At 46.5% G+C, this 243,793-nt stretch overlaps 2 protein-coding genes across 4 annotated transcripts; one reads left to right on the top strand and one right to left on the bottom strand.

The window, feature by feature from the left end:
* The first annotated feature begins 513 nt into the window (after positions 1-513).
* On the top strand, positions 514-36,528 carry ZRANB1 (zinc finger RANBP2-type containing 1). 2 transcript variants are annotated; one of them, XM_052676849.1, is made up of 11 exons: positions 514-648; positions 11,351-11,448; positions 12,214-13,064; positions 21,743-21,930; positions 23,652-23,805; positions 24,615-24,686; positions 25,220-25,418; positions 28,485-28,605; positions 29,429-29,558; positions 33,518-33,747; positions 35,030-36,528. In XM_052676849.1, the coding sequence occupies exons 3-11, from the start codon at positions 12,251-12,253 to the stop codon at positions 35,246-35,248; spliced, it is 2,127 nt and encodes a 708-aa protein (XP_052532809.1). In that variant the 5' UTR covers positions 514-648; positions 11,351-11,448; positions 12,214-12,250; the 3' UTR covers positions 35,249-36,528. The 2 variants fall into 2 exon arrangements, with proteins under 2 accessions (XP_052532809.1, XP_052532810.1); XM_052676850.1 differs by lacking the exon at positions 514-648 and adding an exon at positions 887-907.
* A 2,201-nt stretch (positions 36,529-38,729) lies between these two features.
* CTBP2 (C-terminal binding protein 2) lies at positions 38,730-146,572 on the bottom strand. Of its 2 annotated transcripts, XM_052676844.1 has the most exons (10): positions 146,338-146,572; positions 85,257-85,416; positions 47,728-47,882; positions 46,651-46,795; positions 44,190-44,396; positions 43,281-43,495; positions 42,890-43,020; positions 42,616-42,743; positions 41,990-42,107; positions 38,730-40,188 (listed from the first exon to the last, which is right to left on the bottom strand). In XM_052676844.1, the coding sequence occupies exons 2-10, from the start codon at positions 85,312-85,314 to the stop codon at positions 40,008-40,010; spliced, it is 1,338 nt and encodes a 445-aa protein (XP_052532804.1). In that variant the 5' UTR covers positions 85,315-85,416; positions 146,338-146,572; the 3' UTR covers positions 38,730-40,007. The 2 variants fall into 2 exon arrangements, with proteins under 2 accessions (XP_052532804.1, XP_052532803.1); XM_052676843.1 differs by lacking the exons at positions 85,257-85,416; positions 146,338-146,572 and adding an exon at positions 69,264-70,935.
* Between the last annotated feature and the right edge of the window lie 97,221 nt (positions 146,573-243,793).

Here is a 243,793-nt window from a genome sequence, read left to right as displayed (position 1 = left end):
CAGTGCTTAAGAGGGATTACTTCCAGAGGAAACTCTGTATCAGTGCTTTTAGATTTCAGTTGATGCGGATGCTCGCTGGAAAGGCTCACTTCCGTGCTTAACCTGCGCACGGCCGTCCGGAGCCGTTGAGCCCCGCGGGAGGCTTTGCCTCACAGCATCCCGCGCCGTTGAAACCGCCGCGAGGAGAGAACGGCAAGCGCGCGAGGGGCGGGGCCAATGAGCGTCCCGCCTCCTCCCCCTCCGCCCCGCCCCCATGGGTAGGGATGACGTCACCCGTTCTCTCCAAAGAGGCGCGCGCCGATTGGCGGAATGAGAGGCGCACGTTCGGCCAATGAGTGCGGAGCAGGCCGGCAGGCCTAGCTGACGTGCGGGCTGCTGGCCGTATGGGGGTTTATTTTGCTTTGGGCCACTCCAGCCGCCGCCATTAGAGGAGGCCGGGAGCGGGGCGAAGGGCTTTCCCCCCTCCCGCCCCCTTTCCCCCCCCCGCGGCCGTGCCGAGTGGGAGCGCCCGCGGCCGCGGCAGCTCGCCGCGCTGGGAGAAACCATGTCGTGAGCGGGGAGAGCGCGCCTCAGCCAGCGGGCCGGGGGGCGGCGCGGGGCGCAGCGCCGAGCGTGTGCCCGACGGACGGCTCCCGGCGGGGCGGACAGGTAAACCCAGCTCCGCTAGCGGGCTGCGGGACGGGGCGGCCGTTCCTGGGGAGCGTCCGAAAGGGTGCGGGTCGCCCGCGGGGCTGTGCTGCCCGGCCGGGGCTCGGCTCCTCCTGAGGGAGGGGGGAGGAGCGGCCCCGGGGTGCCGCATCGCTCCCTGTCTCCGTCGCGGGGCCGGCGTACAAAGGCAGGACGGCCGGGATTGTCCGGGAGCGCTTCTGTAGTGTTGTGCTGCGGTACCGGGGGCTGCCGGAGTGAGGTCATTGTTGTCTCGTAGTTTTTTTTTGGGGGGGAGGGGGGGGAGGGGTGTCTGCCTGGCTCCGTGTGCTGTGATGGAATAAGGGGTGCGATCTCCTCCGTGTGCCTGCGCTGGGGGTTACAGCACTGCTCTCTGTCGTACTGTTGGCAATGGGCAGCGACGCGGGCTGGGCGTACTTCAAAACAGTTTGTTCTTGCGAGGTGAGGCTGTGCTTTGCTTCTTGTTTGGATTAAAGTTCAGTCAGTAGCACTAAACCTCGACCGTCGGTGTTTTCAGGGCTGTGCCTTTGCTCTCCCAGCCTGCATCAGCTCCCGCCAGACTCAGGTAGGCTCCCAGGAGGTCCCAGTGTGCCTGCTGTGTGTGCAGTCGCACGAAGCCTCCAGGGCTGCCTATGGTGGGTGAGAGAAGCCTGGGCTCCTCCATGGTGGGTGCTGAGAACTTTCTGTCACAGTGCTGCCATTCAGGGGTAACAATGCTGGAAAGTTTGTTTGGAATTCTTGGGGGTTCCTGTCGTATCCTATTGGGGTCATGGTGTGTTTTTTTTTTGTTGTTTTTGTTTTTTTTGTCTCTGCTCACCTGATTACTGTGTGTTTGCTGGCTGTGGGAGAGGTTTGTGAAGGCTGAATCACAGAATGGCCTGGGTTGGAAGGGACCTCAAGGATCATGAATCTCCAACCCTCTGCCACATGCAAGGCCACCAACCTTCATATCTAATACTAGACCAGGCTGCCCAGGGCCCCATCCAACCTGGCCTTGAACGTCTCCGTCTCCAGGGACGGGGCATCCACAGCCTCTCTGGGCAGCCTGTGCCGGCACCTCACCACTCTCATAGTAAAGAACTTCTCCCTGACATCCAACCTAAATCTTCTTTCCCTGGCTGGTTGTATTTTAAGCGGTTGCCCAGAGAGGGGGGACACAGGTAATGATGGAAGTGTGCTCACAGACTCTTATTTGCCTCTGTCCCAAGGCAGCTGGATGTAGTGTCTCAGTGTGCATTCGTATGTGAACGTCACTTCTGATTTACATCTGTCACAGCATTAAAAGGGAACGAATTTTGGATGCATTGCCTTGTGTAGCATAGGGGAAACTCTAATTACATGGTGTAGCTCTCTTAGGGGAAAAGAAAAAAGTTGTTACCTTTATTTTTCTTAGGCTACTTAGTGCACTGGGAGTTGGACTTGTTCTGTATGGGTTGCTTCCAGCTCGGGGTATTCTGTGATTTTATTTAGATGGGCAGATGGTGATGACCTGTGAGGCTGTAATCTGTCATTGCAGAGTTGTACCATTAGCATTTTCTTGGAACATAATTAAAAATATTAATTTAATTGCAATATTGGGTAGCATAAAAGCATCGATGGGATTCATCATGGAAGCATGACTTAAATTGGAGACCAGTTAAACTTGGTCAAGGCGGCATTTTAAGTCTTATTTAGATGTGCATGGCCATTTTAATTACATGTCAGTCAGCATGTAGGTTGTTTTGTGGCAGGAAGCCCCATCTGTGTTTCCATTTATCTTTGCAAGATAGGTCCATAAATAATCAGTAATGTAAGCAGAAAATACTTATTGTATGGGAAGCTTTTTTTTTTTTTTTTTGATCAATGTATGTTCAGAAACATCAGTGTAATGACTCGTTCATGTGGCATTAACCTAGGCATTAAGCTTTTTCTTTGCAGCCTCTCTGCTCTATCAGGCTTGCACAGAGTTGAGATTATGTAGAATTTCATATTAATGCAGCCTTCAGCATGACATACAGCTACAAATGACAGCAAAACAATTAAACTGCTGCTGGCAGTTCTGTTAGCAGTCTCGTGCCCCTTCATCCCGACCGCCCCAACTTGAAGACTGGGTTATTTTGAGCCGTTCAACATTGATGTCAACAAGTAATCCTCATTTTGACTGTATGAATTAGAATCCAAGTCTCCTGGTACTAAAATGGAACTAAACTTTAGTTTGGCAGCTGGAAATGGCTGGCTTAGCTGTAACAGATTTCTTCATTTAAATGTTTTTGTTAAGTAGTACTACAGATAAAGAAGGGAATGAGAAGAAGTTGAGGATGTTCCCTTTTTTCTTAGCGCGGCTCATGAAGGGCTTCTTACTTCACTTGTCAAATGGTATAGTTTGGAAAAATCAATTAAAGAATGCATAATTTTAGTTCTGAAATGTCAGTTGAATGGAATTTGTTACACCTTAAAAAGACCTTTCATCTTCTAATTAAGATCTCAAACATTGGTAATTCAGGCACTTTGCTTTTTCATAGCGCTTCTTGCTGAGCCGACAGTGCTGCAAACTGCAGAGGGTTTGATTGATTTTGTGACTGTAACACTTGTCATCTTCGGGAGGTTCTTATTCATTTGCATCAGTTGCTCTCTCATGCATGTATTTGATTCTCTTGGAACTTCTTTGAAATAGAAGGTTAATAACTGGATTTATCCCTTTGGTGCCTAACAGCTAATACTTTAGAAGAAAAACTGCGTTACTACTATTCTGAAAACTTATTAGTTTATGAATGTTTTCCTCTTGTGGTGCAGGTAGGAGCTCTGTATTCGACCTGGAGTTTTTCAATCCTGGTATGTTTCAAAAGAAGAGTGCTTTTCTATTTTCCCCTCTTCCTGTGCTTGTGTCCCATTGATGCAAAAACTTGTTCAGGTGACAAGTATCAGAGAAGTAAAGGTTTGGAGGGAGTGCAGTAGGGGGTGAATGCAGTGAGGTCTGGGGCAGTCTTCAGGAGGGGTTGACCTTGGCTCAAGAATGCAGAAACAATTGTAGAGTTCATTTTATAATCAATAAAGTGGGGGAGAGTGGAGAAGACGCGTGGGGCGTCTTGTCTGCAAACCAGACAAGATTGCAGCTCTCTGTGTCTCCTGCTATGTGGCAGGTGTAATTAAGTTGGCTTTTTTCATTTTTCCCTTCGGGTATTTGAATTTTTCCTGGTATAATCTGTCCTGCTTGTTCTTAAAACAAGGATACTTTAAGGCTGAGTTGCAGACACTGGAAGTAATGAGAGTTAGGGACAAAACGAATGGCAGGTGTGAAGCCTGCTGTCCGGGCGTGGGGGGGCTGCAAGGATGAACTTGTGTCTATTTTTGAAGTGTAAATAGGACTTCTTTCTGAAGCTGTCACTTGTGAGCAGAGTCTGCACTTCCCCATCAGCATAGAAGCCAGTATGTGGTGACATTTGGGTCGTGCTTGCTATCACTTTGTTACCAAATACTAAAATTTTAAGTTCTGATGGTTTGCTTTGGCTTAATGTCCTTTGTTGAGTAGCTGCCTTTATTGGAACAATAAAATTTGCCCAAAGAGGCTGTGGATGCCCCATCCCTGCAGGCATTCAAGGCCAGGCTGGATGTGGCTCTGGGCAGCCTGGGCTGCTGGTTGGTGACCTGCACACAGCAGGGGGTTGGAACTGGATGAGCACTGTGCTCCTTTTCAACCCAGGCATGCTGTGATTCTGTGGTTAGCTTGAGTTGCTGGTAAGCTGTTGTGAGCAGAGCAGGGATTATTACTGATATGGTTTATACATATATATTTATATACGTAAAAATGAATAGCCAACTTTGATAGTAAAATGTTCTGAAAATGTTTTAAAATCTTTATTGCTTTGGGTTTTTGTTTTCCACAATAGTTGATACGAGTCCTTTGCACTGTGTTGAGCAGTGCTGTGTGTGCTATCAGTTTGGCTTTTTTTTTTCCCTGTGCTGTCTAGCCAGTATCTCAGGAAGAGCTGGATGAGGCCATGAGCATAGCTTGTATGGCTTCCTTGCACTGGAAGTTGAACCTAGTTGCAAGAACATCTACCAAAGGCAGTCCTTAACTGTATCCCAAAGCAGCTTGCCATTAATGAGGGGGAAGCTGCACAATAGCTGACGTGGAGAGTGCTTCTTGTTTTATTTGCAGGCAGATGGTTTTTCTCCACCAAACGGTGAATGTCTGCATCTAGCCATGATCTAATTTATGGTCAACCACTATTAGGGAGGTCCAGAGGATAATTACTAGAACTGAATGTCAAACGTACAAATTTTAATGCAATATTCCCTGGTTGCTGGACAGGTTTAAGTGTTTTTAAGTTTTGATGTCTGACTCAGCGGTGTGTTTTTATTCAGAGTGTGACATCTGGTTTTCCTCATCTTCTGCAAGGGTGGTTGAGATCTAAACAGAAACAAGTCTCATGTTTTAGGCATGGAGTCCAAACACAGATAAACTGTGCTTTTGTGTTTGGCCTTTTTAGAAAGAAACCTCTCCTTCAACTTTGGTTATCGAGAAAGGAAAAAATTAACTGAATTTTCATGACATGTGTTTGTTACTGTGTTTATCTGGGGTTGGTATTTGTCTTCGGCTGATGATCAGTGTTCAGATTAATTAAATTTGCCTCTGTTCATGTGAGTTTTCTTTTGGAGCTCGTTATTTTGGGTCTGTTTGCTTGGTTTTGATTAATATTGTGTGGGAGATGCCATCTATTATGTAACTGTTGATCTGCTTACTCTTGTTTTACCAAATGGTATTGGTTTCTGAGTAAGTGGCTGTATTTAGTCCCTCTTAATGTGTCGTAACATCTCATTTCAGCAGTTGTTAGCTTTTAATAGAGGTGAAGAAGGGAAAAACAAACCCGCAAAAGAAAAAGACTATCGACAAAATGAAAGCTCAACTCTCCTGAAATAAGAAAGCACTGAATTGTGACCCACTGCTATTGTCCTTTATAGCTTTGTTTTCAGCAGTTAATGCTGCTTTTAGTATTTAGTCAGAGATTTAATAAGGGGAGGCATACTTTAGTTTGAGATCAGTACAAATCAGATGGAAGCTTTGCACTGTCTACAGCAGGATTAACTGCAGTGGTCGAGGACACAGGGGATAAACGTTACAATCAAAGATCAGGAAGAGGGAATGTTGAGTGTTGGCATCCATCTGTTAGTTCTGAATGGCGGCTTCCGTCTCAGTCTGTGTATAGGTAGATCTGTGTCCTAACAAAGTCTGCTTTCCATTCTTGTATTTCAGAGGTCTCCTGAGATCTGTCATCTCCTGAATGCTTGACTTCACACCACACAGAATGTTTGCAGAGTTAGGTGCTGTGTAACAGGGAATTATTTTGCTGACGTGAAGCCAGGCTTTAAGGGGTGTTTGAGATGGTCATGCCTGTATGGACACGTGAATAGAATATTGAGAACTGAAATAAAATATTGTGATTTTATTTCTGAACACAGTCAGTATCTAACCAATTAGTCTTAAAGATGTTTTGGAACAAGCTGTGAATCCATCCATCCACGTGGAAGCAGCTTTTGATAGACTGTAAGCGAAGCTTGCTGTCAGAACGGACTTTATGTTTCAAAATGTGCTACTTAATCAGAATTCTTAATTGGTTTAGAGATCTGCCTTTCTCGTGATGTATGTCCTTGTGTAAGAGCAGGGCCTTCTGGATTTTAATGTGTGTTCTACAGGAGTAGATAAGAAGTGGTCTGCAGGTCGCACTGAAAGCTTGCAGTCTGGGGTATCAGCTGCCAGCCTGGACTGCCAGAACAGAAGTTTTCACGTACTAGATTGCAAGCAGTTCTTCAGTTACGAGTGGAACGCTTCCAGTTTTTCATGTCTTTCGTACTGCTGATGTACTTCATTGATGGTGTTGGCATTTGTGTAGTGGAGATTGGGGTGAGGGTAGGAGGGACGATGCCAGAAAGCCAAGGTACATCGAAGGCCTTTGTGTCCCAACATTTCTTACTGGTATCCATTTATATCAGAAGGGGCTTTCTGCTGTGGTAGCCTGAGACCTGTTCTGACTGCCTGTGCTGCCAATAGCCCGCTTGTGTTCTGTAGAGGAACACAGATGTTGTAAGCTAAAGCAGCCCTGGAGCAGCAGCAGAAAAGCATTGTGCTGCTCTTTTCCTAAGATGGTGCGAGGATTTCCTTCTTGCTGATCTGAGACATCTTCATTTATAAAGAATCATGCTAACAACCAAAAGAAACTATGCATGCTTGCTGCTGTGTTAGCTAACAGAGAAAGCACTCCTGCATTTATGACTTTGCAGTAATGCTTTTGTTCTTTATTATAAAATGTAGTCATTGCCTTCATTGCTAAGCGTCCATATTCAATGCTGACCTGATATGGTTATCCCACTGTCAAGGTCAGTGTGGTGGTTCTGTTTTGTCTTTCCTTTTCTATAAACTAATTTGCAGAGACTACAATGGAACCCACTGTTCGTTCCCTGGAGCTTTGTTTTGGGGTAGTTGTGGTGCTTTGTTTTGGGGTAGTTGTGGTGCTCTCATTTGTTGAGCCTGGTTGTGAACACATGGGAAAACTGGTGCAGGAGTAGCAGATAGCTGAAGGTGGAGTGCTGGGGAAAAGAAGAACATAACAGTAAGTGATGAAGTAAGAGTGGAAACTGACGGTAAAATTCCACCTTAAAAAGTCAACCAAAGGCAAATTTCGTGTGAAAAATGATTTTTGATACTTAGCATCCATTTCAGAACGTATTTTCTCTAAGTGTACAGACAGTGTAATTTTTTTTTTTTTCCACAAGGATTCTTGGACCCAAATAACAAAAGTAAACTTGTAACACAGAAAGTGAAGTGGAGAGTGTCTGAGGTAGGAAATGGTTGAGTAAATTTACAGGTTTGAGAAAGAGACAAACTGTCCTTCTGGATGGAAGCTTGCTGTGCTGCTCTGGGGATCTTCCCAATGGCTGCACTTTGTATTTTGTTTTTTAAATGGGCAGATTTTTGTTTGAAGAGTCCCTTGGTACAGGTTAAGGCCTACTTGAGGAGATGTCCCTATTGGAGTGAGCAACGAAGTGGCAGCATTTGTAAGTGTTGGTGCCTTTGTTGGTAAAGGGTGAGATCAGAGCCATTGGATTCCTTCCTCTTGGGAGCTGTGGACCACAGTTCTTTATATGTGCTGCTTTTGTGTGTGTTCTGCAGTTTTACACAACAAGAACAGCTGCAATTACCTGAATGCAGAGTAATAAGTATGTAATCATGACAGTTTTTGGTGATAATCCAAGTATGTGGCAGCTTTAGTTGGAAATCTTACCTGTATATGAATGCACTTCAGCTTTCTAGGAAGTGTAGCCATTGTTTTATTGGTAACCAAGGAAGAATTTGAGGCAGCGATGTAAAAAGGAGAATATTTGTGTGTGTCAAACTATGCAGAGTTAATCTTAGGCAGTTATTCTTTAAAAGCTGTTTTTTCCTTCGTATGTTAACACGCGTTTATATATAAACTTCACAGCAATGTTTTCCAGCTGTTAGCTAACAATTACAGCCCTCAGATTGAGGCTTTCTTAGCAGACATACATTTAAATGCCACATTTCACAACACAGAAAAGGTACGGACAGGGAAAGTGCAGCTTGACCTCTTGCTTTGACTCACAGCCCCATTTCTCCCCACTCCTCTCTGTGGTTGGATGTGTGTAAGGTGTAGCATCCACACTCAGTGGCATTCAGAAGTTGCTCCGTGGTGTTCTGAAATACAACTGAATAAAGCAGCCTGACCTTGAGGCACTGAGGCAGCCCCCTGCAGCTGTACTGAAGGTGTAGCTTTGTACCTTGCTTTGTGCTGTAAATACGGAGCAAGCTGAGCTCTGTCTGAACTCATTACTCGTGAGCAACAAGTTAAGGTGGGAAGATTGATCAGTCTCATTCTGTAAGGTTGCCAGCACAGATGTGCTTCTGGCAAACCCCAGCAAGAGATCAGCAGTGTGGGCTGAAGCAGCAGCTGGCCTCTTGCTTGGGAAAGGCTTGCCCACCAAGTAGCATGGAGCTCTGCCTTCTGCCTCGCTTGAGCTGAAGGAAGACTATCCTCTGGCTGCTGTAAAGATCTGACTTGTATTGAGGGGAAGGTAGTTCCATCCTATCATGAAAAATACATATATTTTAAGACTTCAGAGCTTTTTTTTTTCCCCGTGTCATTTTTTACTTCCCTAAGCACCTAAGCAAGGAGCATTCTTGAAAGTTGAAACAAAGCAAAAAAAAAAAAAAAAGGCAGCTTTCTGATTATTTGTTATAAATGACTGACTTTACCGGAATAACTTTTCATAAAATTGATTTTTTTAGGATCTGATTTATAACAAAATAATATTGTTCTCTCTAATATACTAAATTACTGTACTAGTCTGTCCCAAACGCATTTAGCCTCCTGCTCTTACTGATCAATTGGAGCTAGTAGGGAATTGTATAGCTTTTAATTCCTTGACTTCTCGTGCTTTTTGGGCATGAAAGCATGCACTTGGGCCTCATAGTCACTGCTGTGCTATTCCTCTGTGAGGAGGTGCTGTGTGATTCAGCTTCTCCTCTGGGAAGAATCTGAAATAACAGGCTCACTTGAAGGCAGGGGGGTAAAGAAGTAACTGCAAAAATATAATAGTGCTCAGCCTGCTCGGTGACTGGCTGGTGTTCCAGTATTGCCAGCAGAGCAGATGGTTCTGGTGTTGGCATGGAGGTGCAGCTGAAGGTCATACCAAGATGTAAGAGCCCACCTGTGAAAGTGCTCGTTTTCTCTTCTGACTGTGCTGTAGGGGTTGGTATCAAAAGCTTTTGAAGCTGCTGACACTCAGCCTTCTTAAGAGCTGTGTCTGAAAACGTGGAGCTTTCTGTATTGGTATTAATAGATAATACTCAATGTAGCATCCATCCCTGTCTTCCAGCTACGTGAAAATCTTCAAACAAAAGCTGACGTTAGGTTTTCAGCTACAATTATTCTCTAATCTCATGGTACTTACGAAAGCTTTTCTGTAACACGGCGTGTACTGTGTTGGTTGGTATCATAAAATAAGATGTTCTAGATCACTTCTGTGGCCAGTCCCCTTCAGCTGGAGCAGCAGTCTCTTTTCCCCAGCCTCACTGCCAGCACGAGGTTGTTCTCTGTTGGGATTTGTTTGCAGTGGGAAGTGCAGGGTTAAGGCTTGACAAACCAGGCCAGATGAGGGGCTCTGTTGGCATCTGCAGTTTTCTCTCAGGCTTCATTTCATGTAGGGCACCAATCTGACTTGGGAGATTGGGATTCTGAAAAGCGTGTTCAGTTCTCTCAAGTTCATAAGGAAACATTACATTTGTTGTTGGTACAGAGAATAAGCTTGAAGAAATGTTAGTCCTTAAAGCCAATTTGGTGAATGGCTAAGAAAGCTATTGACCAAATGGAATTAATCTATTCTATCATTAAGTCTTGTGTATGTTTTGAAACTGGCAAGGCTTTAGTTTGCCTTTGGAGTAGAGAAACAGATTGTGGTGTTTTTTCCTCTCCAAGCTTCTGAAAAGTTGTCTTTAAGTTGCCTTCAGTAGTATTAACTTCATATTGTTATGGTAACACCCTCCTCTTCCCACCTTATTTTATGGGGCTGTAGTATGATCTGACTGCTTTTAATTTTCCACTCTCATATGTGAACTTTGAACAAATCTTGGAGGAAATCTTAATTGCCTTCTCAGCACATTCCTAGTCTGACAGTTTTACAGCACATAGGTGGAACTCAGGTATTCTGCAGGCTGCTCAGATGGCTTAGAGCCAGAGCTTTCTGGAAAAGCTTGGTGGTTCAGTAGTGCTGTCCCCTTTCTGTCCCAGCTGTGTGATAGGTGCTTGTTGGCACAGCTGCCCGAGCTGCTGAATAGATGAGGCTCGAGTTGTTGGGGCGAAGTGTTGCTGTGTGCTGGAATCCACAGAAGGGCACGGTGAGGGTATGGCTTTGGGGAAAGGAGTGCTGATGTGCCTCTCCCAGCAGCATGGGGCTTGACCAGTGGCTATGGATGTGTAACTGTGCCTTGATAGATGATGGTGCTTGTGAAGGTAGTTGAGTGGCGAATGTACTAACTGGTAAAGCGTTTCCGACAGGAGAAAAGGTATAAAGTACCTCGTTTTTCTAGATTAGAATTTGATCCTGTTGTGCATCTTTGTTTGAGCTTTTGTGCTACCATACTCATAGTGTTTTCACTAACCAGGAGGGTTTTACTGTGGTGAACATGAGAATTATTGGTCAATTGATACAACAGATTCCTGTTTCAGACAGTTGTGCGTGCTTCAGAATAGTGTATTACTGAGTTGTTGGTGTTGCATAGCAATACTGTAGTAAGAAAAGAAATAGATGGTATGCATTTCTCTGTTTATCCTCTGCCTACCTGCCATATAACCTTTATTCCATTTGCTCTCTACGCTGACTGGAGGGGGTTGAGATTTCCTCTCCGTCCTAAGTTTCACATTCCACTGAGGATGTTTACAGACATCTTGATATGAATTTGATGTTGCTTGGATCTGGTTCTTTAGGAGATTAACTGATCGCTTTCCTGGCGACTGGTTCTTTCCAAATATTGACTTATTTATGCTAGTCTGTAGCTTAGCCTTAGCAGGCCGTGACTGAGTTCAAACATGCAAATTGGGATCAGAATAGGTGTGGCATTTAATAATTAACTTTATGGTTACTCAAGTCCAGTAGGAAACCTGTAATGAGTCTGTTTTCATTCTGTTTACAGGAATAGTTATCTGCTTAGTCTCATCCTTCATATTTGGCAATCTGAGGAAAAGGTCTGAGCCAGCATGAAGACAGGATCTCCTCTTCATTAGAGAAAAAGTGAGTTGGAGTTGGATTGAATTCTGGGTTGTAAAATGAAAGTACTGGATTGGTTTATCACACATAGCTTATGCTTTGCTTTTGAGTGTGGTTTAACCTCATAGCACTGCTGATATGAGTGTGTCAAATCAAGCCCTAGTCTTGGTTAAACACATGTGAAATTTTGAGGTGTATGCTTTTATGTAAACCTGTACCTTACTACTACAGAAGAACTGCTTGTTTGCATAGCTGCCCATCTGACATGCCTCTTCCTTCCAAGTCCTGTGACTGCTGCAGTAGAGATCTCAGCCCTCTGTTCCTTATACTGCTGCACTCATTGTTTTATTTCAGCAGTTTAATATTTGTGACTTCTTTCTGCAGACTTATTGGCTGTGCTCAATGTCTGTCTATTTTCAGAATTTCTTTTAGATGGCACTGCTCAAATTTAAGAAATTCCTGAAATGCATGACTAAGGTTCTTTTCCTGCATTTAGGAAGTCCTCAGTTATGCATTTAAGTGGCTTGAGTATTAGTCATTTGACTCTCAAGTCTTACCCTTGCCATAGCTCCTCCCAGCACTTCCTGCCAGTGTCCTCATAGTATGAAGGAAAAACAGATTGTCCCCTTGCCCAGCTTGACTTTCATACATTTTGGTGCAATGCACATCAGTTGGGTTTTTTGAGGACTTTTTGTTGCTTTTGTGTGTTTTTTTTGTTTTTTTTTTTTTTTTCCTGAACTGGGTTTGTATGCAGTTATTGTGTACTAATGATGTGTTGTGATTACTTAGCTTTCTGCCTGACGCAGTTCATTTCAAGGAGTGCACGATGACAGAGCGTGGAATTAAATGGGCTTGTGAGTATTGTACGTATGAAAACTGGCCATCTGCAATCAAATGTACCATGTGCCGTGCCCAGAGGCCTAGTGGAACAATTATCACAGAAGATCCATTTAAAAGTGGTTCAAGTGATATTGGTCGAGACTGGGATCCTACAAGTACTGAAGGTGGGAGTAGTCCTTTGATATGTCCGGATTCCAGTGCAAGACCGAGGGTTAAATCATCCTACAGTATGGAAAGTGCAAATAAATGGTCGTGCCACATGTGCACGTACTTGAACTGGCCGAGAGCGATAAGATGTACTCAGTGCTTGTCTCAGCGTAGGACCCGGAGTCCCACAGAGTCTCCTCAGTCTTCAGGGTCTGGTTCGAGACCAGTTCCTTTTTCTGTCGATCCGTGCGAGGAATACAATGACAGAAATAAACTGAACACAAGGGCTCAGCACTGGACTTGTTCTGTTTGTACATATGAAAACTGGGCAAAGGCCAGGAAATGCGTTGTGTGCGATCATCCCAGACCTAACAACATAGAAGCAATAGAACTGGCAGACACTGAAGAGGCTTCTTCAATCATAAATGAGCAAGACAGAGCTCGGTGGAGGGGAAGCTGTAGTAGTGGTAATAGCCAAAGAAGATCCCCACCTACAACCAAACGTGAGTCGGATGTGAAAATGGACTTCCAAAGAATCGAGTTGGCTGGAGCTGTTGGCAGCAAGGAGGAACTTGAAGTTGACTTCAAAAAACTAAAGCAAATAAAAAACAGGATGAAAAAGACTGACTGGCTGTTTCTAAACGCTTGTGTCGGTAAGTTGTTCCTTACTGCCTTACACAATTAGTGCCTGTGGTGTGGTGTTCTGGGAGAACAAAGTATTTAAGAACAAACGTGTCGTTTGGTTTTGAAACAGCTTTTGTGAATCTTTGTGTTTTAATTTTAAAGAGCAAACCTGAAATAGCAGTTCACAGAGAATGGTGGGGAGTTGATGCATGAACTGACCAGAGTTAGATGTGTTCTGTGGCTCTTTGGGTGTTTTTGTCCTTCTGTAGGGATTGATATCATTGTAGCAGAGTGCTGTTGTTCTGTTGTGGAAAAACTACGAAACCAATCTACAGAACATTGCAATCTGTGTAATACTGTATTAAAAGGAATGAAATTAAAAAAAAAAAAATAACCTTTACTGGATATTTATAAGCACTCTTCTCTTTGCAATGGTGAGATATGCTAGTAGAAGCAGCAGCTGCAGCTTGGGAGTATTTGTAAACAGTGTAGAGCTCACAACGGTACAAGATGCTCTGTCAGATGTTAAAAATAACACTAAAATATGTAGCTCCAAGTAACTGCATGTGTAATACTGACCTTGAAAGTAATAATGTTGCATACTGTTATAAATGTTTTTGTAGTCAACTGCTTTAAAAAAAAAAAAAATCCAAATTGGTTTTGTATCTTAATGCTTTCCTGAAGAAATTCTGGATAATTCTCCCAACGCTTTTAAAGATCAGAGGCTTGTGAGAGCAGGGTTTTCTCCAGTTATTGACCTTGTGAGTTACCTTTTGTGCTGTAACTTCCTGGAAGCAGATACCTTGTACCCTAGCGTACAAGCAGATTCAAGACTTGAAATAGGCAACTATTTTTAGGGTAAAACACTCTGTTTGAAGCTGCAGCATTAATGGTGTGTCTCGCAGCATCGCTTCATGTTGATGTAATTGAAAAACTGATATGTGGAGCTGTGTTATTTCATATATTTGGTCAGGTGTAAATGTTGTTGCAGCTATCATGGGTATGGTTTTAGTGAGCTAATTAAATACTCCACTTCTTTGTTGCATAAATAGCTTGGATGTGTTTCATTTTGCTAGTGGCTAGATGCCTTTATTACCTGGTGTGTTAAGCTTCTGATGTGCTAGCAGACATGGAGAGCCTTTTTTTTTTGTTCCTGGAATGAAGCAACCAAAGTGCTGTATGACACTTTGTAAGTTATGGAATACCCAACATCAGTCCTTGGAGGTCATTCGTGGGGCTCAGCAGTACCAATCTTGTATTCTAATATTGATTGTATCCACTGCTATGGCTTTTTTCCTCTGCTTTTTGAACAGACCTTTTTCTGGCTGTTTCAATGTTACTAAAAAAAGTATCTCAATTATCAAACTTGGTCTGTGTGGATATGATTGTAGCTTATATTTAAGAACGTGCATTCATTTACATTTGTTTATATTCAGTGTTGCTTGTGATTGTAAGTTTGCATACAAAACTAAAAGCTATCCGTAGGGCAGTAATGATTTAGTTCTTCTATAATGAAGACAGTTTGAAAGTAGGTTGAAAGTATCCTGATACTTGATGAGAAAACCAGAATGCAAATAGAGCTGTGAATTCTGCTAGTGTTCTGCTGAAAGAGTCCTTGGGTTCCTTCTGTAACTTAAAAGCTGACAATGCTTTTCCTTTTGAGCTAAGGAAAAAAAAAAACCAAACACACAACAACACACCTGAACAGCACCAAAAGCTGTTAATAATCAATCCTTGGTTTGAGAAATGATTTTTTTCCTGTCACCAATGTCATTTTTTTCCCAAGTGTTCTTGGCAGTGGAAATAACCTTAAGCGTGCTGTTGAAGCTTTGCAGCTTTTCTGCTGCAGTCTCTGGGTGTTGAGCATATCTGCATGCCAGCTCACCTAGTGGTTTTAAATGCAGTAAGTCACATTTATGGTAGTTGTTTAGTTACCTTAGTGTGATGTGCTTAAAGCAACATCACTGTTGATGGAATAATCTCTGAAGTGCCTGTTCTTGCCATTGGAATCAATGGAGTTACTGTGATTTGGTGAATTATTGTTTGTGTGCTGGCTGAAGCTCTTTTCTAGCTGAGCCGAACACTTGTTCTCGTTTTGTAACTGCTTATCTAAAAACTGACAAGTCTGTATGAAATATCAAGTGGGTTGCTGAAAGCTGGTGGAGGAAGAGTCAGGATGTTGACTTGGCATAGTCCAGCTGATGAGTAATGGCTTGGTAGGGCTCGGTAACTTCACACTGCACCCACAGCTGGGGGGTCCCATTGCTGTAAGTGTGTGGGAGAGATGGATCACTTCAGCATCTTTGGATGTACGAGCTGTGGCTTTCCTGATGTCACAAATAAAAATTAGAGGAGCAAGAGTAGGAGTAATTCTTGGCAAACTGGTGCTTTTCTTTTCTCTTAGATGGCATCTTTTGAGTATACCAATGATAACATGTGGTACTTTAAACCACTTGATTAATTAATTTCATCTTCTTGACTGTAATATAAAATTACTTTTAGTAGGCCTTATTTTTTTTTTTCCCACATTTGTTCTTTTTGGGTGAAACTTGTAGATGCGTATCTTGTTTTGTGGATTTAGAAGAATGTGTGCTGTCTTCAACTACTGTTGGAGGTATCCACTAATTCTTTCCCTGCCTCTCATTAAATATACCATCAAGGCTTCTATTTCTTGCAGACACAGGCTGTACAGAATGATAGGAGTGCAACTGCTGTGATGCAGGAGCACAGGTGCTTTTTTGTATTGGCCTTAATGCAAGATCAATGCAGGGAGATGAGGGAAGAAAAGCTAATGCATGCTTACTGGTGCTCCATTTCAGCATAGCAGTGCTGCTGGAGGGCTGGGTGGAGCTGGTTTGAGTGCCTGGTTAAAGCTGCCTCTGGGTTTTAGTAGTACAAATGGAGGAAGGCTGTCCCAGCTCCCAACACTCAGAGTTGTTTGGGGCTGGTGCTCAGTGTTTGCTGGAGATTCCCCTCCTGATGCTTTGAGGCTGGGCTGCACGGTGGAGTGTGGTCGCTGCAGGGCACTGGGGGGGATTCCTGAGATGCACGTTCCAGGTTTTGAACTGTAGCTCACAGATCAGGGGTAAACTGTTTGCTTTCTCCTCCAATCCTGCTTACTAACTGCTGCAGGAGAGCCTGCTTTCCAGGCTCAGGTTCCAGGCAAGGTAGCTGCTGTTGTGGGCAGGCTTTGCTGCAGGAGGATGGCTCCAAAACCAACCAGGCTTGCGTTCTTCTGAGCCGCCTGAAGGAAAAAACTGAGTGTGTTTCCTAAACAAATCCAAAAATACTTAGAGCGGTCTGTAATGAATCTTGTTTTGCAGTACATCCTTAAAAGGACTGCTAGCTTGTTCCTAATATTCCTACATAGGTCTGCTTAGTTTTTTCTTTGTCGACTACTTTATCTCTCTTGTAGGTTTTTTTTTGTCCTCTGTCATTCTCTCTCATGTTGTCTGAAACGTTGCCAGATCTGTTAGCCTGGCATCCCCAAGCCCTGTGGGAAAGGAGAGCGGCTCTGTTTGCATTCAGGTGGTGTTTACAGGGCTGTGCCAAGCTGCAGGACAGAGCTGCCTCCAGCCCAGCATCCTGCAGGGACCGGTTTCCTTGTCACATCACATTCATGGCACAGCTAAACCTTGCTGTGTGTGGGTTGTCAGCCCTGTAACAAGGAAGTGGGAAGCATATGGGTGGAGAAGGACTGCTGGAGGTGGGGAGAGGTCATGCCTTGTGCTCTGCTAGTGTCAGCTTAGGCTGTCTTGAAGTGTTTGGGGGAAGTGTAGCATGAGTTAGTGGCTGACTAATTCAGGTGATTACCTGCTGTGCTGGCCTCTGCTAAATGTGGCAAGCAGTGCTGTGGAATGACTGAGGGGGAAGGCCCTGCTGAGAGCTGTACAGCCTGTCCTCCTTCCCCACTATGTGTACTGCTGTGCCAGGGTACAGTGATGTAAGCATGCCACTGTCACCTGGAAAAGCAGCTCCCTGGTTTGTGCATATATATGTTCTAACTGGCTGTGTGTGTGCATGCATATCAGTGCTGTTGTTGCAGATCTGTCCATGAGTGTAAAACTCTTTGTTCCTTACTTCTTGCCAGTAAACCTCAGCTCCTGAAGTACATCTGTTTCAGTCTCTAGACTCCTTTTAAACACTCTGTGGTGTTTTACGCTGAAAATATTTGAATAAGTAATCAAGTTAAAAATACTTATTCAAATTTGCCTTGGAAACATGCATTGTTAACTTTAAAATCATGCATGCTTCTCTGTTTTTAGGGCACAAGTGTGCAAATGAGGGATCGGCCATCAGGGCGGCGTGGGGTTGGGGACAGCTGGCAGGTAGGAGAGGGGATGGCAGGGATCTCTTCCAACAGCTCCCACCTGTGTGTGTGCTGCTCTGCCTTGTAGCAAGGTGTTGGAAGCACAGTGTGTGGCCTGCTTGGAGGTAGGAAAGCTGTTTGATTGTGTCATTACTTTTTTTCCAGCGTACTGCTGTTGGCTGGCATCAGGTTTGAAATATGTGCATTTTTTGGAAGGTAGTTATTGACGTTGATGCAAGTTGCAGAGCTTGAGAAACTCAAAAAATGCACTGTATGGAAGGGTTGTGTCTCAAACTGTCATTAGCAGAATGTTCTGCTGCTGACTGTGTGCCAGTGCTGAGGAGGGAGGTCCTGGAAACAAGGAAAGAGAAGAATGAGCAGAAGGATGTGGTTAGAGGCCCTTAAAGGCTTTTCAAACAATCCCTGTTTTCTTTTTATTAATTTGTGTGAAGCTCCATATGCCCTTGTGAAGGAGTTGTTCCTCTAAGAAGAGAAAATTCCTCTCTGCCTGCAAGCTTTCGCTGCTCAAAATGATGAAATATGGCATTGCTGTGAAATCTTTGTGACTACCCAATGTGCCCTGAAGTAGTTGGAGCTGCAGAGTACAGTTCTGCTGCTTTGGTCAAACCACAGCTCCTTGCATTCACTGCTTTGATTGAGGGACAGTAAGGCTTCAAACAGGTGTCAGAGCTGGGTTTAGGGCTGTCAGCATGCTGTTTTGTGGTGTGTGTGACCCCTTCTGAGGAGCATGGATGGGTAAATCACGTCTGTGATGTTAACACGTCACAGCTGTAACTGTAGCAGGAGGTGAGCAGCACACATCTCCACGTTTCTGTCTGTTGGATGTCAGTAAGGGCTCTGTCTCTACTTCTGACTCCTCAAGTGTATAATGTGGTTAAAGTGAGGGTTAATATTCTCTGCCCTTGTTTGCAGAGGTGTATTGGAAGGAGTTAAGTTACTTTATTTGCAAGCTGTGCCAGCTGGTGTTCTCCACGAAGGTACTGAGGTGAATGAACACAGCTGCTATAGGTTTTTTTCTTGGAAACTGTTACAGCTGGTGGTTTTGAGGTGGTCACTGAGGCTGTGCAGTTAAGGCAGTGTGGATTTAGGGAGGTGGGGGGCATGGTGGGGCACAGACCAGTGTCTGCAGTTTGTATTTTCACACCACCTCTTCTGGATGCGTTTCAAAGAGAAAGTTCTTGTAAGGATCAGCTTGCTCTTGTGAATAATCAGGACAATGCCCTAGCAAGAAGCGTGGCTTGGGGATGCTGTGTGTACAGTCTTAAGGCAATTGCCTCTCTCCCTTCTGACATTTTAACAGTATGAGGAATGCAGTGGGTGTCAGTGGGGAGCAGTCCAACTGGCGTGGCAGCGCATCAGAAAGCAGTTCAGAGAGTGCTTGTGTAAGTAATGGGGCACTTGTGCTTTATGAAAAGAAGTGAGTTAGAACATCAGTAATTACTTCTCTGATATTTCTTGTAAAGAGTGTTTTGTTGGGCTCTATGTAAATGGGTAATGAATTGGAGGCTATCCATCTGAGAGAGACCAAAACCCTTGTAGGAATGTGCCTCCTACTGGCATTAAGGACTTGTTTTGGTGTTGTGGTACAGGCTTCAAGAACTGCAGATGGTTCTCATGAGTGTTGCATGTAGGCAGCTTTGCTCCCTGGTTTTGGGGTGAGGTGGCACTTCTCAGTTCAGATTTCTGTCAGTCTGTTTTGGAAGCTGCTGCATCTTTGCTTGGGGTTCACTGCAGCCTTGGACTGCTGTGACTGGCACCTGGTGAGCTGTCAGCCATTTTCCCTGTTCAGAACAGCTGGAAAGGACTGGGTATTTGGGGTTTGTAATGGCCACAGAGCAGGCTCTGCTGTAGTGATGCTCAGGGCATCCAAATTGCAGTATTTTGGTGCAGATGAGCACTGGACATAGGGGCACGCAGCAGGTTTTCAAGAGCATGCTTCTTGTAAGGAGAGGCTCCTAATGGGCTCTGCGGGGAAAGCGCTGTGAAGCAAGCTCTGCACGGTTTGTGTGCCATGTTTATCTGGGGAGACTCCATTACAGCACTGCTAGTAATCTCATGGAACAGCTTGCCTGGATTTGTGCTAAAAAAGAGCTGCTGCCACTTTTTCTCTTTTTTCTTTTCCATATCCACTTGGCTGACTGGGTGGAAGAACAGAGGACGGCCAGACTTAGTGCTTGCGCATCACCACTCCTCCGCAGCTGTCAGTGCCAGCTTGAGGTGGCATGTAGGACACGATACTGTTCTTCTGTTAAAGTGCTGCCAACCTATCACACGTTTACAACCCTCCTCCCTTTTTTAAAAAATAAAGCCTAGAAAGCATATATGGTATGCACTATTGATGTGTGCATTGCTTAAATCTCATCAGTGAGATCAGAAATGTACTCTTTAAATGACAACTGGCACTTCTTGGCATGCCAAGTATTGCGAGTGCACTGCAAGTGCTGGCAGTACTGTGCCCAGCGCGTGGTGCTGGTCTGGGTCTTTACTGCTGCTCACTTGCAGCACTGCACAGCCTCCAGTGGCTGCCTCCCAGCATTGCTTCTTGCTAAGGTTTGGCTGAGCTTGTTTGTTGCTGTAGCTTAGAACACTAACAAGTAGGGTATGCCTTGGCACTGTCTGAAGGCTGTAGATGCTGCTGTGCAGTCTGTACCTGGCAAGGCTGGCTGACTGAGGCTGCTGGGAATTGTTGGGTCTTATCATCTGTTGCTGAAAGAACATTTTGGAAATGCAATGCCACACTTGACGTTCTTGTTACGGATGTGGCATGCACTGACAGAGCTCTTACCTCTTCCTTTGGAATGGCTCAGTTCTACCTGGAAGCAGAAATGTAACAGGAGCACAGCTGTGCTGGTCATATATCCCGTACCATGCTTCTGTGACGTGTTTTAGGGAGAGTCTTGAAATTGATCAGTGAACTTTGTGTTCTTCTTTCCCACTGCTGAAGTAGCTTTGCTCCATCAATAGCAGCTCTTTCATTGAAATAATATGACTTTTGATGAAGTGGCAGAAGTTTTGTGACTGGACGTTGCAGTTGGATTTGTTGCTTTTGATTACCCTTAAATAATTTAACATTCAGCTGTAGAGGCTTTATCGAATTAGTTCTACCTATTGAGACGCATCTTGCCCTGGTTATCCATTTTCCCTCTGCACCCTTTCCTCAAATCTTTCTAATCTCTGAATTAGAGGATGATAGACTTCCAAAAATATTCATCTGCCTTTTTGTCTGTTCAAACTTCAGTCCTGAGCATAAGTGATAGGACAAGGGGGAATGGTTTTAAACTGAGACGGGAGATTGAGGTTGGATATTAGGAGGAAGTTTTTCAGCCAGAGGGTGGTGAGGCACTGGCACAGGTTGCCCAAGGAGGCTGTGGATGCCCCATCCCTGCAGGCATTCAAGGCCAGGCTGGATGTGGCTCTGGGCAGCCTGGGCTGCTGGTTGGTGACCTGCACACAGCAGGGGGTTGGAACTGGATGAGCACTGTGCTCCTTTGCAACCCAGGCCAGTCTGTGATTCTTTTATTAAAAATGGCTTTAAGGTTACTTTTCTGTTTCTTCAGTCTGTGCTTTGTAAGAAAGCAATGTGAGCTGTCTAAAATAAGATGCCTTTGACTGTAACGTGTTGAATTGGAACCAGTGTTGTTAAATATAACACCACCACACCTTGATGTTGTATCCTGCTAATTGCAGCTGAGGAATGTATTCTGCATGAATGGTTATGATGTGAAGTGTGGTCCAGCAGTTAGGATCCTGGGGGCTCCAGAAGATGGTAGGGATTTTTCACCTGTCTCACTTCAGAAACCTAAGCAACACAGAGCTGATGCACTACGTGTGTGGTTTCTCTTTATTATTAATTAGTAAAGAAAGTAAAGATAACTGAATGGTAAGTAGGTCCAGTCAGTAGCAGAGAGAGTAAGCTGAAGAGAAATTGTGTCCTGTATCCTCTTTCAGCACTGTTCTAAACCATACTTGAACAGTGCTTTAGTGATTCTATTTCTTAAGTCTGGTCATGTGTTTTGAAGAAGGAAAAGTACAGTAGAGGAATCTCTGCAGTATCAATGAATGAACTTCCTTCAGTACAGTTCAACAAATAAGTGGGTATGTTATGGTGGGTGTTTCCTAGCAGAAGGGTCCTTAGCACTTCTTGGTAGCTGGATTTCAGTCTGCCGCACCTTCCAGCTATTTTGGGTAGTGGAAATAGTCCAGGAGGTGAGGTAAGTGTGAGTGTGTTTCTTTTCTTGTTTAAAAAAATAAAGTCACCTGAATGTTTGCTGGTATGCAATGATCTTCACGTTAGATATATATTGAGAAGCCACGTAAGGTAGCTTGCTCTACAGTGGTCTAATTGCTATCTAGAATGAATAATATTCTTTTCTTCAGGAGTTGTAGAAGGTGACTTAGCTGCTGTTGAGGCCTACAAGTCATCAGGAGGAGATATTGCCCGCCAGCTCAGTGCTGATGAAGTACGCCTGCTGAATCGCCCGTCTGCTTTTGATGTGGGGTACACACTTGTACATCTGGCAATCCGCTTCCAGAGGCAAGACATGCTAGCAATTCTGCTTACAGAGGTGAGCTGCTTGGGCTGTTGCACAGACTGCATAGGAACCTTATGTAACTGTGCCATTGTTTGCAGCCAGTGACACGTAACTTCATTTGCTGGTTGACACTGACGTTGTTAGAATATATGAATCGCTGCATTTCTTCTGTTGTTGCTTCTCCCTGTGAGGTGAGTTTGCTGTAAGGCTGTATGTGTGTGGTGGTCCTGAGGATGTAGAGGTTCTCCTATTAAATCGTGCAGTCCTGGCAAAAGTTCTGACCTCACTGGTGGTGGAAGTGAGCTATTGTGGGGCTTCCTGTGCTTTGGGTGGGGGAGAGGAAATGCCCTGAGGGCAGAACAGTGAGCTCAATGACAGCTTAATTTTTCAGAGTTTTGTTAACAGATACATCTACCTGGCAATGATTTGCCCTTTTCTTTCTTCCCTGAGATTCTTGGGAGCTTCTAGGAGAAAAGCAAATTCCTTGCTTTGCAGTACGGTGACATTTTCCCACTCTTCCCAGGGAGGTTGTGGATGCCCCGTCCTTGGACGTGTTCAAGGCCAGGTTGGACGGGGTCAACCTGGTCTAAATGTGGATGTTTGGTGTCCCTGCTAGGCAGGGGGGGTTGGAACTACATGATCCTCGAGGTCCCTTCCAACCCGGGTGATTCTGTGATTCCCCAGTGCGTAGGCTCATTGGGTCCTCTGTCCCCTTGCTCTTGAACATTCCATTTTCTTCAGTGTTTTTGTGTGGAGCACCTCACTTCTGGTAATCCTTCCTTCTTAGAAGGCCCACATCTTTATCTTTTTTGTCATCTCAGACTTGTTTTCTTGCCTGATGAGAGCAGTTTTTATTCTGTCTCTGCCTCTAGTCTGCCTGCCTCCCTAATTTGGTGTTTACTGCAATTTTGAAGCATGCATTCTTGAGAAGAGTGCCCTGCTGAGAAGAAGCTCAGGAGACTGATGGAATGCATGGGGTTGAGTAATTAAACAGTAAATAAAGCAAGACAAATGGGACAGAAGTCTTGAAAAGTGTGCATGCTTCTATATGGCTAATATCAGTGCTTTCTGTGTGGCTCACAGAGTTATCTGTGTGAATGGAGTTAAACTTTTTCTTTCAAAAGCTGACTTGTTGAAATGCTGCCTGTTTGTTTTTGTTTCACCTGCTAGAAATATTTATTCAACATGGCATTTGTGGAAGTATTTAATAGTGTTTGAGCTACACTGTATGCCCTCTTTTGCTAGGGTGTTAACTGGTGCAAATGTCTTACAAAGCTTTGTTTACATACCCAGTCATCCTGATGTTGCTTGTCATGCATCACTGAATGAGCTCCTTCTGCTACCAATTGAATGCAGAGACATTTAGGTGTCTTACCTTAATAGCTTTTGGGAAATTTCTCCCAAGGAAACTGTTGTGTGATGGAAGTGAAGTTTAATGCAAAGTGTAGGCTGGGCTCATGTATCAGTTTTGAGGTGTCTTTCTCTCTGTTACATTTTTGCCTCCATTTTCCTGCTGGAAGTGGTTGTCTGTTAATTCATTTCTGTGATTCAAAGCGAATTTTAACCAGGCTTGTTATCAGCTAAATTGGAGATAATTCAGGGTATGTGACTGTATGTTGCATCTTTCAGAGCACCAATACTTAGCTTTCATTGCATCACCTCCTAATAAAATACTTTCCTCCAATGGTTATCACTCTGAAGTCTCAATACTTAACTAGAAACAACACTGAGGGCATAGCTGCTTTATGTTGCAGGTGTCACAACATGCAGCAAAGTGCATTCCTGCCATGGTGTGTCCAGAGGTCACGGAACAAATCCGTCGTGAGATTGCTGCATCTCTTCATCAGCGGAAAGGAGACTTTGCTTGCTATTTTCTGACTGACCTTGTCACGTTCACGTTACCTGCAGGTAGTTCTACAGCTCTTACTGCTGCTTCATTTTCTTTTTTTTTCTTTCTGGTTGTTTGTTGTCTCCTAGTTGAGAACTGCTTGTTTGGGATCTATATGTTGACTTTTTGAGAGCAGAAGCGTCCAACAAAAGTAAAGCCTACTTGCGTGTTTTATTTTTTTAACAATTTAGGTTAGACCAAGTAATTGAGTTTGCAAACTAATTCTTGGTTTTGCACACTTTGGTGTATGCATCAATCTTGTGAAGTGAGTGCGTGGTCCTCTTCAGACATGAGGAAATGGATGAAAAGTCAAGTCGTGTAAGGAAAGGCTGTGCCAAGATCAGGGCTCAGATATTTCTGGACTCTCACATGATGTGTCTCATAGCTATGGCAGTTTCCAGTCCTTTCCTTTAAGACCCTTTTAGATTTGTACCTGTTTATAGCAGTAGTGCTTAATGAGTAATGTTTAGAGGTGCGCTGCAGTCAAGATGATGTCATTCAGCTGCCTGCCTCTTAACAAAAGGATCTGTGAGAGGACTTCTATTACAGGAAGCAGTTACTGAAGATTGGAAGTACTATGAAACATAAGAAAATGCGTAGATGGAAATTGTACTAATCTTTAGAATGCAGCAGCATTGTAAGAATGCTGCTTAGAACAACCTGGTTGAGTGTTTCCGCATCTCTTCTTCCAAGAGTCTGTAGATGTGACAATTATTTTTTTCAGAGGAGGCATTAGGGATGGTAGGGTAAAGGCAGTATATTCTCCTGAATAACAGCTGATAAAGTCTCTTCCTAAAGTGATTTTTATGTTGTCTTCCCTTTTCTCCAGATATTGAAGACCTACCGCCCACAGTCCAAGAAAAGCTATTTGATGAAGTACTTGATAGAGATGTTCAGAAAGGTAAAGTCTCCTGACTGGTCTCTCTCCCTGCCATTAAGGAATATTCATCTCCATAAATACGTTTTAAAAAGTAGATCTGTGTGCATATGTTGCTTTGTTGCCTGAAGTTCTGTTCTGTGTTAATATCCACTCTGAAATTTTGTTTCATATTTCCATTCTGTCCAAGAGGCAGGGTAGGAATGAAGTCTTAGTAGTTATGTTCATAATGCATCTTCTGGATTAAAGTTTTCTGGGTGTTTTTAAAGCTTTACAGCTAAAGCTTTAAGCTCTTCACAGAAAACCTAACAATTTTTCTGCTTCAGCAGTGATCCTAAAGCAATTGATGTGATGTTCTTTAAGGCTTGTGTACATTTTTCTTTCTTGACAGTATATATAGCCCAAGGAAGCAAGTGCCTTTAGCTGCTGTACTTCACCTGTCTTTGTAGTATGACAAAAATACAGCTTTGTTCATGTAGATAGATTGAGATTATGCTATTAACATGCTGTCCAGTTTGAGACTTCAAATTCGGTTTCAAGACCCCCTCTTGTTACAGAGCTCGAAGAGGAATCTCCTATTATCAACTGGTCACTGGAATTGGGTACACGCTTGGACAGCAGATTATATGCACTTTGGAATCGGACTGCAGGGGACTGCCTGCTCGATTCAGTCCTGCAAGCCACTTGGGGCATTTATGACAAGGATTCAGTGCTGCGGAAAGCCCTTCACGACAGTTTACATGACTGCTCACATTGGTAAGTTAGTTCCTGTGCCACCCTTACACATAGCTTTTCACAGCTGTATTTAAAAAACCAACAAAGCAAAACCAATCAACATAAACACAACTGTGTGGATCCAGAGTGTTGAGTCAGTGTGATTCACGTGGTGATCTGTTCTAGCTTCTTTTAAATGCAAAGCACTGGGAAGTTGGGCATCCTGACGTCAGTGATTGCGATCTTCACCCAGCAGCACATAAAACAAAGTGAAATACTTGGTGCTGTGTGCTTGTCAGCATGTTCTGACCACAGTTAAAACTGGAATTTCTGTGTACGTGCAGTGTAAATTGTGCATGTGCTCCATCTCCCTGCTGTTGGGAAATAGTTTGCAGAAAATTATGTTGAAAAATAGCCTTTGATTCCTATATACACCTCTCAGTATTTTCATTCTATCTGCTTAGTTGCAGCTTTACTTGGTACTGCTTTTTGTTCCTGTGCTGTCTGCTAAAGCAATGGCAGCAAAGCACTGTGGTGACACTTAGCTAGTGCTGTCACTTGGCCGTAGAAGTGATTTATCTTCCTGAGTTAACTTTTGCTGTTTTACACTGGCAGCCTTCTTTAATCCAGTACTGTGTTTTGCCACTGTTGGAAGAGAAATATTTGCAGTCAGAGCCTGGCTGGTCTGTGCCAGCTCAAGTGTGCAGTGGGACTAAAGCAGGGCATTGATAAAGGCTAATATAAGACACAGGAGATTAGATTTCATATGTTCTTGTCATCGAGGACAAGAGAAGCTCTGTCAGCTGGCATAGTAGGGAGGAAGCCTGTCCCCTTTCTCAGGAAGGCAACAAAGGCTGCTTTCGGGGGTACCTCTAAGGAAATGTTGTGATTGCTGCTCCCAGCTACTTGCTGTTTTGACTTGAAACTTAGAGAATTAGTATCTAGAGCTGGATTCAGTCATGTGGTGCTTTTCAAGCTGTTTTCCTGGGATCCTGTCTCCCAAAGAGCTCTGTCACTACTTGAGAATTGTTTATAGTGGAATGTGCATCTCAACCACGCAGGAATGTCCCTGGCATCAGAGGCAGTTCCACTAAGGCCAGAACAGCAACTTATGATAGATCAGGTTTTGTTCTTTATGGTAACAAGGCAAAGCATGGTATCTAAACACACGCTGCAGATGATTGAGTTTTAAACCAGTCTTTCAAACTGTAAGTGCTGACTTCTGTTGACTGTTGTGTCAAACAAAATGCTCGTTATTTAGAATATATTCAGTCTGGTTAATCTTCTTAGTTCATGTTCTGTGCAGAAGCTGTATTCTCCTCTGCATTTACTTAACAGTGCTTTCAGTGAGGACCATATAAACCAGATTAAAATATAGTACAAGCCCCCCCATCATTGTTTAAATGCTGTTGCCTGCCTTCAGTCTATGTAATCTTATTTGCTGGTTGGTTGCTAAAAAAAATTAGCACTGGTTCTAAGACAAACCTCTACAGAACGACATCCTTAATAGGACTTGGTCTGCCTCTGGGTGGAAGTTCTTGAAGAGTCAACTGGCATTTTTGTGGTGATAATACATCAGGCTTGAGCCATAATTCCTTTAAAAAAATCCAGATGGAGGTTGTGAGAACTCAGTGAAATTCTGCTGCACCAAAATCATTCTGCACATCCTATACATGCTGCATGGGTTGAGTGGGAAGATGCTATTAACTCCAAACTTCTTGGGCTGGACATGTAGCACTTAGGAAGGGATGCTGCTGTCTCTGGCTTTAATGGTGGTTGCTGAAGGAATAGGCTCCTAACTGCAATCACGAGTCTCAACAATAATACCTTTTTATCTACTGGAATTGCTCTCTAAAGTCTTCACAAAGGTACTTAAAAACAAATTTAGTTCAGTCAGAACATCCAAGTGTTTGTTATTTTGTTATGTTTGTTCAAATGCTGAACAAGGAAGTGTGTGGTTGAGACAGTCTGGTGCTCAGAAACAGCTTGACAGTGAAGTTCCCAGAGTTGTCCTTCACTGACATCTAAACACCTTCACTTTTTTTTTCAGTTTACTCTGGCAGATACTTTGATTTCTCCCTCTTTGTATTCCATTGCTAGCTTTAGGTGGAGAATGCAAGTTGGCTTACAGATATATTCATTCCTCTTGTGTTAACTTGAACAAAATCAAGATCTTGAGGCCTTGCTACAGGGTTATCAGAAGAGCCTTCTGTGGGGTGATGTCCCTGACCACATGGCGAACCCCAAGAAGCTGCTCTAGGAAAACTTTCACAGTATTTCATAGTTTGTGTGTTGACTTTTGTTTGCTGTTAAGCAGCACAATAAAATCAAACTTCTCTCAGGTTCTCTTAGCTAAAAAGTTTCAGAAGTTGGCATATGCTGCTGAATATGTAAGCCAATTTTCTTTGTGATGATTAAGAAAGAGAAAACGCTGAGAGTAAACTAGCATATAAAATGCAAGTTTTTAACAGAAGTTAAAGCTGTAGGACTTTAAATAAATAAATATAGGATCAATTGTATTTTCTGGTACTTGATGCTTTTAATTCCGTGCAGTTTTACACCTTTTCCATGTATCATTCCCTTACTTTCTGAATCAGAAGCTGACATCAAATAGACTGGTTAGGAGGCAGAATCTGCTTTAAGATGATATATTTTGGTGTTCATTGGCACATGGTGTGGCAAAGGAAGAGAATATCTGTGTTGCTCGCATGAGAAGCATGGGTAACTTCCCTTACATGAAATGGAATGTCTTGGTTTTGTTTGCTGCAGATCAACACTTAAAAACAGTTAAGGCTAAATATGACTTCATAAAAGCTATTATAAATGTATCAAATGAGCAAGGAGCCTCTTAGGAGCTCGTATCTACTATGGTGTGTTTGCTGTAGGTATGTGATCCCCAGTGGTTTCTTAAATGAGGATTGGCAAAATGGAGTCTCACACAGATCTCAATAGATATCTATTGTCCTTATGCTCTTTTTTTCCTCTCCCATTCCTTACAGATTTGGGTTAATGGAGTACAAGGGCTGGTACTGCTACCAGGCATGCAGTGACCTTTACCTTTTTCTCTCTCTCTCTCTTTCCCTTCTCTCTTACCCCCAATTTTTTTAGGTTCTACACGCGCTGGAAAGACTGGGAATCGTGGTATTCCCAAAGCTTTGGTTTACATTTCTCATTGCGAGAGGAGCAGTGGCAGGAAGATTGGGCATTCATACTCTCTCTTGCAAGCCAGGTAAGAGAAATTCTTCATTAATTTGCTGTTTGAAAGGGCATGTTGATCTTTCTGAAAAGAAATTTCCACAACTCAGACTGTTATTGAGGAATGAGATTTTTCTGTTGCAAAGACAAACATCCCTCTTAAGCCAGCAATATTAAATGATTACTGAGTAATAATTGCCAGGCTCTTCCTGGCAAGTGAATGTAAAAATGTGATTGTTGAGCTTGCCTTTGAACAGCATGGCGTGGAAAAAGCCTGGTTCCATTGGTGTTCAAGCACAGTCTGTAGAGTAAACTGATTTGTGATCACACACCTAGAATGTACCCCCACATCTCTGAGTTACACTGGTGAAACTTTGGCACGCTGATACTTTGCAGCTCCCCTGCAAAATGAGATTTACATTTCAGTATGCTTCCAACCACAGGAACATTCTTAGCTCCCCTTTTGAATGGTACACGTGATATTTGTAGCTGTTTTCCTGCCATTTGATTTGGATGTGATCTTTTCCTGTCATCAGAAGATACTTACCTTCAGCTTTCTCCAGATGAGCGAATTATTTTAGACTAAATATTTTGCAGTGCTTCGTGGCTTACTGAAGGATGAGATGTGTTATTTGGAAGATAGGAGGAAGAATTATTACAGACAGATTAAGTTCCTTTGCACGCTGAAGTGCTTCTGCTTATCTCCATCTGATATGCAGTAGTCTTACACTCTTTCATTTTTTTTCTAGATAACCCTTACAAGCATTTTCTGTCTCCTTTTGGAGAATAATTTTCAAATTCCAAAGCAGAGAGAATAAGTTGTTTCTCAAACACTGCCTGTATTGTCTTTGTTTCAGCCTGGAGCAAGTTTGGAGCAGACACACATTTTTGTACTTGCACATATTCTTAGAAGACCAATCATAGTTTATGGAGTAAAATATTATAAGAGTTTCCGAGGAGAAACGTTAGGATACACCCGCTTCCAAGGTAAGCCTGTATTTTTTCAAATTCAGTATTAACTAATGCTCAGCTGTAAGTCGTAGGGGAAACTGAAAGAATGACTCCAGCCACTGGGTGGGAGGGGGAGTTGCATTGTAGGCAAACTCTTCTGCTGTTAAAAAGAACAAACCACTCAAAACTTCCAATTCTTCAGTGTATGGTGGGCATGCTGCCTATAACCACAGTTTCAAAAGAAAACATTTTTGCCTCCATTCAGTGTGCTCTTAGCCTGTAATTTGTCTGAAACGAACTGAAAGTCGTGTGGTTCATCCTGCTGTAAGACACAAGCTTAAAATTCTGCCTGTCTGTGCTATTAGTGGCTATGAATGTTCATTTTAGATGAAATGGTGCTTAGCATTTCCTGGAGGGGACTCCACAGCATGCTTCGTAAACGTGGTGGAAAGGTGGGCTGAAGGTGTTTGCGTTGTTTGTATTGGCCTGGTTTCCCAGCAGAGTAGCAGTGGGATTTGCTTCTGCAGCACAGAGTGGTGTGCCTTGTTCTGCAGCACTGCAGCAGGTGAATTGAAGCAGCCCTCACAAAAGTGAAGAGGAATTATCCTCAAAGCCAGAGGTGAAGCCAGTGTGTAAAGGAAGATGCAGAAATGTAAAGCAGGGAGCAGAATGATGAAGTTGAAGGATTCTTAGAACTTGAAGTGGCTGCTTGCTTGAACGCATGCCACAGAAGCTGGAAGAGGAGTTCTCTTCACATGGACTCTGCTGGCACTCTGTTGTGTGAGGTATAAGATTAGGTAACTTGGTTACACGTGATTACAAAATGTTGGTCGACAGATGAGGCCAATCATTTTCTGCAAAAGGAGATTCCATGATGAAGTTGAAAGGCAGTTCTTACATTCTGTGATGCTGTGAGGTGTTAATGACTGAAATGTGGGTGAGATGTAAATACTGGCCTGCTTCTGTACTGTGGTTTCAGCTATCTGGGTTGGATTCTTGCTGCTTTTGCACTCTAGGCAAACAGCCTAGCCATCTTCAAGATAAATGTAATGGTGCTATATTGCCTAGGTGTGTGTAGATTCCTTAAGAACCATATTCTATTTTAGAAGTTAAGTGTTTTTGGGTGACTCACCGACATATTAGATGTTATATTAGATACTTCAGCATTTCCCTATTTGCAGGATTAAAAACGTAAGAGGGGATTGGAAGCATCTGTACATGCTCAGCAGTAAACATAACAGATGTGGAAAGAAGTGCTCAGTCCTGCAGCTGTGTGACTGGCAGGGTGTTAAGGCATTCCTTTGGTTCATCTCCCTTGCTCATGTATCTCTGCCTGACTCCTACCCAGCACTGCCTGTACCTGCACGTGTTGTTTGGTTGTTTAGAGCCTCGTAGAGAACTTCCTGAACCAGATCTAGAGCCTCTTTGTAAGCAAAAATGAAGGTGGCCAGTCCGTACTGAAGAGGAGTTGCAGTGAAGTTAATGTGTAACCTCTGTAACTGCTTACAGTCTTCAGAGAATTGTGGAAGCTGTGTGGCTTGCACGTTTTGGGCAGTGACAAAACATCTTGCACGAGGAATAGGGAGGTAGAGAGCTTAAAATCTGTTACTCTTTGTAGCTTTGTTTCAATTCAGGTGATGGAAGTACAGGCTGGGAAAGAAGAGTCAGTCATACATGGACACCTTCCTCTGGGGTTTTAGTTGCTTCTGACTTAAAGGCTCAGTGGTTGCCAAATGTTTTCATTTTGTAATTGGGCATTAAGGCAAGCAAGTGTAAGGCCTGAACACACTGAAATGTTTTTGCTCAGTGAACCAGGAGGTACCCAGGTGCATGGGCAGCCTCTTGCTAAGTGTGTGCTTCCAGGAACGCAGGCAGATGTTGATGAGCAGTGCTGTGCTTGCTGTGAGCTGCACCAGGGATGCTCAGCAGGTGAACTCAGGACTCCTGTGTCAAATTACCTGCAGTCACTTCTCACCCTGTCCAGCTGCATTTTTGTAGTTAATTTCTGCTAATTAAATGCCAGCAGCACAGCTGAAACCAAGTGGCTGTTCAGCCCTTGCATGCAGAGCAGTGGGCCAGCAAGATGTGTCTCCCGTGAGCGGTACAAGACTCTGCTGTGCCTGTGAGCTCTGCTTGGCACGTGCTCCTGTCTCAGAAGCTTTGAGGCATGCTCAGAGTTCTGACTCAGTGTACAGCCCTTGTCTGTTTAAGATCACTTTAACTGAAAAAAAGAAAGAGTTATGTGGCTTACATTAGAGGTGGAAAAGACTTCTTTAAATGCTTTTCTTAACAGCATGTTTGTAGCACGCTGGACGCTGATCTAAACTTCCTATCTAACCCCTAACCCTCCTTGGTGATCAGACTTCTTCTTCTCCAGGAATTGCTTGTTCTGACCTGGCAACCTTGCTGTGAATCCCATAACCCACAGCCTTCTGGTCACCTCTAGATTGCAATCAGCAGTTCATGCCTCTTTAATTATTTAGGCTCTGACAGCAACAGATCTGTTCACCTGACCTTAAGCATCTCCTGGTCACAAATATACAGCTTTCAGAACTAAACAGGGAAGAAGTGACTGAAGTGTTATCAGATGGGGTTGGAGAAATGAACTGTTGTGGGTGCTGCCCGGGTAGCTGTGAGCCCCTGCTCTGTGCTGTGGGTTTGTCTGATAGATGCAACCTGGGGAGGAGATCAGCGTTCACCCTGAGGGTGCTGGGATAAACATTCCTTGCCCAAATGCTGGTGCTTCAGATGTCTCTGGTTAACGCTTAGCCCTCGTTCTGCGTCTTTTGGGTTTAGCAGGGAGTTGTATGAGACTTGGGGAACGGGATGAACACAGAGCTGAGACATTCCTAAAGATTCCTCCTCGAATCTGGACTTGGTAATAAAGTTGTGACTCTTGTCTGTGAGTCGTTCCAGTTCTTTCAGGTTTTTCTTGATTTTTTTCCAATTAAAGAATGCAAGAAGTGGGAGAGGGCCAAATGCTGACAACTTACTAATTTTTTCTTGTAGAAAAGATGAGTATTAAGCTTAAATAAAACCCCCAAAACACCCCCCTGCCTCATGTTTCCATGCTACCGCTGCCCTGCAGTGCCCATGGATGTTGGAGGAGGAACCCGGTGCCTTGTTGTGCTGCAGCGTCAGTCCCTAACTTGCTGGCAGCAGCTGTACTATGAAAGGTTGCTATGCTACATGTGCACTTAAGTTTATGCACGGCTATTTTTAAACTGTCACAAGGTAAGGGCTGCTTTTGCTGAAGTTGTCTTGCAGCAGAACGCACCAAGAACCATTTTTTTTTCTTCCTAGAAAAGGGTTCTGCTTTTGTTTTGAGACTTGCTGCTCCTCAAGCGAATTACTCTCTTTATTGCTAAAAAAGGAAGGGAGAAAAACTGCAATTCCATTTGGATCCTGTGCCATCAGTGATTTTTTTCTCTTCCTTTTTCCAAAAGCGAGCAAAGCAGTGTCAGGTTCTGGTGGTCGGCCTTGTTTATTTTGGAGACTCCAGATGCATAATTGCTGTGGGTTCATTTATTTGTACGATGTTGATGAGAAGTTGGGTTGCCTCTGGAATGGGCTGCATGCTTAGATGCTGAATGATGCTTAATGCAGTGCGTTCTCTTAATAATAGGCTGCAAGCAGATGCAGGGTTCTTGTTCTGGTAAAAATAGACATAACTGTAGCTTTTATTTCTGTGATTTGAGTCTTCATATATCTTGTATACAAATCTTTACACGCAAAAGAAGCCTATGTAAGACTGCTTTCCTAACCTTGCTTTTGTTCATCGCTGTACGACAGCATAGATTGTAGGGGGGCAGTGATGTGGCCCTGGTGGAGCTGCAATGGCTTCTGCCTCACCTCGTGCCATTGCAGCTCCAGACCAGGTGCCACCTCAGTTACAGTGAATCGGCCCTGAGCAGGGCCACCAAACCAAGAAGCTTTGCAGCATGTGGAACCTGACTGTAGATCTGAGTCTCATCCTTTCTTCTCTGTGTTTGTAGGTGTGTATCTGCCTTTGTTATGGGAACAGAGTTTTTGTTGGAAAAGTCCTATTGCTCTGGGCTACACGAGGGGCCATTTCTCTGCTCTGGTTGCCATGGAGAACGATGGGTATGGCAATCGAGGTGCTGGTGCTAACTTGAACACTGACGACGACGTTACTGTTACGTTTCTACCCTTGGTGGATAGCGAGAGGAAATTATTGCACATTCACTTCCTTTCTGCTCAAGAGGTAAGAACTAACTGAGGAGCTGCTGGCCTTCTTCACTGCTCCTCCTGAGTCGTGGCCTCACCATCCGTGTTCCTGCAGTTCAGAGAACGGCCAGGAATGGGCTGCTCAGATGGGTTAACACTGCTCCCCTCCTCATCACCTGAGGTGATTCTGAAGTGTTGTTCTCCATGTATTTGCTGTTTATTTGTAGGTCTGTAAGCTGAATGTAAATACGCCATGCAGGGTACAGGTGTACCTTGAAGAGACCCACAAATAAAGGCTGACACTAGTGCCAGACTGACATTTTTTTATGGATGCAATAATTATTGGCCAGCATTTACAGCATGGACTGTCTCTTCTTAGAATGAAACACAACTTCTTCAATAACTATAGTGGCTCCTTGTCATTATTATAATAAAGCTTGTATGTGAGAGAAGGGAGGGAATGGATGAAAATAATTTGTCATCCCCAAAAGTGGCCATCCTACAGATAAAGGAGAAAAGAATACGGCCTTCCAAGTTTAGGGAGGGATGTTTGTTTTTTAGCAAGGCATGACATCAGCAGTGTCTTACAAGAGGAAGTGTTTTGTGTCAAATACTGCTGGACTCCTAAAAACTGCTTTGTAAAGCCAGAAGGCTCTTGTAGGACCTGTCCTAATTAAACAGGGTGCCTTCTGGAGAACTAGTTTCTCACAAATGACTGAAATATAGGAAAACTGTGTTGGAAGAGCCTGCTTGGAGAACTCAGAAGGGGAGGAACAGCTGGAGAAGACTTCCAAAACTTTCACATCTTGGTTGAAAAAGCAGTGTGCAGTGGTTTGAGTGGCAGTGACTGTGGGATGCTAATAGTGTTAGCCTGGGAAGGGAGCTGCATTGCTACCCCAGACAGGGTATTTGAGAGTGTGCCATAGAATCACAGAGTGGCCTGGGTTGCAAAGGAGCACAGTGCTCATCCAGTTCCAACCCCCTGCTGTGTGCAGGTCACCAACCAGCAGCCCAGGCTGCCCAGAGCCACATCCAGCCTGGCCTTGAGTGCCTGCAGGGATGGGGCATCCACAGCCTCCTTGGGCAACCTGTGCCAGTGCCTCACCACCCTCTGGCTGAAAAACTTCCTCCTACTATCAACCTGAACATCCAGTCTCAGTTGAAAACCATTCCCCCTTGTCCTGTTGCTGTCCACCCTGTAGACAGCCATTCCCTCTCCTGTCTGTGTGCTCCTGTCAGATATTGGAAGGTGATTTCCAGGAGGTTGCTGGTAACGTTTCAGGCCTCGTTCTCAACCTGTTCTCTCTCTCTCCCTGAAGATAGGTAACGAGGAGCAGCAAGAGAAGCTGCTTCGGGAGTGGCTGGACTGCTGTGTGACGGAAGGAGGCGTCCTGGTGGCCATGCAGAAGAGCTCTCGCAGGCGCAACCATCCTCTGGTCACCCAGATGGTGGAGAAGTGGCTCGATCGCTACCGGCAGATCCGCCCTTGCACTTCCCTTTCTGATGGCGAGGAAGACGAGGATGATGATGATGAGTGATGGGTGAATTTGGAAAAGCAAATTACCAGCACGTAGTGTCTGACCTGGAGTTAGCGTTGTGCTGTAGCTGTTTGTTGTGGAGCAACCTAATTCTAGAAGAAACATGCTGCAAAGGATTGTTCTAACCAGCATGGGGAGAGTCTAGAAGCTCATCTGCTGCGTGGAGAGCGCTGAATGGGCTGGACTACAGTTTGTATAAAACAAAAGAGAAACAAAACACCTAATTTTATTATCAAGACAGAAAAAAAACAAAAACAAAAACAAACCAACAAACACTTTTCTTTCTGATTGTAAATCTGTCTATAAATGTACCGCATGTGGTTGTGTAAGAGATTGTGTAATAGGAGAAGTATACCAGCATCTTAATTATTGCAAAGAAATTTTTCAGATAAGGGCACTTACAAAGCACACGTTAGGTGGATCTCTCTTCCCTCTGAGATTCTTTTACAGTAGAACCTGGCATTCTACGTCACCTTTAGCTACTCTGACATGTTTCTGTGAAAGGCCCTTTCATGTCAAAGCTCACTGGTGCCCGGGTCAGATGGTGAGGTTTTTTTGTTTGCACAAAATATCCACAGCAAGTCATAAACAAAACCACGTTCATTTTACTCATAGTTCAGTTACTGCCGTGCCCACAAATAAAACCTGAACTCTGTGGAACAAACTGGAAGAGAAGCTAAATTTTTCATGGAGTGAAATGATTTGTTTCCTGAAAAAGTCTTCTTGCTTTTTTTTTTTCCCCCTCCTTTCATAGTTAGATTCCTTTCAATATACTTAATGATATTTATTCAGAGATGTGACCTGAAGCATAGGGATTTGATTCCAGTACGTATCTACTAAATGGAATTGTGTGAAATCTGAGGACTTGAGATGTGATTGGGAGTTTTACGTTGTCAGAGCTCCCTTCTTGCTGTGATACAAACTCTGTACTGCTCCATCATTTCTTCTTTCATCAACTCAAACGTTGCTGCAAATGAAAAAACGTCTGTTTCAAGGGTTGCTCCTGGGGCCGTTGAATCCAGTGAGAATCCACTCAGCAGTTCTGATTAAAACAGAGGAATCTGTGCTGAAGTTGTTTCCAAAAGCACCGTGTTATATATTTCTCAGTATGTAACCCTGGGAATTTCTTGCATGTCGGTTGATGTGGCCATACTTAAACTTATGTAAGTTCCTAAGACTGTAAGTTCAGAGTATATTCTCCAGTAGAAATTTTATTATATTTGATAACTTTAGCCATGTAACCTGTAATGGATAAAGTTTATCTAAAAAGCTCACGTAAACACTAAAGGTTAATGCCAGTTTTTACACGTGCAGTGCAATTCAGGTTTTCTTGAAAAGCACTTGGGATGCTGTGGTGGTTCCAAGGAATTTTGCAGTAGATGCAATTGTTGAAATTGGGATTTGGAAAGAAGCCCCATAGCACATATTTTTATGCAGGGGAGAGCTGCGGAAACCCTGAGGAACTTGCTGCTTTTTTTTCTTCCAAATGCTGCTTAGATGGTGTTGAAATGTGCACAACTCCTCCGTAACCTTGGTGATGGCACCAGAAGTACAGAGAGAACGAAGTACTGTATTGACTTAGCGATTTTCCCATCAGATCCCACTGAGGTTCATTAGGAAATGCCTTCAGATTTTTGGGCTGTTCTGTCTCCTCTGATTGGTGCATGTGCAAAACGTCAGGTAGAAGAGTGCATGTTCACTGCAGTGTATGATTGAACTGACAGGCAAGCTGCTGATGCTGAAGAGGTTTTTTGACGCACACACGGCCCCGTCCCAAGTTTGGTATTCTTTTTATTCTTCTTAACTTGCAGCAAAGCCCTTTTCCCCCTTGTCTTGCTGATGGCTAAAGCTGGGCCGTCGGGGAGCTGCAGGCAGTGTGTGCTGGGGTGAGAGCAGCTCTGCTCTGTGCACACCAGCACTGAATGGATGGAAGGAGAAGCTCCTGCCTCCCTCAAGCTACTTCGAGGGCTGTGCGATGTGCCCCCTGCCCCTTATTGTCACAGTAATGTTCTGCTGAAGGAAGTAATGCTTCCTTGTAACATGGAGAGAATAATTAACGTGAAACCTACCCTGAGCCCTGTTCTCTGCCCTGGCTTTGTGTGGGCAGCCTGCAGCATCCCCAGGAGCAGAAGCTCGCTGTGCAGTCAGTGCCAGCTGTGCACGCATGCAGTGCACCCGGTGTGTGTGTAGTTGTGGTGTGAGGGCAGTCCTGGTACTTCAGAGCTCCTGGCTTTCTTAATCACTATTGTTTTGTTCCCATGTGCTGTACAACGGTTTGTTCAGGTGAATGAGCTTCCTGGGTCCCTTTGGGACTGGGGCAGTATCTTCTTTTCAAAATCAAAGTGATCCAAACCTCATGTACTTGTAGATTAAAGAGATGCAAACCCTGCTTTGTGCTAGCACGGTACTCAGTGTATGTTCATGGGTATTCCTGAATTACACACCTGAAAGTTTACAAATACTGAGATGAATTTGCAGATGTCCCTTGCAGCTCATCAGCAAGTTCTGCTCCTTCAGCCACGCACACAAACTTTGGTTCTCAGTGTTGTTTTTCTCATTGCTGCTGTGAGCAACACACACTTTCCTGGCACAGAACTTAGCTTTCGTTGCTGCCTCCTTTACACCTGGTTGGTTTTCTGGTTTTATTTGAACTCCTCAGTGCTCAATCCCTGTGTTCCTTTTGGTTTTAATATATTAAAATTTAGTAATCCTGGCTTCTTCCAGAGTCCCACTGCATGGCTTATGGCAAGTATGACTGGAACAGGTTTGACACTATTAATGAAGTAGGTTTGTGTGCACTTAGAGACTTGCTTCCTTGCTCAGCAACGTCACCCCTTTTTAACTGTTGGTGGCTTCATTTACAGTGTTTGCCACACTGCCATCCTTCAGCAGCACGGAGCTCCCTGTCTGCTGCAGTGTGAACACAGCAGTGTGGCTGTCAGCGAAGTCCCAGGCGCAGATCTGGAGCAGCAGCTTTCAGCTCTGCTCTCCTCACTCCTTGGCTCCCATCTGCGAGTTGCCATGCGCTGCTCCACGTTGCCCGTGCAGATCTCAGCCTTTCTCTCTCCAGGTATCATCTTTGCATCCCATGCTGCTGCTGCTCACAGCCCAGCAGGAGAGGAAACGCTGAGCGCTGGGCTGCTTCCTTCCGTCTTTCGTTAACCAGCATCTCTACTGCTGAGCAGCATTGGAAGCTGCCTGCCTCCATCTGCAGCCACTCCTGGTTTGGTTGGAGTGGGAGGTGGGTGCTGGGGGGAGCTGTGTTGTGAGCCTGCTTCCAGGGGAGGCCCTTCCAGCCCTGCACGATGCAACTTAAAGCCAAGGCAAAAATCCCAGCCGTTTGTTTTTAATGCCATCCCAGACCTCAGCATCCACAGCCCGTTTTCCTCACCGGGTTCCCCCTCTGTGACTGAGCTGTGTGCTGCTCCCAGTGCCTCCCTGCTGTGCTGGGACAACGCAGAGAGCTCTGACCTCCCAGAAATTATAGAAATTTTATCACTTTTTATTGAAAACTGCACCGAACGCTAAATGTCCACCTTTACAATAAACAAATACAGTAACGGTAACACACTAAAACAAAACATACTGCTGATAGCCACTGGTTTTTGTTTTTTTTTTTCTGTTTGGGACAGCTTAAGATTTCTTTGTCACAGAAACAGGAATGTACCCATACAAAGGCTCGAAAGAGGCCATCGTTTTAAAAACAAAAAGGCGATGATTCACAAAAGACTATGAATATAACATGTAACTAGTTGATACAAACCTAATAGGATCTGTTAAAATCAGTCACGTCTAATAACACGTTTTGAAGTGTTCTTGTATAAAATATCACGTGAAGAAAAGAAGACTTTTATCCATGTCTAAAAAAGTGGGTTTTGTTCATCGACAGTCTGACAAGTTACCATAAAAAGTGTTTCCTGAGACATAAGGAAATGCAACATTATTCTTGAACCCTTTCCAGCTCAAGACTTCTCCACTTGATAAAATAGCTGCAGATTTAAAACTGAGAAAATATATTTGAGTACAAATAGTGTGTGAAACGTAATACTTTCTTCTTTCTTTTTTTTTCTTTTTTTCTTTTTTTTTTTTCTTTTTTTTCTTGCATCATTGCAGGGCGCAGATGGGTGCACAGCTACGGTACTGAGAGCTGGGCAGGGAGGAGCTGCTGCCTTGTTCCTCTGCCCTCCCAGCCCTCTGCCCCCAGCCTGGCAGGAGCCCTGCTGGCACTCATCGGCCCCGGGAGGCTGCACAAAGGATTTCATTGGTTTTTTCTTCCGCTGCTAAGCCAGTGTTGGTGCCTCCTACTGTCAGAGGTAACAAGAGTAAGGAAAGGGCTGAAGCCACATCATGGTTTCCTCTTCCATTTCTATGTTACCTTGGTAAGGATTGCTTAATGCAATTGTTTGGAAACAGGTGCAGACACCCTGTTCTTCCCAAGGAAGGGAGGGGAAAAAAAAATCTGATTTTTATTCATGGGATTGATGCACAGATGAAGGAAACTTAACACACAATAACAGAGGTCGATCACTTCGATCCTTAACGTATCACATCTTAGTGAGCAGGTGCCTTCTTCAGGGCTTCTTCCCAGTCTTGGCTGCTATCAGTGTCGGTAACACTGGAACATCAATGATGCATCTGTCCAAAAAATCAACGTTACAAATTTCGTATCAAATTCGTTTTTAGTTCGTGTACAACTTCTTTTTTCCAACGTCTCTTGGTCCCGAGTTTATTGAAGGATGGTGCTGTTTAAAATTATCTGCTATTGCTCGTTGGGATGTTCCCTGTTGTCGCCGTGTTTTGTGGGCTGGTTCGGAGATGGAGCTTGGGAAGGATGTGCCACCGTGGGCAGGTTGTGAGTCACAGGGATGCCCCCGGGCATGATGCCCTCCATGGCTGCTGGTATTCCTCCTGGGGCCACGCTGACCATCCCGGGCGGGTACCTGGGGTGAGGAAGAGAGGCAGCCACCGTCACCTCACCTGGGGACCCAACCGCGGGGGAAAGGGGAGCAAGGGAATGCATCACTGCTGGAGGCCCAGCGCCCAGCCTTACAGCTGGGATGGCTGAGCCAAGATGATTCCTGCAGCTGTAAAAATCCTCAAGCACCTGGTGAGAGCTGCGATGAGGAAGCAGGCAGCACAGTCGCTGCTGCCATTAATGACCGTGGTATTCCATGTGAAGTTACACTGTTCTAAACCAGCCCTCTAGGACTGTCCTGAATTTCACACAATCAGTGTGAGTAGCAGAGCAGTGATCCCACAAGCTGCTGTAATAACTGTGTGGTTTAACTGCCTGAGGAAACTAACTGCTGCTTATCAGCTGGAGCAGCAGACGACACCAGATGTAATGAATGTCATGGCCCCCTGCGCCCTCCCTCTTTGCACAACAACATTGCTTCTCTGCTCCTGGAGCTGGGCACACTCCCTCTTGTGCATCTAACACAGACTGGCCTGGGTTGCAAAGGCCCACACTGCTCATCCACTTCCAACCCCCTGCTGTGTGCAAGTCAGCAACCAGCAGCCCAGGCTGCCCAGAGCCACATCCAGCCTGGCCTCGAATGCCTGCAGGGATGGGGCATCCACAGCCTCCTTGGGCAACCTGTGCCAGTGCCTCACCACCCTCTGGCTGAAAAACTTCCTCCTAACATCCAACCTAAACCTCCCCTGTCTCAGTTTAAGACCATTCCCCATCTACTGGCTTTGTTGTTTTATTTCCCTGCTCTTTTTTAAGATGGGCCTTTTTCCTGCAGTTCCATGAAGCTCCACACTGCCCTTTGCTGGGTAATTCTGTATCACTGACAGACAGCTCTGCACCCACGGGACTGTGTGCAGCTCCTGGCTATGCCTCTGTGGCTTTGGCCCTGTACCTTGACACCAGCTGTTAACCACAAGAAAGGCTTCCTCTTTTGCCAAGACCAATTTCTTGAAGAATCCATTAAGCATCCTGCATGCTCCAACATCCCAAGTATCTCTTGTAAAAAAACCCAAAAAACAAACAAAAACACCTTTTTCCTTGTATCTGAACAAAAATCTTCCCTTTTAGTTGGAAGTCACTTCCCCTCATTCTGTCTCAGCAGATGCTGCTACAGGGTCTGTCCTCTTGTTTCTTACTCTCGTAAGCAGAGAAAGTACTTGGAAAATGGAGCTGGACTAATCCAGCTGCCTTTCTTACAGCATTCCAAGAAAGGACACTGAGTTTGAGAAAGGAGAAGCCAGGAGGAGATGCTCTGCCTGCTGCCAGGAGGGGAGCTGCTTCCATGGAGCGTAGCAGGGCCCGGGTGGGAGGACACACCACCTCACAGTGCAGGTAAATGGATGCTTTCACCATCTGTGGGTGGTTTGGCCTCATTTTTTTGCTGGTCAGGGGCACACACACTGCTCAGGTCCTTGCCCTCACAGCTCTGCTGGGGATGGGATCCTGCGTGCCTCTTCCCTAAGCACAACACAGTGCCTGTGTGTGTGGAGCCTCCCACAGTCAAGCAGCAAGTGATCTGATCTTAGGGATTTTGGTGGAAATCATCAGGCCACCTGCATTTAGTCCTGTATTTGAAGTTCTTGGTTTGTGAGCACGCCCAGGTTTGCAGCCTGTGCATTCTAACACAAACAGAGCAGATCTGCAGTCCCTTTTTCAGTCTGTAAGTTTTGCCCTGCCTGTTGGTGAGTGTGAGTGCTGGCTCGCCAGCAGCAGCATTAGAAAACCTGCAGGGCAAGCCCTGCTTGTGACCATCCTTTTCTCTGGCTTACCTGTATGTGGCACCATTGAGCTCTGGATGGATTGCTTGCTGGTCTATTACTGACCACGGAGCTGTTGTGACAAAGAACTCCTTGTTCACGCAGTTCCTTAGGCTTTCTGGGATGCGCCCTGGAGTCGGTATTAAAGGTAAGCATGTGTCAGGCACCCTGTTGTTTTATTACCCTATAGTAAAGCTACAATTATTCCTTTTCCCTCTATTTGTTACTGGAAACGGGGAGGAAAAGGGGCAGAAATGAGGGCCCCAGAAAGTCAACTGGCTGTCCCAAAGGTGGAGACCTCTCCTGTGCTGCCTTCAGAGCAGCTGCTCCCTTCAGCCCCATTTCAAAGCACAGGGCAGCCCAAAGTGAAGCTTTGCCATCAGGTCAGGGATTAATTTCAGGACAACAGAACCACCCATCTGCTGGAGCATCATCTTGGAGCAAGCTCTGTTCCAGCACCATTTGGACATGCTCTTTCATGTCCCTTCCATCCCAATCATCCTCAGCTTCTAACGTGTCTGAATGACAGAAAAGTAAAGCTGGATTTCTCAGACCTCCCACTGGGAAGAAAATTAGGGTTAGAACCCTGCATGAGGCTACAGAAAGCCACAGCTCAGGGCCCCACAGAAGGGCTGTACCTGTGATCGCGCGCCGGATTTCGGTAGCAGCGGCTTCTCTCATCTCCAGCGACGCCTGCTCGCTGTACCAGGCCGTGTGAGGGGTGCAGATTAAATTAGGAGCATCTTTCAATGGGCCTTGAGCAAAACTGGGTGCAAGGGAGGCAAAAAAATAAATTAGCCGCCATTTGAAAAGAGAACAAGAAGTGTTAAGAATGGCAAAGGGCTCCAGGGCCGCCGCTGGGCTCCCTGCAGGTGTGTGCCATGCTGAGGAAGGGAGCACAGGGAGCTTTACCTGAAGGGTTCCGACTCGTGCACGTCGAGCGCAGCCCCTCGTATCCGACCCTCCTTCAGGGCTTGAGTTAAGGCCTTCTCATCCACCAGCCCGCCGCGCGCCGTGTTCACCAGGAACGCTCCCTGCCTCATCTGGGGGCAGCAGGAAGAGACAAGAGAGCTGGGTGTCAGAGGGCTTTCTACAGCTGGCCCAACGCTGGCTGGCATTGGCAAACCCCATCCTTGTCCCCTGTTTGCTGCTTGCTTACAGGGGAATTTATCCAGGAAAAAACAGGGACAGATGGTGTAAGAAGCTGTTTTGGAACCAGGGCACGAGCACAGAGCCTGACTGCATCACCTGGGGTTTGGGTGCTGACCAGGGCACTCGCCTTGGCCGTTCTTGAGGCAATTACCTGCTTAATCGTGAAGTCGTTGATGAGGTGGTGGTTGTGTTCGTTAAGGTTGCAGTGCAACGAGACGCAGTCGCTCTGGTAGAGCAGGTCCTGCAGTGTGTACACCCGCTGGACTCCCAGGGACCGCTCAATCCCATCCTGCAGGTACGGGTCGTAGAAGATGACGTTGAAGCCGAACGCCTTGGCTCGGACCGCAACCGCCTGCGCCGTGCGACCTGTGCGAGGGGAAGGAGAATCAACACAACCAGCCCAAGCTGCCAGGTGTGCACGCTGTGCACCTCTCTGTGTGAGCATCAGCTCTCAGCTCAGTGGGTGTCCGAGCTCCATCCCATCTACTGCTGTGGGTGAACTGAAGACAAGCACTATTTACGCTGGGCAGAATGGCTCAGAAAGAGGAAGGTGACTGCTGGGTTTCACCACCACTCTCCTTGGAAAATACAACTCCTTGGAAAATACAACTCTCTCAAGTACCAGTGTAAAAAAGTCAATGGCTATGTCCAGTACTTGGAAGGAGATTATAAGAGGAGAAAAGTGGCATTTTAGATGGGGAGACTGAGATAGGACAAGGGAGAATGGCATTAAATAAAAAAAAGGAAATTCTGTACTGAGGGTGGTGAGGCTGCAGCATTGCTGCCCAGACCTGTGGCTGCCCCATCCCTGCAGGTGCCCAAGGCCAGGACGGATGGCGTCCCACACAACCTGATCTGGTGGGTGGTGTCCCCAACTGTGACAGAGGTTGGGAACGGACAGGCTTTAAGGTCTCTTCCAACCCAACCATTCTGTGATTCGATGACTGTAAGTCACACCAACCTCGTGGGACACACAGCCCCATCCCCTAGTAGTTCTGATTGTGCAAACTCTCCTTTTAGCTCCTCCTGCAGCACTGAGTCTCCCTCCCTGCCCACGTACCGAAGCCGATGAGGCCGAGCGTCTCGCCCCGGATCCGTGCAGCACCAGAGGCCACCTCCCGGATCTGCTCCACGCTCTGCACCCGCGTCCCCTCCCGCAGCGCCTGGTAGAGCCACGTGTTCCGTCGGTAGAGGTTGAGGACGTGGCAGACGGTGGAGTCGGCCGTCTCCTCCACGGCAGCCGAGGGGATGTTGCAGACGGCGATCCCTGCGGGAGGACACAGCTCAGGAGCAGCCAGGCACAGCCTCAAACAAAGGCAGTTTGGGGACAGCGCTGTGCCAGGAGCTGCTCGGCTTTGACAAAGAGTCCTTCCAAAAGCACAGCGTGCCCGGGCTTGGCGTGCACCAGGGTGTGCTGAAAAGCAAAGGATTTCCCCGCGCAACGTGCCCTGCCCTTGGCCCTCACTCACCATTTCCCCAGTAAAGTGAGAGGCCAGCTGGAGCAACACTTTGCAAAGAGATGCAGGGTTAAGGAGCAGCAGCCTCACATCTGCAAAGGCACCACGACTCGTACTGCTCAGGGTCACCTCTGAGAACGAGTGCCCATTCCAAGTGCGAAAGCTACGCAGGAATAACTCCAGGAGGAAACGTTTATTTTATAAGAGCAAGTCCTATTCTTGTTTAGTTTCATCTACCTTCAAAGCCAATTCATCCACAATGGCACAAGCCACTCCCTCTGCACAATAAGACTGCTCAGCCATTAAGCCACGTAGGGCACAACCAGCCACCTCTTCTTGCTCTGGAGCAGAACCACGTGCTATGCACTGCACGGCCAGCTCCAGGTATGGCAAGACCTCTGGGTCCCCCAAGATGTGCACATCAGCCACCTGTTCCAAGCTGGACCCACTTTGGCTTCCCAAGGTTCCCAATGGGGGCACGGTGCTGCAGGAAGGCTCGGGGTGACCATCACCAGCCCAGTGCTCCTCGTGATGCTGAGGATTTTTTGGGTGCTGTTTTTGGGGGCCCAGCCATGCTGGCACAGCTCTCCCCACCCGGCACCGCGGCCGCCCCGCGCACAGATCCCCATAACGGAGCTTTTGTTCCTTTGTCACAAAGGGGTCATTTGAAAGCGTGCCTCTCTGCTCGGAGCTACGGGTATTAAGTTAACTGAGAATGTCTCCCTGGCCATTACCCTGTTAAAGCTCTGATCCAGCAAAGCATGTAAGAGGGTGCTTAATTTCACGTCTGTTCAGCAAAGCAGTTAAGCACATGCTTATATCCCACTGGCTTCAACGCAATTTAAACACACAATTTGAGATGAATGTGTATCTAAATGCTTTACTGTACTGGGGCCTTGGAGTAGAAACCATGAAAAAGCAGGAGATAAAGAGAGAATAACATTCCAAAAATCCCCTTCCACTTTAAGGGCCACTGACTCCGTTAAAAAATGAGAATGTTTCGGGCCATGCATGCACCTTCTGGGCCTTCTGCCAACCCCCCCTGCCTCCAGAAGCTCTAAGACCTTTCTTCCTCCCTGTTAGCAAGCCCCTATGCTGACCCAGAGAAACCTGACAGGCCCTACAGGGGTGAAACCACCCCCCAACTCAAGCTCCCAGCACCTTGTGCCTCTCACTCTGCTTCAGGCAGCAAGGGCTGATCCCACCGCCAGCCCTGCGGCGTTCATCCCTGTCTGATGGGCTCCTGCCCTCTTGGGTGCCTTCCTGCCCACCCACCACCCACTGCAGTGGTACTTACACCTGCTGGGAGTGTCTTTCCACCCCATCACCCCAGCAGGCGCTGGACATTGTGCTGCCTGCACGGTTTAAGAACTACCTTATGGAAAGCAATACCAATTAAACTTTACGCTACATTTGTGGGTAGTCATTACATTTTCTACTCTAAACCACATCATTTGGCCACCCAATTTGCTAAGTATAAAAAGAAGGATTATGCTGCAGTATCCCATTATTTTATTCGTTATGTTTTTCGTTTCTTGATGTTCAGAGCTTCAGAACGTCATTATAATGGATAATAACAATAAGAGTTAAAAACACGAAGAAACCATTAAACTGAGAAGACACTGCTCTCCTCTAGAAAAAAAATAATTCACTATACTGAGAATTGCTTTTTAGGAATGCCTATTTGAAACTCTCTTATCGTAATTATCCTTGCAGAATGGCTCATGTGGAGCAGCTGTTTTCCCTAACTTCCCCAGAGATAGCCCTGCATAGGCATGGTGAGAGCCTGAGTCCCTGGATCAGGTGGCCCACAATGGCTGTCACAGCTGCTGCGATCACCAACACGATGCTGTGCAGCTCGCCAGAGGTCCCTGTCACCCCTGTGACACGTGGTGGCCCAGCAGCACAGCCAGGCATGTGGGAGCTGAACCAAGCCCCTGTGCGAGGCACTGCCCGCACTGCCCTTCGGCTCACATGCTCCCATGGGGAGCACAGGTCCCCTGTGCTGATTCTCAAGACTCAGAGGCACAAAGGAGGGAACCGAAGCGCAGGACTGAGACCTACCGAGCTCCCCTGCTGCTTTGATGTCGATGTTGTCGTAGCCGCTGCCTATTCGGACAATGACCCGCAAGGCCTTGAACTTCTCTAGGTCTTCTCGAGTCAGCGTGATGGTGTGGTACATCATGGCCCCAACAGCTTCGTTTAACACCTGCAACAGGGCACAGGGATGTCAGGAGTCACCAGGACACTGGGACGGAACGCCTGCAGCTCCTGAGATGCAGTTACACGGGGAGTTGCCCAGCTTTACCACCAACCTGTTGGCTGACCTGCCACAGTGCCACCAAACCCAGCAGCAGCGTGCCCCACCGAAACTGCAGCCATCCCCATGGAATCAGGCATGAACTGCATGGACACTCCAAGATCTATCCGCTCCTCCTCTTCTAAACAAGGGTAATTCTTCTTTTAAGAAGCAATTAAGTTCTACAGCTGCATCCGCTTGTTTTGAGGACAACCATGTGCCACTCTATGTCCTCCTACGTGCTGGATGGGCGATACCTGTCTCACTGCTCACCATTCCAGGAGTACATAAGACCATCTGTGTGAGGCTGCATGCACATGTAAGGCTGAACTCCATCCTTCAGTGGAGATTCAACCCTCACTGGGCTCCCCTTAGTGCTGTGGGAACCCAAGCCCTAAATTCTGCAAGACTCGCTCATTAGTCAATGAACACCTCATAAAAAACCCTTCCCCTGCACTTTATATTTGGGGCTCTTTTCAGTTCCAGACCCTGGATGTGATTTCTGACCTCTGCCCACAGCCACCAAACTCTGTGCTGGAGGCAGCGAGCTGCTGATGCTGAGTGCTGGGCATGGAGCGCTGTGTGTTACTGCAGGCTCAGTGAAAGGGAGAAACCTTCATAATATCCATGTTCAAAAGCTGATGCTAAGAGATAAGGTGACTTTTTGCTCCAAAATAACATCTGGCTTTTGAAACAGCCTCACTGAACTTTAACCAGCAGCGACTTCTGCTGATGCTACCTGGGCCAACTCGCAGCGGAGCTCTGAACAAATCTTGAGGACTGGGGAGGAAGGAGAGCATCCCTGCCTCTCCCCACGTGCCCCACAGCCACCACTCCGTTACCTTCTCGTGGATCTCCTGAGTGGATTGTGCATCACAGAACGCCACGGTCGCCAAGTCCTTCAAAATGGGCATCTCCACCGTGCAGTCCCTGCCATCCAGCAGTGCCACCAGGGGCCGGGGGTGCATGGGGCCGTTCATGATCTGAGGACGGATACCTGCAAGCAGAAGGAGCACAAACCCTTACACCCATGGCAACAGCTCTGCCCAAGCATTCCTGTGGAGAGCACACAAAGTGAAGGATACAAAACCAGTGCAGACTCTGTTCTGCTGTGGGGACACACACACACACACACACAACCCACCAGTGCCAACCCAATGCCTACGGCTGTTTCCTTAGGCATGGCCACATCCAGCTGTGTGCTGCTCTGGGCTCATTTTCCAATCACAGGCTCACCAAGGTGAGGTTAGGAAACAAGTGATAATCAGCAAGGGCTGCAGGAAGCCCCATGCTTCTATCCTATTAGCTGCTCAGCCTGGGATTATCAGGTTCATTTTTGGACGTTGGTGATGGTTGTTAGGGTTCTTCTGCTGGGGGAATTCAGTCCATCATTTCTCTGTTGGCAACCACGCCTTGTAGCTGTTCCTCTAAAAGCCAGAGGGCTGTAATTAGCTACAGAGGGGTGAAGGTTTGGTTTGGGGTTGGGGCTTCTCTGTAGAACAAATGCTATTGTGTGCCAGCATCAGCCAGGAGCAGGGGCCGCTTTGCAGGGAATCACACCACCCTCCTGCCAGGAAAATGACAATAAGGGGAGGAAACTCACAGAGAAGAGCAACAGTGTTTGGGTGTTTTTTTTGCTTTTTTTTTTTTTAAAAAGGGAAAATGAAATGTGCCTGTTTGTCCAGATTGCTGTCAAGCAGGATGTAAGCCTGGGACACCAGGGGCCACAGCGATGCCAGAGGAGCAGCACCAGGAGGGACCCAGGCAGCCACGCAGCTACCAGGATGGGGAGCAGGAAAAGCAAAGCCAGGAGTGAACCCACCCAGCACAGCCGACCCACAACGCCCAGCATAACGTTACACACGAGTGCTTTTGGAGCTCTCCATCAGAGCACACCGGGAGGAACGTGCCCCGTTTGCACGCACATCCTCCAGATGGAAGCGTGGCCCTGTCAGTAGGCGGGGAATGGGGCCAAGATGATGTGGATAACCAAAAGGAGCTTGCCATAAGCAGATAAGCGAGAATAAAAACATGCACAGAGCGCAGAAGGCTTACACAAGCCTGAAGGGAAGCACTATACCCAGCTGGATTCTTTTCTCTGTTTAACAAGCAAGTGAATTACAGCACTGCCCTAACGCACAGCATCTCTGAGATGAGGAGCATCACCTCCCAGCCTCACCCTGCAGGCTCTGCACACCAAAAAGGGATAACGGTGCACAGAGAGATGCTGTGTGTAACCCCCTGGGCCCCTCCATGCACTGCTGTCCGTCCAGCTGCCGGCACAGCACCGCAAGGAATGACATCTCCTCACACAGCACACTTGTTCTGCACACACCTGCCTCGTTCAGGAGAGCCGTGCCCTGGATCAGAAAGCCATCAGGCAGCTGGGCCATCAGGTGTCTGGCAGCACTGCCTGCGGTGAGGGGTTGGAACGAGACGGGCCTTTGGGTCCCTCCCAACCCAAGCCATCACATGACTCCATGACCCCATGGCTAACAGCACAGTTAGCCTCCAGCCTCTCCACGTGCATCCCGCACCCAGCTCCTGCCTCCCACCACTGCCAACCACAGCCCCACGCCATCCCCTGGGGGCCGCTGGCATCGCTTGGTGCACTGAGGAAGAGAGAGAGGAGGAACAAGGAAAAAGGAGAAGCAGCAAGGTTTTGCAGCCACGCTCAGAACTCCGAGTGCAGCCGGCTCGCTTGTTGCACGCAGCCCGGTGCATAAAGTGCTTTTGTTCCATTTGGAAGGCACAAAGCCTGCTTGTCCTCTGCACCGCTCCTCCCCTCTGCCACCCACTTGTATCCGATCCCAATGGCACCCCTGCCAGGAGAATTAGGGAGCGCTCCTGCTCAATGGCAGCCTTTGTGCGGCCGCCAGACGGCGGGTGCTATCTCACAGAAACAAAAGCCGGAGCCATTTGCCTAATTCTTATTAATCTCAGTTCCCTGCGCCACGCAGCATTTAAAATAATAAATAAAAGGAAAGAAGCCAGCGTTAAACATGTTCACTTGCAGTATATCAAAGTGCATCGAGAAGCCAGCCTGACCATCGGCCGAATTACTCATTCACTATGGAGTAGCTACAGCTTCACAGTCAACTACACACTTTATTAAACAAACAGAAAAGAAACAGGAAATTTCCCCTTGCCTGGAAAATGTTGCCTCCACATTCTTCTTCTTATTAAAAACCACACATGGCAGTGGAGGAGGAGGGAGGGAGGAGGAGGGGGGACCCACACACGAGAAAATACTACCACCACTTTGCAGGGCGCAGGCTCTCCTCTCCTCTACGAGGGGTATCTTCAAGCAGGCGGTCCCGCGGCCCACAGCTGCACCATCTCAAGACAAACAAGTCTCTTTGAACACGGAGGGAAAAGAAAAGGCTTTTGTCCTGAGCCTCGGAAGAATGGTCTGCAATTGCCAGAGGAGTTACAGCCACCTCTGCGCGGCTCCCAACTCTTCAGAGCACTCCCTCCAGACTTTGCCGAAGCTTTTAACTAATCGTAGTTCTTTCCCAGCCCTTGAATAAAATCATGTGAGTGCCAGCCAAAAAATCTTATGCTATGCACACTAAAGGGTTTGTATATGTCACAGTTTCTTTTTCCCCCTTCCACTCCCCTCCTCCTATTGACTTGACTTGCACATACGTCTTTCTTTTTTTTTCCAGTTGTCTCAAATGGATTTAATCTGTGCCATGCTGTGTTTTATGTTTGTTTTGTTTTCTTTTTTTTTTTTTCCCCCTAAAGCTTAAAAATGAAACATGCCTATCCACATGGAGCGCATTGAGCAAGGCTCCAGGAACAAACCGAGAGCCTTTTGCGGCAGCAAGAAAAGCAGCACAAAGCCCTGGGGAACGCAAGGCCACGGCGATCTCAGATCATCACAACCCAAAGGATAATTCTGCACGTGTCCACGTGTCCGTGGTTGGCAGCCAAGGCAGTCTGCCAGCAGGGCTCACCCCACAGATCCTCCCTGAGGTGCCCATCTCCTGCCCCTGCCCCTGTGCTGGGAGATGGGAGGACATGGAAGCAGCCCCACAGCATCGCTTGCAGCCTACGCCCCTCATCTCGTATCATAAAACAGCCTGGGTTGAACATAGGGCCAAACACGGATTACAGTCACAGAATCAGAGTATCATTAAGGCTGGAGAAGACCTCTAGGATCAACGAGTCCAATCCCAGCTCACCCCATGCCCACGTCCCTCTGTGCCACATCCCCACGGCTCTGAGCACCTCCAGGGATGGTGATCCCCCCATTCCTTGGGCAGCCTGTGCCACTGCCTCACTGCTCTGAGAAATTCCTCTTAATACCCGACTGAAATTTCACCTGGTGCAACTTGTGATCAGCATCTCTTGCCCTAAAAGAGCACGCAGGTGCTCCACTGAAATTCATGGAAACACTCCCACTGGTTTGAACAGCATCACCCTTCATGACACACATGTGCACATCTCTAAGGGAAAATAGTGAGCCCCAAACTCAGAGGCTGCAGAAAGGAGGGAAGCAACTGCCCTGCCCAGGAGCTCTCCCTCTCACTGAACCTCTCGGAGTTCATAAATGCTTCTCCACAATAAATGCTTGCACAAAAAAGAAATAATACAAACGCCAGGACTGTAAGCCACATCCGAATGACAGAAGCAACCATAAATTAAACACTCGGTCAAAATATGGGGAGTTTTATATTTGCAGCATTTCACTGTTTTACAGCTTGAATTCCTGTAAGAGCACACACCACAAGCACCCCTGAGCTCCACATGTGCCCCATTACAGCATAGACACACGCAGCACACTGCTGAAGGTCCCTGGGGCAGCAATGCAGAGCAGGCAGCTCCGAGTGGCACAGGAGGAGTGCCACCCCACAGCACATCCCCCTGGGTCCTCTCTGCCCTCCTCATCCAATTCTCTTTTCCCTTCTATTCAAATGGAAACCAATGGCATCAGGACAAAACAAAAAGGTTTCTCTGCCACGCAAGCAGGAAGGTATTCCAGCATCCCCACTGTAACAAAGAGCCACACAGCACTGGGAGAGCCATGGGGTTTGCCATCTGGATCACAGAATGGCTTAAGTTGGAAGGGACCTCGAGGATCATCAAGCTCCAACCCCTGTGTTGCAGGCATGGCCACCAACCTCCACATTTAATACCAGCCCAGGCTGCCCAGGACCCCATCCAATCTGGTCTTGAACACCTCCAGGGATGGACGGGGCATCCAAAGCCTCTCTGGATGGGAGCCTCTCCAGACTCTCAGTTACCTTGAGGGATCTGAAGGCTTCAAAGATGCTCTGGAAGGTGGAAAAATGGAGGCTGAGATCAGCCTGGCCCAGGGCACAGCAGCCCTGGCATAGGGACGCCCAGCACTGCCACCCCAGCCTGGTCCCATGTCTTATTGCTCCTCTGTATTGTTGTGCAGGGAAAGAGAACGGGGTGTGAAACAACTCCATGTGCAAATTCCCCAAACTCCGGGGAAGTCCATCTGCCTGCTGCCTGCAGCAAGATGGGGTGTCTTCCTCTTGAAACGAAGACTGCCTCCTTAGCAAGCATCGTGGCACAGAAAATAGCACAGCCTGGCCATTTTGGGAAAAGGCAGCCGTTCTAATTATATCATCACAGAGAGAGAGAGAAAAACAACTCAGGGTTTTCACTTACGCGGTCTGACAGCGTGCGGGATGCTAAGCTGTTATGCAGAGGGGGAAGTGACAGCCGTATGGCAGGGGCAGGAGATCCCCCCCCACTGAAAGAAACACCATCCATCACACACAGTCCTCAGCCTGAGCTTTTGGGAAGCGGAGGGGCTCGAGCTGACTGACAGAGCACGTGCCATGTGCACCTTCTAAACCTGTGTCAGCACACTGGTCATGAGCAGAAAACAAAGAGAACGCCACGTTGTGATGCAGCTGTTGGAATTGAATTATGCTGACATTAGGCCTTTTAATTATGCTGGACAGAAAGTGCTACGAATCTTTTAATGAAGATGTACACGAGGGTTTCTGTATGCTGCTTAGTTCTGTGGCTCACGTAACTGAGATCAGCCGGAGGTTTCCTGCAGACCCCCAGAGCAGGAGGGCAGAGATGGAGTTAGCAGAGCTCTGGGCCAGGGACAGAAACGAGGCAGAGGTTGGCACTTGTTGGTTCACAGCTTCAGAGTGCGGCGATGCCCCTGGTGCACAGACAAGTGGGTTGGAGAGACAGCACTGCTGTGCTGGGAGGGAGCTGCACAGGGATGTGAAGCCAAGCGGTGCCATTCGGGGTGACGCACACAAGCGGAGCCCTGGGCCATGCTGGAGCTGGCTGGCTACCGAAGGGAAAAGGTCTGTGAGCTCACTTCAAAACCCACAGGTCCTGCCAAGGCTCCATCCCCTGCAAGACCTACCAAAATAGCTCCTGGGCATCGGCCAGGCGTGCCAGCCAAGCCTGCAGTCTGCTGGGTGACCCTGCTGTGAGGTCATCCCTTCTGCAGACCGACAGCTGTCACTGTGTGACCCACAGAACGCTCCTGCCAAGAGTGCTGCACCCTCCACTGCTTCCTCCCTTCCCAAAACCACTCCCGGCCCCATCTCTGCACTCAGATCCCCACCTCTATGGCAGAAATCAAGTGGCAGAACCCCTCGGTGGAGCAGAGGGTGAACCAGCACCACGCTTCCATCATTTCTGCAGCTCCTAGTTTTGTTTTCCTGCTTCCTTGCTTCACTTCGTGCTCCCTCCCGGTCCCACAGCCTCTGAGCTCTCCCACTGACCTCTGAAGAATCTGGAACAATTCTTCTTGGTGCAAAATGATGGCAAAATGCACCAAGCAGGGAATAACTGCTGGAGGTGCTGAACGCCTGCAAATCCCACCAATTTCCCTAAGATAAACACACACACTTCCTCACAGCATGGCACCACAGCTAAATGAGAAGGAAAAAAAACCCAACACTGGAAAGAACTTAAGTACAACCCACATGCTATTAAAGTCAATACTTTCACAACTAATTCTTTATAAGGGTATCTCTGGATTTTAGGAACCCAGGCGCGCGTTGGGTTCCCGCCGACATCTGAAATAGACCAAACCATTACTGTTTGCTAAGAGCACCCTGGAGTACAGAAGGGCACAAGAACGTGTCTGCACACCTGCACACTGCCCATGTGCACAAGAGTGCACACTTCTGAGACTGCACACAGATCCTTCAGCTCCATGTGCACAGATGCTGGGTTGTGAGGAGAAAGCTGCAAGCCAGAAAGATCTTTTGTCATTCACGGCTATTGAATCTTTCTTAAAATCTTCAAATCAAATGCTGAGATATTTTTTGTGAGCTGCTTTTGAATTCCTTTCTCTCAAACATCCATTAAACCTTTCAAAACTTGAACCTATTTTATTTTTCATGTAATGCGCAACCAGAGAGATCTGAAGAAAAGCATATGGTCCCAAAAGCACAAATGTTTTTCTAACTGTACAAATTGCTCTCGTGAAAGATATTATCTCTCCCTGTGAACCCTGCCTAGCTTCAGTCTTCTTGGCTGAAAACCAATAAGGTCTGGGGGCTGCACGCATGGGACATCTGTCACAGCCCCTCCTATCTGTACATCACCACCCCAACAGCCCTGAGACCCAAACCCAAAGCTTTTCCAAAAGAAATTCTGCCAATCCAAGGCTGCACATTTAACTTTTCCAAGACGAACTCATTACATGATGATGCACTGGCACAGGTTGCCCAAGGAGGCTGTGGATGCCCCATCCCTGCAGGCATTCAAGGCCAGGCTGGATGTGGCTCTGGGCAGCCTGGGCTGCTGGTTGGTGACCTGCACACAGCAGGGGGTTGGAACCAGGTGAGCATCAGGATCCTTTTCAACCCAGGCCATTCTATGACTCTATAAATACCATCACTGCCTTTGGTACCTGAAGCAGCTCCTCACCCTGAGACGCGGCGATGCTTTCCATGGCTGCATTGCATGAGAACTGGGTACCTTGTTCAACATCCAAATCACAGTTTGCAGCCACCCTTATTTATCAACTGTGTTTGAGATAATATCACGATTCAGGATAGGTGAAAAAAATATCTTAAAGGAGAGCTATGTGAAGAAGGATAACCGAGAAGAATCTGCTCATCTGCTGTGTTTCAGAGCAGAAGAACACACGCTTCCTGTCCTTCATAATAAACCGAAATGGAACGCTGGTGGAGCAAGCAAAACCATCCACAAACACAACTCAACCTTTTCTCCTTGTGAGCAGGAGCTGCCCAAGGGATAACCACGCAATCATGCTGCATTCATACAGTACATTTCATCTTCATTAATCCAGACAACACACTGGCAAAGCCTTATTTTCCAATTCCAAGACCGTGGAGCCGCTCCCATGGTCCTGCAGGTCGCTGCCCATCTCTCCTCTCCATCAAGGAGGTTTCTGGCCATGGCCCAGGGCTCCCTAGGTGGAGAACCAAGCCATTCCCTCACTGACACCAAGGGCAACTTCAGCGAGGCCACAGGAAGCACAGGAGGGGATGATGGAGTAAAGCACCAAGCTAGGAACTGTATTTTCTCTCTGTTTGAAATGAGCAGAAGCTCTGATCAATAACCTTCACATGCAAGGTGTCTTGTCCTGTTATGCATGTAGAGAACCACTGCACTGCAACTTCCATGGCTGCCAGGAGGCATTTCTTAGAGGATTCTCCAAAGGAAGGAAAAAAACCCAAAGCTGTACCAAAACTACTCTCCAAACAATGTCAAACTGTAACAGGCTGAAAATATCTTCATTTTTATGCCTTTCCAGCAACACAGGAAAGAAAGTCAACACTGATGTGGGTAAGCACAGGCTGTACATTTATCTAATATGTATACTGAGGATGGTGAAAATATTTCAAAGTTGCCTGCAGTCATAAAACTATAAATCACACTGAACAGCATCACTGTCATAAGCCATTTTCTTTTAACAGCTCTCTACACTTTACTGCCTCAATAAAACCCATCACCTACCCACCCAAGAGCTGTAGCTACATACCCTACAGCTACTCTCAATTAAAACAACAACCTAGATGATTCTTCATTGCAAAGCCATGATGCAAACACACCAGAAGAATGAGGTGCAGCAAAATGAACATACCAGATCCCACTTCTTCCTTAGGAGTGAGGTAGGAAAGGGAAGCAAGTGATTGCTCATGCACTTCATTCCATCACACAGATTCGTTGGCAGTTGGACTAGATGATCTTACAGGTCTTTTCCAACCTTAATGATTCCATGATTTGAAATGAATTGCTGCAATAATGATCAGACATGGTGCTTGTGTCCTATGGGTCACAATTACACACACAGACCCCAACATGGCACCTCCCCACTGGCTGTTAGCAGGAGGAGCTATTTTTTCTCTATATCCCTTTTTCTGCAGTCATGTTACTCTCAGCAAGTTCTACTGGACCTCTCTCTGGTAAAAACCCAAGGAATGGTTCATCTTCCTTGATGATCACTGTCGTCTCCCACATGCTCACCCATCTTCCTGACAGAGGGCTCCTTCAGAAGAGAAAAAGAAGGGGATTCTTTTGCAGAAGCCTGTTACAAGTTGCATTCTATGATCCATGATCTCACTCAAGTTGCTTACAGCAGAGAGCTCATCTACAAAAGCACGCAGACCTGCTGCAGGACCTGTAGTCATTTCCTGAGGTCTCTGAAGCACAGGGTTTTGCCACTCCTTTGGAGAAGCAGACCTTGAAATCAATGCATTGAAGCACATCCCTCTCGATGCCTCATTCAAGGACTACCCAACTGACACTGATGGCTTTCAAAGTAATTTTTTTTGCATTACTTGTAATGTGAGGGTCACGATTCTTGAAGGACTCCTCTCTAAGCTCCATTAAGTGAGCACAATGGGCCTTCTGCACCCAAGGCAGTCACGCTGCTGTGCTCTGCAGCACGCATAGATGCCCAGGTCAGCAGCACATCTCGCTCTCCTCTGCCTCCTTACTGCTGGACAGAGCTGACAGGGATGTGTGCAACCTGCACTGGGTGCAGAGATGCACCTGGAACCCCTCCCTGCCATGCACTTCCATGCAAGCAGCCAGCTGGCTCCAACCACTCTGCTGTTCCTGCCCCTGTCAGGCACATGAACAAAAACCCAGTCACGACTTCCTTGCGATTCACATGAAAAGTGACTGGAGTCAATGGCTTCAGTGTGGAAATCATTCAAACCAGCTGTGGTGAGCGAAAAGAATCCATTCTTCATTCCTGCAACCAGGCTTGCTAGAAAGTAGGGAGCAAATGTTCCACCCAGAATAGTTTTGGTCTGAGCACAAGAGAAACTATTGGCAACATCAATGCTGAAAGAAAGAACGTCTCAGCATCAGACTTGGATGCCTTGCAAATATATTTCCTATCTTCTACCCCCAGTGGTATTTCTTTCTGCTTCTAATGGACAAGATACTGTAACCAGCTCTGGCAGATCGCTCCAAGTCTTTACAGCAGAGCGCTGCTTTCCATATGGGACAGATGTGGGATGGAAAGTGGCCTCATGGGGATACAGAGCCAGCAATGCCCAAGAAGACACTTCCCATCCTGTTCATGCAATGCCCAGCAACACAAGATAACAACTATGATTAAAAACAGGTTGCATGCACAGTGTCACAATATGAAAGAAACAATGAACCCGGGGCTCTCCACTGCCCTGTCACACTGCTCAGTGCTGGCTGCCTCCCCACCTCCCTTCCATTGGTCAGGACCAGCAATTCCCAAATCACAACAGCTGGCAGCAGCAGCCCTCCGCCTCCTCTCACTCACTGCAGCTTTCCCTGAAAGCATGATGACTTTTAAATCCTTCCAGGCTCAAAGCCCAGTAAGCAGTAAAGCCCAGCTCAGAGTGATATTTATTTCTCGTAACTATTTTTCTCATGTAAGAATGCAACAGAAAAATAACCCCTACAGTATTTACCATAGCCAGAGGTATCAGAATTGAACCCCAGGTTCCAACCTGCCCTCAGTTGTGGGGATTTGAACAAAATCTTTTGGGGAATGGGAGGCATTTGGACAAAGAGCTCCACGGAAGAGCCACAATGGCTGCGCAGTGCTTTGGTTAATTACAAAGTTGGCTGCATTCGTAAGGACGAGGGAAACAACGCCGCTGAAATCAAGGCAGAGAGCAAGGAAAAACAGCAGCACATGGAGGAAACAGAAACGGCTCAGTCAGCCCCAGTGCCTCTCCAAAACCACTCGTAGTGACTGGTGCGTTGCTGTGGGTGCAGCGCTGTGCCACAGGTCTGGGAACCACAGGGGGACGTGCAACCTGTGTGCTGCAGCCAAGGATCTCTGCACAAGCAGCATATTGATCCCTCCTCTCAGCACAAAGCTCTGGCCAAGAAGAAACATCGGCCATGGACCACTTCCAGAAGTGGGATTGAGACACTCTTACTGTAATTGAACATGAAGCTGTGGCCTCTGAGGGCCTTGCAGGCTCCTTGCTGGGACGGGCTGCTACCTTGTGTAGCTGAGCAAGGGGTTCTGCTTCACAGCAGCTGCCAGCAGGAATGGGATGGCAGGAGGCAGGTGGGAGGGAGGCTGCGGGCACAGCTGCAGTCGCAAGCTGGTGAGAGCACAGAGATGGTTGCAGGGCAAGCTGGCCTTGCTAAGAGCAGCTCCAAGAAAACCGTCCCAAAAGGACAGCCTCCTCTTGATTCTCTTCCACATGGGAGATGAGAAAGAACCATCTAAATTGGACAAGAAGAGGCTGAACCCCATGGAGGGCCTCTGACCCAAGGAGTTCCAGGTCCCAAACACCTCTGCAAAGGGAACAGAGCCATCAAACCCACAGATGTACAAAACTAGCTTAGATAGGAGTCATAGAATGATCTGAGTTGGAAGGGAACTTCAAAGGCTATCTTGTCCAACCCCCTGCAATGCACAGGGACACCCAAAGCTCCATCAGGTGATCAGAGCCCATCCCCTGACCTTGGGTGTCTGTAAGGATGGGCACTATCACCTCTCTGGGCAGCCTGTGCCAGTGCCTCACTACCCTTATTGGATACAGGAAAGAAGTTGTGTACAATCTAGATCTTAGATAGTTTGAAACTGTTTCCTCTTGTCCTAGTAAAACCACAGAATCATTTGAGTTGGAAGGGATCTTCCATAGAGATTCTTTAAAGATCATCTGGTCCAACTCCCCAGCCTGAACAGCTAGCAGCAAAGTGCAGTTAGGCTGAGGGCAGCAAAGCACAGGTTACACACTCTGTTCACGATGTGAAGTCAAAATCCCAGAGCCAGGGATCGATTTGCTTAAGACCTACTTTCTAGTTATAGTTTTTCCAAATCCCACCTGCAGATCCTTGCTCAGAGCCCGAAGCCGCAGGACTCACCAAACGCTGCCCTGCTGCAGCACAAAGGGCTTTGGATGGAATGGATAAAGATATTCTGAAACTACAAAGGCTAGAAGCTGAAAGCAAACAAAGCACGTAATGACATGAATTTGGGAGGAGGAGCTTGCAAAAAATTCAAATCACAAACATTTTGTGAATGTTACCAGCAGTGCTGTTTACAAGCATGCAATAGCTTCTTAGAAACTGTCTACCTTTAGCGTACTGCCTGTCCAGCAGCAGTATTTTGGTTGGCTTGTTGCTGCTAATTCCAGTATTTGCCCCTTTCTTCTGCTCTCTTGCCTTCTACCAGCCTTGCTGTGCTCGCAGCCAGCTGCCCAGCATTGCTCTGTATGTACGCATTGGTCAGTGCCTTGGCTAGATGCCTTATGAACAGATTAAACAAACAAATAGGCAAGAGGCGTATTAACACCGTGAGCCTAATATTTTTCCAGAGTGGGAGTAAAGGAAATTGGAGATCCCCCAGGAAAGTGTCCCTGAGTGCGGCGAATGGCCAAATTCCACCCATTAGAGGGGCATCATGGAAGGGAATTAAGCACTCCTGGCATCTGGTGCAGGGAACCCACAGACGAACCACAAATGAGCGCAAGCAAGGCAGAGATTGCATTGCAAACTGCTTATCTTCTGGAGGCCAGCTGCTGCTCCGGAGCCTGAGGCCTCTGGGAGGAGCAGGAGAGGCTTTTCAGAAGGAGTTACAGCAGCGCTTTTCCTTACCAGCACCAAACACCTCTTCCTTCCCGCAGCAAAAGCTGCTTGCTGTCTGTCCCCAGGGAGAGCTGTGAGTGTCCCTCCGGCTCTCACTGAAGTGCTCTTCCCAAACCGTAACTGGTTGTGCAACACAGAGCTGTGCAACAACCTCCCAGGCACAGAGCCTTGCAGGAGCCATGCTGTCCCCCAGTCTTCCTGTGAGATCTGCCACCCACATGGCTCTGCTGATCCGCTCACCTCCTCAGTGGCTGCCAGAGCTCAGGCCTCCTCCCCGCTGATCCTGCCCTGCTCAGCAGCCTGCACACCATACATACACAGGTATGGACCCAAATGGTTGGGCCGGCTCTGCCCAGCACCACTGCTCCTAAGGGCACCAATTCACCCTGCACCAGGAGAGGAGGGGACTTCCCTCTGCAATCACCAGGACAAAGCTCATCTACTGTCATGGAATGACTGCCAAGAGAGAAAAAGCAAGATAGTCCAACAGATCTCTGGATTGATCTCATTCACAGCTGCACGTCCTTTAGAAGATGCCTTTTAGTTCACAAGACAGATGCCTGTATACCCCTGAGCTCCACCTTCCCTGATAAATATCTGTGTGCTCCTCACAAGTGGCCTGCTCTGGTTGACTGTAGCCCAGAGAAGCACAGAACAGAACCACAGGATCACTGAAGTTGGAAAAGACCTCTAAGATCACCCAATCAAACCATCTGCCCACCATCAATATCACCCACTAAATGAAGTGCCACATCTACATGCTTCTTCAACACCAACATGGTCAGCAACGTGTTGTCATTCATCTTAAGATTAACCCAAGATATAGCCAGGCTCATATGCCAGTTCTGATGCCTTTTGCCACTTCGAGGCATCTTCTTCAAAGCTCTCCATCAAACAGCCAGCTCTGCCCTTCCCTCAGGACTCACCCCTCCTTCTCTCTCCCTCCAGCCACTGCTCTTGCCACAGAGCAGCCAAGCAAGCTCCTTCCGTGTCTCCTTGCACATCTGCTGCTGTCACAGCGCAACCCACATCCTCTCTCTACAGCACGTCCCATCTCCCTTTGCCATAAAATCATAATCATTAAGGCTGGAAAAGACCTCCAAACCCAACCCCTCCTACCCCTACCATGCTCCCATCCCTCAGTGCCCCATTCCCACAGTTCTGCATCACCTCCAGGGATGGTGACCCCAGCACTCCCTGGGCAGCTGTGCCAATGTATTATCATTCTTCCTGAAAAAGAATGTTTCCTAATATCCAGCCTGGAGACCTGGGTGCAATTCCCACCCACCTTCCAGCTCTCCATACCCTTTTAGGCTTCCATGCTGCTGTTCCACTCTGGGCTCAGCTGAATAAAACTTTAAGTCCCAATTTTTGTTCTTTGCACAGCCACCTCTCCGCGATGACTGGTAAAGCAGGTATGGCAACCCAGCCATTGGTAACAGATCAAAAGCCTCCATAGTTCATCAATTATTTTTGTACAGCATTCTCTAGAGCAGCACACACTGGGCCCATATCTATGAATCATTTTCACTTTCTGTGTTGTGTTTTCTTTCTCGAGAGCATTGCAGTGAGCTCGACAGGCTTATCGTTCACTAACAGGAGCAGAGTCTGACACGCCTGAGTTTTAGGGGGAGCAAACCAAACACACAGTAAGCAGCCTAATAGCAAGAACAGGAATTTCACGTGAAACCGAAACATCAGAAGCAAAGAAGGAAGCACTGCACTGTATCCACAACCAAACCACTTCTCAATGGCAAGCATCCAAACCAGAACAATAGCTGCTAACACACAGCCAGCGCCGCATGTCCCAGTCAAGCTGAGCACACAGCACCAACTGAAAGGTGGGCAGCCAACCCCCATGCACGACACTACTATATTTAAAAAGCAATCTGAGCTTTAATAATTCAAGAGCATTTAATTGGCTGCTGGTAAGGTGGAATTTTTTTTTTCCATAGCATGACCTGGATGGATCCAGTATCTGTGTAAGGCACACCCCAACCTGCACAGCCCAGGCATGGGGCCAAGGGGATGATGTGGCAGGACATGGGGCTGTGGCACGGCAGGAACAGTTCTGGGGCTAACAGCCCAACTCCTTAATGTACAGAGGAAAAACAGCACCTCATGAAATATTGATACGCGTTTGGAAATTTGACAATTATCTCCAGAGCTCCTTGGTAAAACCTGAAAGCAAATAAATAGCAAACATTTCCTGTACTCATTAAAATACTGAAAAAGAGAGAAAGAAAGCTACTCATTATCCATTTGACAAATATAACCTATTATTTTTAATAATGCACAGGCATTCAATGCATGAAATTTACAGCTCGTCTTGCTTAAAGAAACCATTGGTTTTGTAGATCTAATTTTAAGAAATGCAATAAAAGTAAGTTATGGGGAGCTGATTGCTTCTGCAGGAGAGGGTAAAAATCTTTATTCTGCTGCAATGAATGGCAAAACCGCCATTTATTCAGCTGGAAGTACAGCTTCACTCACTGCTCTCTTCTGGAAACTGCTTTTCCAGAAAGGAATTCTCAAAAATTAGAAATATTCATTTCTTTGGCTCTTCTCATGCAAGCTTCAAAACCAGAAACCTGGATTTAAGGAATTAAAACACAGCACACGTGGGGCTGTTAGTGCATGAGCTTCATGGCTGTAAGGAAGAACACAGAGTATAAAAACTTCTCCTTGATGGATAAAGACAAGCTGACAGAGCACAACAGGCTGCTCAGCACCACAGTGATCCACTAATGATAGCAATGATAGCACAGCAATCCACAGTTGGGACCTCTGAGCCCAAACTGCTGATGAAGCAGCACCACAGCCATCTAAAAGTAGTAAGACAAGGAACTTAAGATCCTTAAACCAAATCTTGCAGTGCTAAGCTGACAACTTCCACTCTCACTCAGGTCCACCCAACGTGACCAAAAATCCAGTGACAGAACAAGTGGGAGGTGGATAAGCGGGGCAATGAAAGCTATGGTCGGGTTTTCCCAATTACCTCATTGTCCCAATGGACAGTCCAGGTGCAGATAAGCTCTTTAGTGTCCACGCTGAATACTTCCTTTTATCTTTCATAATACACACTAATCAAGACTTCATTCATCGTCAAAGCAAAATACACGCACTTGCATCAACTACTGTACTTTCTGAATATTCATTTTAAACTTTATCATAAAGCAATCAGAGGAAGGCAGGGAAAATTACAGCTGACTGCGTGTGACATTTCCATCCCCGTTCTTTTCTCACTTCGTGGCTAATGGCAAGAGACTCCAACAAGAGCCACCATAAGAAGAGATCGATGATAATCACTACGGTCAGCAGAGGAGTGTGTAGGAGGCAGCTTGAAACCATGCAGGGATTTGCAGTGTTAGAACAAGTGTCAGGACACGTGTTGGGGTTAAGAAGACCTGCAAAGGTATCAAGTGTGCATCATCAGGGTGTTGCGCTCCCTGGCCCTGCACCCATGGTGCCATCTTAACATCCAGGAGCACATATCCCAAATGTTTCAATGGGACCTCTTTCCACATTCTTCTTTCTGATTTCTTCCTGGTTGAAAGTATATCCTAAACTTACCACTTCTCATTGTGTTTGCTGTCTAAGTAAAGTCCCTTCTGTTTATTTACTCGCCACGTCCATATAACAACCCAGAAAACAACAAAGTGCTTGAAAACCAAACCAAATCACTCCTGGTAAAATATTTCTAACTGCACAGAAGTGCTGATCCAAATGGATAATGACTAATGCACAGATTAGATTTTTGAATACAACAAATACAACAGCTGTAGAGAGAGAAGTGAAGAGGGGGGGGGAAAGGGGGGAAAAAAAAAAAAAAAAAAAAAAAAAAAAAAAAAAAAAAAAGCTGCTAACCTTTCAAAGGACTCAGATAGGCAGGAATCTCCCAGGAGATACCCTCACCTCCACTGCCAGCTCTTAAATGAGGTCAGGCAAGGGGTGGATCCTGGCTTCAGCCTTTCTGGTTACTCAGCTGCAATGCATGCACCTGAAGTCTCCTGGGTTGGCCCTGCCTTCCCAAGGTGCTGCATCACAGCTTCAGGCTATGACTTAGTGTTTCTGCTACAGATCCTCATCAGCTCCAACCATTCAAGCCTTACTGGTTTCATAGAATCACAGAAGGGTTTGGGTTGGAAGGAGCCTTAAAGCCCATCCAGTTCAACCCTTGCTGTGGGCTGGTTGCCACCAACCAGCTCAGGCTGCCCAGGGCCCCATCCAGCGTGGTGTTGCTGACTTCTGGGGATGCCCGGAGATGCCACAGCTAATGAGGGCCTCATCATCCTCTGAGTAAAAAAATTCCTTCTGAAATCCGACCTGAATCTCCCTTCTTTTAGTTCAAAGCCTTGTCCTACCTGCCCCTTCTCCCAGCCCCTCCTTGGCTGTCTCTGCTTTTCTATTTGCCATTGCCTCTCAATCTCTGAGGTTAGGTCAAGATTTTCCCAGCTGCCTGAGACCTGGGCCCAGCCCACTGGGCACAGGGTGACCCCAGGCAGGCAGGGCAGGAGCCACATCTCCATTTGCCACGGGACTCACACGTAAGCTGATTGCTGGCCTTCACACTGGGGAAGAGGGCGGAGGAAGGCAAGCCAGGCACTAATCCGCTCCATCTGCTCTGCAGCAGCTAATTGGATTGCAAGTGCAGAAAGCGAGGCCCCTGCATGCTCCCAAACCTGCTGCTGTACCGAACCAAGCAGCTCCGGTGCATGGGGTGAGGGTCCTGCCACAGAGCCAGGTGCTGCTCCTGACGAGGTGGGCACAGCTTGGCTCTCCAGCTCCACTGCCCCGGCTTCTCTGGGGAGGTGAGAGCACCATTGCATCAGAAAAGAGTATGTGAATAAAAACATCAACATTTCGTCTGTAACAAAGCCCTAGAAACAGAAGGCATGAGAGGTCATAAATTAGTTTTCTTTACCAAAAGCCAGTGGAATGCTGTTAATGTCAGGTTTTATTTACGTGCAAAAGTCCAAGGCTCATCTGCAAGGTGCTCTATATAAACACTACTAATACATGTCCTGCATCTGCAGCATTTCTTCTAAATCAGTGGCTTAATGATTCCGCTCCTCTGCTTTTTAAGGATTCTCCTCAGCACCCACTCCACTCCTCGAAATAACAGACAATTCGGCGGCGCAGCATTTTCATTACCGAGCTCGGCGGTGCGGTGCTATGCGAGAGACAAGAAGAAATATGAAAATGTGTAATATAATAATGATCAGAAACCTTTAACATTTGTTCCCCTCCATGAACGCTAAGTTTGTAGCTATGGAAACGACTTACGAGAAAGCTAAGAAAAATTGTCAGCAAATATAGCCAAAGAATGCTGTGGATATAGGGAAGTCCTAACAATGATAGAGATCTACAGGGTAAGAGGAAAGTGTAAATTGAAGATGACAACACTTGTGCATCGACAACACGTTCTCCTCTGACAGGCCAAACTCATTTTTATTGCCATGGCACTAAAGTCAATGAATTGCACCTGGAATGAGTTTGACACTTTATATTGCTTTTGATAAAGCCATTATAAAAAGCACACTTCAACTTTTAAAAAGTATTTTAGAAGCGTATTCTTGGCAATCAGTGACTCCTGTGTTCATGTTGGCCACAATAGTCAGTGTTTTATCAAGTCAGATTGCACGCTCTGTGCTCCAGCTATGCCCCCCATTAATGAGAGCAGCTCTAGCAACACCAATCTGCAGTCCCACACATGACACACATCTGCACACTCATCTACCACAGTGATGCTGGTGAGAGTTTGCACATACCAACGATGCTCAGCCAGGTCTTTGTGAGCCTTCCACCCAGATTCAGTGCAACTTACTCCCATCTTGTTCTCATACCACGCCACAAACGATAATACGACCACCAGTGGACACTCACAAGACTTATCTGCTGATTTCAATCAAATGTTTTTTGCGTGGACGTTACAATCCCAGGTAAAATAATTAGCCCATGGTTTTGTCAGTGCATGCCGTGCAGACATACTTCACCTGGAGGAACACACTCCTTGGGAATGGCGCCCAGGACTTGCTATGGTCTGTCAGGTCAATGTGCAAATTAAATCAGATTTATTCAGTGCATGGAGCTTGCTGTGGTGCTCCTTCAGTCTGGATTGTTAATTGAGCTGCTTTACATGTATACATTGTGATTACACGGTACAATCTGTACAGAAAATGGAGTGAAGAAAACCTGCAGCTGATTTCTGAACTGCTCGCTATACGGTACATTGGGCAGAGAACAAACATCAACATCAAACATCAACAAATGCTCATGAAATTTATATTGCGCATGAAATATCACTGCTACACTCCTTCTGCCCATAAAAAGCGATTACAATTTCAACACATTACTCTTAAAAGAATGAGTAAATTTAGCTCTTTCAACCATCCCTGAACAACTGTCAAGGCTCTCGCCTCTGACTATGCCCTCTCAGCCTGCAACCAATATATGGTTAACACCATTTCTGTCTGTCACAGGGTGGAAAATGCCAATAAAAAGAATCACTATCAGGTGTTAAACGGTATCAGCAGAGCTAAGCTCATCACAGGGAAAGGCATTTCGAGCCAGGCACTAAGCTGATAAACCAAAAGATGAGTCCCTTTCACACTGGAGAGCATTACTTGCCCAGGGAAGGCAGCCATCCTCAGCCTGGCTTTCCCTGCGTAGGAGAAGGTCCGGATTTTAACTAGCTCTGACTTGGGTTGGACGCCAAGTGGCCTCGCTTCTCCTTTTGTGCAACACCTTCCATACACGTTGCAGGCTCTTTCTCTGCTTGCCACTGCTGTGGCTTGGAGCAGGGATTGCCGTGCACAGAAAGGACAACCCATCTAACTTCTCCTGAATACTTTATCAAACCCCAAAACCTGTGGCAGTTGATCCCACTGCTCATACCAAAGGACGCAACGCAGAGCATCAAAGCTTGGCACAAAACCACCAGTTGGTACCTGAAACACACTCAGTTTAAAAGACTGTTATACACAGCCTAACAAGACTCTTTTTAACAAAAAAACAAACAAACAAACAACAAAATGATCTGTTTTAAACCTCTGCTCATTTACCAACCCTCAACACATCCCTGGACTACAGCAGACACTTTACAACTCTCTGCTGACCAAGCTGACTTTAACCTCCACCGACAGAAAATATGTGCAGCCATTTAGAGACAGAGTTGAACACTGAACCTGCTTTCACCTCGCGACTCACGGATCCACAGCAAAAGCTACAGCCAGGAGAGAGCTCGTGGCTCCCAGATATGTGTCCTCTCTCCTCCTGCTGGTAAATACGATGTTCCTGGGTTTAGTCAAGTTTCTGTCATCCACCTGATGTTGTACAAACATGCTAACGTACTGGTAAGGCTCGTTTATCACCTCGCCTGCAAGTGCCAATGCTCCTTAGCAATGATGTTCCTTAACCAGCAATTCCTCAGCACCACTCGAGGATGCAGAACCGCCATGCCTTCCATTCCTCAGCCACAGCCTTCCCTCTGCAGCGGGTCTTACCTTGGCTTCTACTCCTAAAATACAGTTTAACGGGAAGAAAACCTCTCCGGCTATTTGGAAAATAAAAAGGGAGAGATAAATAAAAATGAAGACAATTTTACAGGTCCTACTTCAGCTAAACCTTTCAGGGACTTCAATGAGAAGATAATCTTTCTGTGATTATGTCCAAACCCTCTGGTTGCTTAGCAACACATAATTAAGGAATATGTTTTCAGATCCGCTTTGCAAGCTGGCCATTATCAGATGAAATTACTGGAGCAACAAATGTCATCCTCATGCAAATGAGTTGGTTGTAGGGGGGAAAAAAAGAGGTTTGAGTAGTGAGGAAGAGCTCAGCAGCGCTGAAACGCTGCCGGCTTCCTTTTGCTGTGCGCCGGTAATTCTTTTAAAGAAAATGGATAATATAGAGATTTTTAGAGAGGAAGATTTGTGGTTTACGTAGGAGACAAATGGCAGGAGGGGATGGCGGCTGGTTCCAAAGGAGGCTGCCCCAGTGCGTGTGTTACTGCGGTCCCTCACATCCATCGCGCTGTGAACACGCTAACATGCCTGTGCTCCCTGCATCGTGCCGCTCCGCGCTTCCTTCGGGCCCTGGGAAATGGGAGATGTAAGAGCACTGCCTGGACGGACCACTTCTGCCTCTGATCCGCGTCAACACAAAGCGCGCTGCCCAATATTTAAGTATTGCTATAAATCAATACCTTACGCCAGCTGCACAAAGGATGCATGAGCATGAAGGGAAGGGCATCCCCTCTCGAGCCGTGTAATTACAGTAAGCCAGGGCAAGGGCTGCGCCAACCGGCTGCGTTTTGACAACTTTATCACTTCCACTCAGAAAATCCTTCTTTATTTAGATTCCTGTGGAATGCCATCATTGCTTTGGCACCGTTTCCACGCCTATAAATGGTAGACTTTTATTAAGGCTTTGTGTGCGTGTGCTTGCAGGGTACACTGTTTGAGACTTGTTTTTATGGCAGTTCAGATAAACTATGCAGAGAGAAAATTCCCTGCCCGCAGACTCACTACCAGGAAAAAACATTTCAAGGGTTTTTCTGTACATTTTTCAAACAAGTCAAGCCACAAATGAACAGATTTTCTGATTTTCCCCTCACTTGGTGGCATATTTTTGGGGCTACTATCTTCTAAGCATGCCCAAACCACTCAGCTGTGTATCTCAGCTTCTGGAAGGGGAAGGGAGAAGAGGAGCCACCATTCATTTTTATTGTTTTAGAGCTTAACGACAAGGTTTTAGTTTTAAGCACAGCCCTATTACTTTAACAGCTATATCACTTCCCTTATAGGCACCTCCAGAAGAAATCAGGGAGGTTATTTTATATGCCTGATAAAACAGCAATTTAATAATAAGAAGACTTAGGTAATGGCCAAAGGTAAGTCGATTCCCGAGTAATACCATCAGCTATCTGATGAATTCAGTCAAAACAATGCTAACCATTTCCTTGAGGAACACATTTGTGCCTGATAACAGCGGTAAAAAGTCGATCTGCAGCAAACCCCGTGGTCTTAATTGCTCAGCGAGCGCCGTATCTGATCTCCCATTCTCCACAAACAACAGGATGGAAAGCTTACCCACGGCCGCGTTACCTGACATGCTGCTCACTGTTAGCTGAAGTTGGCTGAGCAAATAAAATATTTAGAATTTAACCACACAGGGAGAAACAGCATCTCTAGCTGTGTGTAGCCCTATACAGAAGCCCTTTTCTAAATAGGAGAGGCACCTAATATTCTGGCACAGAACCCGACTTTGCCTCACATTTCTTAGGAATTCACGCAAACAACAACAGAGTGACTCTAAACTACCACACAGACAAAGATCCTTAGGAGGTTACTTGGTTCTGGTGATGCCATCGTGGAGACAATGACAGGAGGCCCCGTGCGCCTGCTGAGCTTCGGGTATGGGGAGAGCTGTGCAGGGAACGCGGGGCCGGCGGGGGCCAGGCTGCTGTCCCCGGGTGCACCCGGCCGGCGGAGGAGCTGTGGGCTGCCGTGTGGGCTGGGGGCTGGCGACGCCGCCGTCCGCTCTCTCTTCATCAGCTCCATGGGCACAGTGTACGTGGTCGGGTACGCCGTTTTGGGGCTGGCGTGCGGGTTGGCTGTGGTCATGGGTGTGCCAGATGGAGCGGAATAGGTGGACGCCGGTCGTGGGTGCACATTGCAAGGCAGGGGAGTGTTGTATCCAGAGTTGGAGAGGAACTGCGGACCCTGCGGAGTGCCAGTGGGGTAGGTGGTCTCCAGTAGGTGCTGGGTCGGGGCGCTGGATGGCCGCCGGTGCATCTCCCCGGTCCTCGGGGAGGGTGGCTGCAATGGAGGCTGTGGGGCGGTGAGGCCATCAGCGGCCGGTCCCGAGCCCACGCTCAGCCCATAGTCACCCGGCAGCTCGCTGCGGTGGCTGAAGCTGTTGGAGCGGGTCCTGGGGCGCAGCGATCCGCTCCTCCGCTCCTGCCGCTGCAGCTGCATTTCGGCCTTGTAGTTGTGGGCGATGCGTGACAGCACACGTGCCTGCCCCAGGTTGGGAGCCACCGACTTGATGTCGTTCTCCTCCATCATGGCCAGCAGGTTGGGTGAGTCGAAGCCCTGCTGCAGCAGAGCGGCGAAGGTGCTTTCCGAGACACCCTCGGCACGCAGCAATGCCACAAATTCAGGGTCGAAGCTCCTCTTCCCCTCCTGCCCGGGGAAGGCCGTGGGCACTGGCGGGTGAGTCGGTGCCACCGCCATCGTCTCATAGCTGTCGTAGGGGCCCTTGGTGCCGGTGCCCTCGCGGCCTGGCCCATAGCCACCAGCGGGATCCACTACTAAGCATGTGGGGACGGCCTGTCTGCTGCCCGCTGCCTCGGGAGGCCGCTCAGCCCCATCACCATAGGCTGGACGGCCAGGGAAGTTCGGTGGTTCCGCTCCATAGCGCAGGCTGGGGGGCTCTGTGCCGTACCGTGCTGGCGACATGTCCCTGTTGCGCAGTCGCTGCCCATCCATGGTCATTTTGGGGTCCCTGTAGAGGCGGGCGGCCTCTGGGGGTGCAGGTGGGCGGCCTGGAGCCTGGTCCCAGGACAGCCGGCTGCCTGGAGCCCCGTAGCCCGCCGGCGGCCGGCTCACCGCCTGGTAGCAACGAGGGTCCTTGGGTGACCTAGCGGCCAAGGACGGGTCGCTGTAGTAATCCTGGGTGCCCCGTCCTGCCATGACTGCCTGCCGGTCACAGTAGGTGAAGTCAGGGACAGAGCCCTTCCTGAGGGGTCCCGGGGCGAAAGCAGCATCCTGGTAGGGGTACGCCTCTTGCTTCAGCTCCGCACCGCCCTGCAAGATGATATCATTGGCACGGAGGCCCGGCGGCTCATACCAGCCGCCCTCACCACCATAGGTCAGGGAGCTCCTCCGGCCCGGCGGCCTCTGGTACTCGAAAGCGTTCTCACCCTCCCAGGCGCCCTCGTACCAACCGGCGGCATCCCAGCTCTGCGAGCGGCCGATGTTGGGGTGCTTGCTGGGGATGGGCATCACCGCTGCACTGCTTGCTCCCACTGGGACGGAGAAGTGGAGGCACCTTCCTTCTCACCGCTTCCCCGGCCAGCATCAGCAGCAGACCATGCCTGGCCCGAGCCCTCCCTTCACAAGCCTACCGGCGGCTTTATCTTTCCAAGCGTCGCCTGAATTATTAATTCTTCGAAACTTTAGGAGGCGAAGCATGTAACCCGGCCTGGCTGCCCGGCGGTGGGGGAAGGACCCTCCTGTGCAGCACGGCCGCAGAACAGGGCCGCTGCACTCAGCTCCGATGCTTTATCCTCTGTGCTCGGGACGGCGCGCTCACATGGACAACTGGCCGAGCAGCGCGGGGATTAGGGGCTAAATAAAACCGCTAAAGCCTTTCCTCCATGTGACATCATTTTAGCCCGATGAATCTCCTGCACCAACCCAGCCGGCAATCTCAATGCAAGTTCTCCCACTAGGGATTTTTTTTTTTTTTTTTTTGCATGTTGGTTTTGACACCTTTTTCATCTGCTTCAGTTGTCTCCTTCCATGTAAATTCACCGCTCCCATCCGCACCGGCGCCTGCGGAGAATGGGCCACGAGATAACAGAACGTGCATCCGCACGGCCCCACGCACACGTACGAAAATACAAAGGAAAGCTCCAATGTCAGCTCAATCTTAATCCGCCCTGATGAAATGCTAATCCACTGCACACAGCTAAGGACAAATTAAATGGGAGCAAGCAGGCAGCCCTATAAAAAGACCAGTGCTGGATACTCAGAAATACAGGAGCGATTAGAAATTAGTTAGGTGTCTGTTTAACACTTTATGGGTATTGTAATTTGCTTTGGAAATCACGTTTTTTGTTGTTGTCGTTTCAAATTAGCTATACTAAGGAGGCACCAAAAGGATTCTTTACGTTATTATCATAATACGCAAATCCTTTCATCATCCCAGGACAGAAAATTGTGGAGGTGTAATCTGGAATGTATAATTTTAAGACCCTACCAGAGGTCACGGGCAAGGAGGGGAGGATCAAAGGATCTAAACCCCAGCCCTACAAAACAAAAAGGAGTAAGAGACCTCTGCCTATTATCTCCTGTTTCCTTCAGGAAAAAAAAAAAACACCCAACATGTTTATGAGATAGAAAAACACTCAGAGACATCAAAAAAACTCATCTCATGGTCTTTCAGTATTCATATGGCTTAAGCTTTTTTTTTTTTTTTTTTACAGTTAGAGTAATGCAAAAGGATTCAGATGGAATCACACCACAGAAAATCGTTATTTGGAAACATAATAAAAATTTCCATATGTAGTTACCATTTTCAGAAAAGCTATTAAAATGGCTCCCCAAAACACATTTCTAACCTATCATACGCTGCTTCTGCTCTCATATTCCTTTTCCTAGAAGAACAGGTCATCCAGTACTTATGTAGTGAACCACTGAGTGAAGCAACATTTTCCTTTTCTAATTAAAACACTTAGAAGGAAATAGTTTTGTCCCTCCCTGCAGAAGTAACAAATTTCTTCACTTCAAACACGTGCCTTCCAGGACAGTGTCAGCAAAGGGGGAACAGCCACCTTTGGTCTGTTTGCAAGATAGCTTCTGTGTTTTCACTGCTAATCCACAATAACTGTTTGGTGCACTAGCCATCACATGGTAGACTTTCGTGCTATTATGATAGCTAAATCACTAATACAGACTAATGCTTCTACTTGCCTATCACACTAATGCCTCTGGGCTATATTTCTGACCCAAATACTGACAGGATCTTTGAGTAATCCCTAAATTTCTTTATTGCAGTAAATATTACAAATCCTCTTCAAACATTCTCTCCTCCAATTCTGTCCCCGAGAACCACAGCCTTTAAAATTATGTTGGATATTACACAGACATGCAAAACATGGGCCCCAAAAGATTATTTATGCAATTCACAGAGAGTATCTGATTGGCATCATATTGAATTAACTAACGAACTTAAGGCACATTGGAAAATTTCTTCTTTTGTGAGAATCAAAATGGGAAGACACATTTGTGGCTTACAAATAAAACAGAGAACATTCTAACAAACAAAAACATTTTATTACAACAACATTTTGGTAAAGAATAAAATGTATTCCCCACTGGATATGGAGAGATCTGTTCCATTTGTTTGCTCTGAAGCGGCAGAAGAAAAGTCCTAAAAATGTACATGCAAGAATAATAAAATACTCGTCTATAGATCAAGGGCATCTTCCATCATTGTTTTCAAAGAAATTGGTAATGAACTTAGCCACCACGCTCAGCCCTAGTTGGCAACGGGAAAAAAACATGCCACAGAGAAATTAAATTCTCTAAGTGTTGATCTTGAACAACTGCAAGGGAAGTCAGGAGGGAGCTCTGAGCATTTACTGCCTCTGAAAAAAACCAAAGGCTTCAATAAGCCCTTGGGTTGCTGCCCTTGGGCAGCCCGGACTGGTGGCTGGCAACCCTGCACACAGCAGGAGGTTGAAACTAGATGGTCATTATGGTCCTTTTCAACCCAGGCCATTCTATGACTGCAAGATGGACACGTGAAGAAACTTCACCCAACCCAACAGATCAGGGCAAGTGGCACCTATGTGGGTTCAGCAGGAGCCAAAGAGCCACCTCCAAGATCCCCCCAGCCCAGGAGCAGCTCACACATCCCAAGTACCACTGCATCAGTCCCTCCAGGTACAAGACCTGGGGCAGCAGGACGTGCTCGGATCAAGCATGCCCAACACAAGGAAACTTCAACTTTGGACCAATGCCAGGAGCATTCTTTCATAATGGATGACTTACTGTATGTACACAGCCCTCCGTGGATCAAATCACCAATTCCACTATGCGGGGGCATAAGAGCACAACCCCACCCAACCCAATGCAACCCAACCCAATGCAACCCAACTGATCCCAGCTACACCTCACAGAGAGGAGGAGGGTGTGGGCATCAGCACTCCTGCCATGAGGGGGAGACAAGGACTGCTGGACAGACAAAAAATGTATTTTCCCTTTATCTTTTAATTCTAGAGGTATTTAGGGGAAAAAAAAACACACAAACATACAGAGGCAAAAGGCAAAAAAAAAAAGCTGATCAAGAGATTAAATGCTGTGGTATTTCTGATCACGTGAAAAATGCATGGTTGTGACTCGGTACACTGGGTTTCAACTTAGTGCTGGTATAATAGATAGGACATCTTGCTATCAACTACAGAAGTCTCCTCCGAAAAAAAACCAGATGAGAAGAAAGGTGGGCCCACTGCTCAAACACCATGGTCAAAATGGATGGAATGAGATCTGCTTCTGGAAATCATTCCCAGTGGGTCTGGAACAAACATCTTCCACAGTGGTAAAGAGCTCAGCTTTCTTCCAGTGAGGAGAAAGCCTGTTACACATGTAAAAACCATGATAAGAAATCAGGATGCTAAATCTGCAACACAAATTTGTAAACAACATCTTTTGGTGTTTGCAGCGCTGACTCGAGGGAGAATGGATGTGAAATGTGATTCACAATGATATAAAACATTTCATTTTGAATTCTGAGAGCAAGCTGCTGGAAAAATTACCCTGGGTAACAAAACAGTACACTTTCTCTTCGTTTTGCTTTTTATTATGTTAAAATACTTCTCAAGTACAAGTTTAAATGTTGTTTCTGCTGGAAACGTGATCTTTTTTTTTTAAACATAATAAAGTGTTGATGTTTTCTCCCAAATTATTTTCTTGTGGCAGAACATGGAACTGAAACAACACTTACCAAGTGTCAATTTGCCAGATTGGTGGCTAAAACTAAAGTAAATCAGTATTGGAAAAGCTATTTCCCCTTCTCAGTCAAAGAAACCCTACCTGTGGTAGTGAGGAATCCTCCAGAGAATAACTACATCTCCCGTTAATGGACAGAGCAGGTATCAGAAAACCCAGGCTTTATACTTTGCTCTGCCACTGTCAGCAAGCAAATTGCTTAATTTCTTAGTCACAGGCTTCCCTTCCATCAAGAGGGATATAATAACACAGCCCTACCACATTCAGATGGTGTTAAGATTACTCCGTGTTTGTGATACGCCTCAGGTGGCAAGGCACAAAGCACCAGAAAGCTAACGGGGGATAAGTGGCTCTGCCCTCGGCGCCCGCACTCGAAGGACCACGTGTGATGGCGCCCAATGGCCCCAGTCTCAGGAGCCTTTTGGGCTGTCTGCTCCAGGTGTGCAGCTCGCAGGGCACTGGGAAGCAGAGCTGGGCTGGAGCTGAGCTACACGGTGCCAAACAACCGATGTGACGGAGAGGAAAAGGAGCAGCGTGAGCTCCAAGCAATGTACACACGTGGACAAATCCTAAAGACAAGGCTGGGGGAAGAAACGCGGGAAGAAAATGTTCCGAATCCTCGGAAATGACTGCATTTGTAAAATGTGGCTCTGCAGAAATCTCTCTCGCAGCGGCAATAAGCACTCGGCATAGATGGACTTTCTAATGGTCTCCCGAAATTAGAGGCGTACAAAGAGAAAATTAGCGGGATTGTGCAGGAATCATTTTCAATAATCAAAGGAACAGAACAGCATCTGAAAGCACTCAGCTCTTGAAGCCATGCCACACGCTTTTACCAATTTCCAAACCAAAAGCGTAGATGCTTTGCAAGTTCAACAAAACCCCCTCAAACACCAACTCAGTGCGTTACAACAGAACACACTGAAGATCAGCTGATTATTAAACAGTCATTGCCTCCTGTAACTCTGCATTTTGATGACTTGAGAGCATGAAACAAAAGCTGACGTTGGCATGTAAGCCAGCCAGGGATGGGTGGAAAGTAACTGCTGGCTCATGTGCATGATGAGCCCAGTGATGTGTTCACGCTGTGCCCAACTGGGATTTGGAACTGGGGTCAGCTTCCAAAAACAGGCAGCTCCCACCAGTGAGTATCAGGAGAACAACAAACATTTCACATCAGGAAACTGCAGTCACCTTTGCCATTTCCAGCCAGCACCACGTCTCGCATCGCACCATCTGTGTGCCAACAACTTTCATGTGAGGGATACATCTACCTCCAACTACCCCGCATGTATCGCAGGATGAGGGAACCAGCACCTCAAGGGGCACACAGAACAACAGAATGGCCTGGGCTGGAAGGGTCCTCAAGGATCATCAACCCTCCTGTCACAGGCAGGGCCACCAACCTCCACATTTAATACTAGACCAGGCTGCCCAGGGCCCCATCCAACCTGGCCTTGGACACCTCCAGGGATGGGAATTCATCACCCCGTGCTGCCCAGCTCCCTGCAAAGCTTGGCTGATTTACCCCAGGGCTTGAAAAGTGTGTTGAGGCTAACAAATGTGAGAAGCTATGGAGCTTCCAAAAGGCATTCGCGTTTCAAAACAAGAAGCCCATCTGCAAAACATACTTCGAGCTGTCAGAATGAACCCTACAGGCTCTTGAATCTTCAGTGAGAAACAATTTTGCCTTCAAGTATTGGGAGAGACCAGTACAAGTTAGCATAAAACATATTGCAACATCCCTGTTTCAACAAAGGGATAATAAACGCATCAGCTGTATCCCTATACCATGCAACTGCACCCTGCCAAGGACTACAAACCAAAAATCAATCGGGATGCTGAACGGCAGTCGAAAAGCCAGCAGACAAGGCTCAACAATTTGTGAAGATCTAATCCAGGAATGCTCTTCAAAATAATCCTCTGGAAATTACATCAAGCACCTTGTCTCCAAAACTAGGTATTAGACCTCTAGGTCAAAATTCATCATTTTTAATAAGAATTCGGGATCAAGATTTAAATAGCACGTGTAATGAAAAGCATGGGAATTATATCTGTCCCAGAAAGCAGCAGAGAAATCCACTGTTAAATGAATATATATTGTAATTCTGAACTCTGCCATGCATGTCTGGGCTTTGCATAAAAAATAATTAATTACTAGGTTGTAACACGGTCCTGAGGAGATAAACAGGCTGGAGTGCAGACTGCTCCCCTGCCTTACTTTCCCTGATGATGCCAAGAGCTTGCAACATGTATCTTCCCTGCAGACTCAACACAATTATATACATATATATATGCATTTATACGCATTATTTTGTCTAAAAACAATTTATTTTTTTTTTTAATCAACGTATTTTTATTATGACACTGCAATAATGAAAGACTGCACTGTGGAGGGACCATCATTGCAAGCACGTCTTACTGCACTGCCCAACCCTCCATGGGGACAACTGCATGGCAGGGGTGACCCCAAGGCTGAAGCTGGCAGCCCCACTCCCCTTGCTTTGGCTGACTGGCTGATTCATTCCTAAAGCTGTTAACATCAGCAGGCAGTGACACTATTTTCTCCCCAGAATAGATGCCAAGTTGTAACTATCTACTATTTGTGAACCAAAGCTATTTATTAGTAAGTTTTGAGGTGCTAGGTGGCAGTAGAGAGTGTAAAAGATAACCTAAAAAAAAAAAAGACACAAGTGAATGGAGTTAAGCTAGGGGGCTACAGGAAAGTGTCATTAAGAACTTATCGATGCCATTTAAAGCTTAAGGCAAAGCAAAAATGCACAACCAACTCCAGAAAACTTGCACTCTGCAGAAAGCTCTCAGATATAACACATATAATGAAAACCTTCACTGTTTTGGCAGAGATCCACTGCATCTGTTTGTGGATAACGAAAAATATAAAAGAAAAGTTGTGTAATGCGGTTCTTTGCAGCTTTATTTTACTATATAGCCAGATGTCCCACTCCTGTCAAAATATTTACTGGTAAATAGTCTGTAGAGTCAGTATCAAATCTAAAAATTTGGTCTGGATCCAGACGTCGTCAATCCTTAGGAGACAGACATGAGTTTTTCCTGGTGTTTGGGAGGAAAATGCATCCCATTCTCACCCGTCCTTGAGGACTGATCCTTTCCCATCACAAAGCTGGAAAGGCCAAGTAGGCAGCTGGAGGTGGCTTTGGCAACACACAGCAATAGGGCAGCCCCACGGCTGCTGCTCCCACAGCACCCCTGCTCCACATCTCATAGAATCACCACCAAGGTTGGAAAAGACCTTCAAGATCATCCAGTCCAACCGTTCACCTATTCCCAACAGCTCCCACTAAACCATGTGCCTCAACACAGCATCCAGCCTTTCCTTGAACACCCCCAGGGTCGGTGACTCCACCACCTCCCTGGGCATCCACTGCAGTGCCTGACCACCCCTTCTGAAAAGTAATACTTCCTCATGTCCAGCCTGAATCTCCCCTGCTGTAGCTTGAAGCCATTCCCCCTGGTCCTATCACTAATGACACGAGAGAAGAGGCAATCTCCTCGCACAGTCCAAGATATTGTCATTTCTCTCAGTAACCTCCAAATGGGGAAGAGGGTTTAGAGTAAGAGAAGAAAGCCAGACACAGTGACAACGTGTTAATCCATCAACCAGTTGATTTACATGGGAAACGCGGTAAGGATGAAAATGAAGTTGAAGGTATTGAAGTCATCAGCTGTAATTGTTTCTTAATTAATGGCATGAAGTTGGAAAGCTTGTTACACAGGTCCTTGTCTTAAGGCTGGGGAAAATGGAAAAATACAAGGTGGGCTGAAGAGTTAGATGCATAGTAAATTGTCATAAATGTGGGCTTAAACACAAGGACAACACAGCAGAACTATTTTCCCCAACCTACATGGCACTCAAGTCACAGGAAAGGGGAGCTCTACATCTTGCAATAGCTTGAGTCACATATCTATTATGAAGAGATTGCATACCAAATTCATGATTTTTTTCTTCCTGTAACCTTATCTAAATGTGTCTTACTCTCTACTGGTTGCCCGGGGGATTTTGTCAGGCTGGCTTCATATCTGGCTCAAGTCCTACATCTTGTCGTGCGTCTCCCCCTGTGCCGTGTCACTGGAGATAGACTGCACACAAGTGACTGCATAGAGAAAAAATCTACACAAAGCTGGAAAGCTACTCGAGCAGCCCACGCCTCACTGCTGTAAGGACAAACAGCCCGCTGGGAAACAGGAGGTAGGCTGCAGCCCTGCCACAAAGCAGAAAGTGCCCGCTCACATACACAGCAGCCCAGCAAAAGGGTTGAAAACCATGGAAGAACGCCAGTAAGTCTGTGAATCCACTGAGGTTGCTAGAATTCTCTTCGCCCATAGGATGGTTTAATTCTAAAAAAGTCTTAAAATTTTAACAAGTATCAATATTAACCAAAGGGCAGCTAAGAACAGTGCTGAATGACACACTTCCCAATGCCTGAATTGGTAGAACGAGTCGCAGCCTAGATTTTGTCTGAATTTAAAGTCATTTCTGGAACCTCCATAAAGGCTGAGGGACTTCATATGGACTCTTGGTGAGGAGATAGCAGCCAAACAGAACTTCAGAGAAATCAAATCAGGACAGGGTGCAATGGCAGAGCATCTGACAAGTGAACTTCGTTTCTCTAGGCAGAATGTGGCAAGCAAGCCTTCCTTACGAGCCTGATGGTTTATGTGCTTTGAGGTGGAAACTTGAAAAAAAAATACATGAAAAGCTTTATATAGGGGGGAAATCCTGGTACTGTGTTTTATAATTATGGAACAAAGAAAGCCAAACCCACCAGACAAAAATAAAGGTCTGTATTTGTTCTAAATAAGCCAGTTTTACTCAGGACAAGCAGTTTCTTCCACGTTTGATATCATCTTTAACTCATTGTTTCTCATCAAATGACTAGTGGTGATAAGAATTTCCTGAGATAATAGGATTCTATTTCTAAGCCGTAAAAATAAGTATTATCAGATGCTACTTGGCATTCAAATTTCCAAGAATGGAAGAAAATTCCTCCACCCAAATATCAAACATCCTCATTTTGGCCACACTTACATTATCCAAAAGAGCAAGCAGCTTTCCAATGCTGCCCAGTCACTGTCCAGACCTGCAGACAGGCAGCGTTCTGGAACAGGGATGCCAAGCACTGAAACAATTCAATTTGATGGCATTACACGTATCACAGTGCCTAAGAACTGGCTATTTCTTACACAGTACCATGCAAAAAAAATACACCACCAAGGGGGGAGGGAAACAAGAGACTGCCAGAATTCGGCTTCCTTGTACAACTTTTATTTTGACTACCTGGTAGTTTTTAATTATGCTTTACAAACTGTGCTTCCATGGGCAAAGCTCCTCAAGCTCCTCTATTTTTCAGCCCCTATGGATTGCACTTTCTGAATGAGAACCTGTTTTTTGTTATTACTGGTGTGTGAGCCCAAATCTCCAAGACACACAGTTCAAATACTGCTGAAAAGCCCAGAACCACAACAATTCTTCAGGGACAATTCTGTCAAAGGCTGGGTTTTTTTTTTAATGGCATCACAAGCAATAATTGACTGCAGGAATATTAAGCCCACTTTTAAGGACGAGAAACTGAAATAAAGAGCAAGTAAAATGCACCCCTGACAAAGGTCCAGGACTTTATTTACCAGCATACCTGGCATTACACTGTGCATTTATTCAAATATTACTGTATATGGTTTGCACTGACTTCCATCACAGGCAGAAACGTGGAATTCCTGCCCACCTTGAAATGACTTCACCAGCCCCATGCAATCACAGCCAAGATAAATTCATTGATGACAATACCATCCTCCCTTCCCCAAATTCCCTCCTGCGTTTCACAGAGGAGCTCCCAGCCTCATGTCAGCTCCTTTCCAGATCTGGGTGCTTCATTTAACCACCACCTCTGCAAAAAACCCTCCTTAATGAGGCCACGGTCAAAACCCACAACCAGCACCACCACTGCAGCCAAAGAAATAACGAGCCGTTGGCCCAGCCAGGAACAAAGTGCTGCCCAGTCTGTCTTGATTTTGCATGATTCTTAAGCTCTCCTGTTCCTCTTCCTTTGAAAAGCCACAAATCTGGTGGGGAAACATGAGAGAGCACTCCATCCCATCTAGAAACCATAGGGCTGGTAGGCAAATACCTGGGGAATAGAAGCCTGTAGCTCCAAAACCAAGAGACCCGTGCACTGAGCACTGGAAGAACGATGTTTCCGAGTAGGCATTTATCAGCTACAGAGCACAGCAAAGGCCCTAAAAGCAAACAAAAGCCACGGAGAGCTTGTGTGGCTGATGTGTAAGGACATGGTTGGACTTGGTTGGACAGGATGACCTTATAGGTCGTTTCCAACCTTGTGATTCTATGATTCTATGACATGATTCCCCATTAGATAACGACAAATCCCAAAGTGAGAACTCCATCAGGCTCACTTGGCCTTGCCATTATTTTTCCTCTTTGCTTCTTGTTCACCTCAGGGCTGCCACTTTCTCTGTGTGTGTGTGTGTGTGTGTGTGTGTGCTGAAAGCTTAACTGACTCATAAATGTCAGTGCAAACTTTAACCTATAAAGCCAAGCATTAAAATTTCATGGCTCTGGAGCTGCAGACAGCAGAGCAGCATGGCTGCAATGCTATGGAGCAAAGGCAGCACCGGGCATCACTGGAGAGAAATTCAGTGGGGTTGGGAAACCTGAGCTTTATGCAGAGACAAGACACTGTCATCAGCATCCTGGCTGTGCCACCACTACTGCCTTGTCCCTGTTGGTACACAAAGCACCATGCATCTCTAAAGGGCTGCAGAGGAGTCCCCCTGATGACAGCATGCCCAAGTGTCCACCAGTGTCCAGCAGGGACGTGTGCGAGCTTCACTGCATTCAAAGGCCAAGAAATAGCCCCAAATTTGGGAACAATAGCAGGCACGCTCCTGGCACCACAGCCACCCTGCTGCACAATTTAGACCCTTTTTTTCCCAAGCAGAGCAGGAGGGCACTGTGGCTTCCACACTGCACGCCGGGGGCTCTGCTTTGTTTCTAACACAGCAAAACCAACATTCCTCACCATCTCCTGCTTAGATGAGGCTCAACAGTTTTTGCTGGAACTTTTTTTTTTTTTGTTTAAATTCACCCTGAGGTAAAAACTCACGATGAAATGGAAAAATTCAGCTCAAACAAATGTAAAAAAGTGTCAAAATTACAAGCGAATGGGAAGAGAATTGAACTAAGGGGTGCTGGACAACTCTAACTCGACACAGCACCAGCAGCACCACCTCTAAGGCATATTTGGACTCGCTACGTAATCAGCCACGATTCCACAAACAGGAACTCTGTAAACCACTCCACACATTATTTTCCAAAACCCCAGCCCTGCACTGCATCCATCTTTCCACCCACATGGATCCAATTACAGCATCAGCACCCAAACTCTCTGGGACAACCAGAAAGAAGTGGGTTAGCTAAAGCTCTGCTCCGTTCTGAGAGGCACCACAAGCCCATTTAGTTCTTAGCAGGCTGCTCCAAATGGCATTATTGCATATAGGCTGTTGCCCTAATATTTATTTGTCCTCTTCAGGATGCATCATTATCCCCCTTCGTAGTTTCCTAGAGAGCAAAGCTGGTTACCTGGTGCAGAGCTCACCCCTCGGATATAGCCTGCTTAGCAGGAAAAGGAGCTCTGTCATATAAAGACCCCATAACTGTACACAAAAAAAGCACGGAGGCACTGTGTACTGCAATGAAACCAAACTCCCTAACTTCCTGGAAGACTCATAAACCTGCACATAAAGGCATTTTCAAAGATACCACCACTCTTTGTACAGCCTGGATTACTTTTCCACGCCAGATGCACGTTTAACAGAGACACAGAAATACTGCAGCTTCTTAAAACACTCTTTTAGGACCGCGGCAGTTTGTCAGCTATTTCCCTCAACACGTGCCTGTTATGTTTCCAGCAGCCCCCCGTTAAGAACCACTGCTCAGCAGCAGTTTGTGCAGCACAGCACAGACATGGGGCACTAAGTAGTACTCCTTGGACAGAGCTTACAGCATGCAGGGGGAGCACTAAGGATGGTTGGGCTCCAGAGGTGCCACCACCCTGCTGCACTGATTGACATCCCTTCCTGTGCGTGCTGTAAAAGGGATGGGATGGCATATCGACCTGTAACAAGCGCAGAAACCCCCTGTGTCCCACCAAACAGTTATCTTTCCACCAGCTCAACACTGTTCTGCATTCCATCCGTTCATTTAAAGAGAAAAGCTGCACGAATGCTTCCACTGAACAAAGACTCGTACAATTATTCAGGCTGGAAAAGATCTCTAAGCCCATCAGGTCCAGCCACCAACCCAACAGGAATAATTCAAGTGACTTTTCTGGACAACAGCTGCCTGACTTCTCACTGTACTTCACCCCGTGCTCTGTGCAACTTTTGAGACAACACCAAGAGAAAAGCTTGTTATTTCAAGGTGTGTTTTCAACAGCTGGAACATGCACTCCTCTGTGCTCTCCTATGCTATCATCCAAGTAGGTGACTATAATAAAAACAGCCATCAGAGATGTCAGTATGGACATTCACAGTCCTATAAACCTGGTATTTTGTGAAATCCCATCTCTTTGCGTTTTTCAAGGTAGCTTTTACAATGCTGCTTCCAGCACACAGTCACGATCTGTTGCTTACAAATACAAGTGTCTTACAACATGAATCCCACCCCTAAAATCAAATCACAACACAGCTGGCAAATGACAAAGTATACTTTAAATAGTTATGTCTTCTGCATGTTTACAGATTAAGAAAGAATATCTTCTGACCAAGAAAGAAGAAGGAAGTTCATATATCAGAGGAAAATAATCTCAACTTCAATCACATCTAAAGCTCTGTTAGCAGGTTTGTCATACAGCCCTTTTGAATTTCTTGTACACTCAGCAACTCGATCTGATAGTAAACATCAAACCAGGAAGGCAGCTTTTGAACATCCAGGCTCAGCTGACACAACTCTTTTAAGTCGAGTTCAAAGTAAATTCTGAAGATGAGATACTGTACTACACCTGAGTGTTTATGACATTCAAAAGGAGAAATATGCAACTCCAAGCTGCAGCACACTTTGGATACCCCTTCCCGGCTCCTCACCTCTTTCTGCTTTGCTTCCACCCCTCCAAAATCTACGGGGCTTCATATCCTGCCCAGGGATACAGTGCTGCTCACATGCGAATCCCATTTGGGATGGGTTAATTAAACAAAGAGGCAGGGTTGCCTCTCCACCTTTATGTATGACATGATTAAACGAAGAGCTGATTTTCTCTTCCTGCCAGCAGTTCTCTGAGCTTAGCATACAGCTCCCCATCAATGCTGCTGCTTTGTGGGCAATACTCAGGCTGTTCGTGGGGCTCTGCGTGCACAGGAGGGCATGAGGCTCACTCTGATCTAAAGATAAACAACTCATGACAAGTGGAGAGCAACAGCTCTGGCATCTGGAGCAAGCAATACGTAACACAAATACCCATCCCAAACCCACCTTGTCCCAGCGCTCAGCATTTTACCCTCCCTGGAAGCTGCACAAACCCCACACACTTTGCTGAAACAGATGCAGTACAGCTCCCACATGAGCTCTGTGCTTTCATCCAAGAGCGAAGCCTATCTCACTTGGTTGGCATTCAAGTAATACAGCAACTTGTTACCCTGCAGGTTGCTGTTTTCACCTTAAGAGCAGATAAAAACTGGAGCTCTTTAAGAGATGTGACTTACGATATTTTTCCTAAAATAATACTCTGCTCAGCTTTTGCCACTGATGACAAAACTTCCACGACTTTCAGTTTGCTTAAGAGAAGTACTGGAATGTACACCTGAAAGTCAGAGGTTGTTTGCCATCACTTGACTTCCATCAAAAGTAATTTCATGTGAGCTAGAATAGGAAAAGATTAGCTACAGACTTCTGTTGGAAAATGGAATAAATAGAAGGTAAGAGTCCGCTGTCCCACTGTAACGCACAATTAACAAAGAACAATTTACAGCAGATCTGTCTTATCATCACACACCAACAAAACAAAAGCCATTCTAAACATCTGTTCCAAAGCGTATGAAATATCACAGAATGGCTTGGGTTGGAAGGGACCACAAGGTTCATCAAGTTTCAACTCCAATATATTTCAAGAATGATCTGTGAATTTCCATCCATTTTCAGCAGATACTCATTGTTGTGAGCCATGGTCAACTCCCATATCCACCAAGCAGCGGCTGTGAGACAACCAAATCTCTGCCTTGCCAAAGCCTTAAGGCGAGTGGTGGCTGTAAAGGACTGACCTTTACCCAAACTCCCCAAGGGCAGCAGGGCAGGGCTCAGGCCAGTGGTGTGGGAGATGACACTGGGTAATTAAACAGTCTGTGAACACGACTGTGGGGAGGAATGAGTGGAACCAGTATGTCCCTTGCCAATACTTGGACACCAAAACCATGTAGTTTGTGCCAATACAGAAGATGGGAGATCTAGCCACGGACCTGCATCTCAGCTTCTCAGTGCTGTATAAAACAAGGACAAGTGAGGTAATTCTACTTTAACAGTCTGTCATCTTCAGAGAAATGCTGGAATATCCTCTTACCTTCACAAATTCTGTCCAGTCGCTGCCGCTTCACTTTGTGTTTATCTACAAGTGCCATTCTTGATGGTAGTTTCCAACTTCCTGATTCAAAAAGCAAAGCAGTCCCTCGGGAAGTCAGGAAAACTCACAGGAGTCGGCATGCATACCGCCAGTATCGATCCTGTCGAGAGGAGAGGAGCTGGTAAATAGGATTTCCAACCCACCCAGCTCAGCAGGCTTTCTGCAGCCAAGGCTGTGGGTTTAGCACTTCCAGCCCTGCGTCCCTCCACATCCTACGCCGCCAACCGAGCGTGCAGCCCCTTTATCTTCCCTGGGATCAGAAAACCCAGCATTGTACATGAGAATTGCCAAAGCGCTGCCTGGCCTTCCGAGTTTTATTTCTGCCTTAAAAATCTATTCCTAGCAGACAAAATCCATTAAGCTATTTTGTAGGCTCACAGACACTGAAAGATTATTAGAGAGTACATAAAAAAGGGAAAGCAGCTTTTGCTCTGCCAGTACTTTTACACACACAGACATACACACAGCCTGGCCCAGCAGAAATCATCAATGGCCCTTGACTTCCAGCTAGACCTTAATGCATGTTCCAGCTGCCACCGTGGCCCGACCCGCATAGTTTCTACTGAGCACACATTTAAATGCAATGAAATAACATAATCCATACATGCTGACATTTGCAAGAAATGCCCCACAAAGGGACAATGGCTGCAGGGTCTTCTGCATTGCGATAACACGGAGGAAGAACCTGAACTTCTTAGCTCAGGTGGGTCACTCTGGTTTCTGCAGGTTCCCAGTGCTTGCAGCTGGGCTCAGGCTGTGGTCCTGAAGGTGCAGCACAGTTATTTGCCCCAGCAACCGCACTGCAAGGCTCAGGGCTGAGCCTTTCACAGAATATCTACAGTTGTGTCAATGAATGAAGACACCGGGTGAAGAGACTTCATGCTGACAGCTGAATTCCAGCAGCCCAATGTGGCACACGCTGATCTTTTACCGACTCACATTGTACAGCCAGCAACCCAATGGTGAGCCATCCTCTCAGATGTTTTAAGAAGACAGGTTCCCAGACATGAGCTGCAAGCCCTCCAGGGATGCATCCTGCCTTCAGCCCCACCCTTTTCAGTCCATACCATGTTGCCAAAAGAGCAGAACTAGTGGAAACAAAGGCCTTACCAGGACAGAAGGGGAAAGGGAAGACGGGCACGAAGAGTGAGAAATCCTGTCCTGAGCAGCCATCTGCACCCAGCTGCAAGCTCTGGCTGCTCTGCATGCAGCTAAGTCAAGGGATGTCCTCATTGGGAACACTGGCTCCTGCTTCCTGCTCCACAGAGCACAACCAGCAGCACTCAACTCATCCTTGCAGCACAGTCACACAGTCCCCTTGGTGGGTTCATCCTTCTGCAGCAGCTCCTGGACTGTGCAAGTGAAAGCCTCCGGGTTAACAAACCCATGGGCTGGGCTGTGTACACCAGGGTGAGGGCTCTAACAAAGCCACTGCAGAGCGAGATGACAATTTCATGGAGATTATTGTTATTATTATAAATGGTTATCAATTATGCATCACGTTGATAGTTAATTTATAAAAGGAAAACGGTTGTGTTGGTACAACTGAATTCTGACTCAGGGAAGATGGGCAATTTCCTGGTAGTTAATGGCCAATTTCCCAGCAGCACAACTGCAGCGTAATCTCTGAGATTTATAGCAATAATTAATTGATTTTTTTTTTTTTTTTTTTAAACATAGGGATGCTAAAGAGCACAGTTCCCACTTCCATTAATAATTAATGCCATGCTTTAAAAGAAGCAGAAAACTTCCATTCCGGAGGCAGAAGCTTGCAACAGCCAAAACATTTTGTACAACAGGAATGATGCTGTCAGCGTGGCATACACAAGGGCAGCACGTCCACAGCCAGTGTTAGATGGAGACATGTGGCTTCCCAGGTCTATTAAATCCCAGCTCACCTTCGGGGAGAAACAACAGGTTACAGAACGGTCTCTTCAGAAGAAAAGTTACTGTTTTGTTCTGAAAATGCTCAAAAGGATCACTGTGCTGTTCTGTGACTCTTTTTCCCCCAAACAAAATCGATATGCAAAGGGTATGCAGTTTTGACTGAGCGCATTTCCTAATGGACAAATGCTTCCAATGAAGTTTTCTTCCAGCCATCTCAACTCACTGTACTGCTCCCCCAAAGAAAACTTCCTACAAAGGAACTGTTAACAATTACAGAGATTGCTGCTCCTATTAGAATCCAGCACAGCTTAACACGTGAATGAGCTCCCTCCTAACAACTCTAACTGCTCCATCCTTACATGACAGCTGTCCATGATACCACCAGCAAGAAAAGCACAGCTCCAAAGCCTTACTGAAACTGTGTAGGCGCTCGCAGGCAGGTTATGGCAGGGCTGGATGAAAGGAAGCAAAGCGAGGGGGTGCTCCCCAGCCTTCCTATGGAGCTGTAAAAAAGAGCTCTTCCATTTGCAGCAGTCAGGATGCAATTAGCTGCGCTCCCGACTTCAATCTCCTCTCGGCCATTTCTCCATCCAACCCAACTGGGAACTGAGCGCGGGGCTAAATGTCCTCCGAAATAAAACAAACACAATCAGGCAAGGCAGGACAGAAATCACGGCCAGCAATTAAAAGACAAGAAAACCTCATTGTATAAGGGAATGCAAGAGAGAGAGGCACGCACAGAAAAACTGTACTTCATCTTTAGCGAGATTAGGAAACAAGTGAAGTGATTTACATACAGTAATTGCATGTCCCTGTTAGCCTCCAACAGTGTCTTTCAAAATGTAAATTTTCCTGAAACCCCTCGGACACGATGATAGCCAGCAGTTAGTTAGTTAGTTAAAGAAGCCATGTGCTTAAATGCAATGTTTTAGGAAAAAATATTCATCCTGATGTTAACGCATTTAGATAGCTTCTTAATACTGCCTGTCAAATACCACAGTCCATGAGCCAGAAAATGAGAGAAGAGCTGCACCAGGGCTTATTTTCCCTGCTTTCGATGGGAAACGAAAAGAAAGAAAATGTGATTTTCCAAAATAAAATGCTCTGTTGGACAGAAATATTAGAGAACCCCTCACAGGAAGCATCCCTCCCACGGGGTCCTCCTGGGTGCCCTTCAACATCTTTAACAACACAGAGTGGGATCAAGTGCACCCTCTGCATGTTGGCTGATGGCACAGAGCTGCGCAGCTGACACAACAGAAGGAAGGGATGGCATCCAGAGGGACCCGACAGGCTCAGCAAGTGGGCCCATGTCAATCCAGTGAGGTTCAACAAGGCCAAGTGGAAGGCGATGCACTCAGGTAGGGGCAATCCCAGATATATGGAATTGGAGGGGCTTCAAGGTCCCTTCCAACCTAAGCTGTTCTATGATTCCAAACAGTCAGTAACACTGAAATGAGCCACAGCAAGCTCTCTGCCACCTTTACATTAAGGTCCACTGTCCCAAAGCTGGATCTCACTCACACCAAGGTTTCAGCACAGGAGCAGCTCTCAGGGCTGTGAAATGCCCAAGCTTCCATCCGTGGCCGTGACTGCAGGGGGGCTGTGCCTCAGGCTTCAGATGTCAGCAAGGCAGCTTGGCTCAGTGCAAAAAAGGAAATGTGGGGGAAAGAAAGGAGACACACAGAGATAATGGCAGGGGTGGGGAAACAGACAAAGCAGGCGGCACAATGCAGGAGGGACACTTTGAGTCATCCTTCCTCCCCGCCAGCGCATCCTCGAGGGGGGTGCCCAGCTCTGAGAGTCACAGGGAGGAGGGGGATAACAGGAAAGGGACACCGGCCACTCAATCCCTGCCCAGATCCTCCTTTTGGATGCTTTCTTTGGAAAAGCAACAGCAAAACAACCCGTGCAGCTCACAGCGTCAAGGTACCATTAGGCACAACAGCTCAGCAGGAACCAAAAATGGATTAAACATTTATACGGGTGATGAGAAAAGAACATAGATTTTCATTAGGAAGGAAAAAATATAGGTTATCATAATTATTATTATTTAATGCCTAGGGATGTCACCCTATGCACTTGGGAAGAGGAATCACACAGCGTCTGTGTGGCCGACGCTTGGTCTTCTGCTCCATCAAACCCCCTGGCCATCGCATGGGAAACAGGACATCAAGAACAAAGATTCTTCCCAGTTTGTGGGAAAACAATCTCTGCTGTGAAGCCTTCGGCACCCTCAGAACAGCCAGGGCAGGTCTCTTGCTGCAAAACCATTGCTAATTAGCTTGAGTGCCTTTATTAGTTATTAGTATGATTCTGCTGCCACAAAGTGTTCAGCAATGTTTTGCATTAAGACCTCTCCATGGGAATGCCTGCATGCCTCCGTGGGTGGCAAGAAGCAGTTTCTGTCTAGGTGCCTTGCTTGGTTAGTGCCCAGAAACCTAAGGACCGAAGTCTTGTCCTCCTCTGACTGCTTGCTGCCTTTTTCCCCAAAAAAGCAATGCAGCAGGTCAGGTGTGCTCCACAATGAGCCGACACTCCCACGTTAGCACCTGCAGATGGAGAAATAAAGAGCTCTTCTGCTTTTCACCATACAGAGAGGAGAATATCACGCCGTAGGAGTGCTGAAGAACTGGTAACAATTTTGAGAAACTCACTATTATATGAGTGAACAAAATGTACCATAACGGCATATGAGCCTGCACATCTGCTGCTAAATTAAACACGCTGCATAAAGATGGAGACAACATCTTAAAACATTATGCAACAAGATACAGACTGGGTTAAAGTAATAATGCTTCAAAGATGACACAGAGGGCCTGGCCCTGCACTGCTCTGAGCCCTGAAGGCACCGGGAGGACCCCTGTTCTGTGCCACCAAAGCTACTTGTCTCAGTAAGAGAATTACAATTATACATGCATATGTAAAAGAAGAACATTTTTGTAGCATTTTATGTCCATCTTAATGATACGTAAACCATGAGTCAGGTTGGCACTTAGATCTGGGCTTTTTTTTTTTACAGTTTCTTTAAGAATTACAGTGCAGGTTACAAACTGCATTCCAAATTGGGCTCCTGCAGCCAGGATGTCGCTGCGAAGACCTGGTGAAAGGACGATACCCAAATTGCTACAGTATGAAAAGGAAGGCAGCGAGACCCTTGGATTTTTGTTTCTATTTTTCACTTTTTTTTTCCTTAATTTTACTCTTCAGCATCAGTGATGGACTCTTGACTTTGAGGGAATAAATCTCCCAGCATATGCAGCAGTGCTAGCTGGCAGGCAGGAACAGCCCTCTGCAGCTCCTCTCCTCTTGCTGTGCAACTAGGAGATACCAGAACTGCTCTCCTCTCACTCCTGCAGCTGCAGCACAAACACACAGCTCTGCTGTAAGGACAGCTGTCACCTCTCCTGTGCCATCAGGAAGCAGGTCGATGCTCTGCCCATCCTGCCCTGACAGCTCACAGGGACCTGGTGCTGGGCAAAGCAATAACCAGGAGCTGAACCTAAATTATCCACTTAGCTTTGAGAGGGCCTAATCCATCTGCTAATTAATCACGGGCCTCCTTCAGCCTCTCTTATCTTGTTTTTCTAAGTGTCTGCCACCGATAACACACGCTCTGATACTACAGCACAGCGTGGCACATAGTGGCCTGAGAAACTACCTTCAACTTTTCCAGTTAAAAAGAGAAAAAAGATACAGAAATAATCTGAAAGTCTCCAAAGGTCCCTGCCATGCTGCAGAACAAAACCTCACTCCGTGTCCTGCTTTCCTTCTCAGACTGTTTGTATCTCATCAACCAAATGATGGAGAGAGAGAAGCCTTCATCTGTTTTACATCTCGATAACCAAAAGCTCTGCTCTACTCCAGCAGCTATTCAGAACCACACCAAAATCAGCACAGCCAGACTGGAAGTCCCTAGCAAAATGCCTGTTTCCCCATCGCCGGGTGAGTTATGTGGTAATTTGGCCGTTAGAGGGCATTTCATACTGCGGAGTGAAGCACGGGGCTTGGGAACAGCACTGCTAACCCCCATCTGGAGCTGCTGGAGAACCGCTTCTGTCTGCTCTCATTTAGTAATTGCCACTTTTCAACCTTTCCATATGCTGTATATAGATGAGCAAGCAAGAGCAAGGACAAGAGGAAAAGAAGAAGAAATAGCTATGATAAAAAGTCCTGGCTATACAAACACTTTGGTGTGCAGCTATTGTTGCCTCCAAGGTTTGGTTTTGTTCAGTTCGCTTCATTCCCCTCCCTAATTCCAACACAGCAAAGCCCATCCTTTTTGCTCTCACACACAGCAGTTTACATTTTCTGATATTCTAAGAATGATTAACAGATCATTTATGATCTGTTATGATCTATTTATGATTAACAGATCATACAGGCTGTGTCTCAGCACGGCTATCCACCTCTGGAGCTGGAGCGGAGGGCTCTTCCCTCTGCAGAGCTGAACAAAGGCAAACACAACTTCCCCGCTGCCAAGAGGCAGGGCAAGGCCACTTACCTTCTGATGCCTTCTTCTAGATCCCACTGTGCTCCTAAATGTGAGCTTTTTAAACCGTTTTCAGCTTCTGCTGGCAAGGAAACCACACGAAGCCACCCACTTCCCCACTCTGGTGTTTTTCCTCCCTCCATCTAAATACAAATCAAATTAGGAAAGAGACAGATATCTCAGCATCCATCTCCAAACACACGTATGTTTGTAATCAGGGTGGCCAAACTTCCTGAGCATGAGCTGCATAACAAAATCTTCATGTGGCCAAGAGCCACATCCTTCCAGCCTCCATGCCTCTCCCGCACACACGCACCCCCCGTGGAGCTCCCTGATTCCCCATCACCACGCTGTGCTGCCAGCCCTCCAAGCCCAGAGCACTCTTTGCTCCCTGGACAGAAGCAAGCAGGACTGGGAAGGTGGCGGCTGTGCATTTCGGGGTTCCAGAGCACCCAGCCCCAGTGTGGAGAGCTTCATTAAATATCTGAATCAATCATGACGGCTGGAAAAGACCTATTGGATCACCAACCCCAACCCCAGCCCACCTCACCATGCCCACTGCCCAGGTCCCTCGGTGCCACCTCCCCACAGCTCTGGAACACCTCAGGGACATTAACCCCCCCCGGTCCCTATGCCAATGCCTCACCACTCTTTTGGAGGATATTCTTCCCAGTATCCAACCTGAACCTCCTCCAGTGCAACTTAAGGCCACCATCCTACTGGAAGTACACACTCCCAATATGCTAACAAGTTAAAAGCTCAAAGCAGTGATGGCAGCAATGACAAGACAACCAAAAGGAGCCAAAGGTCTTCCAAAAAGAGTTCTGTCTTACTCCTAAATGAAAGAAATAATAAAAGAGGCAATGAGATGAGTGCATCCTTGAAGACAAAGACGTGAGACACGGTGGGAGCAAAGTGCTCCTGTCCCTGCCCACAGGGCACACCTTGCTGCCTGAGTTCTAAGCTGCTGCACCATTGGGTTGATGTCAGACCCAAACACAACAGCACCCTGCACTCCTGGCAGCACAGCCAATTTCCAGACTTAAGGATTCACAACTAAAGTGCCTTAAAGTCTGCAATACTGTCCTTTACTCACAACTTCTCAATTCTCTCATAGTCCAGACAGTTCATTCACAGCCTACACGAAATAAACATTGACACAGGATGCCTTCCTTGGGCCCATCTCATGGAAATGTCATTCCCCAGTCATCTCCACTTGGGATGTGGCTCAGCAGGAGAGCCAAGGATGATGCCCTGCAGGCACAGCACAGGCCAGCAGACCCTACCAGCACGGAGCTGCCCAGCATGGAACAAACACCCAGTGTTCCTCAGTGCATCTCAAGCTCTTTTCCAACACCACGTACCCTCAGAGCTCTGCCTGGTCTGGGAGCAGCAGGAGGAGCAGCAACTCTCTGTTGTCTCCAGGAGATTTTCAGAGCTGTAATTTGCTCTTATCTGAATGCTTATATTTACAAGTCTTACATAAAAAGTCCTCATCTGCATTGACTTATTTAGCAACATGAAACAAAATAGCCCGAAGCTATTCGTGTTGCTTAACATACTCTTCTTTTTTTTTATGTAGATGATGCTCTGCGTAAAGAAATATTCAAAGGGGAAAACTGTGTTTTGTTTGCAACACTTACTACTATCAGCGAAGAAAATGTGCTCTAACGAGTCTCTGAAGGGGGAAACACATGTAATACCTTCAGCAGCTTGGCTAATTCATCTTTGGCGGCTTGACTGCTAGAGGAATCTCAAACAGAAAATCTCCGAATGGAAATGTGGAAAACCCTGTTTGTTGTGATGCGAGATCTGCTGCCGCTACACAACCGCTTTCCACCTAAGTAAGTCCTGTGTGTGTTCTCAGGTACGCAGTTGTTGTACTCTACAGAAAAAGAAGAGTTCAAGAGTTCAAGGCCACGTCTCCATTCAGGCATGCTCCCACAATGCGAGCCGGCCCTCCTTCCTGCGCTGGAGGCACTCCTCTCCTCACCGCCCGCGCACAAAAGGGCCTCGGCTGGGGAAGTGATGGGCAGCAGTGGGAGCTGCCAGTGGTATGCAGAGCCCAGCCGTGGGGATGAGGTGGGGATGGCTTTGGGAGAAGAAAGGGTTCGGACCACCCAGCCATCCTCCCCTTCCTTGCACCTCACCTCTGCTGCTCCCGCAGCATCGCTCAGGCGGTTTAATTTCCAGAAGGGTGAAAGGAGAGGGAAGAAGGGAGCGAAGCGAGCGGAGAGAGGTTTAGATAACAGCCATAAATAAAATGAAATAATTCTCCCGCCACTAACCTTTAGCAGTAAGTCAGAGCATCCTCTGCCACCACCACAGGTTTGCATAATCTACGCATCTTTCTTAGGAGCCAGTTTGCTGTATCGCAGCTATTTTGGGACTTAACAACACTTGGGTTATTGACCTAAATCTGCACAGCCTCATCTGGAGCCGTAACGGCCCATTGTGTGCCAGGGCCTGCTCAGGACTCCTTAATGCACACATTATTGATGCAATGAACTGTGACAGCTCCCATGGAGCTGTTATGGTTTATTGTGGCAACACCTACTCGGGGTCCCTTTAATGCTCAGATCGGTGACACAATGGGCAGACAGGGCCGCTGCTCGGGGACGCATTGCTCTGCAGATCGCTGACTACAGGGACCGCGGTGCCGCAGCCTCCTGTGTCCGTGCAGAGAGCAAAGAACACGTGGCAGCCCCACGTCCCTGTCCTGGGGGTGGGACATGGGGTGACACAGCCACTGACCCAGCTGGCTCCGAAGGGGGATGTCTGCAGAAGGCAAGTTGCTACCGAAAAGAAGGATTTGTAATGAAAGCCCCGGTGGGACCAAACTTTTAGGAAGAACAGCCACAGGCTTGCATTGCAGATCAAGGCTGAAATCCTGTATGAGGAATCCATGGAAATTAGCCATAAGAAAAAACAGGGTCTAATTTTCAGGGGGGAAAAAAAAAAGGGAAAGGAAAACATTTTATGTTCCAAGAGAATGAAAAGAGAGCGAGCACGATAGGAGAGTGCACAAATATCTACACTTCTCCCTTCCTTTCCTCTTGAAGAACGAAAATATCTTAAGAGGCTGAAAGCTAAGCATGGTTTAAAGGAATTCCCTTGTGCAGGGAGACCTCGGGCTGAGAAAAGAAAAATTAAAACACTAACACTACCCAAGTGTTCGCAGCCTCACCGAACGGCAGCGGGCGGCTCAAAGAGCTGCAGCTGGCTTTCCACTACTGCACGCATCTTCCCTGCTATTCACCACCAGCTTTTTTTAACATCGGTGACACTTCACATTCAAAACTGCTGTTAAAAATAGGCTGTTGGCCCTCCTGCTTTAACCCTCTGAATGCACTCTTCGTTTCCCTCCCACGCCGTGCTTGCCAGGTCTGCGTCCCCACTGTGGGTGATGCAGGGGGAGTGGGATCCCACTGCTGCCCCCAGGCCTGGCCCAGCCCCAGAGCATCCCTCTCTCATTGCTCCCCAGAGCTGGCAGCAGGCTTTACCCACAGCAACGAAGGCGCCAGGTCTGCTGTGCACCTCCATCTCCCTTCCCACCTGCAATTACAGACGATGTGAGTCTAAGGCGTGAAAAAACACCACCCAACACGAATGTTTTCTCTTCCCACAATCGGCAGCTTAACCGGGAGAGGAGAGAAATTCTTTTGTTATCCTGAAAATACTCAAATGCTGAACCTTCACTCAGGAAACAGACCTGGGGAACAGCTGCTGCTGCCGCTGCAAGGAGCCATGCACGAGAGAGACTAAAAAATCAATATCCTTCACCCAACTTATCAAATTTACCGAGGACATTTATACAGTATAATTAAATAGAGAAGAGATACAAATACAGAACAGTATTTGCACGGCACTGCATAGCAATTGCATTATCTCTGGAGCAGAGGACACTTTGACAAAACAGGAGGGAAAGCACCATACATCAATCCAGGGAGCAGCAAGGAGCACGGGGAGGTCTCCGCTCCCATCGCTCACAGAGAATCTTTAACATGTAAGTAGAAACAGCCGCAAACAGACACCAGACGTACACCTAAGGCGTCTCTGCAGGTCCTGCTCAGTCAGCCAGAACGATGCCATCAGAATTACGTCGGCGATGAACGTGGTCCAAAACACGTGGGTGCCTCTCAGGCACACACAGGGGCTCCAACACGGGTTGGGGCGCTCCCTCCTCGCTGGCGTGGAAGCAAAGCAGACACTATTGTGTTGCCTTCCAGCCTATAAACGAACCAAATAAAATCGATTTTGCTCAGTAATCCACTCGCTAAGTTGGTGATGTTTTCCACCATCAGCAGCCATCTCCCCCGGCTCGTGAGATAAAATCTTCTGTGCAAGGTTAAACCTGGGAAAAGCTGACTGCCAGCACAGGGCAAACTAAAACACTGCAGAAAAGGCAAACTAGATTACCTGGCTATTTGTTCAACAATCCTTCTCACAAGGGTTGTATTACAAGCGTGCTTTATGAATCCTCCTCGCTTTCAGGCAGAGCCAAAGGAGTTGGCTCCTCTTTTACTAGAGCCCATCCAGGCAGCACACTGCTGTAGATGGGACATCTCTCTTGCCATGCTGACCACAAAATGTAGACCAGTCCAGTGCTAGACACAAGCCGGTGAATGAAAGGCTTTGCAAAAGGCACCTGACTACAGACTTTGCCTTCCTCTACTTCAGACTCAAAAGTTTGATCTTCATGACCGTCTACAACAATTAGGCACAGCCTAAAGATACCGACCGACAAACATTAATATACAAGGCAGGCAGGATTCCCACCATTCAGAGATGCAATCCTTTTACCCACCCTGCTCAGGAAGCCCCCAGCAGATAACCTGCCAGATAGGTTGAGCTGGGGCTGACAGTGCTCCCTGCCCTGCATGCTGTTCCCCACACCAATGGATACCATGAGCAGAAGGGAAAGCTCAGCCATCCCTTCTATAGCATATCTCTCACAAAGGGCAAATGCCAGGTTAAAGGCTTTTTTGCTTGCTTCTGTTGTCTTAATTTGCTAACATGAATCATGCTCAACTCTATTTTGAGCAATCCTGTATTAAAAATGCCCGTGAGTCATTTTTCTTGAAACCTGAAACTATTAAGTTGGTAATGTTTGAGTAATACTCAGGAATTTTTAAGATTTTGCATACTTCTCTTTTTAATTACATAGGAAAAGGGGAATCTGAGCCACAGTATTTCTTTTCTCCTTATTTGCCCTGCATAAACCCACCACTCGGGATAGAAATCACAACTCATGAAGTAAAACTTCTGAGCTAAATATGTATGGAGACCACTAAAATGAAGACAGAACGCAAAGAGGCAACCTGGGGATCTCCATCAACCTAATTTCAATATGGGATTAAAAAAAAAAAGTCTATGAGGCTAATTCCATAAGCCTCAAATTAACAAACATCCCTTTCCAGATGGAATAACTCGACAACTGATCATCACACTGTATTTCCCCTCTCTGATCCCCCCCACCCGAAGCCAAAAGAAGTCTGAAGGCTTTGCACTTCACACTGAATGCCACTAATTCAGGAACACCAGCGGTGCGCTCTGCAGCAAAGCCTTTGGAGTCGTGCTTTATTTCACCCCAGACATGCAGACACCTCACCCTGCTCCATGCCACCAGACAGGACACTGCTGCAAAGCCAGCTCTGGGAAGAGGCTCCTCACCAACACGTGAAGGTCTCAAACAAAAGTCTACCATGCACGTCAACCTACCACCATATCTCTCTCCTCCATTACCTCTCTCCAGAGCTTGTCCCCACACTCTCCACAAAGGACTGGAAGAAGAAGGCAGGTTCTGGCCAGGACAGACAGCAGACAAACTTCCCTCAGCTGTCTCCTGGATGAACTCGGCATCTCTGACAGTCTTAGACACATGAGTCATGCTCAGACTTGAACATCCCCTGGCCAAAAGCAAATTAAAAGGCAGCAGGAATGAACAAGCTTTACTGTTCACTACTACTACACTTGTTTCCCCAGCAGCATCAGTTCCTGCACAGATTCCCACCCAGCACCATCTGCAGCAGCAGATCTGGAGATGCAGGAGGGAAGACTGGGCAAAAAAGGCAACACCCAGGTGATTTCCTAGCAGGGCAGCCTGGGGATGGGACTAAGATCTGCTTGATTCTTTGGGCAGGACAAAGAGCCACGAGGCTGCAGAGAAGCAGGCACCAGTAGTGCAACCAGCACTGATGGGAACACTGCTGGTGGAAGCCTTGGTGCTGACATGGCAACCCATTCATTTTTTGAGCCTGAAGGTGATTCAGGACCCCATTCATTCTCCTCATCAACAGCAAACACGGACAAGGCCGATGGACTCAGTGCTCCAGCCGTGAGCCTGCAAGTCCAACCTGTGAGAGGACCTCCAGGGAAAATATCACAAAGGGAAACTCATTTCCCTCAGGCAGCCTGATGGAGCCCATCAGAGGAAACATCTGCCATCCTCCACCGAGGACAAAAATGAGGAGGATGTGGTTGGTTCATCCAAAGCAAAAAAAGTCTAATGGTGCATGGGTTCAGACCGAGGCGGGAGACCCCCTTCTGCAGGCGGGCCTCAGCAAAACGGGTTAAAAAAGCAGCATTAGAGACTGCAGAGTAAGAAAATGGCAGCAGCTCACTTGATGAGGTCAGTGACTGAAGTGGCCTATGGTACTTGTAAGAGAAAACATCTGTCGGTGTTAAAAGGTCAGCAGGAAATGAATGCTATTTACTTCGTCCTTGCTGGTTAGGCCAACACTCCTCGAAAGAGAACCACACATGGCTTAACTTAGCATTAACCAAAGTTCAAAACCCTCACAGCTCTCTTTGGGGCAGCTGCCTACCTGCAGCGGGACCCTGCTGCCACCAGACCCCAGGCAGCCCTGGTGCCCAGGCTGACCGCCAAGGGCAGCCCAGCACCAGGAGTCCTCCCGCCCCACGGGTCACCAACCCACAACACTTCAGGAGAGCTGGGGAAAAGAAACCCCACGCCCTCCTTCAGGAACAAGCCATTAAAATAAATCCGTCAACATAAAAGCAAGAAAACAAGAAGTTTCTCCTGAAAAACAGGAAGCGTTAGGTACATAGCAGCTTAAAATAGTGCCTACTGGGCTTGTTGACACAACCCGGGTCTCCTGGGGCTGGGCTCCTGCACAGAGCCACGCGTACCTTCGGAGCAGCCCGGAGGACAGCCGGCCTTCCCACACGGCCGTGCATCACCGCCCGGTGGAGGTGCGAGCAGGGACGGCCCGCGGCCACCAGCCCGACCACGCTTCCTGTGAGGCACGTGGGGCTCCCACAGGAAACCTTCACTGGAAACAACCAGCAGCATGAACCAGGGCCTGCTCCCATCGTCGGAGCGAATGCTGACTGCCGGTCTCTCCTCATTCGTTTGTGAAACTCGGTCTAAAGCTTTGAGTACGTTTCTGACTTTCCCTCGCTCACCCCCCAAGCCTCAAGAACCCCATCGTGCAGGCAGGACAAACCACCGGTGTCTAACAGCGAGTTAAAACAACACAGCTCTGCTCCCCACTAATGGCACTGATGGGAGGGGAGAGCTCTGCTCCAGCTTCTCTCTGGGCTGCCAAGTGCGGTCCGTCTGCTCGGTACCTCCAGCCCACACCGACCTGCCTGCCTCCCCCCACAGAAGGCATTGCATCACACAACGCCCCACACCAGACGCCGAGGGGCCCCTATCACGAGCAGCTAATTATTGGAACACATTAAGTTATTACTCAAATTAAGATTTGTGGGCTTTCCCCTCACCTAACAATACCCCTTTGAGAGCAGCGCTGCATATACGCTCGAGCAAGAGCAGCGCTGTAGCTCCATGTGCAATTAGGGCAGCATGTGGATCTTATTGCTCCTAAGGACTCTCATTTGATTTCCCGCACCACCAACTGGTGAGAAGTTTTCGAGTCTAAATACAGAAGAATTAGATCACTCTTTGGGGTGGTCGCATCTGGGGTTGGAAAACCAGATGGAGTGAGTTTTTGGAGTCCTTTGTAATTGAACCAACACACTAAGTTGCTAGGGAGCATGCAAACAGAATCACTGCTCTGAGGCAGCCTGCAGTAGGGCTGGTGCCATGTCTGCCAATGCTCTGAGACACCATCTCAAGCACTAGCAGGGAGGAACAGTCTCGTGGGCTGCGGATCTTAAAAGGTTGTGAGTGTGGACCTAAGGCCAGCAAGCAGGATCATGAGTGCCATCGTGTGCTACAGGCTGGGTGCGATGGAGTGAGCCGTCTCCTGAACACCACCACAGCATCAGCAACCACTGAAGGGATTTGCTTCAGGCAAGGCAATATCATAGGGCTTTGGGTACATGTAAAGCAGAACATGGAGTTACAACAAACAGGCACAGCCATGGTTGAAGCAGAATGCAAATGGCCACCAGAACCAGCTGTGTTCTGTGCGGGACACAAAATAGAGCAGGACCTCTGAGAATGCTCCGACATTCACACATATCTCAGCTGAGGCAGCCCAGGGCCCCTGTGTAATAGTCTTAATAGTCTTTCCCAACAGAAAGGGAAGATCTTCCTAGGACTTCCTTTCTCACATCCAGACTTCCCAAATGTGCCATTTCCCTGGCTGTGGACCCCCAGTCCATTTGTAAGGCTTGGGCCTCCCTCACAGATATCAAATACGGGCATTACACACCCAGTCAGCAGTGGTGTGCCAGGAGGGACAGGGATGACAGTGGCCCAGCAATCGTTTGGGGCAGAAGTGACCGAGAAAGGGATCAGGACAGGGAGACTCAGGGAACTAAGAAGGAAAAGCAGTACAGAGTCACTGCTTTGTGGGCACATCAGCCCCAAGTATTGCACCCCATGACTCCCAGCAAGGCAAGCAGAAAGCCAGCTGATGGTGCGCTCCAGAAGGGCATGGGCTTTGTCAGGGCAGGGCTGTGATGGAGACAGAAAAAGCATCCATCTTCCCTGCTATTTAAACATGTTCCCTGCTTAAAAACTCGCGGTTTTGAAGCTCTCTTTATCAGCAGCTAACAACGAGTGGGGCTCCCCATGGCACAGGAAAAAGACCAAAACTTTGCTTCTCTTTTTTTCTTTTTTGCTCTCCTTGCAACTCAGGCCGTGCAATAACAAAGTCACAAGTCAAACAATAACAATGAGGTGATGAGAATTCCTCCACCAGATGCTGAGTCTGCAGCTTGAGGCTGCCCACGCAGCGTCCTTTGGGCACAGACGTCGGGGTGCTCCCCTGCACCTCCCAGCAGACATCACGCAGCCCTGGTCCACTCCCCAATGCAATATTCCCAAGCGTAGAGGTCACGCCACTAATGAGCAACTGAAGCCTAAGCAGAGCACCTTTGTCTGGGGCTGTTTGGAAAGGAAGCAACAACGAGGGAAAAAAACCAAAACAAACGAATGTGCAGAATCAGCACTTCACAACTCAACAGAATACAAAAAGGACTCGTTTTTAATGATCATAAACATACACTTCAGAAGTGATCCTCCATAAATACCAAACCAGAACAGACCAGAGGTCAGTGGGGAGATCAGAGTTTACCAGTAGGCAGAAGAGGCAGCGGGTAAGAAGTCCTGCAGAGGGATGCCTGGGAAAGGCACGGGCTGACACCTGGCACTGCTGCTCTATCAGGGTTTGTACTGCATCTCTAAGTTTGGTCGGTTGTTTTTGTCCATGGAAACACAGTTATATTGCTGTAGATGTATTATTTTCTTTGTAAATTGGGAATTGTTGGTATTTTGAATTGATGCTTCATAGAAAAGATTACGTTGGAAGGGAGCTCAAAGATCGCATCGTTCCAACCCCTCTTGGAGGAATATACTTTTTAGTTTTCAAGGGTGAGATTTTATTATCATTCGTAACTTAGAGAAATTAAGAGAACATTCTCATCTGAAGCCACAAAGCTGACACTTTGCATTGCATTTTTCACATCCAAATCCATGCTCCCTGGGCTTTTAAAGGACATGATTTAGTGGGGAAATATTGGTAAGTGGACCATTGGATTGGACGATCTTGGAGGTCTTTTCCAACCTTGGTGATTCTATGATTTCCTTCATTTAAATGCCCTTGAGCTGTTTTTTTCCCAGCCCAGCCCTCCTTTCTACACCAGCACTTCTGCTGCCTGAGTGTCCATGGCTACAACGCAAGTGACAAAACCAGACCAGCTTTTCCAAACGTGGCTACGAGCTGCTCCCCGGCCCCACGGCATCTGGAACTGCTGCGATTTCTGCAATAACACAATGAAATATCTGGGTGACCACACGGCCGATTTTAAGCAGCCAATTTGGAGTTTCTGGTTGGTAGAGCACCAAGGGAGTGCAAGGTTCAAAAGCTGGCCATCACACAACGTATTTCACAACGAATTCAGACTGTTTTTCTAACCCAGCTGTCTTGTTTAAAAACCAGTGCAACCCTCCAAGGTATACAAATAATTAATTTCAACCCAGGCTCCGAAGCAGCAGCTCCCAAACTTTCTTTTCTGGTTGTGACCTCATTTTACAGACCGGTAACTCCGTGCAACCCCAAACAGCAGAATAAATATTGGACAGAATGAAATTTCCGCCAGGTTCACAACCTTACTCATAACTTCAACCAACCTCATTTTGGGGCCACTGTCCTCTCTGGGAACTGACAAAGTTCTAATACAGATGATGTCCAAAGTGCACCGACGGGCCACCAATGGTGGTTGTAAGGTCACTTATACCAAAATCCTCCCCACAGCCCTGCTTGCTCTTCACAGAGGGCAAAAACCAAGATATGAATGTTAGCTGACCACATCGTAAATAAATCCCCTTAAAATTACCACCCTTGCTGTTTTTTTATTGCAACAAGACATATCTCAGCATTAGGGGAACTACACTGGGCTCTGCATGCTGCTGGGAACCCATCGGTACCACGGATGGGAATGATGAGATGCAGATGGAGCAGCAGGAGCTTCCCAGATGGGATCTCACACAACTACAGGGCTGGCAGCCCAGCGTACATCGGGACCTTTCCTCAGTGGGCATCAAACACCAAGAGGGTAAAATCGGCACCAAAACACTTCAGCAGCGCTCGGCTCCCAGCCCCTGCCTTGAGTTCACGGCTTTTGACAGTGATGTACACAACTCTAAGCAAGAAGCAGCAAGTTCCTGCACACACATCCTGGGGACAGACATCAGGGGCTGCTGCTCGGACGTGCCTTGTGCCCAGACACCACAGCAGGGCTCAGCCAGCACTGTGCAGAGCAAGCACTATGCACACACTGCTTCCTCGTTCTGCAGTCTGAATGTTAACCACCAGGATATTCCCATCAACGTGCAGAAAAGCAAGGGTAAAAAAAAAACGTAGTCCTTTGGCTCCCCGTTGCCATTAAAATTAATTGCCACATAAAATTGCTGATTCCTAGCAAATGAAGCCGTACGATTTATCAACTCAAGGATAGAGCAAACTCACTGGTGGTTTAAATACATTACCTGAGTTATTACTAAATTTTGTTCCTGTGACAGCTTTATGGATAATGTAGGTTTTATAAATTCATTAGCATGGGACTAACTTTCAAAGTAAACAAAGACACTAAATAAACATCACGGCGCTGTATTTACACACAAATAGATTTCCCCTTCCTCCCAAAGCCACGCTGGGATGCTCAGAGGAAAAATACGAGAGCGGCTCTGCGCAGACACTCCATGAAGGGATGATGTGGCCCCAGGACAAGGGCCAGGTTTTCACACTGGCACAGGTTGCCCAAGGAGGCTGTGGATGCCCCATCCCTGCAGGCATTCAAGGCCAGGCTGGATGTGGCTCTGGGCAGCCTGGGCTGCTGGTTGGTGACCTGCACACAGCAGGGGGTTGGAACTGGATGAGCACTGTGCTCCTTTGCAACCCTGGTCATTCTATGATTCTCTTACATGGCACCACCACACCTACAAGACATGCTACAAAACAAAGGGGGATGCTAGGAAGAGAAGGAGAACATTTGTTGGTCTTCCTCCCAGCTTACAGTGAAGTATCTCAGAATGAAGCACACGTTTGAAGCTGGTATTGCTGCTTCTGCAAGCAATCTTACTGTGATAGAAGCTGCTTTAACCTGTGTTTGCTGGAAGAAGTGACTAACATTGCTATAAAAAAAAAGAGAATGTAGGAAAAAAAGCTGTTTTTCCCCACTTTTCAATTCTATTTACTCTGTGCATTTATCAGCAGCATGTGCAGAACCAGTCTCACTCTTTCCCCCAGGCAGGCAGTGAGTTAGTCACACTTTCCCCTGTTGTGCAGCTCCTTTAGTCAGCAGCGGGGAAGTGATAAAGCTGAAGAAGCTAAACAAAAACAGGAAAACGCACATGTAAAAAACACAGAAATCATCAGGAGGTCCGTGCAGGGGAAATGTAACACTCCAAGTGATTCTGCTTGCTTTAACTGGGGAGACAGCAATGTGGGCAGGAGTTCCTGGGCACAGGGTGGGGGGCAGCGGGCAGACATGGAGCTCCAGATGCTCCTGAAGCAGCGCCAAGGCAGGAACAGGGCACTGAGACGAGCTGACCCTGCTCACAAGGAGAGAAACTGCCACCAGAGAACAGCACAGCTCGGAGCGAGCTGCAGCTCACTCAGGCTGGCCAGGTGTTAAATTAAGAGCTGGCGGCAGCACAGCCCGAGTTTTGCGACCGGTGCAGCGTAATTATGCACCATTGCTTCATTCTTGGGGGTCTACTTATTTAAAATGCATTAAAGAAATAAATCACTGCTGATTGTTCTGTCCCCTTCTCTTTTAAGCCAGGCTGGGACAATAAATCTGTAAAAAGAGTGATTCTTCTTTTAAATAAAAACAACAAAGGGGGGTAACAATGGGAGGCACAGCAACTTATTTCCAGAGTCGCAGCCTCGCTTATTTTCTTCAGAGACTTTGCACTGAATTGTTTGCTACAAGAGATGCGAGAGGTGGCAAGGATGCCAGATAGCCCTAATCCACCTTCACCATGCTATCAACCCCAACCATCTGGAGCCACGGCGTCCTCGGAGCTGAGTGGGCTGAAGCCTTGGGACTGATCCATGCGCTCAGTAAGCTGCAGCACTAAGTGTGGCACATACATGAATACAACAGTAACAGAGGGATTTTGTTCTGCGTAAAGCCAACAAAGCCCAACTGGAGATGCTCCCAGTGCAGATCCCAATGGGTTGGGTTTGGGAATGGTTCAGCCAATGCTCACAGAGCCATACCACACAGCAATCCTCGTCTCCCTCTAGGAAAGCCCCGAGTTGCCAGTAATGCCACATGGAGCAAAACCACAATCGTGCTCGTGCAGAAAGATGCCTCCCAGATCCTTTTTCCAGGCCTGGTGTTACTCACCAGTCTCACAAGGTCAGTGGAGCGGCCAGCAAGAGGCCGAGGAATCCTGTGAGTTTCAGCTGCTGACACAAACCTGAATTCTGTAAGGAAGGTCTCACGTGCCAATGGGAAGCTCATTAAGGGACCTGATTTTAAATCTGATCGGCTTTCAAAATGATTTTACTGACATTGACAGTGTTGAATTTTGTATGGGAAAGAATTTAAAGTAAGAACAAATATATACATATGCACAGGCACGAAGGTGTCTCTCACCATCACTGTCAGCTGCTAATTACAAAGAACAACCACCTTGATATTAACGTTAGGTAAAATTACCTGGTCTCAGGAGTGACCACACAGCTGTGTTTTGACAAATGATTCCCACATCTATAGTATTAAACAGATTCCTCCACAGAAGTCTGTATTTAAAATTCTATTGCTCGACTCTGCCCCTGTTCTCCCCCAAAACCACCCCTAAAATCTCAGCTGTCTGCACACCCAGCTGTTTCCTGGCTTTTCTATGCAAATTGTTCTCCCTGGATTTTATTGTATGCATGTCTATGGCTCTGAAAACATGCCCAAGTTTGACTTCGGGGCCCTGCTTCCATCAAACAGAGTTCTTGTCAAGTAACCCCAATTCTCACAGCACCTGACAGGGAACGATTATCCCATAACTCACAGAACCCAGCAGTTCCATACCAGACATCATTCCAAAAACATCCCGGAGGATCACCAAGTTCCGACCCCCTGCCACAGGCAGGGTCACCAACTCCCAGATCTGGTTACTAGACCATGCTGCTCAGGGCTTCATCTAACCTGGTCCTGAACACCTCCAGGGATGGACGGGGCATCCACAGCCTCTCCGGGCAGCTGTTCCAGCACCTCACTGCTCTCTCAGTAAAGAACACATTTTCACACGGTTCCTCCCAGTTGCCCATTACCTCTCTGGCTTCCCCACAAAGCATTAAACACGAAAACAGAAGTAAAACAAAATGAAATAAAAAGATGTGAAACTTTTTGTTTCACTAGCTCCTCTGTAAAGTTGCTTCAGAAGATGCTGTCCCCCCAGCACCGTGGGCTTCTATCCACTGCTCCTCACTGACCTTTTGCTGAGAATCTGCTAGCTTGAGTTCTGCTCCCAACAGAAATGCATGCATAGTGCAGAGCAAACATCTGCAAAAACTCCTGGAATCCATAAATAACTCCCATTCATGAATATTCTGTTAGAAGACCGGTGCTTCTTCAACCAGTTGTGTGTGCCACAGCTCAGCCTACACAACAGCACTGTCCTCCTTTCACTTGGACAGCTGAGGCTGCACTGTGTTTTGAAACACACACAACCCTGTATCACCAGAAATAAAATAGCCTAATTCATGGTACTGTCAAAACCCAGCCTTAGGCCAAAGTGTTTTTATGGTCAAACCAGAAATGCTGCTGGCTCTCAGCAGTCTCTGCACTAACTACAGTCTTCTTATGTGACGCTCCAATGTTTTACATGCAGACCTTGCAGCAGTCGGACCAAACTGTCCCCCTGTACAGGACTGGACTCATGCAATAGGCACAGCCAGAAATGGGTGCGCTGCATCCCAGAGCAGAACGCGCCTCGTTCTGTGTATTAACTAAATGATGGGCTGCACTCATCAAATATCTATCATGCACTACACAACGCTGTGACTGAATTGATGCACTCCCATCCTTCCCCATCAGAGCCCTCTGTAGTTTCTACTCGAGAAGTCTCCAATTACACATCTTGATTTTCCTACAGGTCTGCATTCACAAGAGACAGTTGGGCAGCTGAGGCAGCGTGCCTCCAAATGCAGAGCTGTTGGGTGTTTTTTCTCCCACTGTCTGTTCCTCCGGAAAGATGTCCCCAGCACAGCATCCAACAAAGTGCTTTTCTCCTTCAGCACTGATTTCCTAAACATAAACATAAACCCACAAAATGCACTGAATGGCACCGAATGCCGTATGGCACTGAGCTACACGGTGCAGTGCCAGCCTCTGAACGAACCCATCGTGTGATGGGAGAGGGAATCACTAAAAGCTGCCTGCCAGGATTGCTTCACCCCACCGCTGCTGCAGACAACCGACACTGGCAGCCCTGCTCCATCCTCCGTGCCATGGCAATATTCCCATCTCTGCGCTCCCAGATGTGACCAAAACAAGTCAATAAACTGGGAACCTGCTTGGAGCAGCAGCCACCAATGAGGAAAGAGTGGGCACTAACGAGACACAGCAGCATCCTTGGGATGGGTGCTGGGAGCGGGGTGAGCAGGGAAGGCAGCCGCACCAGGGGCCCGGGGGGATTCGAGGAACTGAAATGGAAAAACCAGGAAATAAAATGTAAGGAGTGCATTGTGAGCAAGTGATGGGAGGAAGTAGCAGAGCCCTTAACAAATTGGTTATTTGTCTGGTTAGCTGATGCAGAAGTGGAACAGGAAATTAATTCAATATGCCGCAGACTTACATTCCGCTATTATTTTCCATGTTGGTTTTTTTTTATTCCCCTATATAGACATATATATATGTATATACATGAGCCAAAACCAGAGTATTTCTGGGCAAGCTGGTAATTGAAGCTTATGAGACTCCCATTAAAAAGATCTAATCATTATTAGAGCCCAACTACAGAGTAGCCGTGGAAATGAAACAATAAAATCATACCAGTTAAGGATGAAAGACCCTCTCCAGAAACCATTTGGCTGCCAGCAGCTCTTGATTTGCTCAGAAATACCCCAAACCAACAGGTAACACCATTATGCTCACATAAACCTTCAGGAAATTCCCATTCTGTGCCTTACGGGATGTAGTGGCGTGCCACTAATTTTGCTTTAAATCTGAAAATGGATATCAAACCCAACTTTCTAGATGGAATAATGGCATGGGAGATTGATGGCACTGCTGTGCTGCACAACGACTATTTAGAACACTTTTGGCTGCACTTACAAAGCTCCAGTGACCTCCACAACTATAGAAACTGTATATAGTGGTAGGAGGAAATAAAATTAGCAACACACAATACAGAACTAAAGCAATTCAGCATTTCTCAAAGAGGCTCTGACTGCGGTTAGCACTTCTGCAGTGACACCAGTGCTTGGCTTTGTGATGGCTCTGAAGTTCCCTGCAATAAGCTGCCAGGAGGGCACCAATGGTGCCGAGGGTTTTTCTGTGTGTTTTTTTTTAATGGTGCCAGGGAATTTCTGTGCAGAAGCAAAACAGAAGGAGATTGCATGTCACCACAGCTGTAGGGATCTTCTACCATGTTCTCCCACCAGCACCTGGCAGGAAGGTGGCAGGAGGCAGAACATAAACACAAAGGGAAAGCAGCTGGAAGAAGAACAGAGGGGGAGAAGGGAGAAGCTGGAAACAGTGGATGCAGTATGGAAAGAGGCGCCCCCCTCACACCTATTGCTGACTCACACATCTTGGGTTACTTTCATTATTTCTTTGTATTCTGGCAGCATCTGGCATCTGCCGCTGAGATCGGAGCCATGTCATGCCAAGCTCCTGAGCTGAAAACCTGAACAGATAAAGCAGAGCGAGGAAACTACGCCAGCCTTGCCCAGCATGGCAGGAGCTGCAGCAACAAGGAAATGCACCCGCTTGCACCCAGCCCCATTCTGACCACGATGGGAAGAGATGGGCACCACTGTTCTCCCCATGGCAGAAGCACAATCACCCAAGAGGTTTTCAAAAGCTCTCAGGACTCACATGTCCCTCTGTGAGGACGGATCGGGTGCTCGGGATCGTGAGGACCCCCTTCTGATTTGCTGCTGGAAGAAGCCCAGATGGTTTCCTGAGTGGTCCCCATCCTCAAGTTATCCCTGCATGGAAAGGAGCATGAAAATCGCTCCCCTTCAACAAAGGGATGCCTCCTCTCCTGCCTGCTGTTTCTCCAGACCAACCACCCCAAGGTGTCACTGGGAACCAAGCAGGTTCCTCCCAGCACCCCTGTGCCATAGTGTGAGTCCATGCTGATGTTTCAGCTCCTTTCATGCCTGTCAGGTTACAGAAATCCCACTGCTGAGACCCCAGGGTTTGCCCTGCATCCCTTGGGCTCATAAGTTTCCATTCACTTGTGGCTATACAAAGTGGGTTCCTCTGGTATTGTACCACGCAGCTCTGCAGGACTCATTATTTTGCAAATGGAACTGTAAATCATTAAGAAAAATGTTGATTATAACATCTGCAATCATTATTTGGCCCATTACTTAAAAAGCTGGTTGCAATACGTGGGCTGGGGAATAGCTGATACTATGCTTCCAGAGCTCAAGATTATGGGATGTCAGAAAACAAGCGGTTTCTCTGACTATTACACGTGGGCTCTGTGGTACTCTGTTATCAGACCAAGAATGCTTCATCCCCAAGCATTTAAAAAAGATGCCAGGTATCTTTAAAAGAATGAACATACTGTAATATTTTCTCCCATGCCTTTTTTCTCTTCTTTCTATTCTTTGGAAGGACTTAAGTTTTTACATTTCATAGAGTCAGAGAATCATTTATCCGTAGACAAATATTTTATATATATATAATATATTTGTATGTCCTCCTTCTCTGACGTCCAGCAGTGAATCTGTGCTGACAGACAGCAAGCTTATAGTTCCTGTGCCATCGTGGCTACAGCTGAGTGAGCAGCACACACCGATCCTCCCTGGCCTTGTAGCAAACATCTCCCATTTACACCCACACCTCAATGATTCTCCCCACTCCAGCTGTTCCTTGCCACTAAAAGAAGGGAGATTTACACTGGACAGAAAAGCTGACTACAAGAAAAGTGATGAGAAGCTGCATGAGCTGCCCAGAGGGGTAGTGGTGCCTGTTCCTGCAGACCCCCACGGCCAGAGGATGGGCTCTGAGCACTGATGGGTGCCCCTGTGTACTGCCAGGGGTTGGACCAGAGGGCCTTTAAAGGTCTCCTCTAACAGAAACGATTCTGTGATGCTGCATCAGCCCTCCCCTTGCCTACCCAGGGGTTCTACGCTGGCTCCTCTCCCAACTTCCCTCTTCAATACAACCGATTCACTGAAGAGCCTGGCAAGCTGTTTTGGTGCTGGTTTGTTTGTTTCCCACGACTGTTTTAAGCAGTTTCAAAGTGGAGAGAAGAAACAGAAGAGATTTTTTTTTTCCACATTGCCACACCTCAGCTTAGCCACAGACAAAGCACCTGGTTGGTACGGAAAAGCAGTGTCACGATGGAGGCATGTGGAAAGGAGAGAGAATGGAAGTGCAACTTGCCCCCTGCCTCTAACAAAAGATGCTAAGTGGGCCAAGATGAAGCAGGAAGAAAGAACTTCTCTGGCCTCTCTGAATGTTGATACAGAATTGCAAAAGGATGAAATCTCTTCTTGCATCTAAACCTTTTCCTTTATTTTCACTGTGAAAAGAAAAACAAACCCGAAGTGAAATTGAGCACAACATACAAATACAAGCAGGCAACGCGTAACTGAAGTTATATGCAATATTAGATGAAGTGTTCACTTGCACCCAAAGTAAAAGAAAAAAACCCTCCTATCTCTGTGCTAATTAGATCACTCCACAGCAAATGGCAGCTCCTGAGTGTGGAACCAAGCAGTGCTTCGTTGGGAGCAGGTCACCGTGGCCATGACCACGTCCTGCTGGCTCCTCCAGCCCCACGCAGCACCCCTCCTTTACCACTGTTGTAGCCATTACAAGGATTTCTTTTTCCTGTGGTTAGTTTATATCCTCCGGCTCATTAACATCTCCTAATACCAGAACTCAAGGCTAATTAGGCATGGCAATCCTAAGGAACATATTCTCTGTTCATCTTCCCAAAGCAGGATGCTCCTTGGCGGCCCAGCTGTAGCTCCACATGCTACCAGAAGGGTATCGCCCTGGAAATAAAAATACCACAGATCCCACACAGGACACAGCAGGGATCCTGTACTTGTTAGCTGGTGGCACAGTTTACAGGCTGTTTTGCTTAAAAATTGGACGCATCTCTGTCTTTAAAGCAGATTCCTGCTCAGCAGCCTCGAGGAGTTTCCCCAACAGTTATCCACACACCAGAGCTCTCATGATAAAAGATAGCGACTTGAGAACAAAGGGGCAGAGCGGTTAGAAAGCTTCAGAGATTTCTCTAAAAAACATTCCCCAGGCCAACACCGGGGATTTTCTACCCCTGGCTATGAGTGTGCAGGAGCAGACAAGCCTCACAGACACACTCCTTGCACACGAATTACTCCTGGGGCCAGGCTGCACATCTACACCTCACCTGGAATGAACAGGAACCCCAGGAAGACCAAAAGCTGAGCACCAGGAGCTATGGACACCAACCATGTCCGTAAGCACAGCAGCTTGTGATGTTCCAGGTCTTCTGGACCACACCAACACTGACCAAAGCAGGGGAGCATTTTAAAGCTACCTCACCCATGCAGTGTTGCAGGCTTTCCCTCTGTGCCAACGCTTCAGTAGTTGGTTTCTTCTGTCTTCACAGACCTTAACCTTTAATACCTTCCCCCTTGGTCTGCTTAACACGGGTCCCAGGCTCAGCAGCTCTGAAGGAAGACACCAGCTGAATTTCTGTGGTCTTCACATTCTTGTAGCCTTCATTTCAGCAAGTTTTAGAACTAAATGCATTGATATTTAATAGATGTCTTTAAAATGACCGCAACAAAAGGTACATTCAAACACAATGTGTCTGCATCCCCACAAATACAACTGTTCGTTTGTTTTTTTTTTACACCCATCACTGGAAAATGGTGATGACAGAGGAATCAAAATGCAACTACAGACAGCACAAAGGATGGCTGCGTGCCTTCCTGCTCTTCCAAAGGTGCTACATCGTAGCACCTTTAAGGTTGATGAGAAGAGCAACTGGAAGAGCCATTCCCACCATGAGACAGGAGCAACCAACAAGCACCATCCTCTCTCCCTCTGCCTCATTCCCATCCATTCCTGGTTCTTTATTTCCTTCTTCTCTGACAACTGAGTGAGCCTTAATGTTGGAAGCGTGAGCCAAGCCCACTGACCGAGGCAGCACAGACCTGCCTCCAGCTACCCGCTGACTCTCATTTTTGGAAATGACTCACTTCCAACAGCCTCTGTAAGCCTGACTGCGTGGGTCCACAGATTACAGGATGGAAACGTAAAAAAATCCTGGACAAAGATGAAGCATCCAACAAACCTCTATCCAGAGGACATTCTACATGCGAACCCTCCTGTGCTAGATGCCTTGACATCAACATATTCATCTCTTGTCACCTGCAGCTCTCTCACTTTGCCAGCACACAGCTCCAGCCAACCGTGACACCTCATGCAGAGGATGAGCACCCAAAGCTCCAGGAGGAAAACCACAAGAGGCACCATTTGGGGGCAGCTCAGAGCAAACCAGGATTCTGTTTGACCAAGCTGGAGTCCAGCAAGCATTAACCTGCTTACAGGGCCAGCAGCATTCAGCTCCTGGGCACAAAGCATCGAGCTTGGCATTGAAATCCAGCCTGGGCTCTGCTGCTTGGCTCCCTGCACAGCACAGCTCCCTGCACTGCCAGCCCGTTCCCAAGGATAAGCAGTGCTCTGGAAGGAGCAGCACACAAAGCCATCAGCTGCAGGGTTCCAAGGACTGTTTGCTTCAAGCAAACCTGTTGCTTCTGGCCAAGCATCACATTCTGCACTCTCAATCCTTAGCAAAGAAGTGTGCGTAGTGCATAAGCTTTGAAAAATACAGTGTGAATTGTGCAGCAATACGGGGTTAATATTAATTACAGTGTGCCCGAGGAAGAGCTGTGTGAGCAGCACAGTTTTGTTGCCATGCCCCAAGAATGGGGCAGTGGTGAAGGCTAACAAGCATGCAATTAGCACCAAACAGGAGGGGCCCCTTCTGGCCAGGCATGCACTCACCTGATCAGACCATGGTGAGGAGGGAACACGCATACCTGGGCCACGTGCCATAACCCACCTAGGATAACTCCCAGCCACAGATCAGGATGCTGTGGACTCCACCATCAATGCCCCAAACGAAGCCCTCCAGCGTGTCACAGAGCTCTGCTTCTACAAGTTTTACATGTATTAGGTGGTGTTAATTAATCTTTTACTGATTTAGTTCTCCGATGTGGTCATACAGCCATCGCATCAGCAGCTGCCCACTCCTCAATGACTCCCAGACCACATCTCGTTGTGCTGACGGACCAGGGTCACACCAAAAGAGCAGCACCAGCACTCTGCTTACATCTCTGCAACAATTAAAAAACATTAAAGGAAAGAGTTATTTCTAAAATGCCACAGCAAAACGCAGCTACCAAAGGCGTGCCTGCATAGGAAGCCACCTCAGACCACAGCTGCACAGGACTGCAGCGGCCACGCTCGGATTTGGAATGGCTTTACAGGGCTTTAAACCCAGCAGGTGTTCTCTCCATCTTCACTTCAGACCGTATTATGCTGTCCAGAATTGTACCAGTGAACTCACAGTGACCCTGTCAAATAAATATTTTTGCCGAGGTAACACGGTTTTCAATACATCCTTTTAGTTCCCTTATTTGAAAAACGCTGGACAAATTAAAATGTAAAATTTGACTCTTTCCAGCATTTTGTATTCCGATAAACTCCCACAGTACCCTCTCTCATGGCAGCCAGCCCGTATTTCCGAGGAACTGAAATGCTAAAAAGCCAACAACGCTTTTCAGTCTCTGTGCATTAATCATCTCTCCTGGTTCAGGAACTCTCTTTGGGTGAAAAGGAAGAAGTGTGATGATGAGGGATGTGTGTGCGATGTGCTCCCCGAATATGGGTGCAAGAACACCCTGTACTGCCTGAACACACAAACCATCTCACCCTAACTCCAGGGCTAACCTCAGCGCTAACCCCAACACCAACCTTAACCCTAACCTCAACACCAACCCTAATTCCAACACTAACCTCAACCCCAATGCTAACCCCAACCCCAAGCCCAGTGCTAAACCTAACACCAACCCCAACACCAATCCCAACACATCTGACCACACAAGGACTCCTATCCCCTGCATCAAGGCTGGATAGTACCAAATATTTCTCCAGATCGAGTGGCCACAGTGAATTGGGTGAAAACACGACTGAGTGAAATCCTGTGCTCCAGAAAAAGTGAGACAAACTGAACCTGACTCAAGAACATTTTGGTTTCTCAGCAGGACAGTGGCAGCAGGGGGAACACGTTGTGCTGGAGTGTATTTCTGAAATGGTCAAAAAGCACTTCCAGTGCTGTCAGAAGGTGTCAAATGGACTGAAACGGGCTCACTGGCAGCGAGATATTGAAATGCCACATCCGATGGCATCAGCAGGGTCACTGCAGCCAGGGCCAGCACCAACTCGGGCATTTCTGCAAGTGCTGCACTAAAAACATGACCTTGCTAAATGCACGCTTCTGGTTTCATTGGATTTTTCCTTGCTCTCGCATTTTGAGAAAGGTTAAATATGTCAAGCATTAGTTTATAAAACCTCTCGGATGAATCCTCTTACTCACATGATCTTTCTAAATGCTCCCAATCTTTCCAATTCTCCTTACACAGAAGTTATTCTATTCCTTTGCCATTTCAGCCTCCTGCCTCTCAAAGCTCAGGGGGTTTCCCGTGCCCGACTTAGCACAATATCCAGATCAGGATGCTGCGGACGTAAGAGCTTTATAATATTTTCGGTATTTTCTCACCCATTCTTCAGATGGCCTAACATCTTGTTTGATCTTTTGTGACTGCGCCTGCACACTGAGCAGATGTCTTCATTGAGCTGTCCGCACTGACCCTCAGGTCTTTTTCCCAAGTGGTTTCAGTTCATTGAAAAGCCAGCAACGAGCAGGGGGAGCCCAGACCTTTCCTTCCCATGCATTTGTCAGCGCTGACTTTCATCTGCCCCTGTGGTCCTCATCTGCTCAGCTTCAGCTCTGTCATGCTCTTCACGCAGATCCACCTGCCTCAGCGCAGCCAGGTTGCTTTGGACCCACCGCTCTGCTGACGTACGATTGAAAAAATACACATTTGTGCTATGGGGAGCAGCAGCTGTGTGCTGGAGATGGAAGGGCCCACGGCAGCCCCTCCCATAGCCAGAAGTGCCAAAACTGACCACACAGTTGTAGAATCGTGGAACTGTTTGAGTTGGAAGGGACCTTTAAAGGTCAGCTGGTCATCAGTTACAGCTTTTAGCTGCAGCAAATACATTAACGACACTGCCCATTTTTTAGGAAGTTCTATGAATGCTTTTTGCCTTTAGAGCAGCCCCGCGTCGGCCAGCAAAGCCACAGCGAGCGGATGCCAGGAGCACACTGCTGTGAGATGGGCTCGTGAGCTGCCCGCCAGGCCCTGCACAGCCCTCCTCGTGGGCACAACGATCCCCGCCAGCGCTCAGACCACAGATTTACACTTCCAGCACAATTCCGAGCAGCACTCAAAGATTTTTAACTACCATCCCTTTGTCCCAGGGAGTCAAGGCTGATCGAATGTCACAACGTGACACATGAATGCACAACACAAGGGAGGCCTGACAGGCAGCAACATTGTAATATGATAATTCCTCTTTGTCCCTTAATCGCCTCTCTTTTTTGCAGACTTGATTCAGTTACCAACATGTGATCAATCATTGCCTTTTTCAGTGAGATAATTTTTTGCCCTCTATCTAAATGGCTCCTGTCAAAGGAAATCCAGTACTAAATTAAAGCTGATATGCTTGTCTCTGCCCTTTTGTTTGTTGACTTCTTCACGCATACAATTGATTTTAAATAGATGTTTTTAAGGGTTCCATCACCATTTAGGTGTATGTGTTTTTAAAAATCTGGCTCCTTGAAATGACCACAGGCTACATGAACGTTTAAATGAAGTCTTCAGCACATGATATAATGGAGAGGAATACAGCACAAGGGCATCCACTGGTCAGCATCTCGAGGTGCAGAGAGCAAGCTGCTGGCTGAGCTCCTCCCACGTGTTCTCAATGGAACACAGAACTGGAAGACAACCATCAGACCCTGTGGTTGGCAAATGTAACAAAAAGTGAAAAAAGTCAATGAATTCAGCACTCAGGGCACTCAACCTGCAAGTCAACACAGGGGCAATGGAGACACTGCTAATGCCCACGTGGTGAGACTGGACTGGGATGGGGGAAGGCCCTCCAAGCAAAGCTGCCTACCAGCAACCACCACAGCCTCTGCCTCGCTGCTGGCTCAGCTCTGCTGCCCAATTTCCACCAGTACATGGACACCACATTCAAAACGCCAACATTCCACATATTTTTGCCTTTTAGCTGTCCTCTTTCCTGCGCCCCTTCCATCTCAAGCAGGTTGCAGCGTATCTTTTAGAACATCTGAGCTTGAGAAGCAAGAATTCTTTTCTGTAGTTTCCCATTATTTTTTTTTCTGTCCTCTCCGCAAAAGTTCAGACCTGCAAAAGCACTGATATCATGGAGAAGAAAATGGGATTAGTACTTATTTATCTGTCAAATACCAGCACTACAAGTCTGGACAATTAAACTGGATAACTGGATGGGCACAGCTGCCAGGGAGTGATGGGGTCCCCATCCCTGGAGGTGCTCAGAGCCGTGCAGATGTGGCACTGAGGGATGAGGGCACTAGGCATGGTGGGGGTGGGCTGGGGCCTTAGAGGTCTTCTCCAGCCTTAATGATTCTATGATTTGGGATAAGAAAGCGGTGATTTCTGAGCTAGGTAGGATGACACTTATTTGATTCGGTGATTGAATGACAACAGATTTTTGGCTGGGCTGTGCATTATAAATTATTGTAAATGGCTTCATCGCTTGTCCTGGCTACACACATAAGGCACTGAAGACTCTGCCAAGATCATCTAATAGACATCAGTCCCAAGATTTGAAGAGAACATCTCTTTACGTATATATTTCTTTTCAGAGGAAAACACATCAACAAAGCACTGGACTGCCACCTCTTTCTAAGGTGGGTGTGGAAGAAAGAAAGAAACGCTTTCATCTCATGCTTCCAGCAGCTCTCCCTGTCTGCACAGAGGGAAAAGGGAACGCATGCAGCTCCACGAGGAAGCATCGCTCCTGGGTGAGCAGCAGGCAGCAGGACGCGGCCATCCGCAAAGGGCAGCGGGAGCGGGCACGCTGCAAACAAAGTGAGGAGTGGGCACTGGGGAGGACGGCCTCAGCAACAACAAACCCACACGCACACAAAAGGTCATTCTTCCAAAAGACATGATACTGCACCAAAATGTGTTTTCAAGCATTTTGAGAAAGACAATGAGCAGCCCGCATATCTGCTTTGTGTCTCTTGGCAGTTCAAGAATGCCAGCTCACCCTGTCCTCAGGGTGCCAGAACCAATCTGTTGCCAAGAGACACAAAACTGATATCACGGATGTCTGAAGCAGTCGCTGGAAACGCACAGAAAGCAAACGGACCCGTGGTCGGGGTTTGACTTAGTCAGCAATACGTCAGGGGAGAAAAATTAACCTTTTGTTACAGGGCTTCAGGCTGACCGCTCGTGTCCTTTCTGAGCACGGCACTCTGAGCCAACATCTCAGGGCTTCTTTGAACGTTGACTTTTGGTTGGGGGGAAAAAAAAATCCTTCTGGAATGAATCACCATGTCAGCGTGAGCCCCGCGCTCCGGGGAACAGGGCTGTGTGACTTTCCTTGCTGACATCTGAATGACATTTCTGAGCACACATCTTACAAGGAAGCCCAAACGCCACTGCTGGATGCCCACGTTAGCACTCAGGTGCAAGTGTGGCAAATGGTCCTGATGAAAACGATTTTGAGGCGCCTCCTGTAAACACTCAAACGGTTTTCACATTTAAGATCTGGTCGCTGGCAAGTTTTCCAGATACAAAATGTTATTACTCAACCTGGTGAGTAACCTACAGGAGATGTCGCAGGTTCACCATCTGCAAATGTTTCCCTGCTTTTTGGTTCTCAGAGCCTCTCCTCCCCCGCCAGCCTGCAAACCCCATGCAGATCCTTCCCACTTGTGAAACAGATGATTATTTTTTTCCCTGGAATTTTCCCACTGCAATCATGGCCAAAGTATTCTGTCCTTCCCAATTACGGAAATTAAATCGAACGCATTCAGGATTCCCTCAAAACAAGGAAATATGAAAACCAGCATGACTGCTTCTTGTAGATAGGTTCTCTCTGGACTGCCAGTTTGTCTTGCTAAATTGTTAAAAATTAAGACTGTAATTAAGAAATACAGCAGTTAACTGTGATTAAGAATTACAGCAAGATTTGGGTGCCTTTTCCTAATGTGAGGCACAAATTTTTACATGTTAAGCTTTGTTGAGGAACCAACATGGCAGAGGGCGGCTGTAAAGCAATTAGAGACCAGTTCCATATTATTACACTATTCAGGAAGTTCCAATTATCAATTATAGGAAACATTCCACACGTTAAGTTTTCAGAATATCACGCAGTTTTTGCATTTCTGACTAATACACATCAGTACAGATGTACAGAGACATACACACTGTTACAGGTGCCCACTAGCAAATTACCTTCAGAGACACAGAACATAGCATCTCACATGAAATTATTAGCATTTCCAAGTGTCTCAATACAAATGAAAGCATGAGCAGAATGGCTCCTCCCTGGGAAAGAAAAGTGGCACATCCGGAGAGAATGGAAAATACTGCAAATAGCCACAAATCACTGCTAGAAACTGTCTGGGTGTGGGGTTTTTTGGACTACAAATAAAAGGCACTGCCCCTACCACAAGGGTAAATCATTCCTTCCTCTCCCAGACCTCCAGTTGGGAGATGGAAGACGACTGGTGTGCTACAAGCACGCAGGCAGCAAGACAGGGGGAATGAAGGGGGGGGGGGAGAGTTAATAAAATTCCTACCAGAAAACAGAAAATGAGATTAAAGGAGACATTTTGGCCACGAGGCCTTCTTTCGGCTGGAGAAGGCCTGAAAGCCAAAGTGTCTCTTCTAATCCTATTTCCAGAGTGCATTTTAATAACCCCTTTGTATATGGTACAATGACTTTAGCAAGTCCTATTTCAAGCAGATTTTCCACACTAGAAAGGAAAATGGGTTAAAATAATCGTACCGTACACCTCGCACACGCGACACCCCGTTTAATCCAATGTCAGATAGCAAAGCCACACAATACAGCACAATGTCCATTTACAAAAGTGCCTTACAGGACAAACAACTGCAGGCACCGCACCAGAAAGCCAGGCCAGCACGTCTGGCCCCGACAGCCACCCAGAGGCCCCGGAGCGGCCGCCTCGGCTTTTAGGCCCTGAGTTTGCTGAGCCGATGTCACTGGGCAGAAAATCGCTCTGCCTTCGGGCACAACTGTCAAAAGCTCCAGCACTCGCCATTTCCCATCATCGACCATATGGGAGGAAATTGTGGGAAAAAAAACAGCACAACAACAAGGAACTCTCTGGCTTGAAGAGCAGGAAGGAGGTCCTCAATGTGCGGTGCATACTGGCTTGTATCAGCACAGCACAGCGGGATAACAAGACGTGGAGCTGCTGCTGTGGGTCCAAGGGAGGCCACAAGGCTGAGCAGAGGGCTGGAGCACCTCTTCTATGAAAAAAGCATGAGAGAGCTGTGCTTGCTCAGCCTGGAGAGGGAACGGATCCAAGGAAGCCATGCTGCAGCCTTTCAGTACCTGAACAGGCATGCAGGAAAGATGGGGAGCGACTCTTCATCAGTGAATGTAGTTATAGGACATGGGGAAATGGATTTAAGTCTAAAAGAGAGGAGATTCAGACCAGATCTCAGGGAGAAATCCCCTTTCTAAGGGCAGTCAGGCCCTGGCGCTGCTGCTCAGAGAGCTGCGGGTGCCCCATCCCCATCCCCGGAGGTGCTCAAGGCCATGGATAGGATCCCGGGCAATCCGATCTGGTGGGAGGTGTTGGGGTACCTCAAACAACACAGGCCCTGCGATCCCATGTAATCATCACAGTTGGAAAAGACCTCTAAGTCCATCAAGTCCAACCGTCCATCTACCGCCAACACTGCCTACTAAACCATCTCCGTGGTTCTTGAACGCCTCCAGGGACAGTTACTCCTCCCTAGGCAGTCTGTGTTGGTGCCTCATCACTCTTTCAGAGAAGAAGTTTCTTCTAATACCCTATCTGAACCTCCTCTGGAGCCAGGCTTGAGGCCATTCCCTCTAGTTCTATCAACCAAGATGTAGTAGGCAAGACCAAGTTGCTTTACACCAAGTGAGGAGGTACAACGCTGGCCCAGCCATCCCCACACAAACACGATGCAGAATATTGCAAATACAAAACCGCAGATCTGCACAACGTCAAATATGGGATGCAGCTTTATGAAACAAACAAGCACCCATGCAATGCCTGGCAATGCCAAGTCCAGCAGCAGCGAGCGGTACGGCATCAAATCAAACCAGAAACAAACAGGAACACCTGCCAGTATCAGCTTATAGATACTGGAAAAGACATGCAAAGGCCCAACCACTGCTGTGTGTATTGCAGACAAAATAATTATTATGATAGTAGACTAAGTACAACAGAAATTTTTCTCCATCTCAGTGGCACTTCACGGTAGTAGCCAATGCTCATGGGTAATGAAGTAAAATAAAGCAGGTGAGAAACACCAAAATCTATGTAGCATGAAATATCTCTGAGAGACTTGTTTAGTGAAATTAACTAGTAGTTTAATAGAAAAAAAGCTTGATGTATGAGAGTGCTCCAATTTCTTCACAGAAATTAACATTTCAATCCTGTTTTTATCTAGAAGTCATTAAACTGTGCAACATGAATTATTGGAACTGTAGCAGAGAATTAACTCTATTCATCAAGTAAGTCCAAACAGTTTAGAGTGCATCTGTAATGAAAAAATAGCTCCACATTTCTATCTCTTCTCATTAAAGTAAACCAGTTTTCCCTCTCTCAGTATATAAAACTGTCTTCTCCTCGTGTAATTTATATTACCATAAGCCAGCTCACATTCTAAACTATTACACGCCTCCAATTAATTTTTGCAGCTTTTGCCTGAAAATTTAATGAGATAGTAGTGTATGAACCTGCTGACTCCAGATTACGTGTGTGCTTCCAATATTAATGTTGGCATAATAAAATAATCTGATACATACTTGATGAGAGCTTTTCACTATTGTGAGAGTAGTTAAAGCAATATGTAAACCAATTCCACTGATTTTCCTCCTCCTCCCTCCGTCATTTGGAGAAAAAAGAAAAGAAAACAGCCAAACAGATCAGTCTGAAATTGAGGAGTTCCAAGTTAAGCACTCAAGACAATGTCATGAACACTCTCCTGGATGCTTTAAATCAGCTGTTTATAACCTACCTATCACAATTTATTTTAATGGTAGGCCATTTCTAAATGCCTTTAATTTTGAAGTCCCTATTTAAATAGATTCTTTTCTTTTCTTACCCTGCAGAAGATACACATCCACGTGGCCCAGCCCCTTTCCATCACCACCATCTGCATGTGGGCTAACAGTGGTTGCAGAGCTGTTATCCCATGCTACTTCCTATAGGTGAGGACAAGGAAGAGATGTGCAATCTACTGAGCATCCTTCATGAGGCTTCAAAATGCAGGAGTGGTACCTGCACACCCAGTCGCCTTGTAATACATCCCATAGGCTGTCCTCACACTCACAGCCATTGAGAAACCAGGAGTTTCAAACTGTGTGGGAAACCAAGATGGGTTCTGAGTCCAGAGTGTCTCTGGCTTTTCTTCCTCTCTGCAGCACATTTCATAGGCATATCTCTTACCTAATTCTGCAAACTGGTTCTCCAGCATATTAGATAAATAACCTTTTCTTCAGAAAGACACATTCTTTGAGACGAAAATTAAAGAAAAAAGTCATAATACTGCTTTCCATTGTGACTTCAATTTTACTACTGCATACTGTGCATAATATGACTTTAATATCTATCTGCCTGAGAGAGAAACTGGCAAACATTATAGTCTTAGAGATCAAATAATTTTATACACAGGCTTAAAAATATGCATTTGGCATTATTTGGCACAGTCCTGCAGTTCTATTTACAGGAAACTGTAAATTGTTGATGGTGAATCATGCAGCCCCTGAAAACATGGGTTTTGCACCAAAGTGACGGGAGGCAGAGCATGGAGATGTGCAGAGTCCTGAGCCCACTCCTATGGCGGGACCGTGTGGACAATCATTGCTGCCAATGCCAACGAGGCTCTCCTATTAATGCATGAAGTGATGACATTATTAGAATGTTACAAACAAGGGAGAGAAATAGGGGTGGGCGCAGAGGGAAATTCAGGCTCAGAGGATACAGCGTGGCCACGATGCATTGAGAGCAAAGCCAAAGTTTTTGACTGCTTGTTAAGAGGAATAGGCAATATCTCCAGAACCAATGGACACCCAAGGCCAACACACTAAGAAACACCCAGCATCAAAATTCAGTCCTTTTGAGACCAGATAACGAAGCAGCCTGGCCAAAGGATGGGAGAAGGAGCTGGTAGAAGTGGACACCAGCAGAGAGAACACGTTGCAAAGCACCAAGGCCAACTGCCACACGATTTAACAGCTCCCAGTGGTTTCAAATCAATTTACATTTATAATAAATGAATTAAATCTGATAATCTCTGATACCACTCAAACTATTTGCTCCAGGGCACTGAAATTCAAATATTCTTTGAGTGCTGGAAATAGGCTTTAACTTGGATGACATACAAACAAAGATAAAGAGCACCAAAGTCAAACACAGCATCCCTGGTTTTTAGAAAATCAAATAGCAAAAGCACTTCATTGGCACTCGAAGCATTTTGCTGTTGTAACATTTACCCCTCGAAGCTGACCTCTAAGGTGCATATAAACCACTTTGGTTTCCATGTCAAAAATCCACGGCTCACCTACCCAGATGGTGCTAACAGAGAGCCCCTCCATCCTCACCCCGAGCACCTCGCAGCACTCCCAGCACCACAGCAGGCAGATCCACACACAAACCAGATACCTGCACAGGACCTTGGCCAAAAGCAGCCTTCCTAGCCCACGCAGGCTATGGCAAGAAGCCCACCTTCGCACCACCCTACACCACATTCACTCCATAAGACCACAGCAGACTCTCTTTCCAGCATTTACTTTCATACATTTTAGAAAACTGACCTCATCCTTTTTGTTATTAAACACATGTGCCTTTATACCTAACAACTCCTGCTGGCTCCTTTGCACGCCAAAAGAAACATGTAATTAAATTAAGGTACATGGACCATCTTCCTTCTCTCCTGTCTATTCTACTTGAATGCCACGCCAGACAGCAAGTCAAAATCTGCATTTAAATAGAATATTTTAATGTATGAAAGTGGGCGGCCTGAGGGTGAAGAGGCATTGCATTCGCTCGCCATATGCACAAAATTGCATTTAAAACGTGATACCACATTTTTAAAATTTATTGAGCATTATCATTGCAGTACTTTTGTTTTATTGTAAGAAAACCTCCAGCTCCACGGAGACTTTTGTACCCAAGCACGCTAATAAAAATAACGTGATATTACATCATTTTATCAATTTAATTTCGAGGAAAAGGACGATATTCAATCACATCTCGTAAGTCACCGTCGCTGATAATTCCGGCCATTATTCAGTGCAAAACTGAAGCAGTCGGAATCCATTAACATAGGTTGCTGCGAATCTGCATTTTTAGACTTTGTCAGAAAACACAGCCGCCCCAAACTCAGTGACCTGGATCTAACTGCCTTTCAGCCCAAACGGCCCCTGCATCTTTTTGGCGCGGGATAAAGCCTCGCCACCCCGACCGGGTCACAGAGAGGATGCCCGACCCTGCCAACCCCACCAGGGTCCCATAGTGTGCTCCAGCTGCCCCCCCAGGGTCCCGTGGGGACACGCCAAGCTTCATGGTGGCACTGAGAAGAGCCTGGTGATGTGGTGCAGACCCACAGACGGGAGCTCCTCGCTCGCCGTGAGGCAACGCGGCCTCCGGCAAGCTGGGGAAGAGTGAGAAGGCGGCAACGCAGCGTGACATATGTTAGTGACATGGTGTCACATCACATTGGATGGGCACAGGGGGGATGAGAACAAAGTGGTTCTGACACCGTGCTGTCAGGTCAGCACCTTCAGGAGAAAGGAAAAAACGAAAGGCTCGGCTGTGGAAGGGTCACACGGAGAAGCTGCGAAGCTGCCAAAGCCACGGGAAGGCAGATGGGCATGGTGGGGATCCGCCATCGCAGCCCTGCGCAACCCAAATCCATTCAAACCAAAGCATCCAGCAAACTGAACTGCAGCCCTAGAGCACTTCCAGGCTTCCAAGCCCACGAGGAGGGGATGTCTCAAGCAGGAGCTGCCTCACTACAGAGTGTTTCCCTTCCGTTTGGGCAAAGCGAGCCGAAAATTAACTATTTATTTCTCTTTTGAGAATATTTCTCTGGCTACTATCTGACTTCTCCATTGGAGAGGCAGCTTGAGGAAAGTTCATCCTGTAACACTAAAAAAAGAAGGATTTTTTGGAGTCAATTTCTACCCAACAAAATTAAGCTCCTTTAGCCTGACCGTATCTACTGCAGCATTTCTGCTAATGTAAAAAGGCGGAAGGGAAATAACTGCACCCCAACAAACACTCATATATCTACAACAGTTCTGAGAGATTTGGCATAATCCACCCAACGTTCACTTCAGCAGATCTTCCATTTTCTTGGTCCTTCAGCAGCCACCAGAACAGCCACCATCAAACAACAGTCCCTGCAAGATGGGAAGCAATGGCCACTGTCACCACCACAGGAACCAGTGCAGCTGGTTGGAAATCCAGAATAACGCATGCAACTGAGGACCTGAGATGTGATGGGAGCAACAGCATCAGGATTTCCTTCCGACCATCCCTAAAGGATGAAGTGAAGATGCTTCTAAACGGCCACAAAGGAAAGGTCACTGCTTCCTAAGGTCTGAGCACCCAGAATAGAAAAGAGAACACTGCTCAGAGTGCTTAGCGAGTCATAACAAACCTACAGGGAAGCTGCACAGCAAGGAGCAAGAGTGAGACGGCAGACGAGGCTGCTTGCAATTCCAGGATAAAATGGTAATGTGCTGCTGGTAGCGAGCAGTACATTGTTTTAACGCGCTACGATATTTATAAATATATGAAGTTTAAATAATCAGATGACAGAGAGCTCCTTTTCATCTACTGAATGTTTATTATTCTTCACACATTAGCACTTTTCCCCCAAAATGTTATATCTTCTGCCATTTATAATTAATTTTAACAGCTTCTGCAACTTATCCCACAGGTTGTTGCTGTTTCTTTTAAACAGCGTGCTGCTGAGAAATTGATTTGTTTGCTCCGTATGCCTACAGAAATCACATTATGAAATATGCATAAATGTCATTTCTTGGGCTGCTTCTGAGGATTAGCCGAGAAGAAAAGCTTGCTTAGGAAAAGGAAGAGACAAACAACAACAAAGAGAAACTTCACACTTCAGCTCCGCTGCTCTGTGAGACCAGGATGAAGATGCAGCGAGATGTCCATTGGTACCAGGGTGAATTTTGTGCCAGGAGGGTGCAGAAGGGCTTCTGCTCCAGCACCCATCACAGCCTCTACAGATGTTAATTAATTAATTACTAATGGATTACTGCCCAAACAAAGCTGCCCCCACCAACCAGATGGGTGCTGGCTGGGCAGCGAGCACCTGATGCGTTCCATCAGGGTGGGGGGAGGCTCCCACTCTGCACGACCCATCTCTTCTCCCCAAAAACAATTCCCACAATCAGGCCTGGGAGTTAATAGCACTAATTAACGTGCAGCCAAATGCCTGAAAGTAGCCCAGCATCCTGAGGTGAGCTGCACAAGGGCTGTGTGTGCCACACCAGCACTTGCAGGAGGTCCCCATGCACAGCCAACAGCTCACGCCACCTCAGTGTGCAGATGGATGGAGGACCACGGCTGCAGTGCTGCAGGTACCAGAGCACCACCACCAGCTGCACTGCACTGTGCTTCTCTGCTTCTGACTGGTTTTGCTTCCACATGGAAATCCAAACCAACCTACATCTCACTGAAGTTCATCCAACTGTCGTAATTTCACACGTGCGTGGGTCACTTCTATTGCCTCACCTACTGTCATACTGATATTCAACCTATTGAGATCTCACCATCCCCTGCCTGTGCTGAACCAGCTCTGCAGATGTTCTCCTCCCCCAAAAAGGGAACCATAGCTTAAAGCCCTCTCAGCCCACGTGGCTACCACAGAACTCACAGGTGGCATTTCAGTACGGCCATGCCTGCAGGAATGGCCTTATTACCAAAAGCAGGGTACACAACAATGCGTTCCCATACATCCTGTGGTCTAAAGCCAACCCAGCATCAGCCTTGGCAAAACAAATGTTCTCCCCATGTGGAGACTGCTCACTGGGAGCACTGCCCACAGAGCCTTCTTTAGGGGCTGCAATGGCAGACCGAGAGGAGAGGAAGGCATCTCCCCATGCTATCTCCCACTGCAAAGCACACTGAGTGACAAGTCCTGAAATGCAAACCAGGTATTTTTCTTGGAGACTTCGTTAGACACATCACTCTCCTATATCATTACAGAGAGCTGTCAAAACAGCCTGGTGGGAAAGCTCTCCCATAGACATGCAGAAGTACAAATTGTCATCCTATGAAGTAAATCCCATTAACAGTTACATAGTCATTATTTTGCATAATAAAAGTAAATGCTCTTTCTTGTGATCCGTGTATTTATGGCCATCTAACCAACAAGCACTTTCTCTTTTCTGACGCCTTTGTTAAAATTACAAGATAATTGGTTGCTGTTGCAGATATTAATGTCTGATAACAAAGTGCCGAAGGCAGGGAATCCGAAGCGGTGGTGAAACAGCACTACTGACAAAGCAGAACTGCTCTCGGAGGGGATCAAGCAAAACAACTCAAAGAAAAGAGTATTTTTTAGTTTTTATCATTGTGTTCCATTATTTGAATGAATCACATTGGAAACTCTAGATTTCTGTTTATCCCTGCTGTCAAAAAATAACAGGAGATAATTCAAGCACCGCATTGGGCCCTGAGAGCAATCAACGGATCAGTGACAGGTTCTGAGATAACCCAGGTAACATCTCTGCTCCAGAAACAGAATTCCTCACCATAGGGTTCAATGGAAAAAAAAAACACGAGTTCCTCATTAATTACAGTCAATGCACTAAAAAAAACCAGCCTACGTTTACAGAATATGTCCATTCTAGTTGGAAGGATGAATGGCCCCATACACAAATACTCCACGCTCTCCTTGTTTACACACAGTTGTGTTTATGAATAAAATTGCAGCTTAAAGTCTCAGCCATGATGAGCAATTCAGAAACTCACTGCTCATAAATATCATGCCAATTGAAGCAAGCTGGTTCAGGGATATTGTATATTATTTATCCCAATTCAGTCTGTCACGGAATTAAGTGCATTGAGCCAATTTCAATACAAACGTCAGGGGAAGGAGAGATTACATTCAAATTAATGAAGTTGCTCTTAAAGCAAAACAATGTCACTCAGTACAGTGTGTTTATAAACTCACACGTTGATATGGAAATAAATAAATCCGCCATTCCCCATCCTGCTCCCCCCTCATCCTCCTTCCCCACCTGCAAGAAACCAGGGGCACTTCTTGCTCCTTCTCAAGGAGACTGAATGGCACTGTTCAAAAAGGAGAATGGAAGTCACCAGGATGGAAAGAAAGCACACACACACACACACACACACCAGCAACCTGCCATCGCAAAGGATTCCCCTCAACCATCATTCATTTTTAGGTTCTTAACATTCTGTGATGGACACGACACCATTAATTTAATTCCAGTTGGTATCGTTTACTGAGCTATCTCTGCAGCAGCAGCAAAACCACTTTACGGTGAGCTACATCACTTCAGAGTTAATTACATGTATTTTCGTTTTGATAAATGAAAATATGGGACGTGATTAATTGAAGGACAATCAATACCATCCAGCTATTAGACAGCTTGATGAGGTATCCAAAGTATGCCTGTAATCTATAGCAATCAGCTAATTGAAGACCGCGTGCTAAAAAGATTTTAGGAAAGCCCAGCTTCAAACCGAAACATATCCCAACAAAATGGATGGAGGAAAATGCTCCAAAGTCCCATGAAGGTTTAAGGCGTTTTTCTATTCTGCCTGGTTTTGAACAACACTTTTGCTTTGCTGGCTTAAAACTCCTTACTGGGATAAAACTGAAAGCAAAATGAATTTGGTAAGGGAATCCTGAAGGGAGTTTCTTTTACATCCTCCCAAACTCGTTTAACTGTATTCTGATTTCTGGAGCTGCCAGAGATCGTTAAATAGTTTCAGTGAAGACACTCCATTTGTCTTGGTTTCACCGCACACCAGCTCAAATTAAACAGTCCAGCAGTAGAACAAACGGACCCATTCCATTCCATCTCTTTTGACGTGAAACTGAGCGTGCAAAAAAGTCATACACAACACTGGGTCACTGCTGCACACGTTGGCCAGGTCTGAACCACCAAAGATGAGCCACGAAACAGAGAAAACAAGGCCAAGGGTAAAGCAGAGCTGCTGCACGTGTTTAGGAAAAGATGGAAGCGAGGAGTGCAATTGGAAAGCCCACGGTATGTAAGTACTATTAGCATAAATGCTGACAACTGTTAATCTACTGTAACCCTGATTAATGGTTGCATTTGTTCATTAATACCAGGCATTTTAACTTACTACTAAAATTGATTTGTCAGTTAAGAATTCAATCCTAATGTTCAATAAAACTGCACTTTCTCAGCAAATGCAATATGAAACGAGGTGATGCATTTAGCAGCGCTCCCATACATTACGTGAGGTGTGACCATGCTGCCCAGCTCCTTTGCAATTCTGCAGCCGTGGAACCACGACCCTCCCAGCCCCGTGCAGTCAGCTGAGGTGCTCTGTAAGACCCCATTCCAACAGCTGAGCAGCACAGCCAGGAAGGACACAGAGTGGCAGAGCACCAGGGTGCAGCGGGGAGGCATGGGATGGAACGGGCACCACGCTCTCCTTTCCACTGATCCCACCCCACAAATGGCTCATCCTCCTCTTCTCTCCTGATCCCTAATTTCCACTTCTGTAATTTCCCTACCCCGCTTTCCACCACAGCGCTAACCACAGTCCACCATGCTCAGAAGGGATGAGCAAACACCAAGGGGGAAGTGTCAGCTTGCTGCAGCACTTTGTTCCTTACAACATAATCGGAGGGTACAGTATTTCACACAGCATTATGGCAGCACAGTGCAGTTTGCAGCCAGATCTCACCGAGCTCCTGCTGCAAACCCTTCCTTCCGGGGGCTCCTTTACCACAGATACTTCCCATCCTGGAGGCTTGTGTTCTGCACCCAACCATCAGGTCATGGGCTGCACCTCCAGCCTGGCAGCTCACGGCATGCCAGTGAGGTGAGGGCAGGAGGAAGCAGCGGTGTGGAAGGGATGAATGATGAACGCTCATTGCCAGAACCCATGTGAGCACAGCCCTTTGGCCAGGCATGGCTGGAGAGCAGAGCCAGCAGCTTGGCTCTTCAAATCTTCTTTAGTCAGTTAGAGAAACAGAACTTTTTTTGTTGTTGTTTTTCTTTTGTTTTTTTTTCTACTAAGGCAGTGAGAGAAAGACCTTTTAAAAGCCATCTTAGACAAAGGAGATGCTTTCTAAATGGGTGAAGCTACTTAAGTGATTTTTAGCATCAGACTACCACCCGGAGTGGCAGGTGACCCTGAAAATGCCAGCTAAAAGATAACACTGAAAGCTGGCAGCACCTTATCCACAGGTCCCAGCACAGCCCTGCGTGCTGCTATAATGCTGTAGTGCAGGAAAGCTGCTCTGGGATCACTGTCTTCCAGCATCCCCATCTTACCAGAAGCGGTCATCTGGAGCACACAGGCAGAGCAGAAGCAGAGCCTGGGATGAGATGCACACTTACACTGTTTTCAATTTATGTTTTTTAAGTGCTGCTGAAAGCAGACTGAAGAGATGCAGTCCTGTTCCAGCAACTGCAGCCAGAGCCTTCACAGATTAACTCAAGAGAGGTGGGAGCAGCATTAAGTTCAGGTGAGTTTGGGATCTCTGCCTATATGGCTTTCCCCACAGCTGTCACAGCTGGCCCAAAGCGGGCTCAGAGGCAGGCGGGGTGCAACCCAGCACTCATGCAAACCCATCACCAGCTGCTGCTGGCAAACGGGTGCCTGCCCTGGGTGCCCTTACTTCAGTAACACGTGCAGAATCACAGAATCACCAAGGAAAAGACCTTCAAGATCACTGAGTCCACCCACGACATCAACCACAATGTAACCAAATCCAACGATAAAGTCCACCCATAAAGCCCACATGGACAGCCTGGCCATGCAAGCCCTGCAGGCACTGCTGGTACTTCCCAGCTCTCTGCATCCTGCCAGGCATCACCATAGATGGGAAGTATAGAATCATAGAATCATTGAATCTCCAAGGTTGGAAAAGACCTTCAAGATCATCCAGTCCAACCGTTCACCTATTCCCAATAGCTCCCACTAAACCATGTCCCTCAACACAACATCCAGCCTTTCCTTGAAAGTACCAGGAGTGCTCCCAGGTACAGAGCTTCCCAAATTGCACCCACCAACAGACAACACAAACCCACACCAGCCCTGTGGCAGTGCAGGGACAGCAGGCTGCTCAGCCCCCAAACTGCTGTAATTGCAGCAATGCCCAGCAATAATACAACACCCACCCCTGCAAACCCCTTAATAACATTAATGCCTGTCAGGCTACCCTTTAAGTATTAACATATGGGGGAAATGCCTAATAGCTCCACATTATTGCGTGTGCATCTGAAATATCACTCCGTAAGGCCTCTTACAGCAAACATTAAACCTGGTTAATAGAAGACATCTGAGCAGAATCGATTATTTTGCAGTAATTCTTCATACTGAAAGAGGTATTTTAAAATTGGAAAGCGTGCATTATCACAGCAGAACTATCTGAATATTCAAAAGCAGCTTTTCTTTGAAAATAAGCTACAGAAACAGTAAGTACGAATGCAAAATTACTCTCTATTCAGTGAAATGCTTGAGAACTAATTCTCACCATGATTGCAGATAGCCAAACTCACAACACTAACGCTGAAGGTCCTCTCGCCACTTCATTATAAACTTCTCCCCCTCATGTTCAGGGAATTAGAAAAATCTCTGCCTGGAGGGGCCTGTTCTCATAGACGTGGTGCGCAGGGGTCTCGCTGCAGGAAGGAATGTTTATGGAAAATCTGAGATTAAAACACCTCAAACTGGCTGGTCTCAAGTTGCACACACGTAACACTATAAATAGCAGGTAAAATACGAGGGTGAAAACTGAGGAAATAACATTGAGGGGAAAAAAAAAAACCAACCAAATTTGTCAGCATGGATGGAAAAATGAACAATTTTTCTGTTTGACGAACAATGTAATTTACCATCAAGTCATTCCACATTGCTGAGGGATTGCTATGGCTGTTATCTCCAGCATCTTTTAATAACAGCTCGTAGCTACAGCACGGCGTGGCACGGCTCAGCAGGACGGGTGTCTGGGCTGAGCCTCACGCTGACGTCCCCAGGAGCAGGGATGGGTCACTGTGCACGGCTCTGAGAGCCTGCTGCAACATGCAAGCTGGGCTGCAGATACAACCTGAGAACCTCAGCTGTCCACCACACAGGCACCTCCTCCTCTACCCTTGAGCAGTCTGTGGGTGCCCAGCAACCAAAGGTGAGCTGTGGCGATGGCGGCTTCCAGCTGTTTTGGGGAACAAGTTCTGCTTCTGTATGGTGCAGGCATGCATGGGGCACGGAAGAACTGCACAACACTTTTTTTCAGCCAGAGGGTGGTGAGGCACTGGCACAGGTTGCCCAAGGAGGCTGTGGATGCCCCATCCCTGCAGGCATTCAAGGCCAGGCTGGATGTGGCTCTGGGCAGCCTGGGCTTCTGGTTGGCGACCTGCACACAGCAGGGGGTTGGAACTGGATGAGCACTGTGGTCCTTTCAACCCAGGCCATTCTGTGATTCTAGGAGCACTGAAATACATCACACTGCTGAGAAAAGCTGTGCTGGTTTTGCTCATTTTTGACGCCTTTGCCTTCAGCTATTTTCTACTGTACGATACGAGAGATGCATTTCGGCTGCTCTGTACCGAGTACGGCAATTGCAGGAGCTTATCCTGATAGGGAAAAGAGACCACTAATAGTAGACACTGGGTCAGTGGAAGCTTAAGAGAGAGACAGCAATTAGGACTAATGGGTAAATTACATAACGTAACAGTTAAAATAATTCTGGCTGCCTCAATTGAGACCATCCCACACCTCACTACATGAAGGGTTTGGCCAGCGTACAGTGCGGAACAGCAATCTACTGCAATCTCGTTAGCTCATCTAACTAACTGCAGTTTGCCTCCACTTACTTCTAATTTTAGATTTAAACTCTCTACAGCAGAGCACACAGGGTGAAAACAAATATTCAACGTTACGCTTTGCCAAAATGCACTGCAAGGAGATTTTCCCTGGGGAGGAGCAGGGTGGCTTCTTTTACCCAGAAAATGAAGTTCTCAGGATGGTGACAGCTCAGGACAGCCCCTGCTCTTGCAGTTTGGGATGCAGGGCTCCTCAGAAAATCCCACTGACTCTGCATCCTCTTGGCCTCCTATCAGCTCAGCAGTCACTGTGTTATTTTAACAGCACGGCAACAACTACACGGAACATCAAATAAGTTACTTTTTGTCTGCAATTTTATTCCTGCCATATATTTCAATGGAAATATACAACTTAACGTTGCAGTATATTTCATGCTGAAATGGATAATAAAAAAAACTATAGATCGTGCATTCCCCTAAACCGTAAAGGAGGAATACATTGCAAATCTGCACTGTTTACTGCTTTCTGTCTTTCACAATCTCTACACCAATCTGCTACAGCAGAATCCAGTACAGTTCAAGCACAATCTACCGTGCTTGAACTTGAATATGGCAGGGAATATTTTCAAGGCTTTCCTTCTTAAGAAAAAAATAAAACACAAATATAAGCTGTACCTCTGATTCAGACTATTCTGCTCAGCTCAAGCCACAGGTGGTGCTTGGCACAAAGGTGGAGGACAAACCCTCCTGACCACTTTCAGCCTGCCTGTGCTTTTAAGTCCAGGGCAGAAGTAAGTCAGGATAAGGAGGGGAGATTTTACACCAGCAGGTGCAAGAAAATAAACTTCTTTCTCTGGTGCTATTTCAACATCAGGCCAACACACTGAGTAAGGAGGGCTTGGAAAGACACCCTGTGAGGTCAACGAAGATGCACTGGGTTGGTGGTTGGACCAGATGAGCTTAGGGATCTTTTCCAACTGCTTTTAGCTACCTGTGACCCCCAAGTTCCCGTGGGTCTTTGTTCAGATACATTCTCCCTCCTAAGGAAACAGCAAACCAGGAAGGAAACAGTCTCTGTCCTTTTCAGTACACACGTCAGCTGGCTAATTGCCTAAATTATAGCTCTGTCAATATCAGTTCATTCACTCAACCTCTCTGTAAGCAAAAACAACACCACACAGCTGAAAGATCCGAACTCTTCCAGAAAAACCCAAGGAGAGCTCTTCTGGAAGGGAGCCTGATGGCCAGAGCGCCACATTCACCACACCTACATGGAGCAGATTCTGGTCAGCTCCAGGGTTGGGGTCTTTGCATGCAAGATCCCCTCCCGAATTGCTTTGGCTTGGCTGTCCCCTACAGGAATAAATGTATGCAAGCAAACCCGCTTCACAGGAATGTGAAGGGGAAGGAGAAGTTTCAGGAGTCTGTGAGATCTTGACCTACCTCATGTGAAGCCCTTCTGACACTCAGATGGTGGATTTATGTAAGGACTGTAGCATGGGTCAGCTCTAACCAGCAGCACATATGCGAGTACCCTAAACTCTGCTTAACTCCTGGTGCCACAGCTTCATCCTGGTAGGTGAGTACCTAAATCACAATTACTAATCACTGTCACTGATGAAGTTAAGACACAGAAAGGAGGGGACTGTGTAAGGCACTGCAGAAAACAAGACAGTTCTCTTCAATCACCGTCAGCACAAGATGCCCCACTGTCAGCCTTGGACTGAGCCAAGGAGCAGTGACGTGCAGGAGCAGCTCTTCCCTTCCTCCTGCACAGGGAACCTGCAGGAACACAATCTTGCTCTTTGCTGCTCCTTGGCTCTCAGAGCCTTGACAGCATCCTGCCAGAGCTATTCCACAGGCTGCCCAGTCATCCTGAAACAGATGCACGAGGAAAGGGCATGCTCAAAGGTTTGCCAAGCCCTTCTATGTTCACACCCGGGAAGATATTACCTAATACTTCTGGCCTTGCTGGGGACAAGTACAAGTTCCACACCTGTATCTGCTCAGCAAACACATAAAACTTGCAGGCACTAAAACAGAAATAAGGTGAAAGAGCTGAATTTCCTGGTTTTGCTTTATTGACATTGATCATTTTTTTGTTGCCTCCTCTCTTAGCGAGAAAGCCCAAGCCCCAAGAAACCCATCCATCCCAGCCAAGTGACACGGCCTGATGCCACAAGTCTGCACAAAGGAGGCTTTTCCTCTCGGGGCTCACCCATCAGTGCTCAGCGTTCCTTCTTGAAAAGCAGCCTGCCCTCGAAGGCAGCCGGAGTGCAACTGCTGGGCTACTGGCAGCTCCAGCAGTGAGGGCTGGTGGTGGAGGCAGAGATGAGCAGCCAAGGGAACTCCAGAGAGCTTGCACAAGGAGCACTGAAACGGCAGCAGCCCTGCTGGGAGCTCCTGACCCTCTGGGCCGTGTCAGATGTAGAATCATAGAACCACAGAACGGCCTGGGTTGAAAAGGACCACAGCGACCATCCAGCTTCAACCCCCCTTCCAATATGCAAGGCTGCTTCCCCAGGAGAGCTCTCACAGTTTTGGCCCAGCAGCTCCATCGCAGAGACTTGAGCTCAACATGAGATGAGCATCAGCCATGGTCAGCAGCCTCCCAGCCCACAGCAGTGCTGCAGGCGATAACCTCCAGTGCTCCTCCACCACCAGCCCAGCTGCCCAGCATCCCACCAGCACCATCACAGCTCGCCCCACAACACAAAGACCTGGCAGTGAGCAGAGCCAACGGTAAGCCGAGGGCTAATCCTGAAAGAATCTGAAGAACCGCCGTGCAATGATTTATTCAGGAGATTCAGCAGTTCACCAACTTCGCAGAGCTTTGGAGATGGCAAAAACGTAACAAGTGAGCCTCTTGCATGAATAAAAAATTACATTTTACATAAATTAAATATATAATTTGATTAAACATGTTTATGCCTTTGCAGTGACATTTAGAATAGGAAGTATTCATTTTCTGTTTTGAAAGGAAAAAACTCTTTCAAATGTAATTTGAAGCTGTCAAACCAATCTTCTTTACAGATCTTTTAAATGTCACATACCTTCGAAAGGGGATGGCAGATTCCTTTTAAATATGCAATTGCAAACAGTCCAAGCAAAATCAAGAATTTATTAAAATATGCTACTGACATTTATACTGATTAAGTATAGCCCTCTCCGCGCTCCCTTCCGAGAGGCTCCCGTACAAAAGATGTGTCACAACAGCTCACATGAACGCCGCGCTCGCTCTAATTCCACCACACAACCAGCAGAGCCCGGCTGAGGGAGAGAGCCTGCCCTGCTTTGCAGGGAGACCAGCAGGAACCCGAGCTTGTCTTACACCAGGGATTGCACTTTTGGATGATTCCTTACTGCACGGCTGAGATTTATAACCCAAAATATGAACTGCACTTACTTTAAATCAAGCACGGAACTGCACCTAATGGCTTTAAATGGAAGAGTGTGTTAATCACAAGCCTGAAGAAAAACCTACTGCAACCCATTTCAGACAACTTCATGTTAGCGACCTGTATGCTTTGCTTTACAATCACAGCATCTGTCCTGAGGTCGCTTATTCAAAGAACCACAGCATGCCCTGGGTTGCAAAGGCCCACAATGCTCATCCAGTTCCAACCCCCTGCTGTGTGCAGGTCACCAACCAGCAGCCCAGGCTGCCCAGAGCCACATCCAGCCTGGCCTCGAATGCCTGCAGGGATGGGGCATCCACAGCCTCCTTGGGCAACCTGTGCCAGTGCCTCACCACCCTCTGGCTGAAAAACTTCCTCCTAATATCCAATCCAAACCTCTCCTGTCTCAGTTTAAAACCATTCCCCCTTGTCCCACTCCTCCCAATTAAAATACATTTTACCCCCTTTTCCTCTTTGTTCAAAGAACAGAGGAACAGTGGAAAACCCTCTCAGCTACCAGTGGATGTTAAAGAGCAGCAACCACTGCAGCTCCTGCTCTCGGTCACTCCCTGCTGACACACTGGACATTTTAGGGTCATCTTATTTCTTCAGAAGGCACAGAATTTATTTATTCTTTCTCCTCCCCTGTCACCAGGCCAGTGAATTGCATGGGCATAACTCTCATTAGCGTTAATGGAAACCCCCACTGTAAATTCTCCCCCGTGAAGCAACATTAAGAGCGAGGCCATCCTGAGCAAGCATACTCAAATTGGAAAATAAAATATACCTCCCATTCCTCGCTACCACCACGGGGAAAATGTAATGAAGTGCAGGAGATTAAGCCACAGCTCCTATATCAAATCTTCTTTGTACTCTATAATTACTCAACAGAATGTATACAACGGCTGCTCCTTGATGATGAGAATTTGTCGCACGTTATTGAAAGACTTTATCCTAATGCTCTCAACTTTCTGGTGCATAACACAGCAAATTATAGCACGGCCATCGCAACATCAATCACGATCACTACCAATACGGGCTTACTTACAGCTCACACTCTGTACTTAGCACCAAGAAATTACTGATGGGAGCATTAGCACTGCAGAAAGCATGTCAGTGGCAGGCAATGGGGACACAGACCCACCTGCTGCAGTGGTCAGTGCTGAGCACACTGCAAACAGTGAAGCCTGCCCGAAAACAGCCAGGACAGCAATCAGCATTTTGAGGCAGATTTGTACAAGACATTTGTTATCTGGCCATAAATGAACGCAATGCAATGAAGGACGGAGCACAGCACGGCCATCCCAGCACCCTGAGGGCTGCAGGAGCCAAATGATGCTCTCCCCTCCTGCTCACACCTGCCCGCTCCCCTCCACCATGTGAATCCAGCCTCCAGGGCCAACAAACCGAGCTGCCCCCTGCCTCATCCTTCCCTCAATCACCCGCCACAACAGGCTCAAGACCTCTGCGAGCTTCCCCAGCCTGCTGAAGCATGGCTCCGCTGCCCTACTGCCTTAACACAGCCATCCTCACGCTGAATGATGGCTGCAGCTCCCCTCAGTCAGCACTATTCCCAAGCTCTGATGCTGCAGTGTGCTGGCGGTGCTGCTTGACAAAACATCTTCACACACACTGGAATGGAGAAAGAATCATCTCTCAGTCTGAAGGATCTATAAATATCAATGCGTAATCTCCCAGTGAACGGCTACCCTTCATTTTATGGATCTACTGAGGGTCGAGCTCTTCCAATGCACTCTGCTGATACAACACTGATGACGGGTGTAATAAATGCAGTTTAAATAAAACCACTGAAGTTTAATACAGCTACAGTCGAGCGCATCGCTGTTCACAGGTTTCTCAAGGATGCAAAATAAGTCACTGTTGCACCCATCCTACTGTTCCCCCAAAATTACTGCCTTCCCTACAGCTCACACCACTGGGTGACTGCAGGAGATGCTGACGTCCACCACATTGCCCTCCCCTTGGAACCCAACCCCACACAACTACGGGAGGCTCCACTGCAACGGGAGTGAAAGATTGGTTGAGCACCATGTTCCAAGGTGAGAGCACTCAGCACCTGACAGCACAGCGCCTTTTCCATCTTGTTCAGGGCCCAAGTCATTTTTCCAAGCCCCACAAGTAAATGCATCTTTCTGCCAGCAGAGGCAGGGCAGCTTCATTCCCATTCCTCATGCTTGGGAAGCACTCCTCGACTGACAGTCCTGTGGGGATAGTAAGGAACTCAAAGTTTGGCTGTTTCTCTGCTTTCCTCATCACTTCCATACGCAGTGATACGCAAACACTGGAACAACAACAGAGCTGAAATGGGACCATCTCAGGTTTGGGAGTCTCCGTCCTCACTGATGGATGGAACACAGTGCTACAAATTCCTTCAGTCTACAGAGCTGAGCTTTCGTAGTGAAAGTTGAAGGGAACACGGATGGCAAAGACCTGCCAGATTCCCCCATCCAGCCACATCAGCCCTGACAGCATCAATCCCAATCACAAATCACTGCAAAGGAAAAAGTATGAAACCCATAGGATGGGTTTCCAGAAACGAAACCTACCCAAACGGCTCGGAGCCATGCCTGCAGGAGCTGGGTCCTGTGCTCACTGCGCTGTTCCATTTTACATAAGGAGCCACTTTTTCACAAAACCATCATCAACGGATGGAGGATCAGAGAGCTTGGCTGGCTTTAGAGGCTGGGGACATTCAAAGCAGAGCAGGAGCTCTGAACAGTGCCTTCCAGCACTCGCACCACTTTTATACACCATGTCTTATTGTTGTTGATCTGTTTGCTCCGGCCCCTTCCTGCATTCCACAACAGAAACTTAACACCCCCAAACCCGACACCACTTCTTTTTATTCTCGCTGTCTTTATTCTGTTTATTTATTTAGCTATCCAACGTGAAAGGCCATAAATTGCACTGCTACTTAAGTCACAGGGGGAATTCCTTTAAACATAAGGAAAAATCTCATAAGTAACTTCCTGCAGTCAACAATGCATTCATTTCCTTCTCTGCTTTTAGACTAATCTCCCAGCTAACAAATCAAATCAAGTACCAAAATGCGATCACCCCGTTGTGATAATCACCTCCTTACACTCAGAACATACCTTCGTTTACTTCTCCTCCAATTAATAGCACCACTGAGGTGTGGGCAGGTGGGAGGGAGAGCGGCTCGGAGCACGGATGGCACGAGGTGTGCCATGGGCTCATGGGTGAACTCACAGCAGCGCCAGGCAGTGAAAATAAACCACCCCACACCTCTGTATGAGTGCAACTCACAGTGGAGTTTTCAAGGCAATGAGTGCACGAGCTGAAAAATAAAGGCTGGTTGTCATCACGGGGAAACTCCTCAGAAGTAGCAGAAGGAACCCAGCCTACCCAAGGACGGCACTGGGGAGCCCTGCTTGGAGCCTGGCCAGCAGGTGGGCAGCAGTGCCTTTGCATTCAGTTCCGTGTGGCTATCCAGAAAGCTGTTGGTTCATTACACCCTTCCACCTCTCTGCCCCTTTCCAGCCAAAAAGCTGCAAGCCTGCAGCATCAGCACACCAACGAGGTGCTCCTGGAGCACAGCAGGAAACCTTAAAATTTCAGTGGCGTACACAAAGCACTCTAATACATGTATATTTTATTTGATTTACTGCGATACTTTTCTTCCATCTCTTGAAAGTAATTTTTCTCTAAAGCATTACTGCTTAATTGGCAAGTGTACAAAATATAATTACACTGCCTGCAAGTTACAATATTGCTTATGGGAATATCGCTGTTGATGCATCCTGCTTTATTTTGTGTTTAATCTCCATTAAGAGATCTGTGTGAAAATAGCCAGGTGCTCTCGCTGTTACAGACGTTGTTTGGTCCTTTCTGCTCCTAACCAAGAGCCAAAAGCAATAGGAAGCCAACAGAAAGCTCTCTGGCTGCTCCAATGCCTCCACCTCCGTGCTGCTGCCCCACAGCTCTGCACCGGCCGACACACACAGGCGTGTTTTAAGTGCCTTAAAGGTTTACTTCATTTGTTTGAGTAATGAGATTAACAGCCTGTTGGTTTGCTTACACTGCATCACACAAAGCCAAACGCGGGCAGGATGCAGGCACACCGCCACGGGTGGATGAATTGGACGGGAGCATCTGAAAACTCACCTCCAAGAGGGCAAGTGGAGCACCGTGTGCATGCACATTCCTGCCTGAAATAAAGCTAAGTTCATTGCTTGATGATGCACTCGTCATTCTTACCAGCAGTGCTCATTAGCACGAAGCGCTGATGGAAGGGAGCACTGCTGGACATTGCAGGAACCACACTGCACACACAAAACATGGCAGAACCCCCAGATCCTCCCACCTTCATCCTAATAGAAACAACCGTGCATCACATAAACCATAACTTGAAGCCCTTTGAGCTCTGCTTCCTTGTGTGCTTGGTCTCTACAACAAAACTGCATGCAAACACACTGCTGCGTTCCAGCACAACACGAGCAGTGCATAATTGCTTGCCAAACCTGGCTTTGACCTGTTTTGATCAGTTGTTTGTGCTCTCATTGGTGCTTCCCCACTAAGAAGGCTGCCACCAGGGCTGGCCTTATTCCTGAAGTGCCACAGCCACCCAGAGGAGATAGTTTGAGTGCATTCTGTACAAGCAGATAAAGCACACAATGAAAATAAGCAACCTTCCTTCATTTCCTCCTTCTGCCTCAATGCACCCACACCTGACCCAACTACCAGCCACAGCTGGGGCTAATGTGGCCCTGGCTCACCTCTTCATTAAGCGCTATATACATGGTGCTGGCACAGGAGATACTCGTTGCTGTGATGGGCACAGGGAATTTATAAACAAACAGTGAGAAATAAAACCCCTGCAGGGGATTGCAGGAGGTGACCTTCACGGGCTCCTTCTGACCCAACCACTCAGTGATCCTAAGACTCAATGCTCCAAAAGGCACAGCCTGAGAACTCCACCTTCAGACAGAGATCTCCCCTCTGCAACCCATCCTCCTGAAGGAGAACTACAGCACCAGCCCCTGGGATCTGCAAACACCTGGGCGCTCTTATTTAAATGGTGGGCTTCCGTGGATTGCACAGATTTTGAGGCCAAAAGAAACCAGTGAGATTTTCCAGCCTAATACACAGCATGGCAGCTTACCTAAATTAATCCCTGTTCGGCACACTGCATGGTAACTTGCTAATTAATCCCTGTTCAAGCTTCCGTCGCTTCAATAAATGAGCGCTCCTGAATTCAGCCTTTACAAAGGCAGAGGAACTACCAGCATCTTCTGTGGGCCCTTCCAGCATCCGTCACCTTTAGCAGCAAGCTGTGGACCTTAATTCCAGCCCTCCTCTCGCTCCACCTTCCAGCTATTGGATCTTGTTAAAACTCCACCTGCTAGACCCAAGAGCTCTTTTTCATTCAATTTATTTTCCCCATGACAACGCTAATTGCCTTAATCAATTTACCTTCCAACACTCTGGCTAAGTGAAGCGGATCGAGCTCCTGAACTCCTGGCTGCAAAGCCTCGTCGCTCACCTGGCAGCACCCTGAGGGCCTTTGAGAAGGACACTCGTCCTGGGACACCGGGGATGGGGACAGGGACACACATCTCCTCCAGCCCGCAGTCACTCCTCTGCTCACCCCCAGCAAAAACAACAGTGCTGCAGGAAGCTGAACTTCTTTCAGAATTTCAGTTGAACAGAATGCTCACCTTTCTCAACAGCTCTTTAAGTGGGAAAAAAAAAAAGTTAACTGCAAAGGATCTGATGTCCCTAAACTCATGCAGATAGAGATGAAGCGTGTCGCTGACCTTCCCTCCGTCACAGAGTGGTCCCACGGGCACCAAGTGAGCCCTGTGCCTGGCCTCAGAGGTCAGGATGATTCAGTCCATCCTGTTTTCTCCTCTCCCATCCTACACACAGTGCTTGCTGCTGCAGCCTGCTGGCAGCTCCCGCTGCTCCGGCTGTTGGAGGAACATGGGCACTCATCCCTGCTTCCAGAGCCCTCTTACTGAGCTCCAGCTGCTGTTCAGCATTCACTTGTAGCAGGGACATAACGGGATTACACATATCACCCATCAACAAAAGGTAATATTTGGGTCTTTTCCACCAACCTCATCCCATAACCTAGTTCCACAGCTGATGTGTTAGAGAAGCTGTTTGTTGTTCTCATCACTACCGGCAACAGCTTCTCCCTGCACTCCTTTACCTCCCCCACCACACTCTGGCTCCTGCCCATCACCACCCATTCCTTTGGGTGAAATCCTTTGGAAACAAGCACAGGTGGGGCAGGAACCTGCACACAACGATGCTGAGAAAGTACAAAGGCAAAGAATGGATTGAACTTTTGGCTAACCACAACCCTGGAACACCACCCTGCTGCCCCCTGAGGGCTGCTGCCGCTCCGCATCCCGCACAGCAGCTGAGCCCAGCACGCTGCACAGCCCCTCCTGAACACAGAGCCCTGCTTCCTTCTGGGACCGGTGGGCAGCACAGGTATTTCACCTGAGAAAACCTGTTATCGTTGCTGCCAAGGGGCAAAGCTGAAATCAGCACTGGTACTCTGCTATGCTCCTCATGGAGCCCTTAACCCTCAGTTTGAAGCTTGCCCCAAGTCACTCACTGCACAAAAGGAAATGGCCTTAAGTTTAAGTTTCGCCAGGTTGAGTTTAGATTGGATATCAGGAAAACTTCCTTACAGAAGGGGTTGTTAAGCACTGGAATGGGCTGCACAGGGAGGTGGTTGAGTCACCATCCCTGGATGTGCTTAAAAACCATTTGGATGTGGTGCTCAGGGACGTGACTTAGCGGAGGGTTATAAGGGTAGTTTGGTTAGATTGTGGTTGGACTCGATGATCTTCAAGGTCTTTTCCAACCTGAGTGATTCTACGATTCTCTATGATCACGAAACTGCAGGCAACTTCATATCACAAAAGCTGGCAAATTTTTTTTCCCATGCACTGAACTGAAACAGTTTCACCCAGAGACTCACTGAGTGCCACAACTTAAGTGCAACTTCCAGCACTCCAATCCTTTGTGCCCCATGCAAAACGATGAGTAAGAAAGCCCAGAAGGGAGCTGCTTGCAGTAGGACTGCTGGGTTTTGTTGGCTTAAAGCACACACCAAATTACTGCCTGATAGAGCTGGAGGAGCAGAACTCATTAATAATTAAAACCTGCTACTGATCTCTTTGAATTCACTGGGTTTTTATTGGCAGTTTGCTGTGAAGTCCCAGAGCAGCGCTTGCTCTCACCCGTGCCAAGATCCACCCAGACCACGGCGCATCTGAAGAGCGAGGCAGAACTACCCAAAGCCAACCTCCAGACAGAAAGCAGGCTTTGGCATCACCACGTGCTGCCAGAGATATTCTGCTGTGATGGAAAGGAACCCTCCTTCTTCTGGCAGACGTGGCTTTCCCCACACTTCCCCCTGCACCCACCCTTGGTGGGGGGACGCATGGATGTGGATGTAGAGTTACACCGCCTCTCCCCATCGTGCGTTTTTCCCCTCCTGCTGTTCCAGCTGTTGGGGTTTTAATCCCATGGATGTTACCAATAACACAACCCAGAGGAAAAAAACAAAACAAACACACCAAGTTTCCCAGAAGGTTCCCACTGCTCTTCCTGTCCGGCACCTCTGCTCTGGGAAAGGCTCCGCTCTCCCTTTGCCATCTCAGCCCCCCGCTGCCCAAACACAACATCCACCCAGGATTAACAGCCCAAATAGGAAAATAATAATAATAATAATTAAAGAGCAGACGGTTAATCCCATGGAAACAACTCCTGGCTCCTACACCATCAATGCACAGGGTGCAGATGGGGGCATGCTGGGGAAGCGGCATCGATCACTGAATTAACAGCAGCAGCAACCAAAAACTTCTGCTGACATCACAGCAGATGTCAGCAGGGCACTCCTGGTGTGGGCTGGAGGTGCCAAGGGCTGGAGCTGCTCATAGGGGTGGGTGAGCAAAAGCAGAGAGTGCTGCAAAGTTTGGCATCCCCACCCTCAGCAGGCAAGGGACGCGCATGCTGTTATTCATCCTTACACCTACAACTGGTCTCTATTTTCATGGTCAGAAGGAACAAAACCCAAACACGGGGGGGCACAAGGAGGGGGCACAGGGGTGAGAGGCGCACAAGGGAACCAGCACCCCTGGAGTGGGGCGAGCCCTCAGCCCCAGGCAGTGTGCCGGGTCACAGTGTGGGTGAGTTGAGTACGGGGGGCTGCAGCAGCTCTGTGTGCTGAAAGCCCCAAACTTCTACTGCAGGTGCAACCGCTGTGATCTGAGGAGCTCCTCATAGCAGCTGTGCTCTGTTCTCACCCCCCCCCCATCCCCAGCCAGAACACAGAGCCAGGGAATCCTCACTGCATCCTCTGCAAAGAGTAAATGTGACACCTATCAGACTTTGTATGACAGCAGATTTTAACAAAACGCTCACAGATCATCAGCGGTGCTGCTTTCAGAGGAGCTTTCCCGTTTCTTCTGCTTCAACACGAAGCCACTTCCCATCCTCACAGCTCGAAGCAGCACTCAGAGAACAACCTGTGCACTTCCAGTGGGAATTCACCCACTTTTCTCCAAACTCTGGGCAGGCGCAGCCCCAACTTTAGTTCACTGTGTGCATCCCAGAGCCAGCAGAGCTCCAGCAGCTCCGCCTGCACCGCAGCCAGCTGACAGCACACAGGATCTCCCAGCTGAAGGTTTGCATGCACTGCTCCCAACCCATCCCTCACACTGCTCTCCAAGGCCGATGTCCTCCCCACCAGGAGGATGGTGAGCACTGGAACCCGGTGACGCACCGAGCCGACAGCGTTACAGATGGCACTTTTCACTACTGGGAAACTGCTTTAAGCATTTTCCTGTTTGGGGAAGCGAGAGGAGCAGAGGGGTGCAGCTGTGCCTTCCAGCTCTGTGTTGGGGCACAGCGGGGCTGCAGCTCTATGGTTACAGCTGTGGGCCCGGCTGGATGCTCCCAGTTGTGCCCCATACCCGGACACAAGCAGCTCTGCAAGGCACAGCCCATTGCTCACAGCCTGCTGCTCACACCGCCCCACTTCCCATCCCCAATGTTCCACACACCACCGCTTTTGCAGCAGCACAAAGTTTTGCCATGCAAACAACACCATCTCAGCTCCGAGCCCTGTGGACAAACTCACCCCGAAGCACGGGGACAAACCACCCTCGTGGAAAGCACAGAGCACACAGCCACAAGTAAGTATTATTATTTTTTTTACTACCAGATGTGTAATTGAAACGTCTGCGACTCAACAATCACCTCTGAATCCATAAAGACCTCATAGCATTCCGCACACACTCCCCCATAATGAGACCATCTCCAATTTTCCTCGCTAAAGAGACCTTCAAGGAATGCTAAAGCAGGTCTGCGCCCTCACGCACCGCCGCAAACGGGAACAAAAGCATTTTGTCACCCGGCATCTCGGCCGGCATTATTCCATTGGCTCCGTTTAAACAAACTCCAAACTATGTGCCTTTTTCCCCCGATCCGGGCAGTCGGCGCGGTCCCACTCGCGGCACCGAGCCACCATCTGTACAAAACAACAGTTCTTTATGCCCGGCTCGCGTTCCTCCTGCTTTTCTCATAGCTTCCAAGGCACGGGATTAAAACGTCACGCCACGCATCCCCCGTGCCGCAGCCGTGGGGGTTTCAGCGCCGTGCCCACGGTACACTTAATCAAGTGGAAATGATTACAGCGCTACAATTAGAGCTCCGGACAACCGCGGCGCGCAACGCACGGGAAGCGCCGAGCGTCTGGAGGGCAGCGAGCACTTCTCCCACTTGGAGCTCTCCATCTCGCACTCCCGGACCCGCTCCCCGCAGCTCTGCTTCGCCCCGGGGCCGCACAAAGGCTGAGCTCCCCCCTCGCAGGAAGTTTTTTTGTGCAAAGCCGCGGCTCGGAGCGGTAATCCCGAGGGAGCCGGGGGGGTGGGCGGGGGGCTGCGGCCGGGGTGCCGCTCCTATAAGGGATGGGAGCTGAGAGCGGGGAGAGGCGCGGCCACGCAGTGCCCGGCGCTGCCTGCGGGCACCGAGCAGCCAGCGTGCTGCCAACGGGAAGTACGGGGGGGTTGGAGGGGACGGGGGGGTTGGAGGGGGCGAGGGGGGGGAGAAGGGAAGAGGAGGGGGAGGTGGAAGGAAATAAATTAAGATGGGAGCAATGGGGAAAGCGCGCACCGAGAGGTAAAATGAAATAATGAAATAATAAAAAAGAATAAAGTGAGTGAATAAAACGGTCAGCACGGCGAAAGGGTACAGAATTAAAAGCAGCGAGATTAAAAAAAAAAAAAAAAAGGAAAAAATATCAGAAATTGAAAAATAAAAAAAAAAAAAGCGAAAATGAATATTAAAAAAAAGAAAGAAAGAAAGAAAAATAAATGGGAAATGCGAGGGCGAAGCGGAGCGCGGAGCTGTGCCGCCGTTCCGCCACACGCACGCAGGGCTCCGTTCCGTTCCGTCCCCCCGCCCGCTCCCCGCGCCCAAACTTTCCGCCCTGCCGCAGATGCGCTCCGCGCCGCTCGGCCCCCGGTAAACAATGCGGGCCCGGCACAACAAAAGACTCGGCTTCACCCCGCCGCGGGGCCGCGGAACGAGGGCCGGGCCGTGCCGGACGGGCGGCGGCTCCGCGGGAACGGCCCCGAGCTCGGCCCGGCGGAGAGGAGGTCGCGGGGACGCGGCCGGAGCGCTGCTTTCCCCCCCGCCCCGCGGCCGTGCCCGCAGCGCTTACCTGCCGCCCGGCTCGGCCCGGCCCGGCCGCCGGCAGCCCCGCAGCGCACCGCACCGCCTCAGCGCCGCATCCCTGCCCGCCTCCGCCGCCGCCGGGCTGCGCTGCCGGAGATCCACCTTCAGTGCCAGCCGCGAGCCCCGCACAAAAACTTAAGCCTCCCCCCGCGCCGCTCCGCCCGCCGCCGCCGCGCCGGGAGCGGACGGGGGCAGCGGAGCCCGGCGCGGCGCCCAGCGGCAGCGGGAGGATCGGGAGGATCGGGAGGATGCGAACTGCAACTTGGGGGAGGGTCGGCGGCTTTTTTCCTTTTTTTTTTTCTTCTTTTTTTTTTTCCAAGCGAAAAAGTGCCCGGGCGGCGCTGGGCGGAGCGCTCCTCGCTGGGTGCGCGCAGGCAGGCAGAGGTAGGGGCTCTCGCTGCTTTTCTTTTTTTTTTTTTTTTTCCTTTTTTTTTCTTTGCTTTTTTTTTTTTTTTTTTTTTTTTTTTGGCAATAGGCGGGGTCTCTCCTCGCAAACCAATGACACAAACCCACATGGACCAGCCTCGCCCCCTATAGATACTCTTCACTACAAATAGGCTCTCTCGAGGGATTAGTGGATCAGCTAAAGTACAAACAGACGCAGCGAGAGAGGGGGGTGGGAGCCGCCTGGAGGAGCGGGGGGGGATCCGCGCCGCCCCCGGAGCTCCGCGGGGTTCCGCGCCTGTTGCGCCCGGCGCCGGCCGCCTTTGTTCCGCCTCCCGCGGGAGCTCCGCACCGCTCGGTCCCAGCGCTGCCCCGGGCCGGGGGGCACCCAGCGCGGCCCCGGCGCTCTCTTTGTATGCTGCCCGCGTGGTCCAACGCCCTCAGCATCGCCCCGTGTGCAGCGCCAGCAGTTTGGGATGGATGGACGGATGGGTGGGTGGGGAATAAAGGCCACCAGGAACAGCCAAAGGATGGAGGGGCAGCCACACGTGCCCACCGCGCACCCAGTGATGGGCCGTGATAGAACAGAGCCAATGGGCACAGGGGTGTGTTTGTGTTGTGTGTGCTTCCCTCCTCCCCCCCCCCAGCCATAGATTGGGGAATTAATGTTTTGACAGACATTGTTCATCTGCTTATCACACGAATGTGGGCAGGTGGTGATCCGATCTTTTTGTTGCCTAATCATGGAGCCTTCTGCCTTAGATGCGTTCTGTGCTTCTCAATCAGCCTGCAGAAAAGCACGCTCCTTTTCTAGTCAAAGAAACCCCTCGAACCAGATCAATTGTCCATCAAAATTAATAAGCAAGCTCCACTGTTTTGTCTGTGAAATTACATGGTGAGGATCTGAAGATCTCGGTGTTCATAAGCACGTGTTGGGTCCTTGCTGGGTGTTTGCACCACATCCATCATTTGCACCTGCTGCTGAGTGGCTCTGTGAAGCTGCCTTCTCTGTATTATTTAAAAATCTCAGAATTTCTTCAGTTTCCATCATTAGTCTTAGGTTTCCATCATTAGCACCATCGCTGTCAGGTATTGCAGGTGGAGCTGGGGCTGTGCACAGTACTTCTGCTTTGTTTTGAGCCCGTCACAGCTTTGCCCAGCTTGGGTCTGCTGGCAAAACACTGGCAGTGTCATGGATGGAGGTGTGGGACTGAGAAGCAGTGACTGCTCCTAGTAAACAGCACTGAGTTCAGGGTGCAACCATATTAAGTGGCATACACTAAGGCCAAACAGCAAGTAATGATTTCATTACTGGAGCAATTAAGCTGCAGGTTGTGGAAGAGAAAGCTCTGGAGTGAATGTCTTCAGATGGGGTGCCTTTGATTTGGAATGGGCTGCTCAGAGAGCTGGTGGTGCCCGTCCCTGCAGACACCCAAGGTCAGGGAATGGGCTCTGAGCACTGATGGAGCTGTGGGTGTCCCTGCTTATTGTGAGCGAGTGGGACCAGCTGGTCTTTGAAGGTCCCTTCCAACTCAAACTGTTCTGTGATTTTTCCTCAAACTGTGTGGATTGTGACTGAATGTTCATCGATAAGAGCAAAATAACCATCATTAGACACTGGGAAGGAGGACGTGGTGGGTTTAGAGGGACTGAAGCACTGGGTATTGAACTTCAGATGGCAACTATAGGAACGTCCATCCCGTGGCTGCCCAGCCCTGGAGGTGCCTGAGCTGCTCTGGCAGCCCGACTGTGCAGAACACAGCCCATGTGCAGCTGCACACCGCCTTCCCAGAGCCCTGCTGGGAGCTGCATGGAGGAGGAAGGGGGAAGAAGCCCTTTCAGCATCAGTTTTGTGAACCTGAACAAACTTTCCCAAGGCACCTCTGGTGAGCCCATTTGATGGAAGGAGCTCATTTGGGGTGCATGCTTTAACTGGTGTCCCTTTTCCAGGCTCACTTTGCTGGCCAAAACACCTCTGCTCACATCAGGTCCAGTGCTATCACGTACCTGCTTGTTGTAACGGAGCAGAAAACCCACAGCCCTCTGTCTGCAAAAGCCTTGATGTCCAGATTTGGCTTCCTGCCCCACCTGCCAACCCCCAGAAGCTGCACCAGGTGCTCCATCAGCCAGGAGCACAGTTGCGCTTCGCTCCACATTTTGCTGGCACAGCACAGTGCTCAGAGCAGCACCTCCTGTAGCACTCAGGCTTCCCAAACCTTGCAAAAAAAAAAAAAAAAAACTTAAAGAAAAAAACTGCAAGCTGGTTTTCTTGAAGAGGCTGATTTACAGATGCAAACAGGGGCCTTGATGCTGCTCCCACTTGAGCTTACGTAGCGCGAGGAGTTGGATGGACTTCAGCTGGATGGCTCTGTGCAGAAATTCAAGCATGTGCAGCTCTGCAGATTTAGGGCGAGGGTCTGGGGATCTGAACAGATGCAGTTATTCCACTGCTGGGTGGGAACAGGCAGAACAACCCCTGCCAGGACCCTGCACCGGGTCGTGACAAGGGCAGTGCATGCACTGAGGAATGCCACACATCCAGCATCACTTCCAATAGCCCATGGTGTGTCTTACAGGTTTTACAACCTAGCTGCTTTCGGACAGGTATGCTGGGTTGTCTACAGAAGGTCATATTAAAATGATCAGCTCTGCCTAAGAAGGAGCCCACTTATCGTGGCAGCAAATGTTGGTTTCCTACCAGTTCTCTTCATCTAGAAACTCAAGCCAATGGTTTAGGTGTAACTGTCCATGTAATAAGCTGGACTATGGAATTGTCCTTACAGAATGTGCTGCAGGTACATCTGGAGCCTTGAGAAACGAACTGGTTCATTTTACTTCTTATTCCTCTTTTCATGTTTTTAGTTGAGTTTAGTTTTGAGATGGAATGGGGACCCTTTGTGCGTGATGTGCCACGAGGGGGTCATCCAATGCAAAGGATGGCACTGGCAGAACCCACTAACTGCAAAAGGCCACAGAATGCTTTGTGCTTGTGGCTCGTGCAGTGTTTGCACAGCTCTTAATTTTATTTTTCTTAATTTCTAACCCAACCCCACTGAAACACAGCAGCTTTGCAGCCCTGTGCTCACGAGCACCCAGAAGCAGAGCTGCTTTGGGCCAACAGAGTGCTTGTGCAGCTGCAAGGTGAATGGCTCCAGCTGAGCATGGAGCCCAGGGAAAGAAAATGGGGGGGGGGAGAAGAAAAAAAGAGAGGAAAAAAAACCCAACAAAGTGATTTATGGCTGGATCAGTTCCCCTACCCAGCTCTGTGGTTTGGCTGTGCGATGCCACGTGCTGACAGTGGGAAGGAGCTGTGGGGTCAGTGAGGCTGGGGCTGGGTTCTGGCAGCTCCCCATGCCAGGGGATCTGTGTGTGTCCCTGCTGGGGCTGGGTCTGGGAGACCTGTGCTTTGCTGGGTCTGTAGGGCTGGGAGAAGTTTCCTTGCCGTGTACCAAGTAGGCTTGGAGCATCCCAATATCATCAGCTGCAGGAAGAATCACTGTGAGAGCCACACACTGTACAGGAGACTTTAAGATAGTATAGAATTCGGTCGTGTGTTGTTTGTAATGGTAGCAGTTGTTTTCTAGAGTAACCACGGCCTCGCTATCGTACTTCTAAGACATTAAATTAAACAGATTTTGACTGATTTTCACAGAGTTGCACAATGCAGGGGGTGGCTGATGCTTTTCATAACGTGTTGGTGTTATCCCTTCTCGGTGAATTTATTCCCATTGAGAAAGAAAAGAAATGGCATGCTGAGAACTCTTGAATTGAATCAGTGATTGGAAGGAGGCGATAGCATTGCCTCTGCTCTGCTGCAATGCTGAATTCAGCATTGGTGGGAAATTTGCAAATCCATTTCCCTTTGCAAACATGAGCAAACATACAATCAATTTCTCTTTTGAGAATCTGCTTCTTTTTTCTTTTCCCCCTTTTATTTTACTCTGCATATGTGTGAAATCATTAGGCGGAATGCTGGGGTACTTTGCTCCATTCCATTCACTTTTTGTTCCTAAGCAAGGAATTATCAGGCCAGAGAAAAGCATCACAGGCAGCAGCACGTTTGTGTGCCCCTCCTGTAACACGTCTGAATGCCATGGCTGTGTGCACAGAGTCGTTCTGCTGATAGAACACGGGGCTGATGTTTAATCTTTCCTGGAAAGTTTAATGAAAGGTTCAATTCTTCTGGTTTAAAGTTTGAAGGGCACTTGGATGCCCTGATGTGATGTATGTGCCAGGTGTTTCCAAACAAATAGCTGTTAGATAAAGATACACGGAGCCCTTCTGCTCCCTGCCCTTTATCTTCTGTTCTTCCTCAAAGTTCACCTCCCATAAATGCTGCCCTACCCCTATTGTCCACACTTCCAGCACACTTTAATATTGCAATGAAGAATTCTGCAGCACATAAGCTCTGGTTCTGCATTTGTTGTTGCCTCGTAAGCCAATTGCTGAGAGATTTAACATCACAGTGTCCACAGGAAAGAGTTTTGAAGGGATGGATGCAAAGAGGTGGCCAATGGGGATACGATGGATGTCTGTAAAATCCCAGAGGAGGTAGGAAAAGGCCCAGGGTGCAGGGATGTGTGGGTTCCTATGAGGTATTGAGTCAAGCGAGGTAGTGGGTTCTCAAACCAAGACACTTTTCTCATAGTGCAGAATTAAATCGTGCAGCCTGCTGCCACCAAAATGCTGCACAGCCAAATTACATTAGGGTTAAGAGGGCTGCTACAGACTCACGGGCTGTGGGCCATCGGTGATGGACCTATTGGCCATGCCTGCATGTGAGCACCTTGTCTTCAGGGCACCCTGTTAAAGTGGGCAGCTGCAAGCAGGCAGGATATCTGTGATTGCTCGGAGTTGGTTCTGCAGTGCCCATTTTGAGCCACTGCAGACAGGAGGTGGGGGGAGGAAGCCCAGATGGTCACCAAGGGTGCACCAAGCCCTGTGCCAGCTCCAAGATGGAGCAAGTGCAGATGCATGGTGCTCACGTGGTGCTGAGTCAGGGCAGGGTGAGGTTCATCAGACCCATCGTGCAATAGCAGCTCCACCACCTGCACCCACCCTCCCTCTTCCTAATTTTCAAGGACTCACTGACTGGGGACAGCCAAATCTCTCAGTCATGTCTCAGCCAACCCCTCCTGATGCTGCTCGCTGCCAGATTGCACGTGCTGAAGCAAAGGACAGCCCTCCCGAGCACACTTCTGCTGGTGGAGCTGTGATTTCTTTCTAAACCAAACCAGTTACACACGAGAAGTCCCGCTGTGATGTAATTATACTGGGGTAAACACACCCTGTACCTTGTTTGTTTTACTCACCGAATTGGAACAGACTGCACCAATGCATGCATTGCTTTCAGCAAATAAGCTGCATCCTCAAAAATGTCTGCTTCTCAGAGGAGTGCTCTGCAGACCAGTGACAAACAGGTCTTTAGTTTTTAAGTAAGCAGTTTTATTCTTTACTCTGCAATAAATGAGCAGATCATCTCTCTGATCCATCAGAGAGAAAGATACAGGGCAGAGAGGTCTGTTCCCTTCTGCTCCTGTCTCCTGGTCAGACCTCAGACAGGGGGCAGTCAGAGAAATGCCTTCCTAGAAGTCGTAACACCTCCTGGTCTGGGAGAATGCCCCATGGTCAGGTGGCAGGAGCAGGATGGATGTTCCTGCTTGTCTGAGCATCTCTGCAGGGTACGGCGTGCAGTTGACCTGCTGGTCCCTGCATTTCAGTACGCTGCTGTTCTCCCAACTTTAGGGAAGCTCAGTACAAAATGTTTCCAACCCTTTTCACTGCTTTGTTTTGACAAGGACCGTGCTCTCAGCAGTGATAGGACACGGAGCCAGCGCAGCCCTCACATCTGCCTGGGCAGCTGTCCCAGCTCACACCGCTCCTCTCCATTTTGTTCTTTCATGAGGAGCTGTTTGTGTATCTTTAGAAGGTTATCAGGGATGCCAGGAACTTCAGCACAGAGAACTTCTAGATTTCAGTGAGCACACGCTGCTCGGAGACGCAGGCAGAGGAAGCTTCTCCCCCTGCCCCTAATCCAGCATGGCATCCCAGGTGGGCAGAACCAGAGCCAAGGATGGCTTCTGATGTGCATCTGTGACACCTGAAGGAGGTGGGAAGAGAACAGAGGGGCTGGCACAGCTCAGACAGCGGCCATGGGACGTCTGCTGCTGGTCACGTCAGCCATGCTTTCATGCCACCTCCATCCTCCTTGGCCAACAAGGTTTTCATGGTTTCATGTGCTAACAATGGTTGCTGCTATGAGCCCTAGGAAGTTTCAGTAAGGGAACTGCAGTGAGAGTATGGGTGGGTATCAGGCACAGGCAGACTTCCCAGCAAGAACAGTGCTCCCACCAAAGCCCATGGCTTGTTGGGACCTTGTGGACTGACAGGAAGCTGCTCAGTCAGGGAAGCATCCTGAAATGTTGGTTAGCCAGGCTCAAAACGAGAAAAATCTGAACTACTTTGACAGGTAAAGAGTATTTTTCAGTTGTCGCTACACCGCTGTTTTCTCAGCAGTATTGTTTTAACAACCAGGTGCCTAAAGCTATAGAGGCAAAGTCAGGTGTGATTCTTGTCAAGGAAGCTGATGAGCACCAGTCATAGAATCATAGAATCCCTGAGTCACAGAAGCACAGAATGGCTTGGAAGGGACCATAGGATCATCCAGTTCAACCCATTGCCGTGGGCTGGTTGCCATCCACTGGACCAGGCCCTCACTGCCTATCCAGCCCAGACATTTCACAGCAGTGCAAATAAAACCAAAACCAAATAGCTGAAACGGATGGATGACTCTTAGAGGAGCAGGAGAACAACCCAGCTGTGGGCCCTGTCAGCTCGTTCCCTGGGTCAGGGGTCATCAGAGAGCCCCAGCGTGGTGATGTGGAGGTGGTGGTGGAAACCACTTCAGCTCCATGACACCTATAATGTGTGCCATGTTAGCTCAGTGAAAGAGCTTCCCTTAGAAGAAGAGTTCTGAAAAGCATGAAGGCAATGAGGACATATTCCCATGTAACATTTTCTTTAAGTATCTATATATTGGATACTGACAGGAGGATGAGCAGAAAGAAAGTCACTTATTACCAGAATTAATCCCTCCTCCCTTTATTTCTATGCATTACAGAGTAGGAGGATGTGAATAAGTCAAGCGGCAATCTGAACTAAAATACAGGGAAATTGCTTCAGATAGGGCTTAGATTTTGTTTAAACAAAAAACCAGAAAGTACAAAAAGGAAAGAACTGCTGTGAGCCAACCCAGAAGGCTTACTGCCGTGCAAAGCAGCATTTGTGTTCATTCTCAGTGGGTTTTTGTTTAATTTAGATAAATCTCTAAATCAAATTTCATTTCCAAAACAAAAAGGGGCCTTTCATCTAGAAAATCTCAAGGTGGAAACCTGTGATACTTATTCATTCGGAGCTTTTTTTTTTTTTTTTCCTACAATGACACTGCTTCCTGAAATCATGATGAATTTGCAAATAGTTTCAGCTGTCCCCAAATTACACTTTTCAGCACACAGCTACTTGTCTGATGAAAATCACTCAGCTGTTACCAAGGCCTTGGCCGGCTCTGGCTGTTCCCTTTCCAATGCTTTTTGCCTCAGCAGCTGAGCAGGAGCCTCCTGGGAGCTGCACGGTGGGTCGCTGCGCCCTGCAGCAGCGCTGCAAAGTAGAACTGGAGCGGTGGGCTCAATGGTGGAAAGCCCTCTGTGCCTGCTGCTTTCCACGAGATACTGAAGGTGTTGGAGCAAACACTCGTGTTCTCTACTGTGGGGGGCTGGAGGGGAAGAAGAAGCTTTAAAATCCGGTTTTACACACGTTGTGTTTTGAGTAAATATTATTTTAGCTATCTAAAGCATTCAAACTAATCACGGCAGTTTCCTTTAATGTCTGCCATTCCAGACACAAGGTTTATTTACTGTAATGTAATACATCTTGAGGGAATGTCGTATGCAGATATTAGCAATTAACTCATTAATCTAAAAATCACAATTCTTGCAATTAATAGAGCACTGCACAGTCACTCTAATTACAAACTCTGCACAAAAGGCCAGTCTCACAGGGAACATGTAGCCTCCTAATTAGCCAAGATTTCAAAGGCAGACAGAAAATTGAGATGTTGAGGGTCAGGCAGGGAAAAATGTGAATACGCTGCACTGTGAGCCTATGTGACAGCGGGAGTGACAAGCTGTGCACAAAGAGTTTGCTTCGGTGAGGTCCTGGGGTAGCACTCAGCTACTTGGGGCACACGTGCAGCCAGCAATGTGTCACTTCTTTGGGGGCACCGTGTGGTGGAAGAGGCTCCAACCAGGACACGGGTAGCAGCCTTGGGCTGGGGTTTGGGGTGGGCAGCGGCCCCATCATGTGCTGGCGAGCGGCGGAGCATCTTGTCCCAGATGCCAGGGCACCTGGCTGCAGTCCAGCGAAGCACTTACGTATGCATTTAACTTTAAGCACAGGAGTAATCCTGCTGATTTCATTAAGGCTACTCACATGCTTAAGGACGTGGCTGATTTGGGCTAAGAGCGCTGAGTGTGAAGCTGGACCCAGCCCCGCGATGCTGATGACATTGTAAAGTTGCTCCTATGACTTTCCGTGCCAATTTTTCTCTAGCCAGATCTCAACCCCAAATCTGAGCTCTTGCAGATGAAGAATACGTTATAAGTGTTTGGGAGAACTGAGACAGGTGAGAGTGCTAAAGGAAACCATCCCAAGGAAGAAGGTTGTCCTCCTATCATTGACAGGAGGGAACTCCACAGAGGGATGGGAGCAAAGTTGCTCCACCATTGCCCATCTCTGGATGGGAGGGGCTGGAAGACATGCAAGCCCAGACCCTTCCCCTGGGGGAAAGTATGTGAGCGAGAGTGCCATCAGAGATGGGAGCCCATGTGTCAGCCCCACGCAGCCTGGGCAGGAGAGCAGAAGCACACTGTGAGGGCTGTGTAATGGTCACTGCCCTTCAGCATGGCTCTTGCTATGGTTAGCTGTTTGCTATCAACTCTGTAGGGTGAGCTCAACTCTTGTCACAGCATCATAGAATCGTTAAGGCTGTAACAGAACACCATAATCATCAAGTCCAACCCCAACACATCTCCACCATGACCACTAAACCATGGCCCTCAATGCCACATCTCCACGTTTCCTGAAAACTTCCAGGGACAGTGACTCCCCTCAATGTTGTTGAGTCTAAATAATGGAATGCTTATCTACAGTTAAGGTAAAAAGTCAAAATTTCCTTCTTGCAGATATTCATTGCTTCTCTTGCCCATTAAGTTGTTATTGTGCACTGTTTTGTTGCAGCCTAAGGACAGTTATTTAAGGGGCAGGGAAATGAGTGTAAATCTTAACTATCTCCATTGCTGTCACTTAATTAACTCCATGTGCTGCTACATTTTACCAAGATTATCTCCACAAATGAATTGTGTGAATGTTTTTGATATCATTCACTCAGTAATTAATCTTTGCAGGAAAGAAACTTCATTTCAAGTGCTAGGAAAGTATATGTAAAATATTAATCAGAGTGTTGAACTGGTAACAGCCCACTGGATGCCATCCAGGAGAGATGAAATACAAACACTGTGCATGCACTCCTCTACAGCAGGGATTTTATCCAGACGTTTCAGAACTCCTACAAAAGCCAGTAAGTTACAGATGAGGGAAATCATGCTCGGTATTGCACCGCATATTACGGAAAAGAAACGAAGAAGAATAAAACATAAAATATTGCTTAAAGTTCAAATGGAGCAGTCTGTCTTGGGAGACAAAAAAGATGATAAAAAAAAGAACTGATAAGTCCAAGCTGGCAGTTATTAGAATAGCAAAAACATACTGTTTATGTACATAATGGTTTAACTTAGATTAAAAACCATAACTTATCTGAAAGCACTCCATTTAGTACTTCGGAGGTTAAATATGGTTCATAGCAGCTCTCACAATTAAATTGTTTTTCCCTCGCTTCAATAAAGTATATTAAAAATCATTTCCTGAAAAGTACCAGAAGATGATTATTTTGTTTGCAAGCTGATACCCTGCTCTTCCTTTAAAGGCAGACGCGTGCACCGCGCTTGCACAGCACCAGGCGTTGTGCAAAGGGCTCCTTGGGCGCCACCCCATCCGTGCAGCCCATTCCTGGTGGCAACCACAGCACTGCAGAGACAGAGGGGAGCTCGGGACCCAGCTGGCTGCACGAGGCTATTTTCATTTATTATGGGATATCGTTAAAAAAAAAGAAAAAAAAAGTAGGATAAGAGTAACGACGATACGCAGTTCCAAAATGAGTAACAGACTCATCTGCTTGCCAGGAGAGCAGCTATAAAATGCACAATTAGATACAAGACTCGTGGTTAAAAGTAGGAAATTGCAAGGGCCTGTGTGCAGCAGGAAGCAGAGCTCTGAGGCTCATCCCCCCACTTGTAAAATCTCCCAAGTTTCTTCCCAACCCAACACTCCAAGGGTGCCCTGAAGCAGCTCTGCAGCTCGTGTCCACGCAAGCTGCTGCGCACCGCTCAGCTCCTTTCTTTCCTAATGAGATAAATAATGCAATTCAGCTGCATTAAAAATCAAGCCCACGGGGACAAACTCCTTCAGCTGTCTGGCAGGGACCCCCAGGCCCTTGCTGATGCCTGCACCCTCCAGCCCTCCGGGGAGGAGAGCTCCCTCCATGTGTTAGCACCCATCGCCATCCCTGTGCCAACCTCTGGTGAGGTTAAACACGATGGGAGGGATGAGGAAGTTCCTCAAGGCTTCGTTATGGATGTAAAGGGCCCTCGAGGGATTAAAACATGAACAAGGAGACTGTCATCTATTTTTGGAAATGTTTTCCTCTCGGGGACTAACTCCAAGGCTATTAATCAGCATAACAAGAAGAGGAAGAGACTCTCAGAGATCAATTGCTCCTCGCTGGAGAAGTAGTTCAAAATAATTGTGTATGTGTTGGGGCTCTTTTTGGTGTAATTGAACGGTACCAGAAGAGTCAAGTATATTTAAGGGATAATCTCTCCTGCACTGCAGTGAACAAAGCAATAAATGCCTATTGAGATTGATTAATCGCTGAGGAGGTGCCAAGGAGTTTAATCCATCCCAGACGTCTTTTACAAGTATCCTGCACAGCGGAGGGGGTTGTTGTTATGCAACACGCTGCTGGAAAATAAAAATATTGCAGCACAAAGGTATTATGCCCTGAGCTTGGAGGTGGGCAGGGGTGCAGAAATGGGGGCACAGCCCACGTCTGTCCCATGGGCTAGCAGGAGTCCTGGCGTGCTGGTAAAGCCAGTTGTGGGCAGGTCCGTGCAGTGTAGTTCCTTCAGAAAGATCTCTTCTTTGTTTGCTTCTTATTTCAGAGGATAAAGAGGGGGTCACCAAGGAGAGCTTCATTTTAATCTTCTGCAGGAAAGGAGTGCAATCATGGGACGGTCATAGAAAACATGGTCAGTACAATACAAGGCTAGGCAAGAAAAACTTCCAAAACCTGGAAGTCCAGACTCTGGAGCATCTCACAGCTGATTCTTTCTGCCTCTTAGCAATGCTGAGCACAGAGAAGAAAAATATTGTAAATACCCCAGCTGACAAACCAAATGCAAACATGAGAACATCGTTTGCTTCATCTTTGTAATGAAAGATAGGGCTCCTACCATGAAAAGTGCCTGAAACAAAAGCACCTGGTCTGCTTGTGAGGCCCTTTTGCAAGAAAGGGAGCGTGTCCTTTCATGCAGCACATCTTGGTCTCTGATGTACTCTTTCAGAGTCCTTGCTGTAGTGTCTGAGTGTGTGACTCACGGTGAAATGGCTCCCCATAACGTGCTTCCACCACGGGAAGCATCATATTAAGTTTTCCAAAGCTATTTCAAAAACAAATTGTGACTCCTGATGCAAATATAAGATGAAAACAAGACCTCAAGTGATCTTTCCTCTGTTTCCATGCATCTCAGAACCACAAACGGCCAGGAGGGCTGGAGGGTTTTTTAATCCCGTTCTCTTGGATATGAAATTACAAATGATTACCTACCCACTGCAGCAAAAGCATTCAGATTCTGGTCCATGTATATCTGACCAATGATGTCCACATTCAAAAGTAAGAAGGTGTGGTGTATCACCAAACCAACTACAACATGCAACCTGCAAATGCATTACCTCTTGAACTCTTCAGTACAGAAGAATAAAGGTGCACCAAGAAGGTACAAAAGCAAGGACAGATGTGGCTGTTGCTGGATGCACAGGCTGAGTGCTAGGAATGCACATGCACTGACATCATGCAAAATGAAATGAAAGACATCATTATCATGAAAGCACCCCAGGGCTTGATGGTAGCCATTCAGTTCAGTAGCACTTTTTCCACTGGCTTTAGAAAGTGTGGAAAAGACCCCAAAGGAACTCAGTGTAGAAAACATTTTTCACACAAAATTCTTGGTTTTCCCATCTGATTGGACAGCTGTGAGCTACACCTCGTTAGGAGCCAGCTGCCCCCACCTCCTGCACAAGCATTTCCATCCCCATTCATTTAACATGAGCAATAATTATTAGTAAGAGAAAAATCTGAAAATTGTTCCTTATTGTTACTTGTATGTAACAAATGGGTTTCAAATAAAATTCATATTCTCTCCTCTACTACTGGTATTCACCATCAAGGGATTTTTTCCCATTAAATTAATCCAAAGTCATCAAGTTCTAGGTAACGTCTTGGGAATTTTTTGGGCTAACTTCAGAGTTAATAGCAGTGGGTTTGAACAGGGTATACATTTTTCATTATATCAGATGAAAAGAACATCCTTCCTATTTGTATGATAGTGCAATGAAAGACATCACCAGCTTCAGCTCCAGGGTGATTTTGTACTTTTCTACCTGGTTTGTATTTCTTTGATCAAACAAAGACAAAAAGTATACTGTGGCATTTTACTGCCTGAACTCAGACATACACAGGCCTTCACTTTCCAAGGGAATATAGGAACCCACAGTATATTTGAGTTGCCTGAACTCTACATTTAGCAGGTCAGGCTCCTTGGTTGCTTACTGTCCCCTCCACTTGCTCAGTCCCCAGTTGCCCACCCTCCTTTGCCCTGCTTATCTTCATGCACTTCCCCTTCATCCCACTCACTTCTCTATCATTCTTATTTATTTTCCTCCTTTGTCTCCAAAATCAATGGCAAAGTTCTTAACTCTTGCTGCCTGAACTTCCTTTCCATTATCTGGCTTCCTCTAACTCCTGACGCCTTGCCTTCCCACTCCTCTTAGCCACACACTCCTCCAACCTCTGCTGCAGGGACTCCTTGCCTTTCCCTCCCCACTGCCTCCTAATCCTCCCCTCTCCCTCCTCCAGCCCTTCCCCAGCCTGCACTGTGGTCGCTTCACATCACTCAAACAATTTAATCTGCAATGTTTTCCATCCTTGCCTTGGAGCTGCTTGGGCTTCCCCAGTGACGCTTCCCACAACACCTCCCCAACAGCCCATCCTCATCCTCCTCCTCCTCATTAATAATCCCTGTGCCCTCCCTCATCTAAACTGCTCTCTGCCTCTTGCCTTTTTTAGACTCTTCGTGCTTTGGGACAGGGAACATGGATCATCTGTGTTTATAAAGTGACTGGTAAATTTTGTGACACTGTATAAATATTTCTTTTATTAATTATAGTCTCCAGCATAGGGCTTTTCTTCAAAAAAGGTTTTCGGAAAGGAAATACATATTTTGGCAGCATCTCACCGAGTGCGCTGACCTCACTTTATAATCCCCCGGCACAGGAAATCGCAAACCATGGCCATGGCTAGCCATGTGCAGATGCACAAGCACCATGCCAGATGTGCCTGGTGACCTCCAAGGTCGCCACAGACCACTTCTGTGATGATGTTTTAATTGAGGGTGGCATTTCATTCCTCTTGGTCCCTACAGTTAGAGCTGAGAGCAGAGGACGTGGTGCTGGGGCCTGCAGCAAACTTCCCTGGCTTCCCAAGCCATCGTCATGTTCTCCGTTGGGTCTCCAGGACAGTGTGCTCCCTCCAGCATAAGTCACAGCATGGTTGAGGTTGGAAGGGTCCTCTGGGGGCTCAAACCCAGCAGGGTTCCTGCAGAAGGCCCCACCTGCGATGATGCTCCTGCAATCAGCCCGTGCTCCTGCTCTTCTCACTTGCTTGGTTCTCCATTGGTTTTGCAGTCCTTTTTGGCAGCTGCCATTGCTTTGAAAGCTGCTGTTTCTTCGTCCTGCTGTGATCTGACTGTGTGCAGCATAGGGAGTGTAGGAATCGTGCAAAGGGTGAAACAGGCAGCTGACATCCATTGACACCCAAAATACCACAAATAACCATGCAGACAGCACTACCTTGGTCTGACCATGCCCAGGCTTTTCTTTCAAACTTTCCTGTTTTGTCTGTACGTCCATGCAGAAATACTAAGCAGCAGTGTCTGTGTGTCCATGTGTTCACACGTGTATTTTTAGAGGGAAGTAAAATAAACGTTGTCCATATGAGTAAACTATTTATTATTATAATTATTCCTTTGTTAGGGATTGGAACAGTTAAAACTATGCCTATATCCAAATATATTTTAAATGTATTTTAAAAAACCAAGTTGACTCACCCAAAAAGAATCACAGAATGTCCCGAGTTGGAAGGGACCCTCAAGGGTAATCAAGTCCAACCTCTGGCTCCACACAGGGCCGCCCAAAACCCAAACCCCACATCTGAGAGCAATGTCCAAATGCTTCCTGAACTCTAGCATGCCTGGTGCTGTGTCCACTGCCCTGGGGAGCTGTTCCATGCCAACTGCACCCTGATGAAGAACCTTTTCCTAATTCCCACCTGACCCTCCCTTGACACAGCTCTGTGCCCACGCAGCGTGCAGAGGCCTTACTGGAGTACTTCAGCTGCTCTCATAAATGAGCCGTAATGAAATACTGACTTAGTGCTGGCACTGTTTCAAGAGGTGGCTTTCATCTTCCCCTAACCAATAGGGGACTACTAACCAATAGGCTAGCGAATGGTTCCCCTAACCAATAGGCACTACTGAGTGCCTAATCGCAGCATAAATCATCACAAATAAACAAACAAATAAAAGCGTTTGATTGCTTTGCAACAGGAGAGTTTGATGTGGCTTTCCCAACTGGGACCCTCCAGATGAGGTGAGCTCCAATCAGCAGCTCAGCTGGAAGCTGTAATGACCGGGGCTCAGTGTGAGAGAGGGATGCAGGAGATGTGATCTGAAAGAGCTGCTGATGGCTGTGAAAGAACCCTTCTGTTTGAGGGACTGCTCATTTGGAATAGCTGCAGAACCCATCGATACCGGCAGGCTGCTTCACAAGGAACGTAGATTCATCTCCTTTTTACAGATTTCCCAAGGAAAACAGATCAACAGTGAAAAGGTGATACAAAGTGAAGCAAGGGAGTAAAATGCAAAGCCTTCTGCAGAAGGTCCTGAGATGCCAAACAGCTCTGTGGTGAAACAGCAGATCAAATCCAGTTCTGATGTGCTCACAGGGAAAAAAACACGGCCTTCGCTCTGCGTATCACTGATGAGCTCTTCTCCAGCTATTACCACTTAGAAAGGAGATCTGAGAGCCACTGCTAGTTTGAAGGAGCATCAGTCAAAGCTTCATAGGCAGCCAAAAAGGCAACCAGGATATCACAGGCTTGTGTGCCTGAAAACTCATTTAATTCTTCCAGCTCTGTCAGTTGGTAATAAAAGGCATTATGTCTGTCTGTGAACTTTGTTCCATTGGTGTCCTTGGCCTGTCACAAAATGCTACTAACCCAGACAACATCATTACGCCGCTGTGTAACTTCTTGTGTGCCCACCTCTTGAACGCTGCCCGCAGCTCTGCTGTCCCCCACAGCTCAGGAAACGAAGTGGCAGAGGGGAGACATGATAAAGATGGGTCATAAGACAGAGAGGCGTGGAGGAGGTGTAAAAGGAGTGACTGCGTGTTGCTCAGTGCAGGAGAATGCCAAGTGAACCTTCAAGCACTCTGTTCGCGTAAAGCCTGTTTGCACTGTGGGACTCACTTGCCTTGGAGGGGCTGATGTTAAAAAGAAATTAATGGATTTCAATGGTAGTGCCCAAATTTATGTAGGATATGTCCAAAGGATGGATTCTGCCTCTTTCTTTATCTTTTTGCTCAACTTCTTGGTGGTTCTTACCCAGCTGTGTTCTTCCCCATCTGGGTACATTGCACTGAGCTGTAATGAATGGTGACATGTAACATGTATGCTGGTTAGTTGGTGTTCTTCCATTGCTTTGCTCTTCTATTTTGTACAAGTTCTGCTGGTCACTAGAAGAGTATGATTAAGTACACAGAAGGTAACATAAGTCTGTTGGATATGTCTAGCTTCTCGCATGGTGAAGGCGCAATGAATGGCAAATCTAGGAGGTGACACATCTGCTGTCACAACATTTTATTTCAGCCAGTTCCTCCAGCCAGGTGATCCCAGTGCCACAGCACGTGCTTTCTCACCGTCCTCATCTTCCTCACAAAAACCCTATTTACCAAATCAGCCGCCACCTGGAACCACCACTACCAGCAAAACAATCTTTATCTAAGTTTACTTATGAACTACCTCCACAGCAGAGCTTTGTCCTGTTTGTCATCTTCCTCCATCGTGTCATTTTAAGATGGGAAGAGTGACCACAAAGTGCAGTCCTTGTGCTCAGCTCTCCCACAGCTGCTGCCCTTATCAGTACAATTATGTTTAAGGTTTTGCATGGTGTGGGATAAGCAGCTTTAAGTCATCTGCATGCAACCACCAACACGTGCTGCTAAAAACAGGATTAGGAGTGGGGTCTTCCTGGCTTCTCTCCTCCTCCATTAGAGGGGCAGGAATACTGCCTTTGACCTAGGATTTGGTCCAGTGTCCTGGAGCACGAGATCAGAAATCTGTGCCCAAATTGCTTCTCATTAGCAGCCAAAGTTATCCTGAGTATCTGGAGATCCTGAAGTCCTTCCTGCTGCTCAGTGCAGAGGGCACACTGACCAGCCCCAATTTCCTCCCCAGAAAACGCCTGGGGCTGCCCTGCACAATCCCCATTCCTGCCAGTAGGAGTTCTGTGCGCGACTCAGAAGTGAATTTGGCTGCAGAACAGTATTTTAACTACTATATTTCACATATTGTATTGTGACATTTACAATATTTCCCCGAAAGCTCTTCTCAGATTGAAGGAAGCAACTATCTGCACGATGCTGGCCCTTTTTCCTTGTTGATTGACAGTGAAATTAAATCAGTTCATTGCTTGTATGCTGCACGCAACTCATTCTGCTCAGCATGGCTGAGCTTATTCTACCATACACCCGAGCAGCTTCCTCGGAGCACACACCAGCAGGGGATCAGCCACCACTGCGATGGCCATTGCTGCACTGGGGGAGTTTCTTGCATTTTAGGGGAGATCACCTGGGTTTTTGGGGTGAGCTCAGTCATCTGAACGTAGTTCTGTACTGCTGGGTCGGAATAATACTTACGGCAAAATCTGTTTCATTTGATGTTAATTATTTAATACAAATTATGCCGTGCCCCAGCACTGCTCAGCCACGAGCAGATGAAAGACTTCTTCAGGGGCGAAGCACTAACGTCTGGAGATGTGATTCAGGGAGAGGAGCCTGGGAGAGGAGGAGGAGAAATCTGCATCGGAGGGTAACAGAGCACATCCCTTTCAATCTAGAAATAGGACTATGCGTTTCGGGATAAAATTAGCCTCCTGAAATTTTTGGTTGTGTGGGCCTCAGAAGAATAAAGCAGCATGCATAGTTTTGCAGGGATGAAATAGCGCCGTGAGACAGAAAAAAACACAGAAAAACAAAAGCATAGGAGTGCATTAATTTCCCTCGAGTCTTCTGGAACAGTTTGGGTTGTTTCTAGTGTTATTCATACAGCCTGTTAGAGCAAACTATTACGACAGGAAACTTGCCTGAATCCAAAGCCCAAGCTGTGTCTTAAATGTACAACTAGAGGCAGATCAAAATTTTGCAAATGGCTCTCCAGTGCCTTCGTAATGGACCCATCATGGTCAGAAGTGCTCCATTTGGATGCCTGAAAGCTTATTCTATTGAAAAAATGGATTCTAAATCTGTATCGCTCTTCCTGATCTAGTGAGGATTTGGCTGGATTTGAGGGCTGCATCTGCTTCGTCTCAAACGTGCTCCCTGGGACCTGGAGCATTGCAGCTTCCCTGTCCCTGCTGCCACAGCCTCTGGCTCTGCAGAAAATTCGGTTTGCTGCAGCATACGACAGCGGTGTGATCCCTTAATATGGAAATGTAGCATGATGTGGTCCCCAGGATCCCTGTGCTACTCTGAGCATCCCCTGCAGAACCCGTGTGTGGGTCTCTTCTCAAGCACATCTGCACAGCACAAGGCTCTGCGTGCTGCAGCTAAGCAGAGCTGAGTTGATACATCCTCAACATCAATTTTCCCAAAGTAGCTCGGTGATTTAGAAAACTAAGTGTCACTCTAGCAGGTAATTTAAGCACTTCAGAGTGTAAACCTGATTGAAAGTCAGTGACATTTAAGGTGCAATTCGTCTTATCTCCCTTAGCTGTCCAAAAGCAGTAGGAGGCTTCCTGGGATTCCTCCCTGGGTGCAGAGCAATGTTCCTGAGCCTGCTGTGCATGGTTTGCTCTTGGAGGGCTTGGGCTTCCTGCACAGCCAGCTAGGGGCAGGTATTCATGGGTCCTCTGAGATGCATGAAGGGAGTTTTTAGTATTCTGCAGTTAATAATACAAAAATAAATAGATGGTGCACAACTCCCCCCTCACCTGACTTCAGAGCTTCTAGGCTCTGCAGAAAACTCGTTTATAGGTCACAGCTATGCCCAAAGCTCAGGTTTAAATGCTACTTAGACGTCATCATTCTGCTAATGACAGAATTAGGAACTCGAGAGGCTCTAAGAAGTGAGCTGTCAACACCCAGAGCTGGGACAGAAGTGCTGGATTTTGAACAGTTTCCCCTCTGCCTTGATTTCCCACCTGCAGAATGGTTCATTTTCCAGCAACACTGGAACTGGATGATCTTCAACGTTCCTTCCAACCAAACCAGACCACGACTCTACGATTCTATTAAATATCCTAAGGGCAATACAGCGTATTTAAGGAGAATAATGAACAGAGAGGTGCTCCAGAGCTGCTTGAGGTAGCCCCAGCCTTCCACCGTGCCATTGCAAAGCCCAGCCTCACGCACCCAGGAAGTTCTGGGATCCCTTTCCATGCCTGTCCTGCAAAGTCTGTTCATGGGAGACAGCTAATCAGTAACAGTGGAACCAAATAGGCAAATAAAAATAAAATCCATTAAGATGGCAGAGGTATTTACTTGTTGTATTTACACAGTGGAGAGCTGCACTGTCAGTCAGTGCTTCCCCTTTGCAAGATAGAAGCAATTTGTGCAGACTGATCCCAGTTTTCTCATTAATATGTAAATGAGGCATGCCAGTTGTTAGGTTAGAAGAAAGCTGTCATGTTTATTGTGACAGATTTAATGGATGTGTTTGGATTGTGCATTCAATGTGTTTTCAAGAGCATGTCTTATCTTTGTTTAGGCAGTAAATCAAACATGTAAACAACAATTCATTAGCATCTGTCAGAAGCTCAAAGCTACATTGTTATAGTTGAAAATCTCCCCAGAGGTGAAAAAAAAAAAGTATATCTGACTTATTCCAGATTAGTTTGAATATTTTCCTTCTGTTTACCAACTTGTAAGTAATAATTGAGGCACAGGATAGGTGCGTGCAGATAGCACGAGGGGTCAGGCAGAAACCAGCAAAGCACCAGCAGCCCAGAGCCCACCTGGAAGCCCTGGGCAGAGTGCAGCTGCATCGGCTCACCTGGCCACCAAAAGCTCCACCTGCCCTGCTTCTGCCTGGTTGCTGCAGCACTGCTCTTCAGTGCTCGGAGCTGGAATCTCTCAGGTTGGATACGAGGAGAAATTTCTTCTCGGAAAGAGTGGTAACGCACTGGTACAGGCTGCTGAGGGAAGTCACCATTCCTGGAGGTGTTCAAGAAAAGGGTAGATATGGCATTGAGGGACATGGACAGTGAGCATGGTGGGTGGGTTACAGTTGGACTTGGTGATCTTAGAGGTCTTTTCCAATCTCAATGACTCTGTGATTCTATGATCTTGTCTCCGTCTGCTGGACCACCCCTGTCCTGCTCTTCTTACAGCTTGCAAACGAATAGCCTTCACAGGATGCCACCCATCAGAGACCTCAGCATGGCTTGCAAACATTATCACAGCCCCGTGAAAAAGGAACTACTGCGTGCATTTAACTGATGGCTTTGGTGAAGGAGAAAGGTTGCATGTTTTGCCCAATGATGACACAGCTGGGAGTGTAAAAGCCTAGCAGGGCTTCCAGCCTTCTCTCATGGTCCCATGGTACTTTTGTGGTAAATTTCTATTCGTTGATGACTAACGTTACTTTAAAAAGCCCTTTGTGCCCAGGTGAGTTTGGTTTTCCGGAGACTGAGAATACGAGCCAGGAACTGTCCATGGCATAGCACAGAGCCCGTGATGTCTGCCAGTTGCTAAGTTTGGGGTCATCTGAGCACTGGGTCTCTTTTTCGCTTGGTCTGTGATGCAAGCAGTGGGAAGAAATAAAAGGCAACTCCACTTATGACCTTCCACAAGCCCAGATCTTCAGGAATCAAGTGTTACTGCGGTAACTCACTCTTCTATGCCAAGTTTCTATGCATTTAATAGAAATAATAATAATTTAGAAAATGATACCTAAGAAACAGTAAATTATAGTACGTAAAATATTTATGATTTGCAATCAGCCTGAAAATGTTCCCTTAGCTGCACAACAAAGTGTGATTTCTTCCAGTGAAATCGTCAAGGATCTCTGTTAAATTGACCGTGGGCTTCACACAGTGGTGGTTTCCTCAGATGGACCACACTTGGGTTTTAGAGTTCTGTGGATGCTCTGTAAGCCCACGTGCTGAGTCCCATTGGCCATGCAGGGCTGCAGTTGGGCAATCTCAGCACTGCTCAGCCAGGGGACCTTGGAAAGTCTGCTGGGTGTGTGGCCACAGAAGGTTTAGGCCTTGAATAAGGTCAGGATTTGTATGTGGGCAGAAGTGGGGTGCTTTTGTTTGGTAGCAGCAACGGGCCATGGGCCCTGTGCTCCGTGATGGACCCTCAACAGCTGCACCGCTGATCACAAGGAAAAAGTTCATAGCCAAGGGACTCTTGAGCACAAACATCTTTCTGACCTCCTGCCCTCTCCCACCGCACTCCTGATAGAGCTGATCTGCAGAGACCAGGGGCTGAGGGCAGTGAGGAGTTGGGGCCGCCGATCCCTCACCCCGCAGCCCATCTGGGACCAGCACCCAGCTCTCATTTATCCCACTTCCCCTTGTGCAGGAACGTACAATTTAATCAGAACTTCTTAATAGTACATGAATTCTAAATTGCAGTCATTTGTTGCAACTAGCCGCGGGCTTTGCTGTCTGTTAGAAATATCTGTGTTATTTCTTTCTTTTAGAGTTTACGTAAATAAAATAAAATAAACTTTTACAAATAATGTTTGCCACTTAATGTTCTCAGCCGAAGTATATATCTGAGGAAATAGAAAACCTTCCTTACAATTCATCTTAAGGATGTAGTTTCGGTTTCTTATAAAGTAATAATGAATGTACCACAGATAATGTTCCAATAGTGCAAATGAGAGGAGCATATAATCAAAATGATAATGGTGGGTATTGTACGGCTGGTATAATAAAATCTATCCTGCTATGAAAATCATATCTCAAGGCAACACTCTGATTTCTGTAATAACTGTACAAGTGAGAGCAGGGCACCAGGCAGCCAGAGGAACAAAGGTGCGGAGGTGGTTCATTAACCAGGCACTGTCCCTTCTGCCTGGCCAAGGGTCTCTGCCAGGAGGCAGGAGAGGAGTGGGCCACTGAAATGAGAAGGAAAATAGAGATTGGAGCTGTACTGGAGCCAGCCCACACCTCCTGTACAGCCAAGGCTTGTGTGAAGCCAGCAGAAGGGCACATATTGTTTGCCCAGGGAATTGGAGCCCTTGGAGAATGCCCTGGGCCATTTGCAGAAGGAGGCTGCAGACTCACAGAATCACAGAACTGTAGAACCATGCAGCCATAGATTCACTGAATGGTTGGGTTGGAAAGGACCTCTCAGCCTCCCCAGCCCCAGCTCTGCCATGGGCTGGCTGCCCCCCAGCCCAGTCTGCCCAGAGCCCATCCGTGGCCATGGGCACCTCCAGGGATGGACACCACAGCTCTGGGAGCAATGTCAGCACCTTACTGCCCTCTGAGTAAAGAATTTCTTCCTCACATCCAACCTAAATCTCCCCTCTTTTAGCTAACAGCCATTGCCCCTTGTCTTATCGCTATCAGACAGTGAAAAAAGTCATTCGCAACAAGCTCCCCTCGGGTTCTGGAAAGCTGCAGTTTGGTCTCCCCAGAGCCATTCCTTCTCCAGGCTGAACCTCCCTCAGCCTTTCCTCCTCTGACCTGCCCCACCAGCCCCACGGCGGCTGCAGAAGCCCAGCTGTGCTCCCAGGCACATTTCTGCTGAGCATCCCTCCCGGGCACCAGGCCACAGAGGTGCATTTGTTCTTCCCAAGGCTGCAGAGCTCCAGGTTCATCCCACGGAACTCAGACTACTCAGTTATGGCTTCACCATGACCAGAGAACCCAGAGCTGCTGCCAATGTTCTGGTTTCTCTTTGGGGCCCTTCTCCCCACCCAGGCAGGTCTCCCCTTCCGTGCCATTTTCCTTCAGTTTAATCCTTCCCGCGTTTGCTGCGCAGCGCTCGGGGACGGCGGCCCACATTGCTAACGGTTTGGGGCCCATTAGAAACATTTGTGTACATACATAATTACAGAATTTTAAAACACAACCGACTGCCTTTGGGGCCAACAGGCACAGCAGATACAATCTGTCATGTCAACTCTCATTCCCTTCACAGTATCTTTTTCTTAAAGGAAATTACCATGCACAAACTACGCTCTGTGTACCAACAGCAGCAAAGCCAGCAAAATCAGCGCCACAGGAGATGCAACGCTCTGGGCTAAATGTCCTGAGCCAGGCTTCTTCTCTCCAAATCTGTTCAGCTTGGCATTATCCATCATCCCTGGTGCTCGGTGCATTTACCGTGAGTGGGGTACCTTCCCAGCAGGCAGTGGAAGCGGGGCAGGGCCTCATCCTTGGTGGTTATCCACACATGTGGTTATTCCACGTCCTGGAGTTATTTGCAAGAAGATCTTAATCTGAAAAGTGGATCCAACTTCCTTGGCCGTGCTGCTTCCATTCTGTGGCTGCTGTGGCCCTGCAGTGGGGTTTGGGCTGAGGTAAGCAGCACAAAACAATCAAGTGACACATATGCGTGTGCCCTTAAGTGAAGAATCACTTTCATTCTGTTCTCTCTCCACCTTTATACTCTGGTAAATGTGTATCTGTTTTCATTACCCTTCAGCATCTTGTGGCTGAGCTGTGCTAAAGTATCAACCCAACACCACACGGCCCTCCAATGGGAAGAGCCATCAGCATTGGTTCCCAAAGCACTCTGCACCTTTGGCACACGTAGGGCTGGGCTGTGTATGTCCCAGGGTGCAGAGAAGTGGCTGAGGGCTGCATGCCTGGCCCAGGAGCTGTGTGCATGAGGAGGCTCCTGGTGATGGTATTTGGGGCAAGCAGAGTTATCTTCAGAAGGGAAGATGCCACTTAGCTGCAGAAAAAAAAGTGCTTTTTGGTAGCAATGATAGTGATGCAGGGCAGTGTCTCAACAAAAAGGAGAACTGAGCGAGGAAATAAAACAAATATGAAAACATGGTGTTATACATTGAACTCCAAGCAAACCCTGTTACATTTATTGTACAGATAGGGGAAGTGCAACTCATCCACAACCAGGGGCTGTACTGGGACAAATAAAATCATCCAGGGTCACCCATTTGTCTCTTGTAAAGACAGAAGAGAACAGAAAGAACCATTAGGGCGTTTGAAGCCGGACACTGGCTTATGTCAGCCCATTCTGAACACTGTGTTAGACAGTGGGTCCTCTAGGAAGTCTGGCTTCACAGTCTAGAAAACAATCATGGGTTAAATCTGTTGGGAATAGGATTTTTTTCAGAAAAAAAAAAGAAGGTTTACAGTGGGCATTGCTCAAGCGCATTTTCCCATATGAGAAAGCCCACCTCTCCCTGCCAGCAGCCGCAGCGTTTGCCCTCCCACACCTCGCAGATCTGTGACTGCAGACTAATTCAGAAACAACAGCCACATCAGGCTGCGGGAAAGAGATGGCAAGCAAAGGCTCAGAGTGAAAGCCACAACATCAGAAATATAAAAGAAGAATTAAGTTGTTAATCAGGTTGAATCGTTTCAAAGAGTACGGAGGATTTTCCAACGAAACAGATGATTCCAGCATATAAATTAATCTTTTGTATAGGAAGAAATGAAAGTCATTAAATGTCATTGTCTTATTTTAAAAGCAGCAATATCCTGCCTGATTGCAAGTACTTAAAGTGGGATGATTAAACAGAAACCTTATCTTCAGTGTTCCAAGGAGAAAATTGGAGAGAAGTTATCCAATTACGGATAATAAAGAACAGGGAAAATCTGAGCAGAGAGGAACTTGGGTAGGTAAGTTAGAGAGGAACGCCCCATGATCAATCCCATCCGATGGACCAAACCCAAACAAAGGGCTCTCCAGCCCACACTACTTGAGATTTCACAGCTTTGCAAAGCCTTTGAACTGCAGACTCGCTTGCGATTTCACGTTTGTAAGTCCTCTTCAGACCTCTATAAAACAACAGCCTAAGGCACTTGTAGATACTAATATTCTGTTAAACATCTGGTTACTGTAAAATGGGATTGTCTTTATTTTCAAACAGGAGTTTACAAGCAGATTATCAGCTGCTGGCTGGCTGTTGTAGTATAGTCTCCAGCAATCCCCTCTCCACTGACATCCCGCTGGCCCTGAGTGGCATTTTTCTATATCGTCAGTGAAGTTTTAAGCAGAAACAGTGGCTCTCATGGCAGAGGGGATGATATGATCGGGGTCTTCTCTTTCTCCTGTGGATATCCATATGCCTGTAAGGGCTGAGTGCTTCGTGGCTTTGATGCTTGCATGTCTCTGCGAGCTGACACCGATGATCATCCCCACTGCCTGCATAGAGTGATGGGGAGAGGGGGAAATATAAAACAGCCTCCCACAGTGCAGTGCAAACTCTTGGTGTAGATCTTTGACCAAGAATGAAAAGCTTTGCATGAGAAGGGTTTCTTTCCCTCTGCCCCTCGGTATGAACAGGACCTGCTGCTGCTGGAAGATGTGGGGAGGGAGGATAGAGCCCTCAGACACAGCTCTGGTAGGTTTGCAGACACAGTGTGGAATACTACTGGAAATTCATACTCCTGCTGTGTTACAGGTGGTCTTGTTGCTCTTGGGAACATGAGCTGAGTGGAAAGGTTACAGATCTCTCCCAAGGGTCTGCTGTTGGCATGTGAGCCCCATAGCAGTCAGTGAGTACAAAGCCCTTGACCCTCACACCTTTATTTATCTAACCTCCATATGGAGCAATTTCAGCTCTTACCTTCCTAGAATCATAGAACCATTTGAGTCAGAAGGGACCTCTAAAGGCCATCTGGTCCAACTCCCCACGATGCACAGGGACACCCTCAGCTCCATCAGATGCTCAGAGTCCATCCCCTGACATTGGGTGTCTGCAGGAATGGGCACCATCAGCTCTCTGGGCACCATGCAGTGCCTCACCGCTTTCTCCTGCCCAGTGGAGGCAGTGCGGGCCAAGAGCAGCCTCCAGTATCAGGGCAGCCCCAGCAAACACACCTTGCCCAGCCATGGGCTGCCATCCCACAGCACTGCCCGGGAGGAGGAGGAAGGTTCAGCTGTGAGGCTTTATAGATGGGCAGCTGCTCTCAGGCTGTGTCTGGTGCACGCGGTAATTAAATAACGAGACCTGGGAGCGGAGCAATGTACCTGCCAGGGGGTGAGCTTCTGTGGGAAACTTGCTTCTTAGTTTGTAAAGAGAAAATTACTCGTAATGAATTCGAAGATGCCTCAAAACAGCCCCCTAAGAAAGAAATCAGTCTTTAATGTGTGCTTAGTTATGTATTATTGATATCATGAAAAGGTTCTTCTGCAGGATTGTTGTTGAAGAAATTACCAAGCCTAGGACTCAGCATTTGTACCTTTTGAGCCTGTGATGGGATGAAAAGTACCTTCAGAACATAAATGTACAGTCAGAGGCTACCTGGAGCTCAGCCCTGGAAGTCTGACTGAGCAGAAAGGACACTGCTCTGTAATCTGGTGTGGCTTCAATCTCCTCCGTGCCAGATAAGATAGCAAAAAGAGAAAAGCAAATCAGGTTTCAGAGGGAGTTATCACACTTCTTTGGACAAATTTGTGTCTAAATTTGCAAACCAAGACGCATGTCCAAAACCTCTTAAGACATGGCATGACGGGACGGCCACCTCTCCACACCCCACACCCAACTGCGTGAAAACACCACACTGAACCACATACCACGTGGCTGCACTGCAAGCCCTCTCACAATCTGCTTCCCATAGCCTCCGTTTTTCTGTGCCATTGCCATCCACATCTGCATGCTCCATTTGGTGGGATAAAGGCTGCTTTAGCTGGAGTGATAGATGAGAATTTTTTGCATCCTTCTGTTTCTTATAGCTACTTTCATCCTTTTTTTGCTTTCCAGACTGAAAGACATCCATAATGGATAAGATACACTCACAGATCTTGGGACATCTGTTCTTTAGCCCTGCTTTTAGCTTTGTAGAATACGATTTTCTGACGGAAATGTTTCCAGTTTCGTTTGCTGGCTGTCATGCCGCAGCGGTGCTGGGGTATTTGCTGGAATAGTCACTGCCTTGATTTTTATGACCCAGCGGAAATATTCTGCAGGAGCATGGATGTCTCCCTTCCCCAAACAGCTGAACTGCAAGCTTTCATCTTGAGCAGCTCTCCTCTTCCGGACCCTCATGTGAGACAGTCGCTGCTCAGCTCAAGAACAAACAGATGTTTCTCTTGCTACACAGTATGTTGTTTAATCCCACGTCAGGGAACAGTCTGGTGCATTCCCATGCAACTGTCAGCTTTTGGAAGGTACTTTCCCCTGGATGTGGAAGGAAATGCAGCTGATGATAACATTCGGTTTTATGGCAGCTCTAACCTCACGGTCTTCAGGGTCAGAGTCTCAAACGTAAAATAGGAGAAAAAATGCAAATCATACTGCCCAAACGTTTACATCTTGCAAGACTGCGTTCTGTTATTTGTTATGGCTTCAGATGTGAATCACCCATTATATTGCTTACGGTGGCTGCACATGCAACGACGATGATGCGGACATCTAAATATTCAAGATCAGTTTGGAAGCTTCAAGATGAGATCTGGGAATAACCGGTGGTGCAACGCAATGCAAGAGGCAAGCTGTCACATGCATGTGACTGTGCTCTGTCTGAAGCTGTTGTGCACACCTGGGATGCGGCTGTGAGTCTCTGCCTTGCAGAGGCTCTGCTGCAGCCCGAGGAGAAAGGGCTGCCCAGGGCTGTCTGCAGGCAGCAGCAGCCCTGATGGCACCAGGGCCCTCCTGAGCTGAGGGCTTTGCAATCACACACCGACATGGGAAGGAATGTCGTTGTTCCCCCACTCTGACCCTGAGGAGATGTTGGAGGTTTGGCTAAATACAGGATCAGCCCAACAGTTTGCTTTTCCGAAGCAAAACAACAAATGAAACAAATGCAGACATAGGAAATGAAACCAAACTGCGTTTTAAAAATAAACTCTACTACGTGAGGCAGGATGATGAACTTCCCACATGATTTGTTATCCTTCTGCAGAATTAAAGAACAAATGATGTGAGTCCTGAAGGAACAGGAGGATCTTTGCAAAGGTTCAAGGTGTCCTGTCCATGCAGCTGGTGGTCTCAGCCTGCTCACAAGTAACATCCTTGCAACCATCTTAGCCGTGGTTTCTCTGGTCAGTATTCTTCCCCTGCTGTCCCTTCCAGCCTGCCACCAGCAACCTGCCCTTTTTCATGGAGCTGGATCATTTAAGAAGCCAACTCCTGTCGGGTTCAGGAGCCAGCAATGCAGGGCTGCCATCCCTGCTGCTCCATCCCTGGATGTTGCTTCACAAACCCCTGCCAGCACACCGAATGGCAGCCCACAGCCACGCCATGACCGTCACCCAGCCACTGCCTGTAGCCCTCCACACCAGTCCCACCGAATCAATTTATCACCTGAAGTATTTGGCTCATAAATGGGTGGTTTCTGCTTTTCCTTTTCCCTTCATAACCAAGGTTATCTGCTCAAAAACGTACTGGGAAAATGAGGTTGTTTGGCTTATGGATACAAATAGATACTTGCTTTTTTGACTTGCAAAATGAATTCCACTGTGACTTCGATAAAACTTAAGTATGCTAATGTTCACTCAACCAGTTGTCTATTTATTTCTGTTTATGCCAGCATACCCATTAGCAACTTTTTCTTGTTTTCTTATAGAATATTAAATGGTTCAAACATATTCTAAAAATTAGTTGATTAGCTTGTTAGGGCACATTTCCACTGCTAGTTCCTTCTGTAGCAAAAGAGAAAATGAAGGTAATTTTGTTTGCAAGGAACGTATGATTGGAAGCTGACTGTTGAAAGATGTGCCATGTCAATGTAATGAGGGAGTGTAATATCTTAGTTTGCATCAATATGGAAATAACTGTGCAGTTTGACAGACCTGATGCTAAAGGCAGCACCAGAGCACTCATTATGCATTCAGCCTCTGATTATGAAAAATAGTGTGTTTTCTTTTAAAGAGGAATACACATTATCAATCAAAACTGCACCAATTATTTCCAAAAGGGATCACAGCTAAACAGGCGTGGGGTCTCTTCAAATGTAACTGCACCTGAGAAAACAGACAGATATCAAAGTACACGATAGTTTAATTTCATGACAGTTGCATTAATTAGGCAATATAAAGCTGCCCTTCCAATTGGCTCAGGGCCCCAAGCTGTGCTCGGCTGCTGCTGAGGTTTGCAGTGCCGTTCCTCACTGAGCAGCGTCACAAGGTGGGGATTTGATGTCACCTGGCTTCCTGCCCCGGTGTGTGGAAGCTGCTCAGTTCTGCTCCCACCGAGGGATGGGGTCGCTCCCTTTGCAGGCAGCCAACAGCCACAGCTTGGAGCAGATTGAATAAAAAACACCCAGATGCAGGGAATCGAGGAACAGACAGGGTGGCCAGGAAAATGTTTCCTGCATTTTCAATTTGGTCTTCGTTTGCCAGTAGGAATTGAGGTCATGGAGCCACTGCTGGGGCAAGAGCACGCATTTTTTGTTCTGGTGCTTTTTTTTCCTTATTAACTCCTTTTCTTCTGTGCTGTTGAAAGCAATGCTTGCAAGGTCTCACAATCTCCAAGAGACTCAGCCCAGAGTAAGCCATGATAGCTTCACTTCACAGGCAGGTGAAGTCTTTGCTCCAGTCTTTCGCACCCACCTCTCAACAGCATCTTTGCACAACACACAGAAAGCAGTCTGTGTCATGCTCTTCAATTTGTCTCTGGAGCCCAAATTGCTCTTTTTCCTCTTGGCTAACAGTAGTTCCTAGTAGAGCTGTGATCTCCATTGTCTTCCAGCAAACAGCCTCTTTAAAATGCAGAATCAAGCTGCATGCATCCATCCTAACAGAATGGTCACCATGCTGTTATCACATGCTAAAATACAGATCAGAGGATAACTGCAAAGTCACCAGATGACATACATAAACTTGAGCAATTATCAGAAATGAACAAAAACAAGGACTGGAAATGCTGCTGAAGAGATCTGATTTGAGCAGTTTGACCCTCTGTGCTTTATGCAGAGGGATTCAGAGAGTAAAGGCTAAACATTAGAGCTCTAAGAACACGCTGGTAACATCTCTGTGCAGCGTCTTGCAAGGGCAAATCACAGCCATATTTCACAGGTTTCAGCATGGAGCAGTACCACACAGCTCACAAACTTCCCTGGCTTGCTCCCCATTCCAATTCCATTCCATCCATTTGTCCCTGCAGAGATGTATAAATGAAAGCTGTGTTTTTGTAAATAGGGGAAGTCAGTTGATCATGTAAGATTTCAGTCTGCTTTCGCATTCTAAGGTCTCTTATGTCAAGTTGTCTGTAATTTGTACTGAACCAGAAGCAAAATACTGCTGTGCTGTCACTGGACTGTCAATGACTTCTCTGCAAAACTGAATCTCTGTGACATTTACACATCCTAAGGACCTGTCTGAGCTTTGCATTCCACTGAGATGATGCAGGAATAACAGTTTCTTCAGGCTTCAAGTTGAAGCTCTTCTGGCATTTTGTGGCTATAGCAAGGGGGAAAAAAAAGCCGGTAACTTGTAACTGACCTTCTGTTCTGCTTTTTGGGAACAGTGCATGCTTCAGATAGATGTATGCAAACTGACTGGACCTGCATAAGCTGCTGAAGCATCCTGGGTTTGCTAAATGCAGTTTCTCTGGTGTGAAGATCTGTGACAGCACAATTGCCAAAGAGGTGACGTGTATTTTTCTCAGCCACAGATAACTAAATGTACGAATGATTCCTTTGTTAGCAAGGTGTAAATAAACATAAACGTGAGAAATAAGGAATGTAAGGTCCCTCCTCATAAAGAAATTCCATCCCCAAATCCCAGCATAACTGCTTCAGGATTGGACTGCAAGGGTTTGTATAAGGAAAGCAAAGAGCCTCCTGGCTTGAACACCTCCTTGCAAAGTGTACACCAAATAAACAAAAGGTTCAGTAAATACTTTTCTATGAATTTGTTAGCATAAACATGAATGCTGCACACGTTGCATTGTTAAGTACTAAATACTTCTCCCTGTCAGTCACTGTTGATAGATCTACGTGTTTAGAGTGTTCCCCCATCACGGTCCATCTTGATCCCTTGCCATTCATTGGAGTTGCAGTCATTTGGAGTACTTATGAATTGCAATAGTTTCTATGACAACAGATGATGATGTTAAGAGTAAAGAATTTTGAGTTGGGTCTATGAACAGATAAAGGCTCTGAGCTGCAGAGAAAAGCTTTTCATCCAACTATTTGGCTTAAATATCTCAGCCCGAAAGTTGACCAGCAAATAATTATCAATGTATGAAAACCAAACGCTCAAACTTTAGTTTTTACAGAAGCAAAATGTTCTAAAAACCTTTGCTGGACTGATGTGACTGCACCAGTGCTCCCTGGCTGAGCAGATCAGGAGCCCTTCTGCCTCCTGCCCTGCTGCCTGCAGGCCAACCTGGCCATACCTACCAGCCCTTCCCTGCCACCAGAGCGCTGTGGATGCTAAAAGCCCACCATGCCTCACTCTTCAGGCAGCTGAGATCAGCTGCTGCCATCCCTTTCAAACACAGAAATACTAAGCTGCTTAGTGATGATAGCTTTGAACCCATGGGATTACGACTCCTTCATTTGCAGAAAAAGATCCATCAGCTCTTTTCTGGTTTCTCCCCAGTCTCCGCTCTGTGCAATGCCTCCTGCAAGCCCTCTTACCCCTTGGTTTCCATCCTGTTAATTCAGTTTGACTCCTGCCTGCCTTAGCTCAACACAAAGCCGTGCCACAACTTGCTTGGGGTCGGGACAGTCTCTTTGTCTGTGGGCAGCACTGAGCCTTGACCTTCATCTGGTGGCTGATATTAATAATATGTGCCAGAAAAAGTCTTCCTTAGGGGTTAGTCTGGACTGTGATCAGATAGCTACTGCACAAGACTAAGTTGCAAATTAACTTAGTATCATTTGGACATCTGTGCTGTGTGCTGTCTTGGGTGTCACAATGTGCAAAGGAAGTAAACTATTAGCATCCAACAGAGGGCAATGAAGATGAGGAAGGGTACAGAGGGCGAGATGCATGAGGAGCAGCTGAGGACCTTTAGTTTGTTTGGCCCAGAGCAGAGGAGGTTGAGGGGAGGCCTCATGGCAGCCTACAGCTCCTCCCACAGTGGGGACAGCAGTGGGGACTGCACTTGGAAATGGAGAGGGGCAGCACCAAGCTGCCAGCATCAAGCCCCACAAGAAGCACGATGCACTTTGGCACAAAGATGTGAAACTGCAGCAGATTTAACCAGTGAGCTTGTACACATAACCAGCCCTGGCCTTTACAGCAGTTCTGGAGGGGATGTGAGAGAACAACTCCCAAGCCTGTGTTTTCTGCAGCTGTCGAGTAACAGCACTGCTTTGGCCTCCTGCTCTGCTTACAAGCAGCACAAAATTTACTGACAGAAGGATTTTTCTGGAAGTAAAACTAGACGACTGGAGTTGTGTTATGGGCTAATCTGGGCTAAAGCATGTGCCAGTTCTTGTAACCTTCTCATGCCTGCACTTTGTTTTTCCACTAAATGTCAGCTCCGATAGAGCGGGCGGCTCATCTGAAAGGGTAGTTTTGCTTCGATATAAACAAACCTGGTTACAAAGATAGACGGTACCTCAATTAAAAGAAATACCATGGAGGCATGAACTGTTCAATCTTAATTGGTGTGGCTACATGGCATGGCTTTCTTGCCAGCGTATGCTAACGCAGAATATTTGTTGTCAGGGGATTTTCAAGGTTGTAAAGCGGCTCAAAGGTGTTGGGGAGTGCATAAATCGAGCTGCTACAGGTAGGTAATGTTCTTACGGTGCCAGGACTAAAGATGTTGGTGCCTCCAGGTAATGGAGTGCGTGCTGGGGGCCTGATCCTTGGTTGATGCAAATGCGTTTCGCTCCGCTGCTTTTAGTCCTGAGGGTCTGAGGACACCTGGCAGGACAGCAAGGAGATGCTGCAGTGTCACTGCTACATCAGGGGCAGCACTGCAGGCTCAGCACCATCATTCCATCGGGACTCTCTCCATCAGAAGAGCTGCCCAAAAAGTAGATGGGAAACCATGCAAGCATTAGAAGCATGATGCAGCTCATCAGCCTTCAGTGTAAATGTTATCCTGAGTTAAAAGCTTTTGGTGAGTGTTACAAACATAAGAGTTTATGCCTGTGGAGATTGTTAACTCTTGCTTTGCTGAATTAAAATGCCCATTATGGAAGGAAACTTGAAAATACAGAATTGCCGTGTTGGTACACTGGTACTTGCTGCACTTTGGGTGCTGATTTAAACCACAGGTGATTTATGAGAAAGGTCTTGGCAATGTATGCTTGTACTCCATCCCCAACAAAGAAATTACAGCCCTACATTGCTCCAACAAGCAGCCTAGCAGAGGGAGCACATCCCCTAGGGAACACAAGTACCAAAGAAGCAGAAACACATCCAAACCCTTCCATGGCCTAAACATTCACACCTGGCTGCTGTTTGTGGCCATTAGTAGAACTTAGGCTATAGAAGAACTGGCTCTGGAAGTCATGCAGAGCAGATCCTAAACATACATCCTGATCAGACACCACGTGAGTCGCTCCATCATCTCCTAAATATGGGAATTTGATGCCAGGCAGGAGTGGAGCATAGAAAGAATATGGGGCCAGAAAACCTGGCACAAAGCTCTGCCCTGCCCTCACACACCTCACCCAGCCCTGGCATCACTCCGTGTGGATGGAGAGCATCCTGTGGTGAGGTGGGACGACCATCCCCAGATGTGTCTGCTCATGTGCCACTGCCACATCTTCCTCCTTCTCAGGGAAGATATTCCCCTCCTCCTTCTAACATTAGCAGCCATTTCCATAACCAATTAACCTCTGGCGTCGCACCATCAAGCATCTGAAAGAGGTGCTGTGACACAGTTATTAAGGGATGGAAGGGACTTGTTGGACGGCATACATAATAAATAGCTGCCTTGCCTTCTGACGTGAATATCTGAATGAAGGGAAGCCAAATCCCTGCAAAACAAAACAAATAAACAGAAAAATCTGTTTTAGGAATGGTTTGCTAGGTTTGCAAAATCTTCCAGCAGTTTGGATTTTTGGATGAATTCAATTGCTTTTAAAAGAGTATTAATTTTCTAGCAAATTAAAGGACTACAGAAGTCGTTCATCAATTCCCTGACCTTCTTTTAAAGATATCAGCTGCTTTCCCTGGCTTTTTACCACAGCAAACTGAGGAGCTCAAGTGCAGGGCTCAGAGCGCACAGCCCAACCAGACCTGTGGTTACATCTCCTGCTGCAGTAGAGCCATGCAGCAGTGCGAGGTGAAAGAGAACACTGCAGGTTAACTGCTCTGCAGGTAATGCCAATAAGATGAGCCAGAAAACAGAAAAAATATGCCTATATCTTCTTAAAGAACCTTGCAGGTTTTTATTCACAGCACTCCCAGCCTGGGGAAGCCAGGCTCCCTTAAACCTCTTTGCCTTATGCACATGTGTACCACAGCTCTACCACTGAGCTCTCTGTCCCTGCCTCCAACAACCAGGGAGCATTAAAACCATCCCTGCCTGGTCTGCTGAGTGTGGAACTGGGAAAGACCCCTGGAATGCTGCGTGGAAATTGAAACATTTCACCAATATCGCATTTTATGGCAAAAATAATAATAATAATAATAATAAAATTAGAAATACTCAGCTGGATGAACGGAGAGAAAACACTTTCCAAATATTTTCTTTTTTTTTTTTTTTTCCTTCCTAATTTTCCTCTTTTTAACCCAAATAAAAGTCCGTAGGTTTTTTAATTATTATTTTTGCAGGGAGAGGGATTGACCAGGAGGGCTCATGCCAACAGCAGCCATATCTTTTTTACTACAGGAAACAACACTGACACGTTTCTTTAAAGATCAAAGCAAGGCCAACATCATGACTCGGAGCCTCTTGCCTTTCTTTTTTCCATAAAAGACTGCTACGGAGTTTACTTGTGCCACTACTAATGAGGTAACGTCAGCACTGATTTCACATGAGTAGCACTCCATCTAGTAGAAGCTGATGGTCTTTGGCCACTGTAAAACATTACTCCCAGGCCAGGTGTTGGGCTTTCGGCCAAAATGTTGTGTTTTTCCCAACACTGCACTACAAAGGGCCCTCAATGACGATAGGAAAGATATACTTCCTTTAGGGATCAGAGATAATTAACTCTTTATAGTTGCTCTTTTACTATTACTGAACCCATGCCAAACTTTTGCTTTGCTTTTACCCAGTAAAAGTACCTCCTGCACTGCTGGTAAGCACAAAATTACTGTTTTCATTCATTAACAGTCAGGTCTTTAAATGGATTTTGAACTTGTTTGTTATAAAAAAAAACTCTCACAAAATTAGGCATTCCTGAGTATGTACACTGCAGGCTTCTCTCTAGCTTCCTACCTTTAAAATATATATTTTTTTCCTTACCAAAAGGGAAGAGTTGGGAAAATAAGAAACAGAAAAGTTGAAGTGAGCATAGCAGGAGCTTCCTGTGGCCACCTGTGAGCCCTATGTGAGGCTGTGGCTCCGCAGCCCTCCCTGCACCGCACTGAAGGATGCTCCCAGGGAGCAAGGAGCTCATCTGCTCTGGATCAATACTCCTTCTCTGGGTATTTCCAGGGTATTCTTTAGTTCAGGCTGCGGAGTTCTCAACCAAAGAGCAGGCTGCTCAGTTTATAGGATGCAGCCAGGTGGAATAAAGATTTGCAGATTTGCCACTCAATCCGAACACACAAGGAAAAGGGGGAAAAAAAACCAACCACAGATCGGTATTACTCACAGCCTTTGGGATTTGCTTCTCTTTCAAAACTGCAACCAACTGAAAAAAAAACCCTAATATTCCAGATCCAGGCTGTAGGATTTTAATCTGGCTTTTTGACTGGTAGCAATTAAAAGCTGACGGCACAGAAGAAGTGTTTAAAAGAACGATTGGCCTAATGATGTTCAGTGAAGCACAGCCTCCAGACTGGAGCCGGTCGCATGTGGAAAGTACAGGGAAGAGCTCTGTTGCCCAAGATCACAAAGGGAGTTAATAGAGCTGGGATACACATTCAACATCTTTTTCATTCTCGGCTCTTTGTTCTCCCCATTAGTACACACTGACTCCCTTTGGTAAGATCCTTTGTGTTCCCAACTTATCAGGGTCTCATAAATGAAAGTCATGTGCTTTTATCTACTCATTCCCTTTAATAAGTGTCACAAACATTCTTTGTGATTGATGAACGGGTAGCAAGAAAGAGACAAAGTAGGAATATGCATATTAGCATATTTTCCTTTGCTCAAAGAGATGCGTTCTACACATATGCAGCACTTATAATACATTAAGCTGCCAAAAGTGTTAAACAAAGGAGGAAGTGAATTACAGCACAAAACACGGTGACAAGGCCAAATTTATCCTCGGTGTAACTCACTGATGATGGCAGAGTTAAAGCAGAGATGAAATAGGTTCACCACGTGCACACGAAACACACCAGTAAGCACAGAGGGGTATCCATAGGCTTTGCAGCCAGAAGGGGCTGTTGTGATCTTATCAGACTTCCTGGGCAAACAGAGGCTGGACAGTCTCAGCTGTTTCCCCATATGCACACAGATGACTGACCAAAAGATTTCATCCCCTGGGCACTGGCAGCGAGTTGCTTGGGTACTGCTGTGGGAAGGTGATGAGCACCACGCCAGCTACCCTGTGCAACAGCAGTGGGAGTTTTTGCTCCATTGGTTTAAACTGCATTTGTCCCTGTAGGGTCTGGAGGTAAAGGATGAAAGGCCTCATTGAGCCCAGTTTGTGAGAGGTTCCACTTGGAAACTCTGTGCTTTGACTGCAGTGCAGATGCTGCTCCTCCTTAGAATGATGAGAGAGGTTAAATGAGGCTGAGATGTACAAGGCTGAGATTCCTGCTGGGCAGCAGGGACACTTCCATGAAGAGGAAGGTAAGGAACCTAGCAGTGATTAGCATTGCCATGAGTGGAGATGCTTGATCCCAAGGAATATGGCACTAAGGGATAAAGCCAGGATGTGATTTCTTCCTGTCATTTGCACTGATGTCCACACAGTGCACTCCTACAGCATGTGTTTCATATTTTAGCTGAATTAAGTTCTGTAAGAGCCCTAACAGGTGAGTTTTACAATGGGAATTGGAGCCACAGAGCAGATTTAGCAAAGAGCAAAACCATCACTAGGCTAAACCAAGAGCTACAGCCTTCTGCATCTCTTTGCTCAAGTCAGAGGATTAGCCTTCCCCACATACAGTACTGCCCTGAGTGATTTCCCACTCTGCTGATAGAAGCAGCTAAAGAACGAGGCAGTCTTTTCCCTTGCACTGCAGACTATATTTACAAAGTACCACACAAATACATTAACATCCATAAAATCTAATCTATGTACTTTCTAACATATCCTACTCCTTACATCTCTTGAACCCGATCCTGAGCTCCTGACAGTGCTAAGCCTGAGAAGATCTCCAGGACCTTTGTGCAATGTCCTTGCACAAAGGACACTGCTTCCTGTCAAAGCCTGGCCTTCAGAGGGACGCCAGTGTTTGCAAGATTATCTTTGACTTCTGGTGGCAGAAATCAGAACCAGATTATTTGCAGTGAGGAGCATCTACCATTTTAGCTCCGGGCCAGGTGGACATGGATGATCTAAAAGGATATATTTAGCAGTGAACACTTCAGACTGTGGTGCATATGTGTATCCAGTTACTAACCGTTAATCATGTCTCCTTCCCCAAACTGGCCAACCAAAAAGACACCTGGCAGTTCTGGAACATTCCTATTAGATTAGTAATATCAATATTAAGTGAAGGAGCTTGAAGAATGTCACATTAGTTTCTGATGGCTCCCTTCCGCCATACTTCTGGCCAGCAAGCTTTGGCAGATGTGACTTCGCTCTGTCCAAATGCAATTCAGTGTTTAAGAATGTGTTCACTTTCCTGGGACCATCTGTTTACTTTTCTGCTGAAGGAACTCCAGCCTCTTTGGCAACCTCGTGGTATTGTACTCAATAAATCCTGACGTGTAGCAAATTTTTTTGGCAGATCTGGAATCTGAATGCCATCCAAATTGTTCATTATTGATATTAAAACTGAGTTGTGCAGAACCAACCATTAAAGGAATGGACTGAATATCTCCATGAACGAGAAACCGCGTAGTCCATCAGAACACATTTATCAACAGTAATGTTAAAATGAAAGAACCGTTTTATGGCTTTTCCTGATATTACAAAACCACACCTCTAAGAGTTGCTACTTCCTTTTTTTTTCGTCCACAGGACCCCAAATGGACAAAGAGCTACTGTACAAATTAAGACATTAGAAGAAAGGCACCTCCCCCAAAGGGCTGAGGTGGTCCCTATGCATCCCAGCACAGAGCAGCGCGGAGCAGGAGGGCAGCACCTTGCATCCACTCTCAGTGCAACCACAAATGCACTCTCTGACCACAGCTATGTCTCTTCATCCTGCGTGGGTTTGGTTTCCTCTTCCAGTCGTCTAGACTGCAGGATTTCCAAAGTGTCCTTTGCCTTGCTAAATGGTTAATGTGAGCATCCAGCGCTCCAGTGCCTGCACTCTGATGTCTGATATGGATATCCTTTGTATGACAGAATATAACAAAGCTCTCACGTATCTGTGAAGATCTACACAAAATAAGGCATGTGTGCATTCTCTATTTGCACAGCATCTTTAATTAAAACAGAATAATTTCTGAGATAAGGAAATTGGTGTAAAATTAAGCTCACCAGACTCATTTTTAAAGACCCATTTCATTGGAATTCTGCATAAATGGTACAGGATTATTGGGCTCCAGTTGATGGAGGGCATATCAATTGCCAACAGAATCATCATGTGTTTCACATGACTTTCTTCATGTTTGTTTCAAAGCAGAAGCTCTGGAAAAATCCCATTACCAGCTCCTCCAGAAAGGGACAGAGTTCATATTTAATGAACAAAACCAATAGTTTGCCAGTGTAGTGTTTTATCCTGATTCAGCAAATCAAGAGCAGAGATTCTACTGAATTCTCTGTACCTTTCTTCTGCTCCGTCTCCCCTACATGGTACGTTGTTGCTAAAAAGTAGAAATCTGACAAGTTTTGCGTTAGCACTTGGATCATACATTCCTACATTGGTAGTCAGGTTAAAAAAATTAAGTTAGCTTCAGAAAGAGCAGCAGCATTTTGCTTCCTTCAACTCCTTTGCAACAGGTGGCTCTCACAGGCTGTGCTCCTACACAAGCTATTCTCCTCGGTGCAGCAAGCAGGCAGCTCAGCAGCATGTTCAACTTTTGAACTTTTCCTCTATATTCTCCAGACGTACTCTCAGATTCCTCCCCGGTTAATTTAATGCTGGTGAAAGAGTGCAGATTGATAGCTCTGGAGACCGAAGCCTGTTGTTACACACAGGTAATCACTCAGCAGGACAAAGGCTTCCTCCCACCTCCTCACCGAGCAGCCAGCTGGGACGGAGCTGCCTCTGCACCAGCTCCACATCCATCTCCTCACCCATCTTGCTGCCAACCCAGCACTGCCATGGATTTTAGGATGTAGACATTTCTCCACTGGAAAACGGTCTGGAAATGCCTGCCAGCATTTATAGATCTCTGTATTAACAAGCTGGCTCCGTTACAGGAGGCACACTGCAGCTTCAGCAAGCGGCCTCCCAGCCTCGAGTCTCTGCACAAGGGCTTTAAGGGGACGTGTTAACAATATCGTGGTGTGTGATGAGGAGCTATACTTTCAATCACCTCTGTGCCTTCAGATGATGGCTCTCCCTCTCTGCTTTGCTCCTGATGTTAGGAGCCCCAGCATGAGGGAAAGCGCTCCCCCGGCGTTCATCGCCCTACTTTGCCTTATCAGGGCTCGTGGTTTTTACCCTTGCTGTTCTTCTGGTTTGTCTCACTTTCATCCAGCTGCTGGACCTGTTCAATAAACAGCTGATAACTGCAGACATTTCGGTCGGGATTAAGCCCTGCTCTGATATCCCTTCTGCTGGTAACAGCTCTCCTCCTCTCCACCTGGCCATGTCACCCCACAGGGGCTGACCCCCACCTGGTCAATTCTTTCCTCTGAACATGAGTGTAAAAGCTTCATCTTCAGCCTTCTGACACTCACTGCAAGCATGCATCCACACAAATCAGCACAGAGGGAACAGAGCTGAAAATTAGAATTGATCTGTTAATAACTAATTAGGTAAATGTATGACTTTAAGGTGAGGCTCTGCTCCCGGTCACTCATTACTGCACACAATCTCCTGCTTTGCACAGGCGTTGGGCAAACTGCTCGGTGCTCCTCTGTGTATTGATGGGAATCTTTTACGACATCAGCTGGCGACTTTGCTCTCCGTCCTGTTCTGTCTCAGTCTTCATTAATATGTCCCCATTACTGGGGTTGTGTAATTGTCTGAGCAGGCAACTCTCAGTATTGTTTTTTCCCATAAGATGTTTGATAGTGGATTCTCCACAGCTTTGGATTTCCATATGTAAATCTGGGATACGGAATCCTAACCTGGAACTGGGGAAGCTTAATTCCACCTAATTACACAGCAGAGATTTGTATGGAAGAAGATAAGCAGCTCGCTCTGATTCGCACTCAGGTATTTAAATGTGGTCTTTTCCCAAACGATCTCTGCCGAAAGGCCACTGAGGTTCCAGCCTGGTAACACCCCCATCCCATGTACAATATCTTTTCAAGTCACTACGTAATGCTGTGATAGATAATTGTGACAGGCAGCTCCCGCAGGAAATAACAGCGATCACAAAGCTGAACACCTTCCACTAACAGTACAAGGCGTGCTTCTGAGCTCACATCTCAGTCAGACAGGCTGGGCAGCCTTACATCAGCAAGAGAAACAAAGCCTTTCCAAATAAAACACCGCTCTGCTTACACAGGGGAGGACAGGACAAAGAAAGCATCAGAAAGATTAGTCATGCCTTCTAATACACTGCTCCTAAGTACATCAATACTACCGGGATGTGAATGGCACAAGAAATGACAGTCTGACAAGCGCACGCAGGGCTCAGGGCACATGCTAATGGCTAGCAGTGCTGCACTTCTGTGTAAAGATGGAGGCAATAAACACCTGCTGCCCTGCAAGGGCTGCAGTGCTCATTTCTTCGGAGCATTTGCAGCTGCAATGTGCACCAGGTGTCTGCACAGCACAGCAGTCCAATAGCACCTTCTGTCTGCAGGATACTGTTGGTTGCTTGGCTGTCTCTCTACTAAACCATAACAAAGAAATGGAAAACAGATGACTTCTTGCCTGCAGGTTATGAAGATGATTGATGTAGGATTATAACTTGTAATGGTGGTGCTGCAGAAGGCCCTACGTTGACCTAGGAGCTGGAAGGAACGGGCGTATGAATCTGTGCTTGCTCTTATTCCAGTCCTCCTTCTCCAAACATCCTCAGCTGACTGCTGTTACAGAGAAGATACTGGGTGCCTCTTAAAATACTCATCTGCCTCACCAGCACCTTCGGGTGAACCAGCTCTAGAAGGTTGGACTTTGACCCTGAAGCACCGTAACTATTTTCACAATGGATTTACTGCAACCAGAAGATTATTTGATCAGATCTAAGTCAGGATTTAATTAATTCAGCAAATGTTACATTCAAAACATAGCCTTCTTTAGAAAATAAATTCCATGGGGCAGGGATTGCTTTCTGTTGGGATAGATGTTAGGTAAAGCTCACTGAGTATATCAACAGCAACAGAGATCCAGGCTGTCAGGTGCTGAACAGTGATGGAATTCAGCAGTGTTTTAATCTGAGGACGTAGTCCAATCACAGTGTGACTATATTGGTAAATACAATTCAGCCTCAATTTTACTACTAAAAAATAACAAAGAATCCATCAAAGAGCATAAAATGCTCCCAGGTCTCTGCTTTTGTAATTCACCCATCTCACTGTGGTAGAGTTTACAAGACCACTAGCCTTTTAGAAGGGCTCAGAATAGCCTAAACACAACAGTAAGGGACCGATAAGCTCAGCTTTTACAGTCAGATGTGTTTGATTCCCCAGTCAGCACTCAGGTGCCCCTTTACAAATGGGCTGATTAGGGTGGCCTTTGGCACACACCAAGAGCAAGCTTCATTTTTAATTGAGCCACTGTGTCCCTGATCCTCCTCCTTTTTACATGCTGAGCACACAGAGGTGCACTCACATGTCAAAGCAATGGTCAGTGTATAGCAAGAGAGGTGCTCTGAACTACAGAGAAACCAAGAGCTGGTTGTAGCTGATGCCAGCCTCGTGCAGAGCCTCCAGCCTCAGCTGACCGCCTTCCTGCATCCCCACCCTGTGTCTGCAGAACAGCTTAAGCCTGCTGGCAACAACCCCTCCTGGACACTGCCTACTGTAGGCATGCCAGGCCTCGCTGGGAAGGATGCTGACCATCCCCATCCACAAGCAGTTGAATGGCATTTCTACCTCCCAGTGTTGCTGCCAGGGCCACCATTGGGCTGAGAAGAGAGTCCTGAGCTCAACTCCCACCATGCTGGCTGACCACAGCAGGACCACGTGCCTGCCGTGCTGGGTCAGAGCTGTCAGAAACAGGTCCTGGAAGTGCTACCAGAGAGGTCCAGGAATTGTGCCACACTGAGCGATGCAATGTGGGCTCACTTAGAATTAATTCTGACTTTAATCCTGAATACAAATGACTACATTTTTTTTTGGTTGGGTGAAACACAGGAATCAGATGATAAATAAGCATTAAAAAAAAAAAAAAGAAGAAAGTACATGAAATCACGATACAAAAATTCATAGTCTCCTAAAACCAGCTAAGAAGAAATTACAGTAAGCATGCTTTGGTTCTTCTCCTTTTATCAGAAAATGCTGCAGTTCTCTGGTTTTGATCATAGCGGGATGGTGCGCCATATGTATAATGCTATCAAAAATACAACATCACAAAATATTGACATTTTGTGAGCAATGACAGCATAGGGATTTCAACACTTCAACATGAATCACTTTTTTCACTTTTGAGAAGAAAGTCCAATTCTTATTAATAACTGAAAGCCGGGCTGCTGATGGAACACTGCCATTGTGGGCAGAGCGCAGTGTGCAGCAGTGCGGCCACAATGGGGAGCCTCCCATGCACCAATGCCAACAGCCTCTGTCAGCACAGCAGCACAGGCTGGAGGCAGCACACCTTCACAGGGCCAGCCCTCCCAGGGACAAGAAACTGTGATATTTGTCTTCATTTAGAAAGATCAGGGGGAAATAATGCTGAGGCCTGAAACACTGATGAGAATTGAGAGTTGCTGTTACAAAGCTGGCCATTTCCTGCATGCCATGAGTTACAGATGAGGTGTTGGGCTGCATGAAGGCTACAAGATTCTTTGAAAATCTAGCTACCTGTTACCATTCACACATGTGCTTTGCTGATGGATCGACACCAGGAGCGAGATGCTGCACAATCCCTCGTGGTTAGCAAGATGGAGGAGGCACCTGTGCTGTATGAAACCCCAGCACACAGTAGATCTGCACACAGAACACCTGAGAAGAAGCATGGAAGGAAGGTGATGGTGTGCTCTTCTTAGCAAAGAAGCTGGATGTGATGAATATAGAGTGATGCCGCATGGAGGTAGGACTTGGTGATCCTTACACACCCTTCCCAACCTGGGATACTGCGTGATTCCACAACTCTAAGCCCCACAACCCTCCCCTTACTGTTCACACCAAGAAAAGCGCTCTCACAGAGCTGGCTGAGACACCTTTCCCTCTCCAAAAGCCCACAGCTGTCCGTGGGGCTGCTCTTCAGCTGTGGGGCCCAGCCCAGAGTAATGCAGTCCACCTGAACTCAATGAAACTCTAATAAGCTGAAACTGCGAGTGCCAAACTCCCATCAGCCACATATTTTTTTTAACAGCACTCCACTTGGCAGGTTAAAGAGGGAACAGCATCCTCCACGAGCTGTGCTTTATGGGGAACAAATGCATTAGCTGGGAGAAGTGCTCCTGACAGCAGTGCTGTGCTATCGCTCTGCGCAGGAAATAGCTTAATCCTATCATAATCTCCCTGCAATTTTCTTCTGTATTTTGATGTATATTGTTCCAAAGATACAATTTTATTTGAAATAGAGTTTATTTCAGACTCAAATGTGTCAAATTTAATTTCAAGAGTTTTTATTGTAGGGGAAAATCTTTTTTTAGTGAGAGATTAGAAATGTAGTAAATAACTGCACTGAGATGCTGCTCCATGAATTTAACTGTTTCCAAGGTAGATACAGATCAAGAATTGACATTTATTCCCTCGCTGCTACCTACACTTAGATTTTTCAAATGCTTTTATTCCCTATCAGCCTTGGCCAAACAACATCCGAATGTTATGTTCGGAAGGGCCGTTCCCATGGGGACTGCGCGCTGTTGGGAGTGCTGTTTTTTGGACACTGTGGATCGGTTTTGGGTGGAAACCTCCACTCTGTCACTTCAGAGGGCTCATTCCAGCAGGTGGCTTATGATGTTGAGAAAGTTGTGATGGAAAAATAAGTGAAGGATTTTGTTAGTGGAAACAAAGTTGTACGTGGATCCGTGCCAGCAAAGATGAGGTTTATGAGTACGATGCTCCAGTGCATGAGACATTATATCAGTGGTAAGAAATTTATTGCAATCATCTTCCTATTTCCATTTCTGCCTTCTTTTTGGTGACATAATAGCGTAAAGAGGAAAGGTCACACCTTAGTGCCAAGATGATTCATAACTTTAATACCAGAAGGAACAATTGACCTAAACAATCTTTGGCTAAAGCGTATTTCCAGCAGCACTTTCAGCCTCAATTTGAAGCCAGACAAATAGAGAAATATCCACCACGAAGTTATTGTGATCTATTCTGAATCACCTGCCTGAGGAGAAAGCAGGTTGATATCTCATTGAATGGCAAGACAGAGCTGCCTTTAAGGTGCTGCCTGTGGATGTGGCTCAACGCATGGCTTCTCTGCAGGCAAGCCCTTGCATAGCTCCCATTGCATGCACAGAGACTGATCTAGGACTGAAGTGAAGCTATGGTGGTTTTCCCTATTTGCAATGCTGACAAAAGTGCAGATTCACAGAAGAGATGAAACCAAGATCGACACAATGGCATTTGTTGCTTTGGAAAGCTGGTTCTGCAGCCTTCTCAGTGAGCGAAGGGAGCACTGCCAACCCACTGCTCTTTGTCTGCTTCTTGTCCCCAAATGCAGACCTAGGAGGTGCAAAGCAATGTGGAAACGGAGCATCTGAGTCCTTGATCGATTCTACCTACAGCAAATCCATACCATCCAGAGGACTCTGAGCCAAGCTGCCACAGAACCTACTGCTTTAATAATCAGTGATTGTCACAGCACAAGAATCATATGCAGAGTTCGATTCTGGCTATGAACCAATAAATGTGTACAGCCAATGAGCCCAGCTTTTAGGAATTACAAGGTGGAATTACAACCAAAGCTGCTGCGTCTACACCAGGCTAGCAAGGAACAGCTAATGGCTCTTGGAGTACTTCTGCTCAGAGAACATTTTGGTATGGGATTTGGAAAGAAAAATGAAAAAGAAGAGAAAATGCAAACAAATGGGGATGCAAGTTGTCTCTGTGCAACAAGCAGGTGGGACTAAATGAGAATGAGATAGCCAAAAGAAAGCCAGGAATCTCAACACAGGCAGGACGATTAACAAAGGCTGGACCAAGGCTCAGGAGTCGCTGCTGATCACATTTTAAGAGGCAGATTGCCTCATCCTCCTGTGCCACTGCTTAAATCCAATTACATCTGGTAGCAATAAAAGCTGACAGACACAGCAGGTGTTATCAATGCAGATTTTGGTAAGCAGCCATCCACACACAGACCATCACCGATACCCAAATGGGCATCTTTGGCAACCTCAGTAAAGAACTTGTATATTGAATTGGAAAGTGTTTTTCCAGCACGCAGCAGAGAGGCACCCTGGAGCCGGCAGAGCACAGAGCCGGGATCCCCTCAGCCCATTCCATGTCCTTTTCCAAGTGCTCCTCCAGGTTGTTTCTATCCCACGGAACCAAGCTGGCTTCTCTCTTCCTCTCGTTTTCTTCCCATACAGGAGCTAAATAAAATCCTGTGTGAGCTTGGAAAAGTAAAGCTAACATCCTGTGTTTACGTTTGAGTAAAAAAAGGGCTGGAGGGGATGCATAGTCATCCTTCAGGACGTAAACTGCCAAAGTAGACTTGGACTAGATGAAAATCTGGTCTGGATAGAGCTCGCCATAAATTGACTGCTGCAGAGGTTGTCGGGAACGTTTGGTAGAAACCTCTGCTCAGAGTGAGATACAGAACTTGGGTGCATCATGGCTGTTTGTCTGCACTGCTTGTGTGCAGCGGTCCATCCTGGTTTGCAGTGGAAATACAGACAGACCACAATATGGAGCAACGCATCACCAGTCTCAGACTGCATTGGGGCTTTCTCTTTCACTTAAAGATTTTTTAATTCCCAGCCCACATTCTGCCTCAAAACTTCGCATAGGCAGTAGCTGCACGAATACACACAGACGCTCCCAGCCCCTCTCCTCACTGCTCTAAAATATCCCCAACACCAAAAACATTACGTACGGAAAGCAGTTCAAACTCTTTTAGATAGCACCATCCTGCCCGTGTTAATGCCCACCTGTGGTTCTCCTCCCCGCACCTGAATTACTGCCGTCCTCTGAATCCAAACCCTATCTACAAAAGTGTCCCCTTTTCCTCTCAGTAAATCATTAAGCACCACCAAAGTCTTGAACCTCAATCACAATGGCATTTGCAAGAGAGGATTTTAATGTTTAAACAGTGCTCGAGTTAAAAATATATTGAACATTCCATTTACATTTTGAACAAAGTATATTGAATTTACCATGAAAATATTCCTATAGAGGCAAGATAAAATAAATGAAAGGACAGCTCTCCTTGTATTTCATATTTTTTTTCTGTAGAACTAATATAGAATTAAAGAGGAAAACCTGGTAGCTGCAGGAACAAGTTTGAGCAATCACTTGTCACCTGCAGTTAGCACAAAAATGTATTATAACAAGATATTGCTTGTAGAATTTCCGCTATAAATCTTTTATTCATTCCAAAGAATCCCAGACCAGGCATTTGCCATTCTGCGCTGACAAAAAAAATGCCCAGCAAAAATGGCATTTGGGAGACCATGAACATCAGAGATAACAAGAGTGCTAACACCTTATGGGCCTTAGAAACACAGCACTGGTATTTCTGGCCTCTCATTAAAAGTGAAATAAAAATATTGTTTAAGAATGTCTTTTATGCTTAACTATTAAATGCAAGCATTGATTCTTTGGTTGGTTGGTTGGTTGTTTTTTCCCACTTTCCTTCTTAAAATTGCTGAGTGGATGTAAAGAAGGAAGTAAATTTTTATGGCCCCGCTCTGTGGCTGGGCATGAGAACAAGCAAACGTGGGAGCAGCCTGACATCGCAAGCAGCAGTCGGAGAAAGAAGAAATGAGTGCTGCGGGGTGAACCAACGTGCTTCCGAGGGGCTGGGAGGCATCAGCACCTCACCAGAGCCCACAGTTTCCGTGGGTGGAGGAGAGACATGGGACCTGAGCTTGTGCTGCAGATGGGGAGAGCTGGCCCCATGCAAAGCCACGCTCAGCCTGCTTTCAGCATTCGACACCTTCAGTAGCGGCTGGCAGCCCCACGTCTTTTCCATGACACAACTGGACAGATAGTGCTTGTAACAGAGGACACTTCACTTTCCATTTTCACATTTCCACGTTCAAATGTTGGTCATTTTTTACAGAGCTTTCATCTGCTTTAGCTCACTCCGTATCGTCTTTCTAGATATCCGCCCTTCTGGTGAACACTTGCACTTTCCAAGGCCCTGGACTGTCTTAGCTGCCTTGTTTTCCAAGTTCTTGGGAGTGTGGGGGCAGAAGAAGAGGGGTAACTGTTGGAAATGTCAGTCAGTGCAGCTGCATCAGCGGGGTGACCATCCTGCAGCTCCATCAGTGGAGCTCCTGACAAAGGCAAGCTTTCATGGTGACTCCTGCCCAAACCTCAGCCATTTCTATCTCAAACAGGCAAGCAAGTCATCAGGTCATCTCTTTCTTGGCGCTGTTCTCTTTCTTTCCTTCCATCCTGTTTTAAGTGCTGCAGCAACTCTTTCTTTTGTTCTGTTTACCTCTCAGCTCTTTGTTTCTTCTCTTCCCTGACCTCCAGAGGCCACGTGGGTAAGAAACATATTTCCTCTCTGCACACTTACTAGAAGTAGATGAAAAAAAGATAGGCTTCCCAGGTAGAGGAAGAGAGGCTTCTTGGTTTGTCTCAGGCAAACTTGCTTCATAGCAGAAGCACAGGGCATGTTTCCTTCAGCTGCAGAACAGAGAGCAAACTTTGGGGTGCAGGAGACTTCATGCTCCTGCCAGAGGCAGAAGACATAGAATCACAGAACCATAGAATGGCCTGGGTTGAAAAGGATCTCAGAGATCATCTAGTTTCAACCTCCCTGCCATGGGCAGGGTCACCAACCACCAGACATAGTCTGAACCAGACTCTTTCTTCTAAAAAAGAGCCCCACAGAGGCGTAAGGTAGGATAGCTAGGAGTAATAATGTACACTTCTCATCATCTCTGTAAGATGGCATCAGCATTTTCTCAGCATGACATTTGGAACTATCTACATTAACACAGGCAGGTTCACATCCCTGTGAGCATCATCACGACACCATACTTCCCATGTGTAACAACAGCAACAAAATCAAGCATTATTTTCAAAATGTTTGAGAGAGTGTTTTTAATTAGGAGTATTCTACATATCCTCCACTTGGAAAGGGTGCCGTGCTTCCAAGAGTTATTGTATTAGCTACAGAGCTTGTATGGAAAGGAAAATTATAACTGATCAAATTTTAAAGAAACCTCTAAAAATAGCTTTTCTAAAGCCATAATGTCACAATGATAAAGTCTAAGATCTTAGGTCCTCCAACAGCTTAGAGCAAGATTGTGTCCCATTAGGAAGTTTGGGCTCTTCCAGTGATTTCCCCGTGGGAAAACTGCTTGACTGCAAAGGCTTGAAATTAGCAGAGCTAACGCATCTCTCATCCAAACAGGAACATCCCTGAGGTCTGATGCAACGGTGTCTGGGAAAGAAGACCTAGCACGAAACAGATGTCTGTATCCTGTAAGACTTCGGTGCATGCTCACTTTTTGTGACAGAAGACGAGGAATTTGGAGCTGCTCTGAACAGTGGGTGGGCTGGAGATAGCCCTGGCCAAGATGGATTTGCAGGCAACACAGGGGGTTTGGTTAGAAGTGCACACTAATTACGGTTTATTATCCTGCACTTCAGTTTATCACAGCAGTGCTATACCATCCATTCAGCAGTCTACTTTAGATGTAAGATGACCTCTAACATTAAGCAGACATTACTAACATCCACTTTCTTTGCAGTTAGTATAATAAACCACTGGTGATAAACAGTGACCTCATCTTTTGGAGTTAAGTCTTACAGCATTCACTAAAACAACAGCGAAAAATTACCTCTCAGTAGCCAGGGCAAGATTTGCTTGAGCAGTTTCTCCCATTCACACGGTATTTATCAGCAGCAGAAACACAATTTACATTACACTGTTAAAATTTATATCAATCAGCAGCCATTAAATCCTACATTTTCCTTCCCCTAATCCGCTGTTAGATTAAACGGTTCAATTAATAATAAATATTAGCAGTTTATTAGATTAATAGTTATACCACTACGTTAGTGCATGTGGTTGCACAGAGCCAGAAACGAAGCAAGGGTTCCTCACCAGCTCATTTTTAGCCAGGCAGCACACCATATGTTGTTCTGCTGCACTCATCCCTTCCCTCGAAAAAACAAAGCCAAAACCTTCGGCTTCACCTGCCACTTCTCGTTACTCAGCCACAGCCCAAGGACTGAGCTGGGAACAAGGAAGCAGGCTGTGCTCTGAGCTCAGCCACTGAACTCAGCAGGGCTGCAGGAGAGGAGCCAGCCCAGGCTTTGACCCATTTATTTGAGAAAATTACCCCTGGACAAGGAGATAATCCTCCCCAATAAGCCTGGCTGTGGGCAGGAGGCAGCAGCAGCTTAGTGGGTTTGGTTCTGCTGCAGGCGCTGATGCCGAGCAGCTGGAGCAGCTCTGCTGTCCCACACCGAAACGCAGTGTGATAACATGCCAAAGTGTTGCATCTGTACAAGATCTGCATTCATTTATAAAATGGATTGCAAAATGCTCTAATTTTATAAAGCAGAGGAAGAATCAGCTAAGGGGAAAGTGGGTAACATTGTCCAGGAAACTACTGTTAATGCTAATCTGCTATTTGTCCACATCTCCCCATGCACTGTGAACGTGTGCACCATTCTGTAAGCATGTGGCCTGACTGGTAGGAGAGCAGGGAAACAACAGGCAGAAACTGGACTCTGTTCCCAGTTTCACCTCCAGCAGGACGCCCTGCCAAGTTCCTTCTCCTCGTTGCAGATTCGTTCTTTCCAGACCTCACCCCTTCCTAAATCTTCTTACTTCTTTCACCTTTCCCTTTGGTCAGTCCCACGCTGTTGTGTGCCTCAGTTTCCCTCACCCATACAAATAGCAGAGTGATATCTTTCACTTAGTGCTTTTGTATGAAAAGCACTGTCAAGGATTGTTAAGGACATCACCGGGGAGTGATACTACATTGGACCTCCGGGACATTAGCGGAGGGGCTGAGAATTTGTTTTTATGGTCTTTTCTGCCCTTAACAAAGCTATAAGATAACATAGGCCTGCAAAGTAGCGTGAAAGCCCCACCTAGGTCAAAGAGCTTTGTTTTCACTAATGCTTGCACAGGGAGAAGCTCCCATTCTGTCCCAAAGTCTGAAATGCATTTGGTTCACAAGAGGGGAGCAGAGCAGCAGCCTCACCACAGCAGCTGAGCAGCGGTTGGAAAGATGGTGAGTGCTGTGCTCTTCCAGCTCGGAGAGATGGGAAACTGACTTTGGATTTGTGCACTGATTCTTAATTCTCATGGATGTGAATCGCTGGGGGTGCATGAGTAGAGTCCCACGCACAGAGATGAGATAATTACAGTCACATAGTAGTGGAGGCATTGCCAATATCCCATAATTAATTTACAGACAGAGTATTTCCTCCTCCTTTCCCCCCCATTAAGTGTAGAGAAAATAAATGTTCTTAGGAGTTGGCAATTTCTCTTTAGTTTGCATATTCCTCCTAAATATGAACATTATGTTGTTTACTCATCTGTTAATGACAGCTGATTATCAAACCATAAATATACATGTATCTAATGGTTTGTGAACATTAAACATCAGAATGTAATACATGTGGGTGTACACAGGAACCCAGTGCCCAACAATTACCATGTAGCATGTCAGCATCCACAGTGCTGCCTGAGTCTGGGCACTGGCACTTCCCGTGCAGGAGGAGAAGAAAATGGATGCTCCCAGCTGCTCTTCAGGTGTTGGTTTGTTGCCACATGTAAACAGATTATGTTTTATTTTGTATGATTTTCCTCCTCTACACAATCTAGTGCTGTTCCAGCGTTTTTGCTGCTCCTTGGTGTCTGATGATGTAACTGGACAAACAGAACAGCTTTCCTTGTAGCTAGAATAGATAAGCAGCCTTATGTCTCATCCTATCTTTGCTCTTAATCACCAGATAAATAAAATAAAAAATAAAATAAAATAAAATAAAATAAAATAAAATAAAATAAAATAAAATAAAATAAAGTAAAATAAAAGGATGCAGTCACTGCTTCAGTGTGAACTCTCCTGAGAAGTCACGGTTTAATGCTAACGATCCCAAGGCCTACTTTGTCCAATTTACACTTTTCTCTCTCAGCTCCAGCTCTCCCTCGGCTCTCTTTTCATCCTAAATGTCTTGCTGTTATCTCAGATCTGGTTTCTCTGGAACAAAGCTGCTTTCCTTCCTCCTAACAGACTTTCTTTGTCAGGGCTGGTAGCTGTACTGGCCTTCCCACTTCAAAGACCTGTAACTTCAGTGTCACCTTAGTCCCAACTCTTCTACTTCCCCTGCACTTTGGCTCTCCCACTTGGCTCTTTTATTTTCTCTTTCTAGTGCTAAATTCTCTCTTTTTCCTTCTCCTTTGAAACCAAAGTCTGTGAGCTGTCTTTCTCCTCTTTGCTTTCCTTCCATTCCTCTTCTGAAATCCTGCTTAAATTCTTATGCTGAAGTCAACTGCTCCTGCTGTTATTTCCATCTTCCACTTCCTTGAAGTCCCCCTGATCTCTTACCTCTTGTTGCAGAGGTAGATTCATTTTTCTTTGGTGTTTTCTATCAGTCACCTCACTCCCAGGCCCTATTCACTCTTCCCTCCTAACTGTTCTAATTGCTTCTCTTCCTCCATGTGCCACAGCTAACTCCATGCTCTTCACTTGCAGTGCAATCCTAAAAACTAGAGCTGGGTGAAATACAGTGTTTTTGATCAGAGTTACTGCAAAAGGTAAGGGGAACTGCATGGAGCTCCTGTTGTTTTGAGCTTGGAGCAAAGAGATGGGCACTCATCCTTTGGAGCCGAGCTCTTCAGGGTGAGTTGCTCTCCTGGCCACACTCAGCCTCAGCAGCCTACAGCTCAGATCAGACTGACAGCATCTTCCTGTGACAAAGCCCTGTGAACGTCTGCATTCATGATGCTGCGGATCTGAAACTACATGGATAAAACCATTGGGTCAATGCTTGCATTAATTCATTCAAATGATTTCTTTGTGTGAGAATTTTTAGATGGGAAAATCTCAGCCAAGGACAAATTTCCTTCAATGTCCTAATAAGTCTTCTCTGATAGCACCCTGCAGTGTTAAGTTCCCAATTGGAGTGAGAATTTTGTCACTGCTTTTGATGGAAGCACGATAGTTCCATCAACTATTTTTGGACAACTAGCAAGGAATGTGGAGAGCATGAGCTTGTCATGGCAGTAGTTTTTGGAATTAGTCGAGTTAGGATGAGGCATGTGTGTAATTTTCAAGAGCGTAATTTGTATGCTGTTCCAAGCTACAGAAAACATTTAGCAATATCGATCAAAGAAAAGCACCGCTGTGATATAATTCCAGAATCAACATATAAAAAATTTCCCTTGTCTTTTTAGCAATTACTGATGAAGGGAATAAAGCTGCAGGTGAACACAAAGAGCTGGCTGTTAGCATTCCTGCACTGCCAGCACGCCAGATTGGACAGTAAGCAAGTCATTTTGCCTGGAACGAAAGCAGCTGAATGCTGACAGATAAGTGTTTGTGCAATGCGGGCTCGTCGATGAAAATAAGCTGCCACAGCTTACACTGACCTGTGCTATTCAATTAGGAGGTGATGCCTTTCTTCTCCAAAGGAATCAAGAGCACTTATCCAGGTGATGCTGGTGCAGAGCTTAGGGATGCTGAGCACTGTGGGAGGGGGCTTCTCACTGGTGTAGTGTTGAGGTGTGGTATCAAAAAACAGAGCCTGTTTAGGTTTTGAGGAGTCCATCTTCTCATCTGCCATCAAAAGCTCTATCTGAATCCTGTACTATTGGGTTTCTCACTGCCCCAAGCCACCGGAATTAATGCAGAGCTGTGACTTGCTTTGAAATGGTATCTTTTTGTTCAGTTCATTTCCATGCTTCAAACATAAAATAAAAACCCAACAAGTTTTGACAGATCCCAAGCCGTTTTGTTTCCAGAATATTCTCTGTGATACTAAACAAGAAGTTTTCTCATTTTGTCCCAGAATGAGCAAAGACAAACGTTGAAACCTTTCAGACATGGATTTGCCACCTCGCACGCAGGTCGACGGGAGATTACATTTCATTTGGCTTCAGGTAGAGGCCAATCTACTAATTAAATGGCAGAGCTGCTTTACTGGAGATAAAAATAAAGCAGGCACTAGTGAGAAAAGGGGAATGGGGCCCAAACAAAAGGGAAGGCCAGGAAAGGGATGAAGTCAATAACAGATAAATCCCAGTCCCAACACAGGAACGAGAAAGACAATACTCTGTTGAGCACAGAGAAGCTGAGGTTTATTAGCTGTTGATTAAGTCTTGTGAGGAGCAGAAAGATAGTTGAAGAGAATGGAGCAAAATACAAACAATCTCTTCTATTTTCTTGGCAAATTTGATCTTCTCTATTAGGATTATCAGAGAGCTTATTCCCTGGATGTGGGCAGCGAGGCAGATTTCCAATGCCTTTCAATTGCTTTTCTGGCTGAGGCTGGCTATTCTAATGCAACGTGACGGGTAGCCACAAACATAATCCTCAGGACACAGTGGTGTTGAATGCAGATGCTACTCACAGAGTCAGAAGAGAGGAGCAGGGCTCCAAGTTTGCTCACACAGGGACACTCGTGGCACCGCTTTGTATGTGACCTGTAGCTGAAAGCTCAGTGCTGCTGCGTTTGTGACTTTGGTTACAGGTGGAAATTCAGATTTAAAACACTCTCTGTTTCCAAATCACAGAGTATTGCATATCCTTTTTTTTCTCCGCTGATTTCACCTTCCAGGATGGGGATTTAGGAATACCCATATTGGATCAGACTGCCTGTTAATCTAATCTGCTGCACCTATTCCGGCTGCAGCTGATGGATGATGCTTCGGAGGAAGAAAACAGAAAGAAAACAAACCCACCACAATACATCTCGTTAATTGAACAGTTCTGTACATGGGGAGAAAAATTCCTTCCTGACGTCCACAGGTGATGAGCGTATGCCCTGAAGCATGAGATACGATTACTCTTATCATTATCTTAGCTTGCATAGCAACAAATGTAATTAGCGGTCATAAAATTATCCTGCTGTTTGGGATTATCTATTTTTTTTAAAGCAACAGAGCCAAGCGTGTCTCTGAGGTAACTTCATTTGAATAGGATGAATTTGGCCCATAAGCCCTATAATGTATCCTTAAGTACAAGCAGTAGAAAATAAAAAAGGCAAAAATGAAAGGACTCGGCTGCGGCCTCCTAAGGCTGCTATTCATCACGTACTTGGGCTGCTTCTTAAGAGGCTTTATTCAAACTTCATATTAGTGAGATAAGAGGTGAAACAAACTGCTGGGAGCAATGACAATAAGCAAAAGCAGAGTAAGATTTCAGGCTGGAACTCAGTAAATACCATTAAGCTATGTGTTGTGGCCATTTAAAGGCAATTACGTCCCCTTGTCCGAGGAGAACCCAGGTGACATTTGGTCACAGCAATGGCATTGGCAAGATGACACCACTGTCACACCAAAATGTGAGCAATTAGACAAGGCCAAGCTAACGAGGTGAGTCACCCACTGTGTCTGCTCCGCAGCGTGAAACCAGGACCTCAGGGACGAGAAAGCAGCAGGGTTTGTCCAGCTCCAGAGGGGTTCTTGTGTTCAGGTTGGCTACCTGCAGTCTGCAGATACACAGCAAATCAGAAACATCTCCCAAAGCACTGGGGCCACACTAAGCAAACCTGACATGAGCAGGCACTGCATTGCCTAGCAGTCCTGGGAAGGATGGGAAGGGTATTCCAGGGACAGCAGCTCTGGTTGGGAGGGATTTGGTCACAGCTGTGGTGAAAACTCGATGTACAGAAACCACTCTGGTGCTGGCAGCGATTTGTGCAGCCTCTGCTCTTGCTCTGCTCTGGTCTCCTAACTGCCCCAGTCCTACCTCTTGGTGCAATTGATTTTCTGCTGCTCTTTCCTAGTCCTATGTACATAGAGAGTGTCAGCAGTGTCGGCTCGAGTGGATGACAGAGATTTCAGTTTTCTTAGCAAGTGGTTGTCCACACACTGTACGAGACCATATATGATGCTGGGAGGAGCATTCTGTGAAGCTGCTTGGAGAGCCCTCTCAAAGTGGTACCACGTCCACCATGGCCATTTGCAGCTGTGGGTTTTTTCCTTCTTTCTAAAAACAAAAAAACATGAGCTGGGAAGAGTTTTGTGGGGGAGAAAATGCACAGAAGGACTGAAAGGAACATTTTTTTCCACAATGCCCAAGTCTTCAATGCAGAGCTTGAACGTTGCTAATGATGGCCCCCAAATACCAGTCCTACATTTAAGAGCTTTTTTCAACAGATGTTTTTATTCCAGTTGTTTTCTTTCCGAGTCACCAGAGTCTGAGGCTTCCTGCATGGTGAGACCATCATTAAATTCTGCCTCCAGCAGAACTAGGCTGGGAGCTCCTGCCTTGCTCTGACAGAGGTACCAGAGCCGTAGTCCCCTGTATGTAAAAACTGCATGCACCACTTGGCCTCAACGCTGGAAGCATCATAAGAATGGATAAAGCGTGCATCAGCACCAGCATCTAAAGCACAGACAGGCCAACATAAAGTAGGCAAGCACTTTTATTGCTCCTTAGAAGACTCACACTAAATCGTCAAGGTTAACTCCATCTTTGAGGCAAGATAGTTTTTGTTTGTCATAAAATATCTTTCACGACTCCGTCCTTCTGCTTAATGAAGATGCCCTCAGCAGATTTGGTGATTTGCAGGTAATTTATGCTGCAAGTTGCTGCTCCCATGATGTTACCATGAGCCCCATGTTATGCTCCTCAGAGACCCAGCTCCTGGCCAGGTGAGTACCTGAGAACCTCGGCACTTGTTTTAATAACAGCTATAAAGTGAAGACAAGTCACCAGAGCTACGGATAAAAACACAAAGATGTGACCCAGGTGCATCCTAAATATCTTGGAAGGCAAAGAAAGCCGAGTGCATGTATTTACTTACGTCTCATTATTTCTAGAGCAGGTTTGGGAGCACGCAGGATGTGTAAATCCCTGCTTGTGGGATGTAGGGCTGAATTTGCTGGCGTGAAGATGCTCTGCACTTGTAGAAGCCCTCCAGCCCACTAAGTGTGCCACCAGGGCCTGGATGGGCTCTGGTGGCCAGTGCAGGTTGGGCTGGACATGCATCCTGCCATCCCCTCAGTTCTTTCCTTGTGGGGAGGACGGGTATCCTGGCACCTGAGCAGCCTCCATGGATCCTGCCCAGCAGATATGAGCAAGGCTTTGGGCTCCAATCTGCCCTCCCACTGCTCCCCGTGCACCAAGGTGGGCGGCAGGGCTGCTGGATATTGCCTGGCAACTAAATGGGCATTTTTGTGCCACCTGCTCTGCACGTGACAAGTGCCTTCTGTGCTTTGGTGGAGAACGCTGCATTTCAGCATCAGAGCCCTCTAATTGAGCAACAAATGCTTGTTGCACAAACTAGACCGACGATTTTTGATGGATGGAAAATACAATATTTAGTCAGGCTGCTGTAAGTTAAAACACAGCAGACAGTAAAAGGATGAAATTATACCCCAACAGACTTTTAAATGAGAAAATAGTCTGTGTAAGGGAACATTATTCATTTAAATAGCAGAAAGCTTATAATTTCAACGAGGCCACAATTTCCATAAAAAGCCTGCATTTGGGATGTTTTTCCCCTTTTCCCTCTTGCAGACTGCAGTTAAAATGAATGAACCTTCCTGCTTACGGAGAAATTCATTTTTATTTTCCTTTGCCTTTTTCATGTCAATTACAGAACACTTTGTTAAAATGATTACATAATTTTCACAGAAGCTTGGTATTGCAGGCTGGAGGAGATAAACCCACTTAAATGTGACTAATGTACTCTCAAATTCCTGCCCAGAGCAGTTTCTCATCTAGACATCACTCACACCATCTTCCAAACCCGTGCACAGAATTAGTGCAAATGTCAAAGACAAAAAAGCATCTTCTTCTGCCGAGGGAGGTACCACGTGCACTCTGTTTTTAGGCAGCGAGTCAGAGGTGGCTTGCTGCTAAAAACTCTGTATCCTCAGTCCTCATCTCATCACTTGGATCCCGTCTCATGATAAGGTTACGCTGAATGGTGCTGGCATCCTTCAGGGTTACTGTTCCAGAAAATATTTGCAAATAATTTGACGTGCTGTCAGCTAGCAGGCAGCAGTGAACTCATATAATTCAACATACTAATGTGGGTTTTCACGCCTAAAGCTATAAATAAGCTTGATATTCAAAAGTTTCTGTAATGTTTATTTAATAGCAATATTTTATAAATAAATCTTGATTATTCCATTGCACTCCAAAGGAGATCTTCCTCCAGTATAACAGTTGCTTCTAACCCCAGGCCTCTTTCTCCAACCCCTCCTCACCACCCACGTCTGTGTTAAAGAAATGAAACACTGCCTTCGTAAAGCCTTTTCCAGGCACAAGGAAATGATGGCCATGTCGCTCTCACCTTCCTCCTCCTCTGCATCCTCCTCCTCAATTCCCCTTCACTTTGACCAGACTGCTGCTCGTTCTGCTGGAGACTGTCTGATTTCCAGTTGCACAGGGATGCCCAGTTGCACAGGGATGCCGAGCCCAGCCAGAGAAAACTGTGTGACACTGTGCGCATCTCAGGAAGTGCTGCATCAGCTCCAAGTGGACCCCGCCAGGTGGATCTCAGGTGTGCCTCCCACTGCTCGGCTGCCTTTAGGGATGCACTCCGTCTCTTCATGCCAGAGGATCACCACAAAGCAGATGATGCTGCAGTTCAGCTGTTTCTCGTAGGCTCCAATCCTCCGCAGTGTCACCTCCACAACTTTCAGCCCTGTGATGCAAAGAGCAGTGCGGCCCATCGGGGGGGTGCTCACGGTGTGGCACCAGGCAGCACTCAGCCTTGCAGCAACTTGGAAAGATGACCCTTTCCTGAGGACGACAGCTGCTGGCAGCTTTTTCCTCTTTCAATCAGAAAACCCAATCAGAAGCCTTTAATTGAAAAGCACTCACGTGGAGCTGCATATGGGTCAGATCATTGCAACACTTTGTGCTGTGTTTTGTGTTTTTTTTTTTAAATGGCCATGGTTTTCAGCATACTGCCCACAGCACAGCAAAATAATCACCTACTTGGGAAAAATAACAACGCTCTCTAACAAGTAATTATAATCAAGCAGGACTCAACACATACATGCTTTATACGTACTCCTCAATGTGAGTGCATTGGGATGGTTTGTAAGTAAGTTCTTGAACATCTGGTTCCCTACACAAATGGTGCATTGAGTGATGCAGGAAGAATTTCTCTGCTCCATGTTGCTCCATGGAAACTCGGGTCCAAGAACGCAATATCCAATACACAAAGACCTGAACACGTATTCACATCTGGGCTTGCATTTTGGAAAGGAAGCAGAAGTATCTGCAACTACTGGCTGTTGGAGGGCTCTGCACAGGATTCTGGACACACTCATGGGATTCTGTTTGCCAGAAGTTTAGAGAGAAGTTCACTGTAATTCAAGGGCCAAGGAAATCAATGACAAAGAAATTAAATCTGCATGACATCGATATTTAATAGCATCACCACCAGTGGTTTCAGAGCCTTCTGCAGCATAAAGAACTGGACCCCAAATGAGCAAACTCCAATTGTTTCCAACGGGGATAAGGGAAGTGAGAAGCCTCATCAAGGAAACAACTTCTTTGTGCTGCATTCTGTGCAAATATTTGGATTACTAAAACGAATTTATGAAGCAATTACTTTTAATGCTATATGAGGAAATTAAGGACTCATTGATTTGAGATTTATAATCTAAAGCTAAAAGATCATGAAAAAGCAAATATAACTTAATTAAATGTCCCTTGGCTTTGCTACTTTTGCAGACCTAACTCATAAAGAAAGTTAAACAAACCATTTTTAGAACATAAATGAGTATTGGTTCTTCTAGTTCAGAAGACAAATAATTTACTGGCTAAATACATTCAGCAAGTGTAGCCATGTGAAAGATTTTTCCAGTGGCCCCTGGGTCTTGAAGAAAGGATAAAAACTGGCTGGTACAGATTCAAGAAATTCATTATGCCAGGAATGACAGGAGCATTTGCTGTGAAAAGGGGAAAACAAAAGGCTATTTCCGTTCTTTTTACACTGGGAAAATATTTTAATATATTCATGCAGTACAATATATTGTGAAAGGAACCTGCCTTTATGGTCTCTCCATTGGCAACACGCTTGTTATTATTCATTCCTGACACTGAGCCCATTAACCTGGGGAAATTTAATCTAATGCTATCGTAATGTTGCTATTTTTTCAGTCTGAAGTGTAAATAATTTGAAAAAAACCCTCACCCAGATTTTTAGAATGAAACATCCCAAGCATTGCGTAGTGACTTCGACTCCTTCCTACTGCAGAAGCAGAAAGGCTGAGTTTAGAGAGCAGTGAAGAACAACATGCTGCTAAATGAACTGTGGAAGACATTCATTGTAACTGCACATTCCAGTTGTGGAAACTGTTCCTAGAGGGACTAGTTTGGATGTCTTGCCCTCTCAATCCATGAATGGGTATTATATGATCACAGGGGAGTACGTTCCAAACTTGATGAGGTTTGAGCTTAGGCTGAAGATGTGGGATTTGGGTGTCTCCATCTTCCTTGAGGAGCTCTCTGAAGGACACGCCTGTGCCAAACGCAGGGACAGGGCATTCCCCAAGCGCTGGGATGTGCATGCAGAGCACCAACACAAAGGTCCAGAGAACAAACCCCATCAGTTACAGGTCTGACACTGTCAGCTACCTGCCTCCTAATAGCAGCGCACTTCGTGTCAGTTAAACATGCAAAATCTGGCATATATACAAGCACTAGAGTGCTCGGATTCCTAACATTTGGATTTCTCTCCTAAAATACATCAAAGTCATTTGTGAATAAAAGGCTGGCTGCTGTACATGGGCCAAATGCAGCCGAGTGCAGCTGAGACCTGGCGAGCAGTGATGATGACTTGCTGATAAACACCGGCTCTGCTGTGGAAAGAGACGTCAGAAATAAATACACAACTTTTCCAAGAGACCTTGGAGCTGAGGTAGCATCCATCTTTTTAAAACCTCATTACTGTAGACTACAAGGGCTCGGGCACACAAACAACAAATTACATCAGGTAAGTAAGTTACCATACATCAGCTGGTCTATCTGCACACTCCGAGTGCACAGCAAACACACCATAATTTGAGTTAACTGAGCCCTCATTGGCTTTACGCTAACCTACAGCAAGATGCTGCCTTGGAAAGGACATAGATCAGGAGTGTCTCCACGGGTAGTTAGCCAGGCTAGCTGACATGCAGCACTGTGCTGGGGAAAAGTCGCTTTCCCGTTATTCTGAGCCATCCCTGGGCTGGGGGTTGGCCTGTTGCACTGCAGTGCAGGTACCTTGCTGAGTTACTTTAGACAGACAGCCGGCATCACCTCAGCTTCTCTTTCTCTTTGATGCAGAAGAGTTGAGGTCTCCAAGGACTTGACAATTTAGGCACCTCCAGAGAAAATGTTAAAGGTATCCAGCTGCGTGGTAAGAGGTATGGCAAGTAGCATCTTCTAATGCAGAGGTAACGTAAAAAGCTAAATTGGTCAAGCAAGGCCATTTTTAAGCATCCACAATTTTAAATGAGTAAATTGGTTTTGAACTGAACAAGTAGAATTACAAAACACACTGGAAAGTGTTTTGCATTTTAGATTCATATATCAAACATAGGAAAAGACTCTAGCTGCAACAGTGCCTGCGAAGTCAATGAGAAACAGCTCCAGTAGCACTGCAGGTATTGAAAAGCAAGATGGGATTTGCCCTTACAATTAGGTCTGTGTATTCTGAGCTCTTTGGAGGAAACAGCACATGGACATGTTAACTGAAGACAGTACTGTGTTGCAAATGCAAAGGGATTACATTATGCTTGTAGGTTTGACATGACCTCCTGCAAACTTTCCCACAACCTTCTTCTAAAACACACTATTTACCTGCAAGTTTAACTACTGAGTGTCTGATGCATTTTGCATTAGGGCTTATAGCTCACATTTCATCTGTGGAAGGTAATAGGAGTTTTCTCTTTTGTGTCCATAAGTGGCCCAGCAGCAATCTTAAAAAGGATTCCTTTTCTTCTCCTACCTGGAAGGAAGTCTTGGTTGCCATGTATGTCTACACAGTAGGTTCAATACCTTAACCTATCTACCATGACCTCCATGAGTGAATTTGTGTATTCTTTACAAATTGCCTTCTTCCGAAGAGAGTGGCAGCATGCCTGGCACAATGGGAATGGACTCACAACAGCATTTGTGCCAAACTGGAAAGACATATAACCTGTTCCCCTTATCTTGGTCAAAGCATTCAGTCAATCTGAACAAAATTTTTGTTCGTTCTCATTTTGATGAAAATTTAATATTGAATTATTTGGTAATGCCTTAAACTAATAGAGTGTTTCCTATATCTTGGTCAGCAAACCCAGAACATGTGACGTTCAAAGTCTCCATTTACCACTTGCTTTCTACACCACTTGCAGCCTCCTCCATCTGTCATTCTTCTGCCTTGCTGTACAACATCTCTCACCTCTCACACCCCAGCAGCCTCTCCATCCCATCCTCCACCTCACACTTTCTTCTTGTAACATTTCCATTACACTACTCAATACGGTGAGAGTGGTGTGGGGATGATGCAGTACAACATTCATTTGCATTATGTTGTATGAAAAGTGGTTGCTATGAAAATTATCATGCCATAAATGGGAAGAGAGTGGCTCAAGATGAACAATACAGAGCAGAAGTGGAAGTGTTCTTGAAACTTTTCTTCATTACTGTTTGAAAGGTCACACACAAAAGCCAGCAATGTGCAGAACATGAAGGTGAAGAGCACTGTATCTTAAAATGACCCTAAACAAGAAGAAGGTAATGCTCTATGTGTAATAAAACAATAAGAGTATCTTAAAGGACTCCAGAGATAAATGTTTCCTGTTTTCCTTTATCTGGCAGTTACACACGTAAGTAGTACCAAAGATGTATGATAAAGCAGATGGACAACCTACTGTTATGTGTACTGAGATAACCACAAGTGGGCTTGAGCAAAGGCGTGTAGGACAAAGATAAACAAATTACACCGAATTAGAAGAGGGGCGGGGGGAGAAAGTCATGATAGAGGGACACCCCAGTAAGCCACCAGTTCCCTGGGGATGCCAGCAGCTGCCCAGAACTCAGTCGCTCCATGCGTGAGATTGGCTTTAGTGAAGGCCCTGCCATCTGTGAACCACGGGATCTGGTGAAAGACCACACAGAAAGTCCGTCTTCAGTGCTTTACTGCATCCATGTGAAGCTCGTTGGCAAATCTGCACCAGGCCTTGATCTTTTAATCCACTCCAGGACATGTAAGAGGTTTAAACACTTCCTATTTTTAAAACTGTAGTGGTGCCTCCAAAGGAAGATGCATTCTGCAGAACCGAATTGATCCAAGGACGTTTGAAATCTACAAACAAAAGCAGTGCAGCATTAACTGACAATCATAATTAAGTGACGATTACGAGCGCTGCCCAGAGAGGCTCCTCTGGTCCTGCCAACCTCAGCAAGTCTGGGATTCAGGATGGAACTCAGGAGAAGACATGCTTACATTTATTTATGCTGATGAATGAAAACCACGCCATTTGTTTTCTTGTTTTCAGAAGACTGAGATGGGTGCCTGACTTCAGAAATCTCCTGGTGCCAGAACTCTCTCCCTCAGACAAGCAACAAGCTCCAGAGGAACCTGCAGAGAAGTCCTTTACAAGCAACAGCATCTTTTACCAAAGGCCCAGTGCTAAAGCCGAGCGAGCTTTAATTCCAAAGCAAGATTGAGTTCAAAGTAAATGTGTGACAGAGCGTGCAGCCATCCTGAGAAGCTATTAGGACCTGTGACCTTGAGATCAATCCAGAGAGTTCTTTGTGGGACCGTCTGCCTGCGGGCTGTACGATAAAAGTGTTCAGCAAGCTTGCCTACAGAGGGGAATCTGACACAGCAATCAGTGCTGAGGAGATTGATTTCAAGTGAAATAGCAGCGAAGGACACTCACGTGCTAATAAAGCAAGGCTGGGAGGGGAGGAGGACATGAGCAGCAGCAAAGGATGGTCTTTTCCCTCTGAAACTTTCAGGCAGGCATTCATCTATGTCCAAACCGTGCAATTGGGCATGGCTGCAGACAGAGCCACATAGAAACCAGCCTCACGTGTAGGAGAGAGCAAGGGGAGCCAGGGGAAGTGATGCTGCTTGGGACGATGGGAGCTGCACTGACCACGGGCATCATCTGAGAGGCTGTGCAGGAATGGAGGGGGCACCTGGTGTCCCTCCACAGCCCCTTCTCTCTGTCATATGTTTTGTTTGATGCCGAGGTTCTCCTGTACAGCTGCCCTGCAATAGCAGTGGGCTCATGGCCCCACTTCTCTTGAAGAAGCCAAGCTAGATGACATGAAGTTCATGCTGCTTTTATGCTTTTTAATGCCAGTTTTATCTGTGAGAGCAGATTCAGAAAAAAAAAAAGAAAAAAAAAGAAAAAAAAAAAACCTAAAACAAAAATTATTATGCTATAATCTATGAACAAATTTCAAATAGATTTGAACTATAAGAGTCAGTTTGTACTGAATCAGCACTTTGCATCATTTGCCTGTAGCATGTTGGATCCAGTATCAGGAGTTTTCATGCCAGATTTACTGCACTGACGAACCACCACCTGAGCTCCTGTCAAACAAGACAAAAGCAGGAGGGAAAACCTTTATTTCCACTATTCTGTGGAATATTTTGAGACAAAAATGAACATTTGGATGAGACAGAAGAAGAAAAAATGAAAAGAAAACAAACAAACAAACAAGGAAGCTGTTGGCATCTTCTAAAGCATCAGATGTAATTTCTGATCTCAGTGATCAGCAGTGCAACGGCTCTGAAGCCCAAACAACAAGATTTCATTACACCCTGACAACATGTAGTCCTTTGGCTGCAACATCCATCAGATCAATACCTTTATTTCTATCAGGATGTTGTGCATTTATTGTGTTACCCCTCTGGTATCTCCAGAGAGCGTTGTCTTACACAAATACAGTCAGCCCAGTCACTCTGTTATTGTAATGAATTTTTCTGTAAGAGATGTACGGCGCTCAGAAAATGGCCAGCACTGCTTTTAGCCAGCACGTTTCCTTGCAGGTTTAATAAATGTTAGAAAAAAACACCCAACCCCCTCCCCTGGCATTCTGGCAGCAAGGAATTGTGTTTATCCCCCAGCTGTAAGGACCTGCCTGCTCTTTAGATAATCAATTTCCTTAAATTTCTAATAACATCTTTAAGAGCAAGCAAGGCTCCTGGTCCCTGCAACTCAACAGATGGAAATAAGCTATAATATGCATTAAAAATAAAGCTGGTCATTTCCTATATGTTGGACACCGCAAGCTGCAAAACAAGATACACAAACTACCTCTGCTCCCGTGGCATCCGATTCTCCAATTAAAAGTGTGTCAGCACTTCTTTCATAGAACTCCATTGCTGAGGGCTCTCTAACAGCTGCTTAACTTTATGTAGCATAAATGGTCGCAGTCCAGCAGCAAGGATATTATGTGCAAATGGTCCCTGCTGTGTAGAAAATGAGCCTGGAAAGCCCAAACTGCAACATACAGTGAAATGTGAAATGTTACTCATACAGCTCTGGTCTCATCTATCCATCCCAGAGTAAGTGTTCTGCAATGAGGAGCATGCAGGGCATACTGGTCCTCTCAGGAGGGGGATGAAGAATGTTTTGTCTTTCTGGCTTTGTTTCTAATCCAAAGAATTTGTTCTGTAAAACCAGTAAAAGTGGTTTACAATACTTGAAAAAATTACATGTTAAAATAAAACAAGGGCTGAACAAGCAATTTAGGTCTGAAATGTAGCCCGCTGCACAAGGCTTTGCATTTAAGATGATGAGCAGTCCACTGATTGTTAAAGTATCTCTCCTTTTTCATCTTCCTGTTTGCTTCGTGTCTGAGAACACTTTATGAGAAGGAGAACACAGGCTGCTGCTTCCAGCCAAAGGGATGACCAGAATGCTTTTTTTTTGCTCCATTGCAGCAGTGATTCAATCAGCAAAGCACACTGGTTTCACCTGGGGTGCAGATGCTCTGCAAAGTTAAAACACTATCGAGACCATTAAACTCTGTGGCTCCAAAACTCTGAGCAATGTTTCACTGGGTAATCGACAGCAAGATGTGAAATGCTTGACTGAGCTGAGCTGGGCTGCAGCACATCCCTGCATGCAGCAAGAGAGGTGTGATCTCCTTAGTGAGAGCTATTGGTCATAGGTGGGTGGACTGGATGATCTTATAGGTCTTTTCCAACTCTGGTGATTCTGTGATTCCATGATGGGCACCGAGAGGCATGGATGCACAGCAGGATCCCTGCTAACAACTGAAGGAGGACGATAGTTCTCACCAGGAGCACAGAATCACAGAATCACAGAATGGCCAGGGTTGGAAGGGACCTCAAGGATCACGAAGCTCCAACCCCCCTGCCATATACAGGGCCACCAACCTCCACATCCAGGGCCCCATCCAACCTGGCCTTGAACACCTCCAGGGACGGGGCATCCACAGCCTCTCTGGGCAGCTGTTCCAGCACCTCACCACTCTCTCTGCAAAGAACTTGCAGAGAGCAGGAGAGCATCTCTGTATATTAAACAGCTTTTCCTGCTCAATGGGATGAAGTGCAGTCTCCAGGGCAGTCCTGAGTTATTGTGAATTGTGTGGCAGTGGCACGCAGTGCCTACGCTGCCTGAATCTCTCCTGAAGTAGTTTCAGATACGTTGAGGAATAATGCTCTAATCCTTGTCTAGAAAATTATTATTAATACTATGCAATAACTGAGGTCTGTGGCTGCCCCTCAGACTGCTGGCAGCATCAAATTATTCATAAAGACAGATTTAATGGGGTTATCGCCGCACTACAGCGGGAAGCTCGTGGGAGACACCGCAAGCTGCTGTGGGCACACAGGTGACCCATCTGATGCTCTTTGCAGCCTCATTGCTTTCAGCGCTTATGTCTGACAGCTGCCATCTCTGATTTTTCCCTGAACTCACCAAATATACTGAAATCAGAGCCAGCGAGGGCTGCCCGCACGGGGCAGGGAGCAGGAAGACGCAGCGCTCACTGCCGGCACCGGGAGGGATTGGAGGAACTGCCTCTCCTGCGGAGGATCCTGCAGGATGAGCACGAAGGCGGCTTCAGGGGTGTCATTAGTGCGATTCTGCCAATCAGCTGCAATGAGCAGTGATTAGCGCTGCCTCGTCTAAATGACTCAGGGGCTGCGGAGTGCTGGCACAAAGCAAACAGCTCCATTCGGGCATTCGTTGCCACTAGGAATCTTTATGCTGATGCCAGGGCATGCTCAGCGCCATTCAGCCTTCCGTCTTTGTGCAGGTGCCTGTCTTCTGTTATTTAGAACTGAGATGAGCTGGATATTTATTTAAGGCACAAAGGAGATACCACCTCTATCTTGTAATGCAGCATCTGTAACACTTCCCTTTATGGCTCATTCCCTAGAACAAACAAGTTTTCGAGTGAGAATCAGGCATTCAGGAGTTGTGGCGCAAACAAGGAGCCAGATTCGTTTACCCCCAGCAGGGCACGAGCCTTGTTGGTGTGGTTCTGGAGAGCTGCGTGGGACTGGATTAGAACCTTTCTACTAGAAGTGATGTTTACCATCACTTCGACCTCCGCTGACAAAGTGCCCACATGGCATTGAACTATTTAAAAACATTCCCAGTCCCGTGATGTACAGAACCATGTACAGAACCAGTGCTTTTCACAGGGGCAGTCCAGCACTAAAGTACAGCTGTGTTACGGAGGCAGAGGACACTGCTCCTGATGTCCATTGGCTCCTTTTAAATTGCAGGTCTTGCTACAAAAACAAGACCTGTAGCACCTTCACATTTTCCTCCGGTGTTGACGTTGTTATTTAGCAAATTTGACACTTGGATGCTACTGAAACCTATTATTTTCACTTTACGTGTAAGAACTCCTAAGTTTTACTTATGCAAATTTATTGATAGAGAGATGTATGCATTAGACCTGCAATGAGACTATTAACAAGACTCAAACGAGGCTACCTCAGTTCTGAATGGTTAAATATTCAGCTCCAAACGATGCTCAGAGATGTAAAGCTCGCCACATATTCGTTCCTTTTCATCACAAAACTCTTTTGCACTGATGGCTTCACAGAGCTCTGCAGGCACTTAGCAGAAGACCAATTGCATAACCTTTTTCCCCTTACAAGCATTCCCGAGGCTAAATAAGACTTTACCAGCAACAACAACACCCATCAGTTATCTATGCTGTAGTGTAAACAATGAAATTCTTATTATGTACTCAGAATTCACAGAGCCATTTCCATGGTAACTCTGTTTTCATGTCATATCTTTAATGAATAGGTAATGAAAGAAATGCTGCATTTACAACTTCATTACTAGTAAAAAAAAATACAGCAGTAAATATGAATTATGGTAGCTGTCATTTTCGGAACACGCTGAAGATCACGCAGGAATTTCAAGGCTGTCATTTTGAAGTGACAAAGTAAATACAAGCAGAAAAATATACCGGGCGCTCTTGTTTTTAATTCCACTCTTCAGTTTGTTCCACTATTCATAATTTTCTGATACAGAGTAAAAGCTGAAGCAATAAAACAAGGTCGTTGCGGGATGATGGGGCAGGCGCAGGTGGAGACAAGTTGTGTGCTTGTGAACATGTGTACCAATGCTGGTGAATGTTAATGGCTTGATTCATCATATTTTAATTACATAAATCACCAAAGCGCTGACTTCTATAGGTATTGCTTCCAGGAGAGGTACAAGACGTGTAATGGAGCAGGGAGGATGTTTGCCTGTGGGACAGGACTGGAAGGAGCCACAGAGAACAGCTTGGAGGCAGCCAGGTGAGCCAGGCAGGGGCAGCGAACCCCATGGGTATGGTAACCCTGCTCCGAATTACAGCCCCAGGTAAATCAATGAGGCAGCCCTGCAGGAGCTGCCAGCCTGATGCAGGTACTCAGGGGAGGATCTGAATGCAAGGCACGGAGCAAAGTAACTTGCCTTATTCAAGATTTCTGTGGGCTTAGAGACTCGGTTTCTCCACTGCCCTCCTCATTGGGATTGCAGCTGTTGCAGAAAGGTGCAGCCTTGCGGCCGTCCTTCTCGTGTCAGTGGTGCTGCAGGGCAGGAGCAGGCACAGTGCCACGTGCCTCAGCTTCCAGGGCACTGGATACTGCTTCCCCTCATGAACTTCATGGCAGAAACCCACAGCTTCACCACGCTCCTCAGTATATGGTCTATAAATCTCCTGATTCTTATCTCACGTGACTACATGGGAATCTGTTTCCATTGAAAGAAATGTCCTCTCACACCTCAACAGGGAATACTCAGAGGCTCAGAGCTCACGGAGCAAACAAGAACTTCCTGAAAGCCCCCAAATCTGCTGTCGGCTCCATTCCTTTGGGTTGTCTCATGAATGATAACCCTCACAGTATCATTAAGGCTGGAAAAGATTTCCATGATCCCCAAGTCCACCTTCAGCCCACTCCCACCATGCCCCTCAGTGCCACATCTCCATGGTTCTTGAACACCTCCAGGAACAGCGACTCCCCCACCTCACAGAATCATAGAATCACCGAGGTTGGATTCCCTTGGATTTCCAGGGTTGGAAAAGATCTCCAAGATCATCCAGTCCAACCATTACCTACTACCAACATTCTCCACTGAACCACGTCCCTTAGTACCACTAAGAGTTTCTTGAACACCTCCATGGACAGTGACTCTGGGCAGCCTGTGCCAATGCCTCACCACTCTTTCTAAGAAGAAATTTTTCCTAATATCCAATCTGAACCTCCCCTGAAACTCTCATTATGCGTGTCTTGGATTTGTGTTATTCCACAGAGCAGGCTCGGCAGGGCAGATTTGGGGACTAGGGCAGGACTGGAGCCAACAGCTCATGCCCCTGCAAAGCACATGTTCCCCACAAGGATGCTCAAGGATGCCCAGCACCAGCTGTGGTGCCACCTCCCAGCCACTCGAAATGGGGCTGAAGAGATGCAAAGGAAAACAGGATTGTGGAACAACAGTCCTGAGAACAGCCGAGAGTACAGGCATGCAGCTGGGTGAATTGGTGCTCAGCCACCGCAAAATTCTCATTTATTCTAATTTAGATCATTCTAAATGAAATCTTTCCAAGTGGGACAGGACAAGCAAGTGTATTAAGTGCTACTGCTGTTTCGGAGTCGCTGAGAAAGTGAGCGATGTGTTTGGGATGTGTGTTTGTCTGCAGAGGAAGATTTGTTAGTTTTTGAAAGCGGTGATTTGGGAGAAACTCACAATGGTGCAAAGTCATTATAGATGGAGGCCAGACATGGTGCAGAGATTGAACTTGTTACAGGAATATTTTATGGCCCACCTGACCACAACTGAGCAACTGGACTGTGAAATGATTGAGCAAATAAAAAAAAGCAGTAAAAATGCTGGAGAGATAGTAATGGAAGATTTTTAACTACCAGAGCATAGGCTGGAGTCCATTAAGTGAATGAAATAAAGCTTGAGATATGCGAGAATGTGTGGCTCACGGCAGATTTTTTCTAAAGAACTCATTAAATGCCCCAGCTGTAGTTACTTGGGTATTGAATAACAGAGAATAAATAGATCTGCCCCAACCGTACTGGCCTGGGTATTATTAAGAGCTGCACATAAGGACCTACACATGAACTGCATGAAGGCAGACCCTGTGGTGGCCCCGCAGCCCCTGGCCCATTGCTGTGTCATGCTGGGCACCGCTCCTGGTCTGTGCTCTGCTCCTGGTCTGTGCTCTGCTCCTTGTGGTGCCCAGGCACCAGCAGCTCCTGCCAGCACCTTCCTGCTGTGAACAGATGTTACAACACAAAGGCTATGGGTGGAGGCTGAGGGGGTCAGGAACAGCTCCAATGAAGGGCGCTTTTAATTTCTGAATTCTTTTCATCGGTTATATAAAATATTTCATGCCAAAAAAAAAAAAAAAAAAAAACAGGGGGAGAAGTGCACTGATGCATGAATGGCTGTTTTTAGGCTACAGAGTGGTGAGCAGTGACCTGGGAGGCACTCAGGACCCATCCTGGTGAAGTTGGTGCTAACAAACCTCGGTCTACGTCTGCTCTTCCCCCTCATCACTTCCAAGAACCGGGGAAATCTCTCTCTGCTCTCTTCAGTTCTGCCCAGAGAAGAACTGATTCAAATGTATGAATTCCCAATGACTCATCATTGCAGATTTGTGGAACTTGGGCAACTGATGATGCCTCATCTTCAGAATATTAAGAGTTTCTTGAGTCATTTGTAACTTAAAATTTCTTTGATGTAAGATGTCAATCTAATTTCAGCTCTTAATCCCTACCAAGTAGCAGTGAATAGAGCTGTTTTCACCTGGAAGGTAGCGAAACATGGTAAGTTATTAGAGCTAGGATTATTTTAAACATCTGTGAGATATACAAAGCTCTCAGCATGTGTTACCACTTCCATGCAACGTCTGGCAAATGTTACAGGCACCAATCCTCCTGCCTCGTGCTTCCATTAAGAAAAAAAAGAGGAAATAAAAGGAAAGCGCAGAGGTTGGGAGGGCAGACAGCACGCGGCGCTGTGCAGCACGTGGGATGCAGCACCTGCCCGGCTGTGATGCTGCAGGGACGGCTGCAGCTGCTGTGCCACAGCCCGACAGCAGCCAGGTGCATTTCTGGCATTGAGGACACACGGAAGAACATCCTCTGTGACGTCCAGTGCCGTCGTGAAAGAGGCCCAGAACAGCCACGCAGGGGGTTGAAGGGAGGTGGATGAGAAGAGCATACCCACTCTGTGCTTTTCCCATCCTAAATTCCTTGCACACAACCTAGCAAGATCCTGTGCTGATGATGCTTCTAATGCCGTTCCATTTGCAAGCTCTGTCAGTGGGGCCTCCTGCCCAAGGTCATTTGTGGAAATATGAAACAAGGCGGTGTCAGGACTGGTCTTTGGGGACTTCTGTGGGTGACCTCCTTCCGACTCGATGCCTTTCCTTTCGATGCTATCCGTTTTCGCTCCACCTGTTGCTTGTTCCTTATCAACCTTTCCCTTTTCCCACTAATCTCCGCTGCCTCCAAAGCCGCTGATAATTTCCCATGTGGTGCTATATCAAATGCTTCACTGATGTCCATAAAGATGAGCCCTATTGCATTTTCTTTGTCAAGAAAATCAGTTATCCTATCAGAGAAAGATATCAGGTTAGCAAGGCGTGTGGTACCAGAGGACAAGAACTGGTATTTTATTATACTTCCCATTTATATCCTCTTTTAAAAATGATTTGATTAATTTAATATAAGCTTTTAATTACAATTTCTCTACGAATAGCACGTGAAGTCCTGCCTGCAGCTGAGACCCTCCAGCAGGCTCTGCTTGCTGAGGACACCATTCATCCCTTGTCCCCCAGATCCCAAGCACAGGTACTGCATGTGCCATTTCCAGACCCACAGCACGGTCTCCAGTTAGACACGTTTTTGTCCTACCCCATCTGAGCAGCTGGAGCATTGCTGCTACGCGAGGCCAGAGCAGCTTTTACAGGTTGGTTTCCAAGAGGTTTTGTTGTAGAGCCACTCATTTTTGGGATCATACTTGGATTATATTTACCTTACCCATCTATAAAGTTGTTATTTCTCATTCTTTTTACTCCAAAAGCATGGGAGTAAATGCAGACCGGTGCTGCCGCTTGCCCAGGCTTGCAAGCACTTTCCATTTAGCAGTTGCAGTCCTGTTTCTGAGGTGGACCCACAAGGTGAACCAATACTCAGTGCTCCGTGCAAGTTTCCAGTTGCTCCCTCTGAGATCTGTCATGTTGGTGCAACGCACATCATTGTCCAGCAGAGAAAGCAGTATTTGCACTCCGAGCCTCCATAACGTGGTGAAGCAGCATCAGCAAAAGAAAAGAAGGAAAAAAAAGCTTGTTCACCCAAAGTGCTGTAATACCCCAACAAACACTGATCTTTCATCGCTGGGAACAGACTAATGAACGGTAGCCAGGGCTGCACAAGTACAAAAGATTTCATTCTCTAATTGTCAAAAAGCATTAAACGTCAACTATTTATTGTGTGGGAGAGGAAGGGGGAGCAGCCTCCAGCGCATCCCTTCACCAGAGGTTGTCCCTAATTGTCATGCATAGATTGCAACCAGAGGTTACTGAGCGAAATTTGTTTGCATTTATTAATCAAAAGGAGTCAAAGGCACACAAAGATATCATCAAGGCTCCCTTGTGCTCGGGAAGGCTGACAACTGAAATTCTTGATGAAGTGTTTGCAGAATGTTTGCAATCTGTTCACAGCCTTTTTGCTTTGCAGGTGCAAACCTTTCTATCTGTTACATCAAAGAAACAATTGAAAATTAAACATAGTAAACATCGCTGTACAGGTTTTAATCTCCCATTTCTACAGGACAAAGGGAGTGGTATAATTAATTTCAAAGCGATGTTTGAGTTCTTTCAATATTCATTTGTGCACATTAGCATGTCATTAGCTATGTTTTAGGCACCGATCCTTATTTCCTTCCCCCACACACCTTTATTTTAGTCCCTTTGTTTGAAAGAAATAAATAAACGGGAAAGTTGTACTTCCTGGGAGATGTCTTTCATGCTAAAGCATCCATGCATAGATAATTATCTCACTCAATGAAATAGATTGGGGGAATAATGTATGGCTTTTGAGGTAAAGCCGTGCAGCAGAAAATAGATGAAGAGAGATAATTCTTTTCAGTGATGTTAAGAACTTACAGGGGCAAAGACACTCTCACTGAGTTTTGCTATCATGCCTCGTGAATAATGCATTTTATTATATCCATTGTGGTTATCTTTTAATATGTTAATAACACTTCTAACGCTCTTCCCCCCTCGTTCTTTTATGTAGTTTTAAAGCCCGTTCTTTTATTAAGACGTAACAAACGGAGATACAATCAATAGATACTTATTTTGTTGGTGACTAACTGGTAGAAAGGTTTTCTTGCACGTTTAATTTTAAACACAGATCTGTTTGAACAATGTCTACAGGGTAATTTCAGCCATCTATCCGCAGCATTTCCTGTAGCATTTCCGAGCTAACTCCTAATAACATCCTCCCCCTTAGGTATATTAATTTTATACATCCTGAACAGGAGATTGAACAGTTCTCCATCAGACACGCAAGGTCAGCGGCACTCACAAAAATAGAGCCTTTCTTTGTGCTTTCCTGGGGTCACGCTGCTGCTCATGCTAGCCTGTGTGGGCCGGGGCTGCGTCTGTATTTGCTGGAGTTTAATACACAATTGTTTTCAAGAACCATTCAGCTCAATTCGTATTGAAAATATTACTTGGGAAACAATGAGCCTTTCAGACATTTTGGCTGTCTTTCAGCTAAAGCGTGTAATTCCAGTGTTTGCAGTGAGGTACGAAATGTGCCATGGCTGCGTGCTGGTCGGAAGGACGGCAGTGAGGCTCCGTCCCATAGGGCGACCCAGACACGGTTCCTAGGATGGATCCATTCCCCTCCCGGGGCTGAAGGTGGGAATGGTGTTGGATGAGAGCCCTTCGTGTGGGAAATCTCACCGACACGCTGCTTCCCACCTGCTTTGGACACGCACCTTCATCCTGGATGTTCCTGGGTTTACCGAGGGATGGAAACCAGCCATGGCCCTAATGGAGCAGAAAGGATGACACGTTGGTTCTTTGCAAAGCAGCTCCTCACACTGGCGTGTCGATATGACACTGAAGCAGCAGAGTGCTCTCTGTAGCACGTGTATCAGTGCAAGCTCCCTGCACAGCACAGCACAGCTCTGTCTGTCCGTAGCACCCAGCGGGTGACAGTGCAGACAGGGGCACCATGCTGTTGTGTGTTGGCAAATTCCCCCAAGGCAGTCCAAGAAAGAGGTGGGTATTTCCTAATTACTTCATTAGCTGAACTCTCATCTCAGCCTTTTCAGTAAGAACACAAAAATGCTAATTGAGCCCAGATGGAACAAGAGGAGGTATTCCATTGTCATAGGAACCATAAGGATATTGAGTTCTCTGTGTCTGTGCCGTTCACAGGTAGGAAGGGGGAAATGAGTGTTTAACAAGACAAAAATATCTTATGGAGGAACTCAGAGTTTTGTTGAACACTGAGTTCTGCTAAATGAAGTATCCCTGCCCTTATTAACACACGTGTAGGATAATTAAATGAGTGAACAGTGCCCTAACTGCTGCCTCCCTGTACCATGAACAGCAGCAAGAATTTTACTTCAAAGAAACGTATTTGTTAAGTCTGATGAACAGCACCTGCTGAGTACCACCCGTACACAGGCTGCTCTGAAGCCTTGTTACAGCAAATCCTTCAGCTTTTCTCCTGCTTCTCCAAGTCTCCTATCAGGAAGGATGCAGAAGTCTGCATGTCTGTATAGAAAGATGAACAAATACAAACCCTTGCATAAGAATGTTTTCTAAAAGAACTGACTTTTTCCACTGAAGGTCAGCACGCGTTTCACAGGTCTATTTGTTTCTTCTGATGTTACAGAACTGAATTAAAAAAACCCTCAATTTTTTTTCAGTTGATTCATTTTCATGCAGAACAGAAGCAAATGAAATTGCCTTCTTTCTTTCTTGTTTACACTCAATGGGGCACTGCTGTGATGAGATGAAATTAAATATGACACAGTTCTTAAAGAAACACTTAGTTCTTTCAAAACAAAAGGACTGCTTCAGGTCAGAGATTTAATTATGTGCAAGTATACTCAAAGCCAAACTAAGCAGTGTTTCACATGGCCATGCTGGCCTGCAGTTCTAGCTATGAAGTTGTGATAAGGATCTTACACTCCAATTTACAACAAGAGAAAGGAAAACAAAGCCAGATCCCTTCTGCTGGGACAAAGCCCTGAGCATGGCTCCTTACAGGAGCTCCCCAAGCAATCCCTGTCCCTGTGCCACCTCGCCGGCTCCCAGCAGGACAGCAGAATGAGAAGAACATGATAATAAATTAATGCAGAGACACTGCGCAGTGGAACACAGTCTGCTGGGGGAAAATCTATGAAAGTGCAGTAAGATGCTACAAAAGTTTAGAAGTTGAGAAATAAGTCTAATTAACCTACGCAGTAGAAACAACCCAGTCAGAATGGAAAGCAACCCCATTTGTGAGCTCCTCTGTCCCAGGAATACTTCCACAAAAGCTGGAGAGGAAACTCTTCAGGTGTTGTGGCACATCTACAATTGCGGTTGAAGCCCGTTTGGAAATGACACCTAGTGCTTAGATGGGAGCAAAATAGGAGCAGTTTGCAGTTTATTTCTGGAAGACACTGTTCTTTTAAGTGTAATTTTTAGTCTTTATTATTGCCAGCTACAGTTACTTGTAAGTGGGTGGCCAAGGAAGGGCCTAATGCAGAGTAATGCAGCGACGCTGGCACATCTCGGCACCGTTCATCAGAGGATCTGACTTTATGTGTCATCCAAATGTCAACAAATCTTTTATAAAGGTATCGATTGCATTGATTTGAGGACACAGTGTCGCTCCTGGGACAAAGGGAAAGTTCTGCACAGACACTGTGCAGTGAGCAAGCAAATGTAATTACAGCTGCCTTGTGTTCATAGCACACTTTGGCTGTGCTTGTGCTTCACTGAAGCCAGGAGTTTTGCCAGTGATTTCCACAGAAGCAGGTTAGAGCTGGTTAAAGGCAGAGATGGAGAATTGCCTTTTCCACCTGGTAGGGAAAGAAACAAGCAGGCCTGGAGCACTGTGAGATGCCTGCAAGGACAGCTACAGATCCGCATAGGCTGTGGCTCCTCCCAGCGCTGGGCCTGGCTGTTACTGGTGCCTCTGGGAGCTGCCCAGGGTCAGTTGCACAACCCAGCTCTGAATTCCCACTGTAGATGTTGTATTTTTTCACAATTAGACACTAACTTCTCCAGATATGGACCTCCTCTTGCTGCTCAGTTTCATGATGCTTCACGCTGAGACTTCAGCCTCATTTGTGTGCAGAGGGATTACTGCTAATGAGAGCTTAAAAAATAAAAAACCCATCTTCCCTTACAGTTTGGCTTTGAAAATCATGCAAAAACCATCCCTGTCTCTAAATGTATAGGCTAAGACAAAGGGCATTAGCCTATTTTTCTGCAGAAGGTGAAGGGAAGCCAGAGAATAGTTTCAGAAAGTTCCTAAGAGGAGGCATACAGTAAAAGCATGAAGGTCTGTCCCTGCACATTGCTCCAGCTGAGCTCCAGAACCTCACCCTGAGGGCAGTGAATGCAGGGTGGTAATGTCAGAAGGAGCAGCAGGGAAGGGCTGTTCTGGGCTTTACTGGGAGGGCTGGTTGTCCAAGGGATGTGCACAGAGCACTCGGCAGATTTTCTGAGACATCTTCTCCATGTGTTATTGTTTATGCATCTTTATGAAGCTGGACAGAGGCAGGCCTTCAGGCTTATCCTGAGCAAATGCCCTGCCATCAGGCCCTAAATCCACCCTCACTTTCTCCACGTATTTCCTACAATGTGAAAATGTCTACTGTTTTCCCAATTTCACAAGGCAGACTGGCTGCAGAGAAGCCCTCCAGAGCTTCCCAATAAGTACACTTACCTAAGAGTAGTTGGTCCAAACTGAATTCACAATGCTGATTTGAGCAGGCGACTGATCTCTTATGGAAGCACTCTAACTTGGAGGCCTTTGGATGATCAAAGTCCTGTGCTGTGGGAATTTCCTGTCAAGGACTGCCAGGAAAAAGGAAACTACCATTCCCTGGAATCTCCTCCTTGATTTTGGCATTGGCCGCTTCAAATTCAAGCCTTTTATTTCATAGGGAACCACTTCTAGTTTTGACATGAAGACGTATTTCATATTTTGCTTGGATTCTCATTTTGATATGAAAACAGGTCACAGTGGAAAGGACCATTCCAACAAGTTAGCTATGCACTGTCCCTCATTTGCTGACCTGCCCAGGACATTTGCCATGCTCTCCCCAGCCCTAGCAGGGGATCCCAGCCTCCCCAGAGAGCTCTACTTCCTCCCTAAATGCTCTTTGATGTATTTCAGACCAAAACTCCCTTTTCCATAAATAATAAGACATTGTGGAAGTACTAGAGAGGACAATAATAGAATGAACTACAGGAAGCACATGATGAGTATTACGGAGAGAAATCTTCTTAACTTTATTAAAGGAAATCACTAGCAATAGATTTTAAGCATAATCCTTCTTGCTGATTTCTAACAGCAGTAGGAACCAGTGAATACATCTCTCAGGTTTTGGAGAAGACTTTCACGAGACTTCCTTAGCTTACACCATCCTGAAACAGCTCCTGCTGTCCCCCTCAGTGATGACTCAGGGCAGACTGCCTTCCTTCTGACAGTGCTGCTGCAAGGTGAGAGCTGCTAAATCACGCTGACACTTAAAAGTCTCTTGTAATTTAAAACAATACGGATGTTGGTTTTTTTCACTCTTCTTTTCACTGCATGGACTGCCTGCATGGAGGTTATGGTGAAGTGTGGGCTTGGCCTCTTCTCCCATGTAACTAGTGATAGGACGAGAGGGAACGCCTCAAGTTGTGCCGGAGGAAATTTAGGTTGGATGTCAGGAAATATTTTTTTTCCAAGAGAGTATTTGGGTGCTAGAATGGGCTGCCCAGGGGGTGGTGGAGTCACTGACCCTGGAGGTGTTCAAGGAACACATGGATGTTTTACTGAGGTATCGGGTTAGTGGGACATATTGGTGGTAGGTGGATGGTTGGACTGGATGATCTTGGAGGTCCTTTCCAACCCTGGTGATTCTATGATTCTGTCCATGTTTTCTCTTCTCTGATTCAAGGACAGAAAATGTGAGTGCAAGTGGAAGAAAGAGTTTACTATTCCCTCTCTTTTGAAGCATTACTACCTGACAGACTTCATGTCTTACTCGGGTCTTCAGTTAAGCTGAGGTTTGTGGTATATGTGAACACCCTGCCAGTGACCATTTCCAATTCTTCCTCTTGCAGGGGAGCTCCAGCAGCAGCACTGCAATGCTCCAGAAAGCTGTGCAAGGGGCTGCCTTGGGGCCATGCATTAGTGGGATGAGGCAGCCACAGAATCACAGAGCAGGCGTTGTGCGCAACCTGACTGGCAGAGAGACAGAATGGCTGGGGTGTAATAAGATTAGTGCAGTGCAAAGTTATTCTGTTGAGATAAGGAAGAATTTTAATGACTTTTGTAGAAGGTATCAAGCGATCGTTAGCCAATCCGCCCGACTTCCTGAGACAGCTGATTTTGCATACGTTGGATTGCTTTGCTTAGAGCTCCCGGACAGCTCTGTGATACCGTGTGACTGAAAGGGGAGATAAATCTCTCAATCTCTATTTTAATTTCAATACAATTGCCTTATTACGGAGTTATGATAGGAATATGCATGGCACTTCCCAAGGGTTTTGCATTTCCCAATAGCAAATGTCTCACTCACTGTTTGGGCAGAACGGTTCTCCTGCTAAATTGCTCACAATGCAAGCTATTATAGAACAGAGGTACCCTGTGGGTATGATTGAAATTTATATGCAAGGAACAATCAAGGATGCCGAGTGCACTGGATAAACTGTAGGTAGGTGGCAGCAGGCAGATAAGCAGCCTAGGAGGTTTAAGTTACAGGATCTTAAGCCACAGAAAGATTCATTCTACAGTTTACATCACAACCGGTTTCATTTGTAGAACGAATAAGGGGAAGCTCAGACAGATGAGTGCTCGAGGTCCAGTTGAGCACTCGGCTCCCACAGCGGTCGGGCTGTGTAGGTCGGGCAGCATCAGGAGCTGACTTGCAGGTGAGCTCACTGCAGACAGGGCAGTGCAGGGAGGGGGCTCTCAGCAGGCTGCTCCCATGCTCCCTACTCAGCACACTGGCTTGCTTCAGAAGAACATGACACTTTAAGGACATAAATTGTCTCACTACGAAGTTCAGAGTGAATGACTTATTTCAAAAACGCTGATGCAAACATGCAGGTGTTGCTCCAGGAAACAATCCATTTTCCTTTTGCTGAGTAGAGCCAGGCAAAGATTTATGCATGCTCTTATTCATACACACTTATCTCTGTTCAAGTCCAGCAGCACTGAAAATGCAGCACGGCACAGACAACCTCAGGCCGCCTTCTGCCTGCTGGCCTCAGTTGTTCTTCTCTGTGCCCAGAGGCAATACCGATGGGCTGATGGGCAAAGCTTGCCCATGTATCTGTGGGCTACAAACATTGTGCTAGGCATTATCTGGATTAAAAAGTTTTGGGTTTTTTTGCCGCATTTGGTTTTTGGCAATAAACCCCTACCTTGATATAGTTTAAATATTTTCCTGAGGATTTGATTTAACCATCCCCAAAACAGCTCAGACTAGAAGAAAGTATCCACAGTTATGCAAGCTACTAAAAGAGAAGAAATCACCCAGGGTGATTTCACCATAATTTTATGCAGAGCCAAGTTCTGATTTACATGAGCCACCAAAGCTTTGAGGAAATGCAGATAAAGGTTTGTGGTTGGCCCACCTCCATGTGCTGTTAATCACAGAATCGTAGAATGGTTTGGGTTGGAAGGGACCATTAAGATCACCTAGTTCCAACCCCCTGCTATAGGCAGGGACACCTTGCTGTAGACCAGGTTGCTGAAAGCCCCATCCAGCTTGGCCTTGAATGCTTCCAGGAAGGAGGCACTGACAAGTGAGTAAAAATTGAGAAATGCTCATAAGCAAGCTATAAGAAATTTAACACGTTCTTAGTAAATAATCATTACTTAAACTGTCGTTTGAATGAAACACTGAAATTTCCTCCAGCTTTCCATTAGCACAACACAAAACACTTGACAGGTCTCGAAGCTCCCCAAACATACGGCAGTTTTGCAGGGAACTGAATGTTTCGCGGCCAGCGATGTTAGGAGAAGCAGGCAGAGCCGTGTGGATGGGATGCTCTCGAGCTCCTGGTGACACAGCCCAGGAGGAGGCATGACAGCGAGCGCAGAGCGTAAAGCCACAATGAATGGTAACGACAGGCAATAAAATACCCTGGTAAAAACCCAGTAAAGGAGAAAGGCTGTAGACTGCAGCGTTGACTGGCAACGCTGTGGCTGCAAAAATCAGCAGATTAGCACAGAGCATGGCAAGAAAGTACAACTAAAATTATTCTGTCATACTAAAAGCCAGTGGAGGATGTAGGGAAACAAAGCAAACAAAATCAAACAGAAACAAGGTATATATAATCCTGCAGTAAAAAGACTGAGAAACAGAACATGGCCAAGGCATTTTGACACTCCTTTTGCCCACAGTTTTTGAAAGCCATTAATGGAGATGTAGAAAGTGGAGAGAGGGGACCGACACAGGGCTGTAATCCTACCCCACCCCAGCAATGGTGTGACTGTAATTTCTCTCAGGTTACGCTAGAAGCCCAGCAAGAGCACCATAAAATGCAGGATGTGTTTTCTCTGCTAGCTCGAGTGTCTTTCAGCACAACTGGTCCTGATGCCTCAGCTCCAGGAAGGAACGCGACCAACCTAAGCAGCATGGAGGAATTTATTTGCCCTTAAGGTGCAATTACATCCTGGGAAGTGGCTCTTTTTTTTTAATTCAATGATCTACCTGTTTTGCATGTTGGGGGTGATACACTGCTAAGGCCACAATCCTTGTGATGATGTGTTTGCTCTTCAAAAAGCTCACGTTCTGCACACCTATGTGTTGGTTATTTGTTTAAGCCTCCTGAGCTTATTCAGTTTTGTGTCACTTGTGCAGATGTAGGAAAGAGAGCAATATCTACTGCAGTACACAGAAAATCATCCACTTGTAATTGAAAATTCCAAACACAAAATCTTCGTGCTGAGAACGCTCAAGAGAAAAAGGCCACAGAGTGATGGTTGCCTTTGTTGGATCCCCTGAGCTACCAGCTACAGAAAAATAACCACCTCCAACTATTATTTAATTTCTAATACCAGCAGATTTGAAGCCGAGCCAGGGATTGTGTTTCATCACGAGAAGCCTCCCAAGGGACAGCCAAAGTGTTATGCAAGGGGTCTGCAGTGCGGCTGGAGCAAATGGCGTTGTGGTGGCACATCTGGGTACACAGCAACCACTGCTCGCCCCAGGTCATAAAAGCATTGCTGAAGCTCTGCCTGAAGTACAGATCATTTTGTGTAGCAGCTCATGACATGGTGGAAACGTGGGGGAATCCCACCAATTGGGTTCGTTATTTGAGATTATCGACTCAGATGTGCTGTGGAAGTCACGTTTCACAGCCAAGCTTGGGTTTTACCCAAACACCACGATCAGAAGAAAATCATCTCTCCCAGGAGCTGGGGAGTCCCAAACCCTCAGGAAGGAGGTGAAGGCTTCCAAGGTGTGCGAGTGATTCAATGGAGCTGGAAAGAAGAAAGGTGTGTTTTTTCTGAATTATCTTCTCTGTGTACCCCTTAGGTCCGCTGGTGAGAAAAATCCATGAAAACAACAAATACATGCTGTGAAAAAAAAGGAAAAATAGTGATTGTAGGGGCAGTGCAGAGCCCAGTAAGTGTGGGCTCATCAAACAGCCCATGCACTCCTCAACCCAGCTCCAAGGAGCAATTCAGCACCGCTTCCAATCACCACCTTGGCAGCCACATCAGTTCCCAGACTTTGGGCGATGGGCAGCTGGTTGGTCCTCAGAAGGAAGGGGGTTCGTGGCAAAGCAAGCAGCAGCAGAGCCCAGAGGAAGGGTGCAGACTGTCAGCTCTGGTTGGCGTGGGGGAACACGTCTCATTCCCACACTGTCGCTTTACCTTAAAGTGCTCTATTTTAGCTATGGAAGAAATGTGCAGCAGCTTTCGTGTTTCTGCTGTGCAACCGTGGGCAACTGCAGTCTCTTAAATGCCAGTCACTGCTAGCAGGAAATGATATTTTTGCATTGAGACTTGCTGGCACAGTACCGAGCACTAGTGGGGGAACAAGAAAATCAAAGAGAGAACCAAGCCTCCCAATCAGGCGTCTTCCTACTCTTACATCTCACAATCTGGACACAGAACTGTGTCTAGAAATGAAATATGAAATGGGGAACCGTCTGCAGAATGAAGTTTTAAGTTATCTGAACGATAGACACAGCTAAAAGCTTGTAACTTGGATGTTTTTTGCATGCACGCGGAGTGACGGCCATGGTTATGAACACATTTACACAATTTCCAAGAAAACAAAGAAGTTGGGAACTGAAAAAAGAGCCCACTCCTTTTTACCATTCAAGGTCTGTGAATGAAGTTGGGAATTTGCACTCTACCTTATTCATTAAAATAGAAACTGCCATCACTTTAATGAGCAGCCTGAGGGTGGACAAAGTGCCTTGAATAGCTACGTACCAGAGAGGACTTGGCATCCTCACTGAAACATAATGTGGGATTGCAATTGTGGGATTTTTCCAGTGAATGCGAAGTGATCAAAGATAACACTGCCCCGAAAAGAATTAAAACAGTGCAACATTGCATCAAGTTACAGCCAATGTCAATCATTACGCGCCTGAGTGCACAGGATCTTTTAAATAATGTTATAGACATGCTGTGGCATTCAAAATATTCACTGAATTTCAAATTAAAATGCAAAAGCATGTTCCCCACTCATCTGACCAGAATAGTGAACTCCAGGCACATCTTTCCAAATATTGCTCTAATGCCACATCATTTACAGTGGCAGCTGCAGGACAGGCTAATTTTATGCAGAGCTGGATGATGGGAGGACAGTCACATTAAATGGATTCCAGAAAGTTACCTTGAGGTTTGGTCTGGAGAGATGAGAAACTAGCAAAGAGAGAGTTACAAAAGGCTGGGAAGGAGGGCAGGAGAGAACTAATTGCAACGTGAGCACCTTCCCTATTGCAAAGAAAGTACCCTGCACACAATGTGGAACTTGAACTCATCGCTGCGTGGATGAGCGATACTGGCACACAATGCCAGACAGCTCCTTACTGGGAGAAGTGTAGCTTTATTTACATGCCAAAGGGAACCAGCTCCCAGCCTTGGGCTGGTGTGGAAGCAAAAGAAAGGGAACAGCATGCCGTGCGGGAGGAGGAAAGGCTGGGAGAACAAGAGCACATCAAGGGGAATACTTAGCAGGAGCCACTGTGGAGTGGTGAAATGCAAAAGTCTCTTGCAAACGTAACAGGGAGCCCAAAATCACTCTTAAAAAAAGGTCAGCAAGGAAGCAGCAGAGAAAAACACGTACTACAAGCAGCAGGAATATTGGAGCATTTAGCCTCAAAGCCTTTATGAAAATGGCATGCAATTCAGTCTTAATGTAGGAAGAATAAAATACTGTTACACAAACCAACCCAGAGCAACACAGTACACGGTCTGCAATTCTGATCAAGGGAAGGGCAGAGCAAGTGAGTTTAGATCCAATGGAAGCATGATCGACAGTCCTGAAGGAAAAAGGTGCATGTCACTCACCACCCCAAAATTCTGCAAAATGTATTCAATTATGCTCCAATTTCCAATGCCACGAGCTCTTGGATTTGCAAAAAGAACAGATTAGCCCAAGACTGGGCTCAGAAACTGACAGAAATGACCAGATTCTCATGCCAAGCCCTGAGGACCCACAGCCACGGCCAGCACCCCCCTATCAGACCCTCAGAGTTCTCCCCCATTTACTGAGGATGGGATCAATGCCTGTGCTCTTCAAACGTCCATACTGCTTTCAGATCTAGGAGGAACACACAGCCTAATTTTCCTACATGAATTCTATTACACTAATTCATGCCTATAGCTCAAGCCCCATTGCCGGAGGTTTTTGCCGTGCGAGGCATTGCATCATCTGCTCCGGAGGTCTGCGGTTTGAGAACTGGTCTCATGGATTTCTTATGTATCAGCTCTTGTGTGATGGCCGTGTGCTTGGGTATGGTCTTTAGCTATCTAATTTCATCATTTATTTTGCTACGTATACAATTACATTTGCTTGCATATGTTCAGTGCTCGATGTCTAGAATATGCCTGAATTTGCTCTTTAATTGTTTATATGACAGGGTTTATTTAATAATACTTGCTGAAGTGGAAAGTATACTTCAGAGTTACATGATTTAATTTAAAGCAAATGCTTAACTTAATGTTCTTATAAATAAGAAGTAGAGGAAGAGGAACAAAAGGGCTTTAAACAAGCAAGCTGTAGAACTGCTTATTTGAGGCAGTGAGGAAACAGGGTCCAATGAGCTGAGCACAGGGAACCAGAAACCTCCCAGATCTACTCCAGAGCAGACATTGCCCAATTAAGCACCAACTTCATCCAAAGTTGTCCGGTTCTCTGCCTGACCGCATCTAAAGGAGTTTTTTAAAGTCCACTATGCGTTTTGATCACCGAAGTTCATGCCGCATTCCTTATCTATGTCATTTTCAGCCTCAGAAGAAAAGAAGATGGAAAGGGTTGGATCTTGAGCTGCAACACCCACATAGGCACAGCCTTTCTGTTAGTGCTCCTGCCCTGATGGTCTGGGACCATCCTTTTTTTAGCCATTAAGGAAAACAGCCTCGTGCACGTACTAACCTTCCTGCAAAGGGACCAGAAAACTCACTTGATGGTAAAGTCCTCAAAGCAGTGATAAAACCAAACAAAATAAAGACGCCAAACCAAAGAGAACAAACGTTTTCCTATACATACTGGGAAAAAAAAATCACCAAATAAAATAAATTCCACTTCTAAGATCCACGGAACTGAAGACAGCCAGCTGTGCACAAAGGTTTCCTTAATGAGGCCCCTGATTGCTACCTGGAGCCAGAGGGGAGTGTTGCAGAAGCAGCTGGAGGGCCATGGGAAAGCTTTTGGAACCCAGAAGCTCCTCCATTTACTGTACCTTTGAGAGAATAAACACAGACCACACGCATTCAGAAGTTACTTTTGTATTTCCTTAATCTATCCTAAGAAGAACAAATTGAATCCTACAAATAAAGCAACACGAGTTCTTATTTTTATTCCCATAAACAACGGGTTTTATATTTAATTGCTTAGTATGACTTTACTACACCTCAGGTCACAATTTAATCTCTCTTGAACCTTAATTTAATGCCCAATTTAGTCACAATATGACAGCTAACAATTAAGAGAATGCCTGTGGAGCCACTTACTGTTTCATTGTATTGGCCACATACAGATGTCAGATACAGTACTCTTTTCCTATAGATCATAAAAGTTCAGAGCAAAAGATTGCTCCGCTCACTGAAATGTCTCCTGTTCTCAGCAGCTTTCAGGATCAGGACTTTAATGAGCCATAACTTGTGCTACATGCCCGTATGTGCTGCAAAACCCCTAGAGTTTTAATTACTTCATTACCAAAATGCTCTATCCTTCAGGTAGGACGTGCTGCTTTTTTTTATAGTCTGTAAGAAAACCTCTACACACGCTGACCTTCTGCAGAAGTGGTCCTTCATCCATCCCCAGCAGTGAGATGCTCAGAGGGACCTCGGGTGCCCCTGCTGATGTGCCCAGCAGTGCCTTGTTCCCTCCTTCCTCCTGCGGGGCAAACCTTCAGCTGCCTACACTATAAAAAAGGAAAAGCACCTCGTATGGGTTATGGGGTGGGAAAGCTTTGTATGAAAACATCTGCAAATTTCCATCAGTTTGTTCTGGAGATTTAAACTTGTGCATGTGCTGCATACAACCCAACTGCAGCAGGGTTATTCCTCACACCAAAGTCTGCCCAGCTCTTCGTACCGGCTCTTCTTGGTGCGAACCTTAAAACTGAAATAAAATTACATGGCGTTTTAAAAAATCACACCCTGAGTGATTTGATATAGTAAACTATTTATTTGAAAACAAGATTAAATATTGCACCTCGCTGAAATATTTTCTCTTAGCAGCGAGCGCTCAGATGGAAAATTTCATACATTTCAACTGATTTTTTGCCTGAGCGGTTTTCACATATTTTTCTAAAACCTGGTTGTGTCAAACGATTTATTCTCCTCTAACAATACGGTGCGAGTCGCTGGGAAGATGCGAGCTGAAATGCTTGACGGCAGTTGGCCAATTAAGTGCTCTACAGTATTCGGATTTTTTTTTGTGCTTGCACATACTAATCCTTTTTTTAATGTACTGAAGTTCTATCCAGCAGAAAGAATGAGCTAACGGCAAGGCGTGCCACATGAGGAGTTGGAAAACGTACAGCTTCACGTTCGTATCCAGGGGAGGTGTAGCCAAGTGTGAAGCACAAAATATATCTATGGAAAAGCAAGTGCCGAAGGCAGGGCAGGAGTCTGGGCACGGCTGCGGGGCACGGAGGGCCCAGGCCAGGGGCAGCGTTGCAGCCAGGCTCACACTGACCATGCTGCCTCAACTAACGAGAGCTGCCCGTTGGGAGCTCCCCACCCAGCTGCAGCACGTTGGCAGGGGACGCAATGCTTCTCCTGGGTGGCTCTACACAGCTGGCTGCACCTTGCACCGCTGGGCTTGCAAGGTGGGGATTCTTCTGCTGGCTCCTCTATTGCAGGAGCTCTGCTGCAGAAACTGCCAGCCAGCACAACTTCTTGGTCACAAGGAAAAAAAAAGCAGACAATGTGCAATGTCCTCAAATATTCTTATCTGTGTAGGAGGGGTCTTTTTTCATAGAATCACAGAATGGCCTGGGTTGAAAGGGACCACAATGCTCATCCAGTTCCAACCCCCTGCTGTGTGCAGGTCACCAACCAGCAGCCCAGGCTGCCCAGAGCCACATCCAGCCTGGCCTCGAATGCCTGCAGGGATGGGGCATCCACAGCCTCCTTGGGCAACCTGTGCCAGTGCCTCACCACCCTCTGGGGGAAAAACTTCCTCCTCATATCCGACCTAAACCTCCCGTCTCAGTTTAAAACTATTCCCTCTTGCCCTATCACTACCCAACCTTGTAAACAGCCATTCCCCCTCCTGTTTATATGCTCTCTTCAAGTACTGTAAGGAATTCCTTATGATAAAGAAGTGGCAATATAAGTGATGCTTTCAAATGCTGTACAGAAGTAATAAGAAGTAACACATGTGTGATACAAGAGTCAGGACAGCATCGGAATTATGTGAGCACCATGTCTACCAAAAGCAAAAAAATATATATCTAGTTTTAGATGTGGGTTTTTTCAAAACTGTAAAAGTTTTAAAAAACAAAACAACATTCAAATTTTTCAGAATGCTTTTCATTGAATCATATCTTGCTGTTTCTGCAATCGTTCCTCAGTCTCATTACTTAGCAAGTAACGCCCAAACCATAGCATTATAGAACCACAGCATCATGAAGGCAGGAAAAGACCTCTCAGATCCTCCAGCCCACCTCCAGCCCACCCCCACCGTGCCCACTGCCCACGTCCCTCAGTGCCACATCCCCACTGGCTCTGGAACACCTCCAGGGATGGTGACCCCACAGCTCCCCAGGCAGCCCTTTGTAGGTGCCAGGCCCTTTGGTAGGCAAACCAGCTGGTAGGTTTCTGGGAAGCGAAACTAAAAAATGAGAATTTCAATTACAAAAACTCCGAGCTGAATTTCAGTACCTTCCCACCTGCTCTCCTGCTTGGACTGCTCATTAGGGGAGAGACACGACAGCGTGCCAAGCACAGGGAAGGCAGCTGAGCCTCCAAAGGCCAGCGAAGAAGACAAAATGCTGCAAAGAATGCTGAAGTGATTTACAGCCCACAGCAAATTTATTTATTGCTGATTACTTTATCTAATTCCTCTCCTGGTGAAGTTATCACTGCCTTCTCCGCTGGATGCCAATGACAGAAGTATTACCACTTGTGCTCCGTATCGAAACATTGCTATAATTTCTCTCACCAATCCATACAAGTCACAACAGGTTGCTGTGATTTTTCCAGATAAAAACCTGCAAGAAAACGGCTTTTTTCTTGTTAGCCAGCTGGAGTAAAAACAAGTGACAGCCAGAATGAACAGACACTCCTGGCAATTTCGATGAGAGGCTCTTAATTACAAGTCACAAGAGTTGGGGTCACCTCCTTTGAGGCCAGTGCATTTATATGCCTCCCTCGGGGTCAGGCCATTTCAAGAAAATGTATTTCCTTATTTAGGGCTTTCAAAAAGCTAAAATCAGCAAACAGCATCCCTGGATTTCTAAAGGTATAATTTGTAGCAAGTTATGACTGCAGCTTGGACTCACAGAGCTATTCATATAGACACATAGCCTGAATTCTAGGTAATATGGGTAAAAATGAAGGGGCATTTGTTAGCATTAAGGACTCAATCTTGAGAAGCTATGCAGAAAATCACGTCACCTCATCACTGCTGCTGAGCTGCTCCTACACGGCTTCCTGGTGCAGAGCTCTGGCAGAACCCCCCCTTCTCTCTGGTGGGGCTGTGAGGGCAGGGAGCTGCACACCCACTGCCTCTCACCCACACCCAGCTCCCAGGAGCAGCCAGCAGACAAAGGGGTGAGCTGGAGGAGATTTACAGTGTGGCGCTGCCTTCAGGCTGCCCGTGCTGGAGAACTGGCGTTGCGCTCCCCACCTGCACTGCAGACACATTCATTACTCGAGTGAGAACCGATCTGCTGCATCCAGGCACGGCTCTCTTCTTGCAAGCACAGGTTTATCAGGATTGCAGCTTTGTCCAAGTTAGAAATGAAGGCTTTGTATATCCAGCATACTACAGATATATTTGGTTAGTGCAATGGCGCTGCCCCCCTGTTTGAACATCATTCAGCCAAAATTACTTATATGGAAAAAATGGAATTGCTGAAGATGATTTATTAATTGTGTGTAACATGCCTGAAGGCAGACTGGGAATGGAATTCAAATGGATGGACACAGAGGAGGATTAAGCTGATAATGGCAATGTGCAATGCAATGTCTCCTCAGCCGCAGACGCTCATCACATGAAATTATTTTCACAGATGATATTTAGAGAACAGTGGGAATTGTCCTCCTGTTTCTCTCCTATGCATCACAGAACTGAAACGTTGGTGTGACAAAACTTTTATGCTTACCAGAGGCTTCCCACAAAATGTTTCATATCCAAATTTGTCAACAAAATGCTCTCCGTGCCTAAACCTCATAACACAGATGCTCAAGTCTTTGGGCTGGGAAACTCTCTGTCCAACATCAGCACTAGATCTACCCCTCCTCATACTTCTCATATTGAAAATGATAAAGGAGCTAAGGTAAGGAAGGAAAACTCCACAAAAGATCACTCTTTGGTTACCTGAAAATAAATGTGAGGGGTTTCTTCATTTGTTTTGTTGATTTACAGCTTTCTACTATAGGGCTTAATCTCACTCATGATGTAGGAGCGATGGGAAGAAATGCTCTGAATTGGCCTGGCTCATCCATGAGGTGCCATGCAGGCATTTCTTGCATTTTCCCTGCATTGGCCATTGCCAAAGGCAGGATGCAGGGATGAAGGGGCTCTGGCACACCGCAGAGCTCAAGCTTTTGTGCAGAGACAGGAAGAAACTCCGAGTCTGAGCAGGAGACCTGAGAACGTAGTCCAAGGCCACATGCGCACATCAGTCTCATTTTCAACTCATAAATAGCAGGAATTCCCAGCTTTGTGACCAAATGCACAAGCAGCCCTGGAAGCCCTATCTTAAAGCCTCTCCTGTCTCTTCCTTAGTGGGGTATACAAAACCTGAGCCATTACAGTCCCATTACAGCAGCCCCCAGCCCAAGCCCAACCACTAAGCAGCGTTTCTCCCAACTGGAACAAGGCAAGACCAAAGAGGAGTTTCATATCTGTAATTAAACCTGAAGGGAAGCTCACACTCTTTGATCCTTCCAGGTATATGAGCTGGAGCAATAATTCCTGCAATTAATCTGCTCTGGTGAGACAGAGGTGGACCAAAGGCTGCAGATGCTATTAGACAAAGAGCTGATCCCGGTTACTGCTGCAGATGGTTGAAGCAGAATCCTTTTTTTGCACTATCAATTTAGTAATGTTGCCAAACCCACATCAGCTTCTCAGTCAAACATTTCATTTCTCAGCAGTCTGTGCGAAGTTTGAAGGCTACAGTATGTTCTGCCAGCATCCTCCAGCAAGCTGCTTTGCATTGTTTTGCTTAAATGGTTACAAAAGTGCTGTCACAGAGACACTGTCAACTGCAGCTTTTGTGTTTATTTCTTTTTACTTTTTAAAAATAAAATAAAAAAAAAGGAACAAAAACTCCTGGAGTTGAAAGAACTGATTTCTACTTGTTTTATCAGTCCTTTTCACATTCTTTTGGCAAACATTGGATTTTCCTCTCTGCTATTGAATGTGCAAGCATATTCAATATTGAATAGACCTCGTTGACAGTTTTGAACCTGTTCCATAAGATTTCAAATGCTCTGATTCATGGGGACTTGCAAAGTTCCTACAGCATAACAAAGTCTGTCCCGCCTCGAGAATTGTTCTGCATCAGGATAATTTAAAGCCTCTGCTCCTTCCCCCTATATAAATATAACATGGGTGGGTTTTCTCAGAGCCAGCAATAGCACTTTCGTATCTGAGTTGTCTGGTTGCTCACAGAGAAGGAGACAACAAACAGTCACTGCCAGTTAAGCAAATCTAACTGCAGGCAGCATGATAGCAGCTCTTCTGCTTTCCAAAACCCAAACGTGGGCTAAATGTGAGTCTTTGAAAAATCAAGTTCCATTGATTCTCATATTTTAATGAATCCAACGCTGATCAAACCATGGCAGTTTGTGATACTGCTTATGGTTTAACGCTGCTCCTGTTCTCATACTTGAGGGATTAATTCTAGCCCAATGTTCACTATGGAAAAGCAGATGTGAATCTGCGTAAATTAATAAATGACGGTGGTGTTGATTACAGTAATGTGTTTGAAGCGTGAAACATGGAGGCAGCTATCCTCAACCACTTACAGCACAGTGAGTGGTGGTTGTGCTCTCTATGCATGGTCGGTGTAGAGCAAAGAAAGCAAGAACTGGTTCTCAACAAACACCAGAGAGCCACTGGGCTCTGCTGACTCCTAATTCCTGCACAGGGCAGCCAAGTCTGTGGTCACTGAGCTTCTGCTCAAGGCACAGGAGCCCATGGGTGCTAGTGGAAAACTTTTAGGTAGCTCACAAACAAAAACAGAATGAAAGCTGCTGAATACTAATGTGCATGCAAATAGAACATTATATCTCTCACATATGTCCTCCCAGAAAAAAAAAAATCCCATAGAAACGAGCAGGAATTAAATCTATAGAAATGTAATACAGCTCTATGGAATTTCCTCTAAAGCCTATAGAATTTAGTACAGCAGGGAGTCCTTTTCATAGCGTTTTTTTTCAGACAACTTTCAGAAGGATATAATTCCAATGAACGTTGTTTTTTTTTAAAGTCATAGAAAGACAATAATCTTTTATTATGTTATTTCCATGGGAGTATTGACAGCAATAGCTATTACCATTATTTGATACAACTAGAGAGATATATTGATCAGTGCATCCATCCTGCACTTCTGACACAGGCAATTTATGCTGCTATTCATTGTCAGGCAGAGGTTTATTTTTTCTTTCTTTTTCTAACAGCATCTGGAGTCCTATGAATAATTACTCTAATTAAAATAAAATACCTATTTTATATGCCCTTTTTGGAAGAAACTTTGCCTTCGCGCTATCTGGCAAGTTTACTGTTGCAGCAGTATGAACATAGCAACGCTTACTGGTCATTTGACGTTTTCCATCAATGCACTGTGAGCTAAGACACAACCTCCCTTGGGGATTCCCAGCTCCTGGAATTTGTCTGAGCCTTTGCAGATCGTACCAGAAGGAGCACAGAAGGGCAGGAAAGGTAAGAGTGGTTTTTGGGAGCATCCTCTGAGAGCCATGCACCTAACAGTGGCACAGAGACTGGCTCCAAACACCAGGTACTGATGAGGAGGTTATTCGCCAGAATGGATACCTTAGGGATAAAAAGAGATTGATTTGTTGGAAGATTGCTTTGGAAGGAAGGAAAGAGAAGCACAAGAAAGGTGACCTCTGTTGGTTAGAACCTCTACTGGCTGAAACATGGAGACAGATGCACAGACTCTTCCAGTGCCAGAAGCTGCTCCTGTCCCAACCTTCTTTTCCATCAGTTGAGAAACACCACAGAAAAACTGTAATTAAATAGGAATGTATGTCTTCTAGCATGGAATTTGTTGAACTGATTAAAAAATGCCACAGAAATTAAGGGTCTGTTCAGTTTAGGCTATTCTGAGGAGGTTCAGGCCAGTTCTGTCCCTGCCATCATCTTTAGGTCTTTCCCATGGTGAGGTGGCAGTCAGTCTCATAAGGATCAGACAAAAGCAGAGGGTGAAGGAAAACGTGGCTCTGATGATGTAAATATGTCATGACATATTTTTTTTACTTCAATTTATTTTTTAATTATTTCTCCACAGGCATTCTTCATTTAGTCTTCTCCATTTACCTAAATACTGGCATTGTATAAGGAGGAAGAATAAGTTTTATAAAACTGGGGGAGTCAACTACTATGTGCATATGAGAGCCTAATTTATTTATTTTTTTAATTAAAACGTCTGCTCTCTGTGAGCCAAATTCTTCCCCACTGAAACCAGTGGCAAACATCCCAAAGCCTTACTCCTTGGGAGCAGGATTTGGCCCAGCAAGACCGGACAGCAGCTAAGCCTTCCACCTCCCATCCCTGGAGATCATCCCAGGGCAGCAGTAATCAAAATTATTCATTTGCAGTTCTAAGCCTTTGATGCATGACTGCTGAGAAAGAAGATTTGTGAAAGCTGTGACAAACTTACACCTCAGCTTTCAGAAAGGAAGAAAAAAAATCTGTTACTGGAAAATTTGCCAATTTTTTTCCCTCCAGCCCTTAATGCACAGCAATCCATTTGACCGTAAAATTATTACTTAAGGAAAAAGAGTTGGTAAAAGAAGTGTAATTTGTGGGAATGAGCAAGAAAAAAAAGAAAAAAGATGATAAATACAGCAGAAATATTATAAGGAAAATGCAAAAACAACATCGCTATATACTGCTGTCAAACCTAAATCAAAGTCATAAAGGAAAAAATGAGATGTTTGCGTACACAGATTGTGCCACCATCAGTTTTTGTTGGAGCTAGAAGAATATTGGCAATCAGGATTATCTGATAATTACCTTTCTTAATGCAATGAATTCACTCAGCTTCACCTTCAGGCACTTAACCAAAGAAAATAATGACATATGTCCTCGTGTTTAATGGTTAAACTCTATTTCCAAGAAATCTATTACAGGTAGCATCTACTAGAAACCCACACAAGAAAGCAGCTATCTTTAAGAGATGTGCTGAGAGAAAAGAACGGCGTCTTGAAACATAAATAGAAGTTGTTTGCATCAAAGCATTTCAACTTGCAGGCTTTATTAGTACTAATGAAAGTTTGATCGTCTTAGTTAATTACCTCCCCACCCTCCTTTGTTAGGATCAGCTGCAGAACAAACCTTCTCCTGCCAGCATCTCAGGATGCATTAGATCTCATTAAACATCATTTTTAAATGAACATTTCATTTAAAAGAGATTAATTCTTAAAGTATGCTACTGCTTGGAAATGAATCTGTAAAATTATGCAGTTGCTGAAGAATACATTTACCTCCTAATTCACCAGAATTTGTATACAGATAACTCCAAGTGATGCTGCTAATGAGGTTTTGATAGTCACAGTCCATTTGATAGCACACTGGCTCACAAAGGGACTTGGCCAAGAGGCTGACACCTTTCCCATGGGATGTGCAAGCGGATCAAGGTTAGCCTTGGGCCAGCACAGAAATGAACAGTCACACAAGTTCTGCAAAGACTAAATTCAGCCTGAATCTGGCTTTAACTCCTTTCTACCCAAGACAAAATCGCTGCAGCACAAAATGAGAGGATGGAGCACATTTGCCAGCAGAGACCCCCTGCATAGCCTGATCCTTCCCCAGATCTCATCCCCCACTGTTCCCAAAGCAGTTGGGGAGTTTCACCTTAAGACACTCCCCGGGTAATTGCTGGGGTATTCCGGGTGTCTGAATTAGACCTTGTTTCTTACATGGCTAACTAGCATCACCATTGAGTTTGCAAGAGAGGAGAGAAATGGACCTCTATTACTTTGTAAATGTAGAAAGAAAAAGAAGGCTGGGATGGCTTTGCAGAATATTTTTAACTGGATAATTTCATTATTAAATTAAATGAGCACATTTTTTGTTTCTGGTAAAAAAAAGAAAAAAATAGAAAAAAATAGTCATTGCTACTGTAGAACAAGTGAAGTTTCTGTTCTCAGCACGCAAACATGCTTCTCAGGAGCTTGAGAAGATGGTTCTTCCCACTGGCAAAGCTGTATCTGATGCAGGCTTCCCCTGTAACGTGAGCTGGCTGTCTCAGAGAACCAAGAAATTCGAGTGCATTCTTCCCAACCGAATGGGCCGTGGAGGATGGAGTGTCTCCAGCTGGCTCTGGGGAAACAGGGAGGCTGGTGTCTGCCCGTCACACCTGTCTGAGTACCTGCTTTAGAGCACTTGATGAAACAGAATTTGTGTAAGGGTGCAAGAAAAGAAATTAAAGATCACCACAGCAGCTTACTTTCTTCTGTGCTAATGCAACTGCTGACTGCCATAGGACTCCCACGGTGGGCCTTAATGCTTCAGCACAGTCCTGCAGTACTTGCTGACATTTTGTAAGCACTGAAGTCTCGCTGAAGTTGATGAGATTTAGGCATTATCTGAGCGCAGAACAAATACCACAACGCACACTGGGTTGGAATTCACTCATTATTTCAAAGTGTTCTTGTTTGTTTGTTAGTTTTCAATGTGGGCTGCTTAATTAGTAACACAGGTGCGTTTGCTGTCCTATATTTTGCTTCTCAATTTAAAAAGCCAATTTAAAACTACTGATACAAAGTAAAACAATTACTTGTTGTTTAATTGGTTTTACTAAGAGTCGTTTTAAATTAATACATGTTTTTTGGGAATACATTAATTCATTTTAATTACACAAAACAAATATTTATGTTAGCCAAGCACCCATAATATAGGAAATGAATAATGGCATATCAGATATTAAACATCAGTAGGAGTTACGTGAGGAACGGACAGCCTCTGCCATACTCTAATCATGCCAATGACTAACGAGTGGTTAGAAATAGGGTTTCTCCTTTTCTGACGTAACAACATTTTGGATGTTTGTTGTACAGACCAACAATTAAGATTCTCTATCTGTGACTCAGAGCATAATTCTGCCCCAACAAAGTCAAGGCTGCAATGCAATTTTCACACTCACCTACGCTGTTAGAGATTACCTGCAAAGCAGAGGCGAGCGGTCCTGACAGGCATGTGTCACAAACACTTTGTGCTCTACATGGAAATAAACAAAACTTGGCCCAAGAGAGGCAGTTTATCAGGGATGCTCTGCAGCGCTCCGGCTACAGAAATGCCCCAGTAGCTATCCTGGAGCTCTTATGGGTTGTGCTGGCAACCGAAAGTCATTTTTATCACACAGTTACTCGCAGGTTACGATCACATATTATCTGCATACATAGCAGCATTCCCTCTCTCTCGTGCAGGATTCATGGCGAGTGCCATTAAGGAAGTCCTTTGGAGCTCTCAGGTAAAACGGCCACATTTACAGCTTGATTCTGTGCACATGAGTTACTTAGGCAGATTCCCTTGAGTTTAGTACAGTAGAAAGGCAACCCAGATTTGGCCATTATATTTAGATTCTTTCCGCTCATCGTATTCACACATTCAAAGAAAGGTATTTGTATCATTTTTCTTTTCAAAGGATAAAATAAAATTAGCTGCATAACAAGTGCCCTCAATCAGGAACAATATAAAGCCATTTATTTATTTTGAATTGTAGATGCACAAAAGAAATAAGATGGTGAATGAGAAAATAAACCTGCCAAAAAAAAGGAAAGGGTCCAATTTTCCACATGTAGTATAAATTGTACTCCTAAAATGGCTGGCAGCATCTGAAATGATTATTCTAAAGGGGATAATCTGACAGTCCCTCAGACTGCTCATCTCAGCCACTGTCTGATGGAGGCTTCGGTACCTGCACTGAAGGGCAGTGAGGTTCATCTCATGGAATGGCCTCATCTTTAAGGTAGTTAACAGCAAAGCTGAAGAATCACAGAGATCAATCCAATCCATTTTATGGATGCATTTCCTTCTTCCCAGTGGCTATATACAAAATTTAAGTGCCCCTAGAGAGTAATCCAATCTGCTGAAGTTTAACATAAGACAACCCTCGCCCCGCTCTCTGGGCGGTGTCTCCTCTTCTAGGGTGGTCAGAACAGTAATCCCATTCCCCAGCTATTTGCAAATGAAGCTTTTCTTAAGGAAGGGGTGGTTTTTATTTATTAGGCCCCCAGTGGGTTTTCTTTTCACGAGAAGATGCCTGTATGTGCTTCTTAGAGGCTCTAGGGAAGCAACAGGAAACATCAGGTGCTACTGTCCACCATGGTTCCAGGCCACCTCCGTGCCTCCATCTCTGGTGTGCTCATCAGACAGATAAGCAGTAGTGGGCTCTGCTTCTGCATGCTGACCTACGAATGAAAGAGCGCGCTGTAAAGTGGGTGACTCTGCCGTAGGCATTAAGGGCAATTGAATTGACCTCCCAAGAAAATAGTCCCTCCAGGAAACAACCAGACTGAAAGCACTCTGCCTTTCTTCCTACACTGCCGGCAGGCACACAAGGCAGCCAGGGGAGCTCAGACAAAATGTCAGTGGTGCCCAGCACCTTGCACCAGCTGGGCAGGCAGAAAACCTTGGATTTTGGTCCACGCATCCTACAGCACATGCCAGTTTTA

The sequence above is a fragment of the Tympanuchus pallidicinctus genome, unplaced genomic scaffold (genome assembly GCF_026119805.1).
Source record: "Tympanuchus pallidicinctus isolate F22 unplaced genomic scaffold, pur_lepc_1.0 scaffold16, whole genome shotgun sequence".
NCBI classification, from domain to species: Eukaryota; Metazoa; Chordata; class Aves; order Galliformes; family Phasianidae; genus Tympanuchus; species Tympanuchus pallidicinctus.
The sequence above is the reverse complement of the archived record's forward strand: the minus strand, read 5'-3'. Positions and strand labels throughout refer to the sequence as shown.

What these genes read in the sequence shown, in the direction of transcription:
- ZRANB1 (XM_052676849.1), top strand. Translation starts at nt 12,251, where the DNA reads ATGACAGAGCGTGGAATTAAATGGGCTTGTGAGTATTGTACGTATGAA. An exon ending in GTTTCTAAACGCTTGTGTCG is followed by an intron (nt 13,065 to 21,742) that starts GTAAGTTGTTCC and finishes TCTTTTCTTCAG; the next exon opens with GAGTTGTAGAAGGTGACTTA. An exon ending in TACTCTCTCTTGCAAGCCAG is followed by an intron (nt 28,606 to 29,428) that starts GTAAGAGAAATT and finishes TCTTTGTTTCAG; the next exon opens with CCTGGAGCAAGTTTGGAGCA.
- CTBP2 (XM_052676843.1), bottom strand. Translation starts at nt 70,920, where the DNA reads ATGCCCATCCCCAGCAAGCACCCCAACATCGGCCGCTCGCAGAGCTGG. An exon ending in AATCCGGCGCGCGATCACAG is followed by an intron (nt 42,108 to 42,615) that starts GTACAGCCCTTC and finishes TACCGACTCCAG; the next exon opens with GGCGCATCCCAGAAAGCCTA. An exon ending in CTCAATGGTGCCACATACAG is followed by an intron (nt 40,189 to 41,989) that starts GTAAGCCAGAGA and finishes TCCTCACCCCAG; the next exon opens with GTACCCGCCCGGGATGGTCA.